Source organism: Sinohyriopsis cumingii, chromosome 5 (assembly GCF_028554795.1).
Source record: "Sinohyriopsis cumingii isolate HCF-2022 chromosome 5, ASM2855479v2, whole genome shotgun sequence".
NCBI lineage: Eukaryota > Metazoa > Mollusca > Bivalvia > Unionida > Unionidae > Sinohyriopsis > Sinohyriopsis cumingii.
Window position 1 is genome coordinate 148,455,883 of NC_142965.1, and position 219,176 is coordinate 148,675,058.

General features: G+C 38.4%; 1 protein-coding gene and 2 long non-coding RNA genes across 4 annotated transcripts; 2 read left to right on the top strand and 1 right to left on the bottom strand.

Annotated features, from left to right (window-relative positions):
- The first annotated feature begins 19,557 nt into the window (after nt 1-19,557).
- LOC149800433 (uncharacterized) lies at nt 19,558-113,904 on the top strand. Its single transcript, XM_089960064.1, has 17 exons — nt 19,558-19,616; nt 47,146-47,527; nt 51,460-51,555; nt 52,165-52,395; nt 55,369-55,391; nt 56,661-56,802; nt 66,838-66,896; nt 75,607-75,690; nt 76,781-76,864; nt 77,953-77,988; nt 83,749-83,820; nt 95,420-95,503; nt 95,790-95,873; nt 98,855-98,941; nt 106,207-106,293; nt 109,243-109,329; nt 110,693-113,904. Exons 2-16 carry the CDS (start codon nt 47,168-47,170, stop codon nt 109,319-109,321), a joined length of 1,608 nt encoding a protein of 535 aa, XP_089816190.1. The 5' UTR covers nt 19,558-19,616; nt 47,146-47,167; the 3' UTR covers nt 109,322-109,329; nt 110,693-113,904.
- A 16,567-nt stretch (nt 113,905-130,471) lies between these two features.
- On the top strand, nt 130,472-135,443 carry LOC149800434 (uncharacterized). Its single transcript, XR_016421381.1, has 2 exons — nt 130,472-130,640; nt 133,497-135,443. It is a non-coding gene; the product is annotated as an uncharacterized LOC149800434 (long non-coding RNA).
- A 5,876-nt stretch (nt 135,444-141,319) lies between these two features.
- Nucleotides 141,320-189,783, bottom strand: LOC149800435 (uncharacterized). 2 transcript variants are annotated; one of them, XR_016421382.1, is made up of 7 exons: nt 189,663-189,783; nt 188,731-188,862; nt 180,117-180,179; nt 155,605-155,862; nt 154,170-154,200; nt 148,373-148,435; nt 141,320-147,083 (listed from the first exon to the last, which is right to left on the bottom strand). It is a non-coding gene; the product is annotated as an uncharacterized LOC149800435 (long non-coding RNA). The 2 variants fall into 2 exon arrangements; XR_016421383.1 differs by lacking the exons at nt 154,170-154,200; nt 155,605-155,862.
- Nucleotides 189,784-219,176: the final 29,393 nt, after the last annotated feature.

The window sequence follows — 219,176 nt, forward strand, 5'->3', positions numbered from 1 at the left end:
CAATCTTTTCAAATCACAAACATTTTTTTTTCTCAATTGACAACCTACTTTGAACAGGGCTGACAACGTTGTGAATGAAATTGTGATTTCCACTGTTGGAAATCATTAGGCCATTGATTGACACTATGTTTCCTAGCCTGAGACAAAAGATAAGCATAATGGTCACAAAACCATCGATCTACTTTCACATCGTTTCTAGCAGAAGTACGAGGATCAAAATGAGTCACTAAATGTTCTAAGGAATAGCCCAGGCTGCGATGATGCAGAAAATACACACAGTACTGTCCACACACCAAGGAATCTGTGCCTTGTAATTTCACATTATTGAATCGGGTGGTTTGAGCATTTCTTCTCATAAAGTCGATGATATCGTCTTCCAAAGGGGGCAATCCTTACGAATCGAAATATTCCACACATCCTTCTTGAGGAAAGTAGACGGCTACCCAGTGGGTTCCTGGGAGATGACTGTCGTCCGTGTTGATCACGTAAGCTTGATGGTCTTTAGGTTTGCGATGAGGGAGTTCATCTTTAGCACAGACGACAGGATTCCAAGAAGCCGTATACGAACTGTGGTTCAAAAGGTAATAAAGTTCCCAGGTATCCATGTTTTGTGTGTGCTTTTTTTCTTCTTCACAGGTAATAATAAGTCGTCAATTCGATCCTGACTTTTTGCTTGAAAATGTCTGACGAATAAACGGTTATTCGTTCTGTTTCCTCACTCTGATTCAGGAGAGCTTCGATACGATGGATCTCTTGAGTGTTTAATGGTGGACAAGAATGTTCACGCAAGTCTTTATACCACTGATGCAACACGTCTTTGTCCGAGATGAGACTCCAAGCTTCGTCCAGATACTCGTCCAATTTTTCTTCTTGACTCAACATCAGGCATTTGTCGTGTTGAATTTGACTGAGATGATCGTTTTGACATCCATAGCAATTTTTCTTGATCAATTCCGTCATTTTTTCGACCAAGTGTTTGGCAAAACAGGAGACTAAATGGGCTTCTTGTTCTGGCCATCTCGACTTCATCATGATCACTTCTTCTTTTTCCACGGTCTCCTCACATTCCATGTCTAAAGTTTCTCCACTAGGTAAAGAGGGATAACAGTCTTCCATGGCTTCTAGTAATCTAGAATGACTTCTCTCAAACTGTTGATTTCTATGGTATTATCAAATTCTGCATACAGGATGACGTTCACTGTGTTCCCTGCATCCAGTGGACTCGCAAACTGAATTTCCACACGAATCTGGCCGGATTTTATAGGGTGGAAATGTCACTCGTCGCTGCCTTGGTCTGGAGTGAAATCGAAAGCCCACAAAGCGTAGCCTCCTGCATAATCGTCGTACGTAATGCCGTGACTGGTGTTGGTTCCTAACTGTCCGGTAGCTTCGTACAGGGACAAGTACGATCTCAAATAATTCTTCGCTGCACCAAAGTTAGGCTCAAAAGGTCGGGTACACAAGGTCTTGCCATCGCGACTGACTTCAATCTTGGACACATTGTAATGATTAAAGTAGAAAGGATTTTCGTTTTAGACTCCACTGAAAGCTGAATTCTTGACGATACCAACAATCAAACGTTTGGGTAACTGTCCTTGGAACAGATGATCTTCGATCATGGATCGCTGTCCAGCAGGAATGGTGAAGGTTTTCACTTCCACTCGTCGGATCGGATACTTGGCGGTCGTTCTGCTCAACGTCTGACTGATATCGTTTCCCACTTTAGGCAACACTTCCACACGACGCACGTAGAGCCTGGCTTCTTGGATGATGGTTTTGTAAGTGGCATCATGAGCAGCCATCAAATGGAAAGCGGCACTGCTGCGATTCAGACTCAGGCGGATATCCACCCCGTTCAATAAATACTTTTCTTGTAACCACATGTCCAAATGCAAGCGATCCATCAGTTCTAAAACACGACTTCTAGCAATTTTCGTTCGTCGTTCTACAAATCCCGTTAAATTTTGAGCATCCCCAGCAACTGTAATGCTGTTGAACCTAGTCGCTTGGTCAGGTTTCCATACCACGCAAGCATCCAGGTGAGTGTTCTTGGCTTCTTTTCCGTACGTCAAGAGATTTTCCAGGTAGGCTCGATAAGGGTAAGTATCCATGCTGCTGCTGACCAGTATGTTATTCAAGTACAAGTCCACTTCGCTAAACAAGGAATGCATGAAATTATTGACGGGAGCTACTACATCATCATCGGCTAGGTCAGCGTTGGGTGGTTCGATCACTTTCACTTTTAAGTATAGGTAACTACTATTCAGATCGATGTAACCTTCGGGCTGTCCTTTGATTTCAAACTCGATGGGAGCGGAATCGGTTAATGAGGACACTGGGTGAAATTCCACCCACTGGGATTCTTGCATGGTCATCATGGTGGGGGGCATGGCAAACATATCCAGTTCCGACTTGGAACAAGCACATGACTCTCGGTGCATAATTTTTTTTTCTGTGTCTCAATAATCGAAAACGTCTAAGTCTCGAACGGTTCTTCTTTTCTTGGCCTTTCTAGCTTGAAGTCTGGTGAAAGGGTGTTTTCTTCTTCGTCGTCTCTTTCTGCCTTGTCCTTGCTGAATGCTTGACTCGGTAGCGTGCAGGGCATTTATAGGTGTGTCTCGTCGGCCTAAAATGTCTTTGCCCGTTTGCAGCAAGACATTTTTACCTGCCCTCATGAAGGCTTCTTTAGGGTTTTGTTTGTCGATGATGACATTTTGGAGAAATTCTTTGCCTTGCGTCAGTGCCGCATTTTTCAAGGTGTGCAATCCGCGTGTCACCATCGGTTTCAACACCGGGGCCACCGAACGAAAGGCCGATTTTAACATGTCTCCTAAACCGTGTCCTCGCTGTCGAGCAACCCCTCGGTACACTGGATACATGACTTACTTACGAGTCGTGAGAGAACCGTTTTCGAAAATGGAGTTTCACCGTGACTTTTCCTTTGGTGAATGGAATATTTTGTCCCAAATCTCCTTTTATATCAATGTTGACCGTGTCCAAATACGACTTGCTGACGGGTAAATAATGAGGATGGACAAATTCGCGGTGGACGTGGTAAGTGTTCCCACCTTCTTCGTCAGCGTTCGTGGCAGAATCCACTTTGAAAGGAATGACACGCAGTAACGGCACGGAGGTGTGTCCCACCACGTTGTATTCCACCACATCGGAGTACACAAACATCAAATTCAGTCCTTGGTTCAGTTCTACCGGGTATGAAAATACTGGGCAAAAGACTCGTTGTTAGAAATGGTTAGTAATTCGCCTTTTTCTTGTTCTACTTTCTTCCTCATCTTCATGTCCCCGCCCAACATGTCAAGCAATTCAGGACAAAATAAGAAAGACATGATTTTGGGCCCCTCAGGAAATTTCATCAGAAAGCGACGAGCTGTTTTGTGGTACTCCAGGGTGACACTTTTTTTGACACTCTCCAAAGCTTTCAGAAACACGACATTAAACCTGGTGGCTATGGTGCTGACCAAATGCTGACCACTAAAATAATAACCTGGGGGAATGAACAAGTTATAGTCGGTCCAGTTTGGATTTTCTTTGTTAGGGTTTTTCATGTTATATTTGACATTCTTATCCAAGTACTGTTGCACTTGCTCGTCATGAACTTGCACCGTAAAAATATTTTGATTGGGAAGGACATTGAGGACTTGGGTCGGTCGGGTGAATCATTTCTACTAAAGCCACTTCCCAATGGGCTTCGTGATCTAAGGGGATGGCCTGAGGTAATTTGGCCGTGTAACAGCACAACGTGTTGTTGGGAAAGACCTCCATGGAACTGTCACTGGGTAAGGTTAAGTAAAATTGGTTTTGGTGACTCATAATTCCAGAGTTCTGTGTCTGTCCGAGGGAATATTACTGGACGTCAGAGGCGTGTCTCCGCCCAAAATGGGGTTCTAGTTGTGGTTGTTGGAGTGGTGACTGACATTGGCACTGGACACAAGGTTCCCGTGGTTCCCGTTCGAGGAGAATTTCAGGGAGGGATTGGGAAGCAGGTAACCGATGCAACTGCTCAATAAAATGGTCCACAATTGTTTGTCTCCTTGTTGCAAACTCAAATTGGCGATGGCTGCCCCGATGACACAATACACCACGAAGATTTGGCAGAAAAAGACGATTTGCGTTTTAGGCACACGTTCTCCACACCACACCCACAAGGGTTGTTTTTGTAAATCTTGCACAGAAGAACTAGGTGAAGGAGGAGTGGTCGACGTAGCTGCGTCTGCTGTGTGAAAGGGCATGATGGTCACTTCTTTTTATAGTCGATGACTTGCGAAGCGTCGATCCAAGAATCAAAACTGGGTGGATATCCTTTCCAACGTACTTTGACTTCTTTGACACGTCGTTTGCCCACTTTACGGGTTCTGCGTTCGAGAATGCTTTCGATGTCGTACACGTCGTCTTCTTTTTTGGTGACACGTTGTAACTCGGGCAAATAAAACGTTCCTTTGAGCACTTCTCCGTTCATGTCTTCCAATTTATAGACGGCAGGATGACGGCCATGCACTCGTCCAGTGACGCGAAACAATTCGGTCGTCCACTTAGGTAAGTAACCTTTGTCAAAAGTGCGTTTGGTTTTGCCAATGCGCACCCAATCTCCTACGGCCAACTCTCCACTTTTCTTGGGGACAGCTCTCGTGGGGGACGTACCAAACAGGCGCTCAAACACCAACACTTCGTTCTCGGGAGTCACGTCTTGCGGGGCACGTCCGATGCTTCGATGGTAAGATTGGTTGTACGCTTGCACCAGGTGCGGTAAGATGTCGATGCACTTCAGAGTGTGGTGATGCGTAAAATATTTCCACATGCGTTCTTTCAAAGTGCGTTGAAAACGTTCCACGATGCTGGCTTTGGTTTCGGGATTCTCGGTGGTAAAAAAATGAATGTCACGTTTCTTTAATTCTTTTTGGAAAGCTTGGTTCAGAAATTCGGTGCCTTTGTCCGTTTGCCATCGAAGAGGGTGACGACCGCTTTGTTTCAACACCCGTTGCAGGGCTCGCACTAACTCGTTGCTGGATTTGGAAGTCAAGGGCACGACCCAGGCAAATTTGGAAAAGACGTCGATGACACAAAACAAATATTTGTAGCCGCGATTGTAGCTGGCCAAATGAGAGACATCGGCTAAATCGGCTTGCCATTGATGATCGATGCCTTCCACTCGGGTGCGACTTCTGGCAAACGTGCGTCGAATGGGTTTGTGTAAAGTGTAGGTAGCTTGTTCTTGTAACCATCGTTGCACTTGAGGTAAACGGAGACTTTTCAGTCGCGTTTTGGCAGCACGATACAATTTTTGAACTCCTGCGTAACCTGCAGGATGCGAGGGATCGTAGTAAATGCTGGCTAAGACTTTTTCCAATTTTTTGTCTTGGTTGGTGTGTTAATAAGGCACCCACTCTTGGAGGATGCTACTCTTTTTCTCTTGGGGTATTTTCTTGGATTGCAATGCTTTGCGTGTGCGACCGGCAATAGGTGTTGAAGAGGAGGATGTCTGAGCGGGGGATATCGGTTCTTGTTTCACTTCTGTCTTCACTTCTGTCTTCACTTTCTTTTTCTCTTGTGATGAAGAAGGGGTGGCCATCATCTTTTTAATTCATCCAATTCTGGAGGTAGGTGGTGTTGTTAACTTGCGTACTTTTTCTGGTGGAGTTTGAAACCCTTCTTCTTCTTCTCCTTTTTCTGTCTTGGTCACTGGTAGTGGTGGTACTGGTACTGGTGATGGTGCTGGACTTTTCATCAAGGTCTTAAAATCTTTCAGAGTGGGTAGAGCTGTTTCGTCTAAAGCTTTCTGGTGAAAGAGTTGCAGTCGTTGCAAGAGTTGACCGTACTTTTGCGATTTTTCTGTTGCCGACAAATCTTGGCGATCCATCAAGGACTGCAATTCGTGTTGTAACTGGGACATCTCGCTCAAATTGGGATTGGGAGGTAAATGTGGGGTGCGTTGTTCTTGCCACCGATGGTATTCCATCCATCGTTTGTAAGACACTAAAGCTAGTTTTCGTCCTTCCATGGGGTTGTCAGGGGTCGATTCTGAGATCTTGGGACTTCCGAGGGTCTTTTTATCTTGCTCCCACCAGTCCTCCCAACATGGTTCCCAAGACTCCTTTCAGTATGGGGCCTAACAAGAGAGGCAAAATGCCTCCACGTTGGACCAACATCTTCTTTTTTTGACGAATGGGAATTTTCTTTCGAACCATTTGGCGAAGAACGTGACGATGTTTGCTTAAGCATTGTTTCTGGTGTTTGGACAAAAGGATCGTGCCTTTCAAAACATTCAAACAATATTCGCACACGGTATCGATGACCTCTTTGGAAGCCGTTTGAATGAGTTTTTTTCGTAGGGGTGGAGAAGCTTTGGACAGGACAGATAACATGTCCCCATGTTTGGCTAAACGTGGTGGCAGTCCTTTCCTTTTCTTTCCTTGGGGTTTTCTGGAGGGTGACATCTTTGAGTCTTTAGGAGCACCAAAAAAAAAACACTGATACCCTACTTGGTCACAGGCCTTTTTTATACTGGAACGCGTCGCCACTGATTGTCTTTACGTCGTATTAGTTTGAGGACAGGCATGACACGTCGTGCAGGGGTACGCAACGGACTAAATCGAGCCAGTTCTTGCTTGGACAAACCTAGTAAACTTTGTAACATGCCCGATATTTCATGGACTTTGATTTTGGGAGAAGGTACTTTGTGAGCAGCAGCCACTGCCGCTAAATTGGAGGGTCCTGCCACTGGGGAAGTTCTTTTGGGGGTCATCAACGGAGAAGTTCTTGGTGTGATCAACGTCTCCAAGTACTCTTCAGTTCCTGGTGTCATCAACGGAGAAGTGGACAAACGTGAGGATGCCGGAGACGCAGTCACTGCCGTGGCAGGTCGTGGTTTGCGAGTGTAAGGTTGTGTCCTGGCCGAAGTGCCTCTCTTGCGACAAGTTTTCTTCTGTGGACTTTTCCTTTTCTGGGGACTTTTTTTTCTGTTTCTTTTTCTGGGGGCTTCTTTTCTTTTTCCGGGGTGGTGTCTGGTAAGAGGAGGGTCCCGCCACTGGAGAAGTTCTCCTTGGGGACCTGGTCTTTTTCTTTTTCTTCTTGGGGCGTCGTTGGAATTTTGTCTTGGGTATAACTTTGGGGGCATTAGGATCCCATCTTAAGAGAGAGCGAATGATGACCCCTCCTAGAGTACCGCTCCCTCCAGGTTTCAAAATGATTTGTTTTTTGGTTTGAGTGTCGATGCGGGGATCGGCCAGTTGGACCAAAGCGACTTTGTTTCGATCGAAAAAGCGTTTGGTTTGATGAGGAATCTGAATGATTCCTTGTAGTAATTGACGTGCCGTCACCGTGAACCATCGTAAGACTTCTTTGAGACTAGCTTCTAACACACGAACTCGTGTTTGTGGATTTTTTTCTCGACTGATGCCATACAAGGCACGAATCAATTTGACGGGAAGATGCGACTGAAGGGACGTCATGTTCACACTGTGTGAGACAGACGAAAAAGGGTCTGAGGTTTTTATAGATTTTTTTATGGGGAGTGAAATGAAGTCGAGGACGGAGACGTGTACAGGACAGGCCCTCCGTCTTGGCACCAGTGGTGAAATAAGTGGGTACGAAATCGCAAATCCTCGGGAGTCGTAGGTTTCAAATCGACGAGTAAATAGGCGTGTGGAGTTTGAGTGGCATCGTCGTACGCCTAAGTCAGCCAAGGCGTTCCTAACTGTTTGGCTAAGACTTGCACTTGCGATTTATCTCGAGGGCTTTTAAACAAGACCACGTAATGCGCATTGAGACTGATGGTGCGATGGGCTTTACTTTGTTGAAACAAATTTTGGGTGATGTAAACGACACTGGCATTACGGTGATGCCCTTTGCGCGTGAACCACAATTTAATTTCTTCTTCGTCTTCTCCTAACATGTCGTCGAAAATGACCAAATGGGTTTGACGGGAGTCAGAGACGATGCCGTCGTCTTCTTTAGGAATGCCTTCCACAAACACGATGGAATCGCCTTGACTTTCTCGCAAGAGGCTGTACGCCGATTGCCACTCTTTGTAACACCACACGATCCGTTGAGGTGGCCGATCGATCAAATGATGTTTATGTTCGATCAAACGTTTGACGAATTCGGTTTTGCCTGAACCACTAGGTCCAGCAATGAGCATGTTAAAGGGATGGCGAAGATACAAAGCCTCCCAACTGGCACGATCTAAGTGTTCGTCGATGACTTTGACAGTGGAGGAAAAGGGAGCAGAGACAGTAGAGGTAGCCATGGTGTGAGAAATGTCACTTGTGACATGAAAAAATAAACAAGACAAGAGTTTATATACTTTTTCAGAACACGTTTATTGAATGTTTTTTTATCAAACATGAATACGAAAGACAAAAATACATAAAAGCCAAAGGCTTAAGTACAAGGATAAAAGGCACATGATAACTATGAACGTGGAATAAACACAAGTGTCTGTACAACAACTACATGTTTTGGGTAATGTTCTAACCAGTTCTATAGTAGGGGGTAAGGTCACACAAGTGTCCTCCCGAAAGGGTCTTTCAGGTCTGTCCACGACAGTCCTGTCCTGGGTGACGGGTTCTTCTGGCACCGTCACTAACACGGGTTGAAAAGTAACTTTTTTCCTTGAACAACTCTCGTGCATACTGGGCCACTTCTTGGGTCCAAGCCTCAAAACCCCATTCTTTCCAGGCACGGACATCTGTCCAATGGGGATGTAAGTCACAAGCTACACACACATCGTCATACACGTCTTGGGTAGCTAAAAGTTGACGAATCTTTTTTTCCTGTTGAGGTCGAGAAGTATCCAGATGAAATCGCAAGGCTTTGAGCAAAAGGAGTTTTTCGTGACCATTTAAGGCCATTGAGGTGGTAAGTACTGATCGTAAAGAGTCCACAAAGAATCGGCTGGTAAACGAAATCCCAGAAAACAAGTCACTAAGACACACACCACTTGTCGTCCCAAATTGAATGGATACAGTTCTTGTAATAATTGATGGTAATGATCCACGGTTTGAATATGGTCATTGAGTACCTTCCACGGAATCTGTTGGATGACATGTGACATAAACCGTGGCATGGCAGCCTGTTTTTATATTCTCTTTTTTTCGGATGCAATACACGTACTTTCTAGCCAGAGATCTTCGTTCTCCAGTAGGGAATGTAAATCTTGCATACTGTAACCGAAACGTCAGAGTTCGTTTAGGTGTTTCCTCTTCCTCTAAGTAGATCCCACGTAAAATATGTTTGTAATCCTTTAACTTGTCTTCCTCAATGCGTTGCACTAGGTGAATCTCGAAGTAACCATAATCATGAACATGTCGATCATTAGCGACCTCAAAGTTTTGAACAATGTCTGACCATTGAAAGAATTTCTGACGAATCAGTTCTCTTATACCATTCAGGTACCAGTGGTTAAAGATCTGGTGACGTATCGGATGCAATTGTTCTTTACGTTTGACTTGTATTTTGACCAGCTCTCGGTAAATGCATTCTCTCAATTCCACATTCAAGGCACGAATGTTCTCTAGCAAAGTATCCATGAATAGGTCATACTAAATCCTCTTTGGTCTGACACAAGAAATGTACTGTTTGCACAAACATGGTTTTAATTCATTGTCGAATCTAAATCGTTGCACCACTAATCTACACATTACAATTCGTTCAGAAGTTTCCTCTTTCACCAAGTTGACATTGCGTGAAAGATGTTGGTAATTCGTTAACTCTTCCTCTGGAATTCGAAGCAGTACGTTTACAATGTAGTAGATAGAATCGTCAATACCAAACCATTCCTTTTTATAACCAGGAGGTCGTTGATCAATGTCTGTCCAATGGAACAGTTTCAACTCAATCAGTCCTTGTATAGCATTCAGGTACCAGTGGTTCAAACACCGGTGACGTAACGGATGCAATTGTTCTTTACGTTTCACTTGTATTTTGACCAGCTCTCGGTAAATCCTTTCTCTCAACTCCACAGGCAAAGCACAAATGTTCTCTTGTAAAGTATTCATGAATAGGTCAGTCCGTACAATTCACAAAAGTAATCCACATAGTGAGTAATTTCTGACCACTGCCATTCAGGGTAACGTCCAAGAATGTCACTGAACTCTTTTGATGTAAACGGTCTAAAGCGATACAATAGGAGAAATGCACCCTTGACCCAAAGAAAGCTAACACACTGGTTGACTTTTTTCACTTTCCTCTTATGAATTTCTCGACACAAAAGTTCTACAGTGACCCATTGAGATTTCACTCTGGCAAACCCCTGCCAAACTTCCTTGTAAATCTTCTCTTGCAGATCTTTAGGTAATGATTCAATATCGTTTTTGAAATGAAGTTTAAATACTGGTCTCGGTGATGTCCAACATTTGACTTCTAGCCAATCTGGTTTCTTCTTCGTCAACGACATGGTAAGTTACTTCAACGTCTTGGTCCCACTAAGGGTAAGTAATGACAATTCGGTCACCATCGAGCATGTTCTACGTAGGCCGAATCTTGCGGTTCCCAGTGGTGAAGTGACACACCGCAACTGAAGCACTTGACTTTATCTCCTTCGCCCAAGTAGAAAAATCCGGCTCTGGCTAATTCTTCGGGGGTCGGTCCTCCCAGATACTTAGGCCATTTTCCTTTGAACGATTGAAGACGATTTTCAAAGTCGCAGTATTCCGACAAACGCACAGGAAACGAATATTCGTTTTTCACAGGTTCGTTACGATGAGGGTTGAGTGACATGGGCAGGAGTTTGCTCAAGGCTGGATGACATCCGTAGGGGGGTAGACGTGAAGGTGAACATTCCCCTTTAAAACGAAACCCAGTAAAATGTCCAAGAGGACGAGCGGCATCACTTTCGCATCCCTCAGGTTTGACACGCACAGCATCACTTTCCATGATAGGGGTAGGGACACTAAAGTTCCCATGATGCTTTACGGCATCGCTCAGGTCACAACGTACAGCATCGTACCCATCGCAAGGCTCACAATCGCACTCGTCTGCAAACTCCGTTACGCAATTACAATAGTAACCACATGGACAATCGCAGTTTCCTTCCGGACATTTTCCGTCGCAATGCCTGGGTCTTATCCATCCAATATTAGTCACACTAGAGGAAGATACAACTTTTTTACAATCCCCAAACTGGAACGATGTCTCTTTCAAAGTATTCATCTTGTTCGCTCGGTCTTGGTAGTCACAATGAACTATCGATCTTGACCATAGCCCCTTTTTATACTAGTCGCAATGCAGTCTCCAGCTTGTACATCTTTCCTTTTTTACGTTTTTTATGTCCTGTTCTGGAAGGTACCGTCTCTAAGGTACCGTCAACATTGTACCGTAGTGTGATGGGTGGAAAGGCCATAGAAAGGTAAGGGCAATGCGGAGACCATCGAGTATGCTTCAGAATAGCTGAATCTTTATAGATACATAGATCCATTCGTAACTTCAGTCCGCAAGCGAAACACTGTACCTCGTATCCCAATCCTGACTCAGGTCCCAAGTAGACAAATCCTGTTCTAGCTAAAACATGCGAAGAAGGTAATCCTTCCCTATCCGTAGGCCATTTCTGAAACGTGTCCAATCGACGGGCACAATCACAATAGTCAGGTAAGAAGACTGGAAAATGGTAGGGTTTGAACTTGGAGTTCTCATCGGGTTTCTCACTCGATTCTTGCTGTGGCGAAGTCATCTTTCTGGTGGGTGACTATCCTCTTACAACCAATGTTTTATACCAACGTGTCCATACGGTAAGGTGAAATGATTGGGAAGTCGCACTCGCTTCTGGTACACAATTTGATAGACTTTTTCCAAGGGCCGACTGACGATGTGGTGAGTGGGTAAACGTACAATCTTGTTCGGTTGATAGGTGGTCACTTTAAAGATTCCATCCTTTCCGGATTGCAAGGCTTCTTTCAATACCCCAAAGTTGACCACTCGACTGGTACGATAATTCAGAGTCAGTCCTTTCACTTTGCACGTCGTGTGCACTTCTCCTTGTTTGTCACGGTATTCGTAGCCGTAATTTTTGGGACCGCCACTAACGAAACTTAGAATCTTGTCGTCGGGATGCTCGTCTGTCCAGGCTCCTAAACGGTCTCCTTCGATGTCAGGGTGATCTTGAATCGGGTGATGGATGTAAATGCAACTGTCCGTGTCAAAGTACAGGACACGTTCCCCTAACAGTTCTAAAGCTTCGTACAATTTTTTAGCGAGCATGAGCTGTCACGTAAGCCGCAATGATGACATTTCCAAAATGGTCGTCTTGTACAAAGTCCAGATCTTCTTCGTAATTGACCAAGATCAAATTCTCTCGAACGACGTCCACGTGTTTCATGTATTTGGTTTTGTCGTGAATCATCTGGAAGTAGCGGGAAGGTTCTGTCAAATATTCCGTCTTGGGTAAACACGGTCGTTGTGCCATTTTACCCCACAAGCAATTTAACATCACTTTGGCAAACGATCGCCTGCCTTCGTTTTTCTCGATGTGGTCTAAAGAGATGCCTTCTTGTTCGTAGCATTTCTCTTTGAATTGTATTTGGTCCTCGGGAGTGTGACACCAGGAAGGATAGCCGCTGGCTTCTTGCTTCAGTTTCAAAAAGGCATCCACGTAGTCAGCGAAAATGCCTTTCTGGCTGGGGTCACCCTTGTGGTATTGCTGTGTCTTGGGAAAGTGGCAAATTTCGTACACTTCTAACAGTTGGTATCCCATGTCCAGAGCTTTGAACAATTCTACGCTGACCCAGGTTCCCGTCAAGGCACGTTCTTCCTGGGTGTGATGGCAAGGCTGGTCTTGGTTGCACGTTTCGGCACAAGTACGGCACAAGGGAAACATCAGTTTGCCTTGACAATGGTGAGGTAAGACGGGATGGTATAGGTTCGTGGGAGGCAAAACTTTGCACTTGATCAAGCCTTCGTATTGTCGAATGTTTTTCAGGTCGATGTGTTCCGTCAGCAATTGCGGGTGCCCTACAGGAAAGCGACAATATTTGCACACGTAGGGATACAGCGAACACACGTCCAAGTATTTGATTTCTTCTCCTTTCTCTTCGTCGGCTTGGTACAGCAAACAGGTGGCATTGGTCCTTCCTCCGTACAAACTATCCCTCGGGTTCAGCGGGTCCATGAACTGGTAACTTTCCACGAGGCGTTTAAACTCAGGATCGGTTTTCATACGGTGATCGTACTCGTGTTCCCACATTTCCACCACTTGGTGTCCTTCCTGTTCCAACTTTAGGCGCCGCTGACAAGTGTCCTGGTACAAGTCTTCCATGGTTCGTTGTAAAAACTGATTTTTAGTGCCACGGTCAGGGTAACAGACGGGACATCCGTGAAATAAGCAACCGTTGAACTCGTACACGATCTTGGGGTTTTCTAAGTCCCAGCCATCGACCGAATACGTTCCGATGGTCTTTTCGCCCTCTCCGTGCGGGCATGCTGAATCCACTTGTCTTCCTTGTCGCACAAGTAATGTAACCAACGTAGGGCTTTGACCGAGTATTGACGTTTGACATAGTGGGTCGTTTGAGGACTGATGACAGCCACGGTGTTTTCAGACATGAATCGTTGTCGATACACTAAGGAACACGCTTTGGCAATGGTGAAAGCCTCTTTCAAAGGATCGACCCCTCCGTGTTCCATGAACAGTTCTCGAAATTTTCCACAGCAACGCCGTAAAATGTCCACGTCGGAACGACAATACTTTAGCATTTCTTCCTGAAAGTCGAAAGGGTCCGAGGCGTGAGCCTGGTACCAAGCGTAGAAAGCTTCTCGTTGTTCGGTACGCATGTTGTCGGGGTCGTAATAGTGAGCCTCAGGTAAATGGGGTAGAACGGCGTGTTGATTGGCTTCCGTATTGAAAAAGTGTGGAAAGTACCCTTTAGCCATTTCTGTCATTCCAAACGTTTTAGGCATTCGACTCAAAGGCATGGCCAAATAGCTCATCGAATCTTTAAACTGTACTTGTCCCACTTGCATGAAAATGATTTTGGCTCCGTTCAAAGTCACTTTAGGACGCTCGGTGCGTTGTTCCGTATAGTACCTCAAAAGAAACTGTCCATCGTATCCGGAGAAATTGTGAGCCATCATTGTGGCATGACGATGACAATCTCCGTAACGTTCGATGTCCTCTTGGCTCCACGTCTTGTCGACGGGGTCTAAAACCCATTGGGCAAAATCGGCTAACGTGTTCGGTCCTCGAAAGATTTTTTCACGCCCTCCGGGAATCTTGCTGCAGTGAGGGCAATGACTGAAGATAGGTTCTTGAATGCACTTCTCGCACGCTCGATGAGCCACGCAGAAATTAGGAATGTGAATGCCGGTTTCTTGCGTGCATTCGAAATCGAAAAAGATGAAATTGCCTTTCTTCTTGTGACCGTCCTCTTTCTCTGGTGGGGGTTGGTATTTTTGCACGTAACATTGGTGTTCCATGTCCACGATGTGGTAACAAATGTGACATTTTTTCTTTCCTGAACATACGTGTGCCTTGGTATTATTGGTACGTATGACTTGTTCACACGTAGAGCACAATCTCAGCAGTTGACAAGCGCATTTCTTCTGTGAACCTTGCGTTTTCAGATGTTGTTGGTAACAGGTAGGGCTGACAAACTTGCGCAGACAAGTTGAACAAGGCACTGGTTCTTCGCTCAGACAGGGTGAAGAGGCCAAACATCCTGAGCATTTCAATCCACAATGCTTGTGTTGCTCTCGATTGTTATAACCATGGTCACATTTCTCACAATAATAAACATATCCCAGGAATCCAGTGATACTGGTAATGGTATCGAAATGTTCATCGTGATGATAAAGGTGAATGTATTTTCCGTCCTTAAAGTCTTGCCCTCGAAACAACAGAGGCCCACGCATTTCTTGAGGGTGCACTTTCAAGGTGTATCGTGGAGCTAGGACATCTTGCAATTTTTGCATTTCAGGAATGCCACAGGGTGTGTCTTTGGACAGGCCAGCTTGTTGCAACAGGAGTTCTGCTTCGTTTCGTTGTTTGGCTCGGTCCGATTGTCGAATAGTTTTCCAGGCTCTTTTCCATTCTGCCGTGTCGTTCTTGTTGGCATAGGTTCGTCCCACCACGATGGCTCGGGCTAAGCACATCTGGTCTTGAGGGTTGTGAATTTGGACGAGACTCTTTTCGGTGCTGCGAAGGTCGTTCACGAATAACATCTTTTTGCATCCAGTTCCTTGAGGAGGAGAGACGTGGGTCATGTCCAGTGTGGCTTTACCATCGGTGATGTCAAACTGATCATTAGATTGTTGTACGTGTTGAATCTTGTCCATGACTTTGGAAGCGGTCAATTATGCAGGGGTGCTAAACTCGATCCAAACAGGGGATTTCAAACCGTCGTGTTGTATGGAAAGTCTCAAGCGATCGTCTTCTTTGGGTTGACATTGTTGCTTGAGTGCAGTGAGCAAAGAATCCCACACCTCAGTGATGAACACTTCTGCTTTCTCTAACGGCACTTCAGCCTTGAAATCTTTAAACTTCACCGTGTATTTGTAAGCCGTGGTTCTAAATTTTCTAGAGGAGCGCTTTTCCGTTTCTCGAATGGAATAGTACTTTTCAGGGTTGACTAAGGGTGGTGAACTTGGTTTAGAGGTTTCAAATTCTGGTTCACTCATGTCCTCTTCAAAATCACTGGCATGAATTTGTACCAAGATTTCAGCCCTGGTACGAGGTGATAGATCACGTTTCTGCCTCTTACTTTCTTCTTCTTTCTTCTCAAATGAATAGGATCGTTTCATCTTGAGTGAAAAACGTCAAATGACTCAAGTTCAAACACCAGAGACTAATTTATAGTCATGGCAAACCAGCGTATATAAAAAGGGTGTGTGTCTTGTCCTTTCACTATTCATTTCACTCTCAAGCCGAGCACAACGATGGAAGAGACTACCCAGATGGAACGTTTCGTCAGAGCTTTGCGACGGGTCATTAGAAAATTCTCTTCAGACCAGCCTACGGACTACTCTCCTTCCTTTAGAGATAAAAGTCAAGATACTTGCTATATCTGTCAGAAGAAAGGGCATTGGTCTTCTGAGTGTCCAGACCGTCAAAAAAAAAAAAAAAAAAACAGGGGCTAAAAAGGACAAAAGTAAAGATACCTGTTATTATTATAAAGAAAAAGGACATTGGTCTCCAGATTGGCCAAAAAAGAAACAAGAGGAATCAGAAAAAAAGAGGAATTCTTCAGAAGAAGAGAGGGATTCTTCAGAGGAAGAAAGGGATTCTTCTGAGGAAGAGAGGGATTCTTCAGAGGAAGAAGAGGAAGAAAGAAGACAATTCTATTTACAAGAGGCAAAGAAACAGGAGAAGAAAAGAAGAAGGGAAGAAAATGAGGAGAAAGAAGAGGAAAAGACGGTGAAGAAATTTAAAAAACAGAGAGACTAAACAAGGAGAAAGAAGAAGTTAATGAACTTTTTAAAGTTTTGTATTGTGAATTGTGAAGTGGATTGTAAAAAATGGATAAAAGAATAAATTAATGATATAAGGTAAGTGTCTTTGAGTTCTGATTTTAAAATAAGAACGTACACTCACGCACTCATACACAGAAACGTACTATAAGGGTAAAATGGGCTGTTTAATATTTTTTTTGAGTTATTGGCAAATTGAAAGGCTATCACTTTTCGAGAAATGTGGGTGGCCCTGAAAAGGGCCTTTTTTATTTCGGTGTAGGGGTGAGTTTAACCAATCAACTTTAACTGCCTTATGCCTTTGCCACGGCCAAGGTCTACTTCTGAACTGCGTAATGTTGATGATTGGGTTGAAATCACTAAGGGTGGTGCGGTAGGCTTAGTCACAGGGTTGACGTGTTTAGCTCGGGAAGGTCGTATTCTCTTCGGTCGTAATAAAGAAGTCTGATACATTTGTTTCAGACTTCTTAACTCCGCTAAAATGTCCAACAGTACCGTGACCGTTTGATTTTCACCCTCTTGTTTCTTTGCTGCTACTTCTTCTTGTTGTTGTTGCTGTTGTTTTTTTTCTTACCTCTTCTTCTTCTTGCTGCTGTAGGAGAAAAGCTTGTTCCGCTTCCTTTTGTCGTTGTATAAATTTCTCCAATTCTTCTTTCTGTCTCTGTCTAAAATTCTCCACTTGCGGTAATGAAGAAGGTAACGAAGGTTCCGGAACAAATTCTTGCGAGGTAAGAAAATCCACAAAATCCCAATTCACCTCTTCTGAAAGTAAGTCCGGGTTCCCTTGGGCAGTCTCCCCTGCTGGTGCACCCCACTGGATCGTTTTCTGAGTTTCCGACATGTTGAATCACTGTCGCATAGATTGACTGCACACAAGCGCTAGCGAATCTATATAGACTACGTGACGTGACAGACTGCTCTCTTCGGATTGGATGCGGGCTGACTGAATTTTGTAACGCGTGTTCGGATTGGTGAATGAACTCAATCCGTTTCAATCCTACCTCTGCCTATAAATAAGCGCAGTTCACTGCATTGATTCACCTGTTCTCGTCGCTTCAAGATGTGGACCACAGTTGAGTCATCCACCCTTGTGTCTTCCATGATGTTTCGGACAGACTTGCTCATGTATGTCCGATCCAAGTGGACCGTTGTCCACAGGACAAACACCAGCCTGTGGATACGTAGGATCTACGTTGAAAGACAAGGATGCCTGAAAAGAGTGCTGATTTACGGACCAACAGTGAGACGCAGCCTAAGGACAAGAAGAAGACCAATGCGGTGCCCTTTATGTTAATGAATACATTAACATAAACCCAAAGGCCCTTTTCAGGGCCAGCCATATTTCTCGAAAAGAAATAGCCTTTCAATTGCCTACCCCCTTTTTTTTAAAAAAAAATTTAAAAAAAAAAAAAATCCCATGTTCAATTCCCTTTGTACGTATATTAACCCACGATTTATTCCCATGTTAAATTTCCATTGAGGCTAATCTGACCCACGATTTTTTCTCCATGTTAAATTTCCATTGAGGCTAATCTGACCCACGATTTTTCTCCATGTTAAATTTCCATTGAGGCTAATCTGACCCAAGGGGGTCTGTAATGCTAATTCCCATTGAGGCTAATCTAACCCCCTTCACTACTCTTCTACTTTAATAAATGCCTTAGTCAATGTCGTATTTTTGTGGGACTTTCTGGCCGTACTTGGTAGCAGGTCCTTCTCACTGACTCATTGAGAACAAAAAATCAGCTAATACTCAGTTTTGTTCACCTGAAATGTGTCTCACTTTGAGTAGTATGTTAAAGATTAATGTCTGACGTATTCACGTACTAATTTCATGAATCATTTACCTTTACATTATTCACTATTGACACTGTGAAAAATAAAATGATTGGTTATCATTATTAAAATACGTGTTTTTATTTCCAAACCTTCGCCCAAAAAGATATAACATCCAATAATGTATACAACACACACCTTCTTTCTTTCGACGCCAAATCTTTCTGCGTTTTGTCGAAGTATAAATGTGTCGTATTCAAACAAATACATGTCCCTTGCACGCACCTGCAAGAGTCGCTAGTGCATTCTATCACATTGGTGTGGCTTTATTTTGTGTATATTATTGTGTTATTTACACTACATCCACGCGTCTACTACATTGATTTCAAAATGAGTCTACGTACGCAAACAAAACACAATGCCGGCTTATCAATATTATATACCAATACTACACAGATTGAAACAAATTGCCAAGTGAGAGCTTCGTGTGTGTGTCTTGTTTGTTATAATTTCTCTTTCCTGTGTATTATAAATGCTTCTGTAAATAAGTCACTGATGGAGGTGCTTAAATGTACTTCTTTGCAATATATATATATATATTGATTAGAATTCAAAACTCCAATCAACACATGTATAGCTAAATGTCTCCTTTAAGTGTATCAGTTTATTCATACAATGTAATGATGTAAGCCAGTAAAAACATTTGTGAAATTATGGTCTTTATATCGTGTGTGATGAAAGTGTATTTGTTCACTGATACGAAGTATACAACTTATATAAAGTACAACATTGTATAATTAGTTGAAATCATGTTGATGTTAAATTGAGTGATATAGTTGAATATTTATCTGATGAAATCAGTCACAGTCGACTATCCATATAAAGGACACCTGTTCTTAAATGACATCTTACATACATTGTAAATTATAAAGAAACTTCTTTACTGCATAGAGACACAAATATATGATTAAATTCTCAATGACTTCACATACAACCGTATCTACGTATAAATCACATTTTTCCATTCGCAATATATGTCCTGTTTAAATTTAATGTCTTACTGATTATTAACTTTAACGGAGTTTCTTTCAATTATAACTGAACATGTTTTACTTTAACTGAACCACGTGTGGTGATCAGGGCCTTATTTTAGGGAACACAAATATAGCCTTGGTAAGAATATGTTTACATTTATTTGGTTTTATTTGACTTTTAAACTGCTATATTCAAACCACTTCTCTTTTTCTTCCCTACGACAATGTAACAGCTTGTATAATAACGGCCTTTCTATGACGGAGCTCCAAAGCATTGCACTGAGATAGCGATTGATAAGTCAATAACAGTGTTATCAGTAAACGTGTCATAAGCCTCGTTTATAGAGTCTATAGAACGCTCAAAGCTGTAGATGTTCCACTGCGGTCGGACATATACAGGTAAATTTTCTAGATTTAGTCTATCCATAAAGTCCACTTCGTGTTTATTATAAGAAATCCTTCGTCGAGTTTATTTGTAAGTTAATATTTGAATTATTCATAGAGTCTAGTGCGTACGTATTAATAGCGATCATTCAATATTTTTACATGTATTGTCTGCCACGTAGACCTTTCTTCCAAGTAAATCATGGTATATAGATTTCCCGAAGTCAGGACGCATGCTTTTAGACTATGTCAGTTATCAAAAAATTTAAATGAAGAAGGCATTTTTGAAGAAAAGTTCACAATCCTCTTTTTCTAAAAAGATCTGGGTACACCGAAACTGAATTTATTGATTTTGCACGCACTATTTTTGATGTTTAAGTGACTGAAATCGTCAATAAGGATAATTAATGGCCGTTATGCGAAACGTCTAAACTGGGGTGATAAAGCCATGATCTTTGCGTCTAATACCATAAATATGAGCCTAGAAATAAGTTGTTCACATCAGAATAATGCCATGATCAGGAAATATGGGTGGAAACTATTATGAAGAAAATTTCAATTGAAAATAATTCCAGTTTTTATAAACAAAACGGATTTTCTGCAGTACGATTGGCTGTAAACGGTCACGTGATTCTGATCTGGAATTTTCTACACTTCGATAAATTCTAGGACTCTTTTCGGTTTTTGTACTGTTTGGAACATACATAAACATAGCAAGTGAAACAATTGTTTCGTCTTTTTAATTTTTTATTCATCAAATAAATATAAATTATACCCTTTTTATGTTTTTTCCAATATTTTTTGCTTGAAATGCATAGTTTACTATACGCGTTTGCGTTCGTCTACTACATAGTCGATCCAAATGGTCGATTACGGTGATTTTTCAATGCAATTTTCTGCTGACTTTTTTGAACAATTAGATGACAACGAGTTAAAACAAATAATCGCAGACATTGAAGCAGATGGAGATGCATTTGATGATATTGCGATGAATGTTACATGCGCCGAAAATGAAACAGATCAGAGATTGATAACTTCTCACACAGAGAACCCAATGACCTCCGTCACCTTAGCTATACACAACAACAACAATAATATCATGGGAACTGGGACATTCATTTTTGAGGCCGCTGAGTGGCCACTTAAGAAGTTTCTTCGCTGAGGCCCAACCCATTTTTTTCTCACCCAGGATCACAAAATTGCCAGCTGATCAAGCGCAAGAATATCATAAGAATTCATTGAAAAAATGTTCGTGCAGCTGTAAACAGATATGGATAAGACTATGGAAAAGATATTGACATTGTCAGAGACAAAGAATTCAAAAACGCTGATTCAGTGTTAAATGTAAAATGAAATTGAATTTAAAATCAGGTATTTGAAGGCCAACCCAGCACTACCATACTTAAATGTTAAACCAGATGAGTTGTACCCTGGCGACAAGGAGAATTTCACATGGGGAATTTTAACATGGATGGGACTATAGAGCGACAAAAATTATTGGGACTGTCTAGCGACACGGGGAAATGGAACAGGGGTGACGTCACGGTACTAGACATTGGCAACAATGGTGCAAGGGGCTGACCTCAATCGGACCAAACAGTGGGAAAAACTATAATGCTATGTACCGCCCTGCTAGTTCAGCTAGTTCATAAACTGTACGAATAGAAGAATGCTTGGTGAGGTGGGACAGGCGGGACATAAACATAGGACACACACATAAATTGACGAACATCAATCTATCACAACTAAAATATAAAATTGACTTAAAAATTGAGGCAAGAGAGCAAAAGCTTTCGAGGCAAACATAAAATATAAACTCGACTAAAAAATCTTTTAGTCAAGAGAGAAATTTTGTCCAGGCATATGAGTGGCCCTGAAAAGGGCCTTTGGGTTTGTTCTTCTTTGTCTTCTAATATCTTCTTTTCCTCCACCAACTTCTTATTTTCTCTCCTACGTTCTTCTTCTATTTTCTTCTCATCTTTTCCTTCTCCTGTTCTCTTCCTCTTCTTTCTCGATTTTTTTCATTCCACTTTCTCATTCTCATTCTGTCTTCTTCGTCCTTCTTGTCCTCTTTTACTTTTTTCAGCAGCTGTCTTAATCTTTCCTTTGTCTAATTTACATTGTTTGCCGCCATCTTGGCTCTCTGAATAGTATAAACACCATACTCAAATTTCATGATGATCTCCTCCACCATACCAAGGTCGTCTATAGCCTCTTGCAATGTGTCATGACCTCAATCTGGTTCGAAGCCATCTTCTTTGATTATTCAATGTTGAATGGCGCGAAATGTTATTTTGTTTGGTTGTTTAAATTAAAGTGGTGTGCGCACCAGTGTGCACGTGCCACTGGTCAATACCTGCACCGCAGGCTGTTAATTATTGCTGGGGAAAGGAGTCAGAGCCGCATCCCCCAGGCGTTAATGCACTCAAAGAGTGCTGTTATTAAGCCGTCAAATAACGAAAAAAGTGTTCCATGCTACATGAATGATAGGCTGTCATGAGTGGGAATAGACCCAACACACACTCATGTTTCAGTCCGCTTCTACCAAATTTAGTAGATGAGTGGGAGTAGTACCAGAACGCACTCGTGTATTTCGTTGTAGAGATTTTCTCTTGGTATGATATTTATGCGCGCAATGCACGCTGTTAAATTGTTGTCCTACCAAGGCATGGGAGGACGTAGCGCAGGCAGACAGGCAGACGCCGATCCACCGTAAGCTGCTTGTTGACTCAAGGGTGTTGGCCTAAAAAAAATTCGTCTTGTACGAATTTTTAATTTTGAATACTGAATTGCCGAAAATTTCTTGAAAACTCTTGTGCTGTTTTGTATTTGTTAGTTTAAAGATGGTGGCATAGATGATAGCCATTTGTATGCTATTTAATGTCTGGTTTGTCACCTTGTGTGACTTGCCCTGATGGTTCTGTTCTTAGACCACCTTACATGAGCTAACGTTTTGGGGTCTTAAATAATCTACTTTATTATTGTAGGGACCTATTGGTCTTGTAGTATGTCAACCTGTAATTATTTGGGACCATAAGTAAACGTAAATTAGTTGGGGTTTTTTGCCGCCTTGTGCAACGGTGCCTGATGGTCATAGGGGCTTTGATCACCTTATATAAGGCTTTTTGGGGCCTTAATGTTTCTCTAATCTAGGTTTACGCAATGGCCTTGTGTGGCGGACCCTGAGGGTCCTGGGGGTTCGGACCACCTTATAACATTAAGGTTTTGGAATCGAAAAACTTCATAGTGAGGTGGCTGTCATCTTTTGGTTGAGAGGTGTTAGTATGGTAGGATGAATATAGGATGAATTAGTTTGCAGGTTAATTTAGAGAAAGTGAGAGAAGGAAAGGGGATTGAAAAAGGATTTTTTTTAAAATTTAATAACTGAGGGAATTGTTTGTTGATAATGTTGTTTTGCTAGAACATGAACTTATCTAAGGTCTCTGTATTTTGCGTTTTAGGGAGAGTTATTGTTTTGCTTTTAATGTTTAATTAAACAGAGGTAATGTTGGGGAAGACGGACATCTTTGCTGAATAATCAGGTCCCATGGTGACGCATAAAAGACATGCGTCTATAGGGTTGAGTCTTATTTATGTCCGCATTTTTAGTAGTTTCTTTATAATTGTGACTCTGTTCGGGGATGTTGATGTTAGTTGTTGTGTGGTTATGATGTTGACCTATTGAGAGGCGGGTATGTTTGCGGTATAAACAGGTCCCTATTGACATCTCAAAGACACCCGTCCCTTAGGTTGTTCCTTCTATTATGTTCTGCTTAATGCCTGACAGGGTAGGTTGGGAATGTGTTATATTGTTTCTTTCAGCCCGGTTTTGTTTAGAAAGTTTAAGATGTTTCGGTATGTTATATTTATGTTGGGGTTGTTATTGTCTAGGATTTCCGGGTCTATAAGGTAATCCAATTTCTTTTTGTGCTTTGTGGAATTTAGTTCTTGGCAACTGATATTTAGAGCAATATTTAAATATATGATGGAGGTCCTCTATGGTATGGCAGTGGTAGTAGTTATTGATTGTGGGTTTGGGTCCTGGATGCTTGCCAAAGCTGCCAGCTAATTTTGTCATGCCTGTCATAATTCGATTAATGATTGTTTGGTCCGAACTGTTTACTTTCTGTGGTTTAATGGCCTGTTAACTTAATTCAGTGTGGAATATAGCTTCCTATCTTTGAGGGTAGTATTCCAGTATTAATGCCATTTTTGGTTGATATAGGTTTTAGTGAAACGTTGGGCTACTGGGATGCTATACTTAAGTGTGGCAGGGTTTAGGTCTCCTAGTATACTTTTGGCGACTTTATAGGTTTGTTCATTACCAAGGAATCATATATGCGATGCTATCCACATAAATTCAACTATCTGACTTCTAGTGGATAATTCGTTTAACAGATGATAAGTCTTAGTAAAGAACTATTCTCTTGATTTAGTGGATGGGCTTTTATTGATGTAATTACACTAAGAGAGTCGCTGATGATTGCTAACTTTTGGATGTTGTTAACTTTAATCCAGGTTAACGATTCAATAATAGCACAGAATTATGTTTTGAATGTAGTGCAGTGATCTGATAGCCTGGTTCCTATTTGAATGTTATATTCTGGGATTACTACTGCAATTGCTGTTCTGAGTGGCTCATGTGTTTTGGATCCATCAGTGTATATTTTTACGAAACTAGTGTAGGTTAGGACTCCAGTGAGGACTTGGCGTTCGTCCAACAAGGTCGAGGGTAAGGTGTCAGTGCAGACAACCAGTGCTTGTCTTTGAATAGCATCCAGTTTTTCAGGCATGTTTGTTTTTCTGAATTGTAAACTTGGCAACCATAGTCTAGTTTCGATCTTATAAGTGCTCTAAAGACGATGACCATTGTTTCTTGGTAGGATCTCTTAGTGGTCCCTTTAAGGTTTCTTAGTAGGTTTATATATTTATTGCAATTTTGAATTAGGTGATCAATTTGATGTTTCCAGGTAAGGTGGTTATCAAAGTAAATGCTTAGGAACCGTACCACCTTGCCACCTTGTATGTAAAGTTTAGGGTAAATAAGTTGGTTAGTACGTTTTTCTTGTGAGATCTTAAACCCTATTTATTTCCCATCTCCCTATATTATCTAACTTTACTGGATTTCCGTGATTACTTGGTAGCTAGCGGGGTTTCCTGACCCCCAGATACCGCTATCATCGGCGAATTGCGAAATGTTTACCTTTTTGGAGGTGAGGTCATGATCCAGGTCGTTGATCATGATATTGAAGAGCGTAGGGCTGAGTTCTCTCCCATGTGGGTGTCCTTTTGGACATAGAACACAATTTTACTATATGTTCTCTACATTTGTTTCTCATTACTGATCTTACTACTGTGTGAAAATTAATGCAAATCATATGTTAATCTAAAATACCTTCAAAGGTGACTTGACGGTGAACCTGCTCTTTTTTGAGAAGCTGGACTGTCAACATTGCAGCATGTAAACATAACACAGATTTCACTTCCGGATCATCACCAAGGCCTTATTACTCACTGTACACTGTCGCCGAAATACACACAGACAACAATATCCTGAGCTCATATTATATAGAATAAACTGTTACCTTTAAATCTCTACTAAAAATGCATAAATAAATCTCTTCTATCACCACCAAAATGAGAGAGGAAAAACTGTTCTAAAAATAGACTAGAACTACATTCGTGGGTACTGAAACTGGAAGTATTAATTGTGACGTGATTCCATTTCTAGGGTGTGTTCTTCCGAATTAGGTTCCCTACCCTAGTAATAACTGTTCGACCTGTAAAGATGTTTTCAGTCCAGTAATTCCGAAGTGGTTTAGTTTTGCAATCAATCTTTTTTGTCCAGACAAGTTCAAATGCCTTTTCTAGGTCGAGGAAGACAGGTATAAGGTTTCTAACTGATTTCCTGTTTGAGTTGAATGCTAGCTCTATGTCCGCTTCTAGTCTTAGTAGCTGATTAGTGGTGGATCGCTTGTTATGAAAGCCACATTGCTTTTCCGATAGCATGTTGTTACTTTCAAGATGGTTTTTTAATCTGTTGGCCAATATTGTTTCCATAAGTTTACAAATGTTATTATTGAGGGAGATGGGTCGGTACGAGTTTATGTTGTTAGGGTCTTTGCCGGGTTTAGGGATCGGCACGACAATGGCTTGTTTCCAGCTATCAGGTAATTACCAGCTATTCCAAATTTTGTTAAGCAGTTTTATAGTAATTGTTGTAATGTTGTTAGAGAGGTTTTTATATATGACATATCCAATTTGATCTTTTCCGGGGGGGGGGGGGTGTTTCTTTCTTCGACCCTAATGCTAATTCTCATTCATAAATGGTGATTTCACAATTTAAATCTGATTGCTTGGTTGCTATATCTTTAAAGAGATGTTTAAGGGTAATTTCTACTTTTCCCTGGTGTTCATGAAAATATGTGGTGTGAGTTGTATTGCTACTCACGTCAGAGATGCGACTGGCGAGCATATTAGCTTTTTCTTGGTTATTGTTTGCACCTCATAATCTATGGATTAGGTTTATTGTCTTCCTAAGGATTGTTTTTATTTAATCCCAGATTTGTTTGTAGCAGCAGAGGGGGTGAACATACCATTTTGTAGAAGCGTCCAAATACCGAACTAAGCCTTCCTAAAAAAGGGGATTAATAACCTTAAAAATCAAAATAACTAAATACACCGAGGGTTCTCTCCGAGAGTTCCTCTCTAAGAGTCCCTCTTGGGGGTTAGTCCACGTTATTTCTAACTGAAAACTCTTCGCGAGCAAGTACATTACAAAAACGAACCAACTTGAGGTCGCACCTCCCCTGCTGCTGTAATTAAATCATTATGTTGTAATAAATAATGGTACAACCAGAATCTTATACTGCCCGGTTAGCCCGAGAGCGACTAGAAACAATTAAAAATGTATAACCGTGAGAGATTCTTTTAGAGAAGACTTACAAGCGCAGCAGCAAGCACAAACTGAATTCACAGAAGGTGCAGAACAATTATTTAAACCCGTCACAACAGCTACTGAAAAAGTTACAACTGTCATCAAGGAAGATCTTCTTCCAGTATCAAAACAAACCGCCGAACAAACTGAAAAAATAGCAGCGAGAACCAAGAAAACAAAAGAGATTTTACGAGATCTTCCAACTGATATAGCTGCCGCACAGCCCAAACCCCAATCACAAGTTAGTGTCGCTGACCCTGTGGGTAAAGAAGAACAAAAAAAATGGATGATGCTTTTACGGAAAAATTTACTGATGATGGTATACAGACAATAAGAAGTATTTCATTAAAAAACTAGAGACAATATTTTGGAATTTGGTGCGTTTGCTACTTCAAGTTTTCCTTACAGACATAATTATTTAAAACCTGAATATCTTAAAACTATTAGTCGTGATATATGGATTAATTTTGTGTATAAAATAAACCGGGGTATTAACCGGATAACCAAAGATAATATTTATGAAATTTTTATGGACGGAGTAATTTCAAATGAAAAATATGAACGAGAAGGAAAGGAAGAAACAAAACAAAAAAAAAAAAAAAAGAAAAGGAGAGAAAAAAGTAATGACAAAACAACAGCAGGAACCTTCTTATCAACTTCTTCCATCTCTGCAACAGATAGAACAACAACAATCTTCTTCACCGCAGCAAAAACCTTCACCCCTGCAGCGATTATACACCCGACAACTTACTACATTGAGGGAACCAATTGAGGAGTTTAAAAGAGAAAGGGAACATAGGTTGGCAGGAAAGGATGATGATGATCCTCCGAGCGCTGTAGGAAGTTGTTTCCTGACTACATCAGGAGAAAATAATTTTGCTTGTCCTGATAATATCCTCAATGACGTGTCACGGTTAGAAGTTCTCATGGGGGGAAACGTGCCGGAAATAACTCACCAGAAATAATTAATGAAGCAGCTGATATTTGTCGGCGATTATTTCAAGGTGGTATCATGAATATCGGTGTTTACCGAGAACTTATCGATTTGAACTTGTTGATGATTACAGTGACTCCAGTCACCATGATTAGATAAATGATATCTAAATAAATATGATCATGCACAATAGACATTATAGACCCGTACAGGCCAGAATAATAAACTCACGATTACCAATCTACAGAGCAACCTATGGAGATGGACTTGGTGATGTTGTTCAAGGGTTATTTAGAAGATTAGCTCCAAAGAAAGTAGCACCTGTTGAAAAACAATTATTTATGAAATCTATTAATGTCGTTCGTGGAAAAGCTCCTGGTGCAATTGTCAATGTTGCTGGTAAGGCGTTCTCGGCGATCAAAGATAGAATAGCACTATTAATGCGACGAAAATCACAACCACCAGTAAAATTACCAAGCACTACAGATATGCCTGTAGATGTCAGTAAAATAATAAATCAAGCCGCAAATAAAAAACTAGCAGCCCTGATGGATCAAGGATCTGATGAAGTACAAAGAAATATTACTGCAAATTTGATAGCAGGAAGTGGACTTCGTGTTCGTTCATAATTAATTTAAATCGAAGGTATATAATAAAATGTTTAAACGTGTATCCGACTCAGCATTTGACATTAATGCACCTGTCCTCAAAGTTGAATCAGTACGTGATTATCAATTTTATTCCTATGATGCAAGACAATCAAATCAACGGGGACGTTGATCGAATCGATTCAGAAGGATGTCGATGTTGCTACAACAATAATTGGTCTAGCAAGATATTCTGATGATTATACAAGATCAGCTAGTCCATAAATGATGTTTGCTAAGGATGTTACCAACCACGCTGATCATATTCAATATACTACGAGAGGACCAAAAATCATTCTGCCGCTGCTGCTGACGCAGATGTGGAGCCGATAATTATTAGTACTAATGCGACTTACAACTTAGGATTTTCAACACGCCGATCAATGTTGTTAGGAAATAGAAAAAGTTTTTCGTGTGCGATTCCGCTGTCTCACATCTTTTGAAGAGATGTTAGAAAAGTCATCTTTGGAGTTAAACACACAGTTGTACTCGTAAGAAAAGGTGATGATAATGGTGCGATCTGGCGAGGGGATGGCGTTGCTGATGCTGGTATAGTAAATATAACAAAACTATCACTGTGGATGCCTGTAATGATTCCATCGGTCACAGAAAAACAGAAATTATTGTCTTTTATGGATCAAGGCGGTAAATCATTGCTATCATGGTTAACAGTAACCACCAATGCTGTTCAAAGTACCGCTAAAGGCATATTTACATGGCATATAGCATCACAGCAAGGTGTTTCTGCGCCACGACATATTTTTATTGCGTTGCAAAATAATAATCGGACGGGTAGTCAAGAACGTTCACATATGCTATTTGACAATCTCGGTGTTAGCGAGGATTCGTTGAGGATAAACGAACAACAAGAACCATCCGAAGATATATCGTTAGATTATACGATAAATCATGTGGCACGCGTATATCATTGTTTGATGACATTTATGGGACGTGATCAAAACATAGACACAGGGCTGCAAATATCACAGTTAGATTTTACAAATCTGTATCCGATTTATTACGTTTCGCTAGAGCATCTTGATTTATCCAAACAATCTGTCGTTGATATACACTTCCGAGCTCGTGTTGGTGCCCCGCCAGAACTCGCGTCTGGTCCACCAGTTGTTTATGGTCCTTACAGAGTAATCGCGGTCATACTCAGTGATAAAGCCATGTTACTTGAAGGTGGTAGTGGTCGAATGAGAATCGTTGATGCACCAGTAGAAAATCTTTAATCGTGTTATTTAGAAACACAAGTATTTATCAAAAAATGTCATACATTCATGTTAACGTAACTCTGACTTCCGGTCAGGTCAAGAAACTTCAATCAAATTCAACAAAAAACTGTGGAACAAAAATAACTTTAAAACAGAGTCAGATTTCTAGTGGTGGTCCAAATAAACTATCATTAACCAAGAATCAGATTAAACACTTCAATAAAGCACTGAAATCAAAAACTGGAGTTCAACTTGTACTTTCTCCGAGCGCCATTAAAGATATGGTTAAAACAGGTGGTAATTTCCCACTTCTTGCAGCAATGCCAGCGCTGATAGCTGCTGATGCTCCAGCTGTCGTTAAAGTAGCTGCGTTAGGTGCTGTTGGAACTGCTTCTGGAATGGCATTAAAGAAAGAAACTGGGAAGGGATATAAAAAAGGAAGCGGGTCTAAGACTACCAGGAACTCCGCCCTCATGGTACCCCAAACGCCGTTAACAGACGCAGCGCGTCTCATACCGATGTCAAATTTTGATTTGCTCGACGATGCTAAACAATTAAATATAAAAAATTTCAGAGGTGTTTTATGAGAGATCAGTTACCACGTGAACCGAATAATCCAGAAACTGGAATTATTAATCTCGATAACAGCGATGGTCCAGGGATTCTCAGGGTTGCTTACGCGATACATCCACGTGTAACTGTTTATGTTGATTCGTATGGGTTAGCACGGCCAGTTGAATTTCTAAAATACATACATAGAGTACGAAGTACTTCCGCTCCCATTCCAGTTTGGTATTCAACGCTACCAACACAAACATTAACCGATCCACCAATATGTGGCCGTGAAGTAATTAATGTACTTGACGCATTATCAAAATCAACCAAACCACCTCACAAAGTCGTGCACGAGTATACCGCGGATAAATTAAACAATCCCTAAATAATAATGGTTGATATTTACGGAAGATCTCTCTCAGTTAAAGGTAAAAAACGCGACGATGTGGATTTATCAAAATATGCTACCAAAGATGAAATCGATAATCTTTTAACGTTGTCCAGGATAGACCCAGCTGAGATTGTTATTTTTCAAGACCGATACGGAAAACTAAAAACTAGGTATATCAGCTGGCATGAAATAATCCGTAGGGTTATTGGAGCTACTTCGGGTAACATCCCTGTGTTCACTGACAGAGTAAAAAATCAAAGACTCAAGTATATCGTTTACAACCATCAGAGATGAAATTGCAAAAACTGTTGCTAATCGTTTAAAAATTACTGGTGACACAATGACATGTGAACTCAGCATGAACGGAAATAAAATAGTGGTGTTAAGAGATCCAACATCCGACGAAGATGCCGCAACGAAACAATATGTTGACGTTAACTACAACACCATAGATGGTAAACTATCCACGTTGCGGGCCGAGTATGACGTACACGTAAACGAGTTTGCAAATCTTCGCAGAAATTTTAGAAAAACCGATGGAGCCACAGATAAATTCTTCGGTACTCCGCTCACCGTTGACGCAAAACTCTCTGATATCAAAACTAACATCGATACTATCAAGAAAACACTCGAAGACATCGTAAGTGGAATTCCTGAGATTGTTAACAAAATTAGTGTGATTTAAATTCCACCCGGAGTAACTCCCGGGCATATTATTATCATCTGGATTTGCAACATGGTCACAGCAAAATAAAACTCTTAGATATACCGCAACAGTCACTGGCGTGTACAGGCTGTCTGTGCATAGTGTTGCAAAATTTGAAATATTTCCAACGTATCCATGGCGTCATTCAACTGATAAGTTTTCTGGAGTTGTTTCTATCATATTAAACAGAGGAAACGAAGAAATATTTATTCTGGAAGCAGCTGATAAGAAATTAACCGCAACATCTTACTGGTGGTGTCTAGAATTTGTAGCTGAAACACTTCAATTGGTCACTGTATAAAATATGAGTACCCCAATCGAATGTCAAAAATTTAGGTATAATCAAGCACGTGAATGGCAAGCAAAATTAAAATATACCGTCGAACAATACACGGTAAAAATAAAGAAATATCGTAGACGATTAGTTATCGTTGACGTAATTGTTTATTCAGCATCCGCGATTGGTGTATCCACTGGCGTAATATTATCAGCAATGACAATGATTGCACCAGTAGCCATGACAATCTGTATTTCGGTCACAACAACAATTGCTGGTGTTTTCAATATTATTGCAAAAAAAATATGTACTTGCACGAATGAAAAATTATCCGATTACATGATAAAATTACATACGGCGACAACAGCATACTCGAAGTTATCTTCGTTGTTGTCAGCAAGTCTCGGTGATGGAATTATATCTGATTTCGAGTTTTCAGAGATGATTAAAATATACAACTACGCTGGTATTGAAGGTACGAGTATATTCAATAATGACAACGTCAGTAGAGCTACTTCAACATATCGTGACAAACACAACTCCGTTGAAAACCACGATGATCTCAGTAAGCCCGACTACGCCGTGGATATATATCAGAGTTCGATCAGAACAGTGTTAGGATGGCCTGAAATTCAACCACCGACACCACCACCGTTACCAGAACCAAACAAGTCCGACTATGTCACGGACAAGCAATCATATCACGATTTTGAACCATCATACAAGCAACATTTATTTGAGATAAAAAGCACAACTTTGGGTAGTTATTTTATCTTTTTCAACAAGGACTATATAGTTTGGACTTTTGTTAATGAGATAATTTCTGAAGGAAGAAAAGAAGAAAGAGGAGGAGGCCCAGGTATTGAACTAAGTTATATTGTTAAATATTTTAAAGAAATTAATCAAGAACATAAAACACAACTACAGCGACAACGGCAGCGTTTCCAAGAACATCTTTTTGATTTGTCACGACTACGTAGTGAAATCATCAAACACATTGAAATACTAAATCAGCTCTTATCTAACATGGAATATCTTCACCAGCGAATAATTCAGGAAATAATTAATATTAAAAAGTCAGACGATAGACAACAGTTTTTAACTGAATACAAAATAACAGAAACTACGGTGCCAAATTATAAATCTTCCGGGTATATCGTACCCGAATTAAGAAAATCAGTCAATGATGTAATCAACGAAAACTGAAATACTCACACGGTACAAAGAAACACTACCACCGGCAACTATTCTCCGGTACAACAATGATCCACAAGGGCAAGGACGACATGTATCCCCGGAAATTGTAAATATAACTTATGTGGTCGCGGTCAGTCTTGTGTGTGATGTAATCGATGGAAGCTACAGCACGGACACAACAAAATCAAATCAAGCCCAGCAAGGATTTATTCTTTATTCATTCACGCCAAAAGATCCACCTGGGTTTTTGATTGTGCAAGAACCGATCAATCCGGTTTATCTACGGTGTCATAATAGTGTATTATCACGAATACATTTTAAACTCACTGACTATCTCGGACGCTTAATTGACCTGCGTGGCGAAGAATTAGTTGTGAATCTGTATGTGAAAAGATTTCTGATCTTAAGACCTTTAATCCTAAGGACTTTTGTCATAATGATCTTTGATCACAAATATTTTATTTATTCATCACAAATATTTTATTTATTCAGAAATTGATGGGGTGGATGGTACTCAAAATCATGTAAATCGATCAGTTTTTTAATTCTAATGGGTAGTTAGGTAGTCAAAATCATGTAAATCGATCAGTTTTGCAAAAGAACTACAAATAAATATCTTATTATTCTTCTGAAATATTTTTATTTTTATTCTGAAATATTTTATTTATTTTAAAGTATTTTATTTATTCTGAAATATTTTATTATTATTCTGAAATATTTTTTATATCCTGAAATTGATGGGTAGTTAGGTATTCAAAATTATACAAATCGATGCAGATTTTATGATAAAAAATATTTGAGAATAATAACAAAATATTTCAGAATAAATAAAATGTTTCAGAATGAATAAAATGTTTCAGAATAAATAAAATATTTCAGAATAATAAAATACTTCAGAATTAAAAAAATTCAGAATAAATAAAATATTTCAGAATAAATAAAATATTATACGTGCTCGGTCGTTTCACGATCTGACATAATTTTTCTTAATTGTCTTATACGAGTATTAATTGTTTTCTTTGCCTCGTATTCACGAGATAACTCGGATTTAATTTTTTCTACTGCGGCAGAGAGAGGGACGAATCCCTTGATCTGATCATCTTTCAGTGCAGCTAGTGACTGGAACATCGCCGCCTGAATTCATTTTATAAACTTGTATTCAGACGGTAGTGTGTATCCATGATCATTTTTAAGTTCTTCTAAAATTTCATAAACAGAAATACATTTTTTTTCAGGATTCAGTTCATCAGATATATTAATACCGTCTTATTCTAATTTTTTAATAGCAGAAATAATATCATTGATATTTTCATGGTTCATTATATATATATATATATATATATATATATATATATATATATATATATATATATATATATATATATATATATATATATATATATATATATATATATATCTTAAAACAAAAAAAAAATAATCCCCATACAAACTCCTAGCCTGCCACAGCATTCTAGCAAGTTTAGAGGATATACATAAGGACAACACAACATATAATCCCCATATTAACTCCTAGCCTGCCACCGCATTCTAGCAAGTTTAGAGGATATACATAAGGACAACACAGCATATAATCCCCATATAAAATCATAGCCTGCCACTGCATTCTGGCAAGTTCAGAGGGCACATGAAATATATACAAACTTAATTAAGGACAGCACAACATATAAATTTTAATTAAGGACGATACAACATATACGGTGCCATTCTATACACTCGACATATTTTGAAACCCACCCCATAATCAGCCCGTGGGTGATACAAAAACGTGTATCCACCACGTAGTGACATGGTGGCAGGGTGGTTTTTTTCTGTTGAGTGTCAGGGGTTTTGGCGGAGCCCCCAATTAATTATAAAAAGCGCAAATATGCGTAACCACCGACAGTTGTCTGTCATGGGACTCGATCGCCAGACCTCGAGTTTCATCTTCGATGTTCTAGCAATGAGCTACAGAAGCATCTGACAGATATATGATTCAAAAGATATTATATAGTTAACCATTTACAGTTATCACCGAAAATATTTCGTATTTTTCTATTCAACTGAATTTTAATTCTCAACACGGCGTTATCTATCGAACAGATCTTCTTCACACAAAAATGAAAACTCTAGCGCTGCGATATACTTATGATACTGACGAACTTTTGATCAACTGCTTTACTGTTCCGTCAGTTGCGGCTCATTTTGCTAGAAAGAAAAATTCGTGGAAACCGACTCGGTTTGATTTTCTTGATGATATAAAATCGAGTTGTATCGAATACGCGCACTTTGGATTATGGAATACTAAATACGATCATAAAGATGTTATTTCGGTTGATATGGTTGCATGTTATCCGGGAAGTTTTTTTGGATACGGAGATTGTTCTGTATATTTTAAGAGATTCGGTGATCCGACACACGAGATGACGCGAGTATCGATAAATGGACCATTACCGGATTTTGACAACTGGATTCGCTTGTATCGAGTCATTCGAGTTTGCTAAAGGACTTCATCCAATTTGTTATGTTTGGTTTGGAAAACATTTTTCAGAAAAAACGTGGGCACCAATAGTATTGTTACGGTATATACTCGATTGTAAAATAATAATATCGTTGATTGTAAGTGAAGCAATTATATATCATACCGGAAACAAACCGAAGTTTGGTAACCACAGCAAAAACAGTATTCTGATGACGAAAACCCCGATAAAACTGATTAGAAAAATAATCACCCAAGGAAGATCGCTGATACAACGAACAGAAACACGTTTATAAGTCGAGAAATAGCTTTTTTGCCAAATGGAACTAAATTAGGTACAATTGTAAGTTATATGGACGGTGAGTCACCGCAGTTTACTCATTTAAGATCATCAATGTTAGCGTACGTTTCGATAAATCTATTGTCGATGATAAACAGGTTTCCTGAGTTAACTGTCAGAGTCGCTACGGATTCGTTTTATATCAATTAAAAATATTTAGGATTGTTAGAAAAATTAAATATAGACACTTGTGCATCTTGGGGTTCGTGGAGAATAAAAAGGAAAGTATACTCGATTATTCCGAATCCGCTGATGTTAAAGTTAAAGATATTTATTGTAAAAAACATCAAACATTGAAGCTATCGTCTGCACCATCGGTGTACGATCCAATAACTAGAAATAAAACGGTTTATCTAAACGGACTTGGAGGTTTTGGTAAAACCACTCAAGCGATCGAACTATTTCAGAACTCAGATATGATCGTTTTAACTCCTGCACATAGACTCCTTCGAGAGATGAAACAACGAGGAGTACAATCGTGTACCTATCACAGCTTCTTCCGATGGAAGGGTGACACATGGACTCCTGATCGAATGGGAGAGAAATATATTCCAAGGACTATCGCTTAGGATGAAATATGTACAGTATCATTAGAAACATTAAAAACATTTCTTGATTGGCTATTAAGAAAAAATACTGCTGTAATTATGTGCGGTGATCACGGTCAACCACCACCCGTAGTTGGACCATCTTCACATGATTGGCTGAGAAATTTTGTTGGTTATTACTTGGAGATACCTATGATCATAGAGCACTTGATGCAGAATTAAGTGAGATAAAAAAATTAATCAGACTACAACCGAATAAAACCCAGTGTGACATAATGCGTAAAATAATTTCAGAAACCTCTGTGAATGATTTTCTGCAAACGTGGAGACCAAATGATTTGATAGTTGCAAGTAGAAAGATAGTTCGTGATACACTTCAAAGGGAGTTGTTTCAGATACATGAAGAAAAGTGTCCAACGTTGCCATTGTCATTGTGTTATCGACGAGCAGATACGCGACGGCAAAATATTGACGTTGATATACCAGGACAGACCGAGAAACAAAATCTTGTGTTGAATGATATTGTCGCAGTTGATATCAGTGTTGTAGAGGATGCGCTAAAAACAAATAAATCTCCGTGGAGACTAGGATACGCGATGACAATTCACTCATCTCAGGGGTTAACTATTTCTGATACTCGAGTTTGGATCGTCTATGATCGTATCGAATGGTCAAATTTAGTTTATCTCGCAGTGTCTAGAGTCAGAAGAATTTCTCAGCTGCGAAGAATTGTCATAGACGTTACGGAAATCATTAGCGGTGTCCTCGATGAGAATGATATAATAAGAAAACAAATAGTTGGTCATAAACAAAGTGATAAAAAAAACGTGATTTTGACCTTGATGTTGAATTTATCAACACGCTGAAACAACAGCAGAATAATCATTGTGCAAGTTGTAATTGTATAACATTGTGGCAGTACTCGAGTAATAATCCAAGACAATTTACCATATATAGAAAAAATAACCGTCTTGGTCATTCACGTGAAAATACGATGTTGACCTGTCTTGAGTGTAATCGACGTCGGGGTGCTGACACCCTTGGTGCTAGTTAAGTGATCTGGGCGGTAAGTGTGTGTCTTAAGGAATTATTTGTAATTGTTCACGTACAAATCCACGCTGAGGAGCAGTTGAATCTAGTCCGTAGATTGCGGGTCTACCAGTAGATCTTACTACGCTAGATATATTGTGCGTTGTAATACTCCAAATATGATCAGTCGTTCTTTTTTTTTACCACCTTCAAGTTCACCTTGTTCATATAAATATCTTACAGTAACATTACCTAATACTGGCTGCGCTGAAAAACTGCGTCATTGTACAGGTATATTTTTTGTAATTGCATGAACGGGTTTCATGTTGGTTGTTTGAGTAATCTCGTTATTTAACGCGGTTAACACACTTGGGAATCTTGCAACCCATTTACGAGATCTCGTATCTTGAATGAATTCCCTCACGTATTGATATCCAAATAACCGCTCAGCAAGTGTTTGATTAAATCGTTCAACAATTGCCTGATCACGATGAATTGCAGTATGACCACTTCGTAATTTGACATTATGTCGCTTCATCAACGATGATACTGGACCAAGCAATTCCTTGCCAGGATCAACCTGTAATAGTTGTGGCCATCGTAGACCACCTTCCTGGTTGATAAATTCGTTCAAACGCATCGGCTACATCAGATGATGTTTTAGATGATAATGGTTCTTTATCTATATATCTACTTGCAACATCAACAATTGTTATCGCGTATTTACATGTTATTTGACGTCTGCGTGCTTTAATCGTATCATGAGGTAAAACAGAATATCAGCCTGATGAACTTCATTAGGAACACTAACATCGAAATACCCGTACTGAATTTGTTTCGGTGGTGGTAGGTAAATTTGCCATATTGCCTGTTTGGATAACCACGCTTTAGCAGTAGAATGTGTAACCGCTGCTGCATCAGAAGTTTGCTATTTGCTGCTTTATCCCTCCAGTATCCTCTTGGAGAATAATAAATCGATTCCATTTATACATTACCAGCCCCTAGCGCTAATTTACCTTTCATTGCAGATTTTACTAACCAGTTAGATAATGATTCTCTGATATAATTTTTTTATATAGAATTTAATGAATGAATCAACTTCACATCTGCAATATGTCTGTCTTGTAGGTTTTTGCTTTTATATGATTCATCATGAACGTGACATGCTTTATCAATATCATTTATAGGATATTCACCTGGTTTTGGTTGATCCTGATTATCAAGGCTGATATCGAGTCGAGTACCAGGACCGCAATAATTATATCCTGGGAGATGTTTTTCTCCTGGGTATTTAGCCCTGCGAATACCTGGGAACTTTGACATTAATTTAGCAATATCACCACCATCTTTTTAGGTAAAAAAGAAAACTTTTTTTTCTGTTACATACTGCACATTTTGCACCATATGCTATTCTCGCATTTTTTGTTGTAACCGTGGATAGATCATTAGTTGGGATTTTAGTTCTACAACGTAAACAATATAGATTCATGTATTTATATAATATGGATATAATTAATTTCTCGGTGACTCTAAAACGAGAACCTGTCAAACACCATCCTGCGTTACCGAATTCCATCAGAATGATACTAATAAGGACCTCTGGAAGTGGAAAGACACAGTTGCTGCTTAATCTTATAATGAGATGGCTAAAATGGGATACCTTGTATTTGGTAGCCCCGTCTGTAGATGACCAGAGATGTTATAATGTACTTAAAGATTTTAATGAAAACGCAAGATTGTTGGACAAAGATAACGATGTTATCGAGTTTATAACCAATATTGATGAAGCAATGTCCGTAGAAGATTTAGACGGATTTATTAATAATTTGGTTGTATATGATGATATGATGCTGCACAAATAATCAAATCCTGCTAGGATTTTTTCTTGAGTTAGACATAAAGACACGGATGTGATTTATGTTACTCAGCGATACACACAAATACCAAAAGTGATCAGAGACAACTGTAATATTTTAGTTGTGTTTAATGGAGTCGATACTCTTACGTTGCGAACTATTCATCAAACTTGGTGTGGCGGTGACATGGATATAATTAATTTAAAAACTTTTCACGAGCGCAAGCTACTCCGCATGGATTTATAACAATAAACTTACATGATCCCAGAACAAGATATCGTGTGGGTCTTGATAAAACGTTTGGATAAATTAATAGCAGCAGAGGGGGTGCGACCTCAAGTTGGTTCGTTTTTGTAATGTCCTTGCTCGCGAAGAGTTTTCAGTTAGAAATAACGTGGACTAACCCCCAAGAGGGACTCTTAGAGAGGAACTCTCGGAGAGAACCCTCAGTGTATTTAGTTATTTTGATTTTTAAAGTCATTAATCCCTTTTTTTAGAAGGCTTATTTCTGTATTTGGAGGCTTCTACAAAATGGTCTGTTCACCCCCTCTGCTGCTTTTGGAGTTTGACTTCATATTTAGTTTAGATCAGAAATATTGCCAGAATCGTTCTTTTGCTTGTTTTGTAATTTATTTAAGACATTATATTGTAGAAAATCTAAAGAGTTTCCTGTGCATTTGTACTTACTGAGGACTCTTTTATCCTCGTGCGCATTTTTACGATGATCGTTCCACCAAACACTGTTTATTTAGTTTGTGTATTGCAGATTTTAGGCATACTTAATTTGGCAGATTCTTGTATGGCGTTATTAACGTTTAAGATCAAAAGAAGGTCATTGCTGCCCACATTTTAATATGGTACTGGCTTATGTGATTGCATGTAGATATAACCTACATAAGCTCACGTATATATTGCTTTTTTATCTACTATTTAATGCTGCTACACCGGGATTCATGAAACACGGCAATAGGATGCATCTTGATAAGTACTCTACCCTCCTTTTTAAAGTTGGCCACTGTGACCCATCTTTCGCATTACACTGATTTTGATTCAGTTTGTCATGTTTTACTATTAATGCAACACTCCAGCAACTACGTGATTTTATTCATCTTTATTAGTATCACACCCGTACTTAAAACAATCACGGTGATCCATACTTCGTTTCTTTGTGGTTTAGGTAAAGTTGTTGCAGGTATATGAAATAAGAAAATAAAATCGACTTGTCCAGTGCTTGTACATCTTCTATGAATTTTCTCCATTTACCTATCAACACCAAGGTAATGAATAATGTCTTAACCTTTTAAATTGAACCTGGGATTGATAGCAACAAAATCAATTGACTAAGAATAATGAATGAGAATGACAATAACATTGTCATTACAAAATCATACATCTCTCTTAATTTGAGTTTCCAAACAGTGTTAACAAAACACAGACCTCAGCCCTTGTGATGGAGATATCTGGTTACAATCTCAAAGGGGGAAAACGCACAGATTAGCATTACTTTATAGTCTTATGACAAAGTGATGAGTAGCATTACTATATAGTCTGTATGAAAAAGTCATGAGTAGCATAACTGTATAGTCTGTATGACAAAGTGATAAGCAGCAGTACTGCATAATCTGCATGACAAAATCATGAGTAGCATTACTGTATAGCCTGTTTACCAAAGTGATGAGTAGCATTACTGTACAGTCTGTATGACAAAGTCATGAGTAGCATTACTGTATAGTCTGGATGACAAAGTCATGAGTAGCATTACTGTATAGTCTGGATGGCAAAGTGATAAGTAGCATTACTGTATAGTCTGCATGACAAAGTCATGAGTAGCATTACTGTATAGCCTGTTTACCAAAGTGATGAGTGGCATTACTATATAGTCTGTATGACAAAGTCATGAGTAGCATTACTGTATAGTCTGGATGACAAAGTTATGAGTAGCATTACTGTATAGTCTGTATGACAAAGTGATGAGTAGCATTACTGTATCGTCTGTATGAAAAAATGATGAGTAGCATTACTGTATAGTCTGTATAACAAGGTGATGTGTAGCATTACTATATAGTCTATATGACAAGGTGATGTGTAGCATTACTGTATAGTCTGTTTGACAAAGTGATGAGTAGCATTACTGTATAGTCTGTATAACAAGGTGATGTGTAGAATCACTGCATAGTCTGTTTGACAAATTGACGAGTAGCATTACTGTATTGTCTGTATGACAAAGTGATGAGTAGCATTACTGTATAGTCTGGATGGCAAAGTGATCAGTAGCATTACTATATATTCTGTTTGACAAACACATGAGTAGCATTACTGTATTGTCTGTATGACAAAATCATGATAACAGAATCTGAACTAGCCCGCTCATTTAATGCCTGCTCATTTAATGTATGACAAAGTGATGAGTAGCATTACTGTATAGTCTGTATGACAAAATCATGAGTACCATTACTGTATAGTCTGGATGACAAAGCCATGAATAGCATTACTGTATAGTCTGGATGGCAAAGTGATAAGTGGCATTACTGTATAGTCTGCATGACAAAGTCATGAGTAGCATTACTGTATAGCCTGTTTACCAAAGTGATGAGTAGCATTACTGTATAGTCTGTATGACAAAGTTATGAGTAGCATTACTGTATAGCCTGGATGACAAAGTCATGAGTAGCATTACTGTATAGTCTGGATGGCAAAGTGATAAGTAGCATTACTGTATAGTCTGTATGACAAAGTCATGAGTAGCATTACTGTATAGTCTGGTTGACAAAGTCATGAGTAGCAGTACTGTATAGTCTGGATGGCAAAGTCACAAAACGTCATGAGTAACATTTCTCTATAGACTCTATAACAAAGTGATGAGTAGCATTACTGTATAGTCTGTATGACAAAGTGATGAGTAGCATTACAGTATAGTCTGGATGACAAAGTCAAAAAGGTCATGAGTAGCATTACTGTATAGTCTGCATGACAAAGTCATGAGTAGCATTACTGTATAGTGTGGATGACAAAGTCATGAGTCGCATTACTGTATAGTGTGTATGACAAAGTCATGAGTAGCATTAATGTATAGTCTGTATGACCACGTGATGAGTAACATTACTGTATAGTCTGGATGACAAAGTCATGAGTAACATTACTGTATAGTCTGGATGACCACGTGATGAGTAGCATTACTGTATAATCTGCATGACAAAGTCATGAGTAGCATTACTTTATAATCTGCATGACAAAGTCATGAGTAGCATTACTGTATAGTCTGGATGACAAAGTCATGAGTAGCATTACTGTATAGTGTGTATGACAAAGTGATGAGTAGCATTACTGTATAGTCTGTATGACAAAGTCATGAGTAGCATTACAGTATAGTCTGGATGACAAAGTCAAAAAGGTCATGAGTAGCATTACTGTATAGTCTGCATGACCACGTGATGAGTAGCATTACTGTATAATCTGCATGACAAAGTCATGAGTAGCATTACTTTATAATCTGCATGACAAAGTCATGAGTAGCATTACTGTATAGTCTGGATGACAAAGTCATGAGTAGCATTACTGTATAGTGTGTATGACAAAGTGATGAGTAGCATTACTGTATAGTCTGTATGACAAAGTCATGAGTAGCATTACTGTATAGTGTGGATGACAAAGTCATGAGTCGCATTACTGTATAGTGTGTATGACAAAGTCATGAGTAGCATTAATGTATAGTCTGTATGACCACGTGATGAGTACCATTACTGTATAGTCTGGATGACAAAGTCATGAGTAACATTACTGTATAGTCTGGATGACCACGTGATGAGTAGCATTACTGTATAATCTGCATGACAAAGTCATGAGTAGCATTACTTTATAATCTGCATGACAAAGTCATGAGTAGCATTACTGTATAGTCTGGATGACAAAGTCATGAGTAGCATTACTGTATAGTGTGTATGACAAAGTGATGAGTAGCATTACTGTATAGTCTGTATGACAAAGTCATGAGTAGCATTACTGTATAGTCTGGTTGACAAAGTCATGAGTAGCAGTACTGTATAGTCTGGATGGCAAAGTCACAAAACGTCATGAGTAACATTTCTCTATAGACTCTATAACAAAGTGATGAGTAGCATTACTGTATAGTCTGTATGACAAAGTGATGAGTAGCATTACAGTATAGTCTGGATGACAAAGTCAAAAAGGTCATGAGTAGCATTACTGTATAGTCTGTATGACAAAGTCATGAGTAGCATTACTGTATAGTCTGGTTGACAAAGTCATGAGTAGCAGTACTGTATAGTCTGGATGGCAAAGTCACAAAACGTCATGAGTAACATTTCTCTATAGACTCTATAACAAAGTGATGAGTAGCATTACTGTATAGTCTGTATGACAAAGTGATGAGTAGCATTACAGTATAGTCTGGATGACAAAGTCAAAAAGGTCATGAGTAGCATTACTGTATAGTCTGCATGACAAAGTCATGAGTAGCATTACTGTATAGTGTGGATGACAAAGTCATGAGTCGCATTACTGTATAGTGTGTATGACAAAGTCATGAGTAGCATTAATGTATAGTCTGTATGACCACGTGATGAGTAACATTACTGTATAGTCTGGATGACAAAGTCATGAGTAACATTACTGTATAGTCTGGATGACCACGTGATGAGTAGCATTACTGTATAATCTGCATGACAAAGTCATGAGTAGCATTACTTTATAATCTGCATGACAAAGTCATGAGTAGCATTACTGTATAGTCTGGATGACAAAGTCATGAGTAGCATTACTGTATAGTGTGTATGACAAAGTGATGAGTAGCATTACTGTATAGTCTGTATGACAAAGTCATGAGTAGCATTACAGTATAGTCTGGATGACAAAGTCAAAAAGGTCATGAGTAGCATTACTGTATAGTCTGCATGACCACGTGATGAGTAGCATTACTGTATAATCTGCATGACAAAGTCATGAGTAGCATTACTTTATAATCTGCATGACAAAGTCATGAGTAGCATTACTGTATAGTCTGGATGACAAAGTCATGAGTAGCATTACTGTATAGTGTGTATGACAAAGTGATGAGTAGCATTACTGTATAGTCTGTATGACAAAGTCATGAGTAGCATTACTGTATAGTGTGGATGACAAAGTCATGAGTCGCATTACTGTATAGTGTGTATGACAAAGTCATGAGTAGCATTAATGTATAGTCTGTATGACCACGTGATGAGTACCATTACTGTATAGTCTGGATGACAAAGTCATGAGTAACATTACTGTATAGTCTGGATGACCACGTGATGAGTAGCATTACTGTATAATCTGCATGACAAAGTCATGAGTAGCATTACTTTATAATCTGCATGACAAAGTCATGAGTAGCATTACTGTATAGTCTGGATGACAAAGTCATGAGTAGCATTACTGTATAGTGTGTATGACAAAGTGATGAGTAGCATTACTGTATAGTCTGTATGACAAAGTCATGAGTAGCATTACTGTATAGTCTGGTTGACAAAGTCATGAGTAGCAGTACTGTATAGTCTGGATGGCAAAGTCACAAAACGTCATGAGTAACATTTCTCTATAGACTCTATAACAAAGTGATGAGTAGCATTACTGTATAGTCTGTATGACAAAGTGATGAGTAGCATTACAGTATAGTCTGGATGACAAAGTCAAAAAGGTCATGAGTAGCATTACTGTATAGTCTGTATGACAAAGTCATGAGTAGCATTACTGTATAGTCTGGTTGACAAAGTCATGAGTAGCAGTACTGTATAGTCTGGATGGCAAAGTCACAAAACGTCATGAGTAACATTTCTCTATAGACTCTATAACAAAGTGATGAGTAGCATTACTGTATAGTCTGTATGACAAAGTGATGAGTAGCATTACAGTATAGTCTGGATGACAAAGTCAAAAAGGTCATGAGTAGCATTACTGTATAGTCTGCATGACAAAGTCATGAGTAGCATTACTGTATAGTGTGGATGACAAAGTCATGAGTCGCATTACTGTATAGTGTGTATGACAAAGTCATGAGTAGCATTAATGTATAGTCTGTATGACCACGTGATGAGTAACATTACTGTATAGTCTGGATGACAAAGTCATGAGTAACATTACTGTATAGTCTGGATGACCACGTGATGAGTAGCATTACTGTATAATCTGCATGACAAAGTCATGAGTAGCATTACTTTATAATCTGCATGACAAAGTCATGAGTAGCATTACTGTATAGTCTGGATGACAAAGTCATGAGTAGCATTACTGTATAGTGTGTATGACAAAGTGATGAGTAGCATTACTGTATAGTCTGTATGACAAAGTCATGAGTAGCATAGTCTGTATGACAAAGTGATAAGTAACATTACTGTATAGTCGGCATGACAAAGTGATGAGTAGCATTACTTTTTACTCTGCATGACAAAGTGATGAGTAGAATAGTCTGTATGACAAAGTGATAAGTAGCATTACTGTATGGTCTGCATGACAAAGTGATGAGTAGCTTTACTGTATAGTCAGCATGACAAAGAGATGAGTAGCAATACTGTATAGTCTGTTTGGCAAGGTGATGAATAGCATTACTGTATAGTCTGTATGACAAAGTGATGAGTAAAATTGCTGTATAGTCTATATGACAAAGTCTTGAGTAGCATTACTGTATAGTCAACATGACAAAGTGATGAGTAGCATTACTGTATGATCTGCATGGCAAAGTGATGTGCAGCGTTACTGTATAGTCTGTTTGACAAAGTGATTAGTAGCATTACTGTGTAGTCTGTATGACAAGGTGATGAGTAAAATTGCTGTATAGTCTATATGACAAAGTCTTGAGTAGCATTACTGTATAGTCAACATGACAAAGTGATGAGTAGCATTACTGTATGATCTGCATGGCAAAGTGATGTGCAGCGTTACTGTATAGTCTGTTTGACAAAGTGATTAGTAGCATTACTGTCTAGTCTGTATGATAAAGTGATGAGTAGCATTACTGTATAGTTTGTTTGACAAAGTGATGAGTAGCATTACTGTATAGTCTGTTTGACAAAGTGATTAGTAGGATTACTGTATAGTCTGTTTGACAAAGTGATGAGTATCATTACTGTATAGTCTGTATGACAAAGTGATGAGTATTATTACTGTATCGTCTGTATGAAAAAAATGATAAGTAGCGTTACTGTATAGATTGTATAACAAAGTGATGAGTAGCATTACTGTATAGTGTGTATAACAAGGTGATGTGTAGCATTACTGTATAGTCTGTATAACAAAGTGATGTGTAGCATTACTGTATAGTCTATATGACAAGGTGATGTGTAGCATTACTGTATAGTCTGTTTGACAAAGTGACGAGTAGCATTACTGTATTGTCTGTATGACAAAGTGATGAGTAGTATTACTGTATAGTCTGGATGGCAAAGTGATCAGTAGCATGACAAAGACCTGAGTAGCATTACTGTATTGACTGTAAGACAAAATCATGATAACAGAATCTGAACTAGCCTGCTCATTTAATGCCTGCTCATTTAATGTATGACAAAGTGATGAGTAGCATTACTGTATAGTCTGTATAACAAGGTGATAAGTAGCATTACTGTATAGTCTGTATGACAAAATCATGATAACAGAGTCTGAAGTAGCCTGCTCAGTTAAAGTCGACATAATTGTCTTTGTTATAGCACTGTATAATAACGCATGATCTCATGTCCTCTGGTTATTGCCTTACTAGAAAATGCATAGGGATTCGATAGAATGTGCTGCTGTAGATGTATATAACTGAATTCTTTTCCTGACTTTAAGTGAATCGCTTAAACTAAGGGAATTATATTTTCATTCAGGTATTTCATCCTTTTATGATTTTAACTTTGTTAATTTCCTAAACTTTAACATCTTTATAAATTGAAAGGCAAAAAATTGTTTTTTGACGTGTTATGATAAATATCTGCTAAAATGTGAAGTAGTACCACGTAATATCAACCATGTTGGTAATTAAGAACTTAACCAAAAACCTATTTGCTTAGCTTTCATAAGAATTACCGAACTGTATGATGGTATTTTCACACGGAGTAACATTCGTTTCTGAATAATTACACACCAAAATTGGTTTCTTATATGAATAGAATGATAATTATTCAGTGAAATTGTAATAATGCATCTTGAGAGTTATAAGAATGTTTGTTAGAATAGAAGACATGTCAAGATAGATTCTACAGCAAAATTGTGAGCATATTTCTACAGTTCGTTATTAAAATAAGAACATCGAAAGAAAACACCTATTAAGGTTTATAATCACTTTCTAACTATTTCTCAGATTGAATTATTCTCTTTCCATGCGATACAGCTTTATTTAATATAAATATGCACCCCAAATGTAAAGAAAACTAGTAACAGTACAAAAGTAAAATTTGTAACTGATTTATTTATTTCTTCATAGACTGACCTGTGATGGGACAGAGATGAATTCACGCGATTGCCCTGTATGTTTTGTGGTATATGATGATCCACGATGTCTTCCTTGTGGTCATTCCTTTTGCTTGAGATGCATATCACGAATCGCAGGCGATAGGAGAAATTTTCGATGTCCTTGCTGCAACGGAAATGTTGAACTAGATTTTGCCGGAGCAGAAGGATTACCGAAGAATTACTGCCTCACATCCGTAATACAAGATCTTCCATCGTCTACATGTAGCGAACATAACAAGACACTTGATATGTTTTGTGCAGAATGCAGTGTGACTATCTGTTATAAATGCATATTTGGTTCGCATTCTGGTCACAAAATTGAGGATATAGATGTTGTATTCAGTAAAAGGAAAGTAAGTTTAATATATGTAAAACATTCATATGAGTGTACGTATGCATGTATGTCTGAATCATACGCATCGTGATCATCATCCTTCTAACAATAATAATAATAATAATAATATAAATTATTATTATTATTATTAACATTATTATTGTTATTATTATTATTAGTAGTAGTAGTAGTATTAGTAGTAGTAATAGTAGTAGTAGTAGTATCATTATTATCATCCAATTTCACAGCAATAATGGCCTTACTTATGTTCAGATCGGGTTGCTTTCCTTTTCCTAATACCATAATGACTTTGTTAGCATATTTTCCGCCCAAAAGGAAGGACCACTCTCGTGTGTACATTTATAGCTTTTAGGCTATTTTTGGAATATGGGGAATTTCTGCTAGTGTACCAGAATGATTTGTAAGATATTTATATCTGTGGTTTGGATATTTTTAAATTCTCTGGCCAGTCATTTTCCTTTTTTTTCTGGCATTCAATTTGATAGTTGTCTGGAAATGTTCTGATTGTGAAGCATATGTCTTTCCCTTCTTTGCCTCCCGTTATGTAAACTGTGATCGGAATGGATCTTGAGGTAATGCAATAGCTTTCCCTTGTAGTTTTCTACACACGTCTCCTTTTTCCGATGAAGACGTATCTGAATATTTCATTTGATCCAACCTAGTTTGTCATGCCAATTTATTTCATTTGATATTCCTAAGGCAGATCCAACCTAGTCTGTCATGCCAATTTATGTCTGTCACCCACGTTGTGATAAGAAAGCATGTGGCTGAACGCTTTATTTGTATATTGTCTTATTCTGCACAACGATGAGTCGTTTGGATTTTGCACACTTCCTTTCACCTTGTTGACCATAGCGTCTTTCATTATGTCTTCAGGTTTCCTCAAATACTGGTTCTTGATTTTTAGTTTGGTTTGATCATATAAACTGATAGTGTTTTGCATTCCCAATCATTTTATGTTATTTGTCTGTCCCTTCTTTGCTGGTTCTCATTCTTTCGTCATTGTGTTTAAAGAACGTCTCCGTCTTACACCAAGACAAGAAAAGGCTTAATCGCTCTAACAATTATTTTTTATTTAGCGTCTCTTTCATGCCACAGAAAGGCGTCATAAGTGCTTGAACTATTCTAAATCTTCTTGCTGACATTTTTGGTCGTTATTCTCTTCTGGGTTCGAACAACTACCAGTGGTTTTAGACCTCAGTAACCTTCTGCAGCACTTAGACGGTTCCAATTATTGTCGTTTTTGGATTAGGTCTGAATTAAGACATTTTCTTTCTCTATGCTAGAAATAGTTCAGCAGTATTCTAGTCTCGAGCACATTGCACTTCCGGGGTGCTTTTACACCGATTTTCTTCAGACGTCATTATCTGTTTACATCAGCTCATTAAATTAGGTCATCTTAGATGTACATCAGCTCCCTAGTACTTATGTCAATGCATTCAAACTCTTATTGGGTCCAACTCACGATTCCAGTTATCCAACTGGTGATGGATAATGTGCCCAGGTATTGAAAGCCGCGGCTATGTGACTCAAAATGTAGACTTGTTCCTATGAATTCACCAATATGAACGTTTTGTTTCCTGTATTTAATCTTTAGCTCTTTATTTGTCATGTTATCTCCATTTTATAGCAATTTATGTGTAACCTTCATCTTTCCTTTGTTCTTTTAATCTCTGTTTGTCTCGTATCTTTATGCCTTCTGTCTGTTCTAGTTTACCACTCTTGATGCCTTGATCCGCGCACTCATTGATTTAATGCTCCACTTGTACAATCGCAGAAACACTTCTCACAGTCTGGATCATGAAGAATATTTCAGACTTATTTTGCCCATTTAACTTTAGATTTTTGATGAACAGCAGGAGGGTATCTTATTCCAGTTCTATTTAGGTTTGTATTGAGCTTTATGTTAAATGATCGCTATCGTCAAAGGAAAGAGAGCAACATCATGAAATGTATTGATGACAGCAGATCTCCTTAAGAATTAGCCCTTTTTGATATTGATATCCCGCCTTTATTTCTAAGAGTCGTAAGTGTTCCTCCCCTACAAATTCTTGCCGTTTACTATGATTCTTCGCATCATCCTAGCTATGCAAAAATTTAATTCGCCATTACAACATCCATTAGTGAGGTTTTGTGTCGTAGGCCCCCTTGTACTCTGCCAAAGGAACTTTTCATGCTTTTTCTGTATTTTGCAGTTCCGAAGCACGACGTTAGGGTTTGGCATGCAGCGTTATCTTAATAGCGACCTTTGTTTCTACAGTCCGTCTTCTCTGCTGGAAAAATGTTTTTTTATTTTTTTATTTAGGCAGCCATATACCATATCTGGAGTAATTCCATTGAGTAGCCTCATCTAATTGCCAGGACTACAACTCTGCGTACGTTTATTCAGTCCTACAGTTCAGTTGTTGCTTTATCATGGTTACTAGTTATTTAGTCAGAGTATGTGAACATAGTCTAGCCTTGAAGTTGTCAAGTTGGGTATTGTTCTATTGTTATTGTGAAATCTTGTTAATCAAAATTAATGTGTTAATTGTTCACATCATCCAATTACTCTTCATTGCCTTTGTGTTTGTTTTCTTTGCCTCACATCTCTCTACATGATTTCATGTGTTCCTTCTCATGTTGCAATCCTTCTAATCTTCCATCATTCAATTATTGATATAACTGAAGTTTGTTCTTCTTGAAGCGCTTGTTTTATATGTACTGCTTCACTCTACCATTGTATCAATTCTACTATTACATACTTGTTTTATATGTACTGCTTCACTCTACCATTGTATCAATTCTACTATTACATACTTGTTTTATATGTACTGCTTCACTCTACCATTGTATCAATTCTACTATTACATACTTCAGTGCCTTACAGTGTAGACTGTATTTCTTGTTTTAGTATGTTATTCTAACAGATGCTAGTTATCCGTTTCTTTCGTTGAGTTTCAGCCTGATTATCCTCTTCTTTTGCATTTAGTTGCCTTGCATCCTGTGGTTCCATAACATAACTGCTTGTCTCTTGTTACTAGCATTAACGCTACAACTCATACATCAACACATTCGTTTCCTCAGATAGAAGTAAGTGGAAGTATTTGATTTACACAAAGTATTTCTCACATAAATGATTGATGTTTACCTCACTTCTAGTAGAAAGATTATTTCTTTCGCTGTTAGATAGTGCTAACTTAATATATGTCATTCACATGTCTCCATCTGCTGCATAATGGAACTCCATTGTATCTATCTATACTTCCTCGTTTCTTTTCAAAGTCAACCTTCGTGCAATGAAACGATGTTTCAAGCAGAGTATCGTGTTCTTGTGAAGCCTCTTCGTTGATAGCTTGTAACGTTTCTTGGAAATGCAACGACGTGATCAGCCAACCTCTTTTCTGATCAAATGTCTTTTTGTCCTGCAACTGGTTTCACGTCGGGCATATCTTATTATTATTATTAATACTCTGTGTGTATATATATATATATATATATATATATATATATATATATATATATATATATATATATATATATATATGTGTGCGTGTGTGTGTGTGTGTGTGTGTGTGTCTGCGTGCATGTGTGTCTTATGTATTCAATGAAGAAGTGTATAGTGTTGTATGTAGTTTATTACGAAACGACTATTCACCACAGATTTCTAATTTGACACAAATGATGGAGGTATAGAGAGTTGAACTAAAACTTGCAATGTCACAGAAATACACAAATGAATTTATTTTGTTCAACTCTGTCCTATTTTATCATTTAAATATCTTTATTTTCCATTAACATCAGGTCATTAGTTTGCAATTACTAACTTGCTGCATACCGATACATTTAACTGTAGGCCACTACCTCTTTGCAAAGACCAGTGGATACTCAGTAAGACAAATATTTGTATTGTTGTATTACTAATTAATAATCTTCGTATGAAATCGACAGGAAATAATTACCAATTTTCTTGAATCTACAAAACAATGGCAATCAATGATAGAGGAGCAAACGGACACTACGATGAGGTCACATCGTTCATTGAAGGTAATCATTTCTGTCCTCTTCTTTTTGCAAAAACAAAATTTACTAACAGCACATAGTCGATAGAGGTAATTAAAAAATCACATTACTTACATAATATGTCATAAATGTTTAAAACATTGACTGTCAATATTCTTTCTATGAGCATATTCAAATTTATAAAATAAAAATCACAATTATTAGTATTGTAACATAACAAAAATAGTTCGTCACACTTTAATATAAAACTTAGAAACGCTGTGTAACAACATCACTATATAACATCACTGAATACTGAACGTAATACTTTAGATTATTCATAAACAGAATTTTAAACTTGTACAGGTATAACATTAATTAAATTTGTCGAATCACACAATCAGCTATGGCACCATACGATGCATGAATATAGTAGATTAAGTGGATAGAGTAAGCAAACGAGTGTGACTGATAAGGCGTCTTGTATTATACCAGTTTCCAAAATCTTGAGACAGAATCTGAACAATAAGACTTTAAAAGTTTATAAAGACTGAAGACGATTATTTTTCAAGAGCTTCAATTGCTTTAGGGATTCAACTCTGGGTTCTGCGCTGACTATCTTCATCTACACAAATCTATTGCATGTACTTTCAGGAACAGGCTGATCTTATAAAATCAAGAATAAATGACACTTTTCAGAAGTGGCATGATGCTCTTGAGAAACGAAAGCATTACTGTATGGAACATTTGGATGAAGAAACTGGAAAGCGAAAAAAAGTCTTTGATGGCAATATGTCCATTTGTGAAAGAGTCAACACTGATATAAATAACCTTACAACTAGAATGAACACAATCCTTTCCGAAGATAAAGCATCCGTTTTGCAGGTACACCTTGTATAGGATCTCAAATGGATAATGATTTAATACTGAATTTATGAAACGAGTTGACTAATGTCCAGCTTCTGTAAACCTAGGAGAGCAAAAGATGAACATTATTCAACGAGTTTAATAAATGTAATGTTAAATCGTTACCCATTTGAGACTTTTTATTACATAGCTTTTATTGAGTGGATTTTTTTTTATAGATAGAATGAAGAATCAATAATTTCGTTCATTCTAAATTAACTATTGCACCTTTCATTTGATGTGCGTAAAAGTAGTCTTAAACGAAGTCTAACTAGTATTTAGGTCTAAAGATTAAGATTAAATGATATATTTTGCAAATAATAAATGAAAGAACAAGCGTCCTTCAAAATAAACAGAACATTTTTTACACAGCCAAATTAATGTTTTAACACAGAATGTCCAATGCGTGCGATGTCACATTGTTTCATAACGTACCAATTAGAGTACATTATACAGTATACGATCCATGTTCACCTTAATGTGTCACTTTCACAACTAAACATTATATTGTTGCGACATTCATGTAAACGGAGGATTACTGGATATGCAGAACACCGTATATTTGCTGATTTGGATTTTTGACTAGATATTAGTATTATTTGATTTGAAACAGTAGAATACAGAAGATATACAAATTTCAATTTAAGTCGGAATTGCATGACATATATGCTGTGCATGAATACATTTCTCTCAGTTGGGAGAAGCGGTTTATGTCCACATTCTTCTGTGAACTGAGGTGAATTTATTTACTTCTATAAGTTAACATTTAAACCACACTTGTATATAGGGTGAATTCCGTGTTACAGGTATAACGCCCCTTTCACTCCTATCCCACACACCCGCTTTCAACTGAGCAATACATTTAGTTTTGCTTGTTGTTTTTCTTGTCTTGGGGTTTTACGCCATTTTTAATATCATACTATGTTCAAAATAACGTACCGTACCCCTGTGGAGTAAATTGTCCGTATTCAGACAGACGAGACCATTTTCCCCAATTCCCTTGCGTGACTAGAGTAGAAAAATGGCCGCCGAAATGTTCATAAGATTTCAGAAGGCAGGGTTAAGAAAGGTGCACCCACAATCGTAGCCAATTAGAAGAGAGAACACTGCACAATAGTTTCATGCGTTTATTTGGATCAATAAGAATTACACAGAGTGATATGTATCAAAAATATGAAACTACATCAACTGTAGGAAAACTGTACTGACAGTGTGATAAATTAGTATAGCTAACGGGAAATACATATGCAGTAACAGTTACTTTGAAATAGCAAACATGTTTATTATAAACGAACAAAATGAATAAATCTTGGTTAATTACGGATAGCTTTAATCTCGCTGTAGAGTAGTGACTGAAACGGATACATGTTGTGTCTTAAGTCTTTAATTTGCAGTAATTAATAATGTCTGACTTGTGTGTGTGTGTGTTTCTTTGTATCTATAAGTCGACATATAGATCCAAAGAAATATATACATTAAACCAACGAATACTTAAATTAAAGTGATGTTTTATATTCGGGTTTTCTACAATAGATGGCCATAACATTAAATGAGAGGGCAAGCCATCTAAAAGATATGATAAGAAATGAAATTGTATTAGCTTTCAACTTTGAGATGTACATAATCCATTCTTTTTCTGTCATATACATTAGCTTTCCAGTTCTATCTGTAACTATAAAATGAGTCGGATTTGAACAATATCAGCCTTCCTTTTCTGATACTGGAAAGAAATCAAAATAAAATCGTCATAATACATAAAGTCGATTTGAACATTTGTAAATGTTTTTCTTTATTTTTTTTATATTTTTCTTATCTTCTCATGCATTAAATCTCAATAGCTCAGAATTTGATATATTTTGTATTTAAAAAATAATTGTGATAAGGCTGACCCACCAATTTGTTTCTAACAGATTAAAAGGAATTTCATCCTATAGGCTGGTCCAGCTCAATATCCTTTGGTGGGTAGGATGGGGTTTAATTTGTTTTTCAAGCATAATGAAAAAGACATGCTTGAGTTACTATATTATTTCTAATTATCTTTAAATTATAGAGCAGGAAGACAACACGATAAACGCTCAAGTTTATACTAACGCCCATGCAAACATTTTTGAATCTAGGTATTCGGGGAAAATGATTAAACCTCGAACTGAAGCGCTGGTATCCTTCAAACGGTATTCACGATATTATCGGAAGCCGAATTTCGAAGATGGCCTGTAACTAGAAAGGGGTTATTTAATGCACACAAATGTTCTAGTTTCATAACAATAATCGTATCAAACAAGGTTTAAGGAAAAAAAAGCATATTTGCTAATATTTTGGTATGCGAGCACAACGAAATGCACATCAAAAGTTCAAAAAGAAAACTTGTTTGTTTCACCGAACTTAAAATCAATATGCATAAAATAAATGATTAAAGATGTAATTTCAAAATATTAACCTAAATATCTAAATTTTCAATTGTCAACTTTCTCCTTAGTTAATTATTTGGCACCAAATAGGAGGTAAAAGTACAGACAAAGAGACAGAAAATAAGGTTAGAAATGTTCTAGCATAAACGTAATTACATCCAGTGAATCAACACTAATAATTATCCGCCATCTACTGCATGCGCATAGTCATAGAGTTTTGAAGCAATGTTTTTTTTTTTCCATAAACAAACTTGTCTATTTTAGTTTGAACTAGGTGTCGCTTGTTATGGCAGAAATAGGTTATTTAGTGCAGAAGCAATTGGAGTAAATTGTTTAGCCCAGGGACACACATGGTTGCCGACTCTGGTTGATCCGATTCAATAGGATTAGAAGGCCCCATTCTTCAAGCGAGTCAATTAGAATACATAAAAATCAGGAATCCAAATGATGTTAACTTAATTAAAAAGAAAATAGTTTAATATTCTATAATTTTAAAAGAAAGAAAAATGATGATCTAAATAAAAGTTAATTTTATCCATTTCAGCAATTCGGAATATTGACAGAAAGGTACGGAATTTTATCATATTTAAAAGTCATAACATATTTGTTTTTAGTCTGAAGCATATCAGAAAATGATCTCTTTTGGTTATCATGAGCATATGGAACCCGTCCCCATAATTGCATGTAAATAATTTCATATTATATCGCATTAATACTATATATATATATATATATATATATATATATATATATATATATATATATATATATATCAGGATCATTTTAGAAGATTTTTATCCATTAGGTAATAGTTTTGTTTGGAAAATGCTAATTGTGACCTGAGGTCAAGTAGAAGACTAGAAAGGGAAAGAGATCTAGGACTTTCAAGTTGTAGTTTATGTTGTGTCCAGTTGTGCTGGCATTTACGTCTTCAAATTATTGAATTCAAGTGATTATTTTATCTGGAAATATAAAAGTGCTCTGATAAGATTGTAGGATAGAGACATTCACTGCAATTTATAGCCAATTCGAACCTGGAATTATAATACCGTGATTCAACAAAAGACTGTTGGCACATCAACACTCTAGGAGCTACCGGTTACACATCTTCACCGTCAGTTTTGGATTTAATTTGGACTTCTACTGAATTGTATTCAGGACTTTAAGTTATTAGGACTTGTGTCTGCAATTCTAGGACTATGTTGGAATTTAATTCGCTATACCGTAAGTTTTTCTTCTCATTTTTCATCTTCTGTTCTAGGAAAATAAATTATTTGTTGAATTTTATAATTGTTGATGCTTTTCACTCTTTTCTGTTATTTATTTTAAGAACATATATTCGTAAGTATAGTTATTTATATATTTCCGAAATATGAACTAGTTAATATTTATTGCGAACTTAAGCCAATTATATAGAATATCACGTACAAACCAATCCATATTTTAGGTCTTAGTCGACATTTGTTGCGTTGAAATTTAACACCACAAATGTCTTGTCAAAACAACAACCTGTCTCGAGAACGTATATTCCATAAATGTATGCTAAATATTCAGCGAACATTTTCTAGTCAAAGACTCCATAAGGGATTGTCGTGTTTAGTTCTGTTTATATTATGTTCTGTTTTTACAATGCACAAACACGCTACAAATTAATAATGATCAATATTTAAGAAGTGTTATAGTTTGAGTTTAGTTTTGCTGCTAAATAAAAATTTCTTTTAAGATTAAGCCCTTACTTCGTCCAACCTTTGAAAATTGAAAAGAAAACGTTGATATGAACATATTTGAAAGTTAAAGCAACGATTAATTTACTTGATGGTATTTCTAACTTTTGAGATACGAAAAAGTACGGAAGGAAGTTATGCAAGATTGGGATGTTACCTTCATCACGCCTGACGATTTGAAAATAGGAATCCATGCTCTTTGGATGGAAGAAGTTGTGGGAAACATCAAATTGATTGACACAAGTCAGACAGAGGTATTTCACACTGATTTCTTTCATGAGTTAAGTAGATGTCAAATTCCAAAATAAAGACACTAACAGAGAACTCTCGGTCTTCTTTTTAAAAAAAGAGTATCTCTGTTATTTATTCTAGAAATAATTCCAGGAAAAGCATTTACATAATGCATTTTTAAGCTGTCTGTGCTTTATTTGCTATTTCGAGTGTGCCTGTGTTCCACCAATAAAGAATTATGTGTCAGCTTGAATTATATGAAAATGAATTTTCAAGAATAAATTGTTTATTCGGTTTTATGCCCTTTTTGGTAAAATAATATTTAAGGTTTTCAGTCAAATTTAGGTCATGTTTCATATGCCAGAGTAACAATATCTTTTTTTGCGTATGTCGTCATTTATTTTCTTCATTTAAATGTCTTCGACAAAATTTTTATGTTATTCGATTTTGAAAACAGAATTATCGTGATAAAATGCACTTGCTCCTTTTCTGCACATGCATCGTTTACATAATATTAACCTTTCACGTCAGTTGCAGGTCTTTAAAAGACCAATTTCAGATCTTGAACAAACCAGCCCAACTTCTATAGGACACGTGCAACCCATGTGTTATTCAACTTCTCACCATGTAAAATGATCTAGGATAACTCACAACACATTTACAAACAAATCGGACACAGTTAGGACAACTCAGACGTATTGTTGAAACAATTTTAATAATTACACTAAGTCGTACGCAGTCAGTGATATGACATCATGGATTACGTTTAACTCTGAATGATGCATTTTAATACGTTATTTGAATTTGAGAGGTCTTATGTTATTTTTTCGAGCGTTGTATGACCCTTGAAACTGAACCAGCTCATCCAATATTTGCATGCAACTTATACATAAACTATAAATTATCCATTCGGAGACATGGGTCAGGGTGAGCAGTAAAAAGGATTGGTATAGAAAAAATTAAAATATAATTTCAGATAATGTAAGTCTACTATAATTGACTAAATAAAGAATAATGCTTTTAATACATGGGGAACAATCTATATGTCAGAAAGAATCTCTTTGAAGTTATTGGTGTAATCCTATTATGTACATATTTGAACCTTAAGATCATCTTGGGATGGTTATTCATAGCATATCACTTGAAAATGTTTACTTTTATTATTATGATTTGAGAGTCCCAAATATTGTTCAAGCATACTTAAAGACACAGTTGTCTCATAATTGGGTTCAACATACCTTAATAATGGGTTTAAGATTGTCTTTAAAATTGGTCCAAAGTGTCTTAATATTTATTGGGGTTGAGTTGACTTTTGCCTGGGGAAGTTTTGTCCCATGTGTTAGACTGATGTGTCTTCGCTGAGTTTTCCATTGTTCTATTTGTCTAATACGTTGTATTTATTGTCTGCGTATTTTTTCTGTTCATCCCCGTTTACACCGATATTTGTTGCCATGCATAATACAGTTACGGATATCTGTACTGTGTATGTGACTTTTATCATGATCGTAATTTGAGGATTGTGAAAATAGATATTTTGCCTACATGATTTTTATAATGACTGCTAACAAGTAGGCATGATATTTATTAGAATTTGCGTTCAAGACATAACCTCGTTTTATGAGTTAATGAAATGTCCCTTCAGTTTTTTTTTTCAGAAAAGATATATTGCGTCATAGGTCAAGTGGGTTGCATAAATAAAGCTTTGGTAAACAAATGATTCCTTCCTACTTTAATAACAGTCTTTGGGAATCTATGATTATAGTTTACAGCTGTATTGATATATCATTTGAGAGGAATCATTTATTTAAATTATTCATTGGAATTACAAAGTGCTGATAGACATTGTGGACCCAAACATTAATACGGGATTACGGAGAACGTATTCAAAAACACTCTGGATAATATCATTGTAGCACATTAGGACAATCGAAACTGTTGGATTTCATTCTATACTTTTGGACTTGTGGTATAAGTTTAAGCTTATTTGGGATTTTGTTCACAATGCTATGTGTTTTGAATTTTCACTTTGTATTCTTGACAACTAAATCTTTGGATGAAAGGTTCTTAAATTGTTGGTTTCAGTTCTTTTATGTTGCATAGTTTAAGATCATGTGGTTATAACAGTATATTATATCCATAATTATGGTTTTATTTTAGTATTGCACCTTCTGACATAAGTTTCACTTCTTTATCTCATACACCAAAATAATGCACATTAAAAATTTCTCTTAATAATAGCTAAGAAAAACATGGCCTTTTCTAAATAGTTAGCATTATCAGTGCGAAATATCTCATAAATTCTTTGTCTTGAAACGTCAAACCCTTCGCAAACTACGAAACTACAGACCGGAACCATGCATCAAAGGTCATGTAGCTACCGAAATACTTTGTATGCAATAAGGTCAATCGATTTAATTCCTACATTTTCTGCATCGCTAGCAAAATTCCATCTTTCAAACATAATTCAGCAGCATTCCAATATTAAATTCATGTCTACCGAAACCTTTTCATATCACGGGAGTATCGCAACAACATTATTGTCCCAACTTCTGGCATACCGGATCTTTACATTTTCCACTTATTTTACCTTTAAACAAAACCCATGTTATGTTGCACTTACTGCACACATACTTCCGGTGGCTTGTTCAAATGTTTACATTTTAACCTAGATGCATACTACATTTGGTCCGCGGACCCGACATTACTCATATTTCAAAACTCCCACTATAGGGACACTAAAATCCAATGCAATACATTCGTTAATCTGTTAATCTTACCCTTTGGCATGAATCAAAAGACCCTGGAAGACAATAAAGTATCTCCAGTACTTAAGCTATGTACTCATCATCCTTTTGGCAGCTACAGTATTAAAACCTGAAACATTACTTTCCCATGTAGGATTTACCGTAAAGTTGTTACTGGAGTCTGAAACCAATTTGCAACGATGAATATAACACATGGTTCAAAGCTGACAGCATAAATCTGAAGAATTAGCTGTCTGTATCTTCGATGCATGAGCTAAAATTATTGCTTTCACTTGCTGTAACTGGTGTACCAAAATTTCCACTAGACTTTTTGAGACTGTATTAACAAACTCACTAGAGTATATCTTACACATTCAAGGCTAAAATAACAGTACCAAGTGATTTTATAGGAATAACCTATCCAAATAAAGTAGTTGTATTATTGTTAAAGAAAACATCTCAGACTTATCGATTATTTAGAATACCTCGTAACAGAAAGATTATTCACCTATCCCATCGTGTTCTAGCCTTTTGAAGAAAATCCCTACACAGCAAATATACCAATTATATCTTACTGACATACCTAAATATCCCGAGTGGAAAAAAGACTATTTATAGATTGTTCTGGATTGTGAAAATGTTAACATAGTGTATAGCTGCAAAACCTGTCTTAACGACTCGATCGGAGATAGTGAAGAACTTTATCCGAATATTTAATATAACGTGTATCGAAAATACAGAACTGTGTGGTATGAAGGTGCAATACTTTTGAAGAGAAAAAAATAGAATCATATGCGATTTCTTTACATCGACACCGACTATGATATTGTTGAACGAAAAATCAACTGCACGAACTCTCAAAGCCTAATTGTTGGCTTATTAATAACAACGTTGAACCAATGTGAGCATGCGCAACAGTGTCAGATCAGTATGCCTGAGGATGATATCATCTGGATAGACGGTGACTCAACCATTCCATATTTAAACTGGTTGAGCAAAACAATCAGCAATCATCAGTTTAGAAGTCTTATCTGTGTACCATTCCTACTTCTGGAAAATAATGTTTGACACAAATCGTAAACGTTTCAACCAAAGAACACAGGAAACCAGAAACTTGGACCATCGTTCATGAATGGCTATTGTTTTATCCCTGGAATTATTGACCACGTCGTCGTCCTCATTTAATTAACATGTAAGGAGGAAACCAGTTAAAATGAAACTTTATATGTGGAGTAAAGTCATCAGGTTCAACATTAAATGCTTGTGCACCAAGCTATCCCAGTCAGTGTTGACACATTTCCATCAGTTATCAGCATTAATAAAGCCTCGACATTTTTCCGAGATGGGTTGCATCAGTTTTATTTAGAAATAAACGATCACCTTCGGATGAGCTTCCAGTGAACTCCCGGAGCTATAGCCAGTCATGGATAAGCAGAATTATCACGAAATGTATCAGAAGAAAACACTGGTTCTGACGTGTCAGGTCTTCCAATTCAGCTTATATGTGGTTAATGCATAAAGCAAAAAGGTACATATAAAGCATATTGTGTCAATTATATGCTGAGCAGTGACCGAAGAAATCCAAGCATAGTTTGGAATTTCATTACAGAGAGAAGGAAGGACTACACATGTGTTGTTTCCTAAAGAAAAGACTGTCTCACTTTGTGCAACAGCACCAACGTAACAAACATCTTGGTTCAGCAGTATTCACCAACAGAAGACATATCACAACTACAAGACCTTGGTACTACCATGCTGTCCCGCGTACTACCTTGGTACTATCGTGCTGTCCCGCGTACCTCATATTGTTATCTCTTAACAAGGAGCCATAAGTCTGCCTTGTAATATCACAAAACCAAAACATCCATGCCAGACCAAATTCCTGGTAGATTACTGAAGGAAAATGTCACAGAATAATATAATGGGTTTGGGAGATTCTTAAAAATCTTTTTAGGCAGAGGTACGATGCACAAAGAAGGGAAACATAGTTACAAATATCTTCAAGCAGGGAAACCGTTCAACAACAGCAAAGTATCGGCATGTATAATTTATGTCCATCATATGTATGATGCTGAAACATACCATACACAGCTTATTGATGTCACACTTCGAACTTTACAACGTACATAGCGACTGTCAATATGGATTTCAGAAAAGAAGCTCATGTGATACGGAAATGTGGGATACAAACCAGAAGATCGAAGCCGTCCTCCTGAATGTCTCCAACACCCTTGACAGAGCACCCAATCAGCGCCACATAACAAACTTCATCAATGTGATTTAAGGAATAACATCCTAAGCTGGGTTTGAGGACTTTCTCTCAAGAGTACACAGAAAGACGATTTCCTTTGCGCAGAATTATACATAAAGATCACCAGTAGTGTGAAATGTCTTATAGTCGCCAGTTCAAGTGACCTGTCTTGAAATTATCTCATTGACAACGTCATCAAAAGCCCAACTCCTACTTGGTTTTATTTAAACATAACATAAAATTGAGCTCTCTAAATGCTAAAAATCCCGTTGAATATATGTCTACTGCTTAGACTCCACATACAAAAGCGTGTCATCAACATAATTGAAGCAGTCAAGAGACGAGCAGTTAGGTTTGTTAAACATAACTACCGGATGACTAGCAGTGTGGCATGAATGCGCATGTGAAGGAATTATATATATTTATTGTTTATGTTTACTCGGGTTTCGTTTCTGCTTACAGCGTTAATTGAGGGTGGTTCATTTATATCGTACATTTATACCGTACATTATTTCAGTGTAGTGAGTTCGGTTCACTTTATGCTGCACGAGCAAAGTGCTTCTAATGAGAAAACCGCTATGTCATGAGCTTATTGTTTGCGCCATAGACAGGATATTATAGTCTCAAGTTGTATTTATAATTTTACAACCTGAAAAGTCTTTTAAGTAAGCGGTCCACATTCCGGAGCAAATATCCTGCTCTAGAGCTGTTAGGGCAGCCATCGTTAAGCTAAGAGCCGAGCGATGTATTAATATCGGGGTCTACCAGTCTGTTTGGGCTACCCGTGTTAGGCAGTCTGGCAGCCGTAAAACTGTTGATGTTTTCCGTCTTGGAGCTATGATGTGTGTTTGAGCTTTGCTGTGTCTTTTGATGTGTTGGAGCTGTGCCGTATGTGCTCTGTGTTTGTATTGCATGTACTGCGTGCTAGGCAGTTGGGTTCTAAGAGACGCTTGACTGTGTGTACGAGGGGTGTGTGTATGTGTGTGTGTGTGTGTGTGTGTGTGTGTGTGTGATGGGCAACTGTTGATGCTGCCTATGTTGATGTCAGCTTTTCTGATGAGGTACTTGAAAGCTGCTAGGTGAAAGTACAAACAATGGATCTTCCCTGTAGTTGTCTGCTGCATTGTTGTTTCTGAGAAAAGTTCTTGTTACTAGCTGGAAGGCTTTCCATGTCGTCTTTTCCTTGCCACACAGTGCACGGTCCAATGCATCATCTAGAACAAGTTCATAAATCTGAGGACCAACAAAGACACCTTCCCTAATCTTAGCTTCACTTAACCTTGGCAATTTTCCACGGAGAAACTTGAAAGCTGCCTGTGTAACAAAATCTTCCTTGATTCAACAACTGGAGAATGCTGAACACTTTTCAGACCAGGTTCAAATGACTGGTCTGAGTGGCCAATCTCTCTTGATGTTGTGGGAATCTCTCGCACGACTATCCCATTTGCAGAGAAAAGAGAAATACTTTGTTTATCCAGTCTACAGACCAAGCAAGAGTGCAAACACCTTCAAATTGCCACAAAGTTGCCACTGACGTTAGTCCTAATTTATGCACCTCATGTGTTAATATGGATTGAATGCCCAACTGGAATTGCTGGCAAAACATTGCCTTTATGCAGCAAAACAGATTTATGACTCGTCGTCGATAAAGCCGTGAACAGTCTCCACTTATCTGGATCATGAACGATGTTGAGGGCTGCCATCACACCATCGATTTTGCTGCGGGTAACAAGATCACCTCACATGAAAAAGAATGGGACAAGATCCATTTGACGGTCACTGAACATGGGAACCATAACATCAGCTGCCAGGAGATTCCACTGTTATTTTCAGGAGCCCAACAACTCTGCCTTACTATTAGATAGTTCCTTCAGTTCACATTGCGTTATGAGGTGTGGTTCAGAGGAGGAGGATGGGAGAAAATATGGGTCATGTGACATTGATGGTTTAGGACTAGAAGTTTCATTTTCCGCTCCCTCGTCTGACTCAAGTGAGAATGATTCTGGTGCATCAGGAATCAGCAGTCCTTCTCCATTGGGGTACTGGACGTATAGCCGATGGAATGTTTGGATAATGCACAGTCCACGTCTTGTTTGACAGACCTTTCCCAATTTGAGGCATAATGCAGAAGTAGTTGTAGTTGTAGATGAAGTAGGGTTTAACGCCATTGTTCAGCACACGATAGGTTATACATAGCGGCCAGTATTAATGGTGGTGGAAGAACCCGCGAAACACCGGAAAGAACCACCGACCCACGAGAAGCTACTGGCAAGCTTTCTCACATACCCACATTGGCTGAATCCGAGACTCGAACCCACGCAGACAGGTGAGACGGCAGTAATCCGTAACGGAGAGCTCTTTAAACCACTCGGTTACTCGGAGCCCCCATGCAGAAGTAACAATTGCATGATATTATATGTTGGCTCTCTCCAAATCATTGGCACTGCAAAAGGCACATATTTTCTTTTTCCTGCTAAACCACTGGCAAAGATTTGTTGCAAAAGAGTTTTTTTTTACTTATGTGTCGGATCGTCCTCTTGTCCTGATCTCCACCTATGCAGCCAAAATAAAGGTGATAGGCTTTCTTAACCATAGTGGTTATAATGCGCATGTGTGATGCAAAGGTCACTTCACCACAAACATAGAAGACGTTATAGCGTTGTTCACACAGGTACGAGGTATCTCTTCCACACTTTAGCAAAACAGAAATGTGTCCCTGTGCGAAATCAAACAATGACAAAAAAAAGAGAGCACGACTCTATGATTTCTGATATAGGACGATTTGTTCGGTAGATTGAAGTAAGCTTAGTTATGATTGCATTATCCATGACCTCTATGAATAATATGATGTAATTAATATTATGTATGACGCAATAACAGCTTCAGATTGCCTCATTCGTTGTTTTGCCTAAAACGCAAGTGCTGTCCAAACCCAGTCATATATTTATTCAAAGATCCAGTCAAAGATTTTTTCTTTAATCATTTCTAGTTTGAATTGAGATGCTTTCCCTTTATAACACTTATCATCCGCCATTCACATGTCAAGGGTCGTAGATACTGACCCAGTACCATATCTTAAAACTGGATCCAATCAACAATGTTAAGCATCATTTTCTTTCCCATAATTAGTAAAATTTGACTACATTTATTTCGGAAGCATTCGGTTGTGGACTAGTGTCATCAGACAGCTTTGGGACCGAAGATAACTTGTGGTTGTCAATCATAAGCCACAAGTTATCTCTAACCTTTGGGATATTTACCATTATTGCTATTCGAACAAAAACATTCTCTATCAATATTTGAGCGAAAACCACCATTGTCACTGTCTGAGTGAGAGTTGTTGTCATTATTGTTTTGAAAGTCATCATTATCATTATTTGAGTGAAAGTCGTCATGACCATTGAGTAAGTATTCGTTATTTGTGTTTAATTTAAATCACTGCTTATGCATGTTGATAGATCTATCAATTATGATATTTGCTTAAATTAGATTCATTCATTCTTGCTGATTGTTTGTTTTAAGTTAATGTTATGATTCGTTACTGTTAGGATATAATATAGTTTTCTTTATATCAGTTATCGAACATCATTGTGTTAATTCCATTGTTGGAATTTATCCGTATGAGTTTGGTGTCAGAATTTAATATTTTCAATCACAACGTAAATAATATCTTATTCACATAATCTCTCTTAGTGTCTGCACTATATTCCGACCCCAACCCGGATCATCCTGTTACAGTGCAAGCATATGGGATAGAAGAGCCAAAAACATTAAGGGATAAGTCAAAGTTTACCATGTTATGTCGGGTTACCTATCGTCTAGTTGATATACCTATACAGTCATACCTTACAACTACCTTGTATAGGACTAGACGACACAGTATTGAAATATCGGCACTTCCAAACAACCTCTCTTGTCTACAGCAACAGCACCTTCAACCACTCTGTCATCGTGTGCAACAGCCTCCCTGTGTGTTAGATCAGCCAGTGTCTATTCGAATTATTCCAAATGGTACTGGCCACCTTGGTCTTATCTGTCAGAAACCCTATTTTGTCTGCTGATTTGACATGTAAAAGCGGTAATTCAACCTCACATGTCGAATCTCAACTGCGACTTTACTCAGTTTTCATGAACCCAATTAATACAATTTGGACACATAATAAAAATTTAGCTTAGGTCATTAGAAATTAGGGATTGTTGTCATTCCATACCAATAATAACCGTTAGTTCTTCGTGTAAACCAGCCTGCATACCCTATCATTGTTGACACGAACTCGCCTATCTAGCTACAAATGAGTAAAAACAAGTGTTGTTTACCTATACGCGGTGGTATCTATTGTGCATGGTCTTCAATGTCTTGCCCTGTGTTAAAGAAAAGGGACTCTTATTTTTCATATATGACTTGAACGAATATACTAATTGATGACTGGAAATATATACCAACATTTTTTATTCCAATCCACTATGACGTTTGAATTGATGATCGATTAATTTCAAACATTCGCGTGGATAGTCTTGACTTGTACAGCCACAATGGTGGCTATAACACCTGTCTGCCGCCGTCACATTGGTCTACTGATTTACTATTACCATGAAGCTTTTTTTCCAAACTGTTAAACATCACACCGAACAATGATATTAAACTGAATTTCACTATGGCAATTTAAATATAAAACTTTTATTTTCTATGTAATGTTGAGACGTGTACTTTTGAAATGAAATTATATCTAAAGTAAATACAAAATCTCTAACATATATGTTCAACTGGATGTTATCTTATAGCATGACCAGACTGGCCAAAACAATTTACTTAAGCAGAGACATTACTCTTTTTACAGGTCAAAAGTTTGCAAATATGACGACATCCTTTGCATGAGGAAAAGTCAGCAAAGAACTTTAAAAATGTTCAGATTCATAAAGTTCTAGAAGAAAAATCTTCTGTCTATAACGAATTTATTTAAACATATTCAATTCGTTAATAAAGTCAGCTTTTCACGTGCAATTCGTTCTCCTTTAAATCGTGTTATGAGTTCAATCATATCTTCTTTTTTCTTACTCAACAGGAAAGCTCACCTGAAGAAAATTTATACAACATCATTGAAGTAAACCAGAATCTCAAAAGGTATTGCCAAAAACTAATACACAGTATATGGTGTATTTTTATTTACAACTGAACTTTTTTCATATTGTAGATATACTTAACTTGACCCATACGTGTCAAAATAAATAGTATTCTCTTGGTGTCATCATTGCCCTGCTCTCTGCAGCCTCTGGTACCCTAATCCATTTCGCCAGTCTGTCATATAAACAAAATGATGAAATAGGTTTGAAGGTAAGAACTAGTGGTGTACGAGAATTCATTTACTAGACAAAAGCAATTTAACACTCATCTATATGCCCAAGCCCACTATATTTCCATTTATATATGCAAATTATATCCATGAAATAATAATAATAATATTAACAATAATAAATTAAGACATATACACCAGAGAGGAAATTAAGTATCCCCGCATCACAATAAATGTATATAGGCTTACACCAATACTTTCATACGGGTTAGATTTTTACTTTATTTCTAGAAAAGGGAATAGTATACAAAATGAATGAACAATGAAAGGATTATTGTCAATTACCGAATAATTGATGTAATTACGCTGTGTTTGATGCAATTAATTATAATAATGCTCAAGGAGATCTTAGCAAAACCTTTTGAAGAAATACATCATAAAGCTTATAAACTGGTAAGAATTAGTACCAAGGGCAGCTAGCATCCAAGATATAATAATACTAATTTGTCTATTATTTGTGTTTTGCACGTTGACACATGCATAAGGACACACGTTCTTTCACGCGTTTTATACCACCATATCAAAGTTTGAATATGTATTTTCTACATTAAAACAGATCTGTTTCGAGAATGACTGTAAGCAGTTGCAAATGTTTTTCTTTAGAAATGTCATAATCTCAAAATCTCTGACACGTCACTTATTATCAACAATAAATAAACTAAGTATTATTATTTCGTTAGTAATCAGTAATCATCTTTCTATGAAGTCATCATCCTTGTACTCAAGGATTTTCTTCCCATTTCCATAAGCTGATAGATATGAGCAAAAGAACTGAAGAGCATATTTCACTACTGTTCATATTAGTCACATAGTTGACAACATAATTGCACCTCTCTCTCTCTCTCTCTCTCTTTGATATTACAAAAGCACAAATCATATGACAAATAACAGTTTTACCCCTAATGATTGCATTTGTCAAATAGTGGTAATGGACATCAAACAATATGTGTGCTGTTACGTGTTTAGGCTCTTTCAAACAGTAACACGAAAAGAGTGAAGACAACAAGCTCTGTAAAATCTAAAAAATAATGTATTTACCTAGAAAAACAAAGTAAAAACAAGAAAAAGAACTTACGGCTTTACGATTCAAATATAAAAATAGTCCAAGAATAATACAATAATTGACAAATAGAAGTCCTTGTAATAAAAAGTCTTAATGAAGCTGAGTTCGAATCCCGATGAAATCCAGAATGTAAGGTGATGATGTATGCTGTGGTCAGCGTCTTACTGATGTGTCAACAGTTCCTTGTTGAATCACAGAAAATAATATTCCAGTGTTTGAATTCTGTGTAAATTTCAATAGCCGTCCTTGTTCAATAATTAATTTAGAGCACTAGTATTTCCAGGGAAAGATAATCTCTTAGAATCAAAATAATTTGAGAAAACTAAATAATTAGCCCAAGAACTGGTCACAATATAAAACAATTTAACTTCTCACGTGTTAACGCAAGTAAAGACTGTTCTTTCTCAAAATATCACGAACAAATCTAGCTACCACACAAAACAGATTCCCGGATGTGGGTCAATCCTCTGAAAAAACCTAATTGATACATGTTATTTTTCACGTACTCCAAGTATGGCCTCGATTTCACCTTACGAACCTTACTCTAACAAAGAATTTTAAAACAATAAAGTTGTTACTCTTACTGGTTCTGAACCAAGGTCAAGAATTAGGTCAGCGTTAGATACAAAGTTTCTATTATTAGTTATTTTCACAAAAACAGTCAGGTCAAACTGAATTGAACTGATTATCTAGACAATGTCAAATCCAGTAAATAAAGTAACATTACAGTATCATGTAATGGAATAAAAATAATTCAGATCTAATAAACAAACAATTCAATTAAATCAAATATAAATTAAATAAGATATACATAAAACTTACCCCATAAAGATAAAGAAAGATTTATGTAATAAAGCTTTCTTTTTACCATAGATTAATTATATGTGAGGCTTATTTTTAAAAAAATAACATAAGAAGAACTAGTATGAATTATACTAAGTGTACATGAAATAATACATCTCTATTAAATTATCTTTTCCCTTGATGTGCCTGATGTCAATATTATATTCCTGTAACAACAAACTCGACCTTAGTATTCTTTGATTTTTATTTTTCATCTTGCCGATTAACGTAAGTTGGTTCAGATAACTAAACACAATAATCGAAGAAGCTGAACTAATGTAAACTTTTAAAAGTTGTAATGCCAATATCAAAGCCAAACATTCCTTCACAATTAGTGAATAATTTCTTCGGTGCTTTTATAACTTCTTAGAAAAATAGCACACTGGATGATCAACACCATTTTTACCTTATTGAATCAATACTACTCCAACCCCAACATCACTTTCATCAACAGACAGTTTAAATGATTGGCTGAAATTTGGAGCTGTAAGAACCGGTGTACTCTTAAATATGGCCTTTAATTTATCAAAAGCCTCCTGACATTTTCAGTCCAATTTAACTTGTTTTTCCTTGCTCAATAAATTTGTCAGTTGTTCAGCAATTATAAAAAAATTGGAACAAAATGTTCGATAATATCCAGCCATACCTAAAATTCGCATCAGTTGCTTGTTACTTATAATCACAGTGAATTCAGAGATAGCCTTGATCACATCATTTATAGGTTTAACTTGTCCATGTACCACGATATGTCCCAGAAAAGTTAGACTAGCACGGCAGAACTCACTTTTGGATAAATTAATAGTCAAACTTGCATCAGTAAGTCTGTCAAAGAATGTCCGAATTGTCGCTAAATGTTCTTTCCATGTGTCGTTGATGATGATGACATCATCGGTGTAAGCTTCATAATTATCTAGACCAGAGATGATCATATTAATGAGACGTTGAAAAGTACTTGACGAACCTTCATCCCAAAGACATCACTTTATATTGAAAATATCTATTTGGAGTCACGAATGCCGAAATTTTCTTTGCTCTTTCCGTCAGTGGAATTTGCCAAAATCCTTTCAGAAGGTTCAATTTGGTGACATACGTAGCATTTCTGATCTTATCAATGCAGTCATCGATTCTCGGTAATGGAAATGAATGTATTTAGTCACACTGTCCACCTTTCTATAATCAGTGCACATACGGAATGTTTTATCTGGTTTCGGAACAAGTATCTTGGTGAACTCCAGTCACTTTTAGTGGGCTTTATGAAATTATTCTCCAGCAAATACTGAATTTTTTTATTCCGAGTATTCTTGTTTGAGAGGGTTCATCCTGTACGGGTGCTGTTTGACAGGTTTGGATTTTAATATTTCAACGTCATGGACAATATGGTGTGTTTTTGTAGGAATTTCTGGAAATAATGCTTATATTTAAATACAAGCTGTTTAAAGTTATTCCTTTCTTGTTGTTGCAAATGTGACCTTTGCTGGTCCAGATCTTTCACAATTTCTGATTTCCGAAGATTTGTCACTCCAAAACCAGTAGAGTCCAATGATATTCCTTCACTTAAATTCTCACTGAGTGGGACAGGTACAATTATATTGATTGCATGTTTAACCTGGTTATCTCTCTCAATATAACGGTACTACTATAATTTAGTTAGAAACTTGGAGTACTATTATTATAATGTAACGCATTCATTTTCGTCTTAACTTTGTAAGGGCCGTAGTAATCTGTAGAAAACTCTGAAAAATGAGAACCCTATTAACAGACTCAAGAGTTCTCTCTATTATAGTTATGTCAAACCATAATTTCACTTTTGACTTGAATTGTTGAATATCAGATTCAAGCGTAATTAGCTGGAAAATTCCAGACATAAAATGTGACCCTTGATCAGATTGGACAGATTTGGGAAGGCCAAATTGAGTAAAATAAACTTCATCAAAGCTTTTACTATAGTTTTAGGTTTAATATTCCGCAAAGGAACTGCCTCTAGGAATCTTGTTGACACACATTATGGTCAGCAAGTATTGGTTTCCTGACTTGGTCTTAGGTACCATGATTCTACTAAATGGTTCGTCAAATGCTGTAATAGGTTGCATATGGCCCTTAAGTATCTTCTAATTGGGTTTCGTATCATCTGACAAGTATGACAAGAGCGTCTACAAACATTACTTTTAAGTTTTGGCCAATAGAAGTGAGTCCAGATCTTGTGATAAGTCTTATTAATCCCTAAATTACCAGCCAAAGAAGTTTCATGAGCCAGACTAAGTATTTCTTGTCTGTAATATTTTGGAACTAAAATATGATAGTTCACTGACCACTTGTCACCAGCAGGTACCTCAGGAGGTCTCCATTTTCTCATAAGAATTCCATTTGTAATGAAATAACAGACAGGAACTTCAGTGGCATCAGTTTTACTAATATATCTTTGAAAACAAACAGGAGATCTCAGGATCTATTTCCTGTTCGGCGACAAATGATTCTCGTTTGTCACCCTGATTACAATGAAGAGAATGAGTAGTTAAAAGAGGATCACTATGAGCAATACCTTCTGATTGATCCAATCAAGGAGCGAAAGTGACCTCATCACGAGCCTGACCAATATGTGTGCCTGCTTAAGGAATTCTTTTCCGATTAACATCATTCTCAAGAGATTTCTTTGCCATAGCTCTAGTAATTGCACAAGCTGGGTATAAATCAGGGAATCGTTTTTCAATAGAATCGACTATCTGATCCAAACAAGGCTTGTCAGTTACAAGTGGAATAACCACAACCTTATCTCCAGCTAGGTCGTTGATTTGTAATAATGAATGCCCTCAAGGGGTATAACAGAGACTGTTCCGACTGTCACGGGTCCTGTGACTAAGTCTGATGGCAAATTTACACAATGGAGAGGAATATTAATAAAGCCGTACTCTACTCCTGAATAAAAACACTTTCATTAGAAGAAAACTTCTCAGATAAAGGTAAAGTAACTGACAATAAAAGACTCTGGGAAGGTCATGTGTCCCTGAAAAGTTTAACAGGGATGGGATTGGCCTAATCACCCGAGAGTGATATAGAACCCTAATAAGTTGAATCAGTTGATCAATAAAATGTCATTGCGTATTGAGAAATTTAAAACAAAGGCCAGCAATTGTCTGGTACAAAAGTTTCTTTTATAGATCCCGGTTTCGGAGAAATGCTTGAATATAGATGTTACTAGTAGTAAGCATCCCCATCTATGCGTAATTAAAATATGAATAGCTTGAACACAGGTGTTACTGAAAGTGAGCAGCGTACGACCTGTGGTATAAAGTAGCATATAGTTTCTAGTGGCCACAGTGGCATACCTTATGGTAGAACAACTTCGCATATCACATTAAGTACGTCTCAAAAGTCATAATAGGTCAGTTACTATTGCACCACAGAATGATTCGAATATCAATACAGAGTGTGCAAAAACACACCTTCAAAGACTTACAGTCAATCCGTCATTGATCGCTACAACAATCAAGCAAATCAAAATGTTACAGAAATGGATCCTGAAGAAGATATATAACCCCAAGTATAGTTTCTAAACATGCTGTCAATAGTTCGGTTACAAAAGCATCTCAGATTTGAAGTAGCAATAATGTTCATGGATGTTCAAGTATTCCTCTCAGAAAATCTTTAGATCACAAATGATATCACGTTATGCAGACTGAAGATGGTGGATTGTAATGATCTCTTATTTATTGTTGTGACATTAATGGCTTCATGGAGCAACCAGAACTCGCACTTTGTAGCTAACATTAATCATCAGTCGATAAAGATGCACTTTACAAACGTCTTGCAAACGTGATTTTTAATCTACTTATATACAAAGCAAACGACCAGGATCCATATCTAATAAAATACATGTAATATATTCTTCAGAAATTGTAGCGAAATTTTCAGAAAAGTCAGTTTTTGCCTACAAGGGCTTGTTGCAGACGATGGTTAACTAATAAGCAATGGAACAGTGATATTTTCTTTTACCGTTAAGAATCCGATGAATAAACATTCATGCTAATTCCATGTGATCTACTCGTTTGTTTGTCTCTTTCCAGCACACGTGTGGTTGCGTTTAATCTAAATATACTTTCATAGAATGTTACAGGCATTATGTAAAGTGGTTTGTATCTCAGCCATATTCTATCGGAACAATATAACGATATATGTGGCATTTCCGAAAATTGGTTATTTCAGGAATGTTACGTATATCTGATTTAATATATATTTAATTTTTCAGTTTTTATTTTACTGTAAGCTATTATAATGTAAATTTATTCACTATAGATGATACTTTTTTCAGGAAATGGTTTGTCCTTGACTGTTAGTGTATAAACAACAGGTGTTGATCTAAATTCTGACCTGGTTTCTAAGTTTGTAGCAACTGTTGTAAACAGCTGTATCTTTGTTTTATAATGATTGGTTGTTATCAATGTCATGATGAAACTACGTGGGTTAAGAAGTAAACACTTTTTTAAAAATTTTATTCTGGGAATAAAATTATTGGTCTAATCAAGGCCATATTCTGTGTATGTGATATAAACATCATCACATGACCCTTGTTGATGTTTTAAAAAAGCCCATATAACTCAATGTCAAAATAATAATTTTTAGTAGAAGTTGGGCAGTAAAGTGTTATATTGTTCTGTTTAGAGTTATTTTAAATTACTTGTTTGTAAGTATTTTTGATAACTTGGATTCAAAAAGGATTAATTCTGTTATTTGTCTGAAGAGTGCTCACACAGGGAAAGACATTGCTTACAAAGAACTCTAGATAAGCACAATACTGACTACTGCATACGTCATCGTCATCCATCTTGGATTTTACATCTGGTTTCGAATTTGGAATTATTAGAACATTTATTACTAGGACTTTTGCAACTTAATTCGTGGATTATTCATATAATAATTTTGGATTTGATTCTTGAAACCGTAAGTTCTCCTTTTGTCATTTGTTTTACAGAATTTTCCAGAAAAATAAATTATTTGTTAAATTTTTAAAAGCTTGTTGTGTTAACTCTTTCTATGTTACTGTTTATTCGAGCCTAAACACGTAACAGGAACAACTTCGGTTTTGAGACTATTGATTCTGTCTATTTGCCTGTTGCCACTTTTGACCGGGATAAGATTTGACCATTACGTAGAAAGGATGATGTCGATATCTTGTGGCATAAAAAATACAGTAATGGTCTTAATCTTCTAGAGATAAATGACGATGTTATGCATTGTCTGTTAGTTAGATTTTTGTATATATTATTTTAAAATTTATTACATTATATGCTAATGCAATGTAACATTGATTCTTGGACTTAACCTTGTCCAAAATTAAGTTCCTTTTATACTTGACCTGATTGTTTTAAATCAGTAAACGAATAATACATAACTATAATATTCTCTATCTGTATGGGTCTTATATTAGGATCATTATTAAAAGATGTAAACATGTTAATTTGGGTTCGGGTCTAGGTTGTTAAAATTCATCTATAAATAAACGTAGCGTATCTGGCATATGTTAGGTTCTATATTCTAATTTTAGTAACATACCTTCTAATTATAACTAGGATTTTACCGTTTTTAGAGTGCTATTAGACGAAATATATATAATCTTCATTCCAGCAAACAAAGAGCAAATTGATTTTTTTGTATAGCAAAATAGTTGATGTTATAGCTTTTGTGAGCAGAAATACCCTCCCTATTTCAAAAGTCAACCATTTCATAAAGCCCTACGCGAATACTGATTTTAAAAGATTGTATAGAACTATGATTAAGACAAGAGTGGGTTCAAAATAGAAACGTCATCGAACGAAAAGATATATTTTTTCGCCGGCTACAAAAATGAGGGGAAAAACCTTACGAAACTCTACAGAAAATGTGCGTCCGATGTTTATAAGCAAGAAAATGATGACACTCCTATATTTGCAGAGATAGATCAAAACCAGTTTTGGAAAGCGATACATTTAAGAAAACAGAAATCTCAAAGACGGTTTGAAATGTTGTTTTGCGATATTGTTTCTCGTGACCATGCAGATATTATTTATCAGTGGGCATTATACCTTGAAACTTTGTATTCGCCTTAGTTAGACAATACATATAAGTAATTCCACAAGGAAGATAGTAAGATCGTCTGAAAATGAAGAGAGTCCACTTACAGTGGAGAGTCAGATTACATCACATATATATGACGAGGTTTCTTCTGTACTAAGCATAGTACTATGGGCGTTCCGTGTTCAAGTAATTCCTTAGTAAATGATCATATAGGTTCCCAAACCGCTTAGGTTAGATTACACATATTTGTTTTTCTTTCCCATCTGAAGAACATGCATGAAGATGATGCGAAGTGAAGGAATACAGTATATGACTATTACTGACTTTGAGCTGAACGAAATTATTTATTTGTATAATGGCGATCGCAAAATGGACTTGTGCACTTTCTCTCTCTCTCTCTCTCTCTCTCTCTCTCTCTCTCTCTCTATATATATATATATATATATATATATATATATATATATATATCCATTCACCTATTCTAAATACAGCTATAATGTAAGAGCTTTACAAAAAATATTTTTCAGAGAAAAGAGAGAAACTGAACTGCAAAGAGATCGCTTGACAGCATATAACCAACAGCTTAAGGAGGAGCTCGAGAAGCGGGCAAGGTAGGTCCCCATTGTCACCCTATTAGTAACGTCATCGTGATTGTCGTTACAAACCTTGACACCTATTAGTAACGTCATCGTGATTATCGTTACAAACCTTGACACCTATTAGTAACGTCATCGTGATTGTCGTTACAAACCTTGACACCTATTAGTAACGTCATCGTGATTGTCGTTACAAACCTTGACGCCTATTAGTAACGTCATCGTGATTGTCGTTACAAACCTTGACGCCTATTAGTAACGTCATCGTGATTGTCGTTACAAACCTTGACGCCTATTAGTAACGTCATCGTGATTGTCGTTACAAACCTTGACGCCTATTAGTAACGTCATCGTGATTGTCGTTACAAACCTTGACGCCTATTAGTAACGTCATCGTGATTGTCGTTACAAACCTTGACACCTATTAGTAACGTCATCGTGATTGTCGTTACAAACCTTGACACCTATTAGTAACGTCATCGTGATTGTCGTTACAAACCTTGACACCTATTAGTAACGTCATCGTGATTGTCGTTACAAACCTTGAATAGAACTAGTATTTAAACAAACGAGATTGCTGACAAAATAAGTTCACTCACTTGTGCAGTCTTATCTTATCCTCACTCTTTCAGTCTCTGCAAATCAGCCAGATTAATGTTACACACACACACACACACACATATACATATATATATTAATGCTACACACACACACACATACACATATATATATATATATATATATATATATATATATATATATATATATATATATATATATATATATATATATATATATATATATGGATGGGTGATGTTGAATTCTTCGCCATTATAAAATAAATGTTCTTCTTTACATGTTTTTTTAAACGTTATATCATCCGGATTTATTCATCATTTCATGTGTGTGATTGCGTGAAGTTGTGACCATTCTGCACATACCAAGTTTAGTAGAACAAAAATTCTTGCCTGAAACAGCAGAAAAATGAGACAAAATTGTACACATTTTGGATAAATGTCCTTTTGAACAAAGGGGAAATAAATATATAATATATTTGAACAAAGAAAGTTATAATGCAAAATATTTACAACGTGATATTTTTCAGGGAAGAGAGAGAAAAGGAACTGCAAATAGATCAATTGACAGCATGTAATGCACAGCTTAAGGAAAAACTTAAGAGGACGAAAAGGTAAGTCATCATCGCCACACTACTACTAACATCGTCATGAATATCGTTGTCGTCTTGCTCCTCGTTGTCGTGGTTGTAGTATTAGTAATAATGATACTCGCTCACCTTTTGTGTGTCGCATCTGAATTTTCTTGATATCATTGTCAAATCTACAATGGAACGTCAAGGCCAATTAGATTGATTTATCATGTGGCAAGTGACTCCAAATTTCGACTTAATATCTCAAACTTTCGAGCTATTGTGTCGAAAATTCGGGGTTTTATTTATAAATTTCGACTTAGTATCCCGAAATTTAGAGCTTGTATCTCAAAATTTCGACTTATTAACTCTAAATGTCGGTTTATTTTGTTGAAATATCGAGTTACTAAGTCGAAATTTCGAGATATTACTACTTGTCCGTTTGTAAAAACAAATGCTCAGGAAAGATAAGAAAAATGCCCCAATACTTGAACTGAGAAGAAATATAACTGAGATCTTCAGGTTACGTAGTATTATTGTTTTAAGTAGTAGTAGCCGTAGTAGTGCAACTTAAAAAGCTGCTTAAATAAAATTGCTTAGAGATTTTAAAATTAGAAACACGCACCGGGGATACAATCTACTAAATGACTCAACGTACATCAAATACTTAGCAATAGTGTGACTGTTTCACTTAATGTTAGGACATTCCTTCAAGCTTGATCAATCAGTCAGTTGATCAAAAGATGTTATAAAAAAGCAATTTCGTCTTCTCATCAATCTAAGTGTCCTTTTTATACAAAGTTGAAGAAGCAAGCAGCACCATACAGGATTGAACACATCAACGTTCTCTCTCAATATTCTATTTTGGGCTTTTGTGACTTTTTACGTAGGTATTTGGCAAAGTATCTCATAAGTCCTAAATAAGCTAAGACTAGAATGCACTATTTCTCTCTCTCTCTCTCTTTCACATTAGAACTACATATATTAATTGAGATAACTCAAAACGTGATAAAACCTGTGTACGTTATAAACAAATTTCGTCATGGACAAGGGGAAAAATAAATTTGTGCAAAATAATTTTAAAACAATAAAACTATAATGTAACACCTTAACACCATGCTATATTTCAGCGACAAGCGAGAAAATGAAGCTGAGAGGACGGAAAGGTGGGTCACAATAATTACACTACCACTAACATTATCGTGATTTTTGTGTTAGCTGTGAGTCAGTTCTCGTTTACCATTTGAATCAAATTTCCCGGTTCTGAAATGACATCAGTAACATTTATTCATATCCACTTTTTTCCATTTTCCATCAGCTCATTTACGGAATATATGCAGCAAATATGAAGTGTATCTCTCACTGCTGTAATAACTCAGTCACATAGTTGACACCCTCTCTCTCTCTCTCTCTCTCTCCCTCTCTCTCTCTCTCTCTCTCCCTCTCTCTCTCTCTCTCTCTCCCTCTCTCTCTATCTCTCTCGCTCTCTCTCTCTCAAAGGGCAAACATGTATAGTAAGCAAAGTGACTACTAAGGCAAAACCTAATCATGGTATTTTTTAGACTTAAGGGTCCGTTTGTAAGAAGCAAAGACTCAACAAAGACAATGAAATTTCCTATAACCTTGAACAGAGAAGAAACAAAACTGACATCTTCAGGAACGTAATTATTATTATTATTATTATTATTATTATTTAAAAAGTTGCAATTGTACAATTACGCAGAGATTTTATTATGCGAGAAACGTATCCGGGATGCAATTTATAAAAGACTCAAAATGCACCATAGACAGCGTAATAGTAACGACGCAATCGTTGGAATGCTTTAAATAATAATAATAATAATAATAATAATGAGGACTTTGTATAACACCTAATCTTTAGAAGCTCTAAACGCTTTACATTATAACATAAAAAATATATAATGATATGATTACAACAAAAAATAAACCATGAAATTAGAAAACATAAAAACACATGGTGAAAAGGTACGAATCATTATCAGGTCTTTTTGTTCTTGCAGTCGAAATAAGTGAGTTTTAAGAGCACTCTTGAATGGGATCACGGTTTCTTTGTAAGTTCAGTGGGCAATTCATTCCACGTTGCTGGGCCCTGGTATGCAAAAGAACGTTGTTCATATGACTTCGTTTTCATAGTGGGAATAATGAGTATACGATTGTCAGAAGAGTAGCCGTAAGTATCACCCGCTGGTGTGTACACATGGGTGAGGTCGTATATGTATGTTGGACTGGAGTCCGTCAGTGAAACGTAGCACAGAGAACAAATTTTGTGTTTGATTCTGGATCGAATTGATAGTGTAGGGTACAGAGTAGCGGGAAGGTGTGCTCTGTTCGTGGTACTCTAAGTATGATCCGACCAGCTGTGTTTTGAACTTTTTGAAGTTTCTGGAGTAGCTATTGAGATGAACCCGACATAACTGAGTTACAATAGTCCAGTCTTGAAAGTACTAATGAACACACAAATGTTATCGTGTCATCAACTGAAAGATATTTGCGAATGGAACTGATGCGTCTCAATTCAAGATATGTAGCCATGCCTAAGTTCATGACATGCTGGTGCAATGTGAGAGTACTGTCCATAGTGACACCTAGGTTTCGTACTGACTGTGTGGATTTAATGTTGGTGTTACTGATATTTATTGTTTCAGGTAAAGGATGTGAATGAGAACGTCTTTGTGTTGTGATCAGAATGGCCTAAGTGTTATCATCATTCATCTGCAGCTTGTTATATGTCATCCATGATTTCACATCAGAAATTCACCTCACTACACCTTGGATGGTAGCATCAACTTCAGTTGGGTGGCTAGATTTGTATATTTGGGTGTCATCAGCATACAATTGGTGAGACACTGGATGATGATCTATGACACTTGAGAGCGGCTGAGTGTAGAAAATGAAGAGAACAAGTCCAAGAACAGACCCCTGTTGATCACCAAGACATAGATCAACTATCAATTGCAGACACAGTTTGTATCCTGTAGACCAAGTAGGACTTGAACCACAGTAAGGCTGTATCATGAATGCCAAATACATGCTGGGGACGGTGAAATATATCATGGTCTATTGTGTCAAATGCTGCAGACAAGTCAAGGAGGGTGAGGATTGTAATCTTTCCGCTATCCAAAGCAGAGATAATGTCATCAACTACGTTTAGAAGAGTAGTTTCAGTACTGTGGCAGGGGCGATATGCAGATTGTACATTGCTAAAAAGACGGTTTGAATTCAGATGAGATACAAGCTGGGATAGAACAAGCTTTACTAAGATTTTTTTTAAAAATTTTAATGGGTGATTATAAACTGGGCGGTATTTCTTTAAATCGTTATGGTCGAGTGTTGGTTTCATCGGCAGAGGCATTACAATGGCAGTTTTGAAAAATGATGGGAATCCCGCGGATGAGAGAGAGGTATTAATAACCTCAGTTAGTGAGGGCAATACGGGATCCAAGCAGTCAAGCAGCAGTGATGTTAGAATTGGATCAAGTTCACGTGACTTTGGTTCACTCTTCATCACGATTGTACGTACTAAATCCATAGAGACAGATTCAAATGTTGGTAATCGATGCCGCTGATATTCTGTATCCCAACTGTATGGTGACGACGCGTCAATTGAAATTGTGTTGTCAAGCTTATCTCTAATGGTTTTACTTTGTCAGGGAAGAAATTTGCAAACGGGTCTCCGGAAGGTTTGACTGGAGAGAAGATAGTTGGAAGTGGTGTACATTCGTTCTTGACAATAGCTTGTTAGTAATCTCGAAGAGTTATTTGCAGCAGGAACTTTCCATGATCTTAGTACTGTAGTGGTCTGATTTCGCTGCATGGACTATGTTTGTGACGTTCTTCTTCGCGGCTTCATAGATTTGCTTATGAATAGTGAGTCTGGTGGAAAGCGAAAGCCTCTCAGCTTCACGGCGGTCTCTTTTAGCAGTGCGAAGCTGGTCCCTAACACTGCTATACCATGGAAAACATTTTTGAAGTGATACACTGCACTTGGTGGCTACGGCGTGTTTGTCGAGCAATGAACGCAGACAGTTATCGAGTTGCTCTGCTGTAGGAGTTAAGCAAGTTGTTAGGTTTTGCTTGGATGTCATACATTAGTTTAGTTTTATTTATCATACGGAGGTTTCTCTTAGTAGCAAATAGGGCCCCGAGTGGCCGAGTGGTCTAAAGCGCTCTTCGTTACGGATCACTGCCATCTCACCTCTGTCTGCGGCGGTTCGAGTCTAGGATTCAGCCAATGTGGGTATGTGAGAAAGCTTGCCAGTAGCTTCTCGTGGGTCGGTGGTTCTTTCCGGGGTTTTCTCGGGTTCTTCCTCCACCATTAATACTGGCCGCCATGTATAGCCTATCGTGTGCTGAAAAATGGCGTTAAACCCCACAACAACAACAACAACTTAGTAGCAAATAAAGGTGGAGAGTTAGGGACTGATACGGCAAGATGGCATATAATGCAGAGGTGATCTGATGCGAGTTCGTGGGATAGCAGGGAGGAACGCATAATATTATCATCAGGTCTATGACGAATCCAGCCTAAAATGTGACCATGTTTATGGGTGGGTTGCTTAACTGACTGTGTGAGGTTGAAAACATTAATGGAATATAGGAGCTTTGATGTGTTTGGGTTTCCTGGACAGTCAAAGTGAAAGTTGAAATCTCTAAGAATAATCAGGTTTCTACCTATCAAATTTCCATACTCCAGGAGATTCGGAAACTGCTCCAAAAGAGAGATTCAATCAGTTTGTTTTTTCTTCTAGGAGGAGGGCGGTATAGGCAAAAAAAATGGACTGACCTTTGTTCCATTGTAGGTGTAGTGTGGACTAGTTCAAACGATGTGTGGTAGAAATTTAAAGTTGCGGTGTGGTTAAGCCGTTTGAACATGTAGTTGTTTGTAATGACAGCACTTCCACCTCCGCAAGAGTGGCGGGGGAACGACTTGATGGAGTAACCGGTGATTGTTAGATCCGCGCACTTAGGCTCCACACTTGATGTTTTTAGCCATGTTTCAGTCATGAACAATATGTCGATATCTGATCGTTGATAAAATTAACGATTTCTTTGCGCTTTTCTGTTGGTCCTACTGATTGGGCATTCAATAATGCAACACGCAGAGGTATCTCTTGGATAGTTGACACAAAGGTTGACGATTTAATAGGGATTTGAATTAGGTTATCTAAATTAACGGTCGAATGGTTAAATTGTTGAGCCAGAAAGTGCATAAGGGAGGTAACTGGAATTTTTCTTCCTGTTCTACGCCGGCCAGCTTTGAAACAAAGTTTCTCTTTTCGCTTCTGTTTACATTTACCTTTAGTCTAGAGCACACTGTAGTATGGAGAGCCAAGGAGTGGTCATTTAAAGCAATTAATGAGGGTCCATCATAGCATAAACGGGTTGACTGGCGAGTATCACGTGATGGCGGTTTGTTTAAAAACAAAGGAAGTTGTAGCAGTGGAGCAGGACAGCTGAGAAAAAGTCCAATTGTTCTCGTTTCCAAAACAAGGAAATGAATAAATACATACGAATTGAACAGCCAATGCATGATGAACACAATAATGTAGACGAAGACAGGCAACAAGCACATACATCATGAAAAACGGCACAAGAAAACGGAACAGCTACTTCAAGCCGGTTAAGCGACAGTGGCCATCTTCACAAAGTCCAAGGACTAGGTCATCCTTAGAGTTTGATTAATCAATTAATTCGTCAATTGAACAATCGCAATCAATCAATCAAAACATACTGAGTGTTAGATAAGAGCATATGCGACTTCTCATAAATTTAGTTTTTTATATACATATCTGAAGAAACATAGTATCATATAGGATTTCAGATATAAACGTTCTCCTTCAGAAATTCAATTGTGATATTTTTGAAAGTCGGGCTTTGAAGAAAGTATCATATAGGTCCCGAATGTACCAAGACTAGATTGCACTATATATATATATATATATATATATATATATATATATATATATATATATATATATATATATATATATGAAATTTATTACTAAATAGAGATAAACAGTTGTATCAATATTTGTATTATGTATAATGCACACTTATTGAAAATATAGAAAATAAATATATAAATAAATTTTTAAAAAAATAAATGAAAAATATGTAAAAGAATGTATATCGATATAATTTTGCCAAATCTTAGTTTATCAGAACTCAATTGATATAATAAAAATATGGTGTGCATAACGCTTACACTCTAGTATTTTATAACAAATTAATCATCTTATATTGAAAATTAATTTACAAATGCACTTTCATTTTTAAAGAATTAGTTAACTTATTTTTATAATATCAAATTATACTTTTACCAATTAAGTTCTTCTGCAAATTAGAATAATATAAAAATATTCTTATCTCATTGTAAACAGGGGTCGTAATTCCCCCCAAAAATATGAAAAAGGAAGAAAAAGAAAAACAGAATTAATAAATGTCAGATAGTGTTTTTGAATTTAGACCTTTTGGATATACCGTATTAAGACGGTGAATCCAATAGGTTTCCTTTAGTAGACGTTCCATTTCGGAATCAGCTTTAACAATAGGTTTGAAGGAGAAATCTTGCAGTGTATGGGAAATGCAAAATAATATATAGTCATAGTATGCTGAGTATAACTAGACATCTTGACTGACACAACACATAGTATGCTGAGTATAACTAGACATCTTCACTGACACAACACATAGTATGATGAGTATAACTAGACATCTTCACTGACACAACAAATAGAAAGAATATAAATAATATTTCTTCACTGGCACAACTCAGAGAGAAACTTCTACACGTTCTGAAAAATTTTCCTCTTGAATAAGGGTGAAAAATAATTGGTGTTATTATTAAAATTAATTAAAAGTAATAAAACTAGAACGTAACAGCGTTACAACCTGACATGTTACAGGGAGACGACAGAAATAGATCAGCTGAAAACATCTAACAGACAGCTTGCGAAAAACCTTAAGAAGATGAAAAGGTAGGTCGCCATCATCAATATTACTAACATCGTCATTATTATCGTTGTCGTATTGCTCCTCGATTTTTTTCATCTAAGTATTAGTGGTAGTGACCCTCCATGGTTTCAATTAGATGCATCCTGGTAATGCAAGAAAAATAATAGTATTTGAAACGGTTACACCTAGTCATTTAATTCCTGGTAGGCAAATATATCAGAATTAAACGCGTACACTCATTTATTTAACACTGAACAGATCACTGGAATTTATTAGGCACTTTAAATAATATCTGCTGTATAATCGTAACAGGTTTGCCTGAGGTAAGCCTGGTTTTTATTATCAGCGGCTCAACGCGTCACATTTATTTGACACGTGCCACAAGCAATGTCTGGTTTGCGAGTTAGTTACACAGATTGCTACAGCTGTACTGAATTTGGATGAGTATGACAATATTTTTCAGCCGCTATTATTGATTTAAATTCCATTATTTCATCTGTATCGAGATTAATTGATTTAATTGATCTCTGTGTATATTTGTATTTGCTGTTTTAACGTTTGCTATTTTCTCTTGGTGTGATTGCTTGTAAATTTTCAAGTCTACTATCTGCTCTATTTGAGTTGATATGATCGATAACAAGACAATCATCTTTCGTCCACCCGAAGCACTCATTTAAGAAAAGCTATGTGAGTAATAATTATTTATATTTTTTGTTTTCTGTTATTCCAATAGCAATCCTGAGCTAAACCGTGTTGCCCACATTTCCAAGAGGTTGTTTCAGTTGGCAGTTTCGTATAACACTTCGCTTCATAGTTATTGTATATCAGATGTTTCACAAATTCATTGAGATGAATATTATTTTTTTCAGTCTGCTCCATTTTTATTATTTTCTTACTCTAATATAACATTATTTTTCAGCAGAGAAATATTACTCGAGATAATCTTTTGCGTCTTTTATTTTTATGTCGTAAGGAGTATTCATTATCTTCAAATGTATCTTTATTGCTCGATAATTTCGTCCATCGCAAGATATGCATAATTGTGTTCTTCTCTTGACCCAATTACGCAGTTCACGATTGAACCGCAACACCAGCTAGATTAGACTTTACAGATTAACCAAAGACAAAACAACGTCCACAATTTGAGCTGCAATTACACGAATTCATCAAAATGGCTAAAAAATTAGTTTACGCAAGATGATGAGTCTCATGTTTTATTCAACATTCCAGATAGACAGCGACGGTATTTTCGTTGACTCCGCCATGAACGATAAACGAGCAGCGACGATTATTAATACTCTTGCAGACGACAAACGATATATCTTCAGAAATGGATTTATTATCGAACATGTCAGAAAAGATGGCCAGTCTTAGAGTATCCGTGATAAACTCGACCCTGCTGGTTCTGATAAAATTACGCGTGCGATAGAATTATTTAAAAACTCGGAAATGATCGTCCTAACGCCAACTCACCGTCATGGCAGAGGGATGAAACAGCGTGGTGTCAAATCGTGCACGTATCAGTTATTTTTCGATGGCGAGGTGATGCCTGGACACTCAGCGTATGGGACAAAATATATACCATCCATGGCCTTGACAAAGTTTTTCATCAGATCCATCTTGATGTGCAAGAGTGGTAACAAAATATTCCTTGATTCAAAAAGTGGTGGACGCTGGACTCTTTCCTTCCAAACTCCACTGACTGTGCATACTCAAACACTGACAAAAACTAGAGCACGACAATGGTGTGCAAGGGGGGTAGCAAAATCTTCCTGGATTCAACAAGTGGTGGATGCTTGACACTTTCCGTTAGAAACTCTACTTACTGTCCGAGTGGCCAATCTCTCTTGATATGGTGGGAATCTCTCACACGACTATCCGATTCGCAGAGAAAACAGTAGTGCTTTGTGTATCCAGTCTGCAGACCACGCAAGAGACCAATAACCTCCTAATCGCCACAAAACTGGCACCGACGTTGGTCGTATTTTATGCGCCTCAAAAGTTGTTTTTGTTTTCATAGGTTTCCTTCTTATGGACTTGGTGACCAACTGGAAATGATGGTAAACGATTGTCATTATGCAGCGAAACAGATTTAAGATTCACCTTCGATGAATCATTGAACAGTCTCCACTCATATGGATCATGAACGATGTTGAGTATGGCCATCATACCATTGATTTTGTTGCAGGCAACATATCTCCTTCTATAACGAAAAATGGGTCAATATCCCTTTGATGGCCTATGATATCCTTTTGATGGCCACTGAACATGGAAACCATAACATCAGCTGCTAGCAGATTCCATTACTGTTGTCAGGAACCCAACAGATCTGCTTTGCTTATGGCTAATTCAAAATGCTTGATAAGGTTATTCAGTTCACATTGTGTTATGAGGTGTGGTGCAGAGGAGGCGGATGGGAGAAAATAAGGATCATGTGACATTGATGGTTCAGGACTAGAAGTTTCATCTTCTTCCTTTTCCTCGTCTAACTCGAGTGAGAATGATTCTGATGCATCAGGAACCTGCAGTCCTTGATCAATCACATTTACCGGAAATTCGCCTGGCTTTCTGGATTATTTAGTTCGTCAAATCTAATATCAGGTCGGGTTCCAGGAGCACAATGATTATATTCTGGAGGTTATTTTCCCCCTGGAACTTCGCCCATGGCGTTCCTGGTAATTTTTCTAGCTTTTCAGCAATATCACCGCCATGGATCACAAACGTATTTTCTTTTCGCCGCATTTTACACACTTGCGCTCGCCTCTTACTCCTCGTTGTTCATGCTCTAAACCCAGTCGTATCCGTGACCGTCTTGCATTGAATGCAATATAAGCCAATGATTATAGACAATGCTATATTTGTACAATATGAACGTGATAGACTTTTCAGCGACACGCGAGCAAGCTCCGGTCAAACATAATCCAGTGTTAACAAATTCATTTGCTACCATTATAATTCACCTGTCTGGTTCTGGTAAAACTCATTTGTTGCTCAGCCTGATAATGAGGTGGCTCAAATGGGACAAACTTTATTTATTGGATGACCAACGATACTACGATATTCTTAATGAAATCAGGGAATCGGCGACGAGTCAACGACGTTATTTCATTTATCACTGACATCGATGGTACACCAGCCGTCGAGGATCTTGACGAGGATATTAACAACACTGGTCAACAGTGAAATCATTACTGACTTGAAAAGGCCCTAATCTGTAGTATTTTGGTGTGCCGAACACGAATATAACCGTGAAAAATTTGTATTGGCTCTCGTTTTGAAGATATTCATATACCTCATTTTCTATGTTTCACTGTGTAAATTTCTCCAGTAGGACTGCAGCAACATCCGGAATAATGATGTAACATTGCATAATACCATCATGCTCACATCATCCACAGTTGATTGCATCATTTTCTGATGCAATGCAATACTAATGCCATGCGGCTGCTGAAGTAAGTTGACGTCAGCAGTGTACTATACATGTGTAGGCCTATTATACTAATGCCAGGCGGCTGCTGAAGCTGACGTAAGCAGTGTACTATATAAAGCCCAATCAGATAGGTTCAGCATTTAAAATATTTTAGACGTTGTGCGAGACAGTTCAAGCTACTGTTACATAAAACTTATTATTTTATCCATTTACGTACAATAAAGAACAGTAATGCCTCGAAAGTGTGTTAATACCGCGGACAATTTTTGCTATATTTGTGGGGAAGTGACATTTGCCAACCAGAAGAAAAGTATCAATTCTCAAGTGAAGAAGGCATATCATCTTTACTTCGGATGCAAGGTTGGTGACCAAGACAAGCCTTGGGCTCCGCATATATGCTGTGCTACATGTACAACACAGCTTTCACAGTGGTTGAATTGCAAAAGGTCATCAATGCCGTTTGCAGTCCCAATGGTGTGGAGAGAGCCAAGCAACCACCTAAATGACTGTTACTTCTGCTTGGTTCCTCCTCTTTCCGGCGGAATAACGAAGCGAAAGAAGTCGAGAATAGTCTACCCAAACATTCCGTCTGCATTGAGACCAGTTCCACATGGTGAGGGACTTCCTATTCCAGAACCTCCAGCAGAATATTCTCTTGATTCATCTGACGAAGACAAAGGTGAGTCGACCTGTTCTTCTCCTGGTCCATCAGCATGCAGTGATCCAGATTTTCACTGTGGTGCATCATCAACCCCACACAGAATAACACAGGAAGAACTAAATGACCTGATTCGTGATTTGGACTTATCAAAGAACAAGGCAGAATTGCTAGGATCAAGACTCCAACAATGGAATCTTCTAGAAGAAGATGTCACAATTACTGCATATCGAAAGCGCCACCAGCAATTGGAGCCTTTCTTCAGAAAGGAAAGTAATCTGATATTCTGTTCCGATATTGAGGGCCTCATGAATGCTTTAAAAATCACTCATGACCCACAAGAATGGAGACTATTTGTGAACTCTTCGAAACTGAGTCTCAAGGCTGTGCTTTTGCGCAATGGAAACATTCTTCCATCTATTCCAGTAGCGTATGCTGTCCACATGAAAGAGACATATGATAACTTAAGGCAGCTACTGAATTCCATTGAGTATAACAAGTACAGCTGGCACCTCTGTGGTGATTTGAAGGTAGTTGCCCTTTTAATGGGACTGCAGCAAGGATATACAAAATACATGTGTTTCTTATGCGAATGGGATAGCCGAGCAAGGGAAATGCACTACATGAGGAAGGAATGGACTCACAGGCAGAATGTAGCCATTGAAGAGAAGAATATCCAACACCCAGCTCTGGTTGAGGCTCAGAAAATCTTGCTACCACCCCTTCACATCAAACTAGGTTTGATGAAGAACTTCGTGAAAGCCATTGACCGGACTTTGCCAGCATTCCGATACCTGCATGAAAAATTCCCTCGACTCAGCGAAGCAAAGATTAAAGAGGGAGTTTTTGTGGGTCCTCAGATTCGAGAGCTTTTCAAAGATGACCGGTTCAACAACTTGCTGGAAGGTGACGCGAAACAAGCATGGAATGCTTTTCGCCTAGTTTCTACAAACTTCCTCGGAAATGTTAGGGCAGAAAACTATAAGGAACTAGTAGAAGACATGTTGATGAAGTATAAGAAACTTGGCTGCAATATGTCTCTAAAGATTCACTTCCTTCATTCCCATTTGGATTTCTTTCCTAGCAACTGTGGTATTGTTAGTGATGAACACGGCGAACGTTTTCATCAAGATATCGCAACAATGGAACAAAGATACCAGGGAAAATGGTCCACTACAATGCTGGCTGACTACTGCTGGACACTCCTCAGAGATGCTCCCGAACAGCTGTACAAGAGACAGGTGAAGAAATCTAAGATGTAGTCAATGACTTGATTTTTTATAGGTAGGCTATTACAGTTGACCTTTTACTATTGGAATGCATTTCGTTATGTAAACATTAATTTCTTGCAGATTACAAAAAAACTAGAGCCAATTTTGCAATTTGACTGTCATATTCGTGTTCAGCACATAAAAATTGATAAGAATTGACTAATTTTATTTCAGCAACATGACTTTTGTAAAAATTTGTTGTCCAGTGCAATCTGTGGTTTATGATGATGTCATGCATGGCAAACAAACAAATCCAGCCAGAATCTTTTCACGAGGCAGACGTAAAAATACAGATGCCATTTACGTGTGTCAGCGGTACAATCAGATCCCCAATGTGATCGGAGATAACAGTAATTTTTAGTTATATTTAACGGTGTTGACAAACACACGCTGTGAATTATTTATCAGACTTGGTGTCCCGGGTGATACGGATATAAATAAATTCAAAAACGTTTTTGCACGTGCTCAGAAAAACCCCGCATGAATTCATCACAATCAGTTTACACGATCTAGCGGTACCTTACCAAATTGTTCTAGATAAAATCTTTTATTAAATAAATAAATTTGTTTTATAATGAACCAGGAAAATATTAACGAGAATGTATCTGATATCAACCAGTTACAGCAACACGGTCTCGCGCTTCAACTCGATGTTTAAAAAATCAACGACGATTTTGAGATGATACAACAGCGACGCGAAGAGGATAGATACATACTTAGGGAAGAGTATATGTTCATCAAATTAATGCAGCGCGAAATGGAATCGTCATTTGCTGATTTACAGGAACAACTTGAGATAGCTAACTTTGTTCCTCTGACAAGCGCCATTTATGACACATGATCAGTTCCGTCCCACCAATATGAAACTGATGCGGCTGTAAATGCGCGTGCAAGTCAGCGAAAGGAACTTGTGTTGGATTCCATTATGATTCCCATAATCCTAATCCGCCAAGGAATTCAAAGAATAGTGATGTCACCGGCACCCCAAAAATTGAGATAGCAATCAAAAGATAATGACAGAAAAATGTTATTTTATTGTTGTTGATGATGTTTGTCATTGGCCCAACGAAGCTTTGCTCGTGGGCAATTTATGGTCTGTCACGCACATACCAAACTTATAATTATTTTTACGCGTGTCCAATAAATTACCGTCTTGGTCGGTTAGAAGAAACGTCTTTATGACAGCGACGGATTATGACATCGTAAATAAATAGAATTAGTAGGACCCAATACAATCGAATGACGGCGGGACATCTGGAGAAAAGCTGTAAAGAACATTTCTGTGCTAGGCCTGCCCCATCTGTGACCTTACATATGTCGTGAATATCCTAAATGTATCGGCGCTAAACGCTGAGAGCCTGTACACCCCGGTGACCTGAGCTGTATGTTTGATGGTGATGTTTTGTTGTTCTGTTGTGACCATGTTACTGATCCAGACGCTACTGTGTATACCGCGCTGATGAGAGGAGTCGAGTTAATCACACCAGTGGAAATCCTTTTGATTTTTGTTAATGTCGGCATGTTGTATGCGAATTTCAGCGATACTAACGCTGACGATATTTGGAACCCCCAAAAAATCATTAACGGGTATATTTATGTTTCTGCAAACATTTGTAAACACGGTGACATGATTGTTATATTCAGCTCTGAATATGGCCAGTCCTTACTTATTGCTGTTTACGAGGTCTTTATCGCGATGTAGTTGTTGTCCACGTATTTCATTGCTGCAGCGTCATCGTCTGATCCTGGTTCTTTCAAATTGGTAATGCTATTTCCACACATGTTGATTTCACAAGTCATTGTATCGACGGCTAAAGCAACACGTCTACTGAGATCACTGTGGATAATCATGAGTGTTACCCCTGAGTCTTTAAATTTTCTTTCGCAGGTAAATATCACGAATTTATTGTTGGTCACATCTGGAACCAGCTGGATAATACCGAGCCATTTGATAATTACTCGTTTTTAGCCGCCCAAGCTGATCCTGAAAAACAACAACCTCATCCGGATCGACCCCGGCGAGGAGCAAAAGGCCAACAAGTTCATCTCATGTTACATATGCCGACAGATCAATGTCACCCTGGGCCATGCCGGTAGTAGATCTTCCGTAAATATCTATCATTATGAACCATTAACTTGTTTAAAACGACCGGTGATGTATTCGTGCACGGCTTTATTAGATGACGCTGCTGACCTTGACACGGCGATAAGTACGGCAAGTACTTCTGGGCCACATATTGATTGATCTGTTATTGTCTGTGTTGGTAATATTAAATAAAAATTCTCTCGATGGTGCCAGTCCTAACGAATCAAAATAAACAACGCTATGTGGGTCAACCGCGTATGCGACCCAATGAGTACCTAGACCACAACGGCCATTGAGATTAATTATACCAGTTTCAGCGCAGCTGGTTTTTCCGGTAATTGATCGCACATAAAAACCCCTCTGAATTTTGTATGTTCAATCGCCAAGCAGCATCAAGTAAATCAAAATTGGACATGGGTAGCTTTAACGAAGCGTCTTCAGAAGTCTCAGACCTTGACTGTACCACGTTCCTGGTAATCTTACACCTCATCCCTTTTTATGAGGTCTTTATTCCGTGTTGGAACAGTCTGTGTAATGTTGCCTTTCAGCGCCATGCCGGTAGCTGTTCCATCGATTTAGCAACAGCTGAAGCTGCGGCGGCAAGCGGAAATATGTCACCGGTCTTTGTTTTGCCACTGATCGAATTCACGGATGATCATGTCCCAGCGTTTGAGCGATATTTTTTTTTTGGGCCTGGCAACGTCGCTGATTTCAGAGATATTTTTTACCCAGCAACCTGTTTTGATTCCGATCGCAATTCTTAATCTGACCGGGTGACAGAGTAACGTTGAAGGTGATGATATGACATAACATCATGAATGATCTAATTACATGTTAGGGAAACACTTAAATGTTTTCCACGGGCGCATCAGTGACACTCATTCGTCCGCCAACACCTTCAAGCAACATTGTTTTGTCTGACAGTATGACCGCGATTGCTTTCTAACCACCAGGACCAGCCATTATATCTTTCACGTGTATATCAACGAAAGATTGTCTGAACAAATCGAGGTGTTCCAGTGAAAAATAATAGATTCGATACAGCGTTGAGAAATCCCGCTGAGATATTTGCAAACCAGAATCAACATTCTGATCACTCCCTATGAACCTCATCAGACTATCCTACGCTCGCGCGACGTTGTTTTGTTTGAATCTCAGTAATATGTCTTCGGATTGTTCCTGGTGTTTGTCTATTCTTAGTGAAATCGTAGACACCGCTAATCTGTCAAACTCCATTGGGTTTCTTTATGGATTTTCTTACGCACCGAATATATGCCTTGGTGCTGAAATTTCCTACTGAGATGCTATCTCCCATGCAAATGAATTTGCTGTGCAAGTAACAAAGTCTGTGTCTATTGTCAGGCACGACAAATTTGACTTACCACCACTATCCATGACCGATAACATTCGCGCTTCTTCTGTTTCTGATGAAGTTAATGTTGTCGTCCACAACGCAAGTTTTGTTAGTATTATTTTACCTGCAGCTGCAGCATTATCCCTTCAGATTTCATCGTTGTCCGTGTATTTTAGAACTAACTCAACTATATGCCTGGCCCCAAAGATAACATTCCTAATATGTCTGCAGAATCCGAAAAGATGTGACAGCGGTGTCACACAGCTAAATCTTCCTTGAGCATCAATTTGAGATCGTCGTGTTGACAATCTCAGATTAAATTCTGGATTAGCACCATGGACTATCGGGTTTACGTCAGCGTCAGCGACGCCGGCAAAGTTTCTTGGTCGTCTTATGTCATACCGTGTGTGGTGAGGATGGTCAGTAATATCCTTTGAGAACATTATTGATGGACCAGAAGATCATGAATAATCATTGGAATATCTTGCAAGAACGAGTATCATCGATGGAACATGACGTCATTGTGACATGCTTCGATTTGCCTACTGTCAAACAGATACACGGCACTTTTAAATAACGTCATAACACCATTATTAACGAATCCATATTTGTCATCTGCAGTGTATGTATTATGATTATCTCTCAAAAGTCTACCTTGAAATTTAAAAAATAAATGCATCGGCGAGCAAGAAATATCTGGATGTATATTGGAATTGTAGTTTGATTCGTCCACGCTGATTTGGTTCTCCTGCATCATAAGAATAATACTGATAATCACGCACAGACTCGTCCTTGACTAAGGGTGAGTCCGTGTTAAATGCTGGATCAGATACATGCTTCAACATTGTATAATTCATTGTTGCCTAAACTGACGTTCTATCACCGATCATTTATCGCCAACTACGACGGTGGTGAGGGATGACGACAATGGTTGTGGGGTCTGAAGACGGGCAGCAATATCTGCAGGTAATGTCTCAAGAGTTTTCTGTGATGCCTCAGACATTTGCTTTGTTTCGTTCCACAATTGGTTTATATAACTACTATGTACCCTCAGTAAATTCCACGTGAGCGTCCTGGCGTTGTTTCATCTGCTGCTTTACAGAATTACGGACAGGAAGACATTTTTTGATGCCTTCAGTCGTTCTCGAGCTACATTAGCTGTACGAGATTCCACAGTTAGCGCAGAATCACTCATAATTATTGTGACTACCACGATTTAATTACAGATCACAAAGTCATTTCAATCTATCAGTAACGTGTTTTCAGCCGCAGCGAATTGCTAAAATTACAATTCGATACGCAGTTTAGACATTGCTTGTGACACGTGTGAAATACATGTGACGCGCTGAACCGCTAATAATAAACATGAGGGTTCCCTCAGACAAACCTGCTACGATTATACAGCAGACATTATTTAAAATCCTTGTTAAATTTCAGTGATCTGTTCAGTGTTAAATAAATGAGTGTTCGCGTTTAATTCTGATCTGTCTGACTGTTCATGTAAATTAATTTAGCTGTATATTCTTAACAGAGTCAGTGATACAGTGGTAGCGTGTACAGACAATATCTATCAACCTGTGGAAAATTACCTCATGTTCGATTGCCAAGAGCGTGACTGACATATGATCGACGTTTAAAAAATTGTTTATAAGTTTCTTTTGGGGTGTGTGTGTGTGTGTGTGTCAATGCGATGCATCGAAGAAAGACGAAATAATGTTTTATGGGTAATTGCAAGTTTACAAAACTTAACCCAGATGTTCATTTTATAGCACCTTGGGTTCACTTAGGGGTGTGTGTGTGCTTGATTGAAAAATTTACAAAATTTGGAAAATTCAGCCTGGACAGCCCTCTGACTCTAAAATTTCGTTTCGCACTTAGCGATTCGCTGGGGGGGGGGGGGTACGCGACAAGAAACTGTTCTGGTGACCTAGTGGTTAGAGCGTTCGCTTCGGATGTTGAAGGTCGTGTGTTTCATTCCCAACCAGGTCATAACAAAACTTATAAAAGTGGTACTAACAGCTGCCTCGCTTGGCGTTCAGCATTAAGAGTTAGAGTTAGGACTGGTCGGCCTGGTGTCAGGATAATATGACATGTCTGTGGAATGATGCCCCAGTGCTAGACATCACTATAAACTGTCACACTGCAGACATCGTAGCGATATGACTAAAAAATTGTTAAAGCTACGTTAAAAATCCAAATCACATCACATCACTCAACAAGAAAAGAAACAAAACATAAAGGTTCAACAGATATTCAACGTCAATCAACCTGGTCGTAGTCATTCCTTTTAGCTAGCCTCAAAGCAGCATCACCACATTTTCACAGTGGGGCCTTGGATGGGGGGTGGAAGAGAGAGCGCATTGTATGACTAAATTATAAATCTTTTCATTGACACAGCAGGGAAATGAGATAAAAATGTACACGTTTTGGACAAATATCCTCATGAGATGGGAGAAGAAAAGAAATAGTGTAAAATAACTAAGAAATAAGCTAAAATGTAAGTACTTTACATGATGATTGTTTTTCAGGGAAAATAGAGAAAATGAACTGACAATAGATCACTTGACAGATGATGATTGTTTTTCAGGGAAAATAGAGAAAATGAACTGACAATAGATCACTTGACAGATGATGATTGTTTTTCAGGGAAAATAGAGAAAATGAACTGACAATAGATCACTTGACAGATGATGATTGTTTTTCAGGGAAAATAGAGAAAATGAACTGACAATAGATCACTTGACAGATGATGATTGTTTTTCAGGGAAAATAGAGAAAATGAACTGACAATAGATCACTTGACAGATGATGATTGTTTTTCAGGGAAAATAGAGAAAATGAACTGACAATAGATCACTTGACAGATGAAAACAAACAGCTTAAGGAAGAACTTGAGAAGGGGCAAAGGTAGGTCACCATTACGACACTACTTGGATCATCAACATCATCATCGTTATAACATGGCTTTCAAAACGACGAGTTGGTTGAATGAATAAACTGCTGCCAAGAGAGAGAGAGAGAGAGAACATAGTATAACCATATCTCTTGTTCTTGATTGACACAATATAAGCATGCCACAAATTGTACACGTTCTGAACTAAGTATTCCTAAAGGATGGGCAAAATAAGATGTGTAAAAGAATTGAAAGACATAAGACAAGAATACAGTAACTTTACATCATGATATTTTTCAGAGAAAAGATAGAAAAGGAACGGAAAATATTTAAATTGACAGCATACAGCAGACAGCTTAATGAACAACTTGAGAGTATGAAAAGGTAGGTCACCATCACCACACTACTGCTAACATCGTCATAATATATATATATATATATATATATATATATATATATATATATATATATATATTCAACAAATTGACTTCAAATAACGAAGAACTAAGATAGAGTAATCATCGTCGTTTTGGGACCTACGGGTCTGTTTGTAAAACAGTTAAAGGCTTAATAAATGCAGGATAAATACCAAATGCCTTGAACCGAGAAGAAAACAAAAATTGACATCTTTAACTTCAATAATAATAATAATAATAATAATAATAATGATACGAGTATTACTATCATTATCATTATTATTATTATTATTACTATCATTAATATTATTATTATTATTATTATTATTAACAAATTGCTTAAATAAGATTACGTAGAGATTTTAGTATGTCATATGGGATACAGTTTCCAGAGGAATCGATGTTCGTCATAGATAGAGATTTTAGTATGTCATATGGGATACAGTTTCCAGAGGAATCAATGTTCGTCATAGATAGAGATTTTAGTATGTCATATGGGATACAGTTTCCAGAGGAATCAATGTTCGTCATAGATAGAGATTTTAGTATGTCATATGGGATACAGTTTCCAGAGGAATCAATGTTCGTCATAGATAGAGATTTTAGTATGTCATATGGGATACAGTTTCCAGAGGAATCAATGTTCGTCATAGATAGAAATTTTAGTATGTCATATGGGATACAGTTTCCAGAGGAATCAATGTTCGTCATAGATAGAGCAGTAGTGTTATTCATTCCTTACACTTATCAATCAACGAAGATATTTCAAGTGTTCGACAAAATCAATTTTTGGGCTTTTTATGTTTTGGTACGTATTTTTGGGCGTATTAGCTTTCTCATTATTTATATATATATATATATATATATATATATATATATATATATATATATATATATATATATATATATATGTATGTATGTATAAACACACACAGTGGTTGCGGGGGGGAGTTGTGTTTAACTCATTTTAACTGAACATTGACATGGACAAAAGATTATGAACAATTTATTGAGGTTGCAAGTACATAAATATTGATAACTAATCATGTGAAAAAAAATTAATTTTATTGGGTGAACATCATGTGACCAATCTTCATGGAATACCCATGTCAATACCAATGTCAATGGCTTCATATATATATATATATATATATATATATATATATATATATATATATATATATACAGAGAGAAAGAGAATAATTTTATATTGTGATGTACACACCACAAAAGAGCTAAACCTATAGACGATTGGGGAAGTTTCCTTTTGCGGAAGATGGAAAACAAATATGGGTGAAATAAAACTAAAAAAGGTAGAGTATAAAAGCTTCACACAGTGATACTTTTCAGGGAAACGAGAGGAAATAACGTTAGATAGAACAATTGAAAACATCTAGCAGACTATATAAGGAAGAACTTGAGAAGATGAAATGTTAGGTCACCATCACCATACTGCTATTAACATCATCATAATCATCATTGTTGTCCTGGTCATCGTCGTAAGTCACCATCACCATACTGCTATTAACATCATCATAATCATCATTCTTGTCCTGGTCCTCCTCGTGGTGGTTGGAGTATTAGTAGTAGTGACTCTCCTGGATTTTGATTAGATGCATCCTGGTAATGCAAAGCGTACCATCACGTTGAGTTACTTGTTTAATTCTTACCTTTCGTGCTCGTATCTGAATTTGTGATTTTTATATCTTTGTTGATTCTCATCGATGTAGTGGTATTGCTCTGTATTTTGTTTGAAGTTTAACATAGGCTATCACACTGCCGTTCTCCGTGTCTTTCTTTGTCACATGATGTCACGACAAACTTGCTAAGTGTTTATTCTCTATTTTTTTAACTTATGCAACAGCTTTCCGAGGATTAAGAGGACTACTTAGTGCCACGAACGAGCTTGCTGGTAATATAGTTGCACTATCTTGGGCTAGGTGTTGTCTCATCCTCGGTCTTTCACGCTCGGCAGATTGATGACACAAATGTCATATCACACACACACACACACACACACACACACACACACACACACACGCACGCACGCACACACAGCCGGAGACTTGAATCTACACGGAATAAGATGAGATGCTAGTGATCTGCAAAAGCTAGTGTCTTAAGCCACGCGGCCACCGAGGCCCCGATGGCATCGGTAATATTTTGCCTTTTTATTCATGTACCATATGTTCCGACCATTTTCATTCCATTTTCCTTTGGCTGACTAGGGAATATGTCCAACAGGTTAGATCATTTTTAATTCGTACTCTACGGAGATTCAAACCTAGGTCCGCGGAATAGCACTTGCCGTTCTGTCTGGTGTATATTTATAATTCTCTATAATTAGTTATATATACCTCGATTTCTTTTATAGGAATCCGGAATGACTGTGTAGATAGATGAGTATTAATTATTGCATCGTCTTGCGAGTGTGTCTGCTAAACACGAGTGCATATAACACCGATTGAGTAGCATCATTGTTTGGTGATGTTTGCTTAGTCGTGAGGGAATATGGGCTCGTGTATGCAGGCAAGGCGATGGGTGCCGTTTACCCGCTGACCTGGGTTATAATCTCCGTAGAGTACGAATTAAAAATTCTCTGACCTGTATGGTAGTATTATAGGTATTCAAATATTAATTCTGCCTACTATTATCAAGCATTCTTCTATATAGTCCAGGGGTGGCATGACTATTAACAGTCATCCCCGGGCGATCACGTTTGCCCAAGAATGATAATGTTTTAAACGAATGGACTGCACATTGTGAGAAACTATGGTAAACATATGGCGCTTTTGGGACCTACGGGTCCGTTAGTCAAAGACAGCAATCACTAAAGACGAGCGAAATACCCTGCAACTTGAAGCAGAGACAAAATTGGCATCTTCACGTTTTGTTGTTATAATTATAATTATTATTATTATTATTATTATTATTATTATTATTATTTAGGGAAGAAGACCGCTGGAGAAAACCGCTTTATGAACTGAAAGAAATGGTGGCTAACATTTCAGATAAAGATGAAAATTACAAATCAAGGTAGGGAATGTATATAATCTATTTCAACATTTAATTGCAGGCTGAAAACTACTGAACATTTGCTTCCCTGTTTCGAAAATAATTTGTCATAAACAATGCCTACTGAAACAGAAACCCAGTCTGGAAATTCATATGTACACTTCACTTATGTCATCGAGTGATAATTAGGAGTTAGGTGTGAGTTCCATTAAGGATCGACAAAAGCAGCATATCGTCTTGGCGCATGCTTTTGATCAGTCAATAAAGTAAAAGAAAGTCATTTGTAGATAGTTCTGCATACACTCGACACATTGGTATAAAACATATTCAGAATATACTTTAGGTTATGAACAATCGCTATGGCAGATTTAGGGACATTGTGAAGGCAGAGGCTTGGAAACACAAAAATATTAACGGAAAATATACGCGAGATATCAAAGGCATTGAATTGCACTGAATGGACGTGTTATCATCCATTTATTCAAACACTACTTGAGTTTTAATATTTTCGAATTTTCTGTACGGTAACATTAGATAGGGCTTATTGTTGGTTTCACGTGAGATGTTGGCCCACTGAAGTCATGGACATGTAGACGGCGAGATTTGGTTAGTCATGTGACTAGCAATGTAACATTGAGAGGGCTATGACAAAATCTGCAAATGCTGTAGTTTCCTACATGACGACTTTCCTCCGAAAATCTTACTCTCATGTACATAATCGTTAATGGATTTGAACAATTGCGAGATGTGAAAAATCAATTAAACATGTTGTAAGTTATTTGCACAGAACTTCTTTAATCATTTAGCACAAAACATAGATAATGATAATTTATGACAGCTATCACATAAACATCAGTGACAAGAAATCTGTGTTGCAGTATGCCGATGTTATATGTTATCAATCTCGAAAATCATTGTTTCTGTCTTTTAAGCATTTGCCTTATGGTTACACATGAATGTAAAATTAGTAACCACTAAATTAATGTCCTTGTAATGTGACTAGAAGCTGTGTATACAGTGGCTATTCCAATAACTAATATTATTACATGAATCTCGTGAGAGATTATGTTTCGTTCGACTTCAGAATGTCACATAATAAGTTATATTTCTTCATATTCACTTCAATAAATATCTTTATTTGTATAATAAACGATAATGGATTTTTGTTCACTTATGATTTGCACAGGGCAGACTAAAGTTACGAATCCAGGTCATAAACTAAAAAAGAAGTAAAACCAACTTATCAAACAATTTAATTATCAATGGAACTTTGAGAAGAACTTACAGTATTATGAAGTGAATCCAAAATTAAACATCAAAATGTTCCATTTAAGTCCAAAAGGATGCAAAGTCCTGTATAAATTTCAGAACAAGAATTGTGAAATTGTCAAAATAGCGTTGTCCAGAACTTCTTTGAATAACTCCGAAATAGTTCCAGATTAATATTTTAGTGCCAAGAAATAAGCACTTTCTATTTCCACTGAAGGGTCGAAACAATCGTTATTTACCTCTAAAATAACAAGTACAACATAAAAGACATCTGCATACTTGATGTTACAACAGGAGCACAAGAAATAAGAACGATTCCATAAAAGGACTGAAATCTAACTGCTCATTTCTCTCCTTATATACACCTTCAAGAATCTATTATGACGCAATATGCCCAATTTGACAGATGATACTACTCGGTTTAATATTTCAAAATACATATTCATGTGACCTAGCTCATCGAATAGGAGTTAACTTAATTCTTCTAAGATGCCACCTGATCGAGCTGTCCAATGGAGAAAGGCCGAATCTCGTATACATATTTTTTAATAATTTTATTATTAGTAACTGTCAAGACGTACATAAGAATCTGCTTATGGATCCTATGCATTTGTACGCTGTTAATATTCCTAAAATAGACCCTAGTCACATAGGCAAAATCTAAAGATAATCAGTACAATTTACAGCCATTAATAAAAATTTAGATAAAATCATATACCAGGATCTACAAGAAAATATAGTTATGCATAACATTGGACATACTTAAAAACAGCATTGCGTATACATGTACATGTTATTTGTTTTATATGTACAGTATAATAATTATTTCGAAATGTTATATGCTTACTTTTGTTGGTTTAAGCATTTATTATTGCAAACAGTAAAGCTGGAATTGGGTAAAAGTCGCCTTTACAAAGCCTTTAAGACGACAGGCAAATTTACAACATTATTTTCACAAATAAATTTTATTGCGATACTTAAAGTAGATAATGGGAGAATTGAAATAAATAAATCATACAAGATTATGTGTCTTACATTTCCGTGATTTCACCATTTTGTAGCTTGACAATATTTTTGTGCTGGCAAATCTATAATACAATTTTGCTCTTTGGTTAGTTTGGAATTTCTGCTTAAAAATTATACCTAAATTTAAAATTCATTTGGTTTAGATCAAGTAATAATATGCGTCTTTGGAAATTGTACCTACAACTCGAAAAGAAGTAATGTTCATTAGGTTAGGCGTCCTCTCCGCATGTAAAGACTGGAGAGTCACTTAAGGCTACGCTATAGAGATGCTGTCGTAGGGAGCTGCATTCATTTATCAGCTTTGCATATAAACAATAATTTTCACTCAGCATGCCGAAAGTGTTTGAAAGTATTAGATTGTCAAAGCAGGGCTTGTTCCAACTCATCAAGCTACGTAATGTGATATATATCATCTGGAAGATTATTCAGAAATTGACATTGAATCGTATACGATTTATTTCTGTAATAAGCATACCTACATGAAACTGAAACAATGTCAGTCCTATCACACCATGGATATATGTGTACCTCTTTTACATAATGATGAATAAATTCTTGTAATGATAGCCCGGCAACACAATTGATAATCCTATTGAATGCGTGTGTGTGTGTGTGTGTGTGTGTGTGACAGAATATATGTTAAACCTGATTTAATATATAAAGAATCTTTTCTTGCGTAATAAAATAAATCAATTATAGCGTGGGCAGCCTCAAGCTAAACTTGATTTTGATCGAATGCTCATCGCTACAACCGCATTCGATAACACCGGTATATTCCAAAAAAGGGTCTAATACAAGTAAGATAACTTTTGAAAGAGCTGTTTGAGAAAGTTGAATTTAAATGTCCTCAAACAGTTATTTCTAGTTATGGCCCTTTTCTTCAGTATATTCGTTCCGTTTAAAACATTCTTGAATTGTCAAGCCAACGTATCTATGAGACTTCACAAAGTGTCGTTTTTTTAATAGTTTTTTGTACTGAGTGTAAGTTGTCCACCTGACATGACGTATTGAGCTTTACCTTATATTATTTTCCATCCTATTCTTGACATGTGTTCCCTTATTTAGACACAACACGCACATACACACATAGACATATATACTCACATATTGTACACAAAGAAGCACGAATGTTGTGTTTTTTTAAATTAAATGTTTGTTAGTTCATGTGAAAACAAAGAAAATGTAGGAACTCATGTACCAAAATTTGACAATAGGGTCCACTCATTCTCAAATTCATTACTTCTATTATTCACTTTGGCGACATATTTTCCAGCCAAAAGTATGATAAAACAGCATTTTTATAACAGCTAAGAATTTAGGTTGTTGATGCACACATTGATCCGTTTAAAACTTATTTTGCAAAATCAGAAAGTCAATAAGATTATCGCAGTTTTTATTTCCTGAAAAGATATATTAATGTTTCATTTTTAAAATTTGGATTGTAAGTTTGGATTCATTCCACAAATAATTTCCAGATATGTTTACTAACTTAACAGTCATAGAATAAATACTCAGTCTGTTCTATTCCCTCCTTACAGAAGGTGCATTTATTATTTTCATTTAAATTAAGGTTTTAAAAATGGGTTTTTGGCAATATTTCTATTTAAAAATCAGAAATAAAATCTAATCACTTTTTGTTTCTTTTATACATGGTTTAGCCAAAACAAAAGTGTTGGACCATTCATTTGCGCTAATTGCACACTCTATCTGCCTAGACTAAGTTTCGTGTTAACCATTTGGCTCTTGTATCGTGGTTCTTGCCAGATCTTTGATCTTTATAATTAAATTTAATCTTTCATCTTACCTTCTAATTTTCTTTTTTCGCTTTGCGGATAACCTTGTGATAAAAGCATATTACTGTATGAAATTATTAGTTTATGTTATTTGTTTTCTTTCATCAAAATTTAATAGAACTCCTTGTGCATCAAAAAGGTATTTAATAAGTATAACACCGTTTGTTCTCCATTTTGTGTATAATTAAAAATTGTTTCTAGTTACTAAATTAAAAATGTATTGAGATAGGTATTCCTGAACAGTGGAAGGTTCATTTTTTCATCATGATAAAGCATAAAAAACACCATACCGAAAACACTATTTTTTAATTTAGATATTTCTTTCAATTTCCTTTTTCCTAATTTTGATAACAGTGTACCTCAAAATCTTCCAAATGTTTGTTCAGAGATCAGATTTTTCCATAAACCATCTTTTTTTAGCAAACGGCGCCTAATCTAGGAACGTTTTTTTCTTTATAACACACACATGAGTGCGAGTGAATCGTATTTAATCCGCTTCCTTAAAGGAAGCTATACGAGTGTCTCGTTTTAATATCTTGGTTTGTCAACCCCAAATGAACTCGAAAAACCTGTATTCGGTTTATTTTCAATGTGGGGCAGAGGACTAGGTAAAGCTGCAAGAAGATGATGAAAATTTGGTAAAATCAAGGAATTTTTCAGGTAATTTTTCCAGTAAAGGATAAATTTATTCTGCTCAAGCAGACAAGCATTTCTTTACTTCCTTCAATTTCGTCAAATAATTAAATTATATTAAGTTCTCCAAATGCAAAGAGAAATCTACTCCCAGTAATCTATAACTGGACACTGATCAGTTAATATCAATTTCTGGATATACTGTTTCATTAATGTTGCTTTTAAATTTCCAATCCAAATAACATTTGACATAAAACATTGCGGTGCAGACCTGATGCCGAGCGAAAAGTCATTTAAAATCTGTATGATTGTCTTCAAGGACAATGGAGAACAGTCTAATAATAGAAACGCGTCATCAGCGTACTGTCATAATTTGAACTTTATTTCATTAAAAGAGATGTTTATACTATTTGTGTTCTTTTTTAGTTCAATTGGACGAAGTTCAGTTTTTGTTATAGATAAACAGGGTGCCGAAATAACAAAGTGTCATGAACAAAATACTGATCCTTATGGTACTCCTGCATTTAATTTCCTAATGCTAGATAATGAATCTAAGCTGTATCTAATTCCTACCACAGGTCACAGAACACTGCACAACTAACTTCATTTCTTTTCTCTTGCGAGAACATGATTAAGGTAAATATCAATGAATTGAAACACTGTTATGTTAGACAAGTAGAAACCAAACAGATACTAAAAAGAATATTTGCAGGAATGAAGTAATACTTTTATGTTTATTCACAATCTTTTCCAACAGTTTTCCAAGAAATGTTATCAGTGAGACAGGTCTAAAGTTGGCTACCATACTTTTAACACCCTTTTCAAAAACTGGAACAACATTAACAAATTTCCATGAACTAGGAAAGCGTTTCTTCTTTAGAGATCTATTGAACATATAGCAGATGACTCTAGATGGTAACCGAGAAACAGGTTTCACCATATTGTGATTAAGGGCGAGATGGCTCGACGTACTGTCATCTAATGTTCTTATAGAGTCCAAGACGCCCTGTTCAATAACCTTAATAACTGATATTTCATTATAAATTCTAAGGTTGGGTTCTAGAAGTCTGGTTTTGTCATCGATCGCTGATATTGATAAAAAGTTCGAATTTACAAATTCATCTTTTCCAATGTCTTCATGTGCAAAAATATCTGGTTGACTATTATCTGAGAATTGCATAGGAGGTATTTGATTCGTAGATTTCGAGTAGATCATGAAATGTCTAGTGATTATCCAAAATATTCTTTGAATTGTTTTTAACCAGCAAATTTTAGGTTTGCATCTAACATAAAAATGAATCGTTGTTTAGCCTTCTTTTTCATGTTATTAATGTTATTTACTTTTTATAGTTATTCCAGCCTGTTTAAATACTTGTAAAAATAAACTTTGCATGCATTCTATCCCGTTTTCTACTTACTCTCCTGATTGTTAAATCATACTTTAATGTGTCATTTGGTCGTATCATGACTCTTTTCTTTTGGAATACAATCTTTAACGCAAGCTACAAATATAGCTTTGTCACTATTAGCATAATCATGAGCATCCGAGCTAGAGCAAATAATTCATTCTAAATAAAGTAATTGATTTAATCATTAAGTTTATAAAAGTATCGATTATTATAATTCAAAACATTTCGTTGGAAAGATCAGTTATGTTCTATGATACTATTGGTAAGAAGCACTGGGTCAAATAATGCTGAGGAGTAAGCTGTTACCTTAATTGGTTAGGTGATAACATTGGAGAAATTATATTTACTTGTGGTCTGGAAGATTCCCACATTATCATTTGGAGTAAAGAATGTTTTCATTAAAATGTTCCAATAATGTAAATTTGCTGATAGTATAAACTAATTTTTCCTTGCAGCTGGCAGCTTTTCCAAGTTTCGTATTGTAAAGGTTCTACGACCATCTACTCATTGTCATCAAGCTAGCTTCCAGTTTTCCCCTTTTGATTCTATTTGTTTTTAAATTACTGTATCCTTTACTTCAAACAGAGACTCATTTTCCGTTTATGATGTTTTTAAAGTTTTCTTTTAGTCAATAACCATCTGCTTTTCGTCCATGATTATTAAAATATATTTCTTTAAGAAAACACAGTTCTTTGATGTGTGCTTCAACAATTGATCTCACAACTACATCATTAAGTTTTTCAATGTCCAAATTTACTGCACATTTTACGGGAATATTGATCGTCTACTGAATGAATGGGTATCTGACATCTACTGAGACTGGTATTATAGCTGGGGCTTTCAAAGATGTTTGAACAGGTTCTACGAATTCATTCAACATACCGTATGTTATGTTTAATTCCTCTCCTTTATATTTGAGAGAAATAAATTATAGTTTTAATTATACATTACTTGTTTGTGCTGTTATATCTTGTTACATTTTTATTACTATTGAGTATATATATATATATATATATATATATATATATATATATATATATATATATATATATATATATATATATATATATAAGACCATGTATGACTGAGAAGCGACAGAAGGAATAAAATGGAGTTATATTACTGATTTTCTGTTAAATGGAACTTCTTTTAATAGAAATGACCCGACACCTGGACCTTTTCAGTTTTTGGTTTGGAAAACCTATGTCGATCAGCTTAAGGAAGACCTCGAGAAGGCCATAAGGTATGTAACTACCACTTTGTTATTGCTAACATCATAACGACAATCATTGCCGTCTTGACCGAATATCCGTGACGATAATAATAGTAGTATTATTCGTTGCTGTATTGTCTTTGAAATAAATAAAAGCATCCTAATAATGCCAATTAGTATGACCATAATGAGTAGATCACGCTTTGTTGTAGCATCTATTTATCATAGTTGTTTTCTTTCGGTGTCTCTAGTTGTCAGACTGAACTGCTTGATGTTCCGCAAAGATTCTTTCAGTGCCAAACACTGGCACTTTCTATGCCAGATGACCAGGTCAGAAATGTGTTATTTTAATTCACCATTAAAAGTTGCGTACAATTGGATCCAGTGTATCAGAAGGGCTAGTTAATGCTAATCTTTTGCATTTACAATGGACGAGCTTGGGGGGGGGGGTGAGCTAGTTACGATACCTTGGGCTAAATGTATCACCCACACTCTTGCGCACTCGGCCAATTGGTGAAATACATATTTCTTATGTGCAAATTCTTATTCACTATTTTTGAGAATCAATGTCCTGTTTCTGAGATGGAATCAGTGACCTTCATCTTATTTATTCGTGTCCCGAGGTTTTAGATAGTCAGTCTGCAGATAGTCTAATGGGCTTATTTGTCTATGCCTTTCTCTTTCATCACTATTATGATCTTTGGGAGTTCGTTATTGAAATTAGGCATAAAATGATTAGTTTACTTCAGTTTTTAGGCAGGTGTACGAATGTATGTTTAAAGAATATGGCGGTTTTGAGGCGTCCTATGAACTTATGAATCCGCTCATTTGCATGTATCTTTCGCTGTTTAACTTTCATGTTTTGTCTTTGTTTTCTTTGAGTCAACCTTCTCCTTGTTGAACACAGTTCATCAGCGTTGATAATAGTTATTTACAAGCATTTTTCTGCAATTTCTCTCGAAGTGCAAGCGTGTTGACGTAAATCTTTTGATGCTTGTAATATACTTACGTACAATATATATTTTGGGTTCAGATAATGTAGTTAAGTTTAGTTATACATCATAATACAGGACATGATTAGGGGTGCAGCAATAGCCCAAAACCGTATTGCGATATACCAAACCATATTGCCATACGTATTGCAATACAGTAGCACTTAATAAATAAACCAATATAATAATCGCTATAACATTTACTACTTGAAATACATATCTCTAAGTGATATTGCCTTGTAAGAATTCAAAATTGTAGTCGAATGAACATATAAAAATTAACATAAAAATGAAACAAGTCAACAAATACCTAACAGCAGTCAAATTATCAGCAAATAAAAATCTGACTGCCGAAACCTTTAAAATTTCCAAACTGCATTTTTGGCTTTTGTTGGGAATAATTTCAAATTGCATTTCTTGAAAACCAGAACTTTCTTAAAACTAAAATTCAGGTCTACACGCCTGTCAAAGAACTTGAAAACTGAGTCGACATTAATCGAATATTTGGAGACCAGAAAAAGAAGTTACGGTGACGTAAGCACTTTAATCAGACCGACCATTAATTTCACATGGAAAACAAAAAATGTGGCCACTGTGTGTTTAAGTATTTTGCTTTCTTTTAATAATTTGAAGCAAATATATAAATCATAACAGCAGATGTTGCATGATTTGTATGTATCTTCCGTGCATTGGGTATAAAAATAAATTATTTTAGAGGAATTTATACATTTACGAACACGGACACTGAGTGCTGTTCATTTAGTGTTGTTACGAACACGGACTCTGAGTACTATTCATTTAGTGTTGTTACGAACAGGACATAAATATCTGCGGTAAAGTAAAGTTTATAAATTATTATTTTTGAATTAAATTGGAGAAATTGTGCCGTATACATAGATTGTCACGTTTGACTCACGCGTGTTGATTGGAGTTCTAAGGCCATTATTATTATTGTGGAGCAGGCAAACACATTGATATTTGTGTTCTCAATGACGGTTCTGATTTCGAATGCTTGTGGCGTGTATAACTTTGAATCTTGTTCACAGATTTTTTTTTACATAACATCGTCTGGGCATTATACCCCAAAGAACATTTAGCAATAATGAAGAACAGTGAAAACAATGCAAACCAACTCTTTGGTTCACGAGCTGCTCTTTACAAGATTCAACAAAATGTTTTAGTGGTAATTATATATTCCAAGACATCGTATTGATAGCTTTGAACACAAATATTAATCATTATGACATTAATGAGTGGTTCCCGCAAGGGAGACACGTTGACTGTTTGAAAAGAACATCGCAAGGCATGTAATGAAAAATAGGCACATCAAAACTCTGCCCAAAACGGTTATGCTTTGCATCAAGAACTTTTTTTTAGCATTCTGATATAAATGTTCCATGTACAGAGTGTAATCTGGGAGATTTCATCTTGTCGCATCAGCCACGTAAATTTAGGTTCTGTTCTGTCGCGACATTTTTGAGAAATTAGCAGCAGTATACTAACAATCGAGTCTGCGATATAAGTTAATGTTCAATTAATACGGAACCTTTTTGAGAAATTGGCGATAGTCATCCTGAGCAGATTTCACCACTGACAATTGACTGTCCTAATAAAATGTTGTAAACCATATCTTCGACAAAAGAGTCGGAAAAATACTTTATATATGTGTATATGTGGATTCTACCTATGGCTTAAACACGTTAAGTTATTTTTTGTGTTTTGGGGCACTACCTTCGGTTTATGACCCTAGGAGATTCCATTGGGGATATCAATGTTTATCCGGACTTTTTAGATGTTCATGCTTCTGATACCTCTAATGAATTGCGTCATTAAACTATTATAACAACATTGTAGAATTGGCTACTTGATGTGAACTGCATATTTAAACCATTGTGCTTTTCAATATTTATCACGCAATATAAATTTTGAGTTTTGTTGTAGATGCTGCTATTTATTATTATTATTATTATTATTATTATTAATCTAGAATAGAGCAAACACGAAGGAGACAGCTTTCTGAAGTGCAAGAAATGGTCTCCAGGATTTTAAAGAAAGATGAAAAGTAATCATTAAGGTATTAATTATATATATAAGCTTGCTCGTCATAAATTTAATTACAACCCTCGTGATAATAGAAAACAACTATGCAGTAACCCTCCAGATACCTTATGTACACTATCAACCTTTGCATTCCATGTTTAAAACATAACTGTTATGAAGGACGTTCTCTTGTTCAAAGAACCCGTCTAAAGTTTCCACTACGCTCGTGCCATCTTGCGACAGACTGTAGCAATGGGCAGAACTGAAGCGAATGCCAATTTGTTCAGTGTATTCTGATATGACATGGATATTATAATCATATCAAAATCAAGTGATATATTCTTCGAGTGGTGGAAAAAGCCAATATTTTCACGAGTGTCGAAAGCTAGAGACTTTGGGGTTGTTTTACTCACTAGTGAATTGCATGTATATTTCATTAAGTCAGTAAAAATACTCGAGTTTTTAATACACGATAAGATGAAATATATATCTATTCGATACAGGCAAATATATGCTATGCAGTAAGGGATTACACACACACACACACACACACACACACACACGTGCGCGCGACACAAACAATTTGAAAATATAGGTATGGGAATATCAGTAAAACGTCAAATGTTGTAAACTTGAGTCTCAAACTCGGAGAAGGGAGACGCAAATGTTTTCTGTTACTCGTAAGATCACACAGTTGAACGTGTTTACGTCCGTTTGAATAAATTGTCTGCAGCAACTCATTGAAATGTTTTCTCTACAACAATTCTGTAAGATGAAATGTTTATATAACTCGATCTATATATTTCATTTTTCATGCCGAATTGAGGCACACAGTATTGAATATAACATCCATATCGTACTTACATGTACAAATGAACGTTTTGTAACAATATGTATCGGTACGGGAATCACATATCTGTGAAATATTATTGAAATGTGCTATACACAACAGAGTCATCAGAACCCAAAATACCTTTTTATAACGAAAACCGCAAAATGCAAAAACTACCAACATCAATTGAAATTTACTTGTGTTGTTTATTGCAGAATGTGAGCAGCAAAACAACTTCCCATTTGCAATGTGTTTGTATGCTAAATCAATCCATACTTGTCTAGTTTATTATCGGTATCTATCACATTCGCCTTTTATAACCTTAAGTAGAATCCTTCTTGTACTTTAAAGTGGAACGATGTTTAAGATGTAATGCAAACAGTTTCTGTATTCAGTCTCTAATAGATTTTTCACAATTAGCCACTCCACAAATTGACATTAAATGTGGCTCTTCAAATGCTTTTATTCTTACCAAAATATAGTTTTGAATTTAAGTCTCATCATTTGAAGCAAAATAAATATATATTATGTAATTATCTACACTGTCTTTTCCATATATTTGCAGGTGGTTACCTTGTTTAACTCCATCTAATTATCATCACCACTATGAAGCAAGAGTAAACAAGAGTCATGTTTCCTACTTTTATCACTCCAAAAGTATCAGAATGCTTCTTTTGGTACACATGCTGAGAATTACCCTAATTGTCTTCATTGTAAGAAAATACGAGATATCTAGAAGATAACAATGTTCTAATAATGAGATTGAAGCATAAATAAGGAACTATCTGATTAGGAGGTAAAATAAAACTGGCAACAGCACCAAAATTGGTTAGTCTTACATATATTTAGTCCTCGCTGTGAAAAAAAAATGGCGGGGGTACCAATAACAATTGGAGGAGCTATTCTTAACGGTTTATCATTTGCATGAAGCAACTATCTGTACCAAGTATGAGACCCAGATGTGATATCGAATGGACCAAAAAATATGAAAAAGCCATACAAATAAAAAAGCAGACTATAACTGCATGGTTCACTGAGAACAGAGCAAACACACTGGGTAACTACAATAAAAGAGCAAGAGAACTTGGTTTGATGACTCAGAATTTAAACAATCTGGAAGATGTTTTGGTCCACATGCATCTACGTCCCTGCTCCAGACAATATAAAGTAGAACTTTAGAAACCAAGGCAACCTAAATTTAATCATATCCAAATGAGAACATATTCATTACATATGTGATGAGCGTTAGTGTATTTACTGCTCACAAGTGTACAATATTCAAAAAACAAGTATCCACAGTACAATCTGCTTTATTGAAGCTAGTGGTGCTGATTTTGTAGGTAATTGTGCCGAGACCAGTTTTATTTTTCTGCTTTAGTATATGGCAATATACGGGGGAAAAGAAATTAACTCCTTAAAACAGAAAAAGGGACACATTGAGTAAGATTAAACCTGACCAGATTGAACAGAGAGCGATACCAATGCTACGTAACTTGATTGTGCCAGATAGTCTTTTTCCTCTTGCTTGATATGAAAGTAAGATTCTGTATATAACAAAAACCAATCATCTTGATTGAATATATGCTAACAAAAATGTTTTATAAGCCTAGTTTAATTTTCTTATTTTAATGATAGATTAATCATACTAATTGCATTAATATTACAATGCATTCAGTAAAACGCGATTAGTTAAATTCATGTGTGTTAAGGGGTGTAGTTTCATACTTTGTATATTCATCATTTCAAAAACATGCATATTTTCATAGTGTCAAGATTCATGAGTCATTTACTCACCAACACTATATAGACTCAATATTCATTATATGTAGTTATTATGAAAGTCTGAGAGAGAGAGAGTGTGTGTGTGTGTACTATTTTGTGTTACTTAAAAATCCCTGATACTTTTCTATCGTGACTCAAAATATGAACTTTGCCAAGAAAATATTAATACATCTATAACTGATTATAGTGAGACCTGCGCGAAAGTCGTCCCTCTTAGTTGCATCTCATTTGTTATTCGATTCTGTTTTCTTAAAGGTTCTTAGGATATATTTTTAAGTCTTGACATTAATGTCACCTTTCCTCAAGTCACATTTTGTACATAAACTAGTTATCCAGCAACAAAATGCAAAGTTCTGTCTGCTTTACCATCATTAGCTGCGCTGGAAATTATCATTTTATAAATGAAATTGTGACTTTATGTTTAAAGAAAATTATGGACATTTATTGCTAATTCAAGAAAGCAAAGTATTTCAGAAAGCAGCTGTTTTTTATTACATCCCTAATAAATGTTTTTATGTTTTTCGATGATTCTACAAAAATTACAGGTCCGGATTAGTATATATTTCTGATATAAAGTCCTGTGAATTAGTTGAAATTTGAACCATCAAAATTTTGAATCTTTGGTGACTGAGCATATCTGAGAAAAGGTTCTTTTACAATCTTACGAATCTGGAATACTTATTGTTTTAATATATGCATTTCTACAGTAATTGCTATTATTTTCTAAAATGCATGGACAATCTTTGTAATATTTTCTAGAATGCAGAATATCCAATGGAGAAAAGTTTTAATGCCACTAAAAAATTATTAGGAATTTATGTATCACTCTACATTTTTAACTGCAAATATAATATTCCTGTATCTCCAAGGTTTAACGCAATATATTTGTTGCTTTATTTTAAATTTTACCATAATTACCTAAAATATAAATAATATAAGTGATTTATTTTTCAAACTGCCTTATTATAAAAAAATACAAGTACTTCTGACGTTTTCATTTTTATTTTTATTAAAACAAGGGGTTAAATCAATCACCATAAACTGCTGGTCATGAAATGTCTGCCAAGATTCTAAAACAGCCTTTACAATTTCGTTCTCAAGGACACCTTACATATATACATGCAGATCTATGAAAATCGTTTTTAAGTTTTTGGTGAATAGAAAATTGCAATTGTTTCCATCTACTTTATTTTTGAAAACTTTATATACATTTTTATGAAATACATACGTGTTTCTACATTTCCTATATTTAACCCATTTTTTATGACTCGATTTGATTATAGCCTACAGTTGCTATTTTTACGCTTCCAAGCCAGGCTGCTGTTTTTCGTCTACAGTTGAACAATGTCTGGAATGTTCTGCAAACGTTTGTAACAGTACAGATGTTTGTCTAATTGATTCTTGAGAAATAATAATGTATCATTTTCATGAATTGGCAAGCAAATTACAGTATCAACCAATATAATGCCTCTAATCTTTGGATTCTACGTTATCGCAAAGAATTAATACTGCACATATGGTGACCGGTGATCTTCTTGCCAGTACCCTCTGCCTACGTTAAACCAAGATGATTGATGTCCAATGAAAATTAGACAGGCTTTATTTTTTTTGTGCATAACCCTTACGTATTTTATAATAGATTCAACAAATGTTAATAATACAATAGATTAGACAATCGAAATCCTTTTCATGGAGTTTAAGTCCATGTATTTATATTTTTGTCTTGTTCTCAGTAAATAAAATCATAAATAGTTATAACGTTTACCCAATAAACCTGATTTTAAAAATCCAGTCTGGTTTGTGTCTATTAAAGCAGGTGAAGCTCATAAATCTATTTGCTATTGCAATTTACCAGTAGCATTTAAAAGAATTTTTGTTTGAAAAGTTGTGCATCTGTATTTCCTTCAGCTTGTTAGTTTTCATATTTGTTTCCAACAATTTCCTGTAACTATCTACTGATTTAGAAATACAAAAGTGATAAAAATATTTGTTTAATACCGTTTTTGTTTCTTCTAAAGTATCTTTCTGTTTAGCAAGTACATTTCCATCTTTAGCTGTGAGTGTATTCTTTTCTCTACTTATCAACTTACTACTTTCGAACCTGAAAAAATCTTTCTTCAATCTATTATAGCAGCAGAGGGGGCAAACCCACTTCATTTTATAAGAGTTAATTTGGTAAACTAACCCTTAGTACAATAACGAAAAAACGTGAAACCGAGGCCTCTAACTTTTCAAGAGTGAGTCTCTCTGCTGGGTTAGTTGTTTTTCGTGTTAGTGGGGTTTTTTTTCGGGTATACACGTGAGTTTTACTACGATGACGCCTTTTTGAGGTCGCGTCCCCTCTGCTGCTATTAATTAAAAATTGTTATATCAAATAATGGCAAACCTCGGAGAAGCTTACACAACTAGATTTTCTCGGGAGCGAGAGGAAAGTAGTGAATGGGGATACATTAGCCTCAATGGAAATTAGCATTACAGAACCCCTTGGGAACGTTTAGCCTCAATGGAAATTTAACATGGGGAAAAATCGTGGAACAATATAGCCTCAAGGGGAATTTAACATGGGAAAAAGTCTTGGGTCACTCTATCCTCGAGGGGAATTGAACATGGGGAAAAAGTCTTGGGTCACTCTAGCCTCAAGGGGAATTGAACATGGGGGAAAAAGTCTTGGGTCACTCTAGCCTCAAGGGGAATTGAACATGGAAAAAAAAATCTTGGGTCTGTTGAGTGACAAGGGAAAATGGAACAGGGTCGGGACCCTATTTTAATAGGGTTCCGACCTGATGGGTCTATGAAAAGGGAACATACGAAAATTGAAACAGGGAGGATTCTCTATTTTTCTTAAAAATTAAAAAAAAAATAAAAAAGGGTAGGCAATTGAAAGTCTATCTCTTTTCGAGAAATGTGGGTGGCCCTGAAAAGGGCCTTTGGGTTTCTTCTTCTAATTTCTTCTATTTCTCCACCAGCTTCTTATTTTCTGTCCTACACTTTTTCTCTTCTTTTCTTTCTTTTCTTCCTCCTTTTTCTCTTCTTTCTGCTTCTCCTCCTCTTCTTTCTTCCTCTTCTCATTTTCTTCTTCTTTTGCAATTTTTTCGTTCCATTCTCTCATCCTTATCCTTTCCTTTTCATCCTCCTTCTCCTCCTTTATTTCTTTCATCAGAGCACTGATCATGTCCTTTACTTTTCTTAAATTGTTGATCTCCATCTTCACTCGATGGGGACTATAAGAATAGTGATCCTCGTTTAGCCTCACTAACATTTGCTCCATTATACCCAAATTTTCCAGGACGTCTTGCAATGTTTTCATTTTATCAAGTTGGTTTGAAGCCATCTTCTTTTTTATTCTCTGTAGAATGGTTTGAACGACGAATACTGGGGGTTCTTATACGAAAAGCGCGGACGTGATGGAAAACATCCCCCTAAAGCCCAAAAGTTATATTACCTAGATCATCACTTAAAACGTGCGGACGTGAAGGAAAACATCCCCTACTTTTCTCATTTCTTATGATCTACTATCCACATACCTTAATCAACAATAAACAAACCCAAAATCTGCTATCCACACACGCAAAGCATTAAAATCAAACCCCAAATTTACTATCACACAAACCAACTTAAGCTTTTACATAACCCAATAATCTACTATCCACACAAACGTACGTGATCGCTTACACACACACACGGAAAAAAGAGACAGTGTTGATATTCACACTACTCTACATACACACATTGGCAAATCGACTGTTATTTCTTTTCTAAAGGTTTGGGTAGCCCTGAAAAGGGCTGTTTGTTTTTTTTAACTCCATGGCACCTGCTTAATGACCTTCCAGGCCTGGCCCCCCACACACATCTTCTTCCCCAGTCTCTTTTCAGTCTTTTGGGGGGAAGAGCAGAGGCGTGATAAGTGGCTTCAGAATCCCAATTTTCTGTCTCTGGGATTCTGAAATTTCCTCTCTCTTTTTCTTCCTCTTCTTTGTTTCTTCTCTCCTCCTCCTCTTTGTTTCTTCTCTCCTCCTCTTTCATTCTTCCCTCTTCTACTATGGTCTCTGCAGCCAGCTCATTCACTATACGCCTGTCATATTCCAGGTGTACATGAAGTTCAAGCAGTTTTGCTAGTTTGGTGTTCATTCTGGTGTTGATCAATCAACAAGGGTAACTAGACTGCCGAGTGAAGGAAAACATCCCCTAAAACAAAATTGATATTACCTAGATCATGACCAAACAACGCGCGGACCTAAAAGAAACACTCACTGACTTTTTTATACTACCCATTACTAATTTAAAGATTTTCATTAATCATTCAATATACTATCCACATACGCAAAGCAATCAAACCCCAAATCTACTATCCCCACACGTCAAACAGCAACAAAAAAAAACGTGATCTTAATCTACTATCCACACAAACGTACGTGAACACTTACAAACACACAATCATATACACAAACAATTACACTCACACTATAAAAAAGAGTCGGTGTTTATATTCACACTACTGTACATACACACATTGGCAAATGGATTGTTATTTCTTTTCTAGAGTATTGGGGTAGCCCTGAAAAGGGCTGTTTTTTTGTTTGCTATGGCAATCTTTTAGTTTCTAAGAATGCGACGTCCTCTGACGACAGACTTTCTGACGATAGGTCTGCTTCTTCGGAAAGAGAAGAAGAACTCTTTGGTGTTGATACGACAATCGACAAAGACTCTGTCAGGTTCAGGTTGCTGCTGCTGTTGCTGCTGTTGCTGCTCTCTCTGCTGTTTCTGAAGTCTGTACTTCTCTGTCCATTCTTTTTTCTCCCTGTTCACTTCTTCTCTGAAGAGCTCTTCTATCAGGTCTTCAGTGACTTTTAGCATTCTCACATTCTCTATATCTTCTGGCTTCGGTATCAGACTGTGTCTGACCCTATGCAAATTCACGTAGGCTTCGTTTAGCTTAGCTAGTTTGGAGCACATCTTCGTAGGAGGATGAGTCGACAATGGATGGTTAGACTGGAGGCTACCCCGGCTTTAAAGTCAAAGCGCGGACGTGAAGGAAAACATCCCTCCACGGTTTTCGAGCCGGAACGTTCAATGAGTGTCATGAGAGGGAGAGAAAGAAGTCAAAGAGCATGAATCAACATTCTTATAGCCAAACAAAAGAGAAAGGTATTTTTTTTTTCAAAACACAACATTTTTTATTCAAAATCACTTAACACTAACAAACAACTCTAAGATTTTTTAACAATGACTTAACAATATAACATCAAACTTTTTTTTCTAATGACAAACATTTTTTTTCAATTAACACTCTACTTTTAACAGGGTTGACAACGTTGTGAATGAAATTGTGATTTCCACTGATGGAAGTCATTAGGCCATTGATGGATACTACGTTTCCTAGCTTGAGACAAAAGATAAGCATAATGGTCACAAAACCATTGATCTACTTTCACATCGTTTCTAGAAGAAGAACGAGGATCAAAATGAGTCACTAAATGTTTTAAGGAATAGCCCAGGCTGCGATGATGCAGAAAATACACAGAATATTGTCCACACACCAAGGAATCTGTGCCTTGTAATTTCACATTATTGGATCGGGAGGTCTGAGCATTTCTTCTCATAAAGTCAATGATATCGTCTTCCAAAGGGGGCAATCCATACGAATCAAAATATTCCACACATCCTTCTTGAGGAAAGTAGACGGCTACCCAGTGGGTTCCTGGGAGATGACTGTCGTCCGTGTTGATCACATAAGCTAGATGGTCTTGAGGTTTGCGATGAGGGAGTTCATCTTTAGCACATACGACAGGATTCCAAGAAGCGGTGTACGAACTGTGGTTCAAAACGTAATAAAGTTCCCAGGTATCCATGTTTTGTGTGTTTTTTTCTTCTTCACAGGTAATAATAAGTCATCAATTCGATCCTGACTTTTTCCTTGAAAATGTCTGACAAATAACCGTTTCTTCGCTTCGTCTCCCCACTCTGATTCAGGAGAGCTTCGATACGATGGATCTCTTGAGTGGTTAATGGTGAACAAGAATGTTCACGCAAGTCTTTATACCACTGATGCAACACGACTTCGTCCGAGATGAGACTCCAAGCTTCCTCCAGATACTCGTTCAATTTTTCTTCTTGACTCAGCATTAGGCATTTATCGTGTTGAATTTGACTGGGATGATCGTTTTGACATTCATAGCAATCTTTCTTGATCAATTGCGTCATTTTTTTGACCAAGTGTTTGGCAAAACAGGAGACTAAAATGGGCTTCTTGTTCTGGCCATCTTGACTTCATCATGATAACTTCTTCGTCTTTGTCTTGATATTCTTCTTCCCCAGTCTCCTCACATTCCATCTTCAAAGTTTCTCCACTAGGTAAAGAGGGATAACAGTCTTCCATGGCTTCTAATAGTCTAGAATGACTTCTCTCAAACTGTTGATTTCTATGGTATTGTCAAATTGTGCATACAGGATGCCGTTCACTGTGTGATCTGGAGGTGGATTTGCAAACTGAAGTTCCACACGAATCTGACCCGATTTTATAGGGTGGAAATGTCCCTCGTCGCTGCCTTGGTCTGGAGTGAAATCAAAACCCCACAAAGCGTAGCCTCCTGCATAATCGTCGTACGAAATACCGTGACTGGTGTTGGTTTCTAACTGTCCGGTGGCTTCGTACAGGGACAAGTACGATCTCAAATAATTCTTCGCGACACCAAAGTTGGGCTCAAAGGGTCGGGTACACAAGGTGTTGCCGTCGCGACTGACTTCGATCTTGGACACATTGCAATGTTAAAACTCAAAAGGATTTTGATCGTGGGTGCCGTTGAAGGCTGAATTCCTGACGATACCAACAACCAAACGCTTGGGTAACTGTCCTTGGAACAGATGATCTTCGATCATAGATCGCTGTCCAGCGGGAATAGTGAACGTTTTCACTTCTTCGCGTCGTATCGGATACTTGGCGGTCGTTCTGCTCAACGTCTGACTGACGTCGTTTCCCACTTTAGGTAACACTTCCACACGACACACGTAAAGTCGGGCTTCTTGAATGATAGTTTTGTATTCATTGGCATGGGCCATCAAATGGAAAGCGGCACTGCTACGATTCAGTCTCAGACGGATATCCACCCCGTTTAGCAAATACTTTTCTTGTAACCACATGTCCAAATGCAAACGATCCATCAGTTCTAAACTTCGCCCTTGCAGAATTTTCTTACGACGGTCGTTAAACCCCACATTGTGAGGATTGTCATCTTCTGTCAGGACTGTGTCGCTAAACGTGCCTACACCTGCCGTGTCAGGTTTCCATACCACGCAAGCATCCAGATGAGTATTCTTGGCTTCTTTTCCGTACGTCAAGAGATTTTCCAGGTAGGCACGATATGGGTAAGTATCCATGCTGCTGCTGACCAGTTTGTTATTCAAGTACAAGTCCACTTCGCTTAACAAGGAATGCATGAAATTGTTGACAGGAGCTACTCTAGCATCGCCTCCTGGATTGGTGTTGTCCGTTTTGATCACTTTCACTTTCAAATACAGGTAACTGCTATTCAGATCGATGTAATCTTCGGGTTGTCCTTTGATTTCAGACTCGATGGGAGCGGAATCCGTCAAAGAGGAGACGGGATGAAATTCCACCCACTGGGATTCTTGCATGGTCATCATGGTGGGGGGCATGGCAAACAGATCCAGTTCCGACTTGGAACAGGCGCAAGACTCTCGGTGCATCATTTTTTTCTCTTTCTCAATTATCGAAAACGTCTAAGTCTCGAACGGTTCTTCTTTTCTTTGCCTTTCTAGCTTTAGACGTGTGAAGTCTGGTGAAAGGGTGTTTTCTTCGTCGTCTCTTTCTGCCTTGTCCTTGCTGAATGCTTGACTCGGTAGCGTGCAGGGCATTTATAGGTGTGTCTCGTCGGCCCAAAAGGTCTTTGCCCGTTTGCAGCAAGACATTTTTGCCTGCCCTCATGAAGGCTTCTTTAGGATTTTGTTTGTCGATGATGACATTTTGGAGAAATTCTTTGCCTTGTGTCAGTGCCGCATCTTTCAAGGCGTGCAATCCGCGCGTCAGCATCGGTTTCAACACCGGGGCCACCGAACGAAAGGCCGATTTTAACATATCTCCTAAACCGTGTCCTCGCTGTCGAGCAACCCCTCGGTACACTGGATACATGACTTACGAATCGTGAGAAAACCGTTTTCGAAAATGGAGTTTCACCGTGACTTTTCCTTTGGTGAATGGAATATTTTGTCCCAGATCTCCTTTTATAGCAATGTTGACCGTGTCCAAATACGACTTGCTGACAGGCAAATAGTGAGGATGTACAAAGTGGTTCCACCTTCCTCGTCAGTGACCGTGGCAGAATCCACTTTGAAAGGAATGACACGCAGTAACGGCACAGAGGTGTGTCCCACCACGTTATACTCCACCACATCGGAGTACACAAACATCAAATTCAGTCCTTGGTTCAGTTCTACCGGGGCACGAAATAACTTGCTAAAAGACTCGTTGTCGTAAATGACTGGCAATTCGTTTCTCTTCATCATGGCCTTCCTCATGTCCATGTCTCCGCCCAACATGTCAAACAATTCAGGACAAAATAAAATGGACACGATTTTACTCCCGTCAAATTTCATCAAGAAGCGACGAGCTGCTTTGTGGTATTCCATGGTGACACTTTTTTTGACACTTTCCAAAGCTTTCAGAAACACGACATTAAACCTGGAGGCTATGGTGCTCACCAAATGTTGACCACTAAAATAATAGCCTGGGGGAATGAACATGTGATAGGTGGTGTACGTTGATTTTTTTGTGCCAGGGGTTTTCTTGTCATATTTGCCATGGGTATCCAAGTACTGTTGCAATTGTTCGTCATGAACTTCCACATCAAAAAAAGTTTGATTGGGAAAGACATTGAGGACTTGGGTCGGGTGAATGATTTCTACTAAAGCCACTTCCCGATGGGCTTCGTGATCTAATGGAATGGTCTGAGGTAATTTGGCCGTGTAACAGCACAACGTGTTGTGGGGAAACACCTCCATGGAACTGTCACTGGGTAAGGTTAAGTAAAATTGGTTTTGGTGACTCATAATTCCAGAGTTCTGTGGCTGTCCGAGGGGTTACTGGACGTCAGAGGCGTGTTTCCGCTCAAAATGGGGTTATTGTTGTTGTTGGAGTGGTGACTGGCACTGGCACTGGACACAAGGTTCCCGTGGTCCCCGTTCGAGGAGAATTTCAGGGAGGGATTAGGAAGCAGGTAACCGATGCAACTGCTCAATAAAATGGTCCACAATTGTTTGTCTCCTTGTTGCAAACTCAAATTGGCGATGGCTGCCCCGATGACACAATACACCACGAAGACTTGGCAGAAAAAGACGATTTGCGTTTTAGGCACACGTTCTCCACACCACACTCACAAGGGTTGTTTTTGTAAATCTTGCAGAGAAGAACTAGGTGAAGGTGTGGTCGACGTAGCTGCGTCTGTGTGAAAGGGCATGATGGTCACTTCTTTTTATAGTCGATGACTTGCGAAGCGTCGATCAAAGAATCAAAACTGGGTGGATATCCTTTCCAACGTACTTTCACTTCTTTGACACGTCGTTTGCCCATTTTACGGGTTCTGCGTTCGAGAATGCTTTCGATGTCGTACACGTCGTCTTCTTTTTTGGTGACACGTTGTAACTCGGGTAAGTAAAACGTTCCTTTGAGCACTTCTCCGTTCATGTCTTCCAATTTATAGACGACAGGATGACGGCCATGCACTCGTCCAGTGACACGAAACAATTCGGTCGTCCAGTTAGGTAAGTAATCTTTGTCGAAAGTGCGTTTGGTCTTGCCAATGCGTATCCAATCTCCTACGGTCAACACTCCACTTTTCTTGGGGACAGCCCTCGTCGGGGACGTATCAAACAGGCGCTCAAACACCAGCACTTCGTTTTCGGGAGTCACGTCTTGCGGGGCACGTCCGATGCTTCGATGGTAAGATTGGTTGTACGCTTGCACCAGGTGAGGTAAGATGTCGATGTACTTCAGAGTGTGGTGATGCGTAAAATATTTCCACATACGTTCTTTCAAAGTGCGTTGAAAACGTTCCACGATGCTGGCTTTGGTTTCGGGATTCTCGGTGGTAAAAAAAATGAATGTCACGTTTCTTTAATTCTTTTTGGAAAGCTTGGTTCAGAAATTCGGTGCCTTTGTCCGTTTGCCATCGAAGAGGGTGACGACCGCTTTGTTTCAACACTCGTTGCAGGGCTCGCACTAACTCGCTGCTCGATTTGGAAGTCAATGGTACGACCCAGGCAAATTTGGAAAAGACGTCGATGACACAAAACAAATATTTGTAGCCACGATTGTAGCTCGCCAAATGAGAGACATCGGCTAAATCGGCTTGCCATTCATGATCGATGCCTTCCACTTGGGTGCGACTTCTGGAAAACTTGCGTCGAATGGGTTTGTGTAAAGTGTAGGTAGCTTGTTCTTGTAACCATCGTTGCACTTGAGGTAAACGGAGACTTTTCAGTCGCATTTTGGCAGCACGATACAATTTTTGGACTCCTGCGTAACCTGCAGGATGCGAGGGATCGTAGTAAATGCTCGCTAACACTTCTTCCATTTTGTGTTTGTGTGTTAATAAGGCACCCACTCTTGGAAGATGCTACTCTTTTTCTCTTGGGGTACTTTCTTGGATTGCAATGCTTTGCGTGTGCGACCAGCAATAGGTGTCGCAGAGGAGGATGTCGGAACAGGGGATATCGGTTCTTTTTTCACTTCTGTCTTCACTTCTGTCTTCACTTTCTTTTTCTCTTGTGATGAAGAAGGGGTGGTCATCATCTTTTTAATCCATCCAATTCTGGAGGTAGGTGGTGTTGTTAACTTGCAAACTTTTTCTGGTGGAGTTTGAAACCCTTCTTATTCTTCTTCTTTTTCTGTCTTGGTCACTGGTAGTGGTGGTGGTGGTACTGGTGATGGTGCTGGACTTTTCATCAAGGTCTTAAAATCTTTCAGAGTGGGTAGAGCTGTTTCGTCTAAAGCTTTCTGGTGAAAGAGTTGCAGTCGTTGCAAGAGTTGACCGTACTTTTGCGATTTTTCTGTTGCCGACAAATCTTGGCGATCCATCAAGGACTGCAATTTGTGTTGTAACTGGGACATTTCGCTCAAATGGGGATTGGGAGGTAAATGTGGGGTGCGTTGTTCTTGCCATCGATGGTATTCCATCCATCGTTTGTAAGGCACTAAAGCTAGTTTTCGTCCTTCCATGGGGTTGTCAGGGGTCGATCTGACATCTTGGGACTTCCGAGGGCCTTTTTATCTTGCTCCCACCAGTCCTCCCAACATGGTTCCCAAGACTCCTTTCAGCAAGGGGCCTAACAAGAGAGGTAAAATGCCTCCACGTTGGACCAACATCTTCTTCTTTTGACGAAGGGGGATTTTCTTTTGAACCATTTGGCGAAGAACGTGACGATGTTTGCCTAAGCATTGTTTCTGATGTTTGGACAAAGGGATCGTGCCTTTCAAGACGTTCAAACAACGTTCGCACACGGTATCGATGACCTCTTTGGAAGCTGATTGAATGAGTTTTTTTCGTAGGGGTGGAGAAGCTTTGGACAGGACAGATAACATGTCCCCATGTTTGACTAAACGTGGTGGCAGTCCTTTCCTTTTCTTTCCTTGGGGTTGTTTAGAAGAGGGATGTTTTCTGGAGGGTGACATCTTCAGGAGCACCAAAACACTGATACCCTACTTGGTCACACACCTTTTTTATACTGGAACGCGTCGCCACTGATTGTCTTTACGTCGTATCAACTTCAGGACAGGCATGACACGTCGTGTAGGGGTCCTCAACGGACTAAATCGAGCCAGTTCTTGCTTGGACAAATCCAGTAAACTTTGTAACATGCCCTATCTTTCTTGGACTTTGATTTTGGGAGAAGGTACTTTGTGAGCAGCAGCCACTGCCACTAAATTGGAGGGTCCTGCTACTGGGGAAGTTCTTGGGGTCATCAACGGAGAAGTTCTTGGTGTGATCAACGTCTCCAAGTACTCTTCAGTTCTTGGTGTCATTAACGGAGAAGTGAATGAACTTGAGGCTGCCGGAGACGCAGTCACCGCTGTGGCAGGTCGTGGTTTGCGAGTGTAAGATTGCGTCCTGGCCGAAGTGCCTCTCTTGCGACTAGTTTTCTTCTGTGGACTTTTCTTTTTCTGGGGACTTTTTCTCTGTTTCTTTTTCTGGAGTCTTCTTTTCTTTTTCCGGGGTGGTGTCTGGTATGAGGAGGGTCCCGCCACTGGAGAAGTTCTCCTTGGGGACCTGGTCTTTTTCTTCTTCTTGGAGCTTCGTTTGACTTTTTTCTTGGGGAGAACTTTGGGGGCATTAGGATCCCATCTTAAGAGCGAGCGAATGATGACCCCTCCTAGAGTACCGCTCCCTCCAGGTTTCAAAATGATTTGTTTTTTGGTTTGAGTGTCGATGCGGGGATCGGCCAGTTGGGTCAAAGCGACTTTGTTTCGATCGAAAAAGCGTTTGGTTTGATGAGGAATCTGAATGATCCCTTGGAGTAATTGACGTGCTGTCACCGTGAACCATCGTAAGACTTCTTTGAGACTAGCTTATAAGACACGAGCTCGTGTTTGTGGATTTTTTTCTCGACTGATGCCACACAAGGCACGAATCAATTTGACGGGAAGATGCGACTGAAGGGACGTCATGCTGACGTTGTGTGAGACAGGGGAAAAGTGTCTGAGGTTTTTATAAATTTTTTTGTGGAATGAAATTAAGTCGAGCACGGAGACGTGTACAGGACAGGCCCTCCGTCTTGGCACCAGTGGTGAAACAAGTGGGTACGAAATCGCAAATCATCGGGGGTCGTAGGTTTCAAATCGACGAGTAAATAGGCGTGTGGAGTTTGAGTGGCATCGTCGTATGCCTGAGTCAGCCAAGGCGTTCCTAACTGTTTGGCTAAGACTTGCACTTGCGATTTATCTCGAGGGCTTTTAAACAAGACCACGTAATGCGCATTGAGACTGATGGTGCGATGGGCTTTACTTTGTTGAAACAAATTTTGAGTGATGTAAACGACACTGGCATTACGAAGATGCCCTTTGCGCGTGAACCACAGTTTAATTTCTTCTTCGTCTTCTCCTAACATGTCGTCAAAAATGACCAAATGGGTTTGACGGGAGTCAGAGACGATGCCGTCGTCTTCTTTAGGAATACCTTCCACAAACACGATGGAATCGCCTTAACTTTCTCGCAAGAGGCTGTACGCCGATTGCCACCCTTTGTAACACCACACGATGCGTTGAGGTGGATGATCGATCAAATGATGTTTATGTTCGATCAAACGTTTGACGAATTCGGTTTTGCCTGAACCGCTAGGTCCAGCAATGAGCATGTTAAAGGGATGGCGAAGATACAAAGCCTCCCAACTGGCACGATCTAAGTGTTCGTCAATGACTTTGACAGTAGAAGACGAGGGAGCAGAGACAGCAGAGGTAGCCATAGTGTCAGGAATGTCACTTGTGACACGAAAACAAACAAGACGACAGTTTATATACTTTTTTCAGGACACGTTTATTGAATGTTTCAAATATGAACAACACGAAAGACAAAAATACATAAAAGCCAAATAGTTATGTACAGGAATAAAAAACACATCAAAACAATCAAAGTGGAATATAAACAAGTCTCTGTACAACATGTTTTGGGTAACCAAGATGTCCTAGGGACAGTGTGTAATGTTCTTACAGTCTCTACATGAGATATTGTCACACAAGGGTCCTCCCGGAATGACCTTTCAGGAATGTCCATGACAGTTCTGTCCTGAAGCGAGTGGTTGTTCTCGGTGACGGGTTCTTCTGGCACTGTCACTAACACAGGTTGAAAAGTAACTTTTTTCATTGAACAATTCTCGTGCATACTGGGCCATTTCTTGGGTCCAAGCCTCAAAACACCCCTTTTTCCAGTCACGAACATCTGTCCAGTGGGGGTGTAAGTCACAAGCTACACACACATCGTCATACACGTCTTCGGTAGCTAAAAGTTGACGAATCTTTTCTTCCCGTTGAGGTCGAGAAGTATCCAGATGAAAACGCAAGGCTTTGAGCAAAAGCAGTCTTTCGTGACCATTTAAGGCCAATGAGGTGGTAAGTACGGATCGTAAAGAGTCCACAAGGAATCGGCTGGTAAACGAAATCCCAGAAAACAAGTCACTAAGACACACACCACTTGTCGACCCAAATTGAATGGATACAGTTCTTGTAATAATCGATGGTAATGATCCACGGTTTGAATATAGTCATTGAGTTCCTTCCACGGAATCTGTTCAGTTACATGTGACCTGACATAAGTCGTGGCATGGCAGCCTGTTTTTATAGTATCTTTGTTTCGGAAACAATACACGTACTTTCTAGCCAGAGATCTTCGTTCTCGGTGATGTCCAACATTTCACTCCTAGCCAGTCTGGTTTCTTCTTCAACGACATGGTAAGTTACCTTAATGTCTCGGTCCCACTAAGGGTAAGTAATGACAATTCTTGACCATCGAGCATGTTCTAGGGAGGCCGAATCTTGCGGTTCCCAGTGGTGAAGTAACACACCGCAACTGAAGCACTTGACTTTATCCCATTCACCCAAGTAGTAAAATCCGGCTCTGGCTAATTCTTCGGGGGTCGGTCCTCCCAGATACTTAGGCCATTTTCCTTTGAACGATTGAAGACGATTTTCAAAGTCGCAGTATTCCGACAAACGCACAGGGAACGAATATTCGTCTTTCACAGGTTCGTTTCGATGAGGGTTGGGTGACATGGACAGGAGTTTGCTCAGAGCTGGATGACATCCGTAGGGGGGTAGACGTGAAGGTGAACATTCACCTTTAAAACGAAACCCAGTAAAGTGTCCAAGAGGCCGAGCGGCATCGCTATCGCATCCCTCAGGTTTGGCACGCACAGCATCACTTTCCATGAAAGGGGTAGTGAAAACAAAGTTCCCATGATGCTTTACGGCATCGCTAAGGTCACAGCGTACAGCATCGTTCCCATCGCAAGGCTCACAATCGCATTCCACTTCAGAAACCCCACACTTGAATTGTGCCTTTCTAAATTTGTTTTGTGTTTCTCGGAAAGTATTCATCTTGTTCGCTTGGTCTTGGTAGTCACAACGAACTATCGATCTTGCCTAGGGTTCCTTTTTATATACAGACCAATACCGACGTGTCCATACGGTAAGGTGAAATGATTGGGCAGTCGCACTCGCTTCTGGCACACGATTTGATAGACTTTTTCCAAGGGTCGACTGACGATGTGGTGAGTGGGTAAACGTACAATCTTGTCGGGTTGATAGGTGGTCACTTTAAAGTGTTGATCTTTTCCAGACTGCAAGGCCTCTTTCAGTACCCCAAAGTTGACCACTCGACTGGTACGATAATTCAGAGTCAATCCTTTCACTTTACACGTCGTGCACTTCTCCTTGTGGGCCCCGGTATTCGTAGCCGTAATTTTTAGGACCGCCACTAGCGAAACTTAGAATCTTGTCGTCGGGATGCTCGTCTGTCCAGGCTCCTAAACGGTCTCCTTCGATGTCACGGTGATGTTGACTCGGGTGATGGATGTAAATGCAACTATCCGTGTCAAAGTACAGGACACGTTCCCTTAACAGTTCTAAAGCTTCGTACAATTTTAAGCGAGCATAGGCTGTCACGTAAGCCGCAATGATAACATTTCCAAAGGGGTCGTCTTGTACAAAGTCCAGATCTTCTTCGTAATTCACTAAGATCAAATCCTCGCGAACGACGTCCACGTGTTTCATGAATTTGGTTTTGTCGTGAATCATCTGGAAGTAGCGGGAAGGTTCTGTCAAATATTCCGTCTTGGGTAAACACGGTCGTTGTGCCATTTTTCCCCACAAGCAATTTAACATCACTTTGGCAAACGATCGCCTGCCTTCGTTTTTCTCGATGTGGTCTAAAGGGATGCCTTCTTGTGCCCAGTACTTCTCTTTGAATGTCTTTAGGTCTTCGGGAGTGTGACACCAGGACGGATAACCGTTGGCTTCTTGCTTCAGTTTCAAAAGGCATCCACGTAGTCGGCGAAAATACCTTTCTGACTGGGGTCACCCTTGTGATATTGTTCTGTCTTGGGAAAGTGACAAATTTCGTACACTTCTAACAGTTGATATCCCATGTCCAGAGCTTTGAACAATTCTACGCTGACCCGCGTCCCCGTCAAGGCCCGTTCTTCCTGGGTGTGATGGCAAGGTTGATCTTGGTTGCACGTTTCGGCACAAGTACGGCACAAAGGAAACATCAGTTTGCCTTGGCAATGGTGAGGTAACACGGGATGGTACAAGTCCGTGGGAAGCAAAAATTTACACTTCATCAGACCTTCGTATTGTCGAATGTTTTTCAGGTCGATGTGTTCCGTCAACAATTGTGGGTGCCCTACAGGAAAGCGACAATATTTGCACACGTAGGGATACAGCGAACACACGTCCAAGTATTTAATTTCTTCTCCTTTCTCTTTGTCGGCTTGGTACAGCAAACAGGTGGCATTGGTCCTTCCTCCGTACAAACTATCCCTCGGGTTCAGCGGGTCCATGAACTGGTAACTTTCCACGAGGCGTTTAAGCTCGGGATTCTCTTTTTTCCATGTTCAATTCCCCTTGAGGCTAGAGTGACCCAAGACTTTTTCCCTATGTTCAATTTCCCTTGAGGCTAGAGTGACCCAAGACTTTTTCCCCATGTTCAATTCCCCTTGAGGCTAGAGTGACCCAAGATCCTTTCCCATGTTAAATTCCCCTTGAGGCTATATTGTCCCACGATTTTTCCCCATGTTAAATTTTCATTGAGGCTAAACGTTCCCAAGGGGTTCTGTAATACTAATTCCCATTGAGGCTAATGTATCCCCATTCACTACTGAGGAAGCAATAAAAAATACCATTAAGAGATGCTGTTAAAGAAAAGTTACAAGCGCAACCATAATCCCAAGTTGAATTCGCAGAAGGTGCAAAACAGTTATTTAAACCCGTCACAAAAATTATTGAAAGAGTTGCAACAGCTACTGAAGGTCTTCTTCCATCAATCAAACAAACCTCTGAACAAACTGAAAAAATAGCAGCGAGAACTAAGAAAACAAAAAAGATTTTACGAGACCTTCCAACTGAAATAGCTGCCACACAACCGGTCGAAGAAGAAATATAACAAATATTTGATAGTATTGATAAAGTCTGCAAGGAAGTCGTGATGTAAGGAAACTTATTACACCAGAATCAAAACCATGTCTAAAACCATCAACTAAATTTACCAAAGAGTGTACTTCACAACTTTATGAAAATCCTGATGTGATTGCCGCTCTCGGATATAAAGATCGTGATAAATTATTAGATCCAACCACCGCCGATATTTCAGAAGAAAAATGGACTCCTTTTATATTTCAAACAATCGAAAATACACAAAGAATCACTGGTCAATACAAGGAAAAATACAAACAATTTGTGAAAAGAGTTGAAGATATATAAAAAAAACATCCGTTACCGGGTGATATTTTATCATCAAAAAAAGAAATTAATTCGCTCCACTTGGTATTGGGGAGGAAGAATTTTACGATGAGCCTGACATTGGTGCTACTGGTAATGGTTATGGAATTGGTCTTCTTTGTCCCAACAATATTGTCAATGTCGAGCAACAGCTAGAAGTTCTCACAGGAGGAGCGCGGTCTGGTAATAATTATCCGGAAATAATTAATGAAGCAGCTCATATATGTCAGCGATTATTTCAAGGCGGTATCATGGATATTAATGCCTATCGGGAACACATTGATGAACTCGTTGATAACTACAGTGATTAGATAAATTGGAAATAAATAAGATGATCATACACAGTAACGGTCACCGCAGACCCGTGACGGTCAGAGCAGTAAACTAGCGATTACCTGTTTACAGAGTGTATTACCGAGATGGATTCGGCGATGTTGTTCAGGGATTATTTAGAAGGATGGCTCCCAAAGCAGCACCAATCGCAAAACAATTATCAATGAAAGCTATCGATGTTATTCGTGAAAAAGTTCCTGGTTCAGTTGCTAGTGCTGCTGGTAAAGCCTTCACGGCAATCAGAGACAGAATAGTAAGACTATTACACAGACGTTAGACTGTACAACCACAACAACCAGTAAAATTGCCATCCACTGACGTTATGTCCGCAGATATCAGTAAAATAATAAACCAAGCCGCAAATAAAAAAACTAGCAGCCTTGGTAAATCAGCATGAAGATGAAAAAATAAGCACCAGTTTTATTTCAGGGAGAGTAGTTTCCCGAAAGTCTAGGTGATGTTGATTTTTAAAAAAAATGAGCATTATAATAAAGATGTTCAAACGTATATCCGATACAGCATTTGACATGGACGAACCAGTCCAAGAAGATGAATCTGTACGTGATTATCAGTATTATTATTATGACGCACGTTTACCTAACGCACAAGGAAGAATTGAATTGCAGGTCAATGATACAAGTATCTACCCGCTGAGGCTTTTATTGAGGTAGAAGGTGAGCTTGTAACAGATGTTAATGCTCACACACCATATGGGGATAATGTCATAGTTGGTTTTGTTAATAATGGTATTATGGCGTGGAGTACTCCCAGTATTATTTTTAATTATTACAGAAGACCCACCCTGGCTCGTTTTTATTAGAAATTGAAGTAGTGATAGAGATGCAAAAGTCAGAGCCCCCAGTCAGCGATGCCGACAGTTAAATTACTGAATACACAAAAGGTGAAATCAAATAAACAACAAATTTAATGCCATTCAATTACAAATAGTCCTTCCTCAAATGAATTTCAACATTCAAAACCCTATCACTCGTCTTTCATTCGACCATGTGTCGGCCTATTTCATCATCTGAATTAGAGTAATAGATTTTCCTCCTGTCCTGTGTTTCTACTCAGCTGTAGTATTTCTTGACTGGTACCCAGTACCCCTTCAGTCCAACAAGTACGTCCTTCACACTTCCACTTCCTCTAACTCCGTTCTCTCCTTTTCGTGTCTCCCAGAGACTCTGGACCAACTGTACCAGGGTATTTCCCTTCTCTGTCTCCTACAGCTCCTCCGGTCCCTAAAAGCTTCCTGACCGAACACACACAAGGACATTAGTATATTCCTGTAGCTATCTAGTCTCACACTACTCAACAATCTATCATCAGATAAGCCATTACCTTCTTTGGTCACGCATTCGTGCACATCGAAATACCCATACTTTTGGGTATGGTATACACGGTATCATCTGCTTATCATGCATATATCAAGAGATTTCATCACATTGGTATGTATAGATTCTCAATCTTATTATACAGAACAATATCACATAATCAGACGCATTTCTGTACATTGCACTTCTACAAAGTGTACACAGATATCCACATATCCAGGCGCTGATATATCCTTACACATTATACTCCTACAAAGTATACACAACGAGTCAAATACCCCTATTAACTAATGTTGCACACTGCAACCATTATACAAAGTTCTAATTCAATTCAACATTTGCAAATCTATAATATCACATGAATAAATGCACGAGGTTACTACGAATCAACCAAATAGCCAATTACAATATTATTTACTTACGTAAATATTGCTCATATCACAAAATATGCATGTAGATCAAACAATGCAAATGATTCCAACCCTACATATGGTAATTCTACGTATTAACGATTCTAGTAATGAAGTATACATACTGCACATACTTAAAGTACAACTCTCTTGCCATAATAGGTTATGACAATCGAGCAAATACGTCATTGACCTTTCTGAAGCTCCTTTGTAATTCCCACAATAACAATGTTTCCCGCCAATTTCGAATGACGTTGGAGTAGCTTATGTGTTTGTGATTTGGATTTTTAACGTAGCGTTTAACAATTTTCCAGTCATATCGCTACGATGTCTGCAGTGTGGCAGTTTATAGTGATGTCTAGCACTGGGGCATCATGCCGCAGACATGTGACATGTCACATTATCCTCACACCGGGCCGACCAGTCCTAACACTAACCTCTTAATGCTGAGGCAGCTGTTAGTACCATCTTTGTAAGTCTTTGGTATGACTTGGCCTGGAATCGAACCCACGACCTTCCGCATCCGAGGCGGACGCTCTAACCGCTAGGCCATGGGGTAACTTATAACTTCCTTGTGTAATTCCCGCAAGATGGTTTAGCGACTACTGACGTTTAGTTGCAAGACACTAGATTTAAACTTGCTATTCCAATTGCTCAATTCCGAGTTGATGTCAATTCACTCATGGTCTACATAATTAGCAGACGTTGCCCCCTCCCTGGCAGTCTGTCAATGGTGGATTTACGACCACCACTTGATATTCCTTTGAGCCAAAACCGACAATTCATGCCACTTACCTGTGAATCGCACGCAGCAGAATAAGGCGCCAGTAACAAGTTCATACGGCCATGTTATATACAATTGGCTTCCCATCCGTCTTTTTTATGTCAGCTTACACTTGCAACATTTATGAAGCGATTAATTAGCCTCAGGGTGTCGCATATACGAGTTGCAATCTGGCTATTGTTCCTTACTTATAACGTGTCAAATAGTTTACTTTAAAAAATTATTTATTGGAATTACAAACGTTCTCATCAAACTTTTTAACAAAGACGTTCTATCTGGCAAGTGTTGAATAAATAAGTATGCACCTGCTATTTTGTATATTGTCCTCATGTCTTTTGTCCCTAACTGAGCGTCGCCATTTTGCCTACCTGACTATTCTCATGTTTTTAACTTGGTTATTATTTGTTTACTGACATTTGAGCTCAGGTTTTAGCCTTATTTACAAACTTAGAATGTTTTTGAGGTGACATTGTGACCCACACCTTGTGTTTTAGGATTTGAAAACATTATTCTTTCCTATCTTAAGATCAATCAGATATTACTTGATAGGTGTCGTTTATTGTTTCAAAAATATTTATTGGAATTACAAAGTGTTCATCAACGTTTTGGACTAAAACACTATTTTTGGGATTATTGTGGATTCATTCAAAGATATTCTGGATTATATTATTGTGATACATCATGATTGTTGGTACATCAACCTATTCAAGACTGTTGGTACATTAGCACGTGCATATCTAGACTTCATTGTGAGCACTCTATACTGTTGGACGTGTAATAGAACGTTTACTATTATTTGAGGATTAATTCACAATACTTCAAGTTTCTTTCAAATTCCACCTTGTTACTTAGAGGAATAAATATATTTGTTGCTTATACTATACTTGTTGGTAACAATTCGTGCTGTTACTTAGTTTAAGACCATATAGCCGTAACAACCCAATATTAGGTTTGTAGAAACAAGTCGTTTTCACTTATTAGACAGTGGAAAACATATCTACTTGAAGAACAGATATTGACTATTTAACTATTCTTGATAATATACGTTTCACACAACGAAATGTGCAGTCACATTTGTTCCACAAATAACATATATGGATTTAAAACAAAAAAGCTCAAACAAATTAATAAGATTTAATTTTTCTTTAAAACGTATTATTCACACTTTCTTCAAAATTTTCTGATGAGATCCTCCGTTCTTCTTGACGTTCTGTTTTTGTTTCTTTTAGGAATCAAGCTCTAGGACAGCACACCTGCTATAGTGGTAACGCTAGCTGCAAGAAGATCCGATATTTCCCCAGGAGTTAGCCAGACCATTTGTACAGATACAGACGTATCCAAATCAACTATATTTGAATTGTGTACATTAAGATATGATAGGTGTCCCTTCTCAAACTATATGCAAGAAACCAGTGCATGAGTGATGATCAGTATGTATTTGCATATCTTCGTCCACTTTGTTTTACTTCCGTATCCACAGTTAGCACAGTAAAATATAAGAGAAGAAAATACTCGAGGTACATGTTGTTTCAGTTCATTTGGAGATTTTACGATGGAGTACGCTACCAGTTGTTCACATTGTAATCGATTGCACCAGATACTAACACTCCATTGTTTACTGATTCTGGCCTATGATGCACTGGCACGTTAGAGGGATAGAAAGCGTGAAGTTGTGTCATATTCTCATTTTTCTACTATATGTCATCGTACGATAAATTTTCACCCTACCCGATCTCCCCACCCCCACTCCACTCGGCAGAGAAAACTGCTAACTATTGACCGGAGTTGTAGTTTTCTTTGTTTGTTTATACATTTCCAGCCACAAAAATGGCTTGAGAAAAACAACTCCTGCTTTTATCTGAAGCAAAGAGAATTATGTCCATCACGTTAGTTGAAGAAAAATGTTTTCAGATAAAAGAAAAAAGTTTCTCACCCATGCGACAGAGAAATCTAGCTGTTTTGCTAACCTTACTTTTCTTATCTCAGTCTAGTCATCTCAGATCAGTCGTCTCAGTCAATGTGTCCACGCTCTCAGAACTACTTTTAAAACAAAGAAACCCTTGTTGTCTTCAGCTGTGCCTGAAGTAGTTGTACTAAAATCAAACAACATCAACAACATCAATAAATATATAACAAAAACATAGTAAATTGAGGTAAATCCATCTTTGAGAACACACCATACAAAAACAATTCGAGAGAGACAAAGACAAGCGCATACGATGTCGAGCTTTTTGGTATTATGCTTGTTCGTTCCACACAGCATGGTCAATTTTACCTATATGCAGGCCTAGCTCAATACATTTGTAAATCAGCTTTATTAAATGTAGCTAAAGCTACCTAACCAGTTTTAAATACTTCGTGTGAAACAAATTATATACTGTTAGCTACATTTAATGACGCTGACCTGAAAATAACTGTGCTACAGATAGGATAAAATTCTCAGTGATGTGTGAAATGAATAATATAACAGAAAACACTTATCCATGCATATATAATATAGACCTATCCACTTCGTAGCCTCTCTACTCTCTTAACAACTACGGAAAACGTAGAAACAGCCAGAAAAGTGTTATGTAAAACATGCTTTTTCTAATTTTGTTAAGCATCTCCACTGTACCCCGGTTGAATCAAAAATATACCTACAATATTTAATGACAAATAGTACACTTACCAGCCAGAAGGAATAATTTATTCGTCAGCACATTAATCCATAAGCAAATTTCACTGTAGAACTTGCCATATTTCCAGGACAGAAAAATAAATGTTCAAAGAATCCGTGAAGTTGAAAGTTTAGCACATGGTTATCCGCTAGAGTACATTTTTTGAGGGTCTAATTTACACGAGGGTAATTTTACAATCAATATTAAGAACAACACAAGTATGTCACACACAGTTTCACCTCCTCCAACGAAAAGAATAGTTATATTCGGTAGTGACACAGAACCCTAATTACCCATGAATAATCTAAAGAAAGATGTTACTCTTCGTTACAGCTTGTACTAAGTATAACTACAGTATTGCTGAGTAGCCAATATTGTTTTATTATTTAGAGTATAACTTTTCAAAATTGGAACTGATGAAAATAAAACATTTTCTTGTAATAAATATTAATTATTGTTTGTCAACTTCATATAACATCCATAGATTCAATGTGATAATACATCATTATTATGCAACGTTTTATGTTGTTATTTTTCTTTGCTCACTCGAATAAACTGTGTACCTCGGACGCAACGGCTACACCACAGCCCTCATTAACATTTTTATATTCATGCGCCGCATGTAAACATTGCACGTGAACACTAGTGCAGAATTCTTTTTACTTTAATGGAAAATATTGGATGAGAAAAATAATCTACGTTTAGGTTTGGATCGAAGCAAGGAAATCCCAGTCGCGGGTTTATATTATATGTCTCGCTACTCGGGCAAGCCTCATGGGGAGACAAATAATATAAACCCTTGACTGAGAGTTCCTTGTCTCGGTCCAAACCTCAACATAGATTCTATATATCCTGGCCGGAAAGAAAATATCAGCCACCCAAGATTAAATGGCCGGTACCCTTATGATCTTTACAGACAGATTTCTGCGGAAAAAGTCTTTAAATATTTTGATATCGCCTGGAAAATATACGTTCAGGAATAACTCGCACGGACGTAGTGACAAGAGCAAGTCCACTATCTGTTACGATTCTGGTATTTTCAGTACTAAAAGTGTTAAAGTTTATGATAACAAATTTACAAACATGAGATGTATGAATTTGATATTTGGATTAACTGAATAATGGACGAATGGAAGGAATGGTTATATGGGTTATTGATTCATATATTCTTTGTTTGATTACTTGATGGTGATATCGATAATGATAAAAGTAACGATTAAGGCAGCTATAGAAAATCTACTGACGTTCACTGATACAACTGACTAGTTTCACTATTAGTGTTAGTTAATAATATTACTACTTCACTAAAATATTATTATTATTAGTATTGCTGCTAATGTTGTTGTTGTTGCTACTGCTGGTTTTATTATATAATATACTTTGAAATTTTTAGTAATCACTTTTTCCATCCAACCATCTCTCCTCTATGTCCCAATATAATGTAGGACGCAAGAAGAAATGAAAATATTTAAACCAATAGATGTTTGGGGATCAAGAAAAAAGCTTCTTGTGACCACACACTTTGATTTACATATGTTATCTGTTGATATAACATATTGTCGTGTAATATTAATAATTTCGAAGCGAACTGGTTATTTACACATTTTGTTTGATTTAGATGGGCCTAGGGATCATAGTGTTATGTTCTCTGACATCTGTTTTCTTTTGTATTCCAAATACGATACGGTATTGACCAACACATTCAGATTGCAACAGTTTCAAGTACAATAGATATTTTAACAGGAAAAGTAAACAATGTCTTTTGGAATTAGAAAAAATATTAATGGCTAGTTTAACAAGACAATCATGAAAAAACTCCCTCCTTTCATTATCCGCTAGTATATCCACAATTAATTCGAAACACTATGCATAAATTGGTAAAATCCATTCATATGGTCACATTGCATAATTACAGGTCAATTACCTTCCTAAAAGCAGATCAATGTAGAGAGAAATGCATAACAAGTTTTACCTCGTACGGAAAGTTTAAGTTTATTATTGCAAGCTTTTATCAGCATAATATTAAGGTACAAGTTCAAAGGTTATTTCCTAATTTATCGCATCTACTCTAGAGGCTAGTTGTAGACATAGTTTCAGGGAAGCCTTGCCTGAAATTCCTGAAAAACTCTTAAAAGTAGCAGATTGCAGCAGCGTCAGCAGTAATAGCGGCAGTAGTAGCTGCAAGATAATAGTAGCAAAAAACAAAAAAAAAAGTAGTCGTAATTCAAATTTAGATTTAGCCATCATCATCGTCGTTGTAATAATAACAGTAGACATAAATTCGTTCTGTTTCACACCTACTTCTGTACACAAGTTGTTTTGAGGGAGGGTGATTAACGTTTATAAATTTATCGTAATAATCTGTTACCGAACTTGTGCAAGTCTTCATAATTAAAGTCACTTAGAAAGTTGCATGCATTCTGGAGTTAAAAAATGTCAACATAAAACAATCTGCCAGTTCCAGTATAAATGGCAACTTACTATATTAGAAACCTCATATTTAGCTACGCAGGCCTTATAAAATCACACCCTCCGATGGATCTCTTCCCTAAGCAACAGATCCAGGTGGGATAGTTTATCCCATTGCCAAGCCTTGGACAAGAGCCATGGTGTTTGCAACACCGACTTCTGCATTGTCATGCTAGTCGTTATCAGCTTAAATATCGATAAGACTGCGCAAAGGTGCAAGTTATATATGACAATGATGATTATATTAGTCTCTAATACAAGCAAAACGGTCAACAGAAGGACAAGAAATTGTAAACATTTTCTGCAGCCTTCACACAATCAAAATTGGTAGTCGAATGGTTATAATGAAGCAATAGGTCCGAATTATTGAATTTCCCAGCCAGCTCAAATTCAGGTAAATTATCGCAATGATTTAATCGGTAATATTGATACATTCGTCAAAATGGTGAAGGGAACGACAGAGGTTTGATAAACATTTCAATCAGATTTAATTCCAGAGATGCTATAAACCCCACGGAAATAATTGGAAAAGGAAAGGATGAATTTACAGATGATAAATCAGAATGAGGGGCCTAAATCCGTCCGTCGTTGTTCGATGTTTCCAACATCGCTACGAGACAGCTTTAGTCATAACACACCTGACACATCTCAGATAGGTGGAACTAAGTCTTCTACAACATGGAGAGAGAGAGAGAGAGAGAGAGAGAGAGAGAGAGGGGATGGAGGGAAGCGCTTTTGTTTCTAGTCATGTTCTCGTCCCATTGTCTCCTGTTACAGTAGAAAACAGGGCTGCAACTGATACACTTAATTATCTCATATCTGATGTAAACGCATCCAAATTCCAACTCTGTGCATTAAGTACTGCTGACGTAGAGAGAACTTCGAAATCTCATGCAACTGTCGGCTCAGCTGCCGTACGCTTCTGCTACTTTGCTGGTACAACATTACAGAGTGCTTCATTATTGGCCGCTGTCAAAGCTCTAAAGACTCGAATTATACATTAGTTAGGAATTAAATCAGGACTATAATAAACATCTTGAACCCCAGTGGTTTTGAAGAGTTGGTTAATCATTAGAACTTCATAGTGGAGGCAACCAGTTTAATTCATACGTGGACATATATAAACCTAAAACTAGGAATATAAATTACAATAAGTATGACGATGAGAACTAACATTAAGTTCTCTTGGGTTGCTTTATTGCTGTTTCGAGTAGTAAGTTTAAACAACCCAGAAATGGGTCATTGCCAAAACAAAAGTAAAGCCCATTAAACCTGTTCAGTTGACAGATGTGGAATCGCAAGACATGTTATATGAAACCTATTTGGACTATTGGAAAATATACAAACTAAGTAAATTGGTTTTTATGGTGTCAGAATTTGATTTGTACTTTAAAACCTGGCAAGTAGGCTAAAAAGAAGTTGCATTTCTGTACTAGAAAACATTTCACATCCATATTTACCCTATCGATGAAGGCAATAACCAAATTCTGGGACTGTAAATGCATCCTAGTAATCAGTTATTTCCATACATATTCTAGGTTTATATTCCATGGAAACGTCATTGAGATAAACAACTCATGGTCACATGGCTCAGTTATATGATATGTTCTCCTAATATTCTGCTAACTGTCCGGTTATGTTTGGTGAATGAATTTACTATATCTATCTTGTAGACACATGGTGTCAATATCCTGAAGTAAAGATGGTGGAACTTCATTTTTATCTTCTTCTGGTGAGCATGGCGATTTCTTTAAATATGCCAATGTTCATTTGATTAGAATAACGCTTCTTGAACAATATAAAATTTTAGATGGTTCTTCTCGTCATATTCGATTCATCTTAATTTATTTAAATGTTTACAATGCTGCTCAATATTAAACGCTTTAAAACTTTATGCAAAGATCATATAATAAGAATATTATCTTCCCTGATTTTGCATTATTCATGCCGAAATCATTGTAGATCAGGGAATCAATATCTAGGTCATAACACTAATAACATAATATACATATAGAATATATATAGCAGATAAAATGCATTAAAATGATGCAAAATACTTAAAGTTAGAGGAAATAAGAAGTTTATTCTTTTCAATTATCAACGTTTTAAAGCGTCCGTATGACGACGGTTTTTGAAAGCTATCACAGTGATGAGAGCATCTTTAAATTACGACAAAAAACCAAAGCAGTAATTTTGATATTTTCAGTGCTGTATATAGCTTATCTTTGCTTTGAAAATACATGAAATAATAATATTGTCCAGTTTATGTTTAAACATTGGAACATGCTGTTAATGGGGTCTAAAAGAAGCTAGTTCATTTCTAGACAGAGATAAGAAAATAATGTTGTACACACTTTGCGAGTTTAGCTTGAATCCGTTGTTTCCCCTATTTCTAGCGACACCAATAAACATTGCCAAATAAAGGGTTCGTAGACGAGCTATTACCAGAATAATCTTTCTTCGAATCAGATTGATAACCAAGAGCCATTACCAGGTTTCAATTTCACGCTTTTATTCGATTTGTTTTTTGTTTTATTTTTCTTATGTCTAAATAGCCTTAATTATCAGTAAATCAAAGACACTGAATTGTGTCACATTCAGCAACATAAACAACATTAATTATCAATACGTAATTCAAAGACATTGAATTGTATCACATTCCACAAACCAAACAACATTAATTAGCATTACGTAATTCAAAGACATTGAATTGTATCAAATTCCACAAACCAAACAAAATTAATTAGCAATACGTAATTCAAAGACATTGAATTGTATCACATTCCACAAACCAAAACAACATTAATTCTCAGTACGTAATTCAAAAACATTGCATTGTATTGTATCACATTCCACAAACCAAACAACATTAATTATCAAAACGGAATTCAAAGCCATTACATTATACCACTTTCCACAAACCAAACAACATGTAAAAAACACCTAACACACGTAATTATTCTATCTCTAATTAGTAATCGCTGATACTTGAGAACAACTTAAGAATTCCTTATAGTAAAAAACATTAACAACGACCATTATTACAAACTAATTCATGCTAGCATAAAGTTGAGCAATTACAGATCAATTTGAATGATGCCAGTATGTAATAAAAGGCTGATTGCTCTGTTTAAGAAATGTTCCCAGCTGTTATTTTCCATATTGAAGTAATCATTAATCACGAATAAATCTCTGAACGGAGTCGTAAATAACGGCATATACACTGCATTTTTTCCAGCATACAACATGCTAGACTAAAGAGTCCAATTTACCTCATATAACTGCTCCAATGTATATATTAAAATTGTCATATATAAGGTTGATAATGGAATAATAATTGCTATATATCATTTGAACATACACATATATAGTTACGTTTACGTGCAATATAATGGGAAACAATATTATGACTGATAAGGCTTCAAGTCTAAATACTTCCATCTTTTAAGAACAGCTTTCACTATTTTGTATAATAAACTTTGAGTAGAAAATTAAAAATGATCGTGTTTTCAGAATGAAGGCAATTGTTGACATGTTTCAAATGAAGGCGTTCGATCATGGAACTGCTTAAAATATTTTATTACTTCAGATTGATCGAAACAATCAACAACTAAACTAGGTAAAAGATAAGATTTCTTTCCCTCTTAAGTTTCAATCAAACACTTGTATTACGATGATTTTTTTTTTCACCGACTTAATATGTTATCATGATATAAGTTGAGTTTGTTGATTGTTCCTAAGGGTTCAGATTTCACGATTACTCACAAACAAATGTTTTGACGGTAAACGGTTGGATCGAAAGAGAGAAAAAAAGCCCACTTTATTCCTTTAGGGAGGTGATATTCCTTTGCAATGTACAATTTACTTCCCTTGGGTGCAAGTAGTCACCAGGTTCGAACTGTTAAGGATGAGACAAGTCTGTATACAGGTAGGTCTTGTTTTATTAATTAAACAACACTCTTTATAGAAAATTACACACATACTATTTTAAAATCTGGATATTAAAGTACACTTAAAATTAGGATATTGAATCATGGATTACCAACTTCTTACAACTCGAAAATATCACGTAAATGATGAAATGTGGAATGAGGCAAGCGTATCGAGTATATACTACAACTTTAGCAAGAAAACAATATTTCTAAACAATGCTGAAGCCGTTTTATAGGAAACACACACATTTGAATGTTGGACCATAAATGCCTAAATATCATGGTTTGAAAATATTTCATTTCTAAATTTAATTAATATACAGCATTAAGTTGGCAGCGAAATTGTTTCCAATAATAATTTATAATAATCAACATAAAAAGATCTCATAATGCTTAAACTAATACAGGAAACATTATATTTTACAATTCAAATAGAATTAATACAGTTTGTTTGAAAGGAAAACTAAACAAATTGTACAATATAATAAGAAACTGTAACAAGGTTCTATAGATAAGAGGTGAAATCTGGTATACTGTTTGAAAATTGAAATAAGTTTCTCAATTTTTTCAAACAACAGATTATTGTTGTGTGACACGTGAAGAAATATCTAAAAGCATAGACAAGAAGGAGCTTTAAAGTGTAACAAAAGTCTTTCTTGCAAGTTAGGAAGATGTGAAGTGATTAGGATTTTTAACGTAGCTTTAACAATGTTTCAGTCATATCGCTGAAATGTGGCAGTTTATACTGATGTCTAGCACTGTGACATCATGCCGCAGACATGTAGCATGATGTCCCACCCAGTCACATTATCCTGACACCAGGCCGACCAGTCCTAACACAAACCTTTTAATGCTGAGCGCCAAGCGAGGCAGCTGTTAGTACCATTTTTGTAAGTCTTTGGTATGACTCGGTGGGGGATCGAACCCACGACCTCCCGCATCCGAGGCGGACGCTCTAACCACCAGGCCACCGGAGCGGTCGCATGTTAGGAAGAGACAGCATTCTGAACCTGTGCAGATACTGTCTTGCTTCCCTACGCATTTGTGCGCCTACTTACACAGAACCTGACGTTTGTAATGCATTCACGTTTTCAGTAAAAAGATTATTGCATAACGCATTCCCTGTACATAAACGGTAAGCTGGAACGGCGAAGTTCATGTAACCTACCATAAGGGCTCGTGGACATCCCAACACTGATACACGTTTTAACTTCCTGGCATAAGTCGAATTTGCCAAGATAAGCGAAAATGAGTTCTTTTCAATAACTCCCTCTATGTAGCATATTAATGTATAATGTATAATATTTAAAGGTTTAGTGTAATACATGTCTGTAATTTTAAAAATTATCATAGCTCTTAGCATTTAACTACTATTTATCATTCCTATCTTTGTTTCAAAATGATAAAATGTGACTCGTAACATGTCCTAGTATATATATATATATATATATATATATATATATATATATATATATATATATATATATATATATATCGGTGTATGTGAGCGAAAATGTATATTTAAGAAGAATATGTTTTCTTACATGATAGACCCAGTTGAAATATTTTACTTTAGTTTATACATACTTTGGTTAGAAAGAAAAAAAGCATTGTTGATTATACATAAATTCATACAACTTAGAAATAACTCTCCCATACATTGTGGATATAAATGTGTACATTAAAGTATTATATTAATTCATGGCATACCAACTTGATACAGTTCTAAAATTTATGTTTTTCAAAATACGACTAAGTGATAAAGCATGGAATGAGCAAAAGGTATTCTAGATATATTCAAATGTTATTAAGAAATCAATATTTCTAAAAGATGATGAGACAGTTTTGTAGGAAACAATGTATAATTTATTTTGTTTCTTAAATTAATTCATATAAACCATGATGCTGGCAGTGAAATCGTTACCAACAATAATTTGTAACATCAAACACATGAGTTCTTCATAAAAGTTACAATAATGCACAAAACATTATATTTTCCAATTCACCCCATGGAATAAAAATGAATAAAGGTTGCTTTAAAGAGACAAATAAAACAATTCCTGAATAAATTGTAAGAAGGATCTATAGATAAGAGATGAAATCTTGTACCCTGTCAGATTTTTTTTTAAAAATCAGTTTTGTGAAACACTTAATTACTGATTTGTAGCACGAGAAGAAACAACTTAAAAATGCAAAAGTAAGAGCTTTAAATATAATAAAATTAAGTAAGTGTTTGTTAAATGCAAGGAATAGACAGAATTCTAAACGTGTACACCTCACGACATCTAACTTAGAGTTCGTGATCATATAATACTTATACACTTTTTAACATACATACATACATACATACATACATACATACATACATGTATATGGGTGGGCGAATAAATGTATTTTTAATAAGAATACATTTAGTCACACCAAAGACCCATTCAGAATGGTTTGGCTATGTTTAAACATACTTTACTACAAAGAGAAAAGGGCTTTGTGAATAGGACATAAGTCCTTATAACTTATAAACATGTCTCTCATGCAAAGAACGTATAACACATGTCTAACGGATGCCTTGCGTACTTAAAAATATGTATAAACACAAGACAAAGTACAAAGAAATTAAGTAAGCAAACAAACATGTCTAACGGATGTCTTGCTTACTTAAAAATATGTATAAAGACAAGACAAAGTACAAAGAAATTAAGTAGAAAAGTGCAAGATAGCAAGGTAACAAGACTATGGAGTTTCAAAACGTGAAGATGAGGATTAAGTATCTCTAGTATCAAATGTATTTTGAACACATTAATACAAAATCTGCGTTAAAATGATTTTACTAAAAATGCACTTGTCTAATTATTATATCCATTGCAAAAATTAAACTTGTTCGTTGCTTTCATTATCATTTCCACATTTCGAAACTGGTGTATTAGGCAATTGTAGTTTATAAAGATGTGCTTTTTAAATAAAGCATTTGTTTCACACTTTCGCAAATAAAATGAACAATTTTGGTGGCCTTTACCACGGTGTATAAAGGTATTATTTTATGGTAAAAGATACTTTAAATTTTATTAATGCTGTGCTATTTCGTTTATCCGGTGGCAATACAGTTAGTGCATCGTAATATAATAACATTAATTGTTGATTAGAAAATTTACATTTTTTGCTAATATCATGATCTAGGCATACAAGTGATCGTGCAAGATCATAATCGTCCTTGTTTACATAACCTGATTTGTATGATGTGTTAAGCAACTCTAAGCTGATTACAATAGACACAGACCAATCTGAGCTCTTTTTTCAGGCTTTCATCTCTTTCATTCCGCTGAACAATAAGCGCAAATTGTGAATATATTATTTTACCGAGATAATAACTATATAATGCATAGTGTTAAATGCCATCTTATGCAAACAATGAGACTGGTACAAGTATATACTTAAATTTATTGTGCAAAAGGTTACAAGAAATTCGCAAAATGACTTTTCTGCACAGGAATCGCTTTTGTTAATTCTAATTAATTTCAGGCACTGCCTGGTATGATGCTTAAAAAATATGCAGCTCCAAGATTTTGAGAGGTAGTTAACGTTCTCGTTTGTTTGCAAAACATTGGTTATCCAGTATAACCAGTCTCATTGTTTGCATTGATGACGTATCAGCACTACAGCGACAACAGTCAATTCAAGAAAAAAGATATTCGTTTACATGCATTGATGAAGAAAAAGGGTCTAAGCTAGGCAATTCGGCAAATTGATCATACAACAACTCGCAACATGATTCGCTACGATGTAATTAGAATTAGAGTACTACCACAAACGATAACATTAAAAAAGAGAGAAACAAAGAAACAATGTACATATTCCTGAATATCTTACGTAGTGCCCAATAAAACCGATTTTCATTTTGCATTCATCTAATTTATTATGCTTAATTGTCCTCGTACACAAATTTTATATGTTCTTTTCCGTGAATATACTGTATGTGCTGTTGTTTGTTATAGAGACTGGTAGTTTTTATATTTTGCTTGTTTCTTAAATTTCCCTGCGATTTTATTGCGATGAGAATCTGCTAAATATGTTTTCTAACGTAAATGTGCCAGTCAACGAAGAGTATGATAATGATGATGATTATTATTATCTTGTAACATGTCAAGGCAATGGCATCAACGGCAGTACACACACATTACGAAGAGATACACTCATATTAATATAAATTCAAGGACATTAATTTAGGTTTTCAATTCTCACCAAATATTGGTAATCGAGATGCTGTTTTCAGGGTGAGTGAGTGGGTGTGAATTAACTTCATTGTGATAGGACTATACGCAACCTCTGGGCTAGTATTAAATATTGATTGGCTGTTCTTGGACAGATTGTTTCATGAAAAATAATACAAATAAAGATTGAGGTCGGGACATTTTAAAGCAACGGATGCTTGATCAACCAGCCAAAACGTCGTTCCTTAACTACATGAACGGTCACTTACAATGACACATAGCATCAATCCATTTAATTTCGTAGCCCCTTCTTCAAAGATGAATATATTGAAAGCTTATGTCTTTATAGATTGTAACATTTTCATTCCAGAACGAAACTCAACAATATTCGTCACAATTTTGCTCCTGGATAATCCAAGCACTTGTCTTAACCTCGTTATCGACATAATGACCATGGGTCATACAGATATATGAACAAATTCTAAGAGGTGTCTACAGCTCCTACGCTTTGCGGTCTGATACACGGTTAGTAAGCAATGAGGGTATGAGTGACAAATTTCTTGTATCCTTTTGTTAGAAATAGAGCATTTGATTCATTAATTTTCATCGCCAAAATTAATCAATCAGATGACGGTATTTTCTCCAGTAAGTATAGGAAATACATTGGGATAAAACAATAAAAGTTTGTCAATAGTTGCATTTTTTCTCTAAATTTTCAATGTATAAAGATAAAAGAGTATTGTTTGTGTAAAATCTTAAGCGAATGAGTCTTTTTTTCTTCAGAAAAACAAACAAAAACAATTATCGATATAACCAAGATGTTTCATATCCCATGTCTGTTTAAAACTTGTCAGAGCAAAAACTCATCCCTTTAACTTAAATAGCACCATTAATTAAGAACGTGTGAGATATAAAATCTAAAAAGCAATTAGTATAATAATGTGACTTAATTTGTGTTTGTTTTTTTTAAAAGAATTTTTCAGAAATAATTATATGACCTCACCTTACAAATCATATTTTTCATACACATTTAACCGACGAAGCACACATCGTACCTTTCATAAACAGTATTCAACAAATATATTACATAATATTTGACAAAGTAAATGATTAAAATTCAAATATAAGTTATTATGTTCTTCAAAAGAAAGAATAGATGGAAAATCAATTTTGTTTGTGCTTTTTTTATCAAGAGACCATAGCTCGTACCTTCCATTGGGAACAATTCTTATAATACATTTACTAATTTGTTGTTCACTGTAAAGTGTGTTTTCTACAAATAGCCATTATTTAAAAAAAAAAACTACATATCCACTAGGAGACCGATGTTCGGCCTACAGGTGAATGCAAACTGATAACCATTTATTCACTATTTTCTCCGGTACTACTAGTCTGAATTTGTGAATTGGCATAAAGAATGTGCAAGCAAGTGTTGAGTGTTAGTCTCTTTCAATGAATAAACTCGGTCCATTTTAGGTGAATTGCCCTCATTTCTTCTTCATACATCATCTTCTTCAGAGTGCTTTTGACCTGCTGCATCTTGGCTTTCGCTGTAAGAAATTGCATATTGCTAAGTTCATATTTCTCTTTACCTTTTCTTTGTTCTTTTTTTCTTAGTTGCAAATTGCAGCAGTTATAATATATCTCATTTTTTTATGCTAGGCCGTGAATGACTGGATTCTCATATTTGACAGTTCTCCTAATTGAATTACCAAACTTAATTAGTCACTACGGTAAATAGGCAGATATAACATTATGAGCAAGAAATTCTATCCCAATTTTGAAATTTGCTTTGTCTGTTTTAAGTATGGCTACCTGTGATGCAGGAGAATAAGATTAAATTTTTAATATGTTTTTAAATTATTTTTCATTTTAGGTATAACCTTGCATTGTCAAGGATAATTAAATTACTACTGATATTTTCTGTGAGAATATACACAAAACACAGCAGGACATGGACGGTACATAGCTGACATTTTCGCACCGTACGCCGTTATTCATACTGCTATTGAATGCGTTTGAGCATACAATTAAAATAAGATTACTTTTTTTGAAAGAATAATTGATATATTTGATCCCATGGCTTTTCCACTTGCAAACATACCGAGCTTTTCAACCATGTGGTGAAAATTTTCCGTTATACATTATATACACGCAAATATCCACTGCTTATATGAACGCTACTCATCTACTTTATCGAAATATGTTCACAAATAATTACAATACATCTGGAATTTCTACATCTAGTAATCATCCCTTCCCATGAATATCCGTCAACTGGAATGAATTATAATTCGTATAATATATACATTGTAATTTTACTGGTTCAAGAATTGAGCATTATTAATTCAACGAGAGTTTCAGACTATTTCTGACGTGCCAGAATAACCAAAAGTCCTCCTTCTTTTTCTCTTAATTTTGTCATTACAACAAAAACTACGTGATAAACAGAACATTAAATGATTAAGGATTTAATATTAAATGTATGAAACTTTCTGAGCAAAATATCCAGCTATTGCTAGCTCAACTCGTTTCATAAAGTAAATATTAAATCATTAACCATTTGAAATGCTCTTTATACTTTTTTGTCTCTCAAACATACACACACGCATGGACGCACGCATGCACATACACCTAGGGATGCACACACAAATGATCATATAATTTAACAGTAGTGACAGTATTCAGCACAATTAATGCAGTCCTCCAGGTTACCAAAAAACAATTTCTGGGACTGCGTTCAAAACTTATAATATGTTCTCTCTCTCTCTCTCTCTCTCTCTCTTAGACACACATACATACAGACACACACACACACATAAACAAACACATGGAATACCTTGGACCAAGTACTGGGGAAGAAGTACGGCTACGATAGCGCTTCTCACTTCTAATAGACGCTCTACAAAAGATTGCATTATTATTTTCAGCAGTGAAACTTTTGTTATTATTATAAAAATCATAAAATGAAACACAGTTTGGGTAACACAACATTTATCCAATAAAATTTTTATTGTGCCATCTTTTGAAGCTTGTGCACTTTAAATAGTAATTTTTGGTAAAAATCCCCAAAATAATGATAATTGTCTTGACTAATTGTCAAAGTTGAATCTTTTAGCCGCACGTAAAACAACCTCTGGGTCAAGCTAATCTGTTTTGTAAAATTACTTAATTATTATGTACTAGAATTATATAACTTAAACCCAGAAACATAAAAGCTCGAACATCTCATTGAGAACACTATGTAAAAGTTTGCATACGGCATATATTTTTCACGGCTTTACAAAAGTCAAATAAACATACCATGTCAATAAATTATGAAAAAGATAATATCTGCACGAATTTAGCAAGGTCGATCTATTTGAAGCACCCATGAAACAGAATAGTGGTATAGACAAAAAGCCACTGCGTGTCACTACCGGAGCCAGGAAATAATCTCAAGGCCTTTGAGAACCACCACCGAATATCATTTATGTGAATCTATCGGTACTAAGTGTGAAAATGGAAGGTTGAGCTGGCAACCAGGAGAAAGTAGAACACAAAACCATTGCATACAAGTTCCCATGCAGATTCTGTTGCGACAGTGTCTCCAAGGAGCCGATGTTCTACAGCGACGGACATGTAGGCTTTAGCGTGAGAAGGAAGAGGTCTAAAATAGAAATTCAAGCTCCCAATGTCGATTGGGTTAAAGTATGGAAACACTGTAGAGAAATAAAAGAACCAAACAAATATGGGAATATTTATCTCTACCTCCATAATGCATGGTGGACACAAGAACATGCATATAGAAGAAATATAATACACTATCTACCAAAATGCCTACTATGTAATACTGCGACAGATAGGAAAGAACATATAATACTAGAATGTACACATTTAAGTAATGAGAGAACGGAAGCTATAAACCAAATAACTGACAAACTAGGTAATTTTAATCCGCTAAACCTACTATATACAGCACACATTAACGACAAAAAACATACCAAACGGTAATCAACTTTATCTACCACGCAAACAATGAAAGAAATAATAAAATATGGAGCAGTGAAGCAGAATAAAGTCTGAAAGGCCTAATGGCTAGTTAAATAACATCAGACCTTAACAAACATCACCAATTAATAACATTATATAACACTATACAATTAAATAAGAAATCCCCCGCCTGGAGAGCCCATAGGCTAGTGGAAACACACCAGGAGAGAGAGAAGAATATTTTTGCTTGCAAACAAGGAAACAGAATAACGTCTGAAAAGCCTAAATGGCTAATTAAATAACATCAGGCAATAACAAATATCAACATTTATCATAAATACCTAAACATTATATCAATTAAATAAGAAATCCCCCGCCTGGAGAGCCCATAGGCTAGTGGAAACACACCAGGAGAGAGAGAAGAACGTGTTTGTTTACAAACAAGGAACTAATAATGCAAAGCCAAGTGACTTGTAAAACTAGGTGGATACCACGTGACCGCTCTCTAATGACAACACACAGACTTTCTTCTCTAATATACATGAAGGATACTACGACTGCGGATAAAGTCTGTCCGCCGTTGTAGCTTCATTGACCAGTACAGAATAAATAAACAAACATGTATGACGAATCTGACTTACAACAAACAAGCTGTGGCGGGGCTCCATGAGGGACAGATCATACCTGATTCTTTAACAAGACCCCTCGGAGCTCCTCCACATCAAACTCAAGCAATACAAACATGACCTAACAAAACAAATGAACCTACCATTATATAGAATAAATTAACAAATGTGATAATTCAAATCAATATTCAAAATTCAAAAACCCATCTATAAATAAGGGCGGGATGCCATGTGAGAAATCATAACTGACACCCGAAAGGGACTCATATTGGCTCACCCTCCCTTATAATTCATTTTTCATAAATATGAACTGGTAAATTTTTAGATCATATGAAGATATCTATCTAAATAAAGACGGGGCGGAGAATAAAAATTCATATGAGAAAATGATACCCGAAAGGGATTTATTCGCAAACCTCTTCTTTATAAATAATTAAAATAAAATTGAACACAAAAATAAGGAAATATTTTATTTGGAATATAATCTGATTTGGAATTATATTTTAATAAAGAAATAATACAGTACTAACTGAACATTAAAATTCGGACGTAAATTAATAGATGAATGATGAATGTGACAGAGGTTTCACCTCAGACAGTTATTAAAGTTTCTGATGATGGAACGTGTGCCACAGTCATATAACCATCCTATTCATAATTAAATCCTAAGAAAATAATTATATATACATGAACAAGCCTGATGGACTACCAGAAACCTCCAGACAGACTCAGAAGTACCCACTACTGAGCATCCCGCTGCTGGATGGCAGGAAAATGTTTGCCCCAACACCAAATTGACACAGAGCGCCAAGAGGTCAATTTGCCCACGGATCATTTCATGAAGACTGACCCCGGGCAAATTCTTCAGCGATATGTACTGAAACCAGCTTTGAGCAAATAATATACAAACTCAAGTAACACATTAAGATCTAGCAAAGGTACATAAGACCTACATAATAAACAATTTGACCCAGCCAAATAAGAAACTAAAAGAAATATAATACTACCCAAAAGTCTACATAATGATTAGAAATACAAGAGTACCACGGTACATCAATTAAAACCTAATAAAGCTCTCAACTCCCTGTTTAACAAACGGGGAAAAGAGAACTACACCGAATTAAGATGCACGCACTAAAAAGTGGACAAAATTGAACTATAAGAAAAAACACCACCCTGCTAAAATCTATATAATATGCGAAGACGCAATACAACCCCCCCCCCCCAAGATACACAAACACACAAACATATATACACACTTTATTATTCTTATATACTTATCTAAGAGAAAGACTGGAACCATTTGACATAGATAAGCCAATGCAAAAAATAAAAACATACGTGAAACATACTATTTAAAAAAAAAAAGAAAAGAAAAAAATAAAAAAAATAATAACAAATAAAAAAAGGGATATATATGTATATACATGTGTATATATATATGTACATATATGCACAAAATAAATAAATGAATAAAAGGGGTTAAATGACTCTGGCAAAGTCAACTACATAAGAAAACAATATAAAGAAAACAAGGGGGAGGAATTTGGCCCATGACATTAATGTGTCACTGGGACAATAGTATGACCCAAAATCGGAAGTCAAAACTTATGGAACTCGGACCCCTAAAAAGTCCTATGGGGGTCGGAAAGTACATACAATTTTGACTTCATGGGATTTAAAAAAAACCTTACAAATATGATGATAAAAAAGAAATTAACCCTGCAAAATTCAAAATCAACATTATTGTTTTTATACAATGAACATACACAGATAACTTGTAGGAGGACAGGGTCAACCCACAATAAAATACACTTTTAGATATAATCAGGATGTCACCTCTAAGTTCTAACCAGCTATATATGCTGGGATGGAACTAAGATGTGTCAACAATAAGGAGGACGGCCATTAGTATCGTGTGTACTATAGGGAAACGAGGCTTATCCTACATCAATAGCTCTTTTTACCCTTTCCATTGGTCGGATTGATTGAACTTTTGCCGTCATTCATAGGACGAGACATGGTCCCATGGCTCAGTCTATAAAATAGCGTGCTGCGGTGGTCCAGAGAGAGAGAGAGAGAGAGAGAGAGGGTTAAGGATATGATTCATTGGCCGAGCAAGGGGTTGGACGTGGAAAAGGAGTAAAGAGTTTAGCACCGGACAGTGGAACTACAAAGGAGAGGTATCTCTCAAACTAATGATCACAATTTTCATTACAATTTACAACTTCACTACATTTTTCATAATATTGCTCTAATTTATGCACGCTTAACATGTGTTTTACTTTAATTTCGCATTGTATTATACCTTTTCGCGCTAAATTTTTGCGCCAGTAATTTGTACACGCTTGCAAGTAATTCGGTGCCATTTGAAATTAAAATACACGTATTTTTAAAACATTCTTGTTAACTATAATATCTCAACCTTATGATGGCCCAAGCTGCGTCTCAGGGAGAGATATTATCACAATACTTTAAAACATCCCATGAAGATGTGGAGAAAGGGAAACTAATTAAAGCACATAGAGCCCCATGGGTCCAGGCCATTGATCTCTCTGAGGTCAACCAAAATGAACGACCAACCAACGTTCAAATAATAGCCGCTCTTGCAGCAAGAGGGCTACAGGACAAAATTGAGAGTTTCCAAAATGTTGGCAAGGGGATTTTCCTTGTCTTTCCGAAAGGCAAGGAGAAACTCTTGCCAAACAAGAATATTATTGTATGTGACAAAGTGGCGAAGATCATTGATCCCCCACCAGTTACCAAATTCGTGCAAAGGAAATACACCAACATCCACATAAGCAAATTCCCGCATGAAATTCCTCTGGAGGTTTGCAAGGAGGGATTCGAACAAAGGCTAACAATTAAAGCCAATAACATCAAAAGGGACACATACAAAGCTTTTCTGGAACTCACAAACGGAAAAATTATTGTCCAAATAGACTCCAAGGACGCGACACAAGTACCCGAATTCTTTAAAATTTATGGAATAACGGTATCCACTTGGTTTTATAATTGTCACCTAACCAGACCTTGTGCTACCTGTAAACAAACAGGACACAATATGTGGAAATGTCCACAAAAAATGAATCAACCAGGCACAAGTGACACACATACAACAGCAACATACGCACAAGCTGTGCAGAGAAAACAACAAAACAAACACTCAAGAAGGAACAGACACAGAAAATTACACACAGACAGAATCGGAGGAGGAGGAGATGGAGATCACTCCCCTACTTAGAAACAGAACACCATCCACCTCGCCAGCAACCTCACCTATACATACAGATACAGAGACTCTAGAAAACACACAAACCTTCACAAATTCAACAATTAACACAATGGAACGCGAAGAAACTTTACCCAAACAACTAGTGCATGACATAACACAGACTACATCAACTGTAGAAACAAAATATGCACAACCAAGCTTAGCAACACCTGCTAAGAAAAAAACAAGAAGAAAAGAAAAGCCAACACTCTTAGAGCAAACTTGTCTAAGGAAAAACAACTTGACACCCCAAATAAGGATAAGCTTAGTACCAATATTGTTAAAAACATCTTCCAGGATTTATCAATCCAGCCGTTAACTTCACTGGAATCTCAACTTCCATGTGAACATAATATAGTGACTCAAACACCAGCTATCACTACGACCCAACCACAAAAAGAACTGGGACTAGAAATACCAGAAGGTGTCAAAACAACTCAAAAGAGGTGGACAAGATCTACCAAATCTAGTCAATAAACAACAATCTAATATAATTTCAAGATTGAACATGTTAGATTCTCAACCATTATTTTATTGGCAGTGCCTGTATATATACTGGTTCGGAAAACAAATAAAACTACAACAAAATAGAAATTTTAATTTTTCTATTAAACCACCACCTTGATGTACATATAAAATTAATATGACAATTAGGATATTTAAAGACCATGCAAATATGTGGCAAATATTTGAAAAACCATTAATAGAGAAACAAATAAACGAAATAACAAATTCGGATCCTAATAAAATAGAAATTAAAGTACCTAATGTAAATTGGCTATAAGTGTGGAAACGCTGTAAAGAAATAAAAGAACCAAATAAATATGGTAATATTTATCTATATCTCCATAATGCATTGTGGACACAAGAACACGCATACAGAAGAAACATAATCCACTCTTTACCTAAATGTTTATTATGTAATACGGCTACGGATAGGAAAGAACACATAATATTAGAATGTATACATTTAAATAATGAGAGAACTGAAGTAATAAATCAAATAACCAACAATTTAGGTATTTTCAATCCACTAAACTTACTATATACAGCATATATTAATGATAAAAAAACCATACCAAATAGTTATTGATTTCATTTACTATGCAATTAATGAAAGAAATAGTAAAACATGGAGCACTGAAGCTGAATAATATCTGGAAAGCCAACTGGCTAGTTAAACACACCAGATATTAACTTTAATTCTACTTTTACAATAAGAAATTTTCCTCCTGGAGAGCCTATAGGCTAGTCAAAACACACCAGGAGAGAGAGAAGAACGTGTTTGTTTGCAAACACGGAATTAGTATTATAAAACTAAGTGGCTACCACGTGACCGCTCTATAATGAGAAACAAACAGACATTCTCTTCTAACATACATGAAGGATACTACGACTGCGGATAAGACTGTCCGCCGTTGTAGCTTCATTGACCAGTACAAAAGGATTTGACCTACATCATAACAAGCTGTGGCGGGGCTCCAAGAGGGACAGATCATATCTGATTCTTTAACAAGACCCCTCAGGACTCCTCCACATCCAACTCAAGAAAAACAAATATGATTGAATACAAAATTTCAATTTATCATCTTATATGAAGAATCTAGTAGAGGGATCAAAACAGGAGATCATCATGATCCCCAAAAGGGGCCTGCAGAGATCCCTCTGCTATAATAAATGGAAAAAACATTTTCCTGTATTTTAACTTAATTTCAGATTTCAAATTATAAATAAGGGCGGGATGCCATATGAGAGATCATATAAGTGACACCCGAAAGGGACTCATAATTGCTCCCCCTCCCTTATATTTTAAATACATAAATACAAATTATTTAATTTTAGACCATTGTGACTTGAAGATTTATATATAAATAAAGACGAGGCATGGGATGGAAAATCATACGAGAAATGATACCCGAAAGGGATTTCATCCGCTACCCTCTTCCTTATAATTAATACAATAAAATTGAATATAACCAAAAATAATGGAAATTTCCATTAAGATACTATTGATTTAACCTTAAAATTATAACTTGATAATGAGAGATCACAGTTTAATAGAACTTTCAAATTTGGAAAGTAATTAAAATAGATGAATAATGAATGTGACAGAGAGTTCATCTCAGACGTTTATTAAAGTTTCTGATGATGGAATCTCTGCCACAGTTGTATAACCATCTTATTCCAAATTCAACTCACTAAAACGTCTCCATATAAATGAAGAAGCCTGATGTAATACCAGCGACGTCCAGACGGACTCAGACGGACTTTTTCCATCTGAACATAGATTCGAGAACCAATTATTCCATTACAGAGAATCCCGCTGTTTGTTGGCAGAAAACGCTCGATTCAACTCTAAATTGATCTGTCGCGCCATGCGGCAATTTTGCTCACGGGTCATTCCATGAAGATGGGTCCGAAGCAAACTTTTCCCGGTGGTATACACTGAAATCCGTTCTTAAGGAAAATAATACACAACTGAATGCATTTAACATACTAAGACCTATCACATGTATATACGTTCTACGAACGTAAACAATTTGACTCAACTGAGATAGGAATCTAATGAACATGTAATACTACATAACGTATACATAACGATTAGAAGTACAAAGTACTACGGTACATCAATCAAAACTTAATACATCTCAACTCCCTGTTTGACAAACGGGGAAGGGAGAATTACCCCGAATTAAGATACACGCACTAAAATGTGCCAATGTTTTGAACTATAAAAAAAACCTCACCCTTTAAAAAATCCAATAATATACAGCATGCTATGGTATGCTATAAAACCCCCTACACCACATACAAACATACAAACATATATACACACTTATTATTCTTATATACTTACTTAAGAAAAGACTGGAACCATTTGATATAGATAAGCCAATATAAAAAATACATACGTGGGAAAAAAAAGAAAAAAATAAAAGAAAAAAATACAAATAAACAAAAAAAGGAGAAAGGAGAACAAGATAATAAAATAATAATAAATGGGACTAAATGACTCTGGCAAAGTCAACTAAATAAAAAACATAATAAAAGGAAAAAAGGGGGAGGAAATTGGCCCATGACATTAACATGTTGCTGGGACAATAGTACGACCCTAAATCGGAAGTCCAAACTTGTGGAACTCGGACTCTAAAAGTCCTAATGGAGGTCGGAAAATACATAAGATTTTGGCTTCATGGGATTTAAAAAAACTTACAAATATGATGATAAAAAAGAAATTAACCCTGCAAAATTTATAATTGACATTACTGTTTTATACAATGAACATATACAGATGTATTATGGGAGGACAGGGTCAACCCACACTAAATACACTTTTAGATATAATCAGGGTGTCACTTCTAAGTTCTAACCAGCTCTATGTGCTGGGATGGGGCTAAGATTTGTCAACATAAGGAGGACGATAAATATAGCTTGCAGCTTATGGTAATCAGAGAATTTCTTTTTCGTAGCTCCAGAATGGTTTCGGAGCCATCTAACCTTTTCTGCCTTCGTATTGGTCGAAAAGTACTATGAGCTCGTGGGTTGTTTTGTTTGTTTTAATATTTGTCGTTTCCAGTGCTTTAGATGGAATCTCCTTTTGCAAGGTATTTATCGTTTATGTCGAGAATTCGCATAAACTCATCATCATATATTACATTGTTTAGACCAGTGTGTAGTATGTAACTGTGGCGAGTGTGTGGTTTATTATGTGAGGTAATGCAGCCTTCATTATGCTTTTAGCTTATTTTGCCAAACGCCAGATAGCATAAAGGCCGCAAAGCTGATTCGGGCAATAGCCTCAAGGATAGAAACTTTTGGTGCTAAATTGATTCCAATAATTCCTCCGGTAAGAGGCGTGGCCCTAATGCAATTTCGGCACTAACAACCCTGGCAATTACGTAAGAGGTTGGGGTGGGTGGGGGTGGGGTTAGCTGTCTACAAGTACGTTCCTCTAACTTGTCACTTTTGGGTACTGTTAAGATGGCATAATGTCCAAGGATCTGTCAGTTTTCTTAATATCGTTATTTCTAGTAGTATTTGGTTGTACAGAAACTCCATTTAACAAGCTTGGTCAGATGCATAGCTAAATAGGCTTCAGTCGTCGTGGATTTTGGCTAATTACTCTTATGCAGTAGGGGCCCCGAATGGCCGAGTGATCTAATGGGCTCAACGTTTCGTTTCAGTACCATCTCACCTGTGTCTGCATGGGTTCGATTCTCAGACTCGGCTCACGTGGTACGTGAGACAGCCTGCTAGTAGCTTCCCGTGGGTCTTTGTTTGTTCCCGGGATTTTCCAGGGTTCTTCGTCCACCAGTAATACTGACCGCCATTGCTATACAGGTGCCACAACAGGTTCACAAACTTGCAGGTGAGTAGGAAACACTCGTGGGGTCAGTTCGCGCCGAAAACACTCCAGATGTCGTCGATGAGGCCACGTCAGTTAGTCAGCGGTTGTTCATGACAACATCATGGACCCAAAGACGTATCAAGCGTTAAAGCATAAACTCAGTAAAGATATCGATAATGTAAATAACGAACCCAATGATGACGACCCTTGAATAAATTGAGACGATTTGCAATGCAGGGTGTCTTTGTAAATACAACCCTGAGCGTCAACCAAATGATCACTATCTTTTCAATTAAACCAGAATTCCACCTGGTTCTCGCTACACTAGTTAAGGTGCAGGAAGGCTGCACACTTGAAATAGCGCTAGAGTTGTTGCATATTTATCGGCGTTGACCTAATATTCAATGACCACGTTTGAGGGCCGTGACTCGAGCTCTCGCCAATGTTCTCATCAGACGATGGCGTAACCTGTAATGTTGCTGAACTTTCGACTGGTGCGCAAGGGATTAAATCATTCAGTGATTCAATTTCACGGAGTTTCTCGTTGTTGACCGAAAAGATTTTACTTTAATTCGCTGACATAGTTCTACACTCAGCTGTGCCATCTCGATCAAATCGATCGAATCTCCACACTACGCGGTTGACATCATAGTCTTTGATGAGAACATTTCTCGGTTGGCTACAAGATGTTAACGAACTTCGCGGAAACCAACGAAATATGTGTGTATGCCCCACCGGCATGAGACACAATTTCCAGACTCATCATCACGATTCAGCTTAATCGAATTTGTGACGCCATCAGTGGCAGTTACCCAGTTTCGTCTTCGACGATGAGCAAAGAAGCCGCCCAGGGCTGCTTATTGTTCAGGCTCATCGCGAATGCAACCCTGGTGATATGTTCTCAGTTACCCCAATGATGCCCGTGCAGTTTCATGTAACAATTCCCAATTCCTACGATAAGAGCCATGGCACCCAACGCAATTTAGTCACTAACAACACCGGCAATTACTTAAGAGGTTCAAGGTGGGTTAGGGTGGGGTTAGCTCTCTACAAGTATTTTCCTCTATCTTGTCGCCTTTGTGTAATGCTAAGATGGCAATAATGTCAAAGAATCTGTTAGTTTTCTTCATATCGTTATATCTAATAATATTTGGTCGTACATCTCAATTTAACAAGCTTGGTCCGATGCGTAGCTAAAGAGGCTTCAGTTTTCGTGGAGTTTGGCTGATTACTCTTATGCAGTAGGGGTCCCGAATGGCCGAATGGCCTAAAGGGCTCAACGTTCCGGATCACTGCCATCTCACCTCTGTCTGCGTGGGTTCAATTCTCAGACTCGGCTGACGTGGTACGTGAGTCAACTTGTCAGCAGTTTCCAGTAGGTCTTTGGTTCTTCCCGGGATTTTCCAGGGTTCTTCCTCCACCAGTAATACTGACCGCCATGTGCTATACATGACAATCAGTATTACTGCTGGAGGAGGAACGCTGGAAAATCCCGGGAACAACCATCTTGTGCTAAAAAATGGCGTTGGACCCAACAATAACAACAACTGCTATGCACTAGAGCGCTATGTTATATTTTTATATGCTTAATGTTTTGGGTTAATGGAACTATTTTCTTTTCCGTCATCGGGATATGTGATAGGGTGATTTTTATACCTATAGGGAAAAGTTATTGCTGACACGGGATCTTTCAAAGCTCGCTTCGGCGAGTGCTACATAATATGTCCGCAAATTTCGCCCAAACATGGGGAAGACACTGAAGCGTCGGGTAAAGAAACGTACAGGTAAAACGGTTGCAAATGCGTGAAAGCAGACTCGCAACAGGTTCACAAACTTGCAGGTCGGTAGGAAACACTTGTGGGGTCAATTCGCGCCGACAACAACACTCCAAAGGTCGTCGATGAGGCAACGTCAGTTAGTTAGCGGTTGTTCACGACAACATCATGGACAGAAAGACGTTTCGAGCGTTAAGGCACAAACTCAATGAAGATATTAATGATGTAAATAACAAACGCGATGATGACGACCATTTTATAAAAAGAGACGATTTGCGATGCAAGGTGTTTTTGCAAATACACCCCTGAGCATCAACCAAATGATCACTATCTTGTCAATTAAACCAGAATTCTACCTGGTTTTTCCTACACTAATTAAGGTGCATGAAGGCCGCACACATGAAATCGCGCTAAAGTTGTTGCATATTTATCGGAGTTGACCTAATATTCTATGACAGCGTTTGAGGGCCGCGACGCGATGCCTCGCCAGTGTTCTCATCGGACAGTGACGTAACCTGTAATGCTGCTGAACTTTCCACAGGTGCGCAAGGGATTAATTCAATCAGTGATTCGATTTAACGGAGTTTTTCGTAGTTGACCGAAAAGAATTTAATTCGCGGACATAACTCTATACTCAGCTGTGTCATCTTGATAGAATCGATCGAATCTCCACACTACGCGGTCGACATCACAGACTTTGATGAGAATATTTCTTGGTTGGCCCCAAGATGTTAACGAAATTCGCGCAAACCAACGAAATATGTGTGTATGCCCCACCGGCATGAGACACAATTTCCAGACTCATCATCACGATTCAGTTTAATCGAATTTGTGACGCCAGCAGTGGCAGTTACCCAGCTTCGTCTTCGGCGATGAGCAAAGAAGCCGCCCAGGGTTGCATATTGTTCACGCTCATCGCGAATGCAACCCTGGTGATATGTTCTCAGCTACTCTAATGGTGCCCGTGAAATTTCATGTAACAATCCCCAGTTTGAACATGTTCGCTTATACCTCATTGCTCAAGTCGGGCGTGGGTGCAATATCCATGAGGAGATTTAACAATACAACCGGACATATCGACATATTATTTAATATATATACAGTGATGTTCGTAGGCGTACGTGTAACACCCATTCGCTTTATCAACACGATTAAGCCAGTTTACCTGACATTTCATGGAAATGGCATTGACAATGTCGTCAGTAGTAAGGTGGGGTACATTAGCGACAATGGGAATTAGCATTACAGAGACCCCTGGGTCAGATTAGCGACAAGGGAAATTTAACATGGCGAAAAATCGTGGGTCAGATTAGCGACAAGGGAAATTAACATGGAGAAAAATTGTGGGTCACTCTAGCGACAAAGGGAATTTAACATGGAACTATAGTGTGGGTCTGTCTAGCGACAAGGGGAAATTAACATGGGGAATAGAGTTTGGGCTTTTGGGATTTTTTTTTTTAAGTTTTTTAAAATTTAAATTTAAATTTAAATTTTTAAAAAGGGTAGGCAATGGAAAGGCTATCTCTTTTCGAGAAATATGGCTGGCCCTGAAAAGGGCCTTTGGGTTTTCTTCTTCTTCTGCTTCTAATTTCTTCTTTTTCTCCACCAAGTTCTTATTTTATCTCCAACACTCTTTCTCTTCTTCTCTTTCTTTTTCTCCTGCTCTTCTTTCTTCTTCTTCTCTTCCTCCTCTTCTTTCTTCCTCTTCTCATTTTCTTCTTCTTTTTCAATCTTTTCGTTCCATTTGCCTATTCTTATTCTTTCCTCTTCATCCTCCTTCTCCTCCTTTATCTCTTTCATGACACCACTAATCTTGTCCTTTACCTTTTTTAAGTTATTAATTTCCATCTTTACACGATGGGGACTATAGGAATAATGGTCTTCAACCAGTCTTATTAACATCTGCTCCATCATTCCTAAGTTGTCTAAAACGTCTTGTAATGTTTGTATTTTGTCCATTTGGTTAGAAGCCATCTTCTTTTTTTATTCTTTGCAGAATGGTTTGAACGACGAATACTGTGGGTTCTTATACTTAAAGCGCGTACGTGAAGGAAAACATCCTCCTAAAACGTAAAATTGATCTTACCTAGATCATGACCAAACAACGCGCGAACGTGAAGGAAAACATCCCCCTACTTTTTCATTTCATATAATAAAACCCAAACTATACTTTCTCATTTCAAATAATAAAAACCCAAACTATACTCTCCACATACGCTAAGAAACAATAAACAAAATCCATAATCTACTATCCACACAATCTTACGTGAGCGCTTACAAAACCCAAACTATACTCTTCACATACGCTAAGAACAATAAACAACTCCATAATCTACTATTCACACAATCGTACGTGAGTGGGTACAAACACAAACACACAAACACAAACACACAAACACATACGCTAAGAAACAATAAACAAATCCATAATCTACTATCCACACAATCGTACGTGAGCGGTTACAAAACCCAAACTATACTCTCCACATACGCTAAGAACAATAAACAAATCCATAATCTACTATTCACACAATCGTACGTGAGCGGGTACAAACACAAACACACAAACACAAACACGCAAACACAAACACACAAACACATACGCTAAGAAACAATAAACAAATCCATAATCTACTATCCACACAATCGTACGTGAGCGGTTACAAAACCCAAACTATACTCTCCACATACGCTAAGAACAATAAACTAATCCATAATCTACTATCCACACAATCGTACGTGAGCGCTTACAGAACCCTAACTATACTCTTCACCTACGCTAAGAAACAATAAAGAAACCCATAATCTACTATTCCCACAAACATACCTTAGCTCTTACAAGCAACAACACACAAACACATACCCTCACACTATCTTAAAAAAGAGTTAGTGTTTATAATCACACTACTCTACCTACACACATTGGCAAATCGATCGTTATTTCTTTTCTAGAGTATTGGGTAGCCCTGAAAAGGGCTGTTTTTTTTTAACTTCATGGACACCTGGTTAATGGTGGCACCTTCCAGGCCTGGCGCCACATACACATCTTGTCCCCCAGTTACTTTTTACCTTTTTGGGGGAGAGAGCAGAGGTAGGATATCTCGCTTCAGAATCCCAATTTTCGCTCTCTGGGATTCTGAAATTTCTTCTTCTTCTCTCCTTTTCCTCCTCCTCCTCTTCTTTGTATCTTCTCTCCTCCTCTTTGTATCTTCTTTCCTCTTCTTCTTTATATCTTCTCTCCTCCTCTTCTTTGTTTCTTCTTTCCTCCTCCTCTCTTATCCTTCCCTCCTCCACAATGGCTTCCGCGGCCAGTTCATTTAATATGCGCCTGGCATATTCCAGATGCACATGAAGTTCCAACAGTTTCTCCAGTCTCGTGTTCATTTTTGGTGTTGATCAATCAACAATGGTAGCTGGACTGCCGAACGAGTTTCAATTTATAGTGAAAGCGCGGACGTGAAGGAAAACAGCCCCTAAAAACAAAATTGATCTTACCTACATCATGACCAAAAAACAACAACGCGCGGACCTAAAAGAAACACTCACTCACTTTTTATGCTACCCATCACTATTTTAAAATTTTTTATAAATCACTTCAATAGACTATCCACATACGCAAAGCAATCCAATCTAACCCCAAATTTACACCTCAAACACCAAAAAAAAGACATCATTTTAATCTACTATCCATACCAACTTACTTAACCACTTACAAACACAAACACACAAACACATGCACTCTCACTATCAATAAAGAGTTAGTGTTTATTTTCACACTACTCTACCTACACACATTGGCAAATCGATTGTTATTTCTTTTCTAGAGTATTGGGTAGCCCTGAAAAGGGCTGTTTTTTTTTGTTTGCTATGGCATTTTTTTAGTTTCTAAGAATGCGATGTCCTCTGAGGATAGACTTTCTGGCGATAGGTCTGCTTCTTCGGAAAGAGAAGAAGAACTCTTTGGTGTCGATACGACAATCGACAAAGCCTCTGTCAGCTTCAGGTTGCTGCTGCTGCTCTTGTTGTTGTTGTTGCTGCTGTCTCTGAAGTCTGTACTTCTCTGTTCATTCTTCTTTTTCCCTGTTCATTTCTTCTCTGAAGAGCTCTTCTATCAGGTCTTCAGTGACTTTTAACATTCTCACATTCTCTATTTCTTCTGGCTTCGGTATCAGACTGTGTCTGACCCTATGCAAATTCACGTAGGCTTCGTTGAGTTTAGCTAGTTTGGAGCACATCTTCTTAGGAGGATGAGTCGACAATGGATGGTTAGACTGGAAACAACCCGGTTCTTAAAGTCAAAGCGCGGACGTGAAGGAAAACATCCCCCACACGGTTTTTGAGTCGCAACGTTTAGTGAGTGTCATGAGAGGGATAGTAAGAAATGAAAGAGCATCAATCCAACATTCTTATAGCTAAACAAAAGACAAAGGCATTTTTTTCAAAACACAACATTTTTTATTCAAAAATCACTTAACACTAAACAACAACTCTAACATTTTTAACAATAATCCAACAATATAACATCAAACAATTTTTTCAAAACACAACATTTTTTATTCAAAAATCACTTAACACTAAACAACAACTTTAACATTTTTTAACAACAATGCAACACTAAAAGTTTCTCCACTAGGTAAAGAGGGATAACAGTCTTCCATGGTTTTTAGTAATCTAGGATGACTTCTCTCAAACTGTTGATTTCTATGGTATTATCGAATTCTGCATACAGGATGACGTTCACAGTTTCATCAGGGTCTCGGTGTTTAAACTGAATTTCCACACGAATCTGGCCGGATTTTATAGGGTGGAAATGTCCCTCGTCGCTGCCTTGGTCTGGAGTGAAATCGAAAGCCCACAAAGCGTAGCCTCCTGCATAATCCTCGTACGTAATACCGTGACTGGTATTGGTTCCTAACTGTCCGGTGGCTTTGTACAAGGACAAGTACGATCTCAAGTAATTCTTCTTTTTAAAGTCAGGTTCGAAAGGTCGGGTACACAAGGTCTTGCCATCGCGACTGACTTCGATTTTGGACACGCCAAAGTGTTGAAAGTAGAAAGGATTTTTTTCGGCAGCTCCGTTGAAGGCTGTATTCTCGACGATACCAACGATCAAACGTTTGGGTAACTGTCCTTGGAACAGATGATCTTCGATCGTGGATCGCTGTCCCTTGGGAATGGTGAAGGTTTTCACTTCCACGCGTCGTATGGGATACTTGGCGGTCGTTCTGCTCAACGTCTGACTGATGTCGTTTCCCACTTTAGGTAACACTTCCACACGGCGTACGTAGAGTCTGGCTTCTAGGATTTTGGTTTTGTAACCGTCACTATCAGCCATCAAATGGAAAGCGGCACTGCTACGATTCAGTCTCAGGCGGACATCCACCCCGTTCAGCAAATACTTTTCTTGCAACCACATGTCCAAATGCAAACGATCCATCAGTTCTAAACTTGTGTCGGCTCCCGTGATTCTCTTTCTTCGTTCTACAAATCCATCATTGTTGTCTTTCTTTTCATCAGTTTCCAATATTTCAAACTTGGTAGGTTCGTCAGCTTCCCATACCACACAGGCATTGAGATGAGTGTTCTTGGCATCTATTCCGTACGTCAAGAGATTTTCCAGGTAGGCACGATAAGGGTAAGTATCCATGCTGCTACTGACCAGTTTGTTATTCAAATACAAGTCCACTCCACTGAACAAGGAATGCATGAAATTGTTGACGGGAGCTACTGCTTCATCGTCTATAGCACCTCCAGTCTTATCTAGAATTTTGACTTTCAGGTACAAGTAACTGCTATTCAGATCGATGTAATCTTCGGGCTGTCCTTTGATTTCAAACTCGATGGGAGCGGAATCGGTCAGTGAGGAGACGGGGTGAAATTCCACCCACTGCGATTCTTGCATCGTCATCATCGTGGGGGGCATGGCAAACAGATCCAGTTCCGTCTTGGAACAAGCGCAAGATTCTCGGTGCATCATTTTTTTTGTCTCTTTTCTCAATAATCGAAAACGTCTAAGTCTCGAACGGTTCTTCTTTTCTTGGCCTTTCTCGCTTGAAGTCTGGTGAAAGGGTGTTTTCTTCGTCGTCTCTTTCTGCCTTGTCCTTGCTGAATGCCTGACTCGGTAGCGTGCAGGGCATTTATAGGTGTTTCTCGTTGGCCTAAAATGTCTTTGCCCGTTTGCAGCAAGACATTTTTGCCTGCCCTCATGAAGGCTTCTTTAGGGTTTTGTTTGTCGATGATGACATTTTGGAGAAATTCTTTGCCTTGCGTCAGTGCCGCATCTTTCAAGGCGTGCAATCCGCGTGTCACCATCGGTTTCAACACCGGGGCCACCGAACGAAAGGCCGATTTTAACATATCTCCTAAGCCGTGTCCTCGCTGTCGAGCAACCCCTCGGTACACTGGATACATGACTTAAGAGTCGTGAGAGAACCGTTTTCGAAAATGGAGTTTCACCGTGACTTTTCCTTTGGTGAATGGAATATTTTGTCCCAGATCTCCTTTTATAGCAATGTTGACCGTATCCAAATACGACTTACTGACAGGCAAATAGTGAGGATGGACAAATTCGCGGTGGACGTGGTAAGTGTTCCCACCTTCCTCGTCAGTGTTCGTGGCAGAATCCACTTTGAAAGGAATGACACGCAGTAACGGTACGGAGGTGTGTCCCACCACGTTGTACTCCACCACATCGGAATACACGAACATCAAATTCAATCCTTGGTTCAGTTCTACCGGGGCACGAAATAACTTGCTAAAAGACTCGTTGTCGTAAACGATGGGTAATTCGTTTTTCTTGATCATGGTCTTTCTCATGTCCATGTCTCCGCCCAACATGTCAAACAATTCAGGACAAAATAAAATGGACATGATTTTACTCCGTTCAAATTTCATCAAGAAGCGACGAGCTGCTTTGTGGTACTCCATGGTGACATTTTTGTTGACATGCTCCAAAGCTTTCAGAAACACGACATTAAACCTGGAGGTTATGGTGCTGACCAAATGTTGACCACTAAAATAATAGCCTGGGGGAATGAACAAGTGATAGGTGGTGTACTTTTGTGTACGGGTTTTCTTCTCATATTTGACATTGCTATCCATCCACTGTTGCATTTGCTCGTCATGAACTTCCACATCAAAAAAATTTTGATTGGGAAGGACATTGAGGACTTGGGTCGGGTGAATCATTTCTACAAAAGCCACTTCCCAATGGGCTTCGTGATCTAACTGGATGGCCTGAGGTAATTTGGCCGTGTAACAGCACAACGTGTTCTTGGGAAACACCTCCATGGAACTGTCACTGGGTAAAGTTAAGTAAAATTGGTTTTGGTGACTCATAATTCCAGAGTTCTGTGGCTGTCCGAGGGGTTACTGGACGTCAGAGGCGTGTCTCCGTCTAAAATGGGGTTCTGGTTGTGATTGAAGTGGTGACTGGCACTGGCACTGGACACAAGGTTCCCGGGGTTCCCGTTCGAGGTGAATTTCAGGGAGGGATTAGGAAGCAGGTAACCGATGCAACTGCTCAATAAAATGGTCCACAACTGTTTGTCTCCTTGTTGCAAACTCAAATTGGCGATGGCTGCCCCGATGACACAATACACCACGAAGATTTGGCAGAAAAAGACGATTTGCGTTTTAGGCACACGTTCTCCACACCACACCCACAAGGGTTGTTTTTGTAAATCTTGCACAGAAGAACTAGGGGAAGGAGGAGTGGTCGACGTAGCTGCGTCTGCTGTGTGAAAAGGCATGATGGTCACTTCTTTTTATAGTCGATGACTTCCGAAGCGTCGATCCAAGAATCAAAACTGGGCGGATATCCTTTCCAACGTACTTTGACTTCTTTGACACGTCGTTTGCCCACTTTACGGGTTCTGCGTTCGAGAATGCTTTCGATGTCGTACACGTCGTCTTCTTTTTTGGTCACACGTTGTAACTCGGGCAAATAAAACGTTCCTTTGAGCACTTCTCCGTTCATGTCTTCCAATTTATAGACGGCAGGATGACGGCCATGCACTCGTCCAGTGACGCGAAACAATTCGGTGGTCCAGTTAGGTAAGTAACCTTTGTCGAAAGTGCGTTTGGTTTTGCCAATGCGCACCCAATCTCCTACGGCCAAGTCTCCACTTTTCTTGGGGACAGCCCTCGTCGGGGACGTACCAAACAGGCGCTCAAACACCAACACTTCGTTGTCGGGAGTCACGTCTTGCGGGGCACGTCCGATGCTTCGATGGTAAGATTGGTTGTACGCTTGCACCAGGTGCGGTAAGATGTCGATGTACTTCAGAGTGTGGTGATGCGTAAAATATTTCCACATGCGTTCTTTCAAAGTGCGTTGAAAACGTTCCACGATGCTGGCTTTGGTTTCGTGATTCTCGGTGGTAAAAAAATGAATGTCACGTTTCTTTAATTCTTTTTGGAAAGCTTGGTTCAGAAATTCGGTGCCTTTGTCCGTTTGCCATCGAAGAGGGTGACGACCGCTTTGTTTCAACACTCGTTGCAGGGCTCGCACTAACTCGCTGCTCGATTTGGAAGCCAAGGGCACGACCCAGGCAAATTTGGAAAAGACGTCGATGACACAAAACAAATATTTGTAGCCACGATTGTAGCTGGCCAAATGAGAGACATCGGCTAAATCGGCTTGCCATTGATGATCGATGCCTTCCACTCGGGTGCGACTTCTGGCAAACTTGCGTCGAATGGGTTTGTGTAAAGTGTAGGTAGCTTGTTCTTGTAACCATCGTTGCACTTGAGGTAAACGGAGACTTTTCAGTCGCGTTTTGGCAGCACGATACAATTTTTGAACTCCTGCGTAACCTGCAGGATGGGAGGGATCGTAGTAAATGCTGGCTAAGACTTTTTCCATTTTTTTGTGTTGGTTGGTGTGTTAATAAGACACCCACTCTTGGAGGATGTTACTCTTTTTCTCTTGGGGTACTTTCTTGGATTGCAATGCTTTGCGTGTGCGACCGGCAATAGGTGTTGAAGAGGAGGAGGATGTCTGAGCGGGGGATATCGGTTCTTGTTTCACTTCTGTCTTCACTTCTGTCTTCACTTTCTTTTTCTCTTGTGATGAAGAAGGGGTGGCCATCATCTTTTTAATCCATCCAATTCTGGAGGTAGGTGGTGTTGTTAACTTGCGTACTTTTTCTGGTGGTGTTTTAAACCCTTCTTCTTCTTCTCCTTTTTCTGTCTTGGTCACTGGTACTGGTGGTACTGGTACTGGTACTGGTGATGGTGCTGGACTTTTCATCAAGGTCTTAAAATCTTTCAGAGTGGGTAGAGCTGTTTCGTCTAAAGCTTTCTGGTGAAAGAGTTGCAGTCGTTGCAAGAGTTGACCGTACTTTTGCGATTTTTCTGTTTCGGACAAATCTTGGCGATCCATCAAGGACTGCAATTCGTGTTGTAACTGGGACATCTCGCTCAAATGGGGATTGGGAGGTAAATGCGGGGTGCGTTGTTCTTGCCACCGATGGTATTCCATCCATCGTTTGTAAGGCACTAAAGCTAGTTTTCGTCCTTCCATGGGGTTGTCAGGGGTCGATTCTGAGATCTTGGAACTTCCGAGGCCTTTTTATCTTGCTCCCACCAGTCCTCCCAACATGGTTCCCAAGACTCCTTTCAGTATGGGGCCTAACAAGAGAGGCAAAATACCTCCACGTTGCACTAACATCTTCTTTTTTTGACGAATGGGAATTTTCTTTTGAACCATTTGGCGAAGAACGTGACGATGTTTGCCTAAGCATTGTTTCTGGTGTTTGGACAAAGGGATCGTGCCTTTCAAAACGTTCAAACAACATTCGCACACGGTATCGATGACCTCTTTGGAGGCTGTTTGAATGAGTTTTTTTCGTAGGGGTGGAGAAGCTTTGGACAGGACAGATAACATGTCCCCATCTTTGGCTAAACGTGGTGGCAGTCCTTTCCTTTTCTTTCCTTGGGGTTTTCTGGAGGGTGACATCTTTGAGTCTTCAGGAGCACCAAAAAAACACTGATACCCGACTTGGTGACAGGCATTTTTTATACTGGAACGCGTCGCCACTGATTGTCTTTACGTCGTATCAGTTTGAGGACAGGCATGACACGTCGTGCAGGGGTACGCAACGGACTAAATCGAGCCAGTTCTTGCTTGGACAAATCCAGTAAACTTTGTAACATGCCCGATCTTTCTTGAACTTTGATTTTGGGAGAAGGTACTTTGTGAGCAGCAGCCACTGCCACTAAATTGGAAGGTCCTGCCACTGGGGAAGTTCTTTTGGGGGTCATCAACGGAGAAGTTCTTGGTGTGATCAACGTCTCCAAGTACTCTTCAGTTCTGGGTGTCATTAACGGAGAAGTGGAGAAACGTGAAGCTGCCGGAGACGCAGTCACCGCTGTGACAGGTCGTGGTTTGCGAGTGTAAGGTTGCGTCCTGGCCGAAGTGCCTCTCTTGCGACTAGTTTTCTGTGGACTTTTCTTTTTCTGGGGGCTTCTTTTCTTTTTCCGGAGTGGTGTCTGGTCAGAGGAGGGTCCTGCCACTGGAGAAGTTCTCCTTGGGGACCTGGTCTTTTTCTTCTTGGGGCTTCGTTGGACTTTTGTCATGGGTATAACTTTGGGGGCATTAGGATCCCATCTTAAGAGTGAGCGAATGATGACCCCTCCTAGAGTACCGCTCCCTCCAGGTTTCAAAATGATTTGTTTTTTGGTTTGAGTGTCGATGCGGGGATCGGCCAGTTGGACCAAAGCGACTTTGTTTCGATCGAAAAGGCGTTTGGTTTGATGAGGAATCTGAATGATTCCTTGGAGTAATTGACGTGCCGTCACCGTGAACCATCGTAAGACTTCTTTGAGACTAGCTTCTAAGACACGAGCTCGTGTTTGTGGATCTTTTTCTCGACTGATGCCATACAAGGCACGAATCAATTTGACGGGAAGATGCGACTGAAGGGACGTCATGTTCGCACTGAGAGTGAGACAGACGAAAAAGGGTCTGACGTTTTTATAGATTTTTTTTATGGGGAGTGAAATGAAGTCGATGGACGGAGACGTGTACAGGACAGGCCCTCCGTCTTGGCACCAGTGGTGAAACAAGTGGGTACGAAATCGCAAATCCTCGGGGTCGTAGGTTTCAAATCGACGAGTAAATAGGCGTGTGGAGTTTGAGTGGCATCGTCGTACGCCTGAGTCAGCCAAGGCGTTCCTAACCGTTTGGCTAAGACTTGCACTTGCGATTTATCTCGAGGGCTTTTAAACAAGACCACGTAATGCGCATTGAGACTGATGGTGCGATGGGCTTTACTTTGTTGAAACAAATTTTGGGTGATGTAAACGACACTGGCATTACGGTGATGCCCTTTGCGCGTGAACCACAGTTTAATTTCTTCTTCGTCTTCTCCTAACATGTCGTCAAAAATGACCAAATGGGTTAGACGGGAGTCAGAGACGATGCCGTCGTCTTCTTTAGGAATGCCTTCCACAAACACGATGGAATCGCCTTGACTTTCTCGCAAGAGGCTGTACGCCGATTGCCACTCTTTGTAACACCACACGATTCGTTGAGGGGGTCGATCGATCAAATGATGTTTATGTTCGATCAAACGTTTGACGAATTCGGTTTTGCCTGAACCGCTAGGTCCAGCAATGAGCATGTTAAAGGGATGGCGAAGATACAAAGCCTCCCAACTGGCACGATCTAAGTGTTCGTCGATGACTTTGACAGTAGAGGAAGAGGGAGCAGAGACAGCAGAGGTAGCCGTGGTGGGAGAAATGTCACTTGTGACACGAAAAACAAACAAGACAAGAGTTTATATACTTTTTCAGAACACGTTTATTGAATGTTTTTTTTTCAAACATGAATACGAAAGACAAAAATACATAAAAGCCAAAGGTTTAAGTACAAGAATAAAAGGCACATGATAACCATGAACGTGGAATAAACACAAGTGTCTGTACAACATGTTTTGGGTAAAGTTCTAACCAGTTCTATAGTAGGGGGTAAGGTCACACAAGTGTCCTCCCGAAAGGGTCTTTCAGGCCTGTCCACGACAGTCCTGTCCTGGGTGACGGGTTCTTCTGGCACCGTCACTAACACAGGTTGAAAAGTAACTTTTTTCCTTGAATAACTCTCGTGCATACTGGGCCACCTCTTGCGTCCAAGCCTCAAAACCCTGGTCTCGGTGATGTCCAACATTTGACTCCTAACCAATCTGGTTTCTTCTTCGTCAACGACATGGTAAGTTACTTCAATGAACAATGAACTATCGATCTTGCCTAGGGTTCCTTTTCATATACAGACCAATACCGACGTGACCGTACGGTAAGGTGAAGTGATTGGGAAGTCGCACTCGCTTCTGGTATACAATTTGATAGACTTTTTCCAAGGGTCGACTGACGATGTGGTGAGTGGGTAAACGTACAATCTTGTTCGGTTTATAGGTGGTCACTTTAAAGTTTCCATCCTCTCCCGATTGCAAGGCTTCTTTCAATACCCCAAAGTTGACCACTCGACTGGTACGATGATTCAGAGTCAGTCCTTTCACTTTGCACGTCGTGTGCACTTCTCCTTGTTTGTCCCGGTATTCGTAGCCGTAATTTTTGGGACCACCACTGACGAAACTTAGAATCTTGTCGTCGGGATGCTCGTCTGTCCAGGCTCCTAAACGGTCTCCTTCGATGTCAGGGTGCTGTTGAATCGGGTGATGGATGTAAATGCAACTGTCCGTGTCAAAGTACAGGACGCGTTCTTCTAACAGTTCTAAAGCTTCGTACAATTTTAAGCGAGCATGAGCTGTCACGTAAGCCGCAATGATGACATTTCCAAAAGGGTCGTCTTGTACAAAGTCCAGATCTTCTTCGTAATTGACCAAGATCAAATCCTCTCGAACGACGTCCACGTGTTTCATGTATTTGGTTTTGTCGTGAATCATCTGGAAGTAGCGGGAAGGTTCTGTCAAATATTCCGTCTTGGGTAAACACGGTCGTTGTGCCATTTTACCCCACAAGCAATTTAACATCACTTTGGCAAACGATCGCCTGCCTTCGTTTTTTCGATGTGGTCTAAAGAGATGCCTTCTTGTGCATAGCATTTCTCTTTGAATTGTATTTGGTCTTCGGGAGTGTGACACCAGGAAGGATAGCCGCTGGCTTCTTGTTTCAGTTTCAAAAAGGCATCCACGTAGTCGGCGAAAATGCCTTTCTGAGTAGGGTCACCCTTGTGGTACTGTTGTGTCTTGGGAAAGTGGCAAATTTCGTACACTTCTAACAGTTGGTATCCCATGTCCAGAGCTTTGAACAATTCCACGCTGACCCAGGTTCCCGTCAAGGCACGTTCTTCCTGGCTGTGATGGCAAGGATGGTCCTGGTTGCACGTTTCGGCACTAGTACGGCACAAGGGAAACATCAGTTTGCCTTGACAATGGTGAGGTAAGACGGGATGGTATAGGTTCGTGGGAGGCAAAACTTTACACTTGATCAAGCCTTCGTATTGTCGAATGTTTTTCAGGTCGATGTGTTCCGTCAACAATTGCGGGTGCCCTACAGGAAAGCGACAATATTTGCACACGTAGGGATACAGCGAACACACGTCCAAGTATTTGATTTCTTCTCCTTTCTCTTCGTCGGCTTGGTACAGCAAACAGGTGGCATTGGTCCTTCCTCCGTACAAACTATCCCTCGGGTTCAGCGGGTCCATGAACTGGTAACTTTCCACGAGGCGTTTAAACTCGGGATCGGTTTTCAAACGGTGATCGTACTCGTGTTCCCACATTTCCACCACTTGGTATCCTTGCTGTTCTAACTTTAGGCGTCGCTGACAAGTGTCCTGGTACAAGTCTTCCATGGTTCGTTGCAAAAACTGATTTTTAGTGTCACGGTCAGGGTAGCAGACGGGACATCCGTGAAATAAGCAACCGTTAAACTCGTACACGATCTTGGGGTTTTCTAAGTCCCAGCCATCGACCGAATACGTTCCGATGGTCTTTTCGCCTCCTCCGTTGCGGGCATGCTGAATCCATTTGTCTTCCTTGTCGCACAAGTAATGTAACCAACGTAGGGCTTTGACCGAGTATTGACGCTTGACATAGTGGGTCGTTTGAGGACTGATGACAGCCACGGTGTTTTCAGTCATGAATCGTTGGCGGTACACTAAGGAACACGCTTTGGCAATGGTGCATGCTTCTTTCAAAGGATCGACCCCTCCGTGTTCCATGAACAGTTCTCGAAATTTTCCACAGCAACGTCGTAAAATGTCCACGTCGGAACGACAATACTTTAACATTTCTTCCTGAAAGTCGAAGGGGTCAGAGGCATGAGCTTGGTACCAAACGTAGAAAGCTTCTCGTTGTTCGGTACGCATGTTGTCGGGGTCGTAATAGTGAGCCTCAGGCAAATGGGGTAGAACGGCATGTTGATTGGCTTCCGTATTGAAAAAGTGTGGAAAGTAACCTTTAGCCATTTCTGTCATTCCAAACGTTTTAGGCATTCGGCTCAAAGGCATGGCCAAGTAACTCATCGAATCTTTAAACTGTACTTGTCCCACTTGCATGAAAATGATTTTGGCTCCGTTCAAAGTCACTTTAGGACGTTCGGTGCCTTGTTCCGCATAGTACCTCAAAAGAAACTGTCCATCGTATCCGGAGAAATTGTGAGCCATCACCGTGGCATGACGATGACAATCTCCGTAACGTTCGATGTCCTCTTGGCTCCACGTCTTGTCGATGGGGTCTAAGACCCATTGGGCAAAATCGGCTAACGTGTTTGGTCCCCGAAAGATTTTTTCACGTCCTCCAGGAATCTTGCTGCAGTGAGGGCAATGACTGAAGATAGGTTCTTGAATGCACTTCTCGCACGCTCGATGAGCCACGCAGAAATTAGGAATGTGAATGCCAGTCTCTTGCATGCATTCGAAATCGAAAAAGATGAAATTGCCTTTCTTCTTGTGACCGTCCTCTTTCTCTGGTGGGGGTTGGTATTTTTGCACGTAGCATTGGTGTTCCAAGTCCACGATGTGGTGACAAATGTGACATTTTTTCTTTCCTCGACATACGTGTGCCTTGGCATTATTGGTAAGTATGCCTTGTCCACAGGTAGGGCACAATCTCAGGAGTTGACAAGCACATTTCTTCTGTGAACCTTGTGTTTTCAAATGTTGTTGGTAACAGGTAGGACTGACAAACGTGCGCAAACAAGTCGAACAAGGCACTGGTCCTTCGCTCAGACAGGGTGGAGAGGCCAAACATCCTGGGCATTTCATTCCACAATGCTTGTGTTGCTCTCGATTGTTATAACCATAGTCACATTTCTCACAATAATAACTGTATCCCAGGAATCCAGTGATACTGGTAATGGTATCGAAATGGTCATCGTGATGATAGACATGAATGTATTTTCCGTCCTTAAAATCTTGGCCTCGAAACAACAGAGTTCCACGCATTTCTTGAGGGTGCACTTTCAAGGTGTAACGTGGAGCTAGGGCATCTTGCAATTTTTGCATCTCAGGAATGCCACAGGGTGTGTCTTTGGACAGTCCGGCTTGTTGCAACAGGAGTTCTGCTTCATTTCGTTGTTTGGCTCGATCGCATCGTTGAATAGTTTTCCAGGTTCTTTTCCATTCTACCGTGTCGTTCTTGTTGGCATAGGTTCGTCCCACCACGATGGCACGGGCTAAACACATCTGGTCTTGAGGGTTGTTGATTCGGACGTGACTCTTTTTGGTGTTGCGAAGGTCGTCCACCAATAACATCTTTCTGCATCCAGTTCCTTGAGGAGGAGAGACGTGGGCCATTTTCAGTGTGGCTTTACCATCGGTGATGTCAAACTGGTCATTAGATTGTTGCACCTGTTGTATCTTGTCCATGACTTTGGAAGGGGTCAGTTCTGCGGGTCTGCTAAACTCGATCCAAACAGGGGATTTCAAACCGTCGTGATCTATGGATAGTGTCAAGCGATCGTCTTCTTTGGCTTGACATTGTCGCTTGAGTGCGGTGAGCAAAGAATCCCACATCTCGGTGATAAACCCTTCTGCTTTCTCCAATGGTACGTCGGCCTTGAAATCTTTAAACTTCACCGTGTAGGTGTAAGCCGTGGTTCTAAATTTTCTAGAGGGGCGCTTTTCCGTCTCTCGAATGGAATAGTACTTTTCAGGGTTGACTAAGGGTGGTGAACTTGGTTTAGAGGGTTCAGATTCTGGTTCACTCATGTCCTCTTCAAAATCACTGGCATGAATTTGTGCCAAGATTTCAGCCCTGGTACGAGGCGATAGATCACGTTTCTGCCTCTTACTTTCTTCTTCTTCTTTCTTCTCGAATGAATGGGATCGTTTCATCTTGAGTGCAAAACGTCAAATGACTCAAGTTTAAACACCATAGACTAATTTATAGTCTTGGCAAACCAGCGTATATAAAAAGGTTGTGTGTCTTGTCCTTTCACTATTCATTTCACTCTCAAGCCGGGCACAACAATGGAAGAGACTACCCAGATGGAACGTTTCGTCAGAGCTTTGCGAGGGGTCATTAGAAAATTCTCTTCAGACCAGCCGACGGACTACTCTCCTTCCTTTAGAGATAAAAGTCAAGATACTTGCTATATCTGTCAGAAGAAAGGGCATTGGTCTTCAGAGTGTCCAGACCGTCAAAAAAGAAAAAAAACAGGGGCTAAAAAAGACAAAAATCAAGATACCTGTTATTATTGTAAAGAAAAAGGACATTGGTCTCCAGATTGCCCAAAAAAGAAACAAGAGGAGTCAGAAGAAAAGAAGGATTCTTCAGAAGAAGAGAGGGATTCTTCGGAAGAAGAGAGGGATTCTTCGAAAGAAGAGAGGGATTCTTCAGAGGAAGAAGAGGAAGAAAGAAGACAATTCTATTTAAAAGAAGCAAAGAAACAGGAGAAGAAAAGAAGAAAGGAAGAAAATGAGGAAAAAACGGTGAAGAAATTTAAAAAAAAACAGAGAGACTAAACAAGGAGAAAGAAGAAGTCAATGAACTTTTAATTAAAGTGTTCTGTGGTGAATTGTGAATTGGATTGTAAAAAATGGATAAAAGAATACATGAATGATATAAGGTAAGTGTCTTTGAGTTTTGATTTTAAAATAAGAAGCTACACTCACGCACTCATACACAGACACGTACTATAAGGTAAAATGAGTGGGGTTTATTTTTGAGTTATTGGCAAATTGAAATTGTATTTCTTTTCGAGAAATGTGGGTGGCCCTGAAAAGGGCCTTTTTATTTTGGTGTAGGGGTGAGTTTAACCAATCAACTTTAACTGCCTTAAGCCTTTGCCACGGCCAAGGCCTACTTCTGATGATTGGGTTGAAATCACTAAGGGTGGTACGACAGGCTTAGTCACAGGGTTGGCATGTTTAGCTCGGGAAGGTCGTATTCTCTTCGGTCGTGATAAAGAAGTCTGATACATTTGTTTCAGACTTCTTAACTCCGCTAAAATGTCCAACAGTACCGTAGCCGTTTGATTTTCACCCTCTTGTTTCTTTGCTGCTATTTCTTCTTGCTGTTGATGCTGTTGTTTTTTTCTTACCTCTTCTTGTTGCTGTTGCTGTTGCTGTAGGAGAAAAGCTTGTTCCGCTTCCTTTTGTCGTTGCATAAATTTCTCCAATTCTTCTTTCTGTCTCTGTCTAAAATTCTCCACTTGCGGTAATGAAGAAGGTAACGAAGGTTCCGGAACAAATTCTTGCGAGGTAAGAAAATCCACAAAATCCCAATGTACCTCTTCTGAAAGTAAGTCTGGATTCCCTTGGGCAGTCTCCCCTGCTGGTGCACCCCAATGGATCGTTTTCTGAGTTTCCGTCATGTTGAATCACTGTCGCATAGATTGACTGCACACAAGCGCTAACGAATCTATATAGACCACGTGACGTCACAGACTGCTCTCTTCGGATTGGATGCGAGCTGACTGAATTTTGTAACGCGTGTTCGGATTGGTAAATGAATTCAATCCGTTTCAATCCTTCCTGTACCTATAAATAAGCGCAGTTCACTGCATTGATTCACTTGTTCTCGTCGCTTCAAGATGTGGACCGATGTGCAATCTTCTACGCTTGTGTCTTCCATGATGTTCCGGACGGACATGCTCATGTATGTCCGAGCCAAGTGGACCGTTGTCCACAGGACAAACACCAGCCTGTGGATACGTAGGATCTACGTTGAAAGACAAGGATGCCTGAAAAGAGTGCTGATTTACGGACCAACAGTGAGACGTAGCCTAAGGACAAGAAGAAGACCAATGCGGTACCATTTATGTTAATGAATACATTAACATAAACCCAAAGGCCCTTTTCAGGGCCAGCCATATTTCTCGAAAAGAGATAGCCTTTCCATTGCCTACCCTTTTTTAAAATTTAAATTTAAATTTAAATTTAAATTTAAAAAAATTTTTTAAAAAAATCCCAAAAGCCCAAACTCTATTCCCCATGTTAATTTCCCCTTGTCGGTAGACAGACCCACACTATAGTTCCATGTTAAATTCCCTTTGTCGCTAGAGTGACCCACAATTTTTCTCCATGTTAATTTCCCTTGTCGCTAATCTGACCCACGATTTTTCGCCATGTTAAATTTCCCTTGTCGCTAATCTGACCCAGGGGTCTCTGTAATGCTAATTCCCATTGTCGCTAATGTACCCCACCTTACTACTGTCGTCTAATACTATTCACAGTGAAGATTGGACATAAAACAAGGTTCAGACCTTGCCTCACTCCTTTATGGAATGGAAATCTCAAGAAAATGCATGCCGAGGCGAGATCGGCGCTTTTAATTTGGAAATCTATTGACTGTGTTAGAGAATCCGAGTTTCAATCGTATTCTGATAAGAAACCTGCTGTAGAATATGAAAATCATACCCATTTAGGCATTTTCATCAATAACGGAAGATTCTGTGTCTAGTTCATGCAAGTTGTCTAAAATGGATGTAGTGTTGTGCATCTTTACAACGTGCCTACTATGACAATCATTTATAAACTTAAGATTGTATTTTGGGGCAGATGTGTCGTCTCTCAAATTTATGCAAAGTAATGTTCTGCGACCGCGCTCAAAACTATTATCGCTGTAAGCTCTTTTGTCGTCCGTCTGTTTTTCAAACGAGGACAATATTATTTTCGTTTCATGTCTGGCTGATTGAAAAATCTCAAGAGATTTCATATTTATTCAGTATTTGATCTGGTTAGTCGTAGTAGAAGAGTACAATTTTTCTTTCGGCTCAGTTTGTTCGCCGAATCTATTATTATGTACCCTTATCACTCATGAAAATATATTTAACAATACTAGTGTGTCATGAAATTCTGGTGGTTTTTCTGCCTAAATAACAAACTACCATTTCTTTTTCTTTTACTCATCGCGTAGTTGGTACACTTTATATATTGTATGCGCAGTTTAATATTTTGGATATGGCAACATGTTAGCATATCACTTTATGTGATTCCGAGTGCTCTAAATATGCCCATAAAATCTTTGCGTAGTATTTTCTTTACTGATTGGGTGCGAATGTGGGAATTTTCCTTACCCCGCCTTCTGGAACTTCTTGTCTTTATATTTAATCACAACATTTTGGCGGTCATTTTCAAACCTTTTGTCCCAAGTGCATTGCCAAAAATGTCAGAATATGGCCAATTTAACTCACAGGGGCAAATTACCAATAAACATATAGGTATCGGTGAATGGAAAGAGGACTGGGGATGGGTGTGGGGAAGAGATACCTATAACATAATATCCACCATATGACAAGCGTGGCTTAAATTTTAACTTACAAGAGTAAATAAAATTACCAACTGACAGAAAGTTATCCAACCTCAGCATTTTTAGGCAGTAAAATAGCTCCATAGAGCTAACGTTTTGTATAATGTGATGCAATTTTGACTCTAAATAAAGCTTGTTATGTCTTCTGTTCCAAATGAAATAATAAGATCACAAATAATTACAATACATCTATTATTTCTGCATCCAGTAATCATCCCTTCGTATGAATATCCACCAACTTAAATGAATTAAAATTCGTAAAATATACACATTGAAATTTTACTGGTTCAAGAAAAGAGCATTATTAATTAAACGAGAGTTTCGGACTATTTATGACGTGCAACAAATGAAAGGTACTGCGTCTTTGCCAGAATAACAAAGAAGTCCTTCTTCCTCTTTTTCTCTTAATTATTTTCATTACAATCAAAACTACGTGATAAACAGAACATCAAATGATTGATGATTTAATATTAAATTTATGAAACTCAGTGAGCAAAATGTCGAGAATTTGCGAACTCAACTCGTTTCATAAAGTTAATATTAAATCATTAACCATTTGAAATGCTCTTTATACTTTTTTGTCTCTCAAAGATACACACACGCATGGACGCACGCATGCACATACACCTAGGGATGCACACACAAATAACCATAAAATTTTACAGTAGTGACAGCATTCAGCATAATTAATGCAGTCCTCAAGGTTACCAAGAAACAATTTCTGGGACTGCGTTCAAAACTTGTAATATGTTCTCTCTCTCTCTCTCTCTCTCTCTCTCTCTCTCTCTCTCTCTCTTAGACACACATACATATAGACACAGACACACACACACACACACACACACACACACACACAAACACATGGAATACCTTGTTTCGATTATTGTGGATGAAGCAGAACTATGCAAGTATCCGTTCCTTCTGCCATACATTCTGCAAAAGATTTGATCATTGTTTTCATCAATGAAACTTATATTATTATAAAAATCATATCATGGAACACAGTTTGGGTAACACAAAACTTATCCAATAATTTTGTTAGTGTGCCATCTGTTGAAGCTTGTGCACTTTAAATAGTAATTTTTGGTCCAAAATAATGATAATTGTCGTGACTGATTGTCAAAGTTTAATCTTTTGGCCGCACTTGAAGCAAACTCTGGGTCAAGCTAATCTGTTTCGTAAAATTACTTAATTATTATGTACTAAAATTATATAACGTAAACCCAGAAACATAAAGGCTCGAACATCTCATTGAGCATACTATTTAAAAGTGTGCGTATGGCATATATCTTACACGGTTTTACAAAAGTCAAATAGACATAGCATGTCAATACATTATGAAAAAGATAATATTTGCACGAATTTAGCAAGGCCGAACTATTTTAAGTACCCATGAAAAACAACAAGGATATAGACAAAAGGCCACTGCGTGTCACTACTGGAGCCAGGAAATAATCTCATGGTCTTTGAGAACCACCACCGAATATCATTTATGTGAATATATCGGTACTAAATGGGGGGCCCCGAGTGGCCGAGTGGTCTAACGCGCTCTTCGTTACGGATCACTGCCATCTCACCTCTTCTGCGGCGGTTCGAGTCTAAGATTCAGCCAACGTGGGTATGTTGCCAGTAGCTTCTAGTGGGTCGGTGGTTCTTTCCGGGGTTTTCCCGGGTTCTTCCTCCACCATTAATACTGGACGCCATGTATAGCCTATCGTGTGCTGCAAATGGCGTTAAACCCTACAACAACATCAACAACAACGGTACTAAATGTGAAATTGGAAGGTCGAGCTGGCAATCAGGAGAAAGTAAAATATAAAACCATTGCATACCAGTTCCCATGCAGCTTCTCTTGCGACAGCGTCTCCAATGAACCGATGTTCAACAGGGACGGGAATATAGTCTCAACATTTATCCAGAGCCTTGAGTGTGAGAAGGAAGAGGTTTAGGAGGACGATAAATATAGCATGCAGCTAATGGTAATCGGAGAAGCTCCTTTTAGTAGCTCCAGAACAGTTTCGTTGGGTTTTATGTTTGTTTTAATGATTGTTTTTTCCAGAGATTTCGATTGAATCTCTTTTGCAAGTTTTTTGTCGTTCCGTCGAGAATTCGTTTGAACTCAACATCAGATATTGCATTGTTTAGAACAGTGTTTGGTATGTAACTGTGGTGAGAGTGTGGCTTATTTTGTGCAGTAACGCAGACTTCATTATGCTCTTAGTTCCACATTTAAACAGGTACTCTTCCAACTTTGGTTTTTATTTATTGTCATTGTCAATTTTCGCTTGAACTGAGGGTTTGTCATTGCTTTTAATGGCAGGAGCCACTGATTCTAATTCCTATATATCTTGTTTCGCAACTGTTCCTTACATTTTGCTGTCTGCTGTTTTCAAACACCAAATAAGCTCTTTGACTTCTCTTTGACTTGCTCGAGAGCAAGATAAGTATGGTCAAAATGGTTAAGAATATTCGTCGGCTGTGAGCTGCCAATGAAGCCCTGACCCCAGAGGGTGTCTCGGGCTGTGAGCTGCCAATGAAGCCCTTACCCCAGAGGGTGTCTCGGGCTGTGAGCTGCCAATGAAGCCCTTACCCCAGAGGGTATCTCGGGCTGTGAGCTGCCAATGAAGCCCTTACCCCAGAGGGTGTCTCGGGCTGTGAGCTGCCAATGAAGCCCTTACCCCAGAGGGTGTCTCGGGCTGTGAGCTGCCAATGAAGCCCTTACCCCAGAGGGTGTCTCGGGCGGCAAACATTGAAGTAAATGTAGATGTACCGCTGTCGTGAAACAGGAGTACTACCATCATATGCCATTAACGCGGATCAAAAGCTATGCAAGTGATCCATTATCTCGAATCCCGTGGAGGTTAATAAACTAAACCCGGTACTCGGGAAGGAGATTGTGTTGTTGTCGCTTCTAAGAGCAACACCACCAACATTTAAAAATATTTTTGCTGGAAACGATACAAACCTGAGAGATTTATTGCCGTAACCCACCATTTGGCGTGATTTGGTCGTCTGGTTAAGAATACAACTTTCTTTCTTAAAGAGAAAGCGCCTGCGCCTCCACTGCTTGATAAAGCTTTCAGCTAGTCCACTATCACTTACTTGGATAGGTTGGACTGCATCATATACTGTCCTACTTCAGAAGAGCTGGACAGGTGTCGCCACTGAATCGAAGCGATGTCCCGAACCTTGAAGAAGAAGTTAGAACTGTGCAAACTCATTGTGTCAGTAATAGTTTAGCACTCGTCATTAATTTCTACGGCTACGGTGCAGTCTAGCAGCCAGACGGGTATGTTTTTTATCGACAAAGTCGCGTATTTAAAACTTTGAAGCACCACATTCGCAAAATCCGCTTCAACGTGGCGATTTAGCAGTGATGGTCCGCCTCTTCCCACGTGAATCACCCGCAAGAGCGTTCTTTGTCCTCCGTGATGTTTCATTTGGGCGAAGTGAATATAAAGCCATGGAACATTGATAAACGCATTTTCTGTTGTGTACGAACAGGAACCATAAAACATTGATAAACGCATTTTATGTTGTGTACGAGCAGGAACCATAAAACAACGGTCCTTCAATGCAAGATTGGGACGATCTCACTGAGGTTCAGCGACATTTCGTTGTCAACAGTAATCATTATGACCCATCTAGTCTTAGCGGTGGAAGAAGATGAGAAATATGGAACGGTAATCTGCATGTTTTTCACAACGTTGTTGAAATGATAGTAATTATTATGTTAGATAACGGTATTCTGACCACCTCTTATGGCTGGGTTTCCCACCATAACACAGTTGATATCAAGCTTATCGGGAATGTTGTTGCAACCTTGACTGCAAGTTATCTCTCCGAGTGCGTTATAGGTTAAGAGACACATGGATAAACAATTTCTGATGCACTCGGAACGTGTCCCGAACGACAGAGATGGTATTGCTACTAATACTTCAATTTAATAGATACGCAAACTGTATGGTTGTCGGGGTCCTTAACTATCGTGATGCAGATCCGCCAATTGTTCCCGCCAAAGATGTCCACGGTACAGAATTTCCCACTCGCCCACGCACCGCATGAGGTCCACCTTGATCAGCTTCCTCAGACACAACAATGTTTCACCAATGACGTCGAATATTATGAGTTTCAAATAGTGTTTTCAAACTTCGACTTAACCTTGGTTCGCATAGATGTGTTCATGGATGTAGGCGCTATCCATGCGCTCTGGTCAAACTTCAGCACGCTCCATATCTTGGTTAATTACATCCTCAGTTTGATATATAGCAGTAGGCAATGCAGTTGACCGCGTACTTCTCTAATCTAGAAAAGAGTTCGGTGCATTCGGTAAATTTGCGTCCAACACCAATTCGCTCACCATCGTGAGTTGATACTCATTCTGCCAGTCCTCGGATAAAACCAAGGCCTCAAGCATAAGTGGATAGACACTGTGCGCGTCGTGGAGTTCCTCTGGGTATACGACCTTGACTTGGAGAACAGCCCTTTGGTTCGCGCACCGTGATTGTTTCTAGCGGAAGGATTGTCTATCCATTGAAGACACCCATTCTCAGAGCCTGAAATCTCGTTATTTCATAGAAGTTGATGGCTTGATGTATATAATTCAGCTGCGTGTCTTTCAGAGTCGTAGTCCATTATTCCGAAACAGATTAAATTGTTGGCTTACGAATAGCGTATCCACACCACCAAAATGCCGCTCCATGTCGATGTCCGTCAGCAGGTCGAGTCTCTTTTTTGGCCTCTTATCTTCATCAAATGTCTCAGCTCATTCCACACGCTATATCAGTGCTTGCATAGTTACTGTCAAGTTTGACCATCTTGCTGTAAGGGCTAATGTTGATTTTCTCGGTTTTTATTTTCGAATGCATTATGTAAATTCGCATCTATTCTAAAATATTGCAGCATTTTTCTTTCGTTTTTTTTGAAGTGGATGGACCGACATTATTATTCTCCTGGGTGTTCTTTTGCATCACAATTAGTTTTCACAACATATTTATGCAATGCTTTTATGTTAATCGAATATCCACATCGTTATCACCGCTATGAAAACTGTTGAGTTCAGTACGATGTAGCTTTTCTCCATCTTTTAGGTTGTAAAAAAATTGCAGATTATTTTGTCTTATGATTTTGCGTTATCACAACTGTAGCATTTGTCTCAGCATTAGTTCAATAATATATCGTTTCTTAGCAGTAAGGCAAGTGTCTTCGTAAAGCCCATTTTCGTATGTGAAACGTATACAGGGTAGAAATAAAGCGATAATACAAGAGACTAGTAATTTGAATTAAATCAATCATCATTTAATTTTATTGATCTTAACTTTAGGTAAGGACCTTGTACTGTCATAACACATCTGCTCAAGTTCATGTTCAACATGTTCGTCTGCAAGAGCAATATTTTCCCGAGGATGCGAATGATACATAAATGGAGTGGAATAATAATAATAATACTAATAATAATAATACTAATAATAATAATACTAATAATAATAATAATAATCATAATTATTATTATTATTATTATTATTATTATTATTATTATTATTATTATTATCTAAGCACAGCGACGTTTCTCCGAACATGGTCCGCGCGTTAAATATCGGCATAGCCAGATCCAGGTAAACCCATCTGTTGCCGAGTCTTTTTTTTGCTATGGGTAAAGTAGCGTCAGTTGTACTTGATTGCGCCAGCCGTAGACTATCAACCATATCATAACTTACTCAGAGATTTTGCGGAATCGCTTGCGTGTCAATCGTGGACCGGGAGTGTGTTTTGGGGTTCTAGCAACGAAGCTGAGACAACTTCATCGTCCGCCATCAAGGTGTTTCCTACGATTGACGAAGCTCCTACCATTGACGACCCTGATCACGAAAACGATAATCTTATCGTATGCGAATATTGACCAGCAAGACAATCCATCAGGATACAAAGTAAACATTTACAAAGGAACTTCCAATACTGTGAATTAAATCCCAAATATAACTAAACGTTCTATCACGAGTCCAAAGATATGGAGTATTCCAAATAAATTCCAGCGGTGTTCCGAATGAATTCCTATTTTGAATATCCTGATGTGACCAAAATATGCAATGTGTTAATGTGCCAACATTCCTGAAGTATCACAATGACATAATCCAAAGCATCCTTAAATGAATTCACAATAATTAAAGAAATAGTGATTATTTAGTTCTAAATCAATTAGCACTTTGCAATTCTAATGAATAATTTAAACAAATAAATCCTCTCAAAATTATAACTGAACAGAACCAAAACTGATTCCACAAAGACTTATCTTAAGATATGGAATGAGTACAACTTCATATAAAAAACTAAGACATAAAGTCACAACCAGGATGAAGGTCAAAAGTTCATTCCCAGGGTGAGTTGTTTTGTTGAAAACTTAGCAAAGAACAAATCCACAAATTCTCATATATAAGTGAACATGTTGCATTTTCAAATAAAATGTAGCACCAGCGTAAACTTGTCACGTTGAGTCGAGGTACACTCAAAAAAAAAAAAACGCAGCCGCCGTTAAATAACATTCGATAGTTTATTTCAAACCTTCCCCTGACAAGTTATCTGGGAACGCCCCGCTGATGTTTACACCGACCATGCTGCAACAGCTCAAAGTAAACCAACGTTAGCGTCGCTGGATGACTCTTAAGTTGTCACCGCTATGAAACACGATGGCGGAATATTTCCATTCCTTGCGGCCATGTCAGCGTTATTGGCGGTAGATGCTCCTGCAGTTGCATAAGATCTGTGTTAGGGGCGTCAGAAACGCATCCATGATGGCTATGAAAAAGTCGGTTGCTGGAAATATTCAATGATTGTTCTTGCATAGCAATGGCAAAGAAAAGGAAAAGTCTTCGACTATCGGGCCTTGTTTGTAAGCAAGGACTTCGGCTACCCGGGCAAGAAGCAAAGCTTACACAGAATCTAGGACTCAAAATAGGTCTTCCACTGTGTTCTTGCCATTGACAAATTTTGATTTCCTCGCGATGACAAAATTAGTCAAAACATTTCCCAGGGGTTTTGGTGAGGGATGAACTTGTTTCAATGAGCCATCGCACTAGAAAACTGGAATCGTCAACCTGAATTCGCCAACAGGACCAGGAACTAATTTGCTCGCATGTGCGGTGAAGCTTCAAAATCTTTTATATATTGACTCGTACTGGCTTGCAACTCCACGTCAAGTTGTCGATTATCTACGTGGTACCTTCACCGCTGGTAGACAAAGTTGTCTACCGCTGTTTTAAAGGAATAGACGGTCCATTATGTTGATTTTTCGTCGTTCAAGCATTGCGGTGGACTCGAGAAAATCCCGACACCACAAGCGGATGCAGATTTCGCCATCGTCACATAGAAGCTACGCCAAAAACGTATATACGATATGCCAGTTGACATTTACGGACGCTCGAACTCAGCGACCCGATGGCGAGGTGACATTATGGATTTGACCAGGTTTGAAACCGAAGCTGATTTAACTTAGCTGACCAACTGTACTGTTGTTGTCGTGGACCCAAACAACAAGCCATTGATCTTTGGGATCGAACTGAACAATAGTAAACTTCTAACGTGGACATCAACGACACTGTTTTGAAGGCGCGATGTGCAATTACAACAAAAAGCATGGCCTGAATCAATGAGAATAAGAGAATCAGAGACTCAGGCGTGTCGGTTGAGCTTATGAAAGACTACGTTGACACAAATACAGAAACAAACGTTAAAACATTCGGCGATGAAATGAACGACGATCTTATCATGGATCAAAACTGAATCCGAGAGATGCAAGACCCCATGAATGGTTATGATGCTACAACGAAACAATACGTGCACGTGAAAATCAGTGAGTCATTAACAGATATCGTGGTCGAGTCTAACAAAGGCAAACTGACACACACACTTGTGTTGTCTTCTGCTGTCTCAAAGTATGTATCATTTTATTTATTACGTGTAAATATAGATGATTTTGTACACAAGGAAACACTAAACGTGTTGCTGATATACCCATATGGTATTTCTGTATAGTGTACACATCTACTACCTCTTTATAAGGGTATCCGACTATTCAATCGAAAAAAATGACATTTCAAGGATTCCGTATTCAGGCCAGGTCCCAATGATAAGTAATTTAAAATTTTTCGGTTGCAGTATCCTTCTAGCTTAACATGTTTGAAATATTAGAGATATATGGGATTACATTTTGAAAATGAATCAATAGAAACCGTTTTTGGTATTTGTATATGAACCTTGTAAGCACGACGAACGCGACGGTCTCTGCAGTTCGCAGCGTTTGGGTATTAGATTAGCTACTAGAAAAACATGCCAGCATTGATGGTCATTGTTATCCACTCGTCGACGAATGCGTGGAAACGGTGTTGATAATCCTTAGTATACACTCAAATTTAATCTACTTGAGGATCAAATAGGACTCTATAGGTGGAATTGCCCATATTTACCAATATCAAATCGAGACCAGCTTGGAATCATCGCATTAGCAAGCAAGAAAGACAGTAGCTAACTACATCGCTGTCGGCTGTGAAAACATCCTGAGATTGTCTCTATAACGATGAAATAGTATTCACCGACAAATGCACCAAAATAAAATTCTCTTTCAATTATATCGACACGAGATTAACTCAACCGGCGTAAATAAAAATACAGACTAATATTCAGCAAACACGAGCTTGTTCATTTAGCATTTCTTGGACAAAAATTACAACAATCTTTGACTGTGCAAAACAAGGGTGCAATCAATGTAGTTCGCGGTGAAGCTAGAAGCATGCTACACACAATCGCCGGAAACATAAATGTTTCATGTGATAATACTTTTTTATGATTGCATGACGGTTGTACCAGCGAAGAAAGATAAATGGTTTCAAGTGCGTGTGCGCGTTGCACCCAGTTGCAATATGCCTGGGCAAGGTCTGCTATTCGAGCAATTGTACTACGGTGTGACATTATTAGTACCAGAACTGCGATGAATCTTCAAAGCTACCGTCGCGAGAATATAAATCAAGAGGTAAAAGAGCTGCGAGGTGAAATCATCAAACAAGCCATTGAAATCGCTACCCAAATTAATGACCCATATAATTACTTATGCATTGCGAGAAATAGGTCTCTCATTGACAAATTTAGCAAATATAATTATATTTCCTATTAATGGGGCAAATATAATTATAATACCTTATACACTATCTTATAGCATTAAATAAAATATTTCTGATCAATATATATTGTGCATCACACACAAAAGCATTTTGGTTTTCTTTTAGCTAAGCCCTCTATCGGGTCTTTTGCAGAGATGCTTTATTTTGTTTGGTTGGGCGATGCAGGTAAAAGTGTTGCATAAGAACAAAACAGAGCAACCTACTCCAACCTGCTGACCATTAAGCTACAGCGCTTATCTTTTGTATAAATTAAATATTGGCTATTCAAATATATATGTGATTTATTATCTACACATACTTGTATGTGATACTACCTTGAAACAAAATCTTTTCCGTCATCTAGGTGCATTTTAAGATTTTCGAACTGCTCTTCACATGCCTTTATGTTTTGTTCCTTTTGCTTATCGATGAGGCTTCCCAGTTTTGCATACTTCAGCTCGTGACATCTGGAAACCATGTAGTAGTAGTGGTAGTTGTAGTATTTATAGTAAATAAAGCCATCATGATGACGTTGATAGCAATAATAATAATAATAATAATATGCAGCAAAATATAATGCTAGATAAACGGCAACGTCAACAAATAAGCGGCAATTACTGCTAATGCTAGTTTTACACGCACTTCAGGTAAATACGCAAACTTCTGAGGCATTGGTATCAACTTAGATCATCGCGTTTGATCTGAGATAAATGTATGGATTGAAATGCACAGACACCCCCAGAAGCTAGCAGTGCTCAAAACATCATACTGATTTGCACGAGAAAACCAAGTACAGCATAACGCTTTTGTATTATCATAGTTATATCGTATATACTTGTTCTATTCTTTAGTTTAGATCATTTCATTCTTCTTCATAGGTTTATTTCTCTTTATCAAAATATAAATACCTATTGTTAACTTTGCGTCTGCGTGTCTCTGTGAACGTTATTTATTGTCTCCTAACGAAGATCAAGATCTAGGTCACGACTTAGGGAAACGAGTTAATATATGTTTGGGAAACTTTGTTTTCACCTCCCCATTTTTAAACTTCTAAATTTCTAGAAATGTGTTGACCGGTTTTTATGACATTTAACGCCGATAAAGTCACCAGAAAAAAACAAGTTGACAAATTTACAAGCGCTTGTGCTCTCAAACCGCATGCGTTACAAAATCTTTAGGTGTCACTTCTGTTCACAATAATGATGGCCGTGATGGCGATGATAATGACGATATTGTGATGGTATTTATAATGATGTAGCTGACCTACCGTTTCTCTTTTTCAAGTTCATCTGTCAGTTCCTGATTCTTTCTGATTGCCTCTTTAAGTTGATCAGATGTATGTTTTGCTCTGAAATGTTATCAGGGTGCGTCATATATTTACATGGTAGATGAATCATAAATGCAATTTCATTTATCAAAACGAAAAACATACAGGAATCTTATCGCTCGAAAATATCTCATTATACGGAATAAAAGTTAAAGTAAATAGGGAGCATTTATTCCGTATCATGATGTGTTTTAAACTGGAGGAAAGGCATTAAATCGAAAACACTTCACAAGACCAGTAAAGTATTTTGTAATTTAAAGATCCAGGATTGTGTAATACTATTCTGGAAATTATTAATAGCACCTAGAACATGATAAAAGAATACGGAAAACTGTTATCATTCTCTTGATGTTTTGATGCTTAACAGATAATGGAGCCAAATATGCACATTGCTAAACATCAGGATATATTGTCATCATTAACCCAAGTGTAACTGAAGTTTATTTGGATATTGAAAAAATTAGCACTATTAATAATATTGTTGAGACAGAGGTTAGAACGGAAACAGAACAAGACAAAGGTATACTTAATTAGTATCATTATTTAGCTTTTCGATAGTATGATAAGCTGTCCACTTGTCTGGAATTTTAGAAATTTTCATTCTCTGAATGATCGACTATTTGGAACATGGATATATAAAGTATATAAAGATGAACGTTGTTTGTTGCTAACGTACTAACAACAATATATCCACGTGTTTGAGTAGAGATATGGCAATATATCACTTGAAAGTGACATCGTGAAGTAAGAATACAAACTGATTCCATGTTAAAAGTGAAACACATCGTTATATCTACATAAAACACCTATATATTTGACGGAAATATACGTCGATTCCAAACTTTTGCAATAACTTATGACAGTTATATTTTACAATTCTATATCCTACATACGTTATGTATATATATAATTTTTGTAACTACTGGTACATGATTTTATTTAATTTTTGTAATTGTTATTCATGGCTGTAAAATTGTACAGAATATCTTTAGTTTGTTTTACCTAAGTGTCCTGAGTCTGCTATAATATTACATAGGATCTATACATTTGCATTCGTATGTGCTAACAATTATTAATAATGGTCATTAAATTTAATAGCGCCTTTGTATTAATTTCTCATTGTCTGATGGAGTTTCGACGTTTCTAGAAGAATTCAGTAACTTCCAGTTGGTTGGGCTAGGTCACATGAACAGGCTTGTTCGACGCAAAATGATTAGTTTGATCTGTCACGTTGTGTATATTATGATCGCTGTGGCAACATAAATATTTCAATATCTCATTATGAAAAATACAATAAATACATTCGCTGTAAAATAAAATAAATATGAAATTTTAAAAGATGCATATATTTGGTTCACAACTGTCGAAAACAAAGAGGAATAATGAATGGTCTGCCTGGATCAGAGAAAACTCAAATATTGTTAACTATAATTTTTTTATGGTTAACGTTGGATCCGTTCTACATAACTGTACCATCTGCGGACGATCAACAGTGTTATGATGTACTCTGAGATTGTGCGGAAGCGCTTCAGCTGTCACAAAGAAGTAAATCACGCAAATATTGTCGTGTACGACAATGTTATGTTTGAACATCAAGACAAAAGAGAGAATATTTTGTCAAGACCGACACAAAAACAGATGTGATCTATGTGACTCAGCAATATGCACACTCGCCTAAAGTGATACGAGATAACTGTTACATTTTAATCATATTTCGTGACATCGACACAGTTGGACTTGGAAACATTCTTTGGACATAGTGTGCCGCCGACCACTCGCGTGATGATTATCGGAACATATTTGTGGTTCCTCACTATAACTCACCAAAACTTCCGTAAAATATTGCGCGGGTCGTTACACAACAATTTAACAACCACCATAATATATTTAATGATAAAAACTGCCATATTATAGCAGAGTCTATGGAGCCACTTAGTAAAGTTTCCGCGAACGCTATGGAACTGATTTGGTATGTTATTTGTGACTGCGAAAGTGTCTAATATATGTTACAGACGAGACAGACTGTTCGATAAGATCTCACAGAGTACGTGGAACAAACATTTGAACCACTGATGAAAATGCAGAACAAGTAAAGTAAGTTGCGAAAAAGTACGCTGAGATGGCGTGTCTAAATATTGTCTTGTACGACAATATTATGTTTGAACATTAAGAAAATATTTTGCCAAGACCGTCACAAAAACATATGTCGTCTATGTGACTCAACGATACGCACACTTGCCTAAAGTAATACGAGATAACTGTTACATTATAATCATATTTCGTGACATTGGCGCACATGACAAACATTCTTTGGACATAGTGTGCCGCCGACCACTCGCGGGATGACTTTCGGAATATGTTTGCGGTTTCCTCACTACAACTGACCAAAACTTCCGGAAGATATTGCGCAAGTCGTGACAGAACAATTTAACGACCACCATAATATATTGAATGACCAAAACTGCCATTTTATAGCAGTGTATGTGGAGCGATGTAGTAAAGTTGTCCGCGAACGCCATGGAACTGATTTGTTATGTTATATTCGACCGCTAAAGTGTCTAATATAAGACAGACTGTTCCCTAAGATCTCACAGATTACGTCGAACAAACATCTGAACCACTGATGAAACTTAGGCGTGAAACTGCAGAACAAGCAAAGTAAGTTGAGAAAAAGTCCGCGGAGATGGCGTGTCCAACTTCCATCACATGTCAAGCAATCTAACACTAGGCAGCACGGATGGAGAAATTTCAACAAGACAATAATGACCTTGGAAAAGACATCAGATTAGCACTTGAAAATCGTCTACGACCACTATCGCTCCTGTATCAGACCCTGAACAGATCCACAAAGTTTTATTGAAGCAGGATGACAGTATCTGTTTGAAATCCCCTTGAGGCCGCTTATTTGATACCCAATCATAGAAAGAGTACTTGAGCAAAACACCATCATCGAATGTGAAAGCTATATGGACCAAATAGGGTATACAGGGACGTTATTGGGTTTAAACTAGCCACTAGCTCGCTGTTTGATCGTTTGATCGTTATATTGAAATACTTGAAGCAGTTCATAATAAAGAATTTGACGTTTACGAAGACAATGCATGGTTGGTAGAATTTATGAAAGAGGTAGATTAGGAAAGACTCCGAAAACGACTTCACGCACGTCGAACCGAACCGAACCGGGTCATCACACAAACCCTAAACCGTTTACCCACCTGTAACAGTTGAAAAGGAAACATCTGCTCCTCCGAATGTTAAGAAGATGTCATTTGGGCCTACACATGTTGACAAGAAATATCTAAACCCGCACGTGAAGAATTACCTATCAGTCAATAAATGTAATTGATGAGGCATCCAGGCTTTCAGCACAGGATAAATCGCGCAAAACACTTCTGCGATTCACACGAGCAACAACACACTAGAGTTCATTAATGAGGGCTCATCGATTTTTCAGTGGTCGCCCACCAACGACATGATGGATTGCGGAGGTTCTCGGGAGCTGATGCATGAAAGTATTGAAGACATCGATGATGTATACACAAAGATGTTCGCACAATGATGATGAAATCGGAGGATATTCTTTTTCAAATAAATTCTGCGTTGCAGCGTACATATCTCATCAACGAGTTTAATGTGACTTTCTCTAAACCAATCACGGAGGGGGAATCCCCTATATTTGAGATTGCACTGGCGTCGTTGCGATTTTATTACAGATATCCTAATATTCGATCACGATTGTGAATATAAATTTGATGGATGATTTCATTGGTAACAGGGAAAGACTCTACAGTATTCATACCTGCACATAAGCTAACACCCCACTGTCATATACATTAAAACTGAACTATAATAGGTTAAAATCCATAACGAATAGAAACAATCCTCGGTTGCTTGGAAGATAGTAACAAACTTTCCGATGACAAACGAATGGTACATGCATAACATAACGGGTTTCGGTACCATATGGCGCCAGACAGTGTCCGGATTATATCTGCGATTCAAATTAATTTAGCCTGTGCCGCCATCAGTTATGAAAGCGGAACGTCCTCACACGTAACAGCTTGAGGCATAAGTAGTAAATGGGGATACCGTAGGGACTAGGGGATTTATCATTAAAAACATGGGTTTTGTACCGTAGGGACTATAAGAAAAAATCCGTTGTACTATAGGGACAACATAATGTTATTTTCCCATAATCCCTAGAGTACAAATAACTTTACAAAAAATCATAGGTATTATAGGGACGAGGAAATTGAACATGGGGGGGGGGGGAAATAACATTAGTTTCCCATTGTGGCTCTACAGTCCCAAGGGAATGGAACATGGATGGGTTTGTATAGGGACAACGGAAATGTAACATAGGAATACAGGACCGGTACTTGGGGACAATGGGACTGTAACATGGTGGGTTTGTCTAGGGACAATGGAACTTTAACATGGGTGGGACTATAGAGAGACAAAAGGTATTAGGACTGTCTAGTGACAATGTTAAAAATCACGCTTGAAACAAAACAAACTCTTGCTTTACTATTCACAAGCCCCTAACCAGGGTGTATTGCCTATGTTAAATTTCCCCTTGTCGTCAAGGACTGTCTAGCGACAATGGGAATTTAACATGGGAATTTGAACAAGGATGGGTCTGTATAGAGACAAGGGAAAATGAACATGGTAATATATCTTGGGTTTGTATAGCGTCAAGGGAAAATGAACATGGGAGATGGAAATAACACAGACAAGAGACAAACACTGAGTTGACAAGCCAAATCTAACCCCAAGCTCTATTATCCACACAGAAGGGGAAGGTTAAATAACCACACACTCTATTATACACACAAACGTACGTGAGGGAATACAAAACCCAATCATATACTATCAACACAAACGTACGTGAAGGCATACAAAACCCAATCATATACTTTCCACACACGCCAATATACTATTCACACGCTGACAAGCTAAAAACATAACCACAATATATGGGCAGGGTTATACAGTGCAATGTCACCCACGTCATTCTTCAACATTGTTACAATTTTTTTCCGAACGTGTGTTTTGGTTTTAGATTTCAGAGTTAACCATAGGCAGGGTTATACAGCGCAATGTCACTCGCGTCATTCTTGAAAAAGCCTTGTGTTTGTTTCCTTTCTTGAAAAAACGGTAGATATAAGGTTAGAATTTTTCCGTGACACATTGCAGAGCCAAAATAAAGAGAAAGCTACGATACCTGAATTGTACAAGCTCGTCCACTCCAGATATTATTTCATCCACCGATTTACTGATTTACAATTTGTAAGGATGTAAGTGTTTCAAAAAAAAAATTACATGACAAACTGAACATTTCACAGAAATAGGGTGACTACTGGTCACAATTTTGGAGAGGTATCTTCACACGGGAACAGATACCTTTAAGATTTCAAACAACACTACTATGACGGAGAGAGAGAGAGAGAGAGAGAGAGATAGAGAGAGAGAGTTATTCCTACTGTAGAACATATCAAGACACTTACGTTTGTTTTTACAGTCTATTTTCGTGAAGAAAGATTCAAAGAAACACTCATTCCACTCAGATAATCACAGCCATATAAAAATTTCACCATTATTAAATATGACCAGAGTGAACTGCAGATTTAGGCAACTAAAATTCCCTCCTTTTTTGATAACGTGGATGTAAAGTTCTCACAGAATAGTTCATCCAAAATATGCTGTGATGTATTTGACTATAAAACTGATACAATTTCTGCGGGATCGCCCAGGGTACGATTGTTCTTGCGTTAGTTTTACTTTTTTTAATTATTTTATTAATCGACTAGCAGTGAGACATGACTTATCTCGACACTGTGTGAAGAGATACTGAAGTCAATTCGTAGTGAACGCGGTCAGAAAATAAGTCTAGCCAATGAAATCGTTTATGATGAGCGATGCATTGTTTTGTTCGAAGTTAGTGTGGCAAAATAATGCCTACGCTCTTGCATTGTTACCATTGCAGTGCAGACAGACTGAATATGAACTTGAATCGCTCTGTTGTGTATTGTACCATTTCTTCTAACCGTATCAACTACTGAAAGGTCACAGTACTGGTTCACTTTTCTGAAATTGTCAATTTCTTTTTTACCTCACTTAAACATTTTGACATACACACTCACATAGGTGGAGTCAGAAGTGTACTGAGTGGCATGGTTTTTTTTTTTTTTTAAATTGTGAATCTGGGGATTTTATGAAGTAAATAAACTAAAGTATAGTGAACTTCAAGGATGATGACACAAGCTGTCTGTCTATTGATGTGTGTATTTACTTCCGAAGAAATAGGACTTCTAAAATAACAAAGATATACGGCAAGCATGATTAGAATAAACACATCGGCAGCTAACTGTAGGAACAAAGGGGGTGTTTTCCTTCACGTCCGTGTAACTTAGAGTTTCAATCCTCTTTCAAGACAAACTTGTATCCTTTTGTAGGGCTTGAAATAAAAAACTGAACAAACGCAATCATTTTGCTCTAGATATTTCCATTTTGCAGCAACAGACTATACAGCATAAATACTGTTACAACAATAGAAAGCCTTAAATCTTCTAGCAAAAACGTAATCTCGACTTTCACACATTGGTAAATGGAATACTGTTTCTTTTCTAGGGTTTTAGTTAGCCACTATGTTCTTATTCTACAACAAAGAGACACTTACGTTTTATGCCAGGTCTATTCTGATCCAGTGAGAGTGAAATGAATAGTGGACCGTAAGACACACCCCTTTATATAGGCGCTTGGTCTGCCATGGATATAAAGTAGCCCATGGTGTTTAAACTTTAGTCATTTGACGTTTTGCTATCAAGATGAAACGATTGAATCATTTCGAGAAGAAAGAAGAAGAAGAAAGCAAGAGGCAGAAACGTGATCTATCGCCTCGTACCATCGCTGAAGTCTTGGCACAAATTCACGCCAGTGATTTTGAAGATGATATGAGTGAACCAGAATCGAACCCCAGTGAGTCTGCACCTAATCCAAGTTCACCAGTCAACCCTGAAAAGTATTATCACATTCGAGAGACGGAAAAGCGACCCTTTAGAAAATTTAGAACCACGACTTACAAATACACGGTGAAGTTTAAAGATTTCAAGTCCGACGTACCCTTGGAGAAAGCAGAAGGGTTCATCACCGAGGTGTGGGATTCTTTGCTCACCACACTCAAGCGACAATGTCAACCCAAAGAAGGCGATCGCTTGGGACTATCCATATATCACGAGGGCTTGAAATCCCCTGTTTGGATCGGGTTTATCAGACCCGCAGAACTAACCCTTTCCAAAGTCATGGACAAGATACAACAGGTGCAACAATCCAACGACCATTTTGACATCACCGATGGAAAAGCCACAGTGAAAATGACCCACACCTCTCCTCCTCAAAGGAGTGGTCGCAAAAAGGTCTTTATAGTGAACGGCCTTCGTAGTATTAAGCGTAGCCTCGTCCAAATTAACAACCCTCAAGACCAGATGTGTTTAACCAGGGCTATCGTGGTGGGACGAGCGTATGCCGACAAGAACGACACGGCAGAATAGAAAAGAGCCTGGGAGAAAATTCGAAAATCGAACCGAGCCAAACAACGAAACGAAGGAGAACTCCTGTTACAACAAGCCGGCCCGTCCAAAGACACACCTTGTGGCATTCCTGAAATGCAAAACTTCCAAGATGTCCTAGCTCCACGCTACACCTTGAAAGTGCACCCTCAAGAAATGCGCGGGCCTCTGTTGTTTCGAGGCCAAGATTTTAAAGATGGAAAATACATTCACCTTTATCATCACGAAGAACATTTCGATACCATTACCACCATCACTGCATTCCTAGGATACGGTTATTATTGTGAGAAATGTGACTATGGCTATAACAATCGAGAGCAACACAAGCATTGTGGATCGAAATGCTCAGGATGTTTGGCCTTTCAACCCCGTCTGAGCGAAGGGCAAGAACCAGTGCATTGTCCTGCTTGTCTGCGCACGTTTGTCAGCCCTGCCTGTTACCAACAACATCTGAATACGCAAGGTTCACAGAAGAAATGAGCTTGTCAACTCCTGAGATTGTGCCCTACGTGTGGACAAGGCATACGTACCAATAGTACCAAGGCACACGTATGTTCAGGAAAGAAAACATGTCACATTTGTCATCACATCGTGGACTTGGAACATCAATGCTACATGCAAAAATACCAACCCCAACAAGAGGAAGATGACAGAAACAAAGGCAATTTCATCATTTTCGATTTCGAATGCATGCAAGAGACCGGCACTCACATTCCTAATTTCTGCGTGGCTCATCGAGCGTGCGAAAAGTGCATTCAAGTACCTATCGTGAGTCATTGCCCTCACTGCAGTAAGATTCCTGGAGGGCATGAAAAAATCTTTCGAGGACCCAAGACACTAGAAGATTTTGCCCAATGGGTCTTAGACCCCATCGACGAAACGTGGAGCCAAGAGGACATCGAACGTTATGGTAATTGTCATCGTCACGCCACAGCGATGGCTCACAATTTCTCCGGATACGATGGACAGTTTCTTCTCAGATACTATACAGAACATGGCACCGAACGTCCTAAAGTCACTTTGAACGGAGCCAAAATCATTTTCATGGAAGTGGGACAAGTACAGTTTAAAGATTCGATGAGCTATTTGGCCATGCCTTTGAGTCGAATGCCTTAAACGTTTGGAATGACAGAAATGGCTAAAGGGTACTTTCCACACTTTTTCAATACCAAAGCCAATCAACACGCCGTTCTACCCCATTTGCCAAAGGCTCACTATTACGACCCCGACAACATGCATACCGAACAACGAGAAGCTTTCTACGCTTGGTACCAGGCTCACGCCTCCGACCCTTTTGACTTTCAGGAAGAAATGTTAAAGTATTGTCGTTCCTACGTGGACATTTTACGACGTTGCTGTGGAAAATTTCGAGAACTGTTCATGGAACACGGAGGGGTCGATCCTTTGAAAGTTGCTTGCACCATCGCCAAAGCGTGTTCCTTAGTATACCGGCAACGATTCATGTCTGAAAACACCGTTGCTGTCATCAGTCCTCAAACGACCAACTATGTCAAACGTTAATACTCGGTCAAAGCCCTACGGTGGTTACATTACTTGTGCGATAAAGAAGACAAATGGATTCAACATGCCCGCAACGGAGGAGGCGAAAAGACCATCGGAAATTGTTCTGTGGATGGCTGAGACTTAGAAAACCCCAAGATCGTGTACGAGTTTAACGGTTGCTTATTTCACGGATGTCCCGTCTGTTATCTTGACCGTGGCACTAAAAATCAGTTTTTACAACGAACCATGGAAGACTTGTACCAGGACACTTGTCAGCGACGCCTAAAGTTACAACAGCAAGGATACCAAGTGGTGGAAATGTTGGAACACGAATACGATCGCCGTTTGAAAACCGATCCCGAGTTTAAACGTGTCGTGGAAAGTTACAAGCTGATGGACACCTGAACCCGAGGGATAGTTTGTACGGAGGAAGGACCAATGCCACCTGAAAGGAGAAGAAATCAAATACTTGGACGTGTGCTCGCTGTATCCCTACGTGTGCAAATATTGTCACTTTCCTGCAGGGCACCCTCAAATGTTGACGGAACACTGTCACGGAATGGTGTAAATGTTGTTAATTAAATACTTGTACTCGGGTTTCGTTTTTTTGCTGTACAAAGATACCCGAGGGTGATTATATTACGGTCTATTGTATTTCGAAATCGTGAGTACGATTCGTCCTATGCCACACGTGCAAGGTGCCTTCGATAAGGCAAAACGAAAATTCTAAAGGTATAAATACGTTACTGCATGTAAAGGACCTTTACAATACTAATGGTTTTGTCAGCAAGCGGCCTGCTAAAAGGATTCGCACAACTCCAGCTGTAAGGGTAGGTAATTTTTCAGTTTTAAGTGATAACTAGTGTATTACCATATTTACCTTTGCATGTTTGTTATATAGTTTCCTTTATACAGCATAATGCGTGCATTTCTTTTATTCTTGTTGCGACGTAGTAAAGGAATTATGTTGGTAATGTAAAGCTACATTTTTTTTAATAAAAGAATTCTTTACTATTGTCTTATCGAGCAGGGTTAGGTTTACTATTGAACCTCTGGTTTTGTAATTGCCATAATAATATAATCTTTATAACTTACCATGTATAACGTCCTTACGTTATGTCTGTATCAAGTTTAGTACACTGTATCGGGTATATTTTCAGCTGTTTTTGATGGTAGGAATATCCGGGGTGTCCGGTGTTGTCAGAGTGTAGAAACGTCCGTGTGTCCGGAGCGTTTAAGGTGCCGGAGCGTCTAATGTCTAGCGTCCTGAGTGTCCAGAGTGACTAAGGTGACCCAGCTGTAGAGCCGTCAAAGGACCAGGGGGTCCGGAGGGTCTAATATTTCAAGTGTCCGGAGGGTCTAATGTTCCGAGTGATCATAGTATTCCGAGGGTCCGGAGTCTATAGCAGTTGTGAAATTGATTCGGAGGAGCTGTGGAGCGGATATGGTGCACGGGTGACGGAATGCATCTCCACACATGTATTTTATTAGCTGTATGCTAATTTTGGGTTAGTAAGACCCAGTGTATTATTCAGGACTGGAAGGATAGATTGTATATCCGTCCTTGTGTTTAGTGACATAATTTCGCTACCTGAGCGAATACATTTTTTACTATGTGTAAAGACTTACATCGTTTACTATTTGAGTGAACTATATTCATCTTTCCATTATTGAATCATTTGTGAAATCATTTATCCTGTGTTTTAGGGTTACTGAACTAATTTATTTGTATATTTTTTCCATCTTTGAAACTGTGCGTTTTAATGTTAAATATATCCAATATTTGGATTATAAATACGCACACATCTTCATAATCCACTACTCATATAAATCGCCACATTAAACCATATCTGTGTCGTCAAAACGTGTTCTGTGGTCAATCCGAAATATCCCACCCGGTTATCTTGTTACAAATGGTGTCAGAAGTGGGATCATTTCGGATATAACAGAGCACTGAAATTGTTTTATTATATTTGTATGCTTTTTGTGTGTTTCAGATGCGCTTGACAAAGCACCAAGGTTAGGTAGATACCTAATATTACTTTATTTTTTTGTATTTAATATTTTTGTTGCATTTCGTGAAAGAAAATACGGTTTGTGGTAATTACGTGTTTTGTATAAAACTGCACTTTAAGGTTGTCACCACCAAACTTTTGAAATGTCTTCTATGAAAGAACTAGTAGAACTGGGGAAACAGTCTGGTTATGAGGGGGAGTCCCTTAGAAATTTCGTTCGTGAAGAACAAGCCCGGGAGAGGGACCAAAGATTAAAGGAGAGGGAATTAGAAAGGGACAAATCTGAAAGGGAACTACAAATAGAAAGGGAAAAAAGGGAAACCAAGAAGGAAATGATAGAACTAGAGAAACAGGCTGAGAGGGAAAGGATAGAATGGGAAAGGGAAGCAGAGAGGGAGAAGTTAGAAAAGGAAAAACAGGTAAGGTTAGAAACTTTAGAGATGGAAGATAGAAATCGGCAGAAGGAATATCTAAGAAATTGTGAGCTTTTGCAAGCTAAAAGAGAGGGGGAACATGATGTTAAACTGAGAGGTCCAAAATTGCCCCCATTTGAAGATGATAAGGATAATATGGATAGCTATCTTAATAGGTTTGAGAGGTATGCTACGGTACAAAAATGGAAGAAAGACGATTGGCCGCTCCATCTTAGCGCGTTATTGAAAGGTAAAGCGTTAGACGTGTATTCGCGTTTATCCACGGCCGATTCGCTCAATTACCTCGTGTTGAAAGAGGCACTTCTCAAGAAATATGAACTAACCGAGCAAGGGTTTCGCAAGACGTTTAAGTATAGTAAACCCGAGAGAGGCGAAACATTCACCCAGTTCGTCAGTAGGACTTGCAATTATTTGCAGCGATGGGTGGAATGTGGTAAAGTCGTCAAGACATTTGAGGGTCTTATCGATTTCTTGCTTCGTGACCAATTGTTAACAACTTGTGGCAAGGAGTTATATTTATTCCTGAAGGAAAGGTCCTTCACAAGTGTGCATGAAATGGCCACACAGGCGGATTTGTTCGCCGAAGCTCGGGGAGGTTCGCAGAATGTCATCACGCGAGATGTCAAAGGTGGGAATCAGGTCAACGACAAAAAAGCCAGGGAACCTGAAAAACCTGGTAGGAGTAACCAGGGGAAGCGGAGTGACACGCAATGTTTCATTTGCAAGGAAGTGGGTCATATCTCCCACTATTGTCCTAAGCGGAAGGGACCAGTCCAGAAAGTCGCGGTAGCCATTAGAGGCAGAAGATCGGTAAATGGAAAACTTAATGTTTCCCAGCAAGTTAAGCGGAAAGCGGTGCGTGAACTGGTGGTGCGTTCAGAGATCAGTCGCGATGTGATCCAATCAATCGGCACGTGTATTTTTCCAGAGGCACGGGTGCCGACCGCAAACGGCACTGTTAACGGACAAGAAGTCACCGTTCTACGAGACACGGGATGCACTACTGTAGTCGTGAAACGGAGCTTAGTCCGCGATGATCAATTGCTTGGGTTTAAATCACCTTGCATGTTGCTTGACCAAACAATCGACCACGTTCCAGTTGCAAGGATAATGATAGATACACTTTTTTTGACCGGGACTGTGGAAGCTTTATGCGTAGCCAACCCGATCTATGAACTGACGATTGGCAACGTACCGGGTTCTAGACTCCCAACCACAGCAGATTTCCGATTCCCTATCATCCAAGCAGTGCAAACTAGGGCTCAGGTAAAAGAGGAAAATAAACCTTTGCGTAAGTTAAAAGTACCGGAAGCCGTTACTGATATATCCCGCGAAGAATTTCAAAATGAGCAAAAACGTGACGCGTCTTTACGTGCAACCTCTGAGAAAGCATTAACGGGTACCGTGAGAAAATGTAAGAACGGGGGTTCCTCTAAATTCCTTACTCGAAAGGGTTTAATGTACAGGGAATACTCTACATCGGATAGGAAGTTCTTGCAACTAGTGGTTCCCCAGAAATTTAGTGCACATGTACTAAAGGTCGCGCACGAGTCGAGTATGGCAGGTCATTTAGGCGTAAAGAAAACAACGGATAGGGTATTAAGAGAATTTTATTGGCCTGGCGTCAATAGCGACATAACGCGGTTCTGTCGCTCGTGCGACGTTTGCCAGAAGACGATCTCTAAGGGCAGGGTAACTAGAGTACCGTTACGTCAGATGCCCTTGATAGATACCCCGTTCAAACGAGTAGCCATCGGCATTGTAGGACCAATATTTCCCTATACAGATAGGAAAAACCGATACATTTTGACACTGGTAGATTACGCTACCAGATATCCAGAAGCCATAGCTTTGCCATTAATTGAAACCGAACGTGTAGCCGAAGCGCTCGTAAACATGTTCAGCAGGGTCGGAGTGCCCGAAGAGGTTCTTACGGATCGTGGAGCGCAATTCACCTCAGATCTCATGGCAGAAATTAGTAGGTTGTTGTCCCTTAAACAGTTACGCACAACACCTTACCATCCTATGTGCAATGGGTCGGTCGAGAAATTCAACGGCACATTGAAGCAAATGTCGCGGAGGATGTGTGCGGAAAGACCGAAGGATTGGGATAGATATCTGAACGCCCTTCTGTTCGCATATCGTGAGGTTCCTCAGGAAAGCTTGGGTTTCTCCCCGTTTGAACTATTGGACGGTAGGACAGTTCGTGGTCCTATGCGCATACTTCGTGAACTGTGGACAGGTCGCGGACGAAGAAGTTAAGACCACATACCATTACGAAGTTGATTTGCGCGAAAGATTAGAAAGTACTTGTCAAATGGCGCAAGACGAACTCGCAAAATCTAGTCGTAGGTACGCCCAGTACTACAACCGAGGAACTCGGAGTAAAACGTTTGACGTAGGCGATCAAGTGTTGGTGCTTCTCCCAACGAATAACAACAAGCTGCTATTCCAATGGAAAGGGCCATATGAAGTCAGACAGGTGAAAGGCTAAATGGATTATATCATTGATATGGAGGGGAAGTCCAAGACTGTTCATGCCAATATGCTTAAACTCTACGTAGCGAGACCTGGACAAACGACTGATAAAGGGATTTTGAATGTAGTATGCGTAGCGGTGATAGAGGATAGGTCTGGTGACGAAGCGGAATTCGTCTCCAGCACAGAAATGCCCCTTGAATACCCCATGGACGTAGGTAAAGAGAGTATTGACCAGATAAATGTATGCCCTGATTTATCGGAGGGTCAACGTACACAGATTATGGAGGTTTTGTCCAAATATCCAGATGTGGTCACGGACAGACCAGGCCGTACGGGTCTAATTCGACACGAGATCAAATTGAATACCACTGAGCCTATCAGGATTAAAGGATATCCGATACCCTTTAATGCACGGGAGACAATCAGCGAAGAAGTGATGAAAATGTTAAACCAGGGAGTGATCGAACCTTCAAATTCCCCATACTCGTCCCCCGTGGTGTTGGTCAGAAAGAAAGACGGGACCAACCGGTTTTGCATCGACTTTCGGCAATTAAACAAGATCACCGTATTTGACGCAGAACCAATGCCAGATATGGAAAGTGTATTTTCAAAATTGGCAGGTCATAAATACATTTCCAAATTAGATCTAAGCAAGGGATATTGGCAGATACCCATCGCCGATAATGCCCGCGAGTTGACGGCATTCGCGACTCCCAAAGGACTTTTCCAATTTAAAGTTATGCCTTTCGGTTTAGTCAACGCCGGTGCGTCGTGCGTTCGTCTCATGCGCAAACTGTTAAACGGAACGGAAAACGTCGACAGCTTTGTAGATGACATCTTTGTTTACACGCATACATGGGATGAACATGTTAAGATATTACGGGATCTGTTCGATAGACTTCACATTGCAAATCTTTCAGTTAGGCCAACTAAGTGTAGCATAGGGTATTCCAGTCTGGAATGTTTGGGACATCTGGTAAGTGGACTAGGCCGGTTGCAACCTCATCCAGATAAAATAGGAGCAATCAGGGATGCCCCTAGACCAGAAACAAAAAAACAAGTAAGATCTTTTCTAGGTCTAATCGGATTCTACAGGAAATTCGTCCCCAACTTTTCGGCTATTGCCAGCCCATTAACGGATTTGACTAGGAAGGGGCAACCGAATAAAGTTTCATGGGGTGTATGCCAGGAAAAAGCGTTTAACACTCTAAAACACAAACTGGTAAGTGCACCAATTTTAAAGTTGCCGGAAATAGATAAACCTTTTGTATTGAGGACTGATGCGTCCGATACGGGCCTTGGGGCTGTTTTGCTACAGGAGCAAGGGGGAATGAAATTGCCCATTGCTTATGCAAGTAGGAAATTGCTCCCTAGAGAGAAAAAGTACTCCGTGATTGAAAAGGAGTGCCTAGGTTTAGTATGGGGAATAGGAAAATTCCATACGTATCTTTTTGGGAGGGAGTTTACCTTGCAAACGGACCATCAGCCGCTTTTATTACTTGAATAAAGCAAAGGTCACCAATACAAGATTTATGCGTTGGGCGTTGTCTTTGCAACCATACAGTTTCCGAATCGAGGCAATTCGAGGGTCAGAAAATGTGGGAGCTGATTTTTTAAGTAGGGTGTAATTAGCAGATCATTTCGTTCGGTCTGAAAATTGGTAGTTTTAATAATGATTCATTGTTCACATTCGGTGATTGTTCTAAAAGTGATACCACTTTTTTTTAGGGGGGAGGTATTGTCACGGAATGGTGTAAATGTTGTTAATTAAATACATGTACTCGGGTTTCGTTTCTTTTCGCTGTACAACGATACCCGAGGGTGATTATATTACGCTCTATTGTATTTCGAAATCGCGAGTACGATTCGTCCTATGCCACACGTGCAAGGTGCCTTCGATAAGGCAAAACGAAAATTCTAAAGGTATAAATACGTTACTGCATGTAAAGGACCTTTACAATACTAATGGTTTTGTCAGCAAGCGGCCTGCTAAAAGGATTCGCACAACTCCAGCTGTAAGGGTAGGTAATTTTTCGGTCTTAAGTGATAACTAGTGTATTACCATATTTACCTTTGCATGTTTGTTATATAGTTTCCTTTATACAGCATAATGCGTGCATTTCTTTTTATTCTTGTTGCAACGTAGTACAGGATTTATATTGGTAATGTAAAGCTACATTATTTTAAATAAAAGAATTCTTTACTATTGTCTTATCGAGCAGGGTTAGGTTTACTATTGAACCTCTGGTTTTGTAATTGCCATAATAATATAATCTTTATAACTTACCATGTATAACGTCCTTACGTTATGTCTGTATCAAGTTTAGTACACTGTATCGGGTATATTTTCAGCTGTTCTTGATGGTAGGAATATCCGGGGTGTCCGGTGTTGTCAGAGTGTAGAAACGTCCGTGTGTCCGGAGCGTTTAAGGTGCCGGAGCGTCTAATGTCTAGCGTCCTGAGTGTCCAGAGTGACTAAGGTGACCCAGCTGTAGAGCCGTCAAAGGACCAGGGGGTCCGGAGGGTCTAATATTTCAAGTGTCCGGAGGGTCTAATGTTCCGAGTGATCATAGTATTCCGAGGGTCCGGAGTCTATAGCAGTTGTGAAATTGATTCGGAGGAGCTGTGGAGCGGATATGGTGCACGGGTGACGGAATGCATCTCCACACATGTATTTTATTAGCTGTATGCTAATTTTGGGTTAGTAAGACCCAGTGTATTATTCAGGACTGGAAGGATAGATTGTATATCCGTCCTTGTGTTTAGTGACATAATTTCGCTACCTGAGCGAATACATTTTTTACTATGTGTAAAGACTTACATCGTTTACTATTTGAGTGAACTATATTCATCTTTCCATTATTGAATCATTTGTGAAATCATTTATCCTGTGTTTTAGGGTTACTGAACTAATTTATTTGTATATTTTTTCCATCTTTGAAACTGTGCGTTTTAATGTTAAATAGATCCAATATTTGGATTATAAATACGCACACATCTTCATAATCCACTACTCATATAAATCGCCACATTAAACCATATCTGTGTCGTCAAAACGTGTTCTGTGGTCAATCCGAAATATCCCACCCGGTTATCTTGTTACAAATGGTGTCAGAAGTGGGATCATTTCGGATATAACAGAGCACTGAAATTGTTTTATTATATTTGTATGCTTTTTGTGTGTTTCAGATGCGCTTGACAAAGCACCAAGGTTAGGTAGATACCTAATATTACTTTATTTTTTGTATTTAATATTTTTGTTGCATTTCGTGAAAGAAAATACGGTTTGTGGTAATTACGTGTTTTGTATAAAACTGCACTTTAAGGTTGTCACCACCAAACTTTTGAAATGTCTTCTATGAAAGAACTAGTAGAACTGGGGAAACAGTCTGGTTATGAGGGGGAGTCCCTTAGAAATTTCGTTCGTGAAGAACAAGCCCGGGAGAGGGACCAAAGATTAAAGGAGAGGGAATTAGAAAGGGACAAATCTGAAAGGGAACTACAAATAGAAAGGGAAAAAAGGGAAACCAAGAAGGAAATGATAGAACTAGAGAAACAGGCTGAGAGGGAAAGGATAGAATGGGAAAGGGAAGCAGAGAGGGAGAAGTTAGAAAAGGAAAAACAGGTAAGGTTAGAAACTTTAGAGATGGAAGATAGAAATCGGCAGAAGGAATATCTAAGAAATTGTGAGCTTTTGCAAGCTAAAAGAGAGGGGGAACATGATGTTAAACTGAGAGGTCCAAAATTGCCCCCATTTGAAGATAAGGATAATATGGATAGCTATCTTAATAGGTTTGAGAGGTATGCTACGGTACAAAAATGGAAGAAAGACGATTGGCCGCTCCATCTTAGCGCGTTATTGAAAGGTAAAGCGTTAGACGTGTATTCGCGTTTATCCACGGCCGATTCGCTCAATTACCTCGTGTTGAAAGAGGCACTTCTCAAGAAATATGAACTAACCGAGCAAGGGTTTCGCAAGACGTTTAAGTATAGTAAACCCGAGAGAGGCGAAACATTCACCCAGTTCGTCAGTAGGACTTGCAATTATTTGCAGCGATGGGTGGAATGTGGTAAAGTCGTCAAGACATTTGAGGGTCTTATCGATTTCTTGCTTCGTGACCAATTGTTAACAACTTGTGGCAAGGAGTTATATTTATTCCTGAAGGAAAGGTCCTTCACAAGTGCGCATGAAATGGCCACACAGGCGGATTTGTTCGCCGAAGCTCGGGGAGGTTCGCAGAATGTCATCACGCGAGATGTCAAAGGTGGGAATCAGGTCAACGACAAAAAAGCCAGGGAACCTGAAAAACCTGGTAGGAGTAACCAGGGGAAGCGGAGTGACACGCAATGTTTCATTTGCAAGGAAGTGGGTCATATCTCCCACTATTGTCCTAAGCGGAAGGGACCAGTCCAGAAAGTCGCGGTAGCCATTAGAGGCAGAAGATCGGTAAATGGAAAACTTAATGTTTCCCAGCAAGTTAAGCGGAAAGCGGTGCGTGAACTGGTGGTGCGTTCAGAGATCAGTCGCGATGTGATCCAATCAATCGGCACGTGTATTTTTCCAGAGGCACGGGTGCCGACCGCAAACGGCACTGTTAACGGACAAGAAGTCACCGTTCTACGAGACACGGGATGCACTACTGTAGTCGTGAAACGGAGCTTAGTCCGCGATGATCAATTGCTTGGGTTTAAATCACCTTGCATGTTGCTTGACCAAACAATCGACCACGTTCCAGTTGCAAGGATAATGATAGATACACTTTTTTTGACCGGGACTGTGGAAGCTTTATGCGTAGCCAACCCGATCTATGAACTGACGATTGGCAACGTACCGGGTTCTAGACTCCCAACCACAGCAGATTTCCGATTCCCTATCATCCAAGCAGTGCAAACTAGGGCTCAGGTAAAAGAGGAAAATAAACCTTTGCGTAAGTTAAAAGTACCGGAAGCCGTTACTGATATATCCCGCGAAGAATTTCAAAATGAGCAAAAACGTGACGCGTCTTTACGTGCAACCTCTGAGAAAGCATTAACGGGTACCGTGAGAAAATGTAAGAACGGGGGTTCCTCTAAATTCCTTACTCGAAAGGGTTTAATGTACAGGGAATACTCTACATCGGATAGGAAGTTCTTGCAACTAGTGGTTCCCCAGAAATTTAGTGCACATGTACTAAAGGTCGCGCACGAGTCGAGTATGGCAGGTCATTTAGGCGTAAAGAAAACAACGGATAGGGTATTAAGAGAATTTTATTGGCCTGGCGTCAATAGCGACATAACGCGGTTCTGTCGCTCGTGCGACGTTTGCCAGAAGACGATCTCTAAGGGCAGGGTAACTAGAGTACCGTTACGTCAGATGCCCTTGATAGATACCCCGTTCAAACGAGTAGCCATCGGCATTGTAGGACCAATATTTCCCTATACAGATAGGAAAAACCGATACATTTTGACACTGGTAGATTACGCTACCAGATATCCAGAAGCCATAGCTTTGCCATTAATTGAAACCGAACGTGTAGCCGAAGCGCTCGTAAACATGTTCAGCAGGGTCGGAGTGCCCGAAGAGGTTCTTACGGATCGTGGAGCGCAATTCACCTCAGATCTCATGGCAGAAATTAGTAGGTTGTTGTCCCTTAAACAGTTACGCACAACACCTTACCATCCTATGTGCAATGGGTCGGTCGAGAAATTCAACGGCACATTGAAGCAAATGTCGCGGAGGATGTGTGCGGAAAGACCGAAGGATTGGGATAGATATCTGAACGCCCTTCTGTTCGCATATCGTGAGGTTCCTCAGGAAAGCTTGGGTTTCTCCCCGTTTGAACTATTGGACGGTAGGACAGTTCGTGGTCCTATGCGCATACTTCGTGAACTGTGGACAGGTCGCGGACGAAGAAGTTAAGACCACATACCATTACGAAGTTGATTTGCGCGAAAGATTAGAAAGTACTTGTCAAATGGCGCAAGACGAACTCGCAAAATCTAGTCGTAGGTACGCCCAGTACTACAACCGAGGAACTCGGAGTAAAACGTTTGACGTAGGCGATCAAGTGTTGGTGCTTCTCCCAACGAATAACAACAAGCTGCTATTCCAATGGAAAGGGCCATATGAAGTCAGACAGGTGAAAGGCTAAATGGATTATATCATTGATATGGAGGGGAAGTCCAAGACTGTTCATGCCAATATGCTTAAACTCTACGTAGCGAGACCTGGACAAACGACTGATAAAGGGATTTTGAATGTAGTATGCGTAGCGGTGATAGAGGATAGGTCTGGTGACGAAGCGGAATTCGTCTCCAGCACAGAAATGCCCCTTGAATACCCCATGGACGTAGGTAAAGAGAGTATTGACCAGATAAATGTATGCCCTGATTTATCGGAGGGTCAACGTACACAGATTATGGAGGTTTTGTCCAAATATCCAGATGTGGTCACGGACAGACCAGGCCGTACGGGTCTAATTCGACACGAGATCAAATTGAATACCACTGAGCCTATCAGGATTAAAGGATATCCGATACCCTTTAATGCACGGGAGACAATCAGCGAAGAAGTGATGAAAATGTTAAACCAGGGAGTGATCGAACCTTCAAATTCCCCATACTCGTCCCCCGTGGTGTTGGTCAGAAAGAAAGACGGGACCAACCGGTTTTGCATCGACTTTCGGCAATTAAACAAGATCACCGTATTTGACGCAGAACCAATGCCAGATATGGAAAGTGTATTTTCAAAATTGGCAGGTCATAAATACATTTCCAAATTAGATCTAAGCAAGGGATATTGGCAGATACCCATCGCCGATAATGCCCGCGAGTTGACGGCATTCGCGACTCCCAAAGGACTTTTCCAATTTAAAGTTATGCCTTTCGGTTTAGTCAACGCCGGTGCGTCGTGCGTTCGTCTCATGCGCAAACTGTTAAACGGAACGGAAAACGTCGACAGCTTTGTAGATGACATCTTTGTTTACACGCATACATGGGATGAACATGTTAAGATATTACGGGATCTGTTCGATAGACTTCACATTGCAAATCTTTCAGTTAGGCCAACTAAGTGTAGCATAGGGTATTCCAGTCTGGAATGTTTGGGACATCTGGTAAGTGGACTAGGCCGGTTGCAACCTCATCCAGATAAAATAGGAGCAATCAGGGATGCCCCTAGACCAGAAACAAAAAAACAAGTAAGATCTTTTCTAGGTCTAATCGGATTCTACAGGAAATTCGTCCCCAACTTTTCGGCTATTGCCAGCCCATTAACGGATTTGACTAGGAAGGGGCAACCGAATAAAGTTTCATGGGGTGTATGCCAGGAAAAAGCGTTTAACACTCTAAAACACAAACTGGTAAGTGCACCAATTTTAAAGTTGCCGGAAATAGATAAACCTTTTGTATTGAGGACTGATGCGTCCGATACGGGCCTTGGGGCTGTTTTGCTACAGGAGCAAGGGGGAATGAAATTGCCCATTGCTTATGCAAGTAGGAAATTGCTCCCTAGAGAGAAAAAGTACTCCGTGATTGAAAAGGAGTGCCTAGGTTTAGTATGGGGAATAGGAAAATTCCATACGTATCTTTTTGGGAGGGAGTTTACCTTGCAAACGGACCATCAGCCGCTTTTATTACTTGAATAAAGCAAAGGTCACCAATACAAGATTTATGCGTTGGGCGTTGTCTTTGCAACCATACAGTTTCCGAATCGAGGCAATTCGAGGGTCAGAAAATGTGGGAGCTGATTTTTTAAGTAGGGTGTAATTAGCAGATCATTTCGTTCGGTCTGAAAATTGGTAGTTTTAATAATGATTCATTGTTCACATTCGGTGATTGTTCTAAAAGTGATACCACTTTTTTTTAGGGGGGAGGTATTGTCACGGAATGGTGTAAATGTTGTTAATTAAATACATGTACTCGGGTTTCGTTTCTTTTCGCTGTACAACGATACCCGAGGGTGATTATATTACGCTCTATTGTATTTCGAAATCGCGAGTACGATTCGTCCTATGCCACACGTGCAAGGTGCCTTCGATAAGGCAAAACGAAAATTCTAAAGGTATAAATACGTTACTGCATGTAAAGGACCTTTACAATACTAATGGTTTTGTCAGCAAGCGGCCTGCTAAAAGGATTCGCACAACTCCAGCTGTAAGGGTAGGTAATTTTTCGGTCTTAAGTGATAACTAGTGTATTACCATATTTACCTTTGCATGTTTGTTATATAGTTTCCTTTATACAGCATAATGCGTGCATTTCTTTTTATTCTTGTTGCAACGTAGTACAGGATTTATATTGGTAATGTAAAGCTACATTATTTTAAATAAAAGAATTCTTTACTATTGTCTTATCGAGCAGGGTTAGGTTTACTATTGAACCTCTGGTTTTGTAATTGCCATAATAATATAATCTTTATAACTTACCATGTATAACGTCCTTACGTTATGTCTGTATCAAGTTTAGTACACTGTATCGGGTATATTTTCAGCTGTTCTTGATGGTAGGAATATCCGGGGTGTCCGGTGTTGTCAGAGTGTAGAAACGTCCGTGTGTCCGGAGCGTTTAAGGTGCCGGAGCGTCTAATGTCTAGCGTCCTGAGTGTCCAGAGTGACTAAGGTGACCCAGCTGTAGAGCCGTCAAAGGACCAGGGGGTCCGGAGGGTCTAATATTTCAAGTGTCCGGAGGGTCTAATGTTCCGAGTGATCATAGTATTCCGAGGGTCCGGAGTCTATAGCAGTTGTGAAATTGATTCGGAGGAGCTGTGGAGCGGATATGGTGCACGGGTGACGGAATGCATCTCCACACATGTATTTTATTAGCTGTATGCTAATTTTGGGTTAGTAAGACCCAGTGTATTATTCAGGACTGGAAGGATAGATTGTATATCCGTCCTTGTGTTTAGTGACATAATTTCGCTACCTGAGCGAATACATTTTTTACTATGTGTAAAGACTTACATCGTTTACTATTTGAGTGAACTATATTCATCTTTCCATTATTGAATCATTTGTGAAATCATTTATCCTGTGTTTTAGGGTTACTGAACTAATTTATTTGTATATTTTTTCCATCTTTGAAACTGTGCGTTTTAATGTTAAATAGATCCAATATTTGGATTATAAATACGCACACATCTTCATAATCCACTACTCATATAAATCGCCACATTAAACCATATCTGTGTCGTCAAAACGTGTTCTGTGGTCAATCCGAAATATCCCACCCGGTTATCTTGTTACAAATGGTGTCAGAAGTGGGATCATTTCGGATATAACAGAGCACTGAAATTGTTTTATTATATTTGTATGCTTTTTGTGTGTTTCAGATGCGCTTGACAAAGCACCAAGGTTAGGTAGATACCTAATATTACTTTATTTTTTGTATTTAATATTTTTGTTGCATTTCGTGAAAGAAAATACGGTTTGTGGTAATTACGTGTTTTGTATAAAACTGCACTTTAAGGTTGTCACCACCAAACTTTTGAAATGTCTTCTATGAAAGAACTAGTAGAACTGGGGAAACAGTCTGGTTATGAGGGGGAGTCCCTTAGAAATTTCGTTCGTGAAGAACAAGCCCGGGAGAGGGACCAAAGATTAAAGGAGAGGGAATTAGAAAGGGACAAATCTGAAAGGGAACTACAAATAGAAAGGGAAAAAAGGGAAACCAAGAAGGAAATGATAGAACTAGAGAAACAGGCTGAGAGGGAAAGGATAGAATGGGAAAGGGAAGCAGAGAGGGAGAAGTTAGAAAAGGAAAAACAGGTAAGGTTAGAAACTTTAGAGATGGAAGATAGAAATCGGCAGAAGGAATATCTAAGAAATTGTGAGCTTTTGCAAGCTAAAAGAGAGGGGGAACATGATGTTAAACTGAGAGGTCCAAAATTGCCCCCATTTGAAGATAAGGATAATATGGATAGCTATCTTAATAGGTTTGAGAGGTATGCTACGGTACAAAAATGGAAGAAAGACGATTGGCCGCTCCATCTTAGCGCGTTATTGAAAGGTAAAGCGTTAGACGTGTATTCGCGTTTATCCACGGCCGATTCGCTCAATTACCTCGTGTTGAAAGAGGCACTTCTCAAGAAATATGAACTAACCGAGCAAGGGTTTCGCAAGACGTTTAAGTATAGTAAACCCGAGAGAGGCGAAACATTCACCCAGTTCGTCAGTAGGACTTGCAATTATTTGCAGCGATGGGTGGAATGTGGTAAAGTCGTCAAGACATTTGAGGGTCTTATCGATTTCTTGCTTCGTGACCAATTGTTAACAACTTGTGGCAAGGAGTTATATTTATTCCTGAAGGAAAGGTCCTTCACAAGTGCGCATGAAATGGCCACACAGGCGGATTTGTTCGCCGAAGCTCGGGGAGGTTCGCAGAATGTCATCACGCGAGACGTCAAAGGTGGGAATCAGGTCAACGACAAAAAAGCCAGGGAACCTGAAAAACCTGGTAGGAGTAACCAGGGGAAGCGGAGTGACACGCAATGTTTCATTTGCAAGGAAGTGGGTCATATCTCCCACTATTGTCCTAAGCGGAAGGGACCAGTCCAGAAAGTCGCGGTAGCCATTAGAGGCAGAAGATCGGTAAATGGAAAACTTAATGTTTCCCAGCAAGTTAAGCGGAAAGCGGTGCGTGAACTGGTGGTGCGTTCAGAGATCAGTCGCGATGTGATCCAATCAATCGGCACGTGTATTTTTCCAGAGGCACGGGTGCCGACCGCAAACGGCACTGTTAACGGACAAGAAGTCACCGTTCTACGAGACACGGGATGCACTACTGTAGTCGTGAAACGGAGCTTAGTCCGCGATGATCAATTGCTTGGGTTTAAATCACCTTGCATGTTGCTTGACCAAACAATCGACCACGTTCCAGTTGCAAGGATAATGATAGATACACTTTTTTTGACCGGGACTGTGGAAGCTTTATGCGTAGCCAACCCGATCTATGAACTGACGATTGGCAACGTACCGGGTTCTAGACTCCCAACCACAGCAGATTTCCGATTCCCTATCATCCAAGCAGTGCAAACTAGGGCTCAGGTAAAAGAGGAAAATAAACCTTTGCGTAAGTTAAAAGTACCGGAAGCCGTTACTGATATATCCCGCGAAGAATTTCAAAATGAGCAAAAACGTGACGCGTCTTTACGTGCAACCTCTGAGAAAGCATTAACGGGTACCGTGAGAAAATGTAAGAACGGGGGTTCCTCTAAATTCCTTACTCGAAAGGGTTTAATGTACAGGGAATACTCTACATCGGATAGGAAGTTCTTGCAACTAGTGGTTCCCCAGAAATTTAGTGCACATGTACTAAAGGTCGCGCACGAGTCGAGTATGGCAGGTCATTTAGGCGTAAAGAAAACAACGGATAGGGTATTAAGAGAATTTTATTGGCCTGGCGTCAATAGCGACATAACGCGGTTCTGTCGCTCGTGCGACGTTTGCCAGAAGACGATCTCTAAGGGCAGGGTAACTAGAGTACCGTTACGTCAGATGCCCTTGATAGATACCCCGTTCAAACGAGTAGCCATCGGCATTGTAGGACCAATATTTCCCTATACAGATAGGAAAAACCGATACATTTTGACACTGGTAGATTACGCTACCAGATATCCAGAAGCCATAGCTTTGCCATTAATTGAAACCGAACGTGTAGCCGAAGCGCTCGTAAACATGTTCAGCAGGGTCGGAGTGCCCGAAGAGGTTCTTACGGATCGTGGAGCGCAATTCACCTCAGATCTCATGGCAGAAATTAGTAGGTTGTTGTCCCTTAAACAGTTACGCACAACACCTTACCATCCTATGTGCAATGGGTCGGTCGAGAAATTCAACGGCACATTGAAGCAAATGTCGCGGAGGATGTGTGCGGAAAGACCGAAGGATTGGGATAGATATCTGAACGCCCTTCTGTTCGCATATCGTGAGGTTCCTCAGGAAAGCTTGGGTTTCTCCCCGTTTGAACTATTGGACGGTAGGACAGTTCGTGGTCCTATGCGCATACTTCGTGAACTGTGGACAGGTCGCGGACGAAGAAGTTAAGACCACATACCATTACGAAGTTGATTTGCGCGAAAGATTAGAAAGTACTTGTCAAATGGCGCAAGACGAACTCGCAAAATCTAGTCGTAGGTACGCCCAGTACTACAACCGAGGAACTCGGAGTAAAACGTTTGACGTAGGCGATCAAGTGTTGGTGCTTCTCCCAACGAATAACAACAAGCTGCTATTCCAATGGAAAGGGCCATATGAAGTCAGACAGGTGAAAGGCTAAATGGATTATATCATTGATATGGAGGGGAAGTCCAAGACTGTTCATGCCAATATGCTTAAACTCTACGTAGCGAGACCTGGACAAACGACTGATAAAGGGATTTTGAATGTAGTATGCGTAGCGGTGATAGAGGATAGGTCTGGTGACGAAGCGGAATTCGTCTCCAGCACAGAAATGCCCCTTGAATACCCCATGGACGTAGGTAAAGAGAGTATTGACCAGATAAATGTATGCCCTGATTTATCGGAGGGTCAACGTACACAGATTATGGAGGTTTTGTCCAAATATCCAGATGTGGTCACGGACAGACCAGGCCGTACGGGTCTAATTCGACACGAGATCAAATTGAATACCACTGAGCCTATCAGGATTAAAGGATATCCGATACCCTTTAATGCACGGGAGACAATCAGCGAAGAAGTGATGAAAATGTTAAACCAGGGAGTGATCGAACCTTCAAATTCCCCATACTCGTCCCCCGTGGTGTTGGTCAGAAAGAAAGACGGGACCAACCGGTTTTGCATCGACTTTCGGCAATTAAACAAGATCACCGTATTTGACGCAGAACCAATGCCAGATATGGAAAGTGTATTTTCAAAATTGGCAGGTCATAAATACATTTCCAAATTAGATCTAAGCAAGGGATATTGGCAGATACCCATCGCCGATAATGCCCGCGAGTTGACGGCATTCGCGACTCCCAAAGGACTTTTCCAATTTAAAGTTATGCCTTTCGGTTTAGTCAACGCCGGTGCGTCGTGCGTTCGTCTCATGCGCAAACTGTTAAACGGAACGGAAAACGTCGACAGCTTTGTAGATGACATCTTTGTTTACACGCATACATGGGATGAACATGTTAAGATATTACGGGATCTGTTCGATAGACTTCACATTGCAAATCTTTCAGTTAGGCCAACTAAGTGTAGCATAGGGTATTCCAGTCTGGAATGTTTGGGACATCTGGTAAGTGGACTAGGCCGGTTGCAACCTCATCCAGATAAAATAGGAGCAATCAGGGATGCCCCTAGACCAGAAACAAAAAAACAAGTAAGATCTTTTCTAGGTCTAATCGGGTTCTACAGGAAATTCGTCCCCAACTTTTCGGCTATTGCCAGCCCATTAACGGATTTGACTAGGAAGGGGCAACCGAATAAAGTTTCATGGGGTGTATGCCAGGAAAAAGCGTTTAACACTCTAAAACACAAACTGGTAAGTGCACCAATTTTAAAGTTGCCGGAAATAGATAAACCTTTTGTATTGAGGACTGATGCGTCCGATACGGGCCTTGGGGCTGTTTTGCTACAGGAGCAAGGGGGAATGAAATTGCCCATTGCTTATGCAAGTAGGAAATTGCTCCCTAGAGAGAAAAAGTACTCCGTGATTGAAAAGGAGTGCCTAGGTTTAGTATGGGGAATAGGAAAATTCCATACGTATCTTTTTGGGAGGGAGTTTACCTTGCAAACGGACCATCAGCCGCTTTTATTACTTGAATAAAGCAAAGGTCACCAATACAAGATTTATGCGTTGGGCGTTGTCTTTGCAACCATACAGTTTCCGAATCGAGGCAATTCGAGGGTCAGAAAATGTGGGAGCTGATTTTTTAAGTAGGGTGTAATTAGCAGATCATTTCGTTCGGTCTGAAAATTGGTAGTTTTAATAATGATTCATTGTTCACATTCGGTGATTGTTCTAAAAGTGATACCACTTTTTTTTAGGGGGGAGGTATTGTCACGGAATGGTGTAAATGTTGTTAATTAAATACATGTACTCGGGTTTCGTTTCTTTTCGCTGTACAACGATACCCGAGGGTGATTATATTACGCTCTATTGTATTTCGAAATCGCGAGTACGATTCGTCCTATGCCACACGTGCAAGGTGCCTTCGATAAGGCAAAACGAAAATTCTAAAGGTATAAATACGTTACTGCATGTAAAGGACCTTTACAATACTAATGGTTTTGTCAGCAAGCGGCCTGCTAAAAGGATTCGCACAACTCCAGCTGTAAGGGTAGGTAATTTTTCGGTCTTAAGTGATAACTAGTGTATTACCATATTTACCTTTGCATGTTTGTTATATAGTTTCCTTTATACAGCATAATGCGTGCATTTCTTTTTATTCTTGTTGCAACGTAGTACAGGATTTATATTGGTAATGTAAAGCTACATTATTTTAAATAAAAGAATTCTTTACTATTGTCTTATCGAGCAGGGTTAGGTTTACTATTGAACCTCTGGTTTTGTAATTGCCATAATAATATAATCTTTATAACTTACCATGTATAACGTCCTTACGTTATGTCTGTATCAAGTTTAGTACACTGTATCGGGTATATTTTCAGCTGTTCTTGATGGTAGGAATATCCGGGGTGTCCGGTGTTGTCAGAGTGTAGAAACGTCCGTGTGTCCGGAGCGTTTAAGGTGCCGGAGCGTCTAATGTCTAGCGTCCTGAGTGTCCAGAGTGACTAAGGTGACCCAGCTGTAGAGCCGTCAAAGGACCAGGGGGTCCGGAGGGTCTAATATTTCAAGTGTCCGGAGGGTCTAATGTTCCGAGTGATCATAGTATTCCGAGGGTCCGGAGTCTATAGCAGTTGTGAAATTGATTCGGAGGAGCTGTGGAGCGGATATGGTGCACGGGTGACGGAATGCATCTCCACACATGTATTTTATTAGCTGTATGCTAATTTTGGGTTAGTAAGACCCAGTGTATTATTCAGGACTGGAAGGATAGATTGTATATCCGTCCTTGTGTTTAGTGACATAATTTCGCTACCTGAGCGAATACATTTTTTACTATGTGTAAAGACTTACATCGTTTACTATTTGAGTGAACTATATTCATCTTTCCATTATTGAATCATTTGTGAAATCATTTATCCTGTGTTTTAGGGTTACTGAACTAATTTATTTGTATATTTTTTCCATCTTTGAAACTGTGCGTTTTAATGTTAAATAGATCCAATATTTGGATTATAAATACGCACACATCTTCATAATCCACTACTCATATAAATCGCCACATTAAACCATATCTGTGTCGTCAAAACGTGTTCTGTGGTCAATCCGAAATATCCCACCCGGTTATCTTGTTACAAATGGTGTCAGAAGTGGGATCATTTCGGATATAACAGAGCACTGAAATTGTTTTATTATATTTGTATGCTTTTTGTGTGTTTCAGATGCGCTTGACAAAGCACCAAGGTTAGA

Bases quoted from the DNA above. Each gene is read 5' to 3' on its own strand.
- LOC149800433 (XM_089960064.1), top strand. From the start codon at position 47,168: ATGAATTCACGCGATTGCCCTGTATGTTTTGTGGTATATGATGATCCA. The intron at 76,865-77,952 runs GTAAGTCATCAT...GCTATATTTCAG, and splicing joins AAACTTAAGAGGACGAAAAG to CGACAAGCGAGAAAATGAAG. The intron at 83,821-95,419 runs GTAGGTCGCCAT...ATTGTTTTTCAG, and splicing joins AACCTTAAGAAGATGAAAAG to GGAAAATAGAGAAAATGAAC.